Genomic DNA, 288,358 nt, shown 5'->3' on the forward strand with positions numbered 1-288,358 from the left:
TGGCACCTCACCTGACATAAAAAGGTCCCTCTCCCACAGCCCCAAAAAAAGATTTGCGTACGCAGGCGCAAAGGACGCGCCCATTGCAGTACCTTGGAGCTGTAGGTAGAGGGACCCCTTAAATAAAAAGAAATTGTGTGATAAAGAAAAATCAAGTAACTGGATCACAAATGCGCTCAAACGAGTGGACATGGTTGAAGTCTGTGCAAAATATTGAACTGCTTTAATCCCATCCGCATGACGAATATTAGTATAAAGGGATTCTACGTCGCAGGACACTAAGATTGTGTCATCTTCAATGCAGAGGCCATCGACTTTTTTCAAAAATTCCGTAGTATCCTTTGTAAATGATGGTAGTTCTTCTACTAGGGGTTGTATCTTGGCATCAATAAACTTATTTACGTTTTCAAGGTAATTTCCGCATCCGGAGATGATTGGTCTACCTGGGGGAACATTTTGGTTTTTATGAACCTTAGGCAGGAGGTAAAGTGTTGATACCCTCGGTTCTGCTACTTGAAGAGCTGTATACAGATCCTTATTAATCACCTCACCATCATAAGCAACCCTTAAGATAGTTGAAAGTTCAGTTTTAAATTTGTCCAAAGGGTTAAAAGTCAGTCTCTTATAACATTTATTATCTCTTAATTGCCTAAAGGCCTCGCTTTCATATAATGTCTTAGGCCAAATTACTATATTCCCACCCTTGTCAGCTGGTTTGAAAATTACATCATCTAGTGCTTGCAGTTTTTTAAGAGCCATTCTTTCATCTCCACTAAGATTATCTGAATCCGGGTAGAGAGGGATTTTTCCAAAGTCTTTGCTGACTGTTTTAACAAACACCTCAATGGCTGGATAAGCTGACAAGGGTGGGAACTTATTAGACCGAGGTTGAATGGATTTAGGCACCTTACCTCCCTGTGGTTCATTTTCCTGTGCCAATTCATGTAGAATGGCTAACGTCTCCTGCTCCGCCTCTGTTGGGAACATTTGTAAGAGACTTTCATTATGGAAAAATTTCTTAAAGATCAATTTTCTCGCAAAGAGATGGAGATCTTTGACTGCGGTAAAATGATCAAATTGTGCCCGAGGGCAAAACATCAGACCGCGACCCAGGATGTCAATCTCAATAGGAGACAATTCATGGGAACTCAAGTTAATTACCTTTAAATTATTCCCTGAATTTTCATGGGTGTACCCATATGGTTTCTTTGCAGGTACGTAGCGGGGTTCCCTTTTCCGTTTGGGAGTTGAAACGATTGAGACCATAGAGTGTTAAGTGTATATTTAGAAAATGCTAGGACTTTTTATTTAAAAACAAGAAAAAGAAGCGCACATAGAGTAATACCTTCAGGTATCACAATCACCTGGACCCCCACAAAACAGACTCACCTGGTCTGGTTGTGACAGGTCACAACTCCCTTGGATAAGCACGTATGGTCGCAGCAGGCTCCCGGCAAAACAGTATGGATCCACATGGAAAAAGATAGAGCATCTCATGCCCTGATGAAGTGGCCTGTTTGCCACGAAACGCGTAGGCTAATAAACAGAGTGTGTGTGTAACTCTGTTACCTTTATTGTGGTCTGCGCGGCTTCTATTCTCCGGTTCTATCTTTTTCCATGAGGACTTTTTATTGTCATATCATATGCTTCAAAAAAAACTTAGAAAGTGTAGTTGTTATACTTCTACAGTCATAAAGGCAGAAAAAAATTCTAAAGATGGTCATCCATCCACCTTTGAAGGCACCAACTGGAGTGCCTCATAAAACATTAAGAAAGTGTAGCTGTGGCACTTTTACACTCATAAAGACCCTGGACACAGTGCAAAGCCAGAAAAAAAATTCTAATGAAGGTCTTTGATACAACCTTGAAGGCACCAACTGGAATGCCTCATAAAAAAATTAAGAAACTTTAGTTGTGGTGCCACAACTTAATATGTCTACCAATATCTGAAGGGATGTCACAGTGTAGAGGGATCAAATTTATTCTCACTTGCACATGGAATCATGAGAAGCAATGGAACGAAACTGAAAATGAGAAGATACAGATTAGATATTAGAAAAAACTTTTTGACAGTGAGGGTGATCAATGAGTGGGAAAGGCTGCCACAAGAGGTGGTGAGTTCTCCTTCAATGGAAGTCTTCAAACAGAGACTGGAATGACATCTGTCTGAGATGGTTTAGTGAATCCTGCAATGCATTGAGCAGGGGATTGGACATGATGACCCTGGAGGTCCCTTCCAAATGAAATATTCTATGATTCTATGAACTGGAGTGCCTCATTCAAATATTGAAGATTAAAAACACTTTATGTGCTGCTGTCATCGAGTTGTATGGAAAAACTGGGGCTAGTCCAGGCTTTGTTCATTTTTATCAGTGTGAGCCTGTTTGCGTTTTCTGTTGACAGGTGAAAGTGCCTGTCTGTTGTGACCTTCCCTGCGGCACTAAAAACCAGTGCCAGAAAGACACTAATGGCAGGGAAGCAAGACACCTCAAAGCTTTGAGACCCAATAGATGAAGGTCGCAGATGAATTAGGAAGTACACTGGTTTTGTCAACAAGGTATTGGTTGACCATCTTTAAAAACTTTTCCCTCCTTGCAAAAAATACCCGATAATCAGGGTAGGGATGCTGGGAGGGTGTCATGAAATTGGCCCAGGCCTTAGACAGTGTACCTCTGCCTCTGCTGTACCTAGTGTGCATCTCCTTTGCCTCTTCTCCCTGGTTGGGTAAAGAAGTTTGCCTCCCGGCATTTGTGTGATGGGAATTTTTTCAACATATTTTCCACAATGGCATTTTAGTATAGCTCTATTTTAGTAGACCTCTCCCCATCAGAAAGGAGAAACTTCTCCATGCGGAATGGGACTAGCAGTTTGAACAACCAGTACTCTTTTTTGGCCAGGATGAATAAAATGTGAGGGTCACAAGGCTCTGTCCTGGTTCCAGTGTTGTTCAACATTTTTGAAAATAATCTAAGTAAGGGAACTGAACGTGAACTAATTCCATTTGCAGACTTTTCAAAGCTAGAAGGGATAGCTAACACTAGAGAAATCAAGGTAAGGATTCAGAAGGATCTGGATAAGCTTGAACAATGGGCAGTTACTATTAGAATGGTATTTAACAGGGAGAAATGCAAGATTCTACATATGGGCAAGAAAAATGAAAATTACATCTACACAGTGGGAGGAACAGAACTAAGCAGCAGCACGTGTGAAAAAGACTTGGGTATACTAATAGATCACAGGCTGCACATGAGTCAAGAGTGTGATGCAGCAGCAAAAAAGGCAAACACAGTTCTAGGATGTATTAAGAGAAGCACAGAGTCTAGATCATGTGACGTTTTTATCCCCCTCTACTCCTCCTTAATCAGGCCTCATGTGGAATATTGTGTCCAGTTCTGGACACCACATTTTAAAAACTACATTGAAATACTGGAGCAAGTTCAGAGGAGAGCTACCAGGATTATATTATGTGTCATGGTTCCCAATGGCAAGGGAACGTAAGAAACATATAAGTAACGAACGAACTCTCGGGTGATGGAAACTCGAGTTGACCGTGAGCTAAATCTACCACACAACTAACAGTAGCCAGGGAGCATACCTACGGCTTCCTATATGCCACGCTGTTATGGTTCTCAATGGCAAGAGAACATAGCCCAGCAAACATACGAACTAGCTCTTGGAAGGATGGAAACTAAACTGACCATGAACTAAACCTGCCGCACAACTAACAGTAGCCGGGTAGCGTAGCCTGCGTTTTATCCCTAGACGCCCAGCGCCGGCCGGAGGACTAACTAATCCTGGCAGAGGAAAATATAGTCCTGGCTCACCTCTAGAGAAATTTCCCCGAAAGGCAGACAGAGGCCCCCACAAATATTGGCGGTGATTTTAGATGAAATGACAAACGTAGTATGAAAATAGGTTTAGCAAAATTGAGGTCCGCTTACTAGATAGCAGGAAGACAGAAAGGGCACTTTCATGGTCAGCTGAAAACCCTATCAAAATACCATCCTGAAATTACTTTAAGACTCTAGTATTAACTCATAACATCAGAGTGGCAATTTCAGATCACAAGAGCTTTCCAGACACAGAAACGAAACTACAGCTGTGAACTGGAACAAAATGCAAAAACAAACAAGGACTAAGTCCAACTTAGCTGGGAGTTGTCTAGCAGCAGGAACATGCACAGAAAGGCTTCTGATTACAATGTTGACCGGCATGGAAGTGACAGAGGAGCAAGGCTAAATAGCGACTCCCACATCCTGATGGAAACAGGTGAACAGAGAGGATGATGCACACCAGTTCAATTCCACCAGTGGCCACCGGGGGAGCCCAAAATCCAATTTCACAACAGTACCCCTGCCTCAAGGAGGGGGCACCGAACACTCACCAGAACCACCAGGGCGATCAGGATGAGCCCTATGAAAGGCACGGACCAAATCGGAGGCATGAACATCAGAGGCAGTCACCCAAGAATTATCCTCCTGACCGTATCCCTTCCATTTGACCAGATACTGGAGTTTCCGTCTGGAAACACGGGAGTCCAAGATTTTTTCCACAACGTACTCCAACTCGCCCTCAACCAACACCGGAGCAGGAGGCTCAACGGAAGGCACAACCGGTACCTCATACCTGCGCAATAATGACCGATGAAAAACATTATGAATAGAAAAAGATGCAGGGAGGTCCAAACGGAAGGACACAGGGTTAAGAATCTCCAATATCTTGTACGGGCCGATGAACCGAGGCTTAAACTTGGGAGAAGAAACCCTCATAGGGACAAAACGAGAAGACAACCACACCAAGTCCCCAACACAAAGCCGAGGACCAACCCGACGCCGGCGGTTGGCAAAAAGCTGAGTCTTCTCCTGGGACAACTTCAAATTGTCCACTACCTGCCCCCAAATCTGATGCAACCTCTCCACCACAGCATCCACTCCAGGACAATCCGAAGATTCCACCTGACCAGAAGAAAATCGAGGATGAAACCCCAAATTACAGAAAAAGGGAGACACCAAGGTGGCAGAACTGGCCCGATTATTGAGGGCAAACTCCGCTAAAGGCAAAAAAGCAACCCAATCATCCTGATCTGCAGACACAAAACACCTCAAATATGTCTCCAAGGTCTGATTCATCCGCTCGGTCTGGCCATTAGTCTGAGGATGGAAAGCAGACGAGAAAGACAAATCTATGCCCATCCTAGCACAGAATGCTCGCCAAAATCTAGACACGAATTGGGTACCTCTGTCAGAAACTATATTCTCCGGAATACCATGCAAACGGACCACATTTTGAAAAAACAGAGGAACCAACTCGGAAGAAGAAGGCAACTTAGGCAGGGGAACCAAATGGACCATCTTAGAGAAACGATCACACACCACCCAGATGACAGACATCTTCTGAGAAACAGGAAGATCCGAAATAAAATCCATCGAGATGTGCGTCCAGGGCCTCTTCGGGATAGGCAAGGGCAACAACAATCCACTAGCCCGAGAACAACAAGGCTTGGCCCGAGCACAAACGTCACAAGACTGCACGAAGCCTCGCACATCTCGAGACAGGGAAGGCCACCAGAAGGACCTTGCCACCAAATCCCTGGTACCAAAGATTCCAGGATGACCTGCCAACGCAGAAGAATGAACCTCAGAAATGACTTTACTGGTCCAATCATCAGGAACAAACAGTCTACCAGGTGGGCAACGATCAGGTCTATCCGCCTGAAACTCCTGCAAGGCCCGCCGCAGGTCTGGAGAAACGGCAGACAATATCACTCCATCCTTAAGGATACCTGTAGGTTCAGAATTACCAGGGGAGTCAGGCTCAAAACTCCTAGAAAGGGCATCCGCCTTAACATTCTTAGAACCCGGCAGGTAGGACACCACAAAATTAAACCGAGAGAAAAACAACGACCAGCGCGCCTGTCTAGGATTCAGGCGTCTGGCGGACTCAAGATAAATTAGATTTTTGTGGTCAGTCAATACCACCACCTGATGTCTAGCCCCCTCAAGCCAATGACGCCACTCCTCAAAAGCCCACTTCATGGCCAAAAGCTCCCGATTCCCAACATCATAATTCCGCTCGGCGGGCGAAAATTTACGCGAGAAAAAAGCACAAGGTCTCATCACGGAGCAATCGGAACTTCTCTGCGACAAAACCGCCCCAGCTCCGATTTCAGAAGCGTCGACCTCAACCAGAAAAGGAAGAGCAACATCAGGCTGACGCAACACAGGGGCGGAAGAAAAGCGGCGCTTAAGCTCCCGAAAGGCCTCCACAGCAGCAGGGGACCAATCAGCAACATCAGCACCCTTCTTAGTCAAATCAGTCAATGGTTTAACAACATCAGAAAAACCAGCAATAAATCGACGATAAAAGTTAGCAAAGCCCAAAAATTTCTGAAGACTCTTAAGAGAAGAGGGTTGCGTCCAATCACAAATAGCCTGAACCTTGACAGGATCCATCTCGATGGAAGAGGGGGAAAAAATATATCCCAAAAAGGAAATCTTTTGAACCCCAAAAACACACTTAGAACCCTTCACACACAAGGAATTAGACCGCAAAACCTGAAAAACCCTCCTGACCTGCTGGACATGAGAGTCCCAGTCATCCGAAAAAATCTAAATATCATCCAGATACACAATCATAAATTTATCCAAATAATCACGGAAAATGTCATGCATAAAGGACTGAAAGACTGAAGGGGCATTTGAAAGACCAAAAGGCATCACCAAATACTCAAAGTGGCCCTCGGGCGTATTAAATGCGGTTTTCCACTCATCCCCCTGCTTAATTCGCACCAAATTATACGCCCCACGAAGATCTATCTTAGAGAACCACTTGGCCCCCTTTATGCGAGCAAACAAATCAGTCAGCAGTGGCAACGGATATTGATATTTAACCGTGATTTTATTCAAAAGCCGATAATCAATGCACGGCCTCAAAGAGCCATCTTTCTTAGCCACAAAGAAAAAACCGGCTCCTAAGGGAGATGACGAAGGACGAATATGTCCCTTTTCCAAGGACTCCTTTATATATTCTCGCATAGCAGCATGTTCAGGCACAGACAGATTAAATAAACGACCCTTAGGGTATTTACTACCCAGAATCAAATCTATGGCACAATCGCACTCCCGGTGCGGAGGTAATGAACCAAGCTTAGGTTCTTCAAAAACGTCACGATATTCAGTCAAGAATTCAGGAATCTCAGAGGGAATAGATGATGAAATGGAAACCACAGGTATGTCCCCATGCGTCCCCTTACATCCCCAGCTTAACACAGACATAGCTTTCCAGTCAAGGACTGGGTTATGAGATTGCAGCCATGGCAATCCAAGCACCAACACATCATGTAGGTTATACAGCACAAGAAAGCGAATAATCTCCTGGTGATCCGGATTAATCCGCATAGTTACTTGTGTCCAGTATTGTGGTTTATTGCTAGCCAATGGGGTGGAGTCAATCCCCTTCAGGGGTATAGGAGTTTCAAGAGGCTCCAAATCATACCCACAGCGTTTGGCAAAGGACCAATCCATAAGACTCAAAGCGGCGCCAGAGTCGACATAGGCATCCGCGGTAATAGATGATAAAGAACAAATCAGGGTCACAGATAGAATAAACTTAGACTGTAAAGTGCCAATTGAAACAGACTTATCAAGCTTCTTAGTACGCTTAGAGCATGCTGATATAACATGAGTTGAATCACCGCAATAGAAGCACAACCCATTTTTTCGTCTAAAATTCTGCCGTTCACTTCTGGACAGAATTCTATCACATTGCATATTCTCTGGCGTCTTCTCAGTAGACACCGCCAAATGGTGCACAGGTTTGCGCTCCCGCAGACGCCTATCAATCTGGATAGCCATTGTCATGGACTCATTCAGACCCGCAGGCACAGGGAACCCCACCATAACATCCTTAATGGCATCAGAGAGACCCTCTCTGAAATTCGCCGCCAGGGCGCACTCATTCCACTGAGTAAGCACAGCCCATTTACGGAATTTCTGGCAGTATATTTCAGCTTCGTCTTGCCCCTGAGATAGGGACATCAAGGCCTTTTCCGCCTGAAGTTCTAACTGAGGTTCCTCATAAAGCAACCCCAAGGCCAGAAAAAACGCATCCACATTGAGCAACGCAGGATCCCCTGGAGCCAATGCAAAAGCCCAATCCTGAGGGTCGCCCCGGAGCAAAGAAATCACAATCCTGACCTGCTGAGCAGGATCTCCAACAGAGCGAGATTTCAGGGACAAAAACAACTTGCAATTATTTTTGAAATTTTGAAAGCAAGATCTATTCCCCGAGAAAAATTCAGGCAAAGGAATTCTAGGTTCAGATATAGGAACATGAACAACAAAATCTTGTAAGTTTTGAACTTTCATGGTGAGATTATTCAAACCTGCAGCTAAACTCTGAATATCCATTTTAAACAGGTGAACACAGAGCCATTCCAGGATTAGAAGGAGAGAGAGAGAGAAAGGCTGCAATATAGGCAGACTTGCAAGAGATTCAATTACAAGCACACTCAGAACTGAGAAAAAAAAAAAAAAATCTTCAGCAGACTTCTCTTTTCTCTCCTTTCTCTGTCAATTAATTTAACCCTTTTTGGCCGGTCAAACTGTTATGGTTCTCAATGGCAAGAGAACATAGCCCAGCAAACATACGAACTAGCTCTTGGAAGGATGGAAACTAAACTGACCATGAACTAAACCTGCCGCACAACTAACAGTAGCCGGGTAGCGTAGCCTGCGTTTTATCCCTAGACGCCCAGCGCCGGCCGGAGGACTAACTAATCCTGGCAGAGGAAAATATAGTCCTGGCTCACCTCTAGAGAAATTTCCCCGAAAGGCAGACAGAGGCCCCCACAAATATTGGCGGTGATTTTAGATGAAATGACAAACGTAGTATGAAAATAGGTTTAGCAAAATTGAGGTCCGCTTACTAGATAGCAGGAAGACAGAAAGGGCACTTTCATGGTCAGCTGAAAACCCTATCAAAATACCATCCTGAAATTACTTTAAGACTCTAGTATTAACTCATAACATCAGAGTGGCAATTTCAGATCACAAGAGCTTTCCAGACACAGAAACGAAACTACAGCTGTGAACTGGAACAAAATGCAAAAACAAACAAGGACTAAGTCCAACTTAGCTGGGAGTTGTCTAGCAGCAGGAACATGCACAGAAAGGCTTCTGATTACAATGTTGACCGGCATGGAAGTGACAGAGGAGCAAGGCTAAATAGCGACTCCCACATCCTGATGGAAACAGGTGAACAGAGAGGATGATGCACACCAGTTCAATTCCACCAGTGGCCACCGGGGGAGCCCAAAATCCAATTTCACAACACCACGCGCCAGCCGGAGGACTAACTACGCCTGGTAGAGGAAGAAACAGACCTGGCTTACCTCTAGGGAAATACCCCAAAAGATGATAGCAGCCCCCCACATGTAATAACGGTGAATTAAGAGGAAAAGACATACACAGTATGAAAGTAGATTTAGCAAAGAGAGGTCCACTTACTAGATAGCAGAAGGATACAAAAGAGGACTTCACGGTCAACTGAAAACCCTTTCAAAAACCATCCTGAAATTACTTTAAGACTCCTGTGTCAACTCATGACACAGGAGTGGCAATTTCTGCCCGCAAGAGCTTCCAGCTACAGAGAATTACAAAAACTGCAAACTGGACAAAAGGTACAAAACAAAAGGACAAAGTCCACTTAGCTGATCAGCAGACTAGTAGCAGGAACATGCAACCGCAGGCTCTGGTTACAATGATGACCGGCAAGGAAATGACTGGAGAGCAAGGCTAAATAGGAAACTCCCAAACACTGATGGAAGCAGGTGAACAGAAGAAGCAAAGTGCAAACAAGTCACCAGTACCACCAGCAACCACCAGGGGAGCCCAAAAAGCGGATACACAACAATTATGGCCCACAGCTGCATTTATAATTCAGTTACCCTCACAGAAGAAATCACCCAGCATTTAATGTACAGTAGATTCATGCTTCAACATTTCAACATCATTTCCTTTGGTGACATGAATTCTGAGATGTATCAGCTTTGCACTACTCATTGAAGAAATGATAACTCTCCCGTTACTTTATAGGAATTCTGCTACACTGTCTACATTATTTCCAGTGAAAACCTGAAAAATTAGGAATGGCGGTAACTCAAATAAAACAATGCTTATAATGATTTTTTGTAGATTGACTCCACATAGAAATGTTATGTTCCATACAAGCATATGGAGCGAGGACGCGCCCACTGGTCAGCAGTAATAACAATTCATACATACACTCCGGATCCGGGTCAGAAACCGTCGAATCCCTTCAGTGTACAGTGCGTGCGCTGGGGGGGATTCATAAGTCTGCAGTCATTCTATGTTACTGCAGTCTTAACAACCTCTTTAAAATGTTTTTAACCCCTTCATCACCTTGGGATTTTCCATTTTTGTGTTTTCACTTTTTTGCCCTTCTTCCCACAGCCATAACTTTTTTAAATTTTTTGTCAATGTGGCCATGTGAGAGCTTGATTTTGCGGGACGAGTTGTACTTTTGAACTAAACCATTGATTTTGCCATATAGTGTAATAGAAAACAGGTAAAAAATTCCAAGGGAGGTGAAATTGCAAAAAAATAGTGCAATTCCACAATTATATTTTTTACCATGTTCACTAAATGCTAAAACTAACCTTTGATTATGATTCATTACAAGTTTGTAGGTGCCAAACATGTATAGGTTCGTTTTATTTAAGTGGTGAAAAAAAATTAAAAGTTTGTAAAAAAAAAAAAAAAAGAAAGAAATAGAGCTACCAATCCAGGAGTAGTATAAAGCAAGGTAGTGGTAAAAAAATTAAAATATAACTTTTAATAATCCTTTAAAATAGACCCTTGGTCTAAATGAGATACATGACAAACAACAAACATATAAACATATAATATATTCAGGGATTATTCTAGGACGCAGAATTGTGTGTAGAAAGGGGGGAAATCTACACTGAGAAAACCTATATGACAATTGCTGAAAGGTTTTCCCTTAAAATGCCTAGTTATATCTCCTGAGCCCACATAGAAAAGACCTTATTATTGCAATATCTGTGTGATAGAAAACACAGTACAATAACTCAGAAGTACCACAAATGTTAGTATACCAATGTTCACTCTCTCATGTAAGGAAAAAGAGAAAACTATAAGGCTATGTGCACACGTCAGGATTTTGTCAGGATTTTTCATCAGGATTTGTAGCCAAAACCAGGAATGGAACAATTAGAGGAAAAGTATAATAGAAACATATGCACCACTTCTGCATTTATCACCCACTCCTGGTTTTGGCTCCAAAACCTGATGAAAAAGCCTGACAAAATCCTGAGAAAATCCTGAGAAAATCCTGACGTGTGCACATACCCTGATAGTAAGAAAGGAACAATCTCACCCGGTTCATTCATAGATAAGCCCAGGCTATGATGCAGACTTGTCAGTAGGTCCTGGTTGTACAAAGGAGGGGGAAAAGAAAAAAGTTAACTGCCATATAAAAACCCCACCGTGACGGCTTCCAGGTACCCCTTAGTAACAATACCCCCGTATACTCCCAATGCGTTTCATCTTCCAAATCATCAGGGGAGGTAAACAAAAGAGGGGGGAGGGGGTTCCTTTACACTGAGATCCAGAGAGAGTGCATTCTCTGGGCACAATATGGTCCGGTAAAAAAAAAAATGGTGCCATATTCCAAGATCCATAGAGTCTCCATTTTTCATTATCTCAGGTTGGGTGAGGGCTCAATTTTTGTAGACTGCCCTGCTATGTGTAGCAAAAATGCTCATCCATTATTCGGTCACTTAGCTTCCCTTATAGCAGAGCAGCAATGACAACCACAGAGGTCTCCTGCAGACCCTGGGTTGTCATGCCAACCCATGGACGCCTCGGAATCATGTGACAGGGGTGCCAATGGGCTGGTCTTATGTCATTCTTGTGGTGCGACCATGTTAAATGCCGCTGTCGAAGACTGACATCCACATTTAACATATTAACAGCCACGGAGGGATCACAATTCCACCCGCGGCTGTTAGGGACATATGTCATGTGTCAAAAAACATGCAGGCTCAGCACCAAAGTCTGCATCAAACAGGAGGAGGTAAACTATTATGCACCTATACATAGGTCATAAAGGGGTTAAAGGTAGACTTACACTTTAGCCATCTAATCAACTCATACAGGGAGAAGTACAGGACCTTAGTGAAAACTCCCACTTGAACTTAGCTAAAGTTAACTCATTTGGTGCTAAACACTTTAATTGCTAATATCTCTGCAACAGAGAAGTGACATAGGAATGCCCAAAATGTTTTTTTTTATGCTCTGCAGCCACTATTACATAATATGACCAGTTTAATATGAAAGATTTGGTGAAAGATCCACTTAAATTAAACCTTCCTTTTGGGTGCTTTTACCAATAATATACACTGATCAGTAAGAACATTAAAACCACTGACAGGTGATGTGAATAACATTCACTTTCCAAGCTCATGCCTCGATGGACCAGACCTGGTTTGTCTATAAATTTTACTGCACATAATGGGCAGATGGTTTTAATGTTATGGCTGATCAGTGTACAGTCTATCATTAAGATAATAGTAGGGAATAAAAATTGTTTAAAATCTGATATAATTCAAGGGTGGTCTTCTTGAAAAGAAGGTTTTTAGTAGGCGTTTCACTGTATACTGTATGAACAGACCATGGAGAGTCACTGCCAATGATACACATTTGATTTTATGTGGGAGGAGGCAAAAATGTTTTTTTCCTTCTCAAAATATCTTTTAATTAGAAGACATTGATAAAACTCTGGCACAAAATAATAAATTCAACTTTTATGTCTACAAATCACTTTGGCTTACTTTTAAAATGTTTTTTTCAAGGTTTTTTTCAAGGTTAGCAGCTTGAGAGAGTCAACACAAGCGCTACTTAGTGCTGCAAGGAAAGGGGAGCCTTCTATCCAATGTGACATCTTAGTGCGGACAAGCACAATGTTCTTCATTTAATAACAGTACTTTGCAATAATTTTCCCGAGCAGTCAGCAGTCTCCCTTAGTACATAAGCTACGAGCACGGTTTATCTGCCTTCCTGAGTTCAGTCACTTGTTAATAATCAAACTGTCATTATATCTGGAGCAGGCATTAGGTTTCCCAATTCAACATAGTCACCGACCTCAACTGTCGTTTTGGAAAGTCACAACCTTGACTCTACTAAAGGTTCATTTTACACTTCACAAATCCGTTTATAGAGCCAATTAGATCATTATAGCACTGTACTTTGTCAAATTTTAGCATTGAGTAAGGCAGGGAAGCAGATTCAGTATTGAAATGTAACAAAATAAAATCCAGCAAGTTAAGTGCTTCTTATTCAGTAAGGAAAAGACAGGGTTTTTTTTCTAATAATGTTTTTTAACAGATGTTCATGTTTCAAATATCTGAGAAACATTTCTTATTGTGTGAATGGAAGACGTCCAAAGCAATGAAGCTAAATTAATGTAATTTAGGTCAATTACTTATAAAATTAAAAATATAGTTCTAGATTTGACTTTTCCAACAATATCACCCAAGTGAAAACAATTTCACTCTATATTTGCCCTCAATCTGGCCTGCCTAAAAAGAAAACACCTTTTATTATACTCACCTGCAAGACAGTCTGGTCCAAATGCTGTCGCTCGTCATGATTGGTGCCTCCCTTCTTCTGGCGATGCCATTCCTCTTCTGTGTTTGGGGTGGATGATGCGTCCTACGTCACCCACACAGTGTCCCCGGCATCGAACTCCCACTCAGGTGTACTCTCTGTCCTGACCAGGGTCTCTTTGATCTTTACAGGCACATGCGTCCTGCAGTACTTTGCAGCACAGAAGGAGGATGGCTTCACAAGAAGGAAGGCGACACCCATTAGACTTGACCTCCCCATAGGTGAGTATTATAAAAGGTTTTGTTCTGTCTTGTAGGCCTGATTGGGGGGCATATATACATGTACAGCATATTAGAATGCTATATGTGATGGCTGAAAGATACTCGTCCTACACTCACCGGCCACTTTATTAGGTACACCATGCTAGTAACGGGTTGGACCCCCTTTTGCCTTCAGAACTGCCTCAATTCTTCGTGGCATAGATTCAACAAGGTGCTGGAAGCATTCCTCAGAGATTTTGGTCCATATTGACATGATGGCATCACACAGTTGCCGCAGATTTGTCGGCTGCACATCCCAAAGATGCTCCATACAAGGCAGGATGGATCCATGCTTTCATGTTGTTTACGCCAAATTCTGACCCTACCATCCGAATGTCGCAGCAGAAATCAAGACTCATCAGACCAAGCAACGTTTTTCCAATCTTCTACTGTCCAATTTCGATGAGCTTGTACAAATTGTAGCCTCAGTTTCCTGTTCTTAGCTGAAAGGAGTGGTACCCGGTGTGGTCTTCTGCTGCTGTAGCCCATCTGCCTCAAAGTTCGACGCACTGTGCGTTCAGAGATGCTCTTAGGCCTACCTTGGTTGTAACGGGTGGCGATTTGAGTCACTGTTGCCTTTCTATCAGCTCGAACCAGTCTGCCCATTCTCCTCTGACCCCTGGCATCAACAAGGCATTTCCGCCCACAGAACTGCCGCTCACTGGATTTATTTTCTTTTTCGGACCATTCTCAGTAAACCCTAGAGATGGTTGTGCGTGAAAATCCCAGTAGATCAGCAGTTTCTGAAATACTCAGACCAGCCCTTCTGGCACCAACAACCATGCCACGTTCAAAGGCACTCAAATCACCTTTCTTCCCCATACTGATGCTCGGTTTGAACTGCAGGAGATTGTCTTGACCATGTCTACATGCCTAAATGCACTGAGTTGCCGCCATGTGATTGGCTGATTAGAAATTAAGTGTTAACAAGAAGTTGGACAGGTGTACCTAATAAAGTGGCCAGTGAGTGTATATCATATGGGACAAGTCTGGTGACAGGTTCACTTTAAATTTTAGTCCTGCATAAATCCAGTGGTAAATCAACCCACTGGATACAATTGTGATTTGTATCTGAGACTATCACCATTTCACTTCATCCCCATGTACATACATTATTCATCATCGAAACTTTAGCTACCAAAGTATACAGAACATAATAATCCTCATATAGTAAAAAGGGGCAAAGTTCTATATTATCTCTCACCTTCACCTTACACTCCATTGTAAACTCTGATCCTTCTGAATTCTGTTTGGTTTGTTGTGTAAGAACACAATATTCTACACTTGCTTACCCTCCTATAGATGTCCATGTGCATGAGATACCTAGAGGCCACATGCTCATTCAGTTGACAACTATCTCATCCAATAGCCTCATAGACAAGGGGGAGCTCAGCAGGGTGTTCATTTGTTTTCAAAAGGGAGAAAAGAGGGGCCAGACACCTTTGTGGGCAGCTTTTGGGAACAAATGTCATTTAAGGTATTTAAATATAATCTGGGTGATCCCTAGTGTCAGAGGAGAGTCGAAAGTCCCCCATATACATCAGATGGTTGGCCAGTACTGCCAAAATCAGCAGGTTGGAACAACTGTAGTCTAATATGTATGACTACCTTTAAGGTACCTTCACACTGACCAACTTTCCAAAAATAACGATAGCGATCCGTGACGTTGCAGCGTCCTGGATAGCGATTTCGTTGTGTTTGACACGCAGCAGCGATCTGGATCCTGCTGTGATATCATTGGTCGGAGCTTAAAGTCCAGAACTTTATTTGGTCGTCAGATCGGCTTGTATCGTTGTGTTTGACAGCAAAAGCAACGATGCCAGCAATGTTTTACAATGGTAACCAGGGTAAATATCGGGTTACTAAGCGCAGGGCCGCGCTTAGTAACCCGATATTTACCCTGGTTACCATTGTAAAAGTAAAAAAAAAAACACTACATACTCACCTTCTGATGTGTGTCACGTCGCGCTGCTGCTCAGAGCTTCCTGCACTGTGTCAGCGCCGGCCGGCCGTAAAGCAAAGCACAGCGGTGGCGTCACCGCTCTGCTTTAGGGCCGGCGCTTACACAGTGCAGGGGAGCGGACGCCGACAGACGCGACAGGCACCAGAATGTAAGTATGTAGTGTTTGTTTTTTTTTACATTTACTCTGGTAACCAGGGTAAACATCGGGTTACTAAGCGTGGCCCTGCGCTTAGTAACCCGATGTTTACCCTGGCTACCCGGGGACTTCGGCATCGTTGGTCGCTGGAGAGCTGTCTGTGTGACAGCTCTCCAGCGACCACACAACGACGAAACAACGACGCTGCAGTGATCGGCATCGTTGTCTATATCGCTGCAGCGTCGCTTAATGTGACGGTACCTTTAGATTGCCCTCCTATAAAACCGCCTGTGATAATAGACTAACAACGACATCGGCAGTCAGTCTAATGTGTATGGGGCCCAATAAAAATTATTTTTGGGGAAGATAAGAATCCAGCATGCCTGATCAAGGACTACTAATCCTTTTGTTCTCCAGCGATAAGCTGCTGTCGGAGGAGTCTGGCAGAGCGAGCTCATAGAGAACACAGGAGGGCTCGGCAGAAGGGCACTCCTATATATTGAAGAATCGGGCAAAGTAGCTGCCTGCTGATTAATCAGTTGAACCATCGTTCGACCAAAATCTAAACATCTAAATTGTAAGATGAGCTAAAGACATAAGTCCCCTGCGTGTACCATTGCTTGTAGTTTTATGATGTCAGCTCTCATGTAATACCTCTTGTGTGTCGTCCGATATACAATTTCTACTCATTAGAAGTTCTGACTTGTTTATATGTGGAAATACCTAGTCAGATCTTAATGATAATTATACGAAAAAATGTGTAAACATGAGAACTCCATAAAGCTGACAAGATGCTCTTTGGTTTTAAATTCTAGATATAAGTAACTTCTTTCTATTCTTTCTTTAGCTTCTGATCAAATATTTTCCAAACGCCTCAGTACATACCTACCATATAAGAAGTTGTCTACCAACCCTACTTATGTTTGATGTACAGGAGTAATTGATTTTTGTAAAGCCTTAAATCCAGCTTTGCTGAAATTGATCAGCTCGAAATGAAGTTGTAAGGAACAACGTTAACTCGCATCCCACACACTTTGTTATCTCGCTTTTAGTTTGTGAAGTAGTCACAGTCGATCTGTGGTCTCTGCTGATCTTAATGAGAATCAGGATGGTGATTGATGCCAGAGTACAGGGTGAACTTTGAAGTTCAAAACTCCATAACAAGAAATGACTTCTCCTATTAGTCCCCTGCACCAGAACACCTTTATTAGGAAAGCACTGCAGATGTCGAAAGCTGCCACTAGCATTTACTCATCCAGGGAGAAAGGACATGAATTCTTATATACCAAAGGAATTTTTGGTGACATCTTTAAATGTATGGCTATTTGTATCATTGGAAGATTAATAAAACTAGAAAATGCTGCATTCTGCCAATCAACAGAAGACAGAATACTATAAGTAATTATTGGTAATAATAATTGGTTTGATGCCAATTTGCATTCATAAAACAATTAAAAAAATTGAGTGTGGAGATAAAACAGATTATTCATAAGTAAAGTCCTAATAATATCAAGGCAAAAACTAAGCAAAAATCTTTAAGGGGAGCATATCATGTCCCCAAATACTATTAACCTGCAGATATGGGTGTTAGGGCTCCTTTCCACTTGCGAGAAACACGTCCGTGTCTCGCATGTGAAAACCAAGCTCTGGCGCCGGCACTTGGGAGCGGAGCGTGCGGCCGCATAGCAACACATTGAGCTGCACGCTCCACTCCCAAGTGCCGGCGCCAGAGCTTGGTTTTCACATGCGAGACACGGACGTGTTTCTCGCAAGTGGAAAGGAGCCCTTAATCTGCAGATTAAAAGTGTTCTAAATTTTTGTGGCCCCCACACTGAAACTGCACGGATGTGCCTCTATGACTGAAAGCCAGAGGCTGTCAAGAGGAATAAAGTTAATTTCCTCCGAGTGCCAGGCTTTTAGTGTAGCAGCTGCACAGCTTTAAAATGCTGTTTAACTTCATATCTGCAAGTTAAAGGTGTTTGGGAACATGACAGGTACCCGTTAACATGGACTCAAGGTTGTCTATACAGAGATACAATAGGAAAATCAGAATTGAATGAAAATCAGAATCGAGTAACAAGTGCTGACTTAACTTACCTCAAATCCCATCCATTAAAGGTTTTGTTTTGTCTAGGAAGGTAATCTCAGTAGTACACCAGAATGGCCCCCGTCTTGTTACACTGACCTGCCGTAGAATGTTCGGACAGGTGCCTGTGAGCATCTGCAAAAGGAAGCTCTGCTGCTGTGACCTCAACTTATCATTATGTTATCTAGATTCATGGCCGATAGTGTTGGCACCCTTGAAATTGTTCTTGAAAATGAAGTATTTCTCACAAAAAATTATTGCAATCACACATGTTTTGTTATGCATGTTTATTTCCCTTGTATTGGAAAAACACAAATTAGAAATCATTTCTTACAAAACCCCAAAAATGAGCTGGGCAAAATTGTTGCCACCCTCAACTTAACATTTGGCTGCATACACATTGGAATAAATAACTGCAATCGATCACTTCCTGTAACCATCAACAAGCTTCTTACACCTCTCAACTGGAATTTTTGACCTCTCTTCTTATGCAAACTGCTCCAGGGCTCTCATTTTTGCAGGGTGACTTCTCACAACAGCAATTTTAAGATCTCTCCACAGGTGTTTAATGGGATTTAGATCCAGACTCATTGCTGGCCACTTCAGAACTCTCGAGCACTTTGTTTCCATCTATTTTTGGGTGCTTTTTGAAGAAAAGTTTGGAGTCATTGCCCTGCTGGAAACCCATGACCTTGGACACAAATCCAGCTTTCTGATACTGGGCACTACATTGCAATCCAAAATCTATTGGTTATCTTCAGATTTCATGATGCCTTGCACACATTACCAGAGGCAGCAAAACAACCCCAACACATCTTTAAGCCTCCACCATATTTGACTGTAGGTAGTGTAACTTTCTTTGTAGGCCTCATTCTATTTTCGGTAAAGAGTAGGATGAGTGCTTTACCAAAAAGCTCTATCTTGGTCTCATATGCTCACAAGATGCTTTCCCAGAAGTATTTTAGCTAACTCACGTAGATTTTGGCAGACTGCAGTCTAGCTATTTTATGTCTCTGTATCAGCAGTGGGGTCTTCCTGGGTCTCTTTCCATAGCATTTCATTTCATTCAAATGTTGATGGATAGTTCGTGCTGACACTAATGCACCCTGAGACTGCAGGACATCTTGAATTTCTTTGGAACTTGATTGGGACTGCTTTTCCACCATCAGGACTATTGATCAATTTTTCTCTGCTGTCTATTTCCAAGGAGATTAGCTACAGTGTCTTGGGTTGTAAACCTCTTGATTATGTTTCACACTGTGGGCAAAGGAATATCAAGATCTCTGGAGATGGACTTGTAACCTTGAAATTGTTGATATTTTTTTTAATTTTGGTTCTCAAGTCCTCAGACAGTTCTCTTCTCCTCTTTCTGTTCTCCAAGCTTAGTGTGGCAGGCACAGACACACGATGCAAAAGTTCTCCCCTTTTTATCTGCTTTCAGGTGTGATTTTCATATTGCCCCCACCTGTTATTTGCCACAGGTGAGTTTGTATGAGCATCACATATTTGAAACAAAGTTGTTTACCCACAATTCTGGAAAGGTGTCAACAATTTTGGGGTTTTGTGTGAAATGATGTCCAATTTGTCTTTTTTTCTCGTTTTTTGTGTTGTTTCAATACATACAATGGAAATAAACGTGTGTATAACAAAATGTGTGTAATTGCAATAATTTTCTGGGAGAAATGCTTCATTTTGTGGAACAATTTCAAGAGTACCAACACTATCATCCATGACTGTACAGGTCACAGCTGCAAAGCTTGCTACTGCACATGCTCACAGGCACCTGCCCTAGTAACCTCCTGAGGCTAGTTTCACATTAGCATTTCTGTGCTCAGCGTATCATGTGCATGCGCAAACACATGCCAAAATGCATGCAGACGCATGTTTACGCAGCAGTTTTTATCAGCATCTGATTACGCATGAGGGCAAAAAAACACTGCGTGTGCATGTGTTTGTATGCGTTTTTTGCCTGCATTTGCATTGATTATTTGCATGCATTTAATATTTCCAGGAGGGCATATCTCAATGGGCGTGTCTCCAAACAGTTCCTGGACATGCGCAGTCCGAAGTACGCAAGCGCATCGAACGCATGCGTACGCATGCGTTCCCATAGACAGTAATGCGTTGTTTTGACACACTCCATCCACAATCATGCACATGCGGTTGTGCATAATTGACAACTCAAAAAATGCAACATGTTGAGTTCGCCGGACCCCGCCGCACACAGCGAAACGACACATGCGTACGTATCTGCATGCGAACTGATGCAAATGCATGTTCCTGCGTACACCATGTTAAAGATAGGTACACAAGACACATGAGGATCTATGCCGATCAAACACTGTGCACACATACTCAAATATGAAACTGGCCTAAAAAAGGTCAGTGCAAGATGGCGGCCATGTGCTACAGTAATTCCTTCTTTAGACTAAATAATTGTGTCTTGCTAACAAGAGGTATTTAGGAATTTATTGATTATGACTAGTGTTGAGCGATACCGTCCGATACTTGAAAGTATCGGTATCGGAAAGTATCGGCCGATACCGGCAAAGTATCGGATCCAATCCGATACCGATACCCGATACCAATACAAGTCAATGGGACTCAAGTATCGGATGGTATTCCTGATGGTTCTCAGGGTCTGAAGGAGAGGAAACTCTCCTTCAGGCCCTGGGATCCATATTAATGTATAAAAGAAAGAATTAAAATAAAAAATATTGCTATACTCACCTCTCCGACGCAGCCTGAACCTCAGAGAGGGAACCGGCAGCGTTGTTTGCTTAAAATTCGCGCTTTTCTTTCCTTACGTGAAGTCCCGGCTTGTGATTGGTCGCGTGCCGCCCATGTGGCGGCGACGCAACCAATCACAGCAAGCCGTGACGTAATTTCAGGTCATTCAGTATTTTAAAATTACGCTCCGGCTTTGTGATTGGTTGCGTCGCAGTCACATGGGCGACGCAACCAATCACAGCAAGCCGTGACGTAATTTCAGGTCCTTAAGGATTTTAAAATTACGTCCCGGCTTTGTGATTGGTTGCGTCGCAGTCACATGGGCGACGCAACCAATCACAAGCCGTGACGTCACGGGAGGCTGGACACGCGCGCATTTTAAAATGCGCGCGTGTCCAGCCTCCCGGCTTGTGATTGGTTGACCGCGACGCAACCAATCACAAGCCGTGACATCACGGGAGGCTGGACACGCGCGCATTTTAAAATGCGCGCGTGTCCAGCCTCCCGTGACGTCACGGCTTGTGATTGGTTGCGTCGCCCATGTGACTGCGACGCAACCAATCACAAAGCCGGGACGTAATTTTAAAATCCTTAAGGACCTGAAATTACGTCACGGCTTGCTGTGATTGGTTGCGTCGCCCATGTGACTGCGACGCAACCAATCACAAAGCCGGAGCGTAATTTTAAAATTCTGAATGACCTGAAATTACGTCACGGCTTGCTGTGATTGGTTGCGTCGCCGCCACATGGGCGGCACGCGACCAATCACAAGCCGGGACTTCACGTAAGGAAAGAAAAGCGCGAATTTTAAACAAAAAACGCTGCCGCTTCCCTCGGTAAGGTGCAGGCTGCGTCGGAGAGGTGAGTATAGCAATATTTTTTATTTTAATTCTCTCTTTTACACATTTTTACATTAATGTTGTTTCGATACCGATACCCGATACCACAAAAGTATCGGATCTCGGTATCGGAATTCCGATACCGCAAGTATCGGCCGATACCCGATACTTGTGGTATCGGAATGCTCAACACTAATTATGACATCTTATTTCTTTTGATATTTTATTCTATTCCAGAGAAACACTTTACAGCATATCAGCACTTTTGTTCTCTGGTCAGTGCTTTGGGTGTAGAACACTTGGTGGTACAATGAATGTGGCAATTGTATCATGCTTGGAGACCATCATAAATGATTCCAATTTTAATTAGTTGGAGTTTTTCTTGATACTCTCCTGGGGTGGTATTACTCTTGCATCAATCAATTGTACTGTCCAATGTTCCGGAGTGTTGGACCACACAGAAGCTCTGACTGGGCAGCAGAACGATATCCTAGGTACACCTTAAGTCCTAAAATAGTGTGTAAAAGTTCTTATTTTATGAATCTTGTTTAGTTTCCCACTTCTATCACCAATTAAACCTGGATGCTTTACATCTCCTTTGAACTCATAACTCTAGAAAATCCATTTCTAACCTGAGTTACATCTCATGCACATGGACATATTTTTGGCTCCACTTTGTACGCAGCCATAATAGGTTTTCCTCAGAGGTCAATGAGCATATTACACCTCTGAATACATACAGTTTTGTATGTCATTTCTGCAGAGTTTCAGAAGATTGCAGAATTGAGAATGCAGCTCTGGAGTGTAATACAAACAAAGAAATACGTACAAGATAAATAATTTATATTTTCAAAGTGACTCCATTTTTTATGTAGATTGTATAAATGAAAGAAATTAGTGGGAACACATGTTGGTTTAAGTGCATTGTGTAGGTGCAAATTCACACTGTGTCAACTAAGTACCCTGTCTTATAAACATCTGCCATTACTATTATTTAGTTACTGCTGGTTATTGAAATGAGCTGAAACACATGTTTCTACACATGTAACTGCACATTTACACTGTGGACATTAACAGGCATATTAGTTTGTTGTACTTTGTGCATACCGGGGCATGGCTTCCTCTTTTTGGGCTGTGCATCTTTTCTACACAGCTTTCCACAGTCAGGTGACAAACAGTCACGTCTGGGTTCTGTTCTGCCCTCGCTTATTTTGAGGTCTGCTGACACATAGTGAGGTGCAATGACGGACGCAGATAGAAGAGGACCCCTATGCAAGTGCAATATATTGGTCCTTTCTAGTCTAATAGCTCATCATAATGCTCAATTCCACCTGCTTTGGAGGTATACATGGGCCCCCTTTCCTCTTAGGCCATTGTCTGGCTGCACAGGTTGCACCAATGATATGTCCGCCCCTAGCGAGGTGAACTAGAAGAGTTCAGGACCATCCTGATTGGGAACACCCTGTTGTGATCACAAAAGTGTTAACTAGTGTTGAGCGATACCTTCCGATATTCGAAAGTATCGGTATTGGATTGGATCGGCCAATACCGGAAAAATATCGGATCTCGCCGATACCGATACCCGATACCAATACAAGTCAATGGGACACAAATATCGGAAGGTATCCAGGATGGTTCCCAGGGTCTGAAGGAGAGGAAACTCTCCTTCAGGCCCTGGGATCCATATTCATGTAAAAAATAAAGAATAAAAATATTGCAATATTGCCTTGCGCTGGCGTGTACTCCGGAGGACAGAGAATGATCTTCAATCCAATATTGCGGCCAGCATGCAGCCAGCGGGTAAGGAAAGGGTGAATCAAACAACCGAAAACCCCGCCCATATGACCCAAAACTGGTCCCGCCAAATTCAGGTGACAGGTTCCCTTTAAAAAGAAGACTACATTGAAACAGCTTTAAGATAACCAAAATTGGTGGTCTTCTCAACAAAAGTTACTAATTTGCATAACAAATGGTGAAGCTGAAAATCTGCTACAGGAAAATCTGTTCCAAAAATCTGGCCTGGATAGGGGTGGTCTACTCAAAGGAGCGTCTTTTGGAGAGGTTTCACTGCATATAAAATCTTAGATTACTAAATTTACATGTGGAAATGTTTCATTTATGCAAAAACAATTGAAAGCAGCTTCCTCTGTCTACAATGAAAGTCGAGCCTGATGAATGGGGAAGTTGTGACCTCATCTTTGGTATATACACAATGTGATTAGTATTTGATTAAAATAAACACCAGTTTTCTACAACATGTATCCAGGATCTGGAGCCATATAATACAGCCGTTGCCAAATCCTGCCTGACGTATACATTGCAGAGTTATATTTTGTAACTCGGCAATTTTCTTTTTACCTTTTTGTTTTATTTATTTCATCTGGAGTAAATTCTTAGCAACAATGTATATATCCATCTCAGACCTGAACTGTAATCTTACAACAATATACAAAGGTAAAAAACGTGAAACAAACAGGAAACTCTGGACTTCCTCTTAGACGTAGCAGATGTGAATGTCGTTGTGGCTAGGGTAGGCAAGTGAGAACAAATTTAAATGGGTTTTTCCATGAACAATGAAGATTTTAATCAATAGATCTTGGATTAAAAATAAGTTCCACAATAATATATGTTAAAAAAAATGTTCCTGTGCTGAGATAATCTTATAAATGTGTCTCTGGTAATGGCTGTGTCTGACCGTACAGGCACATGGTCTGATGATACCACATCTCCTGGGCAGGGGAGGAAGCAAAATAGAGTATGCAGACAGGACAGCACCGGATCACAGTTGATTCTTTCTCTGAGTTAAAACATTTACCTGCCCGTGCAGTGATCACATTCTGTCCTGTCCGTATAATCTTCTTTATACTCTTGTATAGAGGTATGAGCACCCGCCAGGTCAGTTGGATTGTACCAGTGGTGTAGAAATGTTTTTCTCCACACTGGGCAAAGATTACTTAGGGCACCCTCCTGCATCACAAGTTCTGGCCCTGGGTCATGCTGTGTGTATGAAAAGCATAATGACTAAATTGATAGCAGTGCACTTTTATCTTGCAGAACTGTAGTGCATGTCCATTGGCTAAATTCTGAAGATTAGTAAAGGAGTTAAATTAAGAATAAGTGTTTATACTCCTAATATCAGTCCCACTACTGCTGCTCTCCATCTGTCCTCTTCTTTCTGTCGTTGCACGATGTTCAGCATCCTCATTCTACATCAGGGCCGCCGGTGTAAAGTAGACAATGGGTATTGTATGTAGTGAGGACCTTTCGCAGAGTGAAGATGCTGGATGTTGCACGCTGAAGGAAAAAAAAGGCCAGATGGGGAGTGGAGAGATAGGTAAGCAGAGAAGTTCTTTTTTCACCCTACATTTTTTATACTCTGAGGTCTAGAAATACCATTCAAATTGAGTTTCCTGGCCAAACTCAAGTTAACTGTCATGTTCTAATTTTGTCAGGTTCACTCATCACTAGTGTTGAGCAATACCGTCCGATACTTGAAAGTATCGGTATCGGATAGTATCGGCCGATACCCGAAAAGTATCGGATATCGCCGATACCGATACCCGATACCAATACAAGTCAATGGGACACCAAGTATCGGAAGGTATCCTGATGGTTCCCAGGGTCTGAAGGAGAGGAAACTCCCCTTCAGGCCCTGGGATCCATATTAATGTGTAAAATAAAGAATAAAAATAAAAAATAGGGATATACTCACCCTCTGACGCGCCCTGGTTGTAACCGCCAGCCTCCGTTCATAAGAATGTGCGCTTGAAAGTCCTTAGATGACGTCGCGGCCTGTGATTGGTCGCGGAGCGGTCACGTGACCGCAACGCGACCAATCACAAGCCGTGACGTCATCTAAGGTCTTTCAAGCGCTTGAAAGTCCTTAGATGACGTCGCGGCCCGTGATTGGTCGCGGAGCGGTCACGTGACCGCAACGCGACCAATCACAAGCCGTGACGTCATCTAAGGTCTTTCAAGCGCTTGAAAGTCCTTAGATGACGTGGCGGCCTGTGATTGGTCGCGGAGCGGTCACGTGTCCGCTCACGCGACCAATCACAGGCCGCGACGTCATCTAAGGACTTTCAAGCGCTCATTCTTAGGAACGGAAGCTGGCGGTTACATCGGTAAGGTCCAGGCTGCGTCGGAGAGGTGAGTATATCAATATTTTTAATTTTTATTCTTTATTTTACACATTAATATCGATCCCGATACCGATTCCCGATATCACAAAAGTATCGGATCTCGGTATCAGAATTCCGATACAGCAAATATCGGCCGATACCCGATACCTGCGGTATCGGAATGCTCAACACTACTCATCACTGCACCTGGGCTATAAACAGCAATCTTTAACAGATGTTCATTGTTTTCTATGGGAAAGTGTTGTGGGCATGATCTGTGAGTTGTACAGTGGTAACTGCGCAGAGAGGCGGAAGAGTTGATGAGCTGTGACATCATCTCTTTCGTATAGTGAGGTCCTGTGTCACCTATGTACAGGTGATATTTATCCAACATTATAATTCTAGCTACTAAAATAAATGTCTCTTCTGAATAGAAAGTATCAGCCTTTTATTAGGCTAAGAGACCAGAGTAAAAACTGTAATTTTTATGTGCTTTTTTTAATCTAAATAGTCCTATGGAAAATGTAAAAAATATTCACTACCTTCCTAGAAAACCATTCTTCACTGATATGGTTGGTATGTAGTGATGAGCGAGTGTGCTCATTACTTGAGATTTCCAAGCATGTTGGGGTGTTCTACGACTGTTTGGGGATGCTCATAGATTATGTTTGTGTTGCCACAGCTGCATGATTTGCGGCTGCTAGACAGCGCGAGTACATGTGGAGATTCCCTAACAAATAGGCAATTCCTGCATGTGTTCAGGTTGTCTAACAGAAATCATGCAAATCATGCAGCTGCGGGGACACAAACATAATCTACGAGCATGCCCCAGATACTCGGAGAACACCCAAGCATGCTCAGAAAACTTGAGTAACAAGCACACTCTCTCATCACTATTGGTATGTTAAAAGATGTTTCATTCTACAATGTTTTATGGCAAAATACATTGCCTTGTGCCTAATAATAAGGAAATCCACTTTACATAGTGCAGTATATAGGTCGACTCTGTGATTCCAGAATTGGTCCCACAAATGCCAGGCATGGTCACCACTGATCTTACATTATGAACCTTGAAAAAGAATATATTCTACAATATTTCAATCAGAAATGAAGAAATAGAGGTGAGCAACCCAACAACATCATTAAATATGAGGTTGTGACCATAATAGTGAACCGTTTAACAGCAGCCTCAATTTACTATTACTTTCTTTTAATAGGGTCATCACAAACCGGTTTCTTACTATGTTGATTTTTGCTGATTTTGCTAAAATTCACTTTTTCTTCCATAGTTGGATGTTTCCAATATTAGTCGTGATGCCGTCAGAAATGAATGATTACATTTAACAGGAAATATAGATTCCCACATGGCTTGTAATTACTACTTAAGATGGTCTGAACGTGACTGTATATACATGGCAATCGGCAACAGTGTAATGACCCGTTTAGACTGGAATTCTAAGCACACAGAAATATCATCAGTACAATCTTTCCATGTGCATGGAATAAGATCATTACCGGCAGCTCATCTCAGTATTTTCACAGGAAGATGTCTTGCCATTAACGATGATTTCAATACCGTTTTGCCAATTTATCAGGTGATTGCCACTTGTTTTCACAAGCCGAACTTTGTATAGAAGGCTTGTACTTTTTATAGGCTCATCTAAAAAGATCTTTAGTCTCTCGCAATTTCGGTATGGTTCTGTATGGTGCTCAGTCTTTTTTTAAAGAAATTCTGCAGAGTACTCATAGGCTAATCTCATGGCGATCAGTTGCATCTTCATGTGGTGATAGCCAAGGAGGTGGAGCTTAGTGATCCTTTGTCCTCTGGCTGATATGACCCATGGGGAGACTCCTTCTGCAGCCAGTTGTCTTACAGCCATATAGGGTTGAGAGAGGAGGAGGTAGAGTACAGGCATGGCTGAGATACACAGAGCTTTAATTTTAACCCTTTTAGGACCTGTTGATTTTTCGCTTTTGTTTTTTCCTCCCCTTATTCCAAGAGCTTGTGAGGTCTTGTTTTTAGTGCAATCAGTTTTACTTTTCAATGACACCATCCATTTTATCAGGTGATGTACTGGAAAGCAGGAAAAAAATCCAAGTGGAGCAAAATAGAAAAAAAAGTGCAATTCTGCTATTGCTTTTTGAGTTTTTATTTAAAGTACAGCCTTCTTTGTACAGTAATAATGACCTGTCAATATGATTCTCCAGCTCAATATTATTACAGAGATGACTAACATTGTTTTATTTAAGTGGTGAGAAAAAATTCAGAAAGTTGTAAAAAAAAATTTCGCTTGTGATGCCATTTTAGAGAGCCATAATGTTTTCAATTTTCAGAATATGGAGCTAGATGTGGGCTTGTTTTGATTGATGCCTTGTTGAGGTAGATACAATATTTTAATCGCTTTTTATTAAATTTCTTTTGTGTTGTTGCAACAGCTTTAAAAGCACAATTGTCCAGTTTTGATTTTTTTCCTGTTTTGCCGTTTACCAATTTACCGATTGGATTAATTTATTTTACATGTTAACAGATCGGACTTTTATGATTGCAGCGATTCCAAATATGTGTATTATTTCAAAATTTTTTATTTCTTACTTCTTAATGGGGAAAAGGGAGATGATTAGAACTTTTTTTACATATATTTTAAAACCTTTTTGTTTTTACTTTTTACAGTATTTGTTAGTCCCCTTGGGGGTCTTGAACCTGGGATCATCTGATCGCTTGTACTATACACAACAATGCCACAGCATTGATGTAAATAGCAAAAATCAAGGTCTCCTATGATCATGTCCTTGTCGTGCTGAATAGAACAACACTCCACCTTGCCTGCGAGCTGTCAATGCCACTGTCACAGATTGAAAGCGGCATTTGACAGCCTGATTAATTCAGCCATAGTCTACTGACAAAGATGCAGACTCGGCTTGTGACCCCAGTGCATCATATATTTCGCTTTATAAGATGCACCTGAATATAAGACGCACCCCCAAATTTGGTGAAGAAAAAGAGAAAAAACATTTTTTTATGTTAAATGGGGGTCTGTCTTATAATGCTAGTGTCCGTCTTACAAATTATATATACGTCCCTCATCTTGGTCGCTATATAACTCCCATCCTGGCACATGGCCCCCCTGTGCTGGCACACTGGCACATTGCCCCCCTGTGCAGGCACACTGCCCCCTGTGCTACTCGCACACTGCCCCCATCGCATCCTGGATATGGCCCCCTCCGGTCACTAAATGCCCCCCTGCTAGCACACACATTGCCCCCTCTCTCTATATGCCCCCCTTCTGGCACACACATGCCCCCCTGTCACTATATGTCACCCTGCTGGCACGCACATGGCCACCCCGGTCGCTAGATGCCCCCCTGCTGGCACACACATGATAAAATAACAAACACTTAACTCACCTTCTGATGATGGCTCCGTGCTCCCAGCTCCTCTGTTGCGCTTCCTGTTTCCCAGGAATCGGATCATGTGACCTGGGCACACAGTGATGACATCACTGTGCTGTGCCGATCACATGATCGGATGTCGGCACAGACACAGGAAAGCCACAGGGGAACTGGGAGCACAGAGCCATCATCAGAAGGTGAGTTAAGTGTTTGTTATTTTATCATGTGCATGCCAGCTGGGGGGCATATAGTGACCGGGGGGCTTGTGCGTGCCAGTAGGGGGCATACAGGGTTATGATGGGAGGGGGAGAGTGCAGGCACATGCAATATGCGCCGCTCCCCTGTCAACCAACTCGGCGCGGCTTCAGCACCGAGGTGATGGACAGCGTGTGCAGTGAATATTACATGAGACTAATGAGCGGGGGCCAGCCCACTCCAGCCCCCTGACTCCACTCCAGAGCCGCCACCCCCCCTCCTTTACAACACAGCACACAGATTTGGATTATAAGACGCACCCCCCCACATTCCCCCAAAATTTGGGGGAACAAAAGTGTCTCTTATAATCCGAAAAATACGGTACCTTCTTTATGTTTAATATGAGGCAAAGTAAGAATTAGGAAAAGTAAGAGAGAAAAGGAGGAATTACTAGGATATTTTTTAATTTGTGTATCTTCTCTCTGTAGCGTTTCTTTAAAACTTCAAAATTTCAGGCTTTTTTTTATTCCAGTTGCATAACGAAATTAAAATTTTGACTTGAATATCGTATAATAATTAAACTGTCTATCTAAAGTAAACACACACCTGTTTTTTGTGTATAACTTTGGCTGAAAAGACTTCTGAACAAATTACTTTTTTTTAATTAAAGTATTGTAAAGATGAATTTCAGCGGTATTATAAGAGCTGTAAGGCGCCGCTGATTCTCAAATTTAAATGAATGTGTTCTGCTACACTTAACCAAGACTTCATCTTTTCAAATTACGCAGCCTGTCCAAAGAGTCATTTTTCCCAAAGTGCCGGCCTTGCAAATTGTTTTTGTCATTTGATTAAAAAATGGCTTCAATTTGCAATTTTCAATGTTATTAAAAAGAAAAAAAATAATTATGGTGAAATAGGGAAAAAGTAACCCAAATACGGCACTTACCAAAACATTGTATAAAATACAAGTATGTGACCCCTTTTCTTTCTCAACATCAGAACTAGCTGAAACCTTCATTGGACAGAGATGCAATTTCAGAATTGATTTTGCAAAGCATGTACCTTAATGCCGAGTGTTAACCATTTATATAAAAATATGTCTTTGCATAAATCCCTTCCAGCTTGACATAATAGTTGAGTACAATAGTAACCAAAAATTTTAGAATTTTTAGGAAATTTTAGAAAATGTCCCCCAAATTTTATTTAGACATCTCAAGCAGGATTTCTATTTCAATTGATGAAATGCAAACAAATTTGTATTATTTAACAATCAGCACAAAGAAAAATCTGAATTTCTGCACATTGTTAATCGTTCCTTTAATATCTAATTTATTAAATATAAAATGAAAACATGAAGCATTTGATTTGTATGAGTAACTCCACAGCTGGTATATCAGTTGATCACTTTATGTGAACCCTTACATAGCCCCTTATTATATTAATAAGGCACCCTTGACATCACATTAATACCATACATTCTGCATTTATGCTGGAAAAGCTCACACTGCATATGTTATTCATAAATGTTGGGCACCAATCACACAGTAAAATTCCAAAAGAGTGCTTGATTGGCATCTGTCAAGCTAATATAAATTGAAATAGATTTTTTAGATCTGGTTAAAAAAATCGTAAATTTTTTTTTTTCATTGGAAAAAAAGTTATCGATTAGGTTAGGTAATATCTTTTTGATTGGTGGGGGTTCGATTGCCCCATTTGACAGAATGGGGAATTTTTGTTCAAAATGGAGCAGTAGTCTCTATGGAGCTGCCGGAAAAAGGTGAGCACAGCTCTTAGCAACCCCATAAGGAATGAATGAAGTGGCGGTAGAGCATGTGCACCGCTGCTCTATTCTAAAAGGGATAAAAGTTGCCCATTCTGCTTATCGGTGCAAATCCGAGAAGTTGGGACCCACCTAGCACCCATTTTAAAGTCCCCATATACACAAGATGAAAGTTGTCTGAACCCACCAATATTGATGGAATTGGCTGATAGTCTAATATGTACACGGGACTCTCAAATCTTCCCTGATAGATCATGTTGGAGGAGGTAAGGGTGGGACAATTATAATTTTAAAACCTAACTTTTGTCATTTAGGAAATAGGCTGCTCCCAAATCTGTTTTTTAAGCAACTTTATCTACTCTTGCCTTTGATAACACATGGTCATTTGGATAAGCTGAACACTCATGTGTATGGGGGAGACGGGAGAGATGGGAGTTGACAAAAAAGAATTAATCATCAGCTGTTGTAAACATATGGCTACGCCTTGACAAATCCACTTTTCTCCATAAAAAGCATTAAGCAAAAAGAAAAAGTGCAGGTGACATATAGTACTCATATTATAGTGTATAAAGGGGTTTTCTATCTGCCTTATTTCATTGGTTAAGCCAATCCCCTTCCCTGCAGGAAAGGATGATGTTCCAGCTCATTAAAATATCATTATCTTTATTAATCTATATTAAATTGATGCAAGTAGTCCGGTACACCTCAAAAATATTTAACACAGGGACCTGAGTGACGCGTTTCGATCTGATGTGATCTTTGTCAAAGATGCAGTGGTTGTCGGTGAGCTGGCTTTGCCTCTGGTTTTTGTAAATCCCTTTCCCTACCACAGAGACAGAAAAAAAGGGCTGGCTTAGTTATTGAAATGCGCCAGCCAGTCCTCTTCATAACACTAGAAGCTTTCTTCTCTGACAAATGCGGAAGTGGAGCTGCTTCGATGGCATTTTGTAAATCTGCAACGAAACCTGACTCATTGAGGGACATTTGAAAAATAAAATTGCTATTATGTAACATTTTGAACACAATAGAAAATATTTTTATTCTTTTAGGCAACCCCTTTAATTGGCAAAAAACATAATTTCCTGATATATGAATATATTTTTTTTAATCAGTTAAATTTCTCTTTTTTTCCGAAATGTTACATAATGGAAAATTACAACCATAGAGGTAATTAAATCATTTTTCCCAGATTACAAGTCTTCTGTGAACTTGATCTATTATGTACTTATGGTAATAATATTTTTTACTCCATTATTTGCATTATATGATTTATATAGGACCAACCAATCCAATACAATGATAATGAAATCTGCTGGTTAATCACACAGATCATTAATACACAGGCAAAGCGGTAATTGAAATGCCAGATAATGACATACAACGTAAATGTCAATTAACTGTCTCTCGCCAGTTCAAGCTAATGATAATAATAGGAATTTTATTACAAGTACCCAACAAATTCTTTAATTGTCAATGCTGTAATTAGCAGAAATGTTGAAGGACAGGTTATATCTATAAAACGAACTGGGCAATAAAAATTAGTGAGTCTATAATGGAAAAATAAGAAAATTATTGCTGCTTCTTAAAAAGTGACAAAACTCTTCCTGTTTAAGATATCCAATTATTTGAAATAATATCAGATTACCTTATGATCACGTCTCATTAGATGACAAAAATTAAGAAAAAATTGCCAAAACTGGAATTTTTATTTTGTCTAAATTATAGCTATTCACTTTGAAAACCAATGTCCACATACGGGACCATGGGCTCCATTTCATATTGAGGAGTTAGGAGGCATCTACCATCAGTGGATCCGTTATGGCTTTTTCAACTGAGAAGAGATAGTGAAATGGTCATGCATGCATGTACGTCTTAGATGTGAAGAGATGGCAAAGCATGTTATTCAGATTTAAGGCGTCACTGTCTCATCTGTCTTCAGAATGACATTATTTTAGTGGGCAAGGTTCCTAAATATTGTAATAATAAGTGGTCATATGAGTTCTAGGTCCTTGAGGTGGAATGGAGACCTTCACCAATTTTTGCCCTTTAAGATCATCTAAACATAATCCCATCCAGATTGTACATACGTGGTCTCCAAACTCAATTCTTAAAGAGGTTTTCCACTACTGATTTAACCCTCTTTCATTTGTTCTAACTCTTCCCAACTAACACATTTCTAATAAACTTTCATTACCTGCCGTTCTCCTGTAAGCTCATCTCTGTGGGTCATATATCCTTCTGTTTTGATTCTGGCTCTCCTACTTCTTATATGTAGATAGGATGTACGTCACTCTGCATAAAAATATAGTGCCAGGATAGGATACCACTCTATATTCTCAGTGAAGAAAGAATCCGGAACTCATTGAGTTGTAGAAAAATATTAACAGATACTGTATATTAGCAAAGCAATCTTAAAACAGTGATGCTCCGGTCAAAGGGACCTTCTTCAGACAGAATGCATATGGTACACTTCACGTAACAGCGCTGAGGTCAATGTCCATAGGATTTACCCATCTGATCCTATGGGCATTGAATTCCTATTCCTCACAGCGCTGTTACATTGACAGTTTCGGCTGAAACGTCACTGTGCTTGGATGCTTTGCTAATAAATGTGATATTATTTTTCTGCTACTTAATGAGTGCCGGATTCTTTCTTCACTACTTCTTATATGGGGTCCAGAAATGGACGAACAGAACAGGACACGCCACTGGTGGGGGCGGTGCTACATCTCGATGAGTTACAGCAGTTTGAGCACGCATGCTCACATCAGATTTCACTCTCCTATTTGCTGTTCTGCTTACAAGTGCCATGATGTGCTGATCATTAGAAAATATATCACAAGGCTTGTCAACTGAAGGCACCTCACATCTAAGCAACACCAGACTCAGTCAGCACTTTGCTCGAGCAAGCTCACACAAAGCTTCACTTTCCTCTGCCTGATTGCTGCTTTGAAGTGCTGTGCCTAAAGCTGACAAGTCCTGTGATATACTTTCTAATGATCATCACATCGCAGGGCTTGTCAGTTGAACAGACCTCAGATCAGAATAAAATCTAATCTGAGCATGCTAGCTCAGACTGCTGCCACTCACCGAGACGTGGTCTCCCTACCAATGACATGCGCTGCTCTGTTCATCTGAGTCTGATCCCCAGATCAGAAATAGGACAGCCAAAATCAAAACAAAAGGATATTTGACCCACAGGGAGGTGAGCTTACCGGAGTAGGGCAGGTAATAAAAGTCATTAAACAAAAACCCATAAAGTGCAACAAAAACATGTTGAAGGAATTAACTGGAGACCAGTGTCCTAGATGAACCATGAAGCAACTCCATATAGTTACATGTTGTATAAAGGGGATATTTGGAGTATTAAAATACTTAAAAAGACACAGGAGATCTTCCTTTTGGAACTCACTGCCTCTCTGGTGCCTTCCTTTCTTTTTGGTATGTTCAGGATTCAACATTATCACCATTACCTTTTATGGGATTTTCCACATACTCATGTTTAGGTTCCATATGTATACATACTTTGCAAATTTACCGTTGCCTATGCCTATATATTTTTTTTATGCATCACGGTTTTACTACTGCGATTGATCCCAGCCATTGAGTTTATGTGAGATTTGCTCTACTCTTCTTTTGGCACTAATGCAGTCATTAGCTCAACTTTCTGTTTGTCATGCATTTTAAGTGTTAACTGTGTGTTATGTATGTTTTTTAACATTTGTATTTAATAAAGATTGTTATATTTGAAGCCTTTTAAGACTCCAAATAGCCTCTTTTATACAACAGATAATAAAAGTGTATTAGAAAACTGTTAGTTAGGAAGAGTTAAAACTAATGAAAGAGGGTGAAAATGGTAGTGGAAAATCTCTTTAAGGTCTTCTGGAAGCAGTCGTTGCCATGTCCATCATTCTCCAGTCAACTGCGTAATTGTCCTGATGATTGGAAGCAGCAGAGTTGCGTCTCCTTGACAAAGTGAAAACAGTGGTGGGATCTGTGGGATCTCCCCGGTGTTAACTGTGAAACCTCATATTAGGCAGAAAATTTCCTTCCAAACTCCAAGTAAGGCACTTATAAATATTTGGCTCAGTCCCTCCTCCCTAGCAATGTAGTACACATATTTTGTAATATTATATGTTTTGAAAAAGTCATAAAGACCCCACTAGATCATGTTCATCAAAATATTTTATTGCTCTTACAGTAAAGAATCTCTTTCCTTGATTACGCTAAAACCTTATTTTTTCTAGATGTAGAGGATGTCCTCTTGTTATAGTTACAGATTTAAGAATCAATACATTTATTGGTATAAATTATGTCCTGTAAATATCTATATGATGGATAAAAATTGTAGCATAAAGGGAATTATGTATTTCTTTACAAGCATCTATAATTTAATCTAATAAAACAATAATCTTATTAAATCTAATCAAAACAATAATTGCTGAACCTAAGTTGAGAGCACTGATATTACATCGCTCACAATTTTGGAAGTCATGCTTCTTAAAGTGAATCTGTCTGTAAGATCACCCCTTTTAAGTTGTCTATCTGAGCATGTCGGTCATAGAAAGTTGAATAATAATAATAATAATCTTTATTTTTTATATAGCGCTAACGTATTCCGCAGCGCTTTACAGTTTGCACACATTATCATCGCTGTCCCCGATGGGGCGTGCAAGCTAAATTCCCTATCAGTATGTCTTTTAGAATTTGGGAGAAAACCGGAGAACCTGGTGGAAACCCACGCAAACACTGGGAGAACATACAAACTCCTTGCAGATGTTGTCCATGGTGACATTTGAACCCAGGACCCCAGCGCTGCAATGCTATTCGCTGAGCCACTGTGCTGCCCTATAAGATGATACTTTGATATCTGTGATCTGATGTCTTATTCAAGATAAGATTGTCTTATATGCAAATGAGCTGTTAAGATCTATGGACTAGTCATAGATCTCCCTGAGAATCTGCCTCCAGAGCTTATTTTAAATGAAAGTGAGAATTGTCAGTGTGAGACATGTAAAAACTGACAGCCTGCTTTGCTGATCTTTATGTCTCACACTGTCAATAACTTTTTTCAATTCAAATAAGCTCTGGAGGCAGATTCGCAGAGAGATCTATGTCCAGTCCGTAGATCTTAATTGCTTATTTACATATTAAGAAAAACATGGATTTCTCTGTGAAAAGACATCGGATCACAGATATCAAGGTATCATTTTTGTTCAACTTTTTTATTACCTGAATGCCCAAATGTACGGTTTAGGAGGATTGATCCTGCTGACATAATTTGAAAAATCACACATGAAAATTTAAAATTCATCCATACAGTCTTGGCAAAACCATCATTGGTGCTCTATGAAAGTTTTGTGGAGAAATAATGCATTTACATTTACTGTGTGACAGCAGGATTTATATGTATCTCTCTGACTCTATTGAAGATATTCTGCATATATTCTCTGTGTGTGAGCTAACATTGGTCCCTTAGGAATGTCTTTGTCTAGTGGACTTAGGGAAAACATAGGAAAGTTGGAGAAACGAAACCTAAGGAGTAGAAACATATAAACTATTCAACTGGGTGTAGACACAATCACCCTTAGCCAATGAGATGTATGTATGCTAGTGTTGAGCGATACTTTCCGATATCGGAAAGTATCGGTATCGGAAAGTATCGGCCGATACCGTCACAGTATCGGAATCCAATCCGATACCGATACCCGATACCAATACAAGTCAATGGGACTCAAGTATCGGACGGTATTCCTGATGGTTCCCAGGGTCTGAAGGAGAGGAAACTCTCCTTCAGGCCCTGGGAACCATATAAATGTGTAAAAGAAAGAATTAAAATAAAAAATATCGCTATACTCACCTGTCCGACGCAGCCGGGACTTCAGCGAGGGAACCGGCAGCGTTGTTTGTTTAAAATTCGCGCTATTACTTGGTTACGTGAATTCCCGGCTTGTGATTGGTCAGGTCGGCCATGTTGCCGGGACGCGGACCAATCACAGCAAGCCGTGACGAAATTACGTCACGGCTTGCTGTGATTGGTCCGCGTCCCGGCAATATGGCCGCCCTGACCAATCACAAGCCGTGACGTCACGGGAGGCTGGACACGCGCTCATTTTAAAATGGGCGCGTGTCCAGCCTCCCGTGACGTCACGGCTTGTGATTGGTTGCGCCGCGATCAACCAATCACAAGCCGGGAGGCTGGACGCGCTCATTTTGAAATGGGCGCGTGTCCAGCCTCCCGTGACGTCACGGCTTGTGATTGGTTGCGCCGCGATCAACCAATCACAAGCCGGGAGGCTGGACGCGCTCATTTTGAAATGGGCGCGTGTCCAGCCTCCCGGCTTGTGATTGGTTGACCGCGACGCAACCAATCACAAGCCGTGACGTCACGGGAGGCTGGACACGCGCCCTTTTTAAAATGAGCGCGTTTCCAGCCTCCCGTGACGTCACGGCTTGTGATTGGTTAATGGCGGCCATGTTGCCGGGACGCGGACTAATCACAGCAAGCCGTGACGTATTTTCGTCACGGCTTGCTGTGATTGGTCCGCGGCCCGGCAACATGGCCGCCCTGACCAATCACAAGCCGGGACTTCGCGTAACCATGTAAAAGCGGGAATTTTAAACAAACAACGCTGCCGGTTCCTGCGCTGAGGTCCCGGCTGCGTCGGACAGGTGAGTATAGCGATATTTTTTATTTTAATTCTCTATTTTACACATTTTAACATTAATGTTGTTCCGATACCCGATACCCGATACCACAAGAGTATCGGAATCCCGGTATCGGAATTCCGATACAGCAAGTATCGGCCGATACCCGATACTTGCAGCATCGGAATGCTCAACACTAATGTATGCTCATGCCAAGACATATTTAAAGATAAGCTGAGCCAATTATATTGTTACCATGTATGACTATTAATTACCTGTATAAGATGATGTTATGAGGTAATAAAGAGAGAACTGCTTTGATGCTCAATGTAGTAGAATGTAGTATTTGAATTTTACAATTTAATTTGGAGCAGGCACAACGTCTCAGAATGTCCCATATTATGTGGCAATGACAACTGGATCGGGCACCAAAGCAGTATTTTTTGTAATTCACCTTCACTACATTTTTACTGCAGTTTTAAGTTTGTAGAGCATGATTTAAAGTTAAAAATTAACTTTTTGGTTGACATTAAAAATAAAACAAAAAAGTTGACCTATTGTTGACTATATTTACAGTGCTTTATAAATATAAATTATACTAAAACTGTACATGTGGACAAAAGCTCATCCATTAATCCACCCTTCTCTTCATTTCTTCCGTTACATTTATGAGTGAAATTATACATTTTCATCTTTTCTTTTGATCATCTTACAGGGATCAATAAAAATAAGATCTAAATTTTCTTGCATTCATTCATCAAAGACATCCTTCTTCAGCATTTGAAGATTCGGCCCCGAAAGAAGATTTTTCAAAGGTTTCCTGTAAAAAAAAAAAAAAAAAAGAAAAACAGCAAAAGAATTTGTGCCAAAGTCAAAATTTCATTTTACCCTCACTATAGACTTCTCCTGTAACCAAAAGAACCAGCCACCCATGTAGTCAGGTCAGAAGAAAGAACACTTTCAGTATACTTAGATTTCCTCAGGGTAGTGCCCAGCGCGTGACCTCCCTACCTTCTCCACAACAGTGAGTCAGAGTGATGAGGCTTTCATTTTGAACAGACAGAATGAGACCTTTAACATTTATGTGAAATAATGACTGCACTTCATCTTTTTGCTGCACATCAGTTTATGAAACTGAGAACATCCTTTACAATAATTCAAGAGTAAATGTTCTCTTCTAATAGTATCGCAAAGTTTGTAGGTTTGTAAGTGCTTGGTGGAACGCTATGGACTGCCTGCACAGTAGTTATACAATAGTTAGGCTTCTGTAAGAGTTTGCAGAAATAAAAATAGCCCATTTTTCACATTTTTTATTGTAAAACACAAAAATAAACAAAACAAGTAGAATAATGAGCGTACGCGAAAGTGGCGAACAGAATAAATTAAGAACTTGTATATTCAGAACCACAAAGTGGGGTTAGAAAAATAACAATAGAAAAGTTATCCATGCAACATCAAGCCTGAATTTTTATATGAAACTTATTTATAATATTAAAGCAACATGTGACCAACATATTATTTAAAAGAGACACGGTTAGGCAGTCACAAGGCATACAGTATTTTGCGGATTATAAGACGCACCAGATTATAAGACACATCCCAAATTTTGAGGAGAAAAGTAGGAAAAAACTTTTTTTAATAAAATGGTGGTGCTTCTTATAATCTATGCGTCTTATTGCTTACTGGGGGTGGTGGCTGTGGTGAAGCAGGATCCCAGGGTTGTTGCTGGATGAGGCACGAGTGGAGCGTTGCTGCAGGCCATAGGCTGGGATGAGGGGGTGTTCTGATGTGCGCCGCTTCAGGTGTTCAGTGGTGCGTGGACTCTGACGACATTTTGTGAAAGCCTAATGCCCCCGCACTTATAGTACATGGTTACTGTGTGGTGGACTCCGGGAAAATGGCAGCTGGGGGCGGCACATGCACAGATGGAGGTCTCGGCACTAAGATCTCGGGAGATGAGATCTCAGCTCTGCACAGCACACTAAACCATGTACCATAAGTGCTCTGGCTCTGGGCTTTCACAAAATGTTGGCAGAGCCCCCGCACCACTGAGCACCCACAGCGATGCACATCGGAACACCCCCTAAACCCAGCCTGTGGCCTGCAGCAACACTCCATTCTTGCCTCCTCCAGCAGCAAACCTGCAATCCTGGGATTCTGCTCCACCATGGCCAGTAAGGTATATCTGCATTATAAGACGCATCCCCATTTTCCCCCCAAATTTTTGGGGAAAAAAGTGTGTCTTATAATCTGAAAAATATTGTCATTATCATTTTTGATGCTGTCATTAGAAAATGCAATAGCCATGATGAGATGTAATTGATCTGTACAATATTTAGGTATATGGTAAATGTCAGTGTAACATCAACATGGATGCCAGGAGTCAAGATTTCCCATCAGAACATTGCTCAGAGTATTCTGGTGTAATTTCTTCTCAAGGCAAGTGATGCATATGAACCCTGTCATCAAAATGATGTAAAAATATACATAAGATCAAGCCATCTTTTTCTCTTGTTACATGAACCACTTCTGATGCTCACATGCCCACTAAAGGCTCTTTAAGCGGTGGACAGTAGTCATCATAGGTTTCTCGTCAGTTCTGCACTCCATATGCCTCATATATGGCAAATTGTAATATACTGGGTTTGAAATTGGGTCTGAAGTGAAAAATTTCTCAGTCAAGAGATCACCAAAGTTGTATAGGGAGACTTGGAAAAAGCATTACATGGCCTATAAGTCTACATACATTAACTTGGCAGCCTCCAATGAGAAAAATACCAAATACTTTAGACCTCTGCCCCTCCATTGATGGCCTTTCACCCAGCCAATCAGTCTCCTATTTTGGAATAAGGAAGGACAAGAACCCCAAACCAGCTATCTGCAAATGGAGGTCTTCTCTTTTTTAGAAAATATTTTAGTAATTTGTACAACAGTACTGTTGGACCACATCAAGCAGACTGGGCAGCCTTGGACCCCTTAGTGCAGCAATGAACCTTGTATGCCCCCTTCTAGCTCACCAGTGTCCTTACTTTGACAACTGTACTAACCACAGTATGGTCATCTAGTCATCATAACTTGGCCCTTGTCAAATTTGCTCAAACTTTTATACTTGCCAATGTTTTCTGATTCCAACACGTCCAGATCAAGAACTGACTATTACTAAATCTATTCCACCACTTGTCAGGCACCATTGTGAGAACACAGTCAAAGTTATTCACTTCATTATAATATTATGTCCAATCTGGGTTTTAAAAAAATACATAATATGTGTGATATTTAAGTAGAAAATATTACCCCAAAGGAACCATGAGGAAAATGTATACTTCCATAAACTTTTTAAAATTTAGATATAATGATTCAATATAATAACTGCTACAAAAACCAATAGTGATAACTAACTTTTAGAAGTGACGATTTTGCTAATGACTGGTTCCATTATGTCCTAGACATTTATTTCTCTCCCTCTTGTGCTTGTTTGAAAGACTCTGAAGTGCTAGACAGACAGCTGGAGTGGGGAAGCTTGAATATTTCTCTTAGACTTGAAGAGTATGAAGTGACTTTTGGCAGGGTCTGTTACATAACAAAAGTAGTGTTTATTTCAGGAAAAAAAAACACTTCTTCCCAGGTCTCATCTGCCACCTTTCTGTCCATGGTAGTCAAGTGTTGAATATATCCAGCTTCAATTTGCTACAATGACATTTCTGGAATTTTTTCCAGTCCCAATGTGATTTTTTCATACGATCTCCAAACTTTCCTTGTTGTTGCTTATATCTGCATGAATAAGAAAATTGCAGAATTTTCACAGATCATTTTATAGAGTTTTATTAAATATTTCCTTATATTTTTATAACATCAGCATATTCCATAGTGGTAAAATAGTGTACTCATCCAATGGTGCTTACTATTAGCAATCTAGTTTTGGGCTAACATAAATTTGTTTTGTTTTGTTATTGATATTGAATGAATATAGCAAAAATGCAAACCAGTGAGAGACTAACCAATGTGAGTCTCACAGATCTCGAGAATGGAGTTGTCCAGCCCTTGTACATTTGTAAATGGCAGAAAACAGGTTGAACATTACCATAGTATGTCATGGGGACTTGGGCTTTCACTTTGTTAAAGAAGCACTCCCATCAAAGTTTTTATCCTCTTAACATATTGCAATCATCATATTACATAGCACTGTGAAATTACAATTGCTCATTTTCCCCTTCTGCGCACTTAATTGTTCTCTTTTTCTATGAATCACACGATGAAAAATGGACTAGCTGAATCTTTCTAAACTCTATGTAGAAACTGGAAGTTTCTTGTCCCTGCATGAGTCATCATTAGAACTACAATACTACATCTCTGTAAAGTCCCTAACTGTCATAACAAATAAAGAGGAAGTTTTCCTCTTTTTTTTATAACACTGTAGTATTTTTCAAACAATCTCATAAAACAAATTTATGTACGAACCAGAGAACAAAAAGAAAAACACTTACACTATACAGAATATTCACTATTATGCAGTTGTAAAATAGCAAAAGCACACATTTCAGGGAAAAGTTTACTTCCTGGGACTTTTCTTCAGGAAGTTAGATTCAGGCATGGGTTTCTATTTCGAGCACAGTTGAACAAGTTGCTATTTGTTTCCCTGTTGTTGAAAAACTGAAGACTGAAGATGCATGTTCCCTCCAGCCTTACTTCTTTTAGGATCTACTAATCTGTTTCTTTGTCAAGATTTCCCTTCCTATAAATTGTCAAAAACAGAAAACAGGAAATACTTAGACATTGTCCAGAGCCAGAACATATCCTGGTAGCTGTACTTACTGAGTAAAACAATACTCAACAGTTAATACAGTATATTGCTCTCCCCACAGATGAATTTATCTTAAAAAAAAACTATATATATATATATATATATATATATATATATACAGTGGGTACTGAAAGTATTCAGATCCCTTTGAATTTTTCACTCTTTGTTTCATTGCAGCCATTTGGTAAATTCAAAAAAGTTCATTTTTTTCCTCGTTAATGTACACTCTGCACCCCATCATGACAGAAAAAAACTGAAATGTAGTAATTTTTGCAAATTTATTAAAAAAGAAAACCTGAAATATCACATTGTCATAAGTATTCAGAGTATTCAGACCCTTTGCTCAGTATTGAGTAGAAGCACCCTTTTGAGCTAGTACAGCCATGAGTCGTCTTGGGAATGATGCAACAAGTTTTTCACACCTGGATTTGGAGATCCTCTGCCATTCTTCCTTGCAGATCCTCTCCAGTTCCATCAGGTTGGATGGTGAATGTTGGTGGACAGCCATATTCAGGTCTCTCCAGAGATGCTCAGTTGGGTTTAGGTCCGGCTGGGCCAGTCAAGAATGGTCACAGAGTTGTTCTGAAGCCACTCCTTTGTTATTTTAGCTGTGTGCTTAGGGTCATTATCTTGTTGGAAGGTGAACCTTCGGTCAAGTCTGAGGTCCAGAGCACTCCAGATGAGGTTTTCATTCAGGATATCTCTGTACTTGGTCCATTCATGTTTCCTTCAATGACAACCAGTCATCCTGTCCCTGCAGCTGAAAACACCCCATAGCATGATGCTGTCACCACCATGTTTCACTGTTGGGATTGTATTGGGCAGGTAGTAAGCAGTGCCTGGTTTTCTCCACACATACCGCTTAGAATTTTCCCCAAAAAGGTCTATCATTGTTCCATCAGACCACAGAATCTTATTTCTCATAGTTTGGAAGTCCTTCATATGTTTTTTAGCATACTCTATGCAGGCGTTCATATGTCTTGCACTGAGGAGAGGCTTCCATCGGGCCAATCTGCCATAAAGACCCGACTGGTGGAGGGCTGCAGTGATAGTTGACTTTGTGGAACTTTATCCCATCTCCCTACTGCATCTCTGGAGCTCAGCCACAGTGATTTTGGGATTCTGCTTTACCTCTCTCACCAAGGCTCTTCTCCCACGATTGCTTAGTTTGGATGGACAGTCAGGTCTAGGAAGAATTGTGGTGGTCCCAAACTTTCATTTAAGGATTATGGAGGTCACAGCTGGCCTCCAATGAAGGAGTAGAACCTCCTCAAGGAGTATCACAAGGAAATGGACAGCATGTGACTTAAATATGAGTGACTGAGCAAAGGGTCTGAATACTTATGACCATGTGATATTTCAGTTTTTCTTTTTTATTAAATCTGCAAAAATTTCTACATTTCTGCTTTTTTCAGTCAAGATGGGGTGCAGAGTGTACATTAATGTGAAAAAATGAACTTTTTTGAATTTACCAAATGGCTGCAATGAAACAAAGAGTGAAAAATTTAAAGGGGTCTGAATACTTTCTATACCTACTGTATATACGTATATGCATGAACTGGAGAAGAGATTTTAATAGATTCTGTGGGCACCTAAAGAAGATTGAATTTACCAATATTCAAATTTGCCAAATTGCATAGATTTTATAAGGAAATTTTATGTGCAGCAAAGCATTAAAGTTATTCTCCGAAAATTGAATGATCCTTACAATGTCCTGGAGAGAACTGAGTGTATAATAAATGTAGGTTGTTAAAAAAAAACCTAATGCTCATGGTACACCTGACCTCCCATCTCACAGCCCGTCGTCTGATCGTCTCTTCCTCTTCTTTAACTATTCTTCCATCTTGTGTATCCTCCTTCGGCCTTTTCAATTCTTCGACTAGGCATCTGATGTCGCTGTGCACCATGCCGTTGTGACGTTACAATGTGCATCACGACAGCATAGTGCGCATTGACGTCCAGAATTCATGTCATGGAGTGAAAAGTCACAAGAGAATGCATGGAAAAGGGAAAGGGGTAAAAGAGTAAGAAGAGTTGGAAATGATTGGAAGGTGAGTGATGGGAATTCTTTTTTTTTAGATACTACATTTATTAAGATCTGAGGTCTGCAGAGACCCAGAAAATAGTAAGGAACTTTCAATTCCCAGGCAATAAGTTTGCTGCGAATGGAATTTCCCTGTAAAATTTTCTCCAATTGTCCATAGCTGGCTGCCATTTTGCCGAATTTGTGATTTGCAAAAAAATTCATATTCTGGAAATACAAATATCTGTAAAATTTGAGGACAATGCAATTTCACTAAAATACATTTGTTCATCTCATTTGGCACCTCATGTAAGCTATACAAAATGTGCGGAAAAGATAAGCTTCAAATCACAGTGAACGCTGTGGGTTGGACGGTGCGTATGTAAGCAGGTTGGTAGTTGCAGTGATACAGACAAGAGGCAGAGCAAAGGTTAACAAAATATAACAATTTAATAAACAGGGAATTTCACTCCTCGCAGGGAGGTTAATATTTAAAGGAGGGTTAATAGGGGTAGCAATTGTAAAACAATAGCAGTGCAATGAAAGAACTTAAGGTATCCTGTGTGGTCCTCTGCAGCAGATGATCCCACAGACGAAAAGGCTGTAGAACCGGCAGAGGCCAGGTGATGTCCTCAGATGGGGTCCTTTAAGCGATGGTCCATCTTCTGGCAGCAGCGGTCGGTCTCCGGTACCTTCTGCTGAGCCCCTAGTCCATAAGCACATTTGGCCAAAATAAACAAGGCCACGGCACTCTCAGGGTCCAAAGCAAACAGGTGGGAAGTAAGTGGCAAGTTAGGCTGCAAAAGTCTGTCTGGTACTCGGCCTTATCTCCTCTGCACGTGCGCGGTACTCACAGTCATGGAGCGCATGCCATTTCTGTTTCTGGAAGCTATTGAGCGTACAGCGCTTCTGTCTCTGGCAGCTACTGTGCGCACAGCACTTCTCTCTGCAGCAGTCCCAATGGAAGCGGTGGGGACTAAACCATGCAGACCGTCGCGGTGCTGGTGCTCAGAGGACGGAGCACGCTGCTCACCAAGCTGCGCACGGCTGCTGACTCCCACCAAACTGCCCGCCGCTGCACGTGCTTTTATTTTTCAGCTGCCCCTCCTACCAGGGTCACGAGGTTGGTCTCGCTCCTCATTTGCTCCCCCAAGCAACGAGGGAGGCAGTCCCAACAGCTCCGGACCCAGCTCAGCAGAGGTACCTGCGGTCCGGTCTTCCTTCTTACACATACATCCGCAGCGTCCAACCCGCAGCAGCCAGTTGTTACAGCATAGTGGATGGGATCCCATCTCCACTATGCCTCCTGAGACGCCTCCGGCTGCCCTGCGGCAGACAGCAGCATGTCAATTTATGTAGCGGAGATGCTCCGTCTCCACTGCATAAATTACCCTTTCACTATCATTGGATGTGGTAAAACTGCATTATCTTCTTAGTCACATTAAGTGCAAAAATGCAGCTTACTACACATGAATACTAATTTAAATAATGTCTTACTTTGTTTCAGCCTGAAGTTCGCGTCCACTGCAGTCCTCGCGATGAGCTGAGCTGACCTCGAGAACTGTCATGCACGTGACCTTCGGGGTTATCTCCGGTCACTAGCCAAGTTCTCACTGTCAGATGACTGCGAGAACTGCCATGCACGGTCCTCGGCGGTCGAGAGTTATCTCCAGTGATCATCTCCATTGTGTGTGGATGTCAGGCTGGATGATGGCATAATGCCACCGTTCAGCCAAAGGCATCCAGATGTAGCAAAGCTGGACTCGTCGTGGGACAGTATGCATATCTTCTTGGCAGACAGTTAAGGATACTGTTGATTTTTATTTCATTTTTATTACAGGAGATCGAGGGCTTCGGAAGAATTAGGCGATGCAGTGAGTATGGTTTAAATTAAGAATATTAAAAGAGTCTGTGTCTTTATTTCAACTAAAGAACTTTATTCTGGCCATGTTTTCATTTACCATGCAACTATAGGATTAGTAATGGATGGGTGTCTTATAGATGCCTCTCTACTACTAAGCCATGGGCTTGATGTCACCAAACAATACAAAGGTGACATCAACCCCACAAATATTACTCTGGTTGCCACCTCTACAGGGCAAGTGGGAAGAGCCGGGTAAAGTGACACAATTGGGGCTGCTATTTTGAGACTGCTGAGGGCCTAAATTCATGGGCCTCGCCAGCCTGAGAATACCAGGCCGCAGCTGTCTGCTTTTTCCTTGGCTGGTTGACAAGAATAGGGGGACCCACGCCATTTTTTTTGGAGGGGATCCCACTATTTTGCTAATCATCCAAGGTAAGCAGACTGCTGTGGCCTGGTATTATCTGGCTGGTAAGGTTCATGGATATTGGATCCTTACCAGCTTGAAATACCAGGCCGCAGCTGTCTGCTTTTTCCTTGGCTGGTTAACAAATATAGGGGGGACCCCACGCTATTTTTTTTTTGAGGGGATCCCACTATTTTTGCTAACCATCCAAGGTAAGCAGACTGCTGTGGTCTGGTGTTATCAGATTGGTAAGGTTCAAGGATATTGGATCATTACCAGCCTGAAATACCAGTCCCAGTAGGCTGCTTTACTCTGGCTGGTTAACAAATATAGGAGGTCCCCACGCTATTATTTTTTTAATTATTATTAATTTATTAAAAAGGAGGGGACCTCTTTCTGTGCTTTCCTCCACTTCTTGTGTCATGTACTTCTGGCTGTGTCACAAGATATAACATTTAAATTAGTACACATGCGTAGTAAGCTGCGTTCCCGCACTTAATAGGCATGTGATTAGGAAGATAATGCGGTTTTACTGCATCTAATGAAAGTGTATGGGTAAATTACGCAGCGGAAACTGAGCGTCTCCGTTACATAAATTGACATGCTGCTATCTGGAAAGACGTGCCGCATGTCCGTCTCTGCAGGTGAGCTGCGGGCATCGGTGCACACATAGTGGGCATGGAATTTCTTGAAATCCCATTCACTATGCTGTAACAGCTGGACGCTGCAGGTTGGATGCTGCAGATATACACAGCGTCCAACTCGCAGAGCTTACTGACTGTGGGAACATACCCCAATATATCTGAAAACAGGAAATCACTTTTTTTTTCTTCCCAGAAGTCAACTTTCAATTAGATTTATTTCAAGTGACAAAAAAAACACATGCAATGAAAAAACACATAAAAAACGCATGCGGAAAAAAGCGTATCAAAAACGCATGTAAAAATGCATCAAAAACACAGGTGACCTGCCAGTGACCTCAGGTGCAGATTTGGTGCAGATTTCACCTGCATAAATTCCTGAGCAAATACTGAGCCATTCCTGACCATGGGAGCATACCCTTATACAAGAAAAAAAATGGCTCAATTTTCACAACTTTTATAAAATCATTGTGTATTTCGTGACAATATTGAAAAATCTTCACAGCAGGTTCTAAATGGGTAGGAATTCCCTCTGTCAATCCCTGTGTCACATTTTGCTCTCCAGTTGTACTAGCTATAACATTTTGCTAAGAAAATTCATTTAAAGGGAACCTGTCACGTTGCACTTGCAGCGCCATTTGTGGGCAGATTGTTATAGATCAGAAGGAGCTGAGCAGACTGATGACAAATGGAAAAGATCTAGGGCAGCATATATTTTATTCATCCCTGTTTCTTCTATGTTTGGGAGTTTAGTCTATCTCTGCATGCACAGTCATCCAGAGAAGACTGTCAATTACTGATTAGTACCTCCCACTTGACTTCTTAAAGAAAAGAGCAGGGTTTTAAATAAATAATATATAAATTACACTGAATATTTTTCAATAGTAAGCTAATAAAAGGGAATCTGTCACCAGGTTTTTGCTCCCCCATCTGAGAGCAGCAAGATGCAGAGACAGAGACCCTGATTGCAGTGATGTGTCACTTACTCGGCTGCTAGCTGTGATTTTGACAGATGTTAATGCTAAATCGCAGTGAATGGGGTTTCATTGTGACACTGAGGGTACTGCACCTGCAATGAGTAACTTGTAAAGGATTGTACCCAGTTGAAGTTTTTGCAACCTGCTTGTCGCATTCACAGTACCCTAGGGATGCAACCCTATTTACTAGTATTGCACTGCGATCTAGCAGTGACACATGGCAATTCTTGGCCTAACAACTTGTGTTGCTGCCAAAGTCACCCTGTAATCCCAACCTAAACTTTACATTAAAAATTTTATGCATGGGAATAATGAAATACAAAATTCTTCACTTTTCTTGTAAATTATGTTAAAAAACCACCCAAGAAATGGTGCAGTGAACATAACATACTGCATTAAAGCAGTATGCTTCTTTCTTATTCCTACCCACAGCTGGGATATATTCTAGGTGGTCTTTTCATTACTTAAAATTATGAGCAATATTACCTAACATGTATTTTTTCTAGGAATATACATGATTTATGATTTTTAATGGACATCATTCCAAATCCCCACTTCTCTGAATGGAAACATATCCTATATAGGAAAAGTAGAAACATTTTTTATTGTTTCCCCGCCCTTCCTTGTGAATATTCCTTTGTTGACATTTATGTAAGAAGATGTACAGTGATGTGGTTACGATATTTCAGAATGCTTAGAGTTACGCTATGTGCCGTCACAAGCTGAAAAATATATTCCAGGGTCATCAAAGTAGTTGAAGTTTAGACAAAAGATAATACATAAAATGCTATTAGTGCCCCTTTAAAGCATGAAATGTAAAGGATCCCAGCAGGCTAAAGGCAATAAACAGTGTATTATAATAATATCTGGCTTTTCTTCAAGTTGTGAAGCCATTAGTGATGTATTAAAAAGTTACTGATAATACAAACCACATTTCTTGTACTTATGTTAAACCTCCATTACAAGCAGCTGATGTATTAAGACGTTTACCTCTGGTGTCAAATGTTAATGTTAGCTTCATTGAATGGGCTCAGTGAAAGCTTTAGGTGAGAATTTCACTATGTGTAAGTTGGAATCGGAAGAGAAAATGTACTAGTAATGCAGAAAGTTGAAAAAAACTCTCTGATATAACTGTGTGGTAGGCATACAGAGAAAAGTACAGTATTAGTAATGGCAGAGGAGTGCAGGGATGTCACTAATCAGGACAAGTACAAAAAGCATATCCCACCCTGGAGGTCCTGTCTTGTCTTATCCTGTTGAAACGCTGACTTTCTCACAGCCCGGGCTGCTCTGTCACGCCTCCTGCTCCGGTTCCTGTGCACCCGGGCTTGTGCATGTGTGAGGTCACTGTCTCTTAAAAAGACAGCGTGCGCACTCCTAATATTAACCCAGCCAATGGCACTTAGTACTTAAGTCACCTCCACCTGTTGTCAGGTGCCTGAGCAAAAATAGCATTTAACAAGTCTGCAAGCTGCTATCCCGTTGTCAGGTCCCTGGACCTGCCCAGCTAATTCTGTATCAGTACCAGTCCTATGTACCTGAGCTAGCCTAGTCTGAAATTCTAAAATGAATGTGAAACCGATCCAGCGGTACCTGAAGCGGAGATTGCTCTGGCTGTACCTCAACCTGAAGCTGCTATGGTGGTTTGGTGGTACCTGAACATTTATAAGATTATCTCAGCACAGGAACATTTTATTTAGACACATCCAATTGTGGAAGTTATTATTATTCCCCTTTAGGGACAGTGATGATAATGTGTGCAAAACTGTAAAGCGCTCCGGATTATGTTAGCGCTATATAAGCAATGCATAATAAATAAATAAATATTCCAAGATGTATTGCTTAAAACGAACTTAAAACAACTTTAAGGGGTTCCTGGAGTACTTTTGTGCAAAAATGTTTAGACTTTTTAAAAAGTTTAAATTGTGGAATCTGGAAATTCCAAACCCTGTCAGGGCTGCCAAACATTCAGAAATTCTAGGACAGTCTGTAAAAATAGGGCACTTTTTTGCCCTGTCGCAAAAAAAAATTAAGACGTTCATGATTTTTTAAAAATCTGAAAAACATATACAGGTTATTTTAATTGTAAGTATCATAATTTTACAGTTAACAGTGACTGCAGCTGATATCTTCATATCAGACTTGGGATATGTTCACACATTCAGCATTTGGTGAGTTTCTTACCTAAGTATTTGTAAGCCAAAATCAGGAGTGGAACAATCAGAGGAAAAGTATAATAGAAACACGTCACCACTTCTGGATTTATCACCCACTCCTGGTTTTGGCTTACAAATACTGATGTTAAATACTGACCAAATACTGAACATGTGAATGTGGCCTCATGAGCTGTACACATGTATCACTTGTAACCATAATGATCTATTATGGTTTTACAATGTGTCCATAAAAACATTGTCTGTCTGTGATGTTTTGATAAGCTGTCTAGAAAAAAAAATAAAAAGTCAAGATGGCAACTCTGCCACCCACAACGGCAAACTTAAAAAAAAGAAAACAGGAAAATAATCGAAAACCTAAAATATAGACTTTAAAAAAGGTGCAAATCAAAAGAAGAATTAAACACAAGTGAAAAATTGAAAAAAAATTGTGAAAATACAATAATGAGCTTTAACTTGAAAACTACATTAATTGCAAAACAATTTTATTCCTATTTGGAAATGTCTAAAGTTATAAATCTATGGCTTTCAACTTTGGCTTAGAAAACTCCATCCAAGCATTGATGATCACACATATTTATTTGATAAAAGTAGGTTCATGTTGCTTTAGTCGTTCCACTGATTGCAAAACAATTTATGTGAGTAGATCGAACAGCTTTGTAATCCAAAAGACATGTGACCCCTTCCTTTCAACTCATAGCAGCTAATGTGCTTTAAGTAGAAAGGTTGTAAGACCCCCACATCAAATCCAATTATTTTTTTAAGGTTTCCATCTTTTAAGGGGGAAAGTAACCCGGTCTTAAAAAAAATTTGTGCAATCAACTGTACATGGCCTGTAAGCAGATAGCATGTTGTTTTTCCATGTGTTAAAAAAATACAAAACACATTTATCTTACGATGCACTTGGGGATTGGATTTCGCAAGTCAACTGCAGCAGTGGATGGCACACATCATTAACATCCTTGATAGAATTTTTCCCATCAGTGGCTAAAACCGAACTACACAGAAATTTTAACAATTTTTTTTGACACTTTTTTTTTTAAAGTAAACAAAACATTTTTCTCCAGTCGTAAAGTTAATTAAACAGATAGCAAATGAGAGCCCCTAATGTTAAGGGAAACAGTTTCACAATCAAGCTAATTGCTCTTTGGAGTCTCAACTCATTAAACCTAGAACGCTTTAAATGAAAGAGTCCTCATAGATAAAGAAAGCTGACGTGGAAGACATTGGATGCGATTTATGACATTGTTTATTAACTAGGAATATGAACTTCTAAAAATTACTTGATTTTGGTGTTTTGCATTATAACGTGGAGGTAGATAGTGACATAGCAATTGCAATCACAGCGTCTGAAAAGTTCCTACCATGCACCTACTGGGAATGACATGATTGCGCCGCCAGCCTTTTCCACAGGCAGCTATAATGAATTCTGTTGTGGTTTTACATGGTTGCTTTTTAGCTCACTTTAGATTATTAAGGTTCTCCCGGGAAGGGTTTAGTAAGGCCTGTCTATTCTCATTCTAGGCGTAAATTCACATTTCTCCTAAATGGTGCACATCTCTTTACTCTCTCCAGCTACAGAGTTCATTGGAGGCTTATTTTACCAGATACAAAGACCAAAAAAAAGTTCTTAAACTTTTCTTTCTGATTCTAAAACTTAGAGAAACTGTTGTATTTTCCTCTAAGTTTTGTGTGTTTTTTTTAAACTCAGACCTTTTTTCCTTTGACATTTTTTTTATTTTTTTTCTTTAACAAGGAACTACCATTTCAATGTTTATCTTATAAGTTAGTCGTCCACATGAAAATAAGCAACTTTGTAAGATATCTTGGCAGAATAACCTGTTTGGATTGATCTTTGACTCTTAATTCATCTGTATTCAGTGAACATTAGTGTTGAGCATTCCGATGCTGCAAGTATCGGGTATCGGCCGATACTTGCTGTATCGGAATTCCGATACCGGGATTCCGATACTCTTGTGGTATCGGGTATCGGGTATCGCAACAACATTAATGTTAAAATGTGTAAAAGAGAGAATTAAAATAAAAAATATCGCTATACTCACCTCTCCGACGCAGCCGGGACTTCAGCGAGGGAACCGGCAGCGTTGTTTGTTTAAAATTCGCGCTATTACTTGGTTACGTGAATTCCCGGCTTGTGATTGGTCAGGTCGGCCACGTTGCCGGGACGCGGACCAATCACAGCAAGCCGTGACGAAATTACGTCACGGCTTGCTGTGATTGGTCCGCGTCCCGGCAATATGGCCGCCCTGACCAATCACAAGCCGTGACGTCACGGGAGGCTGGACACGCGCCCATTTTAAAATGAGCGCGTCCAGCCTCCCGGCTTGTGATTGGTTGACCGCGGCGCAACCAATCACAAGCCGTGACGTCACGGGAGGCTGGACACGCGCCCATTTTAAAATGAGCGCGTCCAGCCTCCCGGCTTGTGATTGGTTGACCGCGGCGCAACCAATCACAAGCCGTGACGTCACGGGAGGCTGGACACGCGCCCATTTTAAAATGAGCGCGTCCAGCCTCCCGGCTTGTGATTAGTTGACCGCGGCGCAACCAATCACAAGCCGTGACGTCACGGGAGGCTGGACACGCGCCAATTTTAAAGTGAGCGCGTGTCCAGCCTTCCGTGACGTCACGGCTTGTGATTGGTCAGGGCGGCCATATTGCCGGGACGCGGACCAATCACAGCAAGCCGTGACGTAATTTCGTCACGGCTTGCTGTGATTGGTCCGCGTCCCGGCAACATGGCCGACCTGACCAATCACAAGCCGGGAATTCACGTAACCAAGTAATAGCGCGAATTTTAAACAAACAACGCTGCCGGTTCCCTCGCTGAAGTCCCGGCTGCGTCGGAGAGGTGAGTATAGCGATATTTTTTATTTTAATTCTTTCTTTTACACATTTATATGGTTCCCAGGGCCTGAAGGAGAGTTTCCTCTCCTTCAGACCCTGGGAACCATCAGGAATACCGTCCGATACATGAGTCCCATTGACTTGTATTGGTATCGGGTATCGGTATCGGATTGGATCCGATATTTTGCCGGTATCGGCCGATACTTTCCGATACCGATACTTTCAAGTATCGGACGGTATCGCTCAACACTAGTGAACATATATTTTCGCATTACTGAGATCGGAGAGGACAGTTAGTGCTCCTCCTCCACAACTCTATGGAGACATTCTCCTGAAATAACCGCTACAGTTCTTCATAGAATTTCATGAGCACTAACTGTCATCTCCTACCCCAGTGATTGGAAAATCTGGAGTCACTGAAGACCGATTTTACACAAGAATTTGCGAATTTTAAGAATGAAAGATCAGTCCAGAAAGAGAAAGAAGCAGGTTTCTCCAATAATATATATAACAAAGTTTTATATTTTCATGTGTACTATTGATGTATGAAAAAAATGATGGTTACTCTTTAATATCTAAGACAAATATATAGTAAAAAAGCCATTGTATTTGTAAAAATCTATAATAACAAGTTTAAATGTAACCAAATCAAGAAGAGTCACGTTTATACTGTATTTGTATGTAGCAAATATAGTCTTTCTTAGGACACGTTCACACATTCAGTATTGGGTCAGTATTTTACATCAGTATTTGTACATCGAAATCAGGAGTAGATGAAAAAGGCACTATAAAAGACTAGGCTCTGCAATGTACGGGCACAACAATAGCAGATAAGCAATTTTCACTCAGCAATTTCAATTGCTGTTTGTTTCTGGAGAACACCCATGGAGTCAAAATTGTCACTACACCTGTATATAAATTCCCAAAGTGGTATAATTTCCAAAATGTGGTCATTTGAGGGGGGGGGGGATTTTGCTTTTCTAGCATTTAGGGGTTCTGTATAGGGAGTCCACAAACTATTCTAGGAAAATCTGTGCTCCAGGAGGCAAATAGCGCTCAGTCCCTCCCAAGTCTCGTCATGTGGCTGAGCAGTACTGTGCTTTTGCATGTGGGGTATTTCTACATTCTGCAGAAATTGTGGGACAAATTGTGGTGCCATTTTTACCCATTTCCCTGTATAAAAATGTAAAATCTGGGGCAAACACACAATCTTGGTGGTAAAAATGTAACTATTTTTTCTTCACTGACCAATGGTGTAAAATTCTATGACACACCCGTGGTGTTCATGTGATCACTGCACCTCTAGATGAATTCATTGAGAGTTGCAGTTGTAAAATGGGGTCACTTATGGGGTGTTCTGCTGTTCTAGCACCTCAGGGTCCATACCAATGTGACATGGCACCCTCAAACCTTGTCAGCAAAATCTGAACTCTAATATGGCGTTTTTCTCTTTTGAGCTTTGCATCTCAAAAGTACTTTCGAACCACATATGGGGTATCAGTGTACTCAAGAGAAATTGCACAGTGAATTTTCAGGTCCATTTTCTCCTGTTACCCTTTTGAAAATGCAAAATTTGGGGCTAAAAAAATTTTTGTTATTAACTTTGATGAATCGCTTGAGGGTTGAAGGTGCTCACCACAGATCTAGATACGTTTCCTGAAGGATCTGATTTCCAAAATTGTGTCACATTTGGGGGGTTTCTACTGCTTAGGCACAAAAGGGGCTCTACAAACGCGACATGGCGTCCACTAATTATTCCAGCAAATTTTACATTCAAAAAGTCAAATGACACTCCTTCCCTTCCAAGCTCTGCCATGTGTCCAAACAGTGATTTTTCCCTACATATATGGTATCGGTGTGCTCAGGACAAATTGCACAACAAATTATATGGTCCATTTTCTCTTTTCACCCTTTTGAAAGTAAAAAAAATGGTTCGAAAGGAATTTTTTTGTGAAAAAAGTTAAATGTTTATTTTTTCCTTCCACATTCCATTAATTCTTGTGATGCACCTGAAGGGTTAATAAACGTCTTGAATGTGGTTTTGAACACCTTGAGGGGTGCAGTTGTTGGAATGGTGTCACTTTTGGGTATTTTCTGTCATATAGGCCCCTCAATGTCAATTCAAATGATGTGGTCCCTAAAAAAAATATTGTAGGAAAAATGAGAAATCGCTGGTCAACTTTTAACCCTTATAACTTCCCAACAAAAAATATATTTGTAAAAATTTGTGCTGATGTAAAGTAGACATGTGGTAAATGTTATTTACTAACTATTTTGTGTGACACGATTCTCCGATTTAAGGGCAAAAAAAAAAAAAGTTTGAAAATTGCAAAACTTTAGCCAACTGTTAAATTGATGCACTGGTATTATTTTAAACAGGACTGACATATACTAATACCTAAAAAAATAATCTTTATTAAATATTTTAAACAAAAAACAACACAAAGGCCTTAGGCCTGCAAAGGCATAGATTTGGTGCCACTGGGAAAACCTATTGTTCTAACCCCTATAAGACCCTAACTACACCCTCTTAAACCCTTCCTAACAGCGGAGGTTGGCACCCTAGCTTGTACGCAAAATGGCGCCCCCGCTCAATGACGGCTACCCCTAGATGCACCCTATTAGATCCCTAAATAGGTGTAGGGTGCAATAAATCTGATTTAATAGACAAATAATTCCGTGGTGAAAAAAGGAAAATAGAGGGGGAGAAAGGGGAGGGTTGGATTAAATCCTGATGAAGTAATCTCTCAAAAGATGTTCATCTGCTCCTCATCAGGAATTCTACATGTATCCAATAGCAGACAAATCAAACAAATCAAACGAAAAACATCAATTAGATAAAATCATCTGCCGCATTTCTGAATGATTCAGGGATAAGGGATGGCACAATAAAGCCTAGATTTAATCAGCCCTACAGTAACCCTGATCAAACTGTCCCTACCTGGCTGCGGAGGTTGGCACCCTAGAAAAAATAACGCAAAGTGGCGCCCCCGCTCCCGTCGACTCACCCTCACTTTCTCTTTCTATTCACCCTCTCTGCTCTCTAATATGAGATAGTATAGGCGAGAGGGAGACACCAAAAGTGCAGGGGATACTCTGGATGAGTGATAGGGACAGAAAGTCAAGCAAATCCCCATGCTTAAATCATAATGTATTCAGGGACAATATCCTTAACGGAGTCCACTATATATACAGGATGTAGCATACATAAAACTACTGAGCCAATACCAGGTTAACACAATTGCTGTTATAATAAGTTTATGGGTTAAACCATCCCCAGCACATCGATCATAATAACTTCATGGGGAGACCAAAACCAACCACAAAGCTCCATATACCAGCGACAGTAGGGTTATTTAGACCCCTATACATCAGTGGCATACTCACATTGAATACAGTATTGCGCTCACCAACAATGCCGCATGGACAATCAAAAATTCCCTCAAGTGCCTTGTTGCACTATCCCCAACACATGAGAAATAACTGATATTAGTGGAGTCTTATCTGAATTCCAGATGGTATGTGAATGCCTCAACACGTTTCCCTTCCATCATACAAGTCCATCAGGAGGCAGATGGCTGGGCCGATGCCAGAAGATGAAAAGATAATCAACCCTCAAGACATCCTCATTGCAGGTGTAAGGTATGCCCAACAAATGCTGGGGTTTGAATGGCCCCCTCTGTCAGGCCAGTAGGATTGTGGGTAAAACGCTTGAGAATATACTCAGCGTACTAATACCTGGTCTCCATGTCTCCTAGTCGAAACTGCGCATGCCCCATTAGCAGCCAGACACTAGAGGTAAAACTGCATAAAACAAACTACCGCGCATGCCCCAGTATTGACCGTGCATGCGCGCTACTACCTGCTGCATTCCATACCGCGCGGTCACATCACCGCCCCGGCTGTTAACCCTAACTGCGCATGCGCCGATCGTCATACGAGCTCCAAATCGGTACATCTTTGAAAGCAGCAATATAGGGATGTAGAGAATGTATAACCATAGATACGCCCCCCCGGGGGGGAAGTACCCGTAACATTCATCCTATGTGGGCATCACTATTCTGCCGGGTAGGCGTCATTTCAGAAATTACATAATACTGATTCGTAGTCACAGTGTCATGGCATAGTGGTGTTATAAATGGGAACATCAGCTAGTTACCATTTAGAGAGGTTGACATACAGCCAAGTACTCTCCACAACCTGTACCAAAGAGAGTGTCAGAATTCAAAGTATATTAACTGTTAAGCACTTAGTATAAAGCCACCTATTATTAGATGATATACAGCCCACAGTAAATATAGATCACTCTCTATACCCCAGCATTTCTAACCAAGTAATTTGTCAAAGATGAAATATTGATAAATAAATCAAAGACCATATTTTGGTCCAGAACATGATTGTTATCACACACTGTCTCATAAGTGTGTGTTATATAGCCGGAAACCATAGATAAATGAGTAGACAAACACCAGTTTTACAAAAAGATGCCAGTGCACTACCAATGGTACTAATAAAGTTATGAGGGGTGCAAAGAGTGGCATGTAAGCGCAACACAGAACAAAGAAAAAAAGTACCACTCTATATAGTTGCACACCACTTGTAAATAATGAATAAAAAGGAAAACTTTATTGATGCATAAATAAAACCAATTAAAATGGTATCATACCAAAATCCCCACATTGGCCCACCAAAATAACATAGATAGGCACAGGCACATGTATAGATTGATGCACAGTAACAATGAAATATATATTATAATGCAAAAATGTGCCACACATATGTCATAGTATAATACAACGGCGCAATAAGTGCACGAATGTACAGAGTACCCCCAAGGTGCCGGAAGGCTGGATAACGCCTGATATGAAGAGAAGAAATATGTACACCTACACAAATAATCAATGTAGGACATAAGAGAGTTGTACAAAGCACCAGGGCCGGCTGCCGACACAGAATGGTAGTGTGAAATTTGGGCAATGTGGTGATAATATCAAACCACACGCTCCAATATGGTATAATAGTTACCACATAGATGAGAATGCAACCAAGTCCTAGGTCCAGCCAGTTAGATCACCCCCAGGTGTGAAGGCAAAAAGGCCCCACAGGGGGAAACACGGTGCCTGAGGTAGGGCACAACGTGGGGAGACGACCCAACGCGTGTCGCCGTCACAGGGACGGCTTCGTCAGGGGAAGATGATCATCTTTTTTTGCATTATAATATATATTTCATTGTTACTGTGCATCAATCTATACATGTGCCTGTGCCTATCTATGTTATTTTGGTGGGCCAATGTGGGGATTTTGGTATGATACCATTTTAATTGGTTTTATTTATGCATCAATAAAGTTTTCCTTTTTATTCATTATTTACAAGTGGTGTGCAACTATATAGAGTGGTACTTTTTTTCTTTGTTCTGTGACAAACACCAGTTTGTCCCAGTGCAAAAAAACAAGGTGATTTCAGATAAAGCAGCCATAGGTAAGTTGTTCATTTAACCCCCTAGGGGTTACCGATTCTATTCTAAAGCTCCACTGCACCTCTTTTTGTAATAATAAATTATCCCAGTCACCTTGCCTCCCATTCGGTCTAATTACCTCCAATGCACAGAACCTAAGAGTATCCCCAAACCCTTCATGACATTCCCAGATGTGCCTCGCTACGGGGGTATCCCTTTTGTTCCTCACATCACCCAGATGTTCACTCACCCTCTTTCTGAACTCTCTCTTGGTTTTTCCTATATAGTTCAGTGGGCACGAGCATGTCGCCATGTATATTACACCAGTTGTTTTACAATTGGCGTAATCTCTATTGAAGAACCTCCGAGGGCGCTATTTTGCTTACAAGCTAGGGTGCCAACCTCCGCTGTTAGGAAGGGTTTAAGAGGGTGTAGTTAGGGTCTTATAGGGGTTAGAATAATAGGTTTTTCCTGTGGCACCAAATCTATGCCTTTGCAGGCCTAAGGCCTGTATGTTGTTTATTGTCTAAATATTTAATAAAGATTATTTTTTTAGGTATTAGTATATGTCAGTCCCCCCAAAACTTTAGCCAAATTTTTTTTTTTCACAAATAAATGTAAGTCTCTTCTGGATTTCAGAGGAGACTCACCTGTTCCAGTCTATGGATCCCATACAGGTCAACATCCATTTTTTTACAGATACATTGCAATTCTTAACACAGGAAACTATATTGTTATATACAGTCTTGTAAGTTACTTTTACTGCCGATGTTTAAAAATGGATGCCATACTGGTGACATTTCAGATGAAAAATTGTGTTTTTTTGGGATGAAAATAAGATGATGTTTTCCAAGCTCATGTGAACCTAGCTTATAGCTAGTACAGAACTATTTACATCACAGATGGCCAAATAATAATGTTTAATTAGTGGATACAAGCACCCACAAGGTGACATACCAAAGATTTTTATAAAGTTGAAATAGAAAAAGTCTTCAAAACTTTACCCTACTGCCCTCTCAGCCATTCAACTACAACAGTTGATTCATGTGGCATACCCCCTACATGCCTTATTAACACCTTTATGGCCATTTAGTAGGTATAAATGTACTTGGTAAACCAGATTATACCGATAGCCGATCTATTGCATACTAACTAGACCTCCCTGACTATCTGAAGAGTTGTCAAATCTCTCAGAGGTCACTAAATCCTCTTCGAAAGCAAGACTCGTATTCATGGAATGAGCAGGAGGCATAGACTAGGCTACATAGCAGCAATTTTCATCAGCTTTACACACTGTTTCCTCCCGGATGGCAGCAATAGATAGTTGGCAAGTATTATCTATTGGTAATTTGACCTGCTAACGTACCTTTTAAGAGATCAATTGGATTTTTTTCAACACATTTTCTTTTGGGAATTAATGTAGAACTTTTAAGACATGTTGACGACATTTTATTTATTTTAGCTGGAAAAATATACGTATACACTTGTGGATAGTTTTACTTTATAACCTGAAACCTCAGCGTACAGTTAACCAAAGCACATGGTGATCAAGTCCCTATATTGGAATTTTTGGCCCAGGCGATACATCTGGTTAACACCTGTCTATAACTCAGCTCTGTAAAATAAAAGCATGTGTGATATAGTTACACACATACGAACTTTCTGCTTCTAAAAACAACTTTATTTCAGTTTAGTCTGCCCGTGCCGCAGTATATAAATTAGTCATGGTTTGTTGGTTTTCATGATAAAGTTAATATGTCTCTATGCAAAACAAGGACCTGATCCGGTCTATGGAATAACATTGTTGATTTGTTTTTCTAAATAGGGAACAGCTGCAAATATAATAGAAATGGAAAATGAATTTAATAAAGGTTGGTAGAAATGAAATCTTTTATTGATGTAATGGAAGATATTGAAGCAGTGATATTCCACCAATTAGGGTCAATTCCATAGCCCGATGAAGATACTAGTCCGGTATGGAAACACGTAGCCGTTGTAAATTTGTTCGTCAATAAAGTTAAAGGGATTTTCTAATTTTTTTCAGGAGCATATCACTCCTCTGTCTCTTGACTTATTGCTTGCTGAAGGTGTTGCACTCCTAAAGATTAATAGTCCAGGCCAAGGGCATGGCTGCGTCGCTGGTCCAGACTTCTTTTTTTCAGGAGCACATCACTCTCCTGTGTCTTGACTTCTTACTTGCTGAGGGTGGTGCATTCCTAAAGATTAATAGTCCAGACCAGGGGCATGGCTGCATCACTGGTCCAGACCGTGCACCCTCCCGTGCGGCAAGGATTAGCAGCTTTGCCTCTGCTGCATTACAGGAGCGCAGAGTCATTAAAGCACTGGCCAGTTTCAGAACAGGACTTGAAGGTTTTAAACAAAAGAGCTTGCAAGCTTGTGCTCCTTGCTTAGGAAACCGACTACCCCTGGTAGACTCCAGAGGTGGCAAGTAACACATAGTAATTATTTGTGAAGTGCAAAGGAAATGATACATGGTCTTCTAAGTATTTTAAAATACAACCCTTGGCAAAAATTATGGAATCACCGGCCTTGGAGGATGTTCATTCAGTTGTTTAATTTTAGAAAAAAAGCAGATCACAGACATGGCAGAAAACTAGAGTCATTTCAAATGGCAACTTCCTGGCTTTAAGAAACACTAAAAGAAATCAAGAACAAAAAATGTGGTAGTCAGTAATGGTTACTTTTTTTAACCAAGCATAGGGGAAAAATTATGGAATCACTCATATTAATGACCTATTGTTAGAATAGGAGACTGGTGAAGGTCCATTTTGCACCCCCACACCCTCATTTTGATTAGCTATTTTCAGCTCTGGCTCCAGTTGGTTGTAAACAATGAATGGAGTTGGAGCAGCTCAGGTTCAAAAATATGTAGTGGTGAGAACTGAGGTATCACCAGGCCACAACACTTTTGATGGTGGCCAAATATAATTAGTTTTGGGCAAATATAGATAAAGTTATTGAAATATGTTATATTGTATACAGATGATACTTTCTAAGACTTTAGTTTACAATAAACAAAATCAATATATGAGCATCACGACATGGTAGAAAAACCCTCATTGGCATGTGGGATGGCAATAAAAGTGACACATAGACATTTTACATCAGTGGTTGGAGCCTCTTATAAACCTGCTGACATTTGAAACTTGCATTAAGCTGAAATCCACCAGACAATTATCAAAAGTTACACATACACTCAAGAGATGACCATATTGATTTGGAACAAACAAAATTTCCATATCGCCTACATTTTGCCACATTGCTGAAGATTGCAACAGCCGCGGAAGGAGCACATGATATCGGCCACAGCCAGGTGGAATATATCAGGCAGGATTTGCAGCTATCACATAACATGGTATCGCACAACCAATTAGGAGACACTACCTTAGCCTGTATAAAAGCAGAGGTATGGAATGGAGCAGCCAATTTGTTGGTGAATCTGGATTTGCGACAGGATATCACAACTCATAGCTTAGCCATTGAGATAGAGAGTGATAACCATAAAGCATTGAGGAAACTGTTCAAATAGTGTGTGACAGCACAGCAGTGAAGAAGATTAGTATAAGAAGAAAAGAGAAACATTTCATGGCTTTAGAGTATTTTTGAGTCACACTGTATTGATTCATTACTTATTGAGTTTCATGGAAAACTTCAGCAAATCTAGCAAATTGGCATTTCAACAGATTAGCTCCTCATTATTAGACATGTATAGTAAAATCAACTCCCTATAGATGATCGCAAAGCTATTTTTTTTAAAGCTGGTTGCTTCATGCACAAACTATGAGGTATGATGACCCAAAAGGAAAGAGGCCATATTTATCAAATCTGTTGAAATTTTAGAAAGTGGAAGCTAAAACTAGGAAGTCTTAAAATGGTCAAATTTTTCAAAGTGATTCATGTTACTTGATAAATCTGTCTAATTTTAAGAATGTCTAGTAAATTTACATCACCTATTATTTGGCTTATTTTGTACCAGAAATGTGTGCCATAATTTTAGACGTATGGTGTCACATATTAAGCCAGTTTTCCAATAATTCATACCTCTTTTCACTACATCGTCTAGGCAGACAAATCACAAAAAGTGTCTACAATACATAATAAATATGATGCAAGTAGGTATGAGCAGAACCGTGGATGTTCATGTTTGTTGGGTTCAGCCGAACTTTATTAAAAAGTTTGGTTCAGACACCAGAACGGTACCCGAACTTGATCCCACACTCGAACCCCATTCATGTCAATAGGGGGTCCGAATACCAGGCGGTTCCCATGCTGTCCTCTGTGTAACAGCATGGGAAACAGTGGCTCTGACTGGTGGTAACCTTACTGAAGTCACCACTGGGGACAGTTGCTGGGTATCGCTGTTCCCACACTGTCACACAGAAGACAGCATGTGAGCCGGCAGCTGTGACCAGTGGTGGTGCAATTAATACCGGTCAGGTGCTGGCTGATGATGACTACTGATAGCCGCAAGAGTAGGCAACGCTGATGAGAGTATTCACCAGCCGGCGCCTGTGCATAGCGGATGGAGACAAAGAAGAAGATGGACATGGATTACTTTTGTGGAATAATTTTATTAATAAATGGGTGTATGAGAGCTAGTGTGGGAGAGTCTTCAATCAAATGAAGGTTTTTTTTCTGTTTGTGTGTTTATTTATTTTTACTATTGTGTTAAAAATGAAGTTAATAATGGGTGTGTCTGACTGACTCCTCACCATTACCAACCCTAAAAACAATAACCCTGATTGCCACCACACCAGGGTAATTGGAAAGAGCCAAGGCTAAGCACCAGAAATGACACATCAAATATGATGTTCCACCTCTGGGGTGGCTGCAAGCCGATATTTGTAGGTTGGGAACGGCCTAATAACCATGGGCATTTCCATCCTATTAATATCAGCCCCTAGTTGTCTGCTTTCCTTAAGCTGATTATTTAAAAAAATATGGGGACCACACTGACGGTTTTTCATTTCTTTATTACCAATAAATAAATAAACATACTAATAAATTAATCAAATTAATGAAAAATAATAAATAAATAAGAAAACCACATGGGGTCCCCTATATTTGTAATAAGCAGCCAAGTGAAAGCAGATAGCTCTGAGCTGGTCTTATTATTCTGGGAAGGGGCCATCCATGGACCTTTCCAACTTATTCATATTAGCCCTCAGCTTTCTGCTTTGCCATTGCTGGTTATTAAAAATGAGGGACCCCAAAACATTTTTAATAACCAGCTAAGTCAAAGCATATAGCTGGGGGCTGATTAATAGGTCGGGAAGGTGCATGAATATTGGCCTGGAATTATTTTTAATTAATGAATGGGCAAGTGAGGCAGTATGGGGAAGTCTTTATTCAAATAAAGTATTTTTTTCTTGTGTGTCTTTTTTTTAACTATTCACTTACCGGGTCATTATTGAGGGGTCTGATAGACGCCGTCCCATTACTAACCTGTGAACTTGGTGTCAGCTGACATTACACAGCTGACATGAACCCAAAATATTACCTGGCTTGCCAGGGCAAGTGGGAAGAGCAGGGCAAAGCGCCAGAATTAGAGTATCTGATGGATGCACCTTTTCTTGGTCACCTGCACCTGCTATTTGTGGCTGGGGAGGGCCAAATATCTATGGACCTTCCCAGCCTGAGATTACCAGCCCTCAGCTGCCTGCTTTACCTTGGCTGTTTATCAAAAATGGGGGAGACTCCATGCCATTCTTTTAAATCATTTATTTAAATAATTTAAAAAAATGGCAAGGGAGACCCTCTATTTTTCATAACCAGCCAATATAAAGCAGACAGATGAGGGCTGCAGCCTGCAGGCATCTGCTTTACCTGCTCTTGTTATCAAAAATAACAGAGACTCCACATCATTTTTTTTTAACATGGTGCATCAGCCAAAGAGAAGTGCCCACACCGGAAAAGTTTGTTGATTGGCTGTGCTGCAGCCTTTCAACTACCTTTACTAGTCTGCCGAACCCAAACAGTAATCTTGATGTACAGTAAGAAGTCCGTGTTCTGGGTTTGGTACTGGACACTAGTGGACCCCGAACTTTACAGTTCGGGTTCGCTCATTTATAAATGCAAGACATGAACAAATTATGCCAGTATTCTGCAACATTTAAATTTTAACTAAACCCTATTGTATTCACTTTTATCAGTCACTACACAAGTGGAGTTTACAATCTGTATGCATCTATTATACTTTTCTTCCTCTATGCACACTTACACCAATATATAACACACATATACTAGTATATAATACACACGCACAAAAGTATATAACACAAACACACCAGTATATAACACATACTAAAATAAAACACTCACACCAGTATGTGACACACACACCAGTATATAACACATACTAAAATAAAACACTCACACCAGTATGTGACACACACACCAGTAAAGAATACACTCACACAAATATATAACACACATCAATATATAATATACACACAGTAATATATAACACACACACACATGGGTATATAACACACATCAGTATATGATACACACTACTCAGTATATAACACACCGGTATATAATACACACACTCACACACCAAAATATACCACACACCAGTATATAACATACATGCCATAATATATAATACACACGCCAATATATAACACACACACACACACAAATGGCACACACCAGTATATAACTCACACACAAACACACACAGCTGTATATACAACACACCCCAGCATATAAGACACACATAAACACACACCAGTAAATAAAACACAATCACACACCAGTATATAACACACACATACACAGCAGTATATAACATGCACACAAACACACACACCAGCATATAAAACACAAACACATATTATTATATAAGACACATTAATATATCACACTCACACACCAGTATATGACACACACCAGTATATAACACACTCACACCAGTATAACACACACACCAATATATTGTATAACACACATACAACAATATATAACACGCACACTAGTATATAACGCACACCAGTATATAACACACACATACCAGCACATAACACACAAGTATATAACACACATACAGCAGTATATAATACACACACTGATATATAACACACACCAGTATCTAACACACACACATTCAGGTTTACCCACGGGTAAAACTGTAAGACATTACAAATGTTCTGGAGCAACGATAATGAAAAAAAGGTAATTGGGTTATAATACAAGGGGAGAACATTCACACCCAAACTGACAGAGTGAGTGACATATAGACCCATACCTATACACACGCTCACCCTCAAAGAAATGCAAACAGTCTTATATGCAATATCAGACTAACAATGACAGAAACTGACACAGAACTCTAAAGGAATCCTAGACACCTGCATGGAAATATGATAAAAAAGTCAATTTATTCCCCAACCACAGTGGCCCGCAGACTGACTTATGGAGTGAAACACACAGACTGATGCTGACATGAGCCCAGTTCTTGTTATCTTCTGCCATGACAGCTCTGTGTGACACCAATTAAAGTCTGCTCTACAAGTGTATGTTATGTCTGAGCTCCACATTGGGGTTTTCAGAAAGTTACGTTTGCCTTTTTTCATTGAAATAACTGGACAGACAGATGAATATATTTCATTGTGGCTACTCTGAAAGTCATTGAGGCATCTATTCATCCATCAAAGGTCTGAGCTCTTTGTACAAAATTGAAGATTTTTCATTATGGATGAGATGTTTTGAAATTTGAATTTGCCAAGTTCACCAAATTTTTAAACCAAAATTTGATTTGCAGCAAATGAATGTGTGCAGATATCAATAATGGAAAGCTTGTTTATTGCTCAGAAAATACATGGGGGGGAAAGAGAGAGAGAGAACCCTGCTGACCATTAGAGCTTACACCTCACAGCCAAAAGAGAGAGAAAGGACCCTGCTGATCATAAAAACTTACACTCTACAGGAGAGAGAGATTTACCCAGTGACCCTGGAGATGGAAAATGACTCACCCGTACAAACAGCGCTCTACTGGGACCCACTGATTTGTGATAGCCAAGGTACCGACCACCACTACATACGATGTCATTATCTGTAAGGTGGCATAGCTGCAGAGAATGACGGGGAAGCCTATGTGGCAATGCAAAATTATGTTAACCCACTTTCTGATGTTTCAGCAATGTGGTAAAAAAGACTTTTGGGGAACCACAAATCAAATGTCATGCTGCTGTGGTGCAGTATAGCGCAACCTCCACCAGAGGGAGCTTGAGAGGAAAGGGAGCCTGTGTACACAGAGAAGAACCACTAAGCAGCAGCACAGGTGCCACCAAGTGGCGAGAGAGTGGTCAGACAAGCCGAGTCAAAAAGCAGAGGCAGAAGTACTAAAGGGATCATAAGTACACATGATCAGGAACAAGCCAGGAGGTTCAGCAACAAAGTCAGGAGGCAGAAGCAAGTCCGAATACAAGTCAAGTCAGAAACCAAAGAATCAAACCGTCAAACAGGGAAACGCTGGGAAAAGGGCAGACAGAGGGAGTCAATAGACACGGGGCAAGTCATGGATCACAGCAGGACAAATCAAGGGCTACCAGTCAGGTTCACACGCCAAAAGCAGAACTATAGCTGACACCGCCAGCAGGATGCATAGGAGCTAAATAGCAAACCTGAACCCAGAATGAGGCAGAGCAAAGTTAACCCTTAACATGATCCGCCCGGAAAAAGGGCAGACAGGATTAAACCCTGGAATGGATCATGACTAGTGTTGAGCGATACCGTCCGATACTTGAAAGTATCGGTATCGGAAAGTATCGGCCGATACCGGCAAAGTATCAGATCCAATCCGATACCGATACCCGATACCAATACAAGTCAATGGGACTCAAGTATCGGACGGTATTCCTGATGGTTCCCAGGGTCTGAAGGAGAGGAAACTCTCCTTCAGGCCCTGGGAACCATATTAATGTGTAAAATAAAGAATTAAAATAAAAAATATCGCTATACTCACCTGTCCGACGCAGCCGGGACCTCAGCGAGGGAACCGGCAGCGTTGTTTGTTTAAAATTCGCGCTTTTACTTGGTTACGTGAAGTCCCGGCTTGTGATTGGTCAGGGCGGCCATGTTGCCGGGACGCGGACCAATCACAGCAAGCCGTGACGAAATTACGTCACGGCTTGCTGTGATTGGTCCGCGTCCCGGCAACATGGCCGCCATTAACCAATCACAAGCCGTGACGTCACGGGAGGCTGGACATGCGCGTATTTTGAAAAGCGCGCGTGTCCAGCCTCCAGTGACGTCCCGGCTTGTGATTGGTTAATGGCGGCCATGTTGCCGGGACGTCACTGGAGGCTGGACATGCGCGCTTTTCAAAATACGCGCATGTCCAGCCTCCCGTGACGTCCCGGCTTGTGATTGGTTAATGGCGGCCATGTTGCCGGGACGTCACTGGAGGCTGGACACGCGCGCTTTTCAAAATACGCGCATGTCCAGCCTCCCGTGACGTCCCGGCTTGTGATTGGTTAATGGCGGCCATGTTGCCGGGACGTCACTGGAGGCTGGACACGCGCGCTTTTCAAAATACGCGCATGTCCAGCCTCCCGTGACGTCCCGGCTTGTGATTGGTTAATGGCGGCCATGTTGCCGGGACGTCACTGGAGGCTGGACACGCGCGCTTTTCAAAATACGCGCATGTCCAGCCTCCCGTGACGTCACGGCTTGTGATTGGTTAATGGCGGCCATGTTGCCGGGACGTCACTGGAGGCTGGACACGCGCGCTTTTCAAAATACGCGCATGTCCAGCCTCCCGTGACGTTACGGCTTGTGATTGGTTAATGGCGGCCATGTTGCCGGGACGCGGACCAATCACAGCAAGCCGTGACGTAATTTCGTCACGGCTTGCTGTGATTGGTCCGCGTCCCGGCAACATGGCCGCCCTGACCAATCACAAGCCGGGACTTCACGTAACCAAGTAAAAGCGCGAAATTTAAACAAACAACGCTGCCGGTTCCCTCGCTGAGGTCCCGGCTGCGTCGGACAGGTGAGTATAGCGATATTTTTTATTTTAATTCTCTTTTTTACACATTATTACATTAATGTTGTTGCGATACCCGATACCCGATACCACAAAAGTATCGGATCTCGGTATCGGAAATTCCGATACAGCAAGTATCGGCCGATACCCGATACTTGCAGTATCGGAATGCTCAACACTAATCATGACATCAAATTTTAAAATGTTCAAGTGAAACCATGAATTTCAGGAAATTCAGCTCAAAAACGATCATTTCACCCAACGAACGTGACTGACCATTTTATTTAAGAAAACAATGGGTATTCAGTAGAGATAAGGTGCTCAAATCGCGAAAGATCCCAATTTACACTATAAGATTATCCTCAATGAGCATTCCTAAGAACACTCATTTCATGATAATGTTCAAGTCTAAACAGGTTGTCGCTCACCCAATGAATGAGCAAAATGCACGTTTGTTGGGTGAAATGATCGTTTGTGCTGCACAAGAGATCTTTGCTCTCAGCAGCACATTGTCCTCTGCAAACAGAACTGTCACTACTGAGAACAATGGTAGCCTAGGTGTACTGATCGACTTAAACAGATCGTTTAGTGCACATCTGGAGCGTGGTCTGTCGGAGTAAACAGGTTATTTAAGGACGCCGAATAGGTAAATATTTACCATTTGGCCATAATTTTAAGCCACAAAATATACTAATATAAAGGTACCTTGAACGTATGTTTTTGAAAGAGTAAGGGTACCGTCTCACAGTGGCACTTTTGTCGCTACGACGGCACGATCCGTGACGTTCCAGCGATATCCATACGATATCGCTGTGTCTGACATGCAGCAGCGATCAGGGACCCTGCTGAGAATTGTACGTCGTAGCAGATCGTTTGGAACTTTCTTTCGTCGCTGGATCTCCCGCTGTCATCGTTGGATCGTTGTGTGTGTGACACCGATCCAACGATGCGTTCGCTTGTAACCAGGGTACAAGCACCGCTGTGATCTGCTTTCATTTTACGGCCGGCAGTCAGTCAGTGCGGGAAGCAGACGGCAAGGGACCTGACGGACACCGGAATGTGAGTATGTACTGTTTGTTTTTTTTTACATTTACAACGGTAACCAGGGTAAACATCGGGTTACTAAGCACGGCCCTGCGCTTAGTAACCCGATGTTTACCCTGGTTACCCGGGGACCTCGGCATCGTTGGTCGCTGGAGAGCGGTCTGTGTGACAGCTCCCCAGCGACCACACAACGACATACCAACGATCACGGCCAGGTCGTATCGCTGGTCGTGATCGTTGGTAAATAGTTTTGTGAGACGGTACCCTAACAGAAAATGAGATAACCAGGAGGGGAAACCCTGCAAGCAATAGGAGAACACACAATGCTCCATGCAGATAGTGACCCATTAAGATCTGAAAATTTGTGATTGTTCCAGAGGAAAAAGAAAACAAATAGACACTAAATTAATCTTTGGGATCTTTTATATAAAAGGTTATATTTTCAGAGGTGTAAGTAGCTGTGGCTGGCGGGATAAGTATTGTGCGACTATCCAAAGAGAGGGATGCCAATACATCAGCCTGACGGGTGTGAGGACACTGGCCTTGGGTAGTGGACCAAGTCTTTGACTTGTATGATCGTAAAGCTCAGGTACAGGTCACATATATTCCATTAAATTACTTTAAGGAATCTCTCTTTTATCAAACTAAACACAGCCAATCAAAGTGAAACACTTTTTATTATTTCATTTATATAGAAAATGTTGAACTGCTCTGAAAATATCCAGTTTCACATATTTTGTACAAAATGTTCTACAGTAAGTTAATAGGAGCTATAATTTGCAAACGGTATTCTTCTTCCCAGCTACAACTTCCTACTGTATACTGTACAAATATAATGAGATTGTCATTCATATAATAATTATGTTGTCAGCTAGGACGCTATCATATTCTACAGTGGGTGAGAAATGTTCTTATTTGTTTGCTATATGCTTGCCTTTATCCTCTATTTCCAGATTTTCTTGTAGACTGATATTTTACGTTTTGTGGGCTGGGGAGTAATTAGCTCTTTTTTACTATTTTTTTTACAGGTATAAGATAGGACAGTGCACTGACGTTTTTTATGGGCCTGTAGGGCTCTGGCTAAAAATTTATTCTTCTATCTGCACATACACATATACTAAGATAACAAGTGGTCCGAAATGAATCTTTTTGACCATTTGGGCCCTCCATTGTTTGAAAATTACTGTATATGTGAACAATGGCCAATGGCAAATTACCATCTACAAAAATGGGATGTGTCAAGTTGGCTGAAGCTACAAGTATATGGTTGAATAAGGCCAATCCTTTGCACTCCTTTATGGCACCATTTTTTACCTACTTCCTGGATCTGCCAGCTTAGCTTTGCATGTTGATGAGACAGAATCTGAGATAGGCTAGTGATGCGGTACGTACCCGGCGCAAATCTCTGCCAGCAGAGACATCACAGACCACTCCTGCCAGCAATTTTGCAGCTTCTACTGACATCACATTAACAGAGCCGCTGCTTCGTTTCCGTTCTGCTCTTTGGCTGGGGCTTGATGGCTGATGTCATGTTGATTGATAGTCAGCTCCCCGCTACCTAACTGCGGGGAGTCGACTTTCAATCACCATGAAACTGGCAGTCACGTCCCATCAACAGAATACTGATGAGCGAGTGTGAGTGTTTTCCGAGTATGTTCGGGTGTTCTCCGAGTATCTTGGGCGTGCTCTCAAATTATGTTTGTGTCCCCACAACTGCATGATTTGCGGCTGTTAGACAACCTGAACACATGCAGAGATTGCCTGTTTGGTAGGGAATCCCAACATGTATTCAGGCTGTCTAGCAGCTGCAAATCAAGCAGCTGTGGGGACGTAAACATAATCTACGAGTACACCCAAGATACTCGGAGAACACCCGAGCATGCTCGGAAAACTCGAGTAACGAGCACACTCACTCATCACTATCAGAGAAGCCAAGAAGAAGAGATGCTCTGATTACGTGAAGCAGCTGAATCGCCAGCAAGATCAGTCAATGATCATTCCGAGTCAGTGCCAGATAGAACAGGCAGTTAATTAGCAGTTATCTGCCTGTTAGTTCTTAGGGACATAGTAAAAAAAAAAAAAAACATAGTCATGGATATCATTAGAAAAAAAAAATAGTCATGGATATCAACTTTAATCACTCACCTGCTCCCAGGATCTGAGAAAACTCTGATCCCAACTATTCAACACTATAAGCAGCTAAATTAATACTTATTGCTTTCTTGGCAAACAAATAAACACCAACTGGTCTTGTCAACCCCATCATTACCAATGCAAAGGCTGTTTTTTCTGATCTGGTAAAGGAACCCACTGCTGTACAGTTTTAGTAACTTTAACTAAAAATAGGACAGTATATTAGATTAAAAAATCTAAAAATGTTCTAACCACATAAAAAAAATAAAAAACATCCTTCCTTATTAGTGATTGTGTTGTGATTTACCCTGCAGCATACCTAATACAATGCATCCAGTATAAGAACAAAAGACTTTAATCCATTGATGCAAGTAATTGTAAACCTAAAATAAATGTATTAGTGTGAATTTTCCCTCGTAATTACCTTTGTGTACGGTGCTCTTGGGTCTTTCCATTTATAGATGCGCAATAAACACAAAAAATAGGGCAGCCTTAAATAATGTACCAGATACTGCTGGGGGAACCTTATCATCAGTCTTTTGTAATATTAATAAGCTGTCTATTTCAGGAGGCGATACAGATACAAATACAGGGAAGAAAGGTTCTCACAGTCTGTGTACAGACAATAAACAATCAAAGTTAAAAGAAGCCATGTCGAGTCAAGTACAAACAGAGGTAATCAGTGCGAAGCGGAAGCTTTTTTTTTCTTAAGTTATGCATCTTTTATGCTTTTGTAGGTTTTTATGGGTTAATATATTGGGTAAGAAAACCTGACCATAGAAACATAGATAAGTTGTCTATATGACTAGAGTTGTGGGACTCCGGTCTGGCGCTCACAATTGGTAGTCAGTTTGCCCCTGGAGTCCTGCAAATTTTCTTCAATGGAAAATCATGTGTGCATCACACCACAACGATGGCATTGTATCTGGTCTACTTATCAGAGGAGGTACCAGAGATGCCTACAGGTAGTAGGAGGTTTCCAGTCCTCTGGTCATAGACCAATGGGTCAGAGTCCTGCAAATTTTCTTTGAAGGACAAACATGCGTACATCACACCACAATGATGACCTCACATTGGTCTATTAATCAGAAGAGGTATCTGAGATGCCAGTAGGCAATAGGAAGTGTCCAGTTCTCTGGTCTGATGGAAATGGACTACCGACATGACCACATGGCCAGACTCTGATGACACATGATGACAAGATCAATGAACACTCATAACAAAAATGTATCTGACTATGGTACAAAAAGGGCAACAAATTCCTTATGTAGAATGCTGAACATGTTATATACTACTTTCTGACCTTCCTCAGGATGTCAGTTACATCTGAAGGAAGTTAAAGTGATTGGCTGCAGGGCTCATCTGGCATATCAGCGTCATGAGAGCCCCAGGAGACCCAGCGCCAACATATAAGGAATGGCACAGGTACTCAAGGTGAATACTGGCTGTTTTTTCCTTTATACAGGGAAATATAGCAATTAAGTAGAGGTTGTCTGAGTTGTGGATAATACCTTTAATATATTTTTATGTTTTTTCAGCCACCATTAGGGGAGCTGCCAAGCATACAGTGTATTTATGGAACTCAATATCATAACAATATGTGGGAAACGTCCTAGCTCCCTCTAGTGGTGACTGCAGTCTACGGGAATATTATATTTAAACTTTATCCTTTGGTTCTCTGCTTCTCTGAAGTTGGTATAATTATAAAATCAACATGTTCTTAAAAGATGCCTTATGATTGTGAGTTTAGGTTTAAGAATTGTATTTTATACAAAAACGCTTGACGCTATATGTGGAAATTTGTTGACTTGTACCATGCAATTATAGTCCAGTTTATAAATCTATAATGTCCAGTGTTCAAAATCCAGTATTTAAAGAAGCACTCCTCCTCCCATCAAAATTATTATCCTCTTGATTTAGCGCAATCGTCATATTATATAGCACTGCGTACCTACACTCACTCGCTTTTTTAAATAACAGCTCATGAACAACAATGAACAATTGAAAGAAAAAAGTCTGTAATGTCCAACTAGGAAAAGGAAACTACCATTTATGTTTCTCCATAAATCAAAAATATAAACAAAGATAAGAACATTTGTAATATATTATAAAACAAAAATTTAACTTTTTTAGCATTCTCTCTGAATTACAGGATTAAGTTGATCTACAAGAGTACCAACACAGAGTGGTCAGGTTAGATGTTGCAGCCTATGGAAATCTATGGAGCTAATGAGAGGAGAGGGGAACGTGCTGTATGGCAACAGAGCTGGAGAGTAGCACAGAGACGCTGCTGCTGCTTCTGGTAAGTGTTCTGTCTCACTGCAGTGCTGGACTCACAGCTACACTGATGCATCTGAGATTTTAAGGGAGCAGGATCTCTTCTTCTCTATGTGTGGTACATGTGAAACATCATAACGGCTAAGTTCACAGAAAGATTAAGGCTGTAGTGTGGAAAACTGTAAAAAATGCTATGACTAAGTCAATAACTGATCAGAAGATGTGGTGTTCTTCAGGTGTATGCAGATAGCAGCTTACGCTGAACAGTTAACCCCAAATGATTAGGCATACTTTAATGGAAATTATTGTAATTAAAGGAAATCTGTTACAAAGTTTTTTCTACCTCATCTTAGAGCAGAATAAGGTAGAGAAATAGACTCTGATTCTAATGATTTGTCACTTAGTTTACTGGGGGCAGTTGTGATACAATCATAATTTTTAGATGTAGCATGTAGCAAAGCTCAGAAAGCTAGCCCCATGCACACCCCTTATTAGCATCTTTCTGTGCACATTGTATATTGACAGTGAGCTGCTAATCAGTGTTGGGGACAGAGTTGGACCAGGATGCAAGTGAGCAGTAGTCCTGTAGTATTAATCTTCTGCTGATAACATACTCATTGTATCGAGCACACAGCCTAATAAGTGTCATATTGATAAAATCACTATTTCAGCCCCTACCTTACGCTGCCGTCAGATTACATCACAAAAACCTACTAACAGATTTCCTTCAAGGCTACATAATTTTTTTTTTTTACGGAAACAGTATAAGCAGGAACCCATGTCAGTTTATGATTGGGGATAACAAAAGGCATTGTCTGAAGAAGAGATTCACTTTAATATCGTAAAATTAATGGAACATGCAATGCCAGTGTTAAAAAAAAAAAAAAATTCCAAACACTGTTTAAAATTTGCAGAAATGATGCTTTATAAATTTCATATTCAGCTTAGCACTACTGTACATAATTACATATCTGTTTTATAGTTTCGTACAGAGGAAAAGTTCAATTTGAAAGAATCTTTAAACTCTTCATTATGACTTTCTACATTAAATAAAACAGCATCACTATAATTTAGAAACTGGATATTGTATCTAATCTCTTTGCAATTATAGACAATTTAATTATGTAGTAAACACCATACTGAGCCAGGGCAATTTCATGGCTCCTTCGCACATACATACCAACACTTTACAATCAAATTTAAAAGTTGTCGTTATAATGCTAATTAATTAAAAGCACTACACAGCAATAGTAATTGTTTGTACCACATAATTACTGGTGCGTGTAGTTTTCATGTAGTCTTGGAGTGTAAGAAAAATATATATGCAAATGAGGACTAAATCACAAGCGCGGCGGTAATTCTTGCTGCCTCATGGTAGTAGGTTAAACTTGGAGGCTAACTTTCAGTGCGGCCTGTGAAAACGAGGGTATAAGAGAAAGCCAAATAGGGCCAGCTTAGCAGCAAAGTATTTATTAAGGCAAATGGACATACGTTCAAGCGGAAAAGTGAGTGCACGAAATACATAAATAAGACATCAGAATGAGAAATTGAGATGAGCAAAAGTGACGAGATTTGAATTTGGCAAATTGATCAAATTTGTAAAGGAAACCCAATTCGGAAGCTTTTTCATACAGATCAAATGTTCCTTCTGGGCATCAAAAACAGACCGCGTAAAAAAATAAATACTCACCTCACATATTTCCTGTCCTACCGCCACCACTATGATGATGTTGCAGCCAGTGCTTATTTACCATCAGTTGAAAAAATCCAACTTGCCCGACCAGTTTAGGTTAGAGTAACCGTTGCCTATCAAGTCATGGGTGGAAGTGTCTTTGATAGACATTTATATTTGTGCTTATCTCATCAATCTCCTGAAAATGGTCTGGCTAGTCTGAAAAGGTGTCACAGGGGACAATTAAATTAATGATTATCAATTTGACCGCTAAACTTCATGGAGCAGGCCACATTCTGCAAGCATCCTGAACTTGTCTTCATATTGTATCTGTAGATGTTCTTCTGTTTCCGTGGTATTCATAGCTGGGATCTAGAATCTAAAACCAACCAGGACAACATCTGCATGTTTGTATTTTCTAATCTTTTTGTGTGCTTCCTTTGGGTGCTCTGGTCTTCCAAGCATATTGGTAGGCCAATTTCTGGCTTTCATGAAATAGGAAATTTAGAAGAGCTTACAAAAAAGAATTCTTGCCTGTAGTGAAATGCACTTTTCAATTCAAGGTTCTTATGTGACTTGGCCAACCCTCATATTATGCATTATCTAGAGACAAAATAAAAAAGTTACAAATAAATTAGACAAAAGGCAAGGAGAAAGCAGCAAATGGCTATGACCAGCTCAAAGGTCCTCGCTGTGATTGCAGAATATATACACTGCTCAAAAAAATAAAGGGAACACTTAAACAACAGAATATAACTCCAAGTAAATCAATCTTCTGTGAAATCAAACTGTCCACTTAGGAAGCAACACTGTTTTAAAATCAATTTCACATATTACAGGAAAACTCCTTTAAAATCCTCTCCCGCTGGTACAGAACTCCGGATAGATTGTTCCACATGGGTTTAACTTCCTCTCCCCTATGTTGGAGGTGCTCTGGTTCGATTAGAACCCTGGCTCATATTTTTTGGTTGTGAACTGGAATCACCAAATATTGGCCAGAAATGAACAGATATCTTTGCCAATTAGGCCTAATTAAGAGGAACCTAACTCCTCAAGAAGTTCTGCTACCGCTTCCTACTATGGAGTTTAAACCCAAGAAACATGATCTACTCCCTCTCTTGTTAGCAGCAGCAAAACACCTAATTTCCATACATTGGAGACAACCCTCCCCCCTACAATTGCTGAGTGGATAACTAAGGTTCAAGACATTTACAGAATGGAGGAGCTGTCAAGCTGGGATTTGCGCACACATAGTAAATTTCTATTAATTTGGCTTCCTTGAATTAATAGACCCTCCCCCTCTCCTTTACAGCCTTCAGTTTTTTGTCTTGCCTACACACTCCCCTTCCTCCTTTACCGGCCCTGTTTTCTTTTGCCGAGATTCTGTGCTCTATCGATGCCGGAGTGACAGAGCCCGACCTCAAACTACACCAAGTTATATAAATATTTCTAAATCAGATGGATCTTACTACTCACCGTTTGACTTATTTTGAATGTCTTACTTTATGCATCCTTTACTCCTAATGTCTCATCTTTGCAGGTTTCAAAGGGACAAGAATATGTTCTTTTGGAACCGTCATTATTTTTACTAAGTTGATAGTACCTGAAATTTGTTCTTTTTGTTGTTTACCTTGTTTATGGTCTCTGCCAGTATAGCTTCATTGGGTTGTAACCGACGCTTTATCTATTATTAGTATTAATATACCGTGTACACCGTATTAGTGCAAATTTTCCTCTACTTAATGGAGCATCTGTTGTTTCTTTTTCTCAACTGGCTGAGCCATTAATTCTCTCGTATTGTTTTGTTATGAAAAATTCCTTAAACAAAGAATTACAAAAAAAAAAAAATTCACATGCTGTTGTGCAAATGGAATAGACAACAGGTGGAAATTATTGGCAATTATCATGAAACACTCAATAAAAGGAGTGGTTCTGCAGGTGAGGACCACAGACCACATCTCAGTACCAGTGCTTTATGGCTGATGTTTTGGTCACTTTTGAATGTTGGTTGTGCTTTCACACTCGTGGTAGCATGAGACAGACTGTGCAACCCACACAAGAGGTAGCGCAGCTCATCCAGGATGGCACATCAATGCGAGCTGTGGCAAGAAGGTTTGCTGTGTCTGTCAGCATAGTGTCCAGAGGCTGGAGGCACTACCAAGAGACAGGCCAGTACACCAAGAGACGTGGAGGTGGCTGTATGAGGGCAACAACCCAGCAGCAGGACCACTACCTCAGCCATTGTGCAAGGAGGAGCAGGAGGAGCACTGCCAGAGCCCAGCAAAATGACCTCCAGCAGGTCACAAATGTGCCTGTGTCTGCACAAATGGTTAGAAACCGACTCCATGAGGATGGTCTGAGTGCCCCATGTCCACAGATGGGGGTTGTGCTCACAGCCCAACACCGTGCAGGACACTTGGCATTTTCCACAGAACACCAGGATTGGCAAATTCACCACTGGCACCCTGTGCTCTTCACAGATGAAAGCAGGTTCACACTGAGCACATGTGACAGATGGGACAGAGTCTGGAGATGCCATGGAGAGCGATCTGCTGCCTGCAACATCCTTCAGCATGACCAGTTTGACAGTGGGTCAGTAATGGTGTGGGGTGGCATTTCTTTGGAGGGCCGCACAGCCCTCCATGTGCTCGCTAGAGGTAGCCTGACTGCCATTAGGTACCGAGATGAGATCATGAGACCCCTTGTGAGACCATATGCTGGTGGGGTTGGCCCTGAATTCCTCCTAATGCAGGACAATGCCAGACTTCATGTGGCTACAGTGTGTCAACAATTCCTGCAAGATGAAGCCATTGAATCTATGGACTGGCCCGTCGGTTCCCCAGACCTGAATCCGATTGAACACATCTGGGACATCATGTCTCGCACCATCCACCAACGTCATGTTGCACCACAGACTGTCCAGGAGTTGGCAGATGCTTTAGTCCAGGTCTCTGGGAGGAGATCCCTCAGGAGACCATCTGACGCCTCATCAGGAGCATGCCCAGGTATTGTAGGGAGGTCATACAGGCACGTGGAGGCCACACACACTACTGAGCATCATTTCCTTGTCTTGAGGCATTTCAACTGAAGTTGGATCAGCCCGTAAATTCATTTCCCACTTTAATTTTGAGCATCATTCCAAATCCAGACCTCCGTGGGATATTAGTTGTGATTTACGTTGATAATTTTTAGGTTTTTTTGTTCTCAACACATTCCACTATGTAATGAATAAAGATTTACAACTGGAATATTTCACTCAGTGATATCTAGGATGTGGGATTTTAGTGTTCCCTTTATTTTTTTGAGCAATGTAGAATTCCTGGTGCTTTGGAAAACACATATTACTACAATCTGACTTTTTGCTCTTTATATAACAGGGTAAATGCTACTAATTTTTGTTTCTGTGACATCTTGTGCTTCATGCACGATGCATATGTCTCTAATAATGTACCATGAATGCACAAATTGCAATGTGTTTTTTCTTAAGTGATTCCTTTGATGTTCCCATTTTCCACAGTGCATTTGGACCAGTGACATCAAGCACTGTTTCCAAGAAGAACCAGAGAGTTTATGTTAATAATCATTGTGGTTTTTTTAGCATAGTGTATCAATCGAAGACCAGGGCAATTAACTTTTTTTGTGGTTTTCCACTTGAAATTTTAATCACTCGGAGGTCATGCTATTGGTTACATTTCCATTTATGATAGCAGCCTGCCTTCTGTCGTAGACTTAGGATCTAAAGATTTTGTGGCAGTATTGATCTATTTTTTTTATAAATTGATATGATTTTATATATATTTCCTTTTGAAAAAACAAACACAAAATTGCTTTTAGGTTATATCTATGTAGATGTTACTGTTTATAATAATAGCATTTTGACACATGTATCAACATCAAGAATTTTAACTGTTCTTTCCATTGGGAGTAAAACAAATAAGTAAAAATAGAATAAAAATAAAAATAAACCCCTGTTTAGTGCTGGTAAAGACTATCACACTTATAAACACCTGGGATAATAGCTTCATTTCCATTCCAATTGATGTGAATAGAAGTGAATTTGCAGTATCCGCTGTGTAGTTTTGCTCCACAACTGAGCACAACATCCAACTGCTGCCGACACTGAAAATAATTGATTGGCATTGCTGCTGGGGGTCGCATGCCCACCAATCTAATATTAGTGACCTATCCTAAGGAGAGGCCATCAATTAAAAGTACCAAAGAACCCATTTAAGGAATGATCCTTATGAATGAACATTCACATTTGCTTATTTTCATTTTTATTCATCTTTGCCTGCCAAAACACTAAGGGCAAAATCACCAAAATGTTTAGATTTTCTGGCATAAAACACTGGCGTGTTGTGGCGCTCACCTACTGAATTCATCAAAAGTGACACCATGACACTACTTTACTGGCATAACTTAAACCAGAAATGTTACTCCAGTCCCTGACTAGAGTATCATTTCTGGTGTGGCACACTGAAACATATGCCATTAAGAAGATGTGCCGAATTCATTAAGTGGTGTGCGCATCTGATTGAATTTGAAGCATCTCCATGGCCTTTCAATAAGACTGGTGTGTATAACGCCAGTCTTGATGAATCTGCCTCTAAGTGCCTAGCATAGACTTTTTGTGTTCTTAGTATTTTAAAAAAACAGGAAATGAAAAGTGTTGTAGACTGGACGCCACCGTTTTGATCTAGGTAGCCACAGAACTGCAATGTATATATATATATATATATATATATATATCATACCATTCAATTACGGTAATAGAGGCTAGACCTGACATAAAGGTAACACAAGTAATCTGGATTTTGAAATGTAAATTAAAAAACAGATTTGCAAACAAAAATACATTTTTTTTGATAAATTTATAAATTTTACAAATAGGTTTAACAAATAATGCTCTCATGCGCATACAATATCCTACACAATGGATTGATTTATATACACGGGGTTCAATATTTGAAATGGATTATAGGTTCTTGTCCTATCCAAATAATGGAGCTTTTGGCAGATTATTCATATTCCGATGCCGCTTGTAGCCCAGAAGACATGTGCCTGATACTGTAGGTTAGCTTTCTCTAATGGCGAGTTTACACTTTACGACCTGTGGCCCTTAAATGACCAATTGGTCACTTGTCAGCCTATCTGCAGTCATTCAATAAACCATCATTAATGCAGTGGTTCTGTACACATAAAATAAATACATTGTTTTTGTCAGCGTATGTGCTGCGGAGAATGATAATTTTTAAGCAAGCTCAAAAAGAATTTCATGCAATGAACTAATTATTAGTAGGAAACAAGTGTTCCTTGGAATGCTGTCTGCAGATACTTGCAGTGTGTGTATGCAGCGCCCCAGAGTCCTGATCGTTGGGTTTTGCCCAGGTAACATCTAGTGAGAGGAGAGCGTTACTTGGGAAGATTCAGGGGGGTCCCTGTCAGGGGTGGGATCCTGACAGTGGCCTAGCAAAAGGACAGATCATTACGGAGCCGTGCCTGCACCTCATTGCAGTGGCATCTTCAGAAAGGACACGAAGCGAGGTATATTGTGGAGAAGTGAGAAACAAGATCACAGCACAAAGGCGATAGAACCAGAAGGAGTCGTCCCCCGAGATCGGCAACATCCTTCTGAGGTGCGTAGCCGGTGGCCGGAATGCCGAGGAAGTAATAGACTCTACGCATTACTTTGAACTACGGCAGGGCAGTTAACTTTAGGTTGGCTGTCTCACCTTTTACACCTAGTGAAGACAACGGAGGCAATTGTGGGAGAGGGGCGTCTCTAGGGTCCCTATAAAATAACTCCAGGCCTACCCCGTCATACGGGTGCGTCCTATCCATATCATCTGGGGGACGGAGAGAAAAAACAGAAACATACACGACAGTTGTAAGGACTATCCCGTGGTGCTCAGCAGGGAAGTACTACAACACCCAGGCGCTAGTAGGTAGGCTACTGATTTCCACCTGCAAAGGGAACTCTGGATGTGCCTTCGGACCAGCCGGTCTCAGCCAGCCCTGTTAGCAGTGCTCTGGATTGCGGATGCCGAAGCCTTCAGTAAAGAGGTAAAGAGACTGCAACCCTGTGTCCTTGTCATTTACTGCAACCTACACCACCACCTACTCCTTTTATTGGGCGCCCCTTAGCAGGGCCACGGACCGGGTCAGGCCACCGTGACATTCCCAGAACCAAGAGACCCGGTACCGAGTACCCCGCTGCCCTGCGTTTGGGGGCCGCTCCATTTACTTTAAGTCTAAATCATATCTTAGCGTCTCCATATTGCTAGAACAGTCAAAACATATTGGCAGAATTGATAGTTCAGTTTATTTTTTTCTTTCCTACCAGAGGTGCAATTTGATGCTTTTCTAGTTCAATGTAAAATCTTATCTTCTGCAATTAAAAATTGTAGCAAATGCAATTGTGAGTATTGTGAGTATTTTTCTCCTGAAATACTACATTACCACTAATTCGAGGGTGCTCTTCATTTAGCTTATTACTCGCAACAAATGCCTGATGGGCGAGACAACAAGTGGATTGGTGCTCCCTTATAAACATTGAAAGCCTTTGTAGCACTGCCAGAAATACATTTCCTGTTCACATTTCGGGATGTGCTGCTGACAAATTACATTTTTATTGCATTCATATATGTTTCGATCAACGGCAAAAAAAGCATTTTTTTCTTATGTGGTTTGATTGCTGAAAAACAAATTTTTGAGAAAGGGAACGTTCCCCTGAAATATAGCCTAAGATTAAGTCATTGCATTTGGAACTGACTTCTTCTGTGTCTTCTACATGTCTTGGAGTCTGGATCTCATATTGGGACATTTGTGCCAAAAGTAAATGTTTACAATTGCAAACAAGGATTAAGGACATATCATCTGTATATGGTAATATATACGAAATATGAAATTGCTATTGAAATTGTACTGAAAGAGATTGCATAGAGTAAAAAGTTTTTTTATGGCATAATAATGCTGCTTGGAGTGGTTTGATTGCTGGGTATGTTTCACTGGGTAATGAACAGAAATTAAAACTCTTAGAAATGATTGTTTTGATCATCATTGCCTCCCATGTAGAAGTTGAGCGAATTTATTCGGATTCGGTCGCCAAATCTGAATTTGTACCTTATTCGTGCCGAATGTTGTTTGATGATCGGTTCCGAGCATTTTCGGTAATTTCTACTCCCTTTGACTCTAATGACGCCCGGCTGTGTTTGACGAATATTGTAAATACAATATTTGCTGCTGATCCGAACTGAATCCGAACAAATGGTTCAACTCTACTCCGATGTAAAATACTTCTCAGCCTCCTAGATAGAGCCACCCATGATGAAAAGGGAGACTATGTAATTTAAAAAGGGTTTGTCTAGGTAGTGTACAACCCCGTTAATTAACACAAAAAAAAACATTGTTCATCTGCAGCATATCACTTTTATGGGGTGCCATCAATAATGTAGAGAGCTTCATATGAAGCTTCATATTAAAGCAGCCCTATTTTTTTTTTATCTCATATATTCACTTTATATAGTAAATCTACATTTTGGGACTAAGCTATGTGCACATAATTCTTGTAAAATTGCTACAAAACTTTTAACCACATCTCGGAGGGAGCTGCTGTCAATCTTATTCCAGACTGTGAATACCTGAGAGTTATTGGGGCCATAACTGGACAGTAGCTGAAGAGCTGGGGGTCTTCTACCTTTACATAAATCTCTTGTAACATTTTTATTTGCAGTTTTGTGATGTTCAAAGAGTTCATCTTCCAGGCTACAAATCCGTCGTCAAACAGCATTTTGGGCAATGTGCTATTATGTGGAAGAAGATTTCCGATCAGTCTGAAGTTCTATATAGCAATCCTTACTCACGGATTTGACAGCTTAGAATCCATCTTGACTTCTGATTCATATTATTTGCCTCTTATGGATGTTTTTTTGTTCAAGAAAATAACAAGTTGCTGTCGGTACAGGAAACCAATTTCTTCTAATAAATTGTTCCATGTTCACTCATTGCCTTTCTCATCTTCTGAAATCTAACAGGCTCACATGCAACATACACAAGATATCAGCAGACAGAGGATTATCTTTTTGTTTTCTTTTACCTCAAATACTAAATATATATATATATATATATATATATATATATATATACAGTACAGACCAAAAGTTTGGACACACCTTCTCATTTAAAGATTTCTCTGTATTTTCATGACTATGAAAATTGTAAATTCACACTGAAGGCATAAAAATTATGAATTAACACATGTGGAATTATATACTTATCAAAAAAGTGTGAAACAACTGAAATTATGTCTTATATTCTAGGTTCTTCAAAGTAGCCACCTTTTGCTTTAATGACTGCTTTGCACACTCTTGGCATTCTCTTGATGAGCTTCAAGAGGTAGTCACGGGAATGGTCTTCCAACAATCTTGAAGGAGTTCCCAGAGATGCTTAGCACTTGTTGGCCCTTTTGCCTTCACTCTGCGGTCCAGCTCACCCCAAACCATCTCGATTGGGTTCAGGTCTGGTGACTGTGGAGGCCAGGTCATCTGGCATAGCACCCCATCACTCTCCTTCTTGATCAAATAGCCCTTACACAGCCTGGAGATGTGTTTGGGGCCATTGTCCTGTTGAAAACTAAATGATGGTCCAACTAAACGCGAACCGGATGGAATAGCATGCCGCTGCAAGATGCTGTGGTAGCCATTCTGGTTCAGTATGCCTTCCATTTTGAATAAATCCCCAACAGTGTCACCAGCAAAGCACCCCCACACCATCACACCTCCTCCTCCATGATTCATGGTGGGAACCAGGCTGGTAGTGTCCATTCATTCACCTTTTCTGCGTCGCACAAAGACACGGTGGTTGGAACCAAAGATCTCAAATTTGGACTCATCAGGCCAAAGCACAGATTTCCACTGGTCTAATGTCCATTCCTTGTGTTCTTTAGCCCAAACAAGTCTCTTCTGCTTGTTGCCTGTCCTTAGCAGTGGTTTCCTAGCTACTATTTTACCATGAAGGAACTTACTGATGTATGAATATATGGAGCTTTGTGATCTGACTGTTCCTATCTGTTGTGCCTCTTCTTTTTTTGTTGATTTTATATTTGTATTGTATCTTTACCTCTTACCACAGTGATTATGTATACCTGACGTGCTTATAATTGGCTGCCCATATCTTTTCCAGCATCCAAAATGGCCACTGCGCTGTGCGGGTGTGCAGTGGGTCTCCGGCTGGCTCGCGCTGCTGAAGGCATCCTTTGGCTCGGCGCGGTTAGTTGATGTCACAGGAAGTGTTTTCCTTGACCCCCGCCATAGCCTGGATTGCCAGAAGTAGCGTGTTGTGGTGGCGCAGGCGCACTGCGCATGCGCCGCACCGGGTGCATTGACCGGCTACGTTGCTGATTTTGCACAAATGACAGCCTCTACACTATATATTGACATAAGCAGAGACCAACAAGAATCCAAGTGACATCAAAATAATAAGTATCAAAGCATATCAAGCAAATATTGTCACTATGAATAGGACATGTATATGGCCAATCATCAATTAACCAAAATTAACAAAAACACAAACAAAGGATGATAAATAGGCCCAAAATATAGAAAGATATATTTTATTAGACACAATTTTAAAATACAAGCGTGTAAATAGTGGATAAGACCACAGTGCAGATAGCTATAAAAAACGGGATGGGTGTACCGCGACTAAATATGAATAGTTTACAAATACAATTGTGCAACATTGCACTTAAATGATAATACATAAATAATTCTAATACCTCCCTCTGTAGCACATTTAGTACATCTAAGTACCCGAAATCAAAATCAGAAATGGAATAACAGCGCAGAATCATATAACATACCAATATGGAGGGATGATGACTATATATTGAGCATGCTTGGGTGGAATATACAGCCCCCTGAGGAAGCCAACTACACGAAATGCGTGTCAGGGCTAGAGCATTCTCTCTCTGCCGGGTTCTCTCCTCCCCACATGGGTAAGCACTAGATTTTCTTGTTAGATGTCAATAGCAATGTTTTTCTCTCCTAGGTCTTTTCCGGCACATGCTGGTTAGACCCTTTGTTTTTTATGGAGATTCTAACCTGTAAAAGCATATTTTGTCTATTCAGGCTTTGTACTCGCATTTTGCTATTTAAAACATTAATGGAGGTCCCTTGGCAGTCTGTGACGTTCGTTGTTCTGTTTCCCTAATTTTATTCTCGTCATGTATTTTGTATTGGGGCTATAAGCCCGCATTGATTTTTGTGAGTGAGTTTATGTAATAAAGACACTTTTTGTATTATACTGAAACTCTTTTTGTGTCTCACTCCTTATTAAACTGTTATATGTACTTGTGAGGGTAACACTCTTTGTTCTTTGCAGGTGTTATTTTACCATGAAGGCCTGCTGCACAAAGTCTCCTCTAAACAGTTGTTGTAGAGATGTGTCTGATCCTAAAACTCTGTGTGGCATTGACCTGGTCTCTAATCTGAGCTGCTGTTAAACTGCGATTTCTGAGGCTGGTGACTCGGATAAACTTATCCTCAGAAGCAGAGGTGACTCTTGGTTTTCCTTTCCTGGGGCGGTCCTCATGTGAGCCAGTTTCTTTGTAGCGCTTGATGGTTTTTGCCACTGCACTTGGGGACACTTTCAAAGTTTTCCCAATTTTTCAGACTGACTGACCTTCATTTCTTAAAGTAATGATGGCCACTCGTTTTTCTTTACTTAGCTGATTTTTTCTTGCCATAATACAAATTCTATCAGTCTATTCAGTAGGACTATCAGCTGTGAATCCACCAGACTTCTGCACAACACAACTGATGGTCTCAACCCCATTTATAAGGCAAGAAATCCCACTTATTAAACCTGACAGGGCACACCTGTAAAGTGAAAACCATTCCCTGTGACTACCTCTTGAAGCTCATCAAGAGAATGCCAAGAGTGTGCAAAGCAGTCATCAAAGCAAAAGGTGGCTACTTTGAAGAACCTAGAATATAAGACATAATTTCAGTTGTTTCACACTTTTTTGTTAAGTATATAATTCTACATGTGTTAAATCATAGTTTTGATGCCTTCAGTGTGAATTTACAAATTTCATAGTCATGAAAATACAGAAAAATCTTTAAATGAGAAGGTGTGTCCAAACTTCTGTACTGTACTGTATATATATCTATTGTAACTACATAGTTTTAACTTCTTGCACGCTCTTCAAATTTTTTTTCCGCAAACAGCATTTTTGCTGCACATTTTTCTATGCCAAAAAAAATGCTGCTGTTTTTGATGCCTTGTTACTTGTGCCTTTTTTTTTACCATTTTTTTGAATGCGTGAAAAACAATGCAAAAATGCTAAAATAATTGACAAACTGCAGATTTCAAAAATTGACCAGGAACTAAAAAAAAGGCAAAAAAAGAACAACACAGTGACAACGTGTGAATGACATTTTTGAAATCTTATTCATTTTGCTGGTACTGTAAAACGCAGTGTCTATTCCGCATGAGAAAAATGTGCATTAAAAATACTGCAAAAATGCCGCATGTACAGATACCCTTCCACTATTAAAACGATCTTAACTCTTTGAAGACTTGTCTATTTTGTACATTTACACAATGGCTTTGTTTTTTTGTTTGTTTTTTGCAAGAAGAGATTTTTTTTTTAATTTTTGGTATGGTTATAAAGATACCAAAATAATACAAAAACATGATCTTCTAATGAAAATTCTTTTCGTGTCCATACATTCTGAGACCCAGATCTTTCATTTTATTGAAGAAGCCATACAATAGCTTTTTTATGGAATAGGATGCAGGGCTCTTTTAGCATTAATTTGTGCTTTCTATTATGGCATAATTGTCATCTCTACAACAATGGTTATAATAACTGCTATAACCACAAAACACAAAAAAAGCCACTTTTCGGTTATGTTCCCATGATGAGCTGTTGGTGAGTTTTTAATGTTGCAGATTTTCTGCTGCATTTCTGCCCCTATTAAGTAAAATAGGTTAGGATATCTATTATCTATCTATCTATCTATCTATCTATCTATCTATCTATCTATCTATCTATCTATCTATCTATCCATCTTTCTATTTATCTATCATCTATTATCTATCTATCTATTTGTTACGTCTACCTAATATACTGTACTGTAGTTGTTCTTTCCTTATCAACTACTCTTCATTGTTAGATCACTATGCCGCATGAGCAAGGACAAAGCGAGGAATCTACTGAACAAGTGCATCCACCGCTGATGAAGGACCCACAGTTCAGCTATAAAGGAACAGTGTGCAGTGACTATTTCAGATAATAATGTTATGTATTTACAAAAATTGCACACTATTTTTAACAGATATTTATTGTGAATACAGTGCTTTTCCCTTCTATTGAGTTTTAACCCCATAGCGACCAGAGGTATTTTTGATTTAGCATTTTCATTTTTTGCTCCTCTTCTTCCCAAAGCCATAACCTTTTGTTTTTTTTCATCAATATGGCCATGTAAAGGCTTGTTTTGAACGGCACCATTGGTTTTACCATGTCGCATACTAGAAAATGGGAAAAAAATTCCGAATGCGGAGAAATTACAAAAAAAAGTGCAATCCCACACTTGTTTTTTGATTCGCTTTTTTACTAGGCTCACTAAGTGCTAAAACTGACCTGCCATTATGATTTTCCAGGTCATTACGAGTTCACCGACACCAAACATGTCTAGGTTCTTTTTCCTCCAAGTGGTGAAAAAAAATTACAAACTTTGTTTAAAAAAAAAAAATTGTGCCATTTTCCAATAACCGTAGCGTCTCCATTTTTCATGATCTCAGGTTGGGTGAGGGATTATTTTTTTGCGTGCTGAGCAGACTTTTTAATTATGACAATTTGATGCAGATACAATCTTTTCATAGCCCTTTATTGCATTTTAATGCAATGTTGCGGCAACCAAAAAAACGTTTTGACTTTTTTCTCTCTACGCTGTTTAGAGATCAGGTTAATCCTTTTTTATTGATAGATTGGGTGATTCTGAAGGCGGCGATACCAAATATGTGTATGTTTGATTTTTTTGTAATTGTTTTATTTTGAATGGGGGCAAAAGGGGGGTAATTTGAATTTTATAGTTTTACATTTTTTTTATATATATTTTTAAAAACATTTTTTTTAACTTTTGCCAATGCTTCAATAGTCTCCATTCTCCATAGGAGACTAGAAGGTGCCACAACCCGATCAGATCTGCTACATAAAGGCGATGATCAGATCGTCTATATGTAGCTGAATTACTCACTGTCTATGAGTGCCAACCACTGGGCAGCAGTCACAGTAAGCCGGTAGTAAAATCCATAGAGGTCTCCAGGAGACCGATGGTTGTCATGCCAACCGACCCCCGGTCACATGGTTTCAGGCATGACGAACAGGGAATATATGTGGACACAGTATGAGTAGAGATGTGAAAAATGTATGAGGACAGAGTATGGGGAGTGAGGGTGATGGGATGTGTGCAGACACAGAATGTTGAGTCGGGGGGGTATGTGGGAGCAGGTAGCATAGAAAGTGAGGGTTAAATATATGAGGAGACAGTATGGTGAACAGGAGGGATGTGAGAGGACAGTCTGAATCCAGGGGAAGATGGATGGTGCTGCAAATTGAAACTGCTTCAAGTCAGCAAGGAAAAATTGAGAAATATATGCACGAGACTTCACGAAGCTCATTCACTTTGTTGGGACAGTAAAATGCTGCTTGGATTAAAACTGTAAAAATGCTGCAAAAACGCAACATGTCAACATACCCTAAAGCTATTAGGACTCAGTCATTGGCGGGCCTAAGGGTCTTTGATAGGCCCCTGGCTGCTATGGTCACCCTTGGACATCCGAGTATTGCTATTAGTCTACCTTTCACAAACACCTTACTTGCTGAAGTCGCTATGTCATCAGTGTGTCATCAGTGTGCACGTGTGTAGTATGCATTTTGTCCGTGCTGCGCAAAAAAAATGGTCATGTCTGTTGGTTTTTCATATGGATACACCGTCCGTGTGAAAATCCTGATATGCACCCCATCATTGAATGCAATGTGTTGTGAACTATACTTTTTGGCTCCCTTTTGTGGTCACTAGTGGTATGACACTGGGATTGTCTTTCCCCAGCTTGGTACCCACCTGGTTCGTTAGGCCAGGGGTGTTGCTATTTAAACTTCCTGGATTCTTAGTCTGGTGCCTGGCATTGTTGTAATCAGTTCATTTCTGTTTGCTCCTGTCTGCTGGTCCTGGTTCTTTGCAAGATAAGCTAAGTCCTGCTTCCTTATTTTTGGTTATTTGCATTGTTCTTATTTTTGTCCAGCTTGTACAAAATTTGATTCCTGATATTGCTGGAAGCTCTAGGGGGCTGATATTCTCCCCCCACGCCGTTAGTCGGTTCGGGGGTTCTTGAATATTCAGCGTGGATATTTTGATAGGGTTTTTTGCTGACCGTATAAGTCATCTTCCTATATTCTGCTATTAGTCAGTGGGCCTCTCTTTGCTGAAACCTAGTTCATTCTTACATTTGTCTTTTCTTCTTACCTCACCGTTATTATTTGTTGGGGGCTTGTATCCAACTTTGGGGGTCTTTCCTCTGGAGGCAAGAAAGGTCTATTTTTCCCTTATAGGGTTAGTTAGTTCTCCGGCTGGCGCGAGACGTCTAGTATCAACGTAGGTACGTTCCCCGGCTACTGCTAGTTGTTTGTGCTAGGATCAGGTATACGGTCAGCCTAGTTACCACTGCCCTATGAGCTGGTTTTTGTGTTTGCAGACTTTGCTGAAACCTCTGAGACCCTCTGCCATTGGGGTCATAACAGTATGCCAGGCCTAAGTGAATAGTTAATGCATTGCAGAAGTGGGATTAAAAGAAAGGAAATTCTGAGGTTTTTTTTTGTTTTTTTTTCTTCCTCCCCTTTTTCTCTGAGTGGCTTTAAGCTTTGCTGCAGACATGAATGTCCAGACTCTGATTACAAGTGTGGATCAGCTTGCTGCTCGTGTGCAGGGCATTCAGGATTTTGTTACTAGTAGTCCTATGTCAGAACCTAAAATACCTATTCCTGAGCTGTTCTCTGGAGATCGATTTAAATTTAGGAATTTTAGGAATAATTGTAAATTGTTTCTATCTTTGAGACCTCGTTCGTCTGGAGACTCAGCTCAGCAAGTTAAAATTGTTATCTCCTTTTTGCGTGGCGACCCTCAGGATTGGGCTTTCTCGTTGGCGCCAGGAGATCCGGCATTGGCAAATATTGATGCGTTTTTTCTGGTGCTCGGATTGCTTTATGAGGAGCCCAATCTTGAAATTCAGGCAGAAAAAGCTTTGCTGGCTATCTCTCAGGGCCAGGATGAAGCTGAAGTATATTGCCAAAAATTTCGGAAATGGTCCGTGCTTACTCAGTGGAATGAGTGTGCTCTGGCCGCAAATTTCAGAGATGGCCTTTCTGAAGCCATTAAGAATGTGATGGTGGGTTTCTCCATTCCTACAAGTCTGAATGATTCTATGGCGCTGGCTATTCAGATTGACCGGCGTTTGCGGGAGCGCAAAGCCGCTAATCCTCTGGTGGTGTTGTCTGAACAGACACCTGATTTAATGCAATGTGACAGAATTCAGACTAGAATCGAACGGAAAAATCATAGACGTCAGAATGGGTTGTGTTTTTACTGTGGTGATTCTACACATGTTATATCAGCATGCTCTAAACGCCTAACAAAGGTTGTTAGTCCTGTCGCCATTGGTAATTTGCAACCTAAATTTATTTTGTCTGTGACTTTAATTTGCTCATTGTCTTCCTACCCTGTTATGGCGTTTGTGGATTCAGGTGCTGCCCTGAGTCTTATGGACTTGTCGTTTGCCAAGCGCTGTGGTTTTGTTCTGGAGCCTTTAGTAAATCCTATCCCTCTTGGAGGAATTGATGCTACGCCATTGGCGGAAAATAAGCCGCAGTTTTGGACACAAGTGACCATGTGCACGACTCCTGAACATCGGGAGGTGATTCGTTTTCTTGTTCTGCATAAAATGCATGATTTGGTCGTTTTGGGTCTGCCATGGTTACAGACCCATAATCCAGTTTTGAATTGGAGGGCTATGTCTGTGTCAAGTTGGGGCTGTCGGGGAATTCATTGCGATTCCCCGCCGGTGTCTATTGCTTCCTCTACTCCTTCAGAAGTTCCTGAGTATTTGTTTGACTATCAGGATGTATTCAGTGAGTCCAGGTCCAGTGTTCTTCCTCCTCATAGGGACTGTGACTGCGCTATAGATTTGATTCCGGGTAGTAAATTTCCTAAGGGAAGATTATTTAATCTGTCTGTACCTGAGCATGCCGCAATGCGTTCTTATATCAAGGAGTCTTTGGAGAAGGGGCATATTCGTCCATCCTCCTCCCCTCTTGGTGCGGGATTCTTTTTTGTGGCCAAGAAGGACGGATCTTTGAGACCTTGTATAGACTATCGGCTTCTGAATAAAATCACTGTTAAATTTCAGTATCCTTTGCCTCTATTGTCGGACTTGTTTGCCCGGATTAAGGGTGCCAGTTGGTTCACCAAGATAGATCTTCGTGGTGCGTACAACCTTGTGCGCATTAAGCAGGGAGATGAATGGAAAACTGCATTTAATACGCCTGAAGGTCATTTTGAGTACTTGGTGATGCCTTTTGGGCTCTCTAATGCTCCTTCAGTGTTTCAGTCCTTTATGCATGACATCTTCCGGAAGTATCTGGATAAATTTATGATTGTTTATCTGGATGATATTCTGTTTTTTTCTGATGATTGGGACTCTCATGTAAAGCAGGTCAGGATGGTGTTTCAGGTTTTGCGTGAGAATGCTTTGTTTGTGAAGGGCTCAAAGTGTCTCTTTGGAGTGCAGAAGGTTCCCTTTTTGGGTTTTATTTTCTCCCCTTCTGCTGTGGAGATGGACGCAGTCAAGGTCCGAGCTATTCATGATTGGACTCAACCCACGTCTGTTAAGAGTCTTCAGAAGTTCTTGGGTTTTGCTAACTTCTACCGTCGTTTTATCGCTAACTTCTCTAGCGTTGTTAAACCTTTGACGGATATGACCAAGAAAGGTTCTGATGTTGCTAATTGGGCTCCTGCAGCCGTGGAGGCCTTCCAAGAGCTGAAGCGCCGGTTTACTTCGGCGCCTGTTTTGTGTCAGCCTGATGTCTCACTTCCATTTCAGGTTGAAGTGGATGCTTCTGAGATCGGTGCAGGGGCTGTTTTGTCGCAGAGAGGCTCTGGTTGCTCTGTAATGAGACCATGTGCTTTTTTTTCTAGGAAGTTTTTGCCTGCTGAGCGGAACTATGATGTTGGGAATCGGGAGTTGTTGGCCATGAAGTGGGCATTTGAGGAGTGGCGTCATTGGCTCGAGGGTGCTAAGCATCGTGTGGTGGTCTTGACTGATCACAAAAATCTGATGTATCTCGAGTCTGCTAAACGCCTGAATCCTAGACAGGCTCGTTGGTCATTGTTTTTCTCCCGTTTTGACTTTGTGGTCTCGTACCTGCCTGGTTCGAAGAATGTGAAGGCTGATGCTCTTTCTAGGAGCTTTGTGCCTGACTCTCCTGGAGTCTCAGAGCCAGCTGGTATTCTTAAAGAGGGAGTAATCTTGTCGGCCATTTCTCCTGATTTGCGACGTGTGTTGCAGAGATTTCAGGCTGGTAGACCTGACTCTTGTCCACCTGACAGACTGTTTGTTCCTGATAAATGGACCAGCAGAGTCATTTCCGAGGTTCATTCCTCGGTGTTGGCAGGGCATCCGGGGATTTTTGGCACCAGAGATTTGGTAGCTAGGTCCTTTTGGTGGCCTTCCTTGTCACGGGATGTGCGGTCATTTGTGCAGTCCTGTGGGACTTGTGCTCGGGCTAAGCCTTGTTGTTCTCATGCCAGCGGGTTGCTTTTGCCCTTGCCTGTCCCGAAGAGGCCTTGGACACACATTTCCATGGATTTCATTTCAGATCTTCCGGTGTCTCAAGGAATGTCTGTCATCTGGGTGGTATGTGATCGTTTTTCCAAGATGGTCCATTTGGTGTCCTTGCCTAAGTTGCCTTCCTCTTCCGATCTGGTTCCTTTGTTCTTTCAGAATGTGGTTCGTTTGCACGGCATTCCTGAGAATATCGTGTCTGACAGAGGATCCCATTTTGTGTCCAGGTTCTGGCGATCCTTTTGTGCTAGGATGGGCATTGATTTGTCGTTTTCATCTGCCTTTCATCCTCAGACTAATGGCCAAACGGAGCGAACTAATCAGACACTGGAGGCTTATTTGAAGTGTTTTGTTTCTGCAGATCAGGATGATTGGGTAACCTTCTTGCCATTGGCTGAGTTTGCCCTTAATAATCGGGCTAGTTCCGCTACTTTGGTTTCGCCATTTTTCTGCAACTCTGGTTTTCATCCTCGTTTTTCCTCGGGACATGTTGAGCCTTCTGACTGTCCTGGGGTGGATTCCGTTGTGGATAGGTTGCAGCGGATTTGGAATCATGTGGTGGACAACTTAAAGTTGTCACAGGAGAAGGCTCAGCGTTTTGCCAACCGCCGCCGCGGTGTGGGTCCCCGACTTCGTGTTGGGGATTTGGTATGGCTGTCTTCTCGGTTTGTTCCTATGAAGGTCTCCTCTCCTAAATTCAAGCCTCGCTTCATCGGTCCTTATAAGATTTTGGAAATCCTTAATCCTTTGTCCTTTCGTTTGGATCTTCCGATGCCGTTGGCCATTCACAACGTGTTCCATAGGTCTTTGTTGTGGCGGTACGTTGTGCCTGTGGTTCATTCTGTTGAGCCTCCTGCTCCGGTGTTGGTTGAGGGCGAGTTGGAGTACGTGGTGGAGAAGATCTTGGATTCTCGTCTCTCTAGATGGAGGCTTCAGTATCTGGTCAAATGGAAGGGCTATGGTCAGGACGATAATTCCTGGGTGGTCGCCTCTGATGTTCATGCGGCCGATTTGGTTCGTGCCTTTCACGCTGCTCATTCTGATAGCCCTGGTGGTCTTGGTGAGGGTTCGGTGACCCCTCCTTAAAGGGGGGGTACTGTTGTGAACTATACTTTTTGGCTCCCTCTTGTGGTCACTAGTGGTATGACACTGGGATTGTCTTTCCCCAGCTTGGAACCCACCTGGTTCGTTAGGCCAGGGGTGTTGCTATTTAAACTTCCTGGATTCTTAGTCTGGTGCCTGGCATCGTTGTAATCAGTTCATTTCTGTTTGCTCCTGTCTGCTGGTCCTGGTTCTTTGCAAGATAAGCTAAGTCCTGCTTCCTTATTTTTGGTTATTTGCATTGTTCTTATTTTTGTCCAGCTTGTACAAAATTTGATTCCTGATATTGCTGGAAGCTCTAGGGGGCTGATATTCTCCCCCCACGCCGTTAGTCGGTTCGGGGGTTCTTGAATATTCAGCGTGGATATTTTGATAGGGTTTTTTGCTGACCGTATAAGTCATCTTCCTATATTCTGCTATTAGTCAGTGGGCCTCTCTTTGCTGAAACCTAGTTCATTCTTACGTTTGTCTTTTCTTCTTACCTCACCATTATTATTTGTTGGGGGCTTGTATCCAACTTTGGGGGTCTTTCCTCTGGAGGCAAGAAAGGTCTATTTTTCCCTTATAGGGTTAGTTAGTTCTCCGGCTGGCGCGAGACGTCTAGTATCAACGTAGGTACGTTCCCCGGCTACTGCTAGTTGTTTGTGCTAGGATCAGGTATACGGTCAGCCTAGTTACCACTGCCCTATGAGCTGGTTTTTGTGTTTGCAGACTTTGCTGAAACCTCTGAGACCCTCTGCCATTGAGGTCATAACAGCAATGGGTGTGTGTATATTCGTATCTATGGTACATAAAAAGCGGACCGTATACAGACATACAAAACGAACGTGTGAAGAAGGCCTTACACTGTATTAGTTTTTGTGCATTCACTTCACAGTAAAATAGTTTAATATTTAGTGAACTTAAAAGATAATATGTGCTGCTTCAATGAAAAAGAAAAAAAAGAGAAAAAGCATTGACTTTTCATTTCATATTGCGTGCTTGTCTATCAAAAACAGTTGTATTTTGATGAGAAGTTTTGTTCCTTATGAAATGATTGTTTCTTCCTTATGTGCACAATAGGAAGAAACTTAAAATGATTTTTTGCCCAAATATAGAAATCTTTTAAAGAAATGTTAGAAAATATAAAGAATAAAAAAGCTGCAATTGTTATATTTATGAGCAATATACGAGCAATAGAAAATATGAAGAATAAAAAAGCTGCAATTGTTATATTTATGAGCAATATACAATACATGCATTTAAAGAAGACTGTTCACCAGTTTTAGAATGTTAAACTGATCACTGCATTGAGTTGTTCCTGCAGAAATGTATAAAAAATATTGTTTTACTTCTCATCTCTGTTGTGGAGATACTAGTTTATAAAGTTTATATGCTCATTTTTTCTAACGCCAAGAAGATATTGTAATGCACTGACCAATCATAATCGAGAGGCATCAAGCAAATTAGAGAAAAATTATGCCCCCAGCAAGTTTGCTTTGTAGAGTGGGGCTAAGGCTTCTTTCACACTTCCGTTTTTACAATCTGCACAGGATTCGTCAAAATGTTGAAATGACCGATCCTGCGCAGATTGTAAAAAACGGGTGCACTGGACCCATTTTTCTGACGGACCCATCGAGGCTATGTGCACCTGTTGTGTATGTGTCTTCGCAGCGGTTTTCCACTGCGAAAATGCATACACAACAAAACCCAGGTTAAAAGTAATAAAATAAATAAAAAATCACAATATTCTTAACTTCCTGCGTCCTGCGCAGCGTTACCGATGCTCCCAGCAGCTGGCGTTCCCAGTAATGCCTTGCGTGCAATGACTTCTGATGATGTGCGGTCTGGCGAAACCGCGACATCGTCGGGTCATTTCGCAATGCATTACTGGGAACGCTAGCTGCCAGGAGCATCGGTACCTGTTATGGTTACCCCAATGACCATGGGAAAAAAATACAAAACGGACTAGCTCTCGGGTGATGGAAACTAAGGTCGACCGTGACCTGAACCTGACCCAACACTTACAGTAGCCGGGGGATGTACCTACGATGCCCTAGACACCACGCGCCAGCCGGAGATCTAACTACCCCTATAAGAGGAATATACAGGCCTACCTTACCTCCAGTGAGGAACCCCAAAAGATGATAGTAGGCCCCCACAGATATTGACGGTGAGTTCAGAGGAAATGACATACGTAGGATGAACAGCAGATTTAGCACAGTGAGGTCCGCTTACTAGATAGCAGAAGGACAGGAAAGAGTTACTTCACGGTCGACCTAAAAATCACTATTCAAAAACACCATCCAGAAATTACTTTAAACTCCAGTGACAACTCATGCCACTGGAGTAGTAATTTTCTGTCCACAAGAGCTTCCAGCACTGAAGAGTCACATTGCAGATAGCTGGACAAAAATAGCAAAACAAGAAACAAAATTCAACTTAGCTGAACTGGAACTTGAGGCAGGTGAATGCAACAGAATGCTACTAGCACATTGTTGGCCGGCATGTGACTAACAGCCAAGCAGCCTTAAATAGGAAACTCCCCAAGAGGGTGGCGACAGGTAATCAGAGATGGAGGAAGGCACATAAGAGACACTACCATAACAGACCACCGGGGGAGCCCACAAACCGAATTCACAACAGTACCCCCCCCTTAAGGAGGGGGCACCGAACCCTCACCAGAACCACCAGGGCGACCTGGATGAGCACTATGAAATGCACGAACCAAATCGGGAGCATGAACATCGGATGCTGTCACCCAAGAATTATCCTCCTGGCCATAACCTTTCCACTTAACCAGATACTGAAGTTTCCGTCTGGAAACACGGGAGTCCAAGATCTTTTCCACCACATACTCCAATTCACCCTCAACCAACACAGGAGCAGGTGGATCAGCAGAAGGAACAACCGGTACCTCATACCTCCGCAATAATGACCGATGGAAAACATTATGGATATTAAAAGATGCTGGGAGGTCCAAACGAAAGGACACAGGATTAAGAACCTCCAGAATCCTATAAGGGCCGATAAACCGAGGCTTAAACTTAGGAGACGAGACCTTCATAGGAACAAATCGAGAAGACAGCCACACCAGGTCCCCAACACAAAGACGAGGACCAATACGCCGATGACGATTAGTGAACTGTTGAGTCTTCTCCTGGGACAACTTCAGATTGTCCACAACCTGTCCCCAAATCTGATGCATCCTATCAACCACAGCATCCACTCCAGGACAATCCGAAGACTCCAATTGACCGGACGAAAACCGAGGGTGAAACCCTGAATTACAAAAAAATGGAGAAACCAAAGTGGCAGAACTAGCCCGATTGTTAAGGGCAAACTCTGCCAATGGCAAAAAGTCAAGCCAATCATCCTGATCAGCGGACACAAAACACCTCAAGTAAGTCTCCAAGGTCTGATTAGTACGCTCAGTCTGGCCATTAGTCTGAGGATGGAATGCAGACGAAAAAGACAAATCGATACCCATCCTGGCACAGAACGTCCGCCAAAATCTAGACACAAACTGAGTACCCCTGTCAGACACTATATTCTCAGGAATACCATGCAAACGCACCACATTCTGAAAAAATAGAGGAACCAACTCAGAGGAGGAGGGCAATTTGGGTAAAGGTACCAAATGAACCATCTTGGAAAAACGGTCACAAATCACCCAGATGACAGACATCCTACGAGAAACCGGAAGGTCAGAAATAAAGTCCATAGAGATGTGCGTCCAAGGCCTCTTAGGAATAGGCAAGGGCAACAACAACCCACTGGCCCTAGAACAGCAGGGCTTGGCCCGAGCACAAACATCACAAGACTGCACAAACATGCGCACATCTCGAGACAAAGAAGGCCACCAGAAGGACCTAGACACCAAATCCCTGGTGCCAAAAATTCCAGGATGACCTGTCAACGCGGAAGAATGAACCTCCGAGATAACTCTACTGGTCCAATCATCAGGGACAAACAGTCTACCAGGCGGACAGCGATCAGGCCTATCCACCTGAAACTCCTGCAAAGAACGCCGCAGGTCTGGGGAGACAGCTGACAATATCACCCCATCCTTCAGGATGCCGGTAGGTTCGGAATCACCAGGCGAGTCAGGCTCAAAACTCCTAGAGAGGGCATCCGCCTTCACATTCTTGGACCCAGGCAGATATGACACCACAAAGTTAAATCGGGAGAAAAACAACGACCAGCGCGCCTGTCTAGGATTCAGACGCCTGGCCGACTCAAGATAAATTAGATTCTTGTGGTCAGTGAGGACCACCACCTGGTGTCTAGCACCCTCAAGCCAATGACGCCACTCCTCAAACGCCCACTTCATGGCCAGAAGTTCCCGATTTCCCACATCATAATTTCGCTCAGCGGGCGAAAACTTTCGGGAGAAAAACGCACATGGTCTCATTACTGAGCAGTCAGGATCTTTCTGCGACAAAACTGCACCTGCTCCGATCTCCGAAGCATCCACCTCAACCTGGAACGGAAGTAACACATCAGGTTGGCGCAACACAGGAGCGGAAGAAAAGCGGCGCTTAAGCTCTTGAAAGGCCTCCACAGCCGCAGAGGACCAATTAGCAACATCAGCACCCTTTTTGGTCAAATCAGTCAAAGGTTTAGCAATGGCAGAAAAACCCGCTATAAATCGGCGATAGAAATTAGCAAAACCCAAGAACTTTTGCAGACTCTTCAAAGAAGTGGGTTGCATCCAATCACAAATAGCCTGGACCTTGACAGGGTCCATCTCCATAGATGAAGGGGAAAAAATATATCCCAAAAAGGAAATTCTCTGAACTCCAAAACTACACTTTGAGCCCTTTACAAAAAGAGAATTAGCTCGCAAAACCTGAAAAACTCTCCTGACCTGTTGAACGTGAGATTCCCAGTCCTCCGAAAAAACAAGAATATCATCCAAATACACAATCATAAACTTATCCAGATATTCACGGAAAATATCGTGCATAAAGGACTGAAAAACGGAAGGAGCATTTGCGAGACCGAAAGGCATTACCAAATACTCAAAATGGCCTTCAGGCGTATTAAATGCGGTCTTCCACTCATCCCCCTGCTTAATCCGCACCAAATTATACGCACCACGTAGATCGATCTTAGTGAACCACTTAGCCCCCTTTATACGAGCAAACAGATCAGTCAGTAAAGGTAACGGGTACTGGTATTTAACTGTAATCTTATTCAAAAGTCGATAGTCGATACAAGGTCTCAATGAACCATCCTTTTTACCTACAAAGAAAAATCCTGCCCCTAGTGGAGACAACGAGGGGCGAATATGACCCTTTTCCAAGGATTCTCTGATATACTCCCGCATAGCAGTATGTTCAGGTACAGACAAATTAAACAAGCGACCCTTAGGAAACTTACTACCGGGGATCAATTCAATAGCGCAGTCACACTCTCTGTGGGGAGGGAGAGAATCAACTTTAGGCTCTTGAAAGACATCATAAAAATCTGACAGAAATGCTGGGATCTCAGAGGGAGTAGATGAAGAAATAGGAACCAAAGGTGCATCCCCATGAATACCCCGACATCCCCAGCTCAACACAGACATAGATTTCCAGTCCAAGACGGGATTATGAATCTGTAACCATGGTAATCCAAGCACTAAGACATCATGTAGGTTATATAATACAAGGAAACGAATAATCTCCTGATGGTCTGGGGTAAGACGCATAGTCACTTGTGTCCAATATTGTGGTTTATTGCTAGCCAAAGGTGTAGAATCAATACCCTTCAGGGGAATAGAAACTTCCAACGGCTCCAAATCAAACCCACAACGCTTGGCAAAGGACCAATCCATGAGACTCAGAGCGGCGCCAGAATCCACATAAGCATTCACAGTCACAGATGATAAGGTACAAATCAATGTCACGGACAAAAGAAATTTTGACTGCAAGGTACCTGTAGAAAAAGATTTATCAACCTTTTTATCAACCTTATTTATACGTTTAGAGCATGCTGATATAACATGAGCTGGATCTCCACAGTAGAAGCACAATCCATTTTTGCGCCTGTAATTTTGACGTTCGCCTCTAGACAAAACACGATCGCATTGCATATGCTCCAATGCCTTTTCAGAGGTCACCGCCAAATGGTGCACAGGTCTTTGCTCAGAAGACACCGCCATATGGTGCACAGGTTTTTGCTCAGAAGATACCACCATATGGTGCACAGATTCTTCCTCAGAAGACCCCGCCATATGGTGCACAGATTTGCGCTCCCGCAAACGCCGATCAATCTGGATAGCCAATTTCATGGCATCATTCAGACCTGTAGGCACAGGGAACCCCACCATGACATCCTTCACGGCATCAGAGAGACCTTCTCTGAAATTAGCTGCTAAAGCGCACTCATTCCATTTAGTAAGCACCGACCATTTACGGAATTTCTGGCAGTATATCTCAGCTTCATCTTGCCCTTGGGAAAGAGCTATCAAGGCTTTCTCAGCCAAAATCTCCAAATTAGGTTCTTCATAAAGCAACCCCAAAGCCTGAAAAAACGCATCTACATTTAACAACGCAGGATCTCCTGGCGATAATGCAAATGCCCAACTTTGTGGGTCGCCGCGCAGTAGAGAGATAACAATTTTAACTTGTTGAGTCTGATCACCAGCAGAGTGAGATCTCAGAGACAAAAACAATTTGCAATTTTCTCTGAAACTCAAAAACCGGGATCTGTCTCCGGTAAAGTATTCAGGCAGAGGAATCTTAGGTTCAGACATTGGAGCACGTATAACAAAATCTTGTAGGTTCTGTACTTTTGTCGCAAGGTTATTCAAACCCGCAACTAAACTCTGTGGATCCATGTTTCAAATGGGTGTAACCCAAGCATTCAGAGGTTAAGAGGAGAGGAGAAAAAAAAAAGGCTGAAGACTGCAGTTTAAGCAAGGAATACAAATGATCAAACTAAGGTGCACTTTCAAACACAGAAAAAAAAAAAAAAAACCTTTTCTTCTCCTTCCTACTTTAGTGCATATTTTAACACATAGATTTTTTACAGGCCGGCCAAACTGTTATGGTTACCCCAATGACCATGGGAAAAAAATACAAAACGGACTAGCTCTCGGGTGATGGAAACTAAGGTCGACCGTGACCTGAACCTGACCCAACACTTACAGTAGCCGGGGGATGTACCTACGATGCCCTAGACACCACGCGCCAGCCGGAGATCTAACTACCCCTATAAGAGGAATATACAGGCCTACCTTACCTCCAGTGAGGAACCCCAAAAGATGATAGTAGGCCCCCACAGATATTGACGGTGAGTTCAGAGGAAATGACATACGTAGGATGAACAGCAGATTTAGCACAGTGAGGTCCGCTTACTAGATAGCAGAAGGACAGGAAAGAGTTACTTCACGGTCGACCTAAAAATCACTATTCAAAAACACCATCCAGAAATTACTTTAAACTCCAGTGACAACTCATGCCACTGGAGTAGTAATTTTCTGTCCACAAGAGCTTCCAGCACTGAAGAGTCACATTGCAGATAGCTGGACAAAAATAGCAAAACAAGAAACAAAATTCAACTTAGCTGAACTGGAACTTGAGGCAGGTGAATGCAACAGAATGCTACTAGCACATTGTTGGCCGGCATGTGACTAACAGCCAAGCAGCCTTAAATAGGAAACTCCCCAAGAGGGTGGCGACAGGTAATCAGAGATGGAGGAAGGCACATAAGAGACACTACCATAACAGACCACCGGGGGAGCCCACAAACCGAATTCACAACAGGTACCGCTGCGCGGGATGCCGGAAGGTAAGAATATTGTGATTTTTTTTTAACATTATATCCTGTTACTATTGATGCTGCATAGTAAAAAGAGAGAGAGAGCAAGCGAGAGAGAATTTCCCTGACTGGAAATTCTTCCGCACATGCTCAGTTTCAAAAGACGGAACCCATCGCTAGATTCCTGCTTTTGACAGTTAGTGACGGATCCTGCGCCCATAGGCTTCCATTATAGCCAACGATGGACAGCACAGGACCCGTCACTGAGCGATTTTCCGACGTGCAGAAAAAACGTTCCTCTGAACGTTTTCTCCGCCCGATGGACAGCAATTTTCCGACAGATCCAGTGCACGACGGATGAAACGGATGGCCATCCATCACAATCCATCGCTAATACAAGTCTCATAGATTGAGTTTGAGTCCCCGCAGCTGCATGATTTGTGACTACTAGACAGCCTGAATACATGTAGGGATTCCTTAACAAACAGGTAATCCCTGCAAATGTTCAGGTTGTCTAACAGCCACAAATCATGCAGCTGCGGGGCACAAACAATCTACAAGCACGCCCAAGATACTTGGAGAATACCCGAGCATGTTTGGAAATCTCGAGTAACGAGTACACTCGCTCATCACTAGTAGAGATGTATTACATTGATCTAAATGTCTGCCATATAATACCGCATAACCCCTGTAGAAATGTCTCTTGTTTTAAGGGTTATTGGTGATAAGACACGACATTGTTTCCAATAGTAAACTATATTGTATTCATCATATACTTTTATAGTGTCAACAGTACATCATTTCCAAACACAGCATATCCAATTGTACCAGCATGGGGCTACCTAATGGCACATTACTCCCATTTTAAAACCTTTCCATACCGTCTTTTTCTCATTTTATCTAATAATAACTGTATAGATCAGCAATAGCAGACGCCAAACCAAATGCCACACAGATAAATTCTAAAAAGGGCAGGACCTTCCATTACGAGAATGAAGACAGCTTTAATTCAAAGATCAATATATTGTTTCCAATCTTCAAGGTCCAGCGTCAGTTTAAGAATCAATTCCTTTTTATACCAAAATGCTTACAGTTAACTAAATAAAATCTTTTAATGTACATAAGTCATTAAAAGGTTCTTTAAAAAGCACTTGTGTGGGATGGAGGAGCAGCTGTAGAAATGTTCCCATTAAACATCCACTTTGACATTACTTCTCATGGACAAAATGCTTGTTTATGAGAATAAAGGGGTCTATTATAATATGCTGGATGATATAAGAGAGCATGACGGGTGGTACATCATTAGAAGGTTCTGTAGGCAGCTGTTATATTTCTGTGCGGGTCTCAAGTCATTGTATATACAGTGCCAGACACACCGTTATTCTCCCAATACCATACAGTACAGTATAATAAATCTTTACCTGCATTCATTGCCATTGAATTTAAATATATTTGCTCGTTTATGTTTACCATAGAGATAAGCAAATTAATTTGAGAAAATTGAATTTTCCTTGAGTTTTACAAAAATTTGTATTCCCCAAAATACAGATTTTTTTGCAATTTACTCCATGCGAATTTAGCAACATGGCAGCCGTGGCTGCCATTTTGATAAACCATATAGGGCAGGCAAAAGGTTAAAAAAGTGAGTAACAATACGTCCCTTTTACACCATCTTTGCAGCCTGTTGTTCACCTGCTCCTCGTCACCTATCCCCATCATTGGCATCTTCATTGGCCTTCTTCACTCAGGGCTGGAACATCCTCATGATATTTTGCCGCAAAGGCAGAAAATGATCTTTGAGGATTCGTCAAGCCAAATGGCTCAGAGTTTAGCGTGATGTGTGAAGATGCGGAAAAGATGTGTGCAAAATGAAAATGAAAAGAGCAAACAATGAGCAGACAGGGAATCGAGACTTTTTTTTAATAACCTAACTTTGCTGAAAATCAAATTTTCCTGTAGAATCCACAAAACTTGGCCAATTCAAATCTCGGCAGATTCAATCATCTCTTGTTTATTGTAATCCATCACCAACAAAAATAGAACAATTTGGGGAGATTTATCAATAATGTTTTGGGATTTATTAATTAATTTGGAGAATATGGTACAAATTGCACCAAATTTATCAGAATCATGGACTCGATATGACACATACATTTACACCAAAAGTTTGTGCCAACTTTCCTGCAGGCTTCCTTTAGTAATCCCTCTTTTCTAGATGCCTTTCAAAAAATTAGAGCTCAAAAATTCTGGAGCATTTTTTGTTAGAAAATGCTCCTTTAAATATAATTAGAAAATGCTCCTTTAAATATATTTAGGTCTTGAAAATTTTACATATGTGAAAGATGACATGATCCAACAATATAATAAAATAATAAAACATAATAAAAAAAACCCTCAGGGGAGTTGACAAAACATAATCCACGGATATCAGAAATTAAAAATGTATTGTATTTTTCAACTGTATAAATATTAGGTAGTTATTATATCACCGCCTATGGCGTTTATTCTCCGGTATACCTACAGGGAATCCTCAGGGTGCACAGAAGAAAAATTTGTCTTACTCCAGGTGACAAGCAGTAAAAAATAAACATAGAGGTATTTAGGACAATCAGTAGCCGTTAAAGGCCTTATTCTTTTTCTTTCCTTTAACTAAAAGCTTTAAAACTCGTGGGTAAAAAGAAAATCTTTCTGACGCATTTCAGGATATTGTCAATACTTAACCATAGGGTTCTAAAAGTTACTTTAAAACATGTATTATAGGAACTGCGGCCGGAAGTTGGGAGGAGGCACAAAACCCTGTACCATAAAATTGCCACCTGATATTGAAATTATCATGCAAAAGATTAATTAATTTAACTACAGAAAAAGGAAAAAAAATACTAGAATAAAATGAGGAACACATATAATTGAAATACAACATTTTACTATATTTCTTCTTTAATAATACACTAGTGGAAGAAAGAAACATTTTTCGCCACTGCTTCTGTTTCCACTATCAGATATAGTCCTAATCATGTATATTTGAAGTTGTCCAATGGCTGTAAACTTTAGCTACATGTACTGTATAGGACAACATTGCCATGTCACCGTATTGCTGTGTCTGTTGTGTCTCATCATAGCCTGAGGATACTGTGATGTGTTTTCTTTTTTCCAGCAGGGGGTACTTGGTTTTGAATGGTTGAGGAATGTCCCTTCAACTTGTAAATTATAGTATTTACTTGTAGTTTTGATTCAGTAATAGAGGCGAGTGAACCTTTTGAAATTCAGATTCACCAGCTTTATCAAATTTTTACAAAGAATGTGACTAACAGCCAATAGATTTGCATGGAATCGCAAAAACTGCAAAGCCAACAATTGCCCTGAATAGGTATGTATAACACACTGACATCTCCTAGTACGATATCTCACTCCTTTCAAGATCTTTAAAACATACATAGTCATAGTAATGTCAATGTGACCTCAACATACATGGCTGTGCATTATAACGGACGATAACCAACGATAACTATAAGCTTGTTTAACAACACACTGCACTAACAAACTTTTCATGGTGTTTAAAATGTGAAAATAATCTAAAAAGCATGCCTTTTTTGGTGAACATGACTGCCATGCAAGAGTTAACACACGGGCAACGTACACAAAAGAAGTCATGGCTTTTTGGCACGTGGTGGTCCCCTTTTTGGGGAGTAGCCACAAGTTTGTTGTTTGGAAAATAAAAGAACTACATGTTTTTAACAAGCCTTTCGATATCCAAGAAGTATCGTTTCTCCTTGCAGAGATTGACATGCTACGCATGCCCAGATGAGGAGACTTAAAGCTGTAATGCTCCTCTGGGAAATATGCTAATTATGCAAATTGTCTCTTCAGAGAGGAAGAGAACTAGAACTCTAGTGCCACCTATTAGAAGGTAGCAATCCTACAAGTCAATGTCGACCCTTTAACGAGCCTTGTCACATGACTTAGGATAATAGCCAAACCAAAATGTATCTCTTTTTTGAGAGCAGAAATAGGTTTGCTGCATATTAATTGAAGGATCAATGGCTTTTTAACAAGCCATGGAAAAATGGTCTCTTTTTTTAGGATCAGCAACAGGTTTGCAGTTTAGAAAGTGAAAAAGCAATGGCATTTTAAAAAAGCTGTGGAAAAATTATTAGGAGTTTCAGGTTTGTTTACTCTGTGTAGATTAGTGTTCCCAGCAGTATTGCTATTGAGTACAATGGACAGGAAGGAGATGTGTGGCTATTGCTAGGGACAGTGGCAGCGGCAGAAACTGTATAGAGTGGAGTATGATGGGAAATGCAAGGTGATATCCATCTGTACAGGGCCATCACTGGCAGCAGTACGGAAAAGCTATAGAACACAATGGACACATAGGAGCACAGGAGGTGTGTAGTTTTCTATAAGCAGTGGCAGCATTTGAACAGCTTAGAACAGGAGTCCCCAATCTTTGGTTGGGGATCAACATGCGACTCACAGGCTCGTAATGTGTGGCTCAGAGAGCCATGAAAACGAATACAGTCTCCATCCCAACAAGGCGAGGCACTACTTTGTATGTAGGAGTTGGGAGAGATAGCAGTTGGCTGAACCCTGGGCCAAACTATCGTTCATCTGACAGCTACACTTCTGGGATGTATTAAGAGAAGCATAGAGTCTAGATCACGTGAAGTTATTATCCCCCCTACTCCTCTTTGGTCATGCCGTATCTGAAATACTGTGTCCAGTGCTCGGCAACAAATTTTAAAAAAGATATAAAAAAATTGGAGCAAGTTCAGAGAAGAGCTACCAGGCTGGTGAGCGGAGAGCAAAGTATGTCCTACGAGGAGCGGTTAAAGGATCTGGGAATGTTTAGCTTGCAAAAAATAAGGCTAAGATTTAACTTAATAGCTGCCTACAAATATCTGAAGGGCTGTCACAGTGTAGAGGGATCATCATTATTCTCATTTGCACATGGAAACACAAGAAGCAATGGAATGAAACTGAATGGGAGAAGATACAGATTAGATATTAGAAAAATCTTTTTGACAGTGAGGGTGATCAATGAGTGTAACACAGAGGTGTCAAACTGCATTCCTCGAGGGCCGCCAAAAGGTCATGTTTTCAGGATTTCCTTGTATTGCACAGGTGATAATTTATTCACCTGCACAGAATGATTCCAGCACCTTGTGGAATGCTAAGGAAATCCTGAAAACATGACCTGTTGGCGGCCCTCGAGGAATGCAGTTTGACACCTCTGGTGTAACAGGCTGCCATGGGAGGTGGTGAGTTCTCCTTCAATAGAAGTCTTCAAACAGAGGCTGGATACATGAATTACAAGTACAAGCACCAAGAGGCCTTAACAGGGAATATGATTTCCAAGTGTTTATTTGAACTATGAATTGAATGTAACCTTGAATAGAAGTAACTATACAAAGTGCTTTGTTATACTACTTCTCCTTTTTGTGGCTGATTTTTATTTTCAGTTTCTTTTATTATATGATGTCCCTTATATTACTTATGATAGGAGCTACTTACCCATTATAACTACACCGTTATAATAACATTATCTTCAAGACCATGTACTGGGATAGATTATATGAGCCCATTTGATTGATTTGTGAGTATTTATGCTAGACGGGATAACTCATTTTTCCATCTCAATATTCCATTACGGTCCATTAGAAAAACCTTATGAGAACTTTGTGTTGTAAACAATTACTGGACATTGATTAACATATATATTTGTTTCTCTTTTAGACTCTTAACCTGTGATGTTCCTGGTCTTTCTATTGTTGAATGTAATCACCGTACATGGTTGAGTGATACCTTTTGGCATGCCTTTTCCAATTTTTATTGGGATACTACTACTTTATCTTTAATTCCTGCCTTATACAGCTTACCATTTTACATTTCTCATTACAGTTCAGAATATACAGCTCTGGCAAAAATTAAGAGACCACCACATCAAAACCCTGTCATGGGCAGCCCAATCTCCAGACCTGAACCCCATTGAAAACCTCTGGAATGTAATCACGAAGGATGATGGATAGTCACAAGCCATCAAACAAAGAAGAACTGCTTACATTTTTGCGCCAGAAGCAGTGTGAAAGACTGGTGGAAAGCATGCCAAGATGCATGAAAGCTGTGTAAAAATCATGGTTATTCCACAAAATATTGATTTCTGAACTCTTCCTGAGTTAAAAGATTAGTATTGTTGTTTCTAAATGATTATGAACTTGTTTTCTTTACATTATTTGAGGTCTGAAAGCACTGTTTGTTTGTTTTGTTTTTTTACCATTTTTCTTTGTCAGAAAAAAAATACAAAATGTATTGCTTCCAAATTCGGAGACATGTTGTCAGAAGTTTATAGTCTAAAAGAACAATTTACATTTTACTCAAAAATATACATATAAAGAGAAAAATAAGACAAACTTAACAATTTGCAGTGGTCTCTTAATTTTTGCCAGAGCTGTATATCTTACAGAGTGGTTTTTACCTACATCCTTAGACTCTGATTATCCTACTCAAGGCATTATCTACCTATGGATTTGCATTCTCTCTCCTATTATGGCTTCACTGATCCGTCTATCTGTCACTTCTGGGCACGCACACCGCTGATGTCTAAACTTCTACCTCAGATTTGAATAGTGCATGTGTGTTTGCTCCCACAGCAGGACACTATTGCCCCTCCACTTGTTTATTGTTGAGGAAGTAATGGAAAGCGCTGCACTCAGACTTTAACCTCTCCTCCTGAGCTATGTCGTCTGACCACGTCCCTGGAATTCCATTCCATTCAGTTTTGGAGAATACAGAATTCAAGGATAAATCTATCCACTTTATTAATTTATTTTCTCATCTCTAGTAGCAACCTGTAATCCACAGTTTATACAAAATAAAAAATAATAGTTTACTCTGTATTGCCCTCTTTTCGCTGGAATTACATTTTATCTATAAATATTTTCATCAGGCACCAGCTACAGGAGTTAAGATTCAGGTCTGGGTGTGATCGACGCCTGATAAGTCTACACTCAGTATATTGAAAGAAGGGCTTAGCAAATATCAGACATACTATCTGCACTGTCTGAGGTAATTCTAGATGGTAAATATCTGTGCAGACTTCAATTCTATCAGACTATAAACATAAGGATGAATGACCTCGGGGAGATCAAAGCATCCAACACCGCGGAGACACCATCAAGTGTTTCTCAACGCAGTGATCCAGAACACTGCCCCCATCCCTTATGGGAAATATGCAAATGCATGTAGAAAAGCCGCGGAGACTCCATCACGTGTTTCTCAACGCAAGCAATGAATAGCCAGGTCTTTCACTGGGAAGGAACAACCACGGGAAGGGCAGCACCCAATAAAGGAAAACCACCTATGCCAAAACATGGTATCCATCCACAGACAGCTGTTTCGGGGTATTTGCCCCTCATCAGTGTGGAGTAGGAAACTGGCTATTAGGAGCAGTGCCTGGTGAAAAGACTATACACATAAGGGTGAATGACCTTGGGGAGATCAAAACATCCAACACTGCGGAGACACCATCACGTGTTTCTCAACGCAGTGATCCAGAACACTGCCCCCATCCCTTATGGGAAATATGCAAATGCATGTAGAAAAGCCGCGGAGACACCATCACGTGTTTCTTAACGCAAGCAATGAATAGCCAGGTCTTTCACCGGGAAGGAACAACCACGGGAAGGGCAGCATCCAATAAAGGAAAACCACCTATGCCAAAACATGGTATCCATCCACAGACAGCTGTTTCGGGGTATTTGCCCCTCATCAGTGTGGAGTAGGAAACTGGCTATTAGGAGCAGTGCCTGGTGAAAAGACTATAAACATAAGGGTGAATGACCCCGGGGAGATCAAAACATCTAACACCGCGGAGACACCGTCACTTCCTTCCTACACGTCTTTCCAAAATTAAAGCCCTTCTCAGGTTTTCCTAAATCTGACTTTGTCAAATAACCAAGTTCACACTCACTTTTACTTTGCACTGGCTCACAGTAGCCTTGTGATGTCTCCAGCAGGAGATGAACTCATGAATTCATAGCAACCAGGAAAGGATATTGGGGTCTTGAATTTATTCAGGTCAATGGCATTGGTGGCATCAGTGCTTAACTTTTCTAAAAGGGGAGCAAACCCATTTTCAACCTTTTTACAAGGCAATTTAATTCTTACCTGTCATACTTTTTATTACTTTAGATTAGTGGGGTTTTGAACTATTGAGAACTGGCTTAACCCCTTAACCCCTGGAGATATTTTCATTTTTACATTTAATTTAATTTTTTGCTCCCCTTCTTCCCAGAGCCATAACTTTTTTATTTTTCGGTCAATATGGCCATGTGAGGGCTTGTTTTTGCAGGACGAGTTGCACTTTTGAACGACACCATTATTTTTAACATATCATGTATTTGAAAACAGGAAAAAAAATCCAAGTGTGTTGAAATTGCAAAAGAGTGCAATCCCACAGTTTTTTTTCTACCATGTTCACTAAATGCTACAATTTACCTGCCATTATGATTCTACAGGTCAATACAAGTTCATAGACACCAAACATGTCTAGGTTCTATTTTATCTAATTGGTAATAAAAAAATCCTAAACTTTGTTAAATAAGTTTTGCTATTTTTCGATCCGCCTAACATCTCCATTTTTCATGATCTCGGATTGCGTGAGGGCTTATTTTTTGTACGAAAAACTGATGTTTTTAAAGATACCGTTTTGGTGTAGATACGATCTTTTGATCGCCTGTTATTGCATTTCAATGAAATTTTGCGGCGACCAAAAAAATCCAAATTTTGGTGTTTTGGCTTTTTTTTCTCGTTATGCCGTTTATTATTTTATATTGATAGATCGGGCGATTATAAAAGCATCAATACAAAATATGTGTATGTTAGATTTTTTTATATTGTTTTATTTTGAGTGGGGCAAAATGGGGGTGATTTGAATGTCAATTTTTTTTATATTTTTAATTAAAAAAATTTAATTTTTGGCATGCTTCAATAGTTTCCATGGGAGACTAGAAGCTGCGCTAGCCCGAACGCTTCTCCTACATACAGGCAATGACCAGATCGCCTGTATGTAGCAGAATTGCTGACTTGCTGTGAGCGCCGACCACTGGGCGGCGCTCACAGCAAGCCAGCAGTGACAACCATAGAGGTCTGCAGGAGACCTCTGGTTGTCATGCCAACCCATTGGCGACTCGAGATCATGTGACACAGGCGCCGACGGGCGGGATTTGAGGCACTTACCGGAAGCGCGACAGCTGCATTTAACTAGTTAACAGCTGCGGATGGATCGTCATTCCACCCGCGGCTGTTAGAGGCACATGTCAAGTGTTCAGAACAGCTGACATGTGCTGGAAAAGATTTGGGCTCAGCACCAGAGCCCGACATCTGAGTACTATTACGCCCGATGTCGGAAAGGGGTTAAACAAATGTTGTTTTGCCATGGTTTTCAGCTGGATTTGTCATTCTACTGTATCAGATAAACTTGCTATGGAAGTAGTCACTAGCCTAAACTCTGCTTTTCTCATCTTATAAACGATTTTACATTACTACTTCCTATTATGCAGATTGCAGCTACATCTAAGCACATAAGAAATCCTCAGCAACCAGAGTGACACTAATAGGATATTTATAGACATCAAAGGGATGGATGCAAAAAATAGGATCATTAACGAGTCTTCTTTAATTTCTAAGGGAGTAATAAAGCATTGTACTGAAACACTTCATTAGCTGCTAAGGTAAGGAACGGGAAAACACTGCCAGCCTATTAGCCTTGCATTCAGTTTAATTGTATTTCTTATTCTTGTCTATGGGCAGAAATTAATCCAACGTGAAAGAAATCAGAACACTTTTAAGATTTCTGCTACATATGTGACATCCGGAGAGGTAAAATGATGTTTCAAAATAATGTAATGTAACAACTGAAAGAAATACATTACTTAGATGTAATTCACATATGCTCGTTATCTGCTAAGCTTATCTCATACATTATGTCTCTATGTATCCTCTGTCTATCTTCAATGATGCTCAAGGGGATGTCTTATGAAGAAAACCTTATGCCATATACTCAATTCTGGCACATGAATGTCATAAAAGGTGTCCTTCTCTACAGACTCCACTTACCAGCCAGAATTAATTATCCTGAGACCTGGCCTGTCTGTTATTAGGCTTTGTTCCATGATGAAGGCTTCATTCAGTGTCTTCATCACCTGATGGATCCCATCCTTAATCAACATGGTATGTTGGATCCAGTTGGTTTCCTTCATTGCTGGATCCAGCCTCATTATTAATTGCTCTTATTAAGGCACAGAAAATCAAAAATGTGATTAGAGATGTGAACAGAAACATACATGAAAAGTCATTGATGGCTTGCTCCTTCTTGCCGTGCAATAATAGCTGATTGTCACCCTTTTCTGCTGCCAGAGGGTTTACCTAATTATCTGCCATTAGAGAAGAGCTGTATATGTGCATTTTAATCACTGCCTTACTATTGATCATGCAGGCAAAATTGCATTGACCGATTATTCGGAAGATCTAATCATTCTAAAGATTTTTCTACAACTGGTTAAACATGCAAAATACATTATTTTACACAGTAATGATTACAAGGCAGTGACCACGAATAATGTAAAGATGCCATGTAAATAGCCACACAGAGAGGCTTGGGATAAAGGATAACTCAGCATAGGAGCTGTAAGGACAAGTTTAGATGAAACATTGTCAATAACAATGAGGTTATAATTTAAGATCGAGTTTGTCGAAAATACTAATTCCATTCTCTTTAAGGAAATGACTAATTCCATCCACCATCTTCTTAATGAAGCATTTGCTTAGTTTTGTATTTGCGGTATGATATACAACTAGCTTCCATTTGGTATATGTACATGTATATAGAAAGATATAAATTGCATGATAGCCCATGTATGAAAATATATTTATCTCTCTCTCTATATATATATATATAAGCTATATATATATATAAGTCTCATCTCCACATACCAGTTTGGTGGTCTCATTAAGGAGAAACATTAGCCCTTAGACTCTTCTTCGAGAGCCTCTCATACAGTCAACCATCCTCCTACTTTCCACTGATAAAGGATAAGAATCCAAAAAATCTGTCTATATTTGGAGAAGTGTGATCCAATTTTTGGATGAAAATCAGGCATGCTATAATTTTTTTCCTCAGGCAGACTAGGTACAAGGAAAAAAGTTAAACATGTGCATGGCCCCATAGCAAAACATTGGTCCAAGTGAGATTCAGATCACACTCAAATCGAAAACACGATGTGACGCTACAGAGCTAGATTTCGTTGTTTTTTTTTAATGAAGAGGCAATTTGCATATGGAGCTGCCTAACAGCACAAATCAGATAATTTTTGGTTTCCAGTAAGATTTCACAAAACTTCTGAAATATGGTCAATCAGTGCCAAATACATGTCATCTGTGTCTCCATCTAGAGAGTTTAGAGTTCACTAAAAAGTCACATTAATAATATAGCTGGCCTGTACTTGCAGCACGTCAGGCCACTTATTTAATATCTCCAGATCCTGAAACTTTTATATTTAACAAGAGCTTTAACCCCATCAAGTGTTTTAGACTCTTTTTACATAGTAAGCAGCCTTAAGTTTTAATTTCTCTGCTAACCAAACATATGGGTTTTTTCTTACTTGGAAAATTCAAGAACCCTTCAAAGTAATATCTTTCTCTTTTTTTTAGTAAAGTTGGAGGACATTAAGCAAAAAGTATTTTTTATTCTACTTCTTTCCTATTTAATTTCAAGTATTCACATTAAAAGGTTATGTATCCTAGATTGCAAATGGGCCATTGATCCAGGGAATTAGTCTAATTGCCATATCTGGACTTGTAAAGGAATTTTTCATCTAATATGGGGCAAATAGCATCTGCCTTGTTAACTTCTTCTGAATCAACATTATTAGGTTCTTGTACGCTGATCTTGATGGAGGACTTCTGTTTTATTTTAGCCTTAGACTATGTGCACACGTTGCGGATTGTATCCGTTTTTTGCCGCATTTTTTCGCCGCAAAAACGCAATGCTACAGATCACTTGGAAAAGGTTAGCATTCTGCAAACTAATTACGCTTGCAAAACGCAAGTGTTTAGGGGGAAAACGCATGCCAATTCGGCATGCATTTTACCCGTGGCAGGGAGTTCCGGATTTGCAGTGGAAATTTCAGCGGCAATTCCACAATGTGTGCACATAGCCTTAAAACTACGATACTATAAAAATATTAAACAAAAATTAACATGGGTTCCAAATTTAGTTTTGGTCATCTTGATTAATGGTACATTTCAGATGTTCTGTATAAGCTATACTTACAGTTTTAATATGTATGTATATGACATATAAAGAGAAAGAATCAATGATGGAAGTACTTAAAAATTATTTTTTTACTACATGCTTGAAATGTACTACAGGCAACAGGTGCTTCTTACAAAATTAGAATGCCATTAAAAAGTTACTTTATTTCAGTTCTTTAATATAAAAAGTGAAACTCATATATTATAGAGTCATTACAAACAGGATAACTGCAGCCTTGAAAGGATTGTTAAGAAAAGGTCATTCAAAAATTTGGGGGAGATTCACAAGGAGTGGACTGCTGCTGGAGTCATTGCCACACGCAGATGTATCTAGGACATGGGCTACAAGTGTCACATTCCTTGTGTCAAGTCACTCATGACCAATAGAAGCGTCTTACCTGGGCCAAGCATAAAAAGAACTGGACTGTTGCTCAGTGGTCCAAGGTGTTGTTTTCAGATGAAAGTAAATTTTGCATTTCATTTGGAAATCAAGGTCCCAGAGTCTGGAGGAAGAGTGGAGAGGCCACAATCCAAGCTGCTTGAGGTCTAGTGTGAAGTTTCCACAATCAGTGATGGTTTGGGGAGCCATGTCATCTGCTGGTGTAGGTCCACTGTGTTTTATCAAGACCAAAGTAAGCACAGGAAATTTTAGAGCACTTCAAGCTTCCCTCTGCCGACAAGGTTTTTGGAGATGGGAACTTTATTCTCCAGCAGGACTTGGCACCTGTCCACACTGCCAAAAGTACCAATACCTGGTTTACAAGCAACAGTATCACTGTGCTTGATTGGCAGCAAACTCGCCTAACCTTAACCCCATAGAGAATCTATGGAGTATTGTCAAGAGGAAGATGAGAGACACCAGACCCCACAATGCAGACAAGCTGAAGGCCGCTATCAAAGCAACCTGGGTTCCCTAACACCTCAGCAGTGCCACAGGCTGATCGCCTCCATGCCACACCGCATTGATGCAGAATTGATTTCAGTAGGCCAACATTTCGGATTTTAAAATCATTTTTCAAGCTGGTGTTATAAAGTATTCTAATTTACTGATATAATGACATTTAGGTTTTCATTGGTTGTAAGCCATAATCATCAACATTAACAGAAATAAACACTTCAAATACATCACTTTGTTTGTAATGACTCTATATAACATATGAGCTTCACTTTTTGTATTGAAGAACTGAAATAAATTAACTTTTTGATGATATTCTAATTCTGTAAGAAGCACCTGTAAGAGGCCCAATGCCTGGGGTGGCTTTATGGAAAATAACATCCAATCCTCAGGAAAGGATTTTAATTCATGTAGTGGGAAACAGTCATATGGCACTGAGCAATCTCCAATTAGCTTTTAAGCATCCGCACAGAACCAGTACCAACACACTTGGTTTCTTGCACATTTTCTTGCCAAAATTTATATGGTGAGATGTCACATGAAAGGTAATAAAATATAAAACACAATTTTACATTTTACATTTTTGTTTGTGACATCATTCTTGACTTTTTTTTGAACAGTGAAGCTTTTTAAAGTGCAATATTTTTAATGTCATGGACATCTCTAAAGAACTTAAAAAATGGCAGCAAAGTAGCAAGTTCAAAAAAAGTCTCCAAAAACGCTTGTGAAAAAAAAAAAAGAAATAGATTTTTTTTTCAAGCAAAAAGGAAATACAGGAAAGAAAATAACTTACATTTTTTACTGGCTGACTGTTTTTCAATGTACGTTGTTCATACCGGCTCCTGCTATGTATATCCACTTAAATGTCATTTCATCTCTCAACTTTTGTGGAGTCCTGCACAGCAATCTACATATTAATAAGCATTAAAACACTACCCTCTTTTGTATTTCTGCCTAGTCTTACATGACTAATGCAATTTTGGGAAAAAAATTGTTTGTAAGCATTCAGGTCAAATATAAAATTTCATTAAAACCACAGAGCAGCAAATCAGAGATAGAATAGATAATGCAGAAGATATTTATTTCCACTACAGGTCGCAATTTTGCTGCCCAGACCATAATGGACAATGATACTTAAATTAAATTAACATAATCCTTGCTGGCCTAATGGAGTCTACTGAATTTGGAAGTATTTACAGTATGTAAATAGAAATTGACTAGCATATTATATAGAAAATAAACATAAATGATGACCAGTAACATATTCCTTTGTTCCACTAAGTGCATTCTGCAGACATGGAAAAATCGAATGCATATAACAATTTGATCGATTCTGCCTATGAAAGACTTCAGACTTTATCCGTATTTATATATACAGCTGAAAAGGGTAACTATTTCATAGCAAAAATATGATATAACAATCTTATTAATGACAGTCAGTAAGACTTTTTATGATTTTAATTTAATAGTTATTAGACCAGTAAGTGCAAAGAAAATTACAAACATTGGTCTAGTCATTACAGGGTACTAATTAGTGATGGGCGAGTATGCTCGTTACTTGAGTTTCTCTGAGCATGCTCGGGTGGTCTCCCAGTATTTCGGCGTGCTCGGAGATTTAGTTTATGTCGACGAAGCTGCATGATTTGCGGCTGCTAGAGAGCTTGAATACATGTGGTTATTGTCTAACAAACGGTAGCACAAGTGCCATGACAGGGTGGGACTCGGCCCTGACCTCCACTATGTTCATGCAGTGTGCCATCAGTAAAATGTAGCATTCCTGGCCAAAAGTGCTTGTTCATGTGTTGGTCATTAAGTGGACAATCCCAGTAACCACGTTAGTAAGGTGATGTTCCTGGACACGTGTTTGTACAAGGCGGGGATGCCACAGCGGGAGGAAAAGTGGCAGCTGGGGACTTAGTACTGTGGGATGGCTTCGGCTATGAGTCGGCAGAAATCCTCCATGTCTACAAGCTTAAACGGCAACATTTCCACTGCAAGCAGTCTGGAAATGTGGCCATATAACATTTGGGCCTGTGGGTGGTTGGCTAGGAACTTTCTTTTGCGTTCCGAGGCCTGAGGTAGGGACAGCTGAACGCAGTGGTGGGACAAATTTTTAGAAGTGCCTGATGATGGTGACTCAAAATGTGCAAGGACAAGTGCAGGATGAGAGAGATCTGTGCAGTGTCATGGAAAGGGTATTAGGAAGTAGCAAGCACAGGGGAAGAGACAGTGGTGTCACCTGCTGGCACCAATCGTGGACGAAGACATTCAGCCTACCGAGATGGGTGCTTAGATGACATGTGCCTGAACATGCAGGTGTTGGTTAGGCTTATAGTGGTTAATACCCTGCTGATATTGGCATGGCACAAGTAGCAAATTACAATTTTTTGACTCAGAACTCTCTTTAACAATGTCTCATACTTGGGAACACCTAATTCTTTCATGGAGAATTTATAAGTGTCGGTGCTCTGTGGAACAGATGTCCACCTTCTCCCTCTGGCAATCCCACTGCCTCTGCCTGTTTCAGTCCTGATAATCCCTCCCCCTTCGTCATCCTTCACCTTGTCTTCCACCGCCGCACCATGGTCCTCCTGACTTGGTGACTTAACAACAACCTGACTTATCGGCGACTGTGTCTGATCATTATCTTTTTCCCTTGACAAAATTTGCCATTCCCCACCTTCATGTTATTTTGGCCGTGGCTGCTCTAAGTTTTAGGCATCACAAAACAGCATCACCTCCTGCACCTCTTGGAATATGCAGGGTGAGAGGCCAAAATCAAAAAGTGATGTTGTAAAAAGCTTCTTGGAGTGTCTTACTGTGGGATCACTAGTCTCCTGTGACTCAACATGGTGGGAGGAAGGAGAATCAGGGTGAGGATTAAGTGATCCAGACTGTTGATTGGTGAGACTGGACCATGTGGAACACTGGGTGGTGCTGTCAAGCATGATGGAAGCATTAGCTTCTATCCCATCGACCACCTGTTTGCACTGTTCTGACTCAGAAGTGGTGTACCATGCCTCCCTGCAAAGTAGGATAGGAAATTATGCGTTGTGGATGGGCGTGTTTCTTGTGCTCCAGCAACATGTGTGGTCACTAGTGTTGAGCATTCCGATACTGCAAGTATCGGGTATCGGCCGATACTTGCTGTATCGGAATTTCCGATACCGAGATCCGATACTTTTGTGGTATCGGGTATCGGGTATCGCAACAACATTAATGTAATAATGTGTAAAAAAGAGAATTAAAATAAAAAATATCGCTATACTCACCTGTCCGACGCAGCCGGGACCTCAGCGAGGGAACCGGCAGCGTTGTTTGTTTAAATTTCGCGCTTTTACTTGGTTACGTGAAGTCCCGGCTTGTGATTGGTCAGGGCGGCCATGTTGCCGGGACGCGGACCAATCACAGCAAGCCATGACGAAATTACGTCATGGCTTGCTGTGATTGGTCCGCGTCCCGGCAACATGGCCGCCATTAGCCAATCACAAGCCGTGACGTCACGGGAGGCTGGACATGCGCGTATTTTGAAAAGCGCGCGTGTCCAGCCTCCAGTGACGTCCCGGCAACATGGCCGCCATTAACCAATCACAAGCCGGGACGTCACGGGAGGCTGGACATGCGCGTATTTTGAAAAGCGCGCGTGTCCAGCCTCCAGTGACGTCCCGGCAACATGGCCGCCATTAACCAATCACAAGCCGGGACGTCACGGGAGGCTGGACATGCGCGTATTTTGAAAAGCGCGCGTGTCCAGCCTCCAGTGACGTCCCGGCAACATGGCCGCCATTAACCAATCACAAGCCGGGACGTCACGGGAGGCTGGACATGCGCCTATTTTGAAAAGCGCGCGTGTCCAGCCTCCAGTGACGTCCCGGCAACATGGCCGCCATTAACCAATCACAAGCCGGGACGTCACTGGAGGCTGGACACGCGCGCTTTTCAAAATACGCGCATGTCCAGCCTCCCGTGACGTCACGGCTTGTGATTGGTTAATGGCGGCCATGTTGCCGGGACGCGGACCAATCACAGCAAGCCGTGACGTAATTTCGTCACGGCTTGCTGTGATTGGTCCGCGTCCCGGCAACATGGCCGCCCTGACCAATCACAAGCCGGGACTTCACGTAACCAAGTAAAAGCGCGAATTTTAAACAAACAACGCTGCCGGTTCCCTCGCTGAGGTCCCGGCTGCGTCGGACAGGTGAGTATAGCGATATTTTTTATTTTAATTCTTTATTTTACACATTAATATGGTTCCCAGGGCCTGAAGGAGAGTTTCCTCTCCTTCAGACCCTGGGAACCATCAGGAATACCGTCCGATACTTGAGTCCCATTGACTTGTATTGGTATCGGGTATCGGTATCGGATTGGATCCGATACTTTGCCGGTATCGGCCGATACTTTCCGATACCGATACTTTCAAGTATCGGACGGTATCGCTCAACACTAGTGGTCACACATGCCCAAGTCCTCAGTGTCTTCGTGCACCATCATTTGCACTTTCCGTCCCTTACTGCACACATTGCGCATTTTCTAATTACTAGGTCTCTTGAAACCAGGTTTATTTTTAATTTAAAAATATGTGATCACCTACAGCAAACAAAGCATTTTTTGGGAGTTTAATACCACCGTAATGTACCCCAAATCTCGTAATACTCTATGGATGAGTAAGTGAATCCATAAAAATTTTACAACTTTTTTTTAATGTGTTATATGCCACCGAAATGTAACACAGAGCACATAATGTTGTATGGGTAAGTAATTTAAGTAAGAAAAACATGTTGACACTTTTTGGGAGTGTTGTAAACCACCGAAATGTACCTCAGAGCACGTAATACTGGATGAGTAATTGAATTCCAAAAAAAATTTCACTGATTTTTTGGATTATTATATACTGCAGAAATGTACCACAAAGCATGTAATACTCTATGGATGACAAAATAGTCAACTCCCCATCCAAAAAATATCTGGTCACATGGAGCAGGTATATGTTTAACATCAGACTGTGAAGCCCTCAACCCTGCCTAGAGCCTTTATTTTACCACTGTCCCTGCTCATTCAACTATCCCTAGGCTAAATGGAGAATGTATGTAATACAAACCACAGGGTTAGCCCTTAGAAGGCCTGTTAGTATGATAGTTCAGCATCAGCACCAGCATGAACACTAGAGGACTCTGACAAGCACTCTCTCCCTCCAATCATAACTGTCCTTCCCTTGGCTAGTATGATGGTTCAGCATCAGCACCAATATCAAGGTTAGAGGACTCTGATTCGTTCAACTGTGCACATACAGCCCTTGGCAGCAGTGTATTTTAGCCACAAAACACAATATGCAGAAAGGTGATGTGTGGTTTGCGTGGCTATGCAGTGTCCACAAAAAGTTTGGATCATCCTTTAATTTTAGTTTGACTTGTCCTGGAAAAACTAACAAGGTGGTTTGCATCCCTGAGATAGATAGATAGATAGATAGATAGATAGATAGATAGATAGATAGATAGATAGATAGATAGAGTGGGGAAAAGAGTATTTAGTCAGCCACCAATTGTGCAAGTTCTCCCACTTAAAAAGATGAGAGAGAGAAAACAAATTCAGAAAATCACCTTGTCTGATTTTGCAAGATTTATTTTGCAAATTATGGTGGAAAATAAGTATTTGGTCATTAACAAAACTTCATCTCAATAATTTGTTATATATCCTTTGTTGGCACTGACAGATGTCAAACGTTTTCTGTAAGTCTTCACAAGGTTGGCACACACTGTTGGTGGTATGCTGGCCTATTTCTCCATGCAGATCTCCTCTAGAGCAGTGATGTTTTGGGCCTGTCACTGGGCAACACGGACTTTCAACTCCATCCAAATGTTTTCTATAGTGTTGAGATCTGGATGGCTAGGTGTTGTGATTTTGCTTTTTGCTCCCTCTAGTGGTCATTAGTGATTTGACTCTGGAGCGTCTGTCTTTTCCTATATCCTCACCTGGGCCGTTAGTTCAGGGGCGTTGCTATATAAGCTCCCTGGACCTTCAGTTCAATGCCTGGCATCGTTGAAATCAGAGCTAATCTGTTGTGCTCTTGTCCTCTGATCCTGGTTCCTGTTTTTCAAGCTAAGTCTGCTTCTTTGCTTTTTGCTTTTGTTTTGTTTGGTATTTTTGTCCAGCTTGTTCCTATCTGTATCCTGACCTTTGCTGGAAGCTCTAGGGGGCTGGTGTTCTCCCCCCGGACCGTTAGACGGTTCGGGGGTTCTTGAATCTCCAGCGTGGATTTTTATAGGGTTTTTGTTGACCAGATAAGTTATCTTGCTATATTCTGCTATTAGTAAGCTGGCCTCTCTTTGCTGAACCTGGTTCATTTCTGTGTTTGTCATTTCCTCTTACCTCACCGTTATTATTTGTGGGGGGCTTGTATCTTGCTTTGGGGTCCCTTTCTCTGGAGGCAAGAGAGGTCTTTGTTTTCTTCTCCTAGGGGTAGTTAGATTCTCCGGCTGGCGCGAGTCATCTAGCGATCACCGTAGGCATGATCCCCGGCTACTTCTAGTGTTGGCGTTAGGAGTAGCTATTTGGTCAACCCAGTTACCACAGCCCTATGAGCTGGATTTTTGTATCTTGCAGACTTACACGTTCCTCTGAGACCCTGTCCACTGGGGTCATAACAGTATGCCAGGCCAGTATTAAATGTTTAATGCATTGCAGAAGTGGGATTATAAGAAAGAAAATTTTGAGTTTTTTTTTTCCCTCTCTCATTTTTTTTTTTCTTTTCCCCTTTACCTCAGAGTGGCTTAAGCTTGCTGCAGACATGAATGTCCAGACCTTGATTACAAGTGTGGACCAGCTTGCCGCTCGTGTGCAGGCTATACAAGATTATGTTACCAGAAATCCTAGGTCTGAACCCAAGATTCCGATTCCTGAACTGTTTTCAGGAGACCGATTTAAGTTTAGGAATTTCAGGAATAATTGTAAATTATTTTTGTCCCTGAAACCTTGTTCGTCTGGAGACTCTGCTCAACAAGTAAAAATTGTTATTTCATTCTTACGGGGTGACCCTCAGGATTGGGCTTTTTCGTTGGCGCCAGGAGATCCGGCATTGGCTGATATTGATGCGTTTTTTCTGGCGCTCGGTTTACTTTATGAGGAACCCAATCTTGAGATTCAGGCAGAGAAAGCCTTGCTGGCTATGTCTCAGGGCCAGGACGAGGCTGAGGTGTATTGCCAAAAATTTCGGAAATGGTCCGTGCTGACACATTGGAACGAGTGTGCACTGGCCGCTAATTTTAGAAATGGCCTTTCTGAGGCCATTAAGAATGTTATGGTGGGTTTTCCCATTCCCACAGGTCTGAATGATACCATGTCCCTGGCTATTCAAATTGACCGGCGGTTGCGGGAGCGCAAAACCGCAAATTCCCTCATGTTGTTGTCTGAACAGACACCTGATGTGATGCAATGTGATAGAAAAACCGCAAATTCCCTCATGGTGTTGTCTGAACGGACACCTGATTTGATGCAATGTGATAGAATCCTGACTAGAAATGAGAGGAAAATTCATAGACGCCGGAATGGCTTGTGCTACTACTGTGGTGATTCTACACATGTTATCTCAGCATGCTCTAAACGTATATCTAAGGTTGTTAGTCCTGTCACCGTTGGTAATTTGCATCCTAAGTTTATTCTGTCTGTAACTTTGATTTGCTCACTGTCATCTTATCCTGTCATGGCGTTTGTAGATTCGGGTGCTGCCCTGAGTCTTATGGATCTCTCATTTGCTAAGCGCTGTGGTATTATTCTTGAACCATTAGAAAATCCTATCCCTCTTAGGGGTATTGATGCTACGCCATTGGCAGAAAATAAGCCGCAGTATTGAACACAGGTTACCATGTGCATGACTCCTGAACACCGCGAGGTGATACGTTTTCTCGTTCTACATAAAATGCATGATTTGGTTGTTTTGGGGCTGCCATGGTTACAGACCCATAATCCAGTCCTTGACTGGAAGGCTATGTCAGTGTCTAGTTGGGGCTGTCGTGGTATTCATGAGGATTCCCTGCCTGTGTCTATTGCTTCTTCTACGCCTTCGGAAGTACTGGAGTATTTGTCTGATTATCAGGATGTCTTTAGCGAGTCCAGGTCCAGTGCATTGCCTCCTCATAGGGAATGTGACTGTGCAATAGATTTGATTCCAGGCAGTAAATTTCCTAAGGGAAGACTGTTTAATCTGTCGATACCTGAACATACCGCTATGCGTTCATATATCAAGGAGTCTCTGGAGAAAGGACACATCCGTCCGTCTTCTTCCCCTCTTGGTGCGGGATTCTTTTTTGTGGCTAAAAAGGACGGATCTTTGAGGCCTTGTATTGACTATCGGCTTTTAAATAAGATCACTGTCAAATTTCAGTATCCTTTGCCGCTGTTGTCTGACTTGTTTGCCCGGATTAAAGGTGCCAAGTGGTTTACCAAGATAGACCTTCGTGGTGCGTACAACCTTGTGCGCATTAAGCAAGGGGATGAATGGAAAACCGCATTCAATACGCCCGAAGGTCATTTTGAGTACTTGGTGATGCCTTTTGGGCTCTCTAATGCCCCTTCAGTTTTTCAGTCCTTTATGCATGACATTTTCCGGAACTATCTGGATAAATTTCTGATCGTTTATCTGGATGATATTCTGGTTTTTTCTGATAATTGGGACTCGCATGTGGAGCAGGTCAGGATGGTCTTTAAAATTTTGCGTGAAAATTCTTTGTTTGTCAAGGGCTCAAAGTGTCTTTTTGGTGTACAGAAGGTTCCCTTTTTGGGGTTCATTTTTTCCCCTTCTGCTGTGGAGATGGACCCAGTCAAGGTCCGAGCTATTCTTGATTGGACTCAGCCCTCGTCAGTTAAGAGTCTTCAGAAGTTCTTGGGTTTCGCTAACTTCTACCGTCGTTTTATCGCTAACTTTTCTAGCATTGTGAAACCTTTGACGGATATGACCAAGAAGGGCTCCGATGTGGTTAATTGGGCTCCTGCTGCCGTGGAGGCTTTCCAGGAGTTGAAACGTCGGTTTACTTCGGCGCCTGTTTTGTGCCAGCCTGATGTCTCGCTTCCCTTTCAAGTTGAGGTGGATGCTTCAGAGATTGGAGCAGGGGCCGTTTTGTCGCAGAGAGGCCCTGGTTGCTCTGTTATGAGACCTTGCGCCTTTTTCTCTAGGAAGTTTTCGCCTGCGGAGCGAAATTATGATGTGGGCAATCGGGAGTTGTTGGCCATGAAATGGGCATTTGAGGAGTGGCGTCATTGGCTCGAGGGTGCTAAGCATCGTGTGGTGGTCTTGACTGATCACAAAAATCTGATGTATCTCGAGTCTGCTAAACGCCTGAATCCTAGACAGGCCCGCTGGTCATTGTTTTTCTCCCGATTTGACTTTGTTGTCTCGTATTTACCAGGTTCAAAGAATGTGAAGGCCGATGCTCTTTCCAGGAGCTTTGTGCCTGATGCTCCTGGAGTCGCTGAACCTGTTGGTATTCTTAAGGATGGTATTATCTTGTCAGCTATTTCTCCTGATCTGCGACGTGTGTTGCAGAGATTTCAGGCTGATAGGCCTGATTCTTGTCCACCAGACAGACTGTTTGTGCCTGATAAGTGGACCAGCAGAGTCATTTCCGAGGTTCATTCCTCGGTGTTGGCAGGTCACCCAGGAATTTTTGGCACTAGAGATCTGGTGGCCAGATCCTTTTGGTGGCCTTCCTTGTCTAGGGATGTGCGGTCATTTGTACAGTCCTGTGGGACTTGTGCTCGAGCTAAGCCTTGCTGTTCTCGTGCCAGCGGGTTGCTCTTGCCCTTGCCTGTCCCTAAGAGACCTTGGACACATATCTCCATGGATTTCATTTCTGATCTTCCGGTGTCTCAGGGCATGTCTGTTATCTGGGTGATATGTGATCGCTTCTCCAAGATGGTCCATTTGGTTCCTTTGCCTAAACTGCCTTCCTCTTCCGATCTGGTTCCTGTGTTTTTCCAGAACGTGGTTCGTTTGCACGGCATCCCTGAGAATATTGTGTCAGACAGAGGATCCCAGTTCGTTTCCAGATTCTGGCGATCCTTTTGTAGTAGGATGGGCATTGACTTGTCGTTTTCGTCTGCTTTCCATCCTCAGACTAATGGACAGACGGAGCGAACTAATCAGACTTTGGAGGCTTATTTGAGGTGTTTTGTCTCTGCGGATCAGGACGATTGGGTGACCTTCCTGCCGTTAGCTGAGTTTGCCCTTAATAATCGGGCTAGTTCCGCCACCTTGGTTTCGCCGTTTTTCTGCAACTCTGGTTTCCACCCTCGTTTTTCTTCGGGTCATGTGGAACCTTCTGACTGCCCTGGGGTGGATTCTGTGGTGGATAGGTTGCAGCGGATCTGGAATCTTGTGGTGGACAACTTGAAGTTGTCACAGGAGAGGGCTCAGCGCTTTGCCAACCGCCGCCGCGGTGTGGGTCCCCGACTACGTGTTGGGGATTTGGTGTGGCTTTCTTCCCGCTTTGTTCCTATGAAGGTTTCCTCTCCCAAATTTAAACCTCATTTTATTGGTCCTTACAAGATATTGGAAATTCTTAATCCTGTATCCTTTCGCCTGGATCTACCTGTGTCGTTTGCTATCCACAACGTGTTTCATAGGTCCTTGTTGCGGCGGTACGTTGTGCCTGTGGTTCCTTCTGCTGAGCCTCCTGCTCCGGTGTTGGTTGAGGGCGAGTTGGAGTACGTGGTGGAGAAGATCTTGGATTCTCGTCTCTCCAGGCGGAGGCTTCAGTACCTGGTCAAGTGGAAGGGCTATGGTCAGGAAGATAATTCCTGGGTGGTCGCCTCTGATGTTCATGCGGCCGATTTAGTTCGTGCCTTTCACGCCGCTCATCCTGATCGCCCTGGTGGTCGTGGTGAGGGTTCGGTGACCCCTCACTAAGGGGGGGGTACTGTTGTGATTTTGCTTTTTGCTCCCTCTAGTGGTCATTAGTGATTTGACTCTGGAGCGTCTGTCTTTTCCTATATCCTCACCTGGGCCGTTAGTTCAGGGGCGTTGCTATATAAGCTCCCTGGACCTTCAGTTCAATGCCTGGCATCGTTGAAATCAGAGCTAATCTGTTGTGCTCTTGTCCTCTGATCCTGGTTCCTGTTTTTCAAGCTAAGTCTGCTTCTTTGCTTTTTGCTTTTGTTTTGTTTGGTATTTTTGTCCAGCTTGTTCCTATCTGTATCCTGACCTTTGCTGGAAGCTCTAGGGGGCTGGTGTTCTCCCCCCGGACCGTTAGACGGTTCGGGGGTTCTTGAATCTCCAGCGTGGATTTTTATAGGGTTTTTGTTGACCAGATAAGTTATCTTGCTATATTCTGCTATTAGTAAGCTGGCCTCTCTTTGCTGAACCTGGTTCATTTCTGTGTTTGTCATTTCCTCTTACCTCACCGTTATTATTTGTGGGGGGCTTGTATCTTGCTTTGGGGTCCCTTTCTCTGGAGGCAAGAGAGGTCTTTGTTTTCTTCTCCTAGGGGTAGTTAGATTCTCCGGCTGGCGTGAGTCATCTAGCGATCACCGTAGGCATGATCCCCGGCTACTTCTAGTGTTGGCGTTAGGAGTAGCTATTTGGTCAACCCAGTTACCACAGCCCTATGAGCTGGATTTTTGTATCTTGCAGACTTACACGTTCCTCTGAGACCCTGTCCACTGGGGTCATAACACTAGGCCACTCCAGGACCTTCATATGCTTTTTATGAAGCCACCCCTTCGTTGCCCTGGCGGTGTGCTTGGGATCATTATCATGCTGAAAGACCCATCCACATTTCATCTTTAATGCCCTTTCTGTTGGAAGCAGGTTTGCACTCAAAATCTCATGATACATGGCCCCATTCATTCTTTCATGTACACGGATCAGTAGTCCTGGTCCCTTTGCCCAGAAACAGCCCCAAAGCATGATGTTGCCACCACCATGCTTCACAGTAGGTATGGTGTTCTTTGGATGCAACTCAGCATTCTATCTCCTCCAAACACAACGAGTTTTGTTTCTACCAAACAGTTCTATTTTGGTATCATCAGCGATATGACATTCTCCCAATACTCTTCTGGATAATCCAAATGCTCTCTAGCAAACTTCAGACAGGCCCGTACATGTACTGGCTTAAGCAGGGGGACACGTCTGGCACAGCAGGATCTGAGTCCCTGGTGGCGTAGTGTGTTACTGATGGTAGCCTGTGCTATGGTGGTCCCAGCTCTATGCAGGTCATTCATTAGGTCCTCCATGTGGTTCTGGGATTTTTGCTCACCATTCCTGTGATCATTTTGACCCCACAGGGTGAGATCTTGCGTGGAGCCCCAGAGCGAGGGAGATTATCAGTGTTCTTGTGTCTTCAATTTTACAATTTTGTTTCTGGTGTTCTTCGACAGCTCTTTGGTCTTCACTATAGTGGAGAGTGAAGTTTGGAGTGTGACTGCTTGAGGTTGTGGACAGGTGTCTTTTATGCCGATAACAAGTTCAAACAGGTGCCATTACTACAGGTAATGAGTGGAGGACAGAGGAGTCTCTTAAAGAAGAAGTTACAGGTGAGAGCCAGATATCTTGCATGTTTTTAGGTGACCAAATATTTTTTTTCACCATAATTTCAAAATAAATCTTGCCAAATCAGACAAGGTGATTTTCTGGATTTGTTTTCTCATTTTGACTCTCATAGTTGTGGTTTACCTATGATGTCAATTACAGGCCTCTCTCATCTTTTTAAGTGGACAGTTGGTGGCTGACTAAATACTTTTTTTCCCCACTGTAGATAGATAGATTAAAAGACACATAGATGTTATGATAATATAAAGGTAATAATTGTGGAAGAATGTTTCTATAATGGTCAATGATCGAAATGTATTTGGCTTGTTTGTTCCTACTCTTGAGAAAGCAGAAATTACTACAATAACTCCAATCATTTAGGCATTGCTCCCTTTTTTATTTAGTTTTCACTGTTTTGATTGGTTTATAATTTTATTTTGTCCTAGGTCTCCTATATCTTTTATATTAAAAATTCAAACTTTAAAAAGTTTAAAAGATTTATAGGAGATAGTAGGCGTTGGAATTAATATAAATACATAAATATACAATAAATAAGTAAAATAATAATTGTATTGCCTATAATATAAATTCTTTAAAATAAATAAAGAGTCTGCCATTTCTGAATCCTGATCTCTTCCTGTGATTCTTTTACTTTTCTGAGGCTTTTCTCTATAGTTTTGTTTTGCAACACAATATGCCTTGTACAGCAAAACTGTACTGGAGCGCAGAACTCCGTCTGGCCTCCATTGAGGGGTGACATTTGTATCCTTTTGGTCTTGCCCGGCCCTTCTACAGAGCTGACTAAGCATTGTTAATGGGAAAATACATGCTGTGAAACACAAGCTGCAATCAGTAAAAGCTGAAGTAACAAAAACAACAGCCAACATAGAATATACAGCAATTAAAGGGCAGCGCAGGCAGAAGACCACAATCAGCAATCCCAGCCAACATGCCATGCATTTTATACCAACCATATATTTTACTTTAAAAGTGTAGGAAAGTAAATATGTGAATCAAGTCCATTTCACACGAGTCGCTGGACTGACAATGCAGCTTAAACACGTCCTGATCGGAGCTGTAAAGGTTTCTATGACTTCTTGCAACTTGCTTCAATTATTTGTTTACTTTATTACAATAAAATGTGTTAACAGGACCTGGCATATACTGATATATATCACTGTTTGTATCACATTTCATGACTTATCTGTAAGGTATTAAGTTACTGAAAAGCTTCACACTTTAGTCTATACACTATAAATGCCTGAACATATATTTTTTGCATACATCAGAAGCTTTTACAGCAAATCCAGCGAATGAAGAAATGCAACTTGATGAAACAAACATTCATAGGATCATAAAAGGGAGCGTTAACGTGTTTCGGGCGCTTCAATTTTGTGCTGAAATCAAAGAACAGTAGAATTTGTCACTTTATTTAGAAAGGATGCGCACAGTACATGGATTAGGCACACTAGTCAGTGTGACAGCAAGGAAATATGTGCTCAAAGATATAATAGAAAAAAAGATGTTAAAACTATCTAAAAAACAGTGATCAACACCGCATTGAAATGCAATTGTAATGAACATAACTGTGTCACAATAAAAATATATTATGAACAGTGTTGTCACAGTCTATACCTATAAAGTAAATTATGTCACAATTCAGAAATAATTATTACGCTAATGCCACAGGAATAATAAGCACAATAATGTCACAATACGTGGATAATAAACAATGATGTCACAGTACAGAGATAATAAAGTGGTGTCACAGTACTGAAATAATAAACACAGTAATGTCACAGTATAGAGATACAACATGAAGTCACAGAACTGGGATAGTAAACAGTGATGTCACAGTACAGGGATAATAAATAAAGCGATGTCACAGTACTGGGGTGCAGTTATGTAAATTTTTGCAGATAATATGCAAAATGATATCACAGTACAGGGAAAGTAAACAGTGAAGTCACAACACATGGATAATACACAGTGATGTCTCAATATAGAGAAAATAAACACAGTGATGTCACAGTACAGAGATAAAAAGCAAACTTATGTCACAGTACTGGAATAATAAACACAGTAAAGACACAGTATAGAGATAACATACAAAGTGATGTCACAGTACTGAAATAATGAACATAGTGATGTCGCAGTACAGGGATAATGTACTCCGTGATGTCACTAAACTGAGATAATAAGCACAGTGATGCCAAAATAGAGAGATAATAAGCAAAGTAATGTCACAGTAGTGGAGCAATAAACATTCATGTCACAGTATAGAGATAATATGCAAAGTGATGTCACAGTTCAGTATACTAAACACAGTGAAGTCATAGTAGAGAGATAATACACACAGTAATGTCACAATACAATGATAAACACTTTGATGTCACAGTATAGAAAAACTAAACCCAGGATATCACAGTATAATAAACATATTGATGTGACAGTAATGGAATAATATAATAAACAAAGTGATGTCACAATACATGATGTTACATGACTGACACAATAAATGCAGTGATGTCACATTATCTATATATATAATTGTCTAAGGGTTTTTCTGTCTGTCCTGGAAATCCCGCGTCTCTGATTGGTCGAGGCCGCCAGGCCTCGACCAATCAGCGACGGGCACAGTATCGATGTAGATGTCATAATGGTTGCCATGGCGATGATGATGTCATAAAGGTTGCCTCGACCAATCAGCGACGGGCACAGTCTGCCGCGAATTCTGGAATCATCATTGTCCTTATACTACGGGGACATGCATATTCTAGAATACCCGATGCGTTAGAAACGGGCCACAATCTAGTAGAGATAATAAACACAAGGATGTCACAGGTTTGAAATAATAAACATAGTGATGTCACAAAGCAGGGATAATGGACACAATGATATCGCGAACTGACACGGTGACATCACAGTACAGAGATAATACACATATAGATACAACATGGTGATGTCACAGTACAGGAATAATAAACTCAGTGATGTCACAGTGCAGAGATAATAAACACATTGAAGTCACAGTGCATGATCATCTTTACTTAGTACATTGTCAGTTTGTACTTGCTTCCTTGTTGTTAGGCCCCTTAGCCCATCCTGTACCCCAAGAAAATATTTACTGACAACTCAATAATTAATTTTTAATCAAATTCATTTTATTTTTATTAAAAGGACATTCCACAACAAATATCTTTATTTTATTAAAAAGTTTTTACCGTTAAAATAACTGAAGATATATAAAAAATATATATAAAAAATATATATAAAAAATATATGAATATATAGACTGTATGTGGGGGGCTGTGGTACACTGAAACCGACTGTCAAAATGAATGACAATCAACCACATAAAGTGCAAATGCAATCAAATCGAGGCTAGATGTACATTAACCCCTTAGTGACAGAGCCAATTTGGTACTTAATGACCGAGCCAATTTTTACAATTCTGACCAGTGTCACTTTATGAGGTTATAACTCTGGAACGCTTTATCGGATCCCGCTGATTCTGAGATTGTTTTTTCGTGACATGTTGTACTTCAAGTTAGTGGTAACATTTCTTCGATATTACTTGCGATTATTTATGAAAAAAATGGAAATATGGCGAAAATTTTTAAAATTTTGCAATTTTCAAACTTTGTATTTTTATGCCCTTAAATCAGAGAGATATGTCACAAAAAATAGTTAATAAATAACATTTCTCACATGTCTACTTTACATCAGCACAATTTTGGAAACAATTTTTTTTTTTGTTAGGGAGTTATAAGGGTTAAAAGTTGACCAGCAATTTCTCATTTTTACAACACCATGTTTTTTTTAGGGACCACATCACCTTTGAAGTGATTTTGAGGGGTCTATATGATAGAAAATAACCAAGTGTGACACCATTCTAAAAACTGCACCCCTCAAGCTGCTCAAAACCACATTCAAGAAGTTTATTAACCCTTTACGTACTTCACAGGAACTAAAACAATGTGGAAGAAAAAAATGAACATTTTACTTTTTTTTGCAAACATTTTACTTCAGAACCATTTTTGTTAATTTTCACAAGTGTAAAAACAGAAATTTAACCACAAATTTTGTTGTGCAATTTTTCCTGAGTACGCAGATACCCCATATGTGGAGGTAAACCACTGTTTGGGCGCACCGCAGAGCTTGGAAGTGAAGGAGCACCGTTTGACTGTTTCAATGCAGAATTGGCTGGAATTGAGATCGGACGCCATGTCGCGTTTGGAGAGCCCCTAATGTGCCTAAACAGTGGAAACCCCCCACAAGTGACACCATTTTGGAAACTAGACCCCCCAAGGAACTTATCTAGATGTGTGGTGAGCACTTTGAACCCCCAAGTGCTTCACAGAAGTTTATAACGTAGAGCCGTGAAAATAAAAAATCGCATTTGTTTTCACAAAAATGATTTTTTCGCCCACAAATTCTTATTTTCACAAGGGTAACAGGAGAAATTAGACCACAAAAGTTGTTGTGCAATTTCTCCTGAGTACGTCGATACCCCATATGTGGAGGTAAACCACTGTTTGGGCGCACCGCAGAGCTTGGAAGTGAAGGAGCACCGTTTGACTTTTTCAATGCAGAATTGGCTGGAATTGAGATCGGATGCCATGTTGCGTTTGGAGAGTCCCTGATGTGCCTAAACAGTGGAAACCCCCCACAAGTGATACCATTTTGGAAACTAGACCCCTTAAGGAACTTATCTAGATGTGTGGTGAGCACTTTGAACCCCCAAGTGCTTCACAGAAGTTTATAACGTAGAGCCGTGAAAATAAAAAATCTCATTTTTTCTACAAAAATGATCTTTTTGCCTCCAAATTTTTATTTTACCAAGGGTAACAGGAGAAAATGGACCCCAGAAGCTGTTGTACAATTTGTCTTGAGTACGCCGACACCCCATATGTGGGGGTAAACCACTGTTTGGGCGCATGGCTGAGCTCGGAAGCAAAGGAGCGCCATTTGACTTTTCAATGCAAAATTGACTGGAATTGAGATCGGACGCCATGTCACGTTTGGAGAGCCCCTGATGTGCCTAAACAGCAGAAACCCCCCAAAAGTGACCCCATTTTGGAAACTAGACCCCCCATGGAACTTATCTAGATGTGTAGTGAGAACTTTGAATGCCCAAGTGCATCACAGAAGTTTATAATGCAGAGTCGTGAAAATAAAAAATATATATTTTTTAACAATAAAGATTTTTTAGCCCCCAAGTTTTTATTTTCACAAGGGTAACAAGAGAAATTGGACCCCAAAAGTTGTTGTCCAATTTGTCCTGAGTATGCTGGTACCCCATATGTGGGGGTAAACCACTGTTTGGGCGCACGGCAGAGCTCGGAAGGGAAGGAGTGCCATTTTGGAATGCAAACTTTGATAGAATTGTCTGCGGGCGTTATGTTGCCTTTGCAGACCCCTAATGTACCTAAACAGTAGAAACCCCCAACAAGTGACCCCATTTTGGAAAATAGACCCCCCAAGGAACTTATCTAGATATGTGGTGAGAACTTTGAATGCCCAAGTGTTTCACAGAAGTTTATAATGCAGAGTAGTGAAAATAAAAAATATTTTTTTTCCCACAAAAAAGATTTTTTTAGCCCCCAAATTTTTATTTTCACAAGGGTAACAAGAGAAATTGGACCCAAAAAGTTGTTGTCCAATTTGTCCTGAGTATGCTGGTACCCCATATGTGGGGGTAAACCACTGTTTGGGCGCACGGCAGAGCTCGGAAGGGAAGGAGCGCCATTTTGGAATGCAGACTTTGATAGAATTGTCTGCGGGCGTTATGTTGCGTTTGCAGACCCCTAATGTACCAAAACAGTAGAAACCCCCACAAGTGACCAAATTTTGGAAACTAGACCCCCTAAGGAACTTATCTAGATATGTGGTGAGAACTTTGAAAGCTCAAGTGCTTCACAGAAATTTATAATGCAGAGTAGTGAAAATAAAAAAATATATTTTTTTCCAACAAAAAAGATTTTTAGCCCCCAAGTTTTTATTTTCACAAGGGTAAAGTTGTTGTCCAATTTATCCCGAGTACGCTGATGCCCCATATGTGGGGGTAAACCACTGTTTGGGCGCACGGCAGAGCTCAGAAGGGAGGGAGTACCATTTGACTTTTTTAGCGCAAAATTGGCTGTCGTGTTTGGAGACCCCCTGATGTACCTAAACAGTGGAAACCCCCCAATTCTAACTCCAACCCTAACCCCAACACAGCCCTAACCCTAATCTCAACCCGATCCATAATCCTAATCACAACCCTAACGATAATCACAACCCTAACCCCAAAACAGCCCTAATCTCAACCCTAACCATAACCCTAATCAAAACCCTAAATCCAACACACCCCTAACCCTAATCCCAACCCTAACCCTAATCCCAACCCTAATCCCAAACGTAACACCAATCCCAACCCTAATCCAAACCCTAACCCTAATCCCAACTCTAACCCTAACTTTAGCCCCAACCCTAACTTTAGCCCCAACCCTAACCATAACTTTAGCCCCCGTCGTCACAAAAAAAGTTCAATGTAACCTTTTTTTTGTACGTCGTGTCCGCCATTTCCGCGGATGCGTGGCTGTAACTCTGCCCCCTCCTCCCCAGGACATAGACTGGGCAGCGGATGCGTTGAAAAACTGCATCCGCTGCCCACGTTGTGCACAATTTTCACAACGTGCGTCGGTACATCGGGCCGACGCATTGCGACCGCCCCGTACCGACGCAAGTGTGAAAGAAGCCTAAGGCTACTTTCACACTAGCGTCGTACTCGGCCCATCGCAGTGTGTCGGGCCGACGTACCGACGCTAGCGTTGTAAGCGCCGCACAACGGGTGCAGCGGATGCTGTTTTTTCAACGCATCCGCTGCCCCATTGTGAGGTGCGGGGAGGCGGGGGTGGAGTTCCGGCCACGCATGCGCGGTCGGAAATGGCGGACACGTCGCACAAAAAAGTTACATGTTGTTTTTTTTGTGTCGACGGTCTGCCGAAGCACGACGCATCCGTCGCACGACGGATGCGACATGTGGCAATCCGTCGCAATGCGTCGCTAATGCAAGCCAATGGAGAAAAAACGCATCCTGCAAGCACTTTTGCAGGATGCGTTTTTTCTCCAACGACGCATTGCGACGGAAGCCAAAAAACGCTAGTGTGAAAGTAGCCTAACCCTAACCCTAGCCCTAACCCTAACCCTAAATTTAGCCCCAACCCTAACTCTAACCCTAACCCTAACCCTAACCCTAACTCTAACCCTAACTCTAACCCTAACCCTAACCCTAACTCTAACCCTAACCCTAACCCTAACCCTAACCCTAACTCTAACCCTAACCCTAACCCTAACTCTAACCCTAACCCTAACCCTAATTTTAGCCCCAACTTGTCTTCTCCTGCCGGCCGGCAGATGGCAGCAGATGGCGGGCGCACTGCGCATGCGCCCGCCATGATGAAAAAGCCGGCTGGCAGGAGAAGACAGAAGAGGACCCAGGGACCCCGGGTGAGTATGATAGGGTCCCCGAATCCCCCTATTTCTCTGTCCTCTGATGTGCGATCACATCAGAGGACAGAGAAATAACTGATCGCTTTTTTTTTTTTTTTTTTTGCGGTCGCCGGTAAACTGTTAATTACCGGCGATCGCAAAGCAGGGGTCGGTGCAAACCGACCCCGATCATGTTCTTTGGGGTCTCGGCTACCCCCGGCAGCCGAGACCCCAAAGAACATCCGGGTGCCGGGCGGCGGGCGCACTGCGCGTGCGCCCGCCATTTTTTCCCGGAAAAAAGATGGCGGCGCCCATGGGGAGACACGAGGAGCACCGGGGGAGGTAGGTAAGTATTGGGGGCCATCGGGGACCACATTTCTCTGTCCTCCGATGTGCGATCACATCGGAGGACAGAGAAATTAAACGGCAAATCGCGTTTTTTTGCGACCGCCGGTAAACAGTTAATTACCGGCGATCGCAACTCAGGGGTCGGTAAAAACCCCCCGAATCATGTTCTCTGGGGTCTCGGCTACCCTCGGCAACCAAGACCCCAGAGAAAATCCGACTCTGGGGGGCGCTATTCACTTTTTCCACAGCGCCGTTAATTAACGGCGCTGTGGATTAAGTACCCTTAGCGGCCGCCGTTAAAAGGCGTATCGGCGGTCGTTAAGGGGTTAAATATTTAGAACACAGTCATAAACCGGCCACACTTTTACAGGTGCAGCAGTACCACCATATGTATTTATTATTATTATCATTATTATTATTTCTTTTTAATTTTTATTGATTTTAATCATGTTATTTTCTCAAAAATATATTTTAATATGTCCTATGTTGTGAGCATGTTTTTAATTTAGTATGTCTGTTTCTATTTGTATTAATAAAGGCATATATTTTATCAGTATAATCTTGCCTGGTGTTTTATGGTTATCCATGGTTGGTGGTATTTTATCCTCTTTGAGTCGTTTTTACTCTTTTGATAGTACATCGGGGGCTTTTTTAATATGTTATTATTTTGATATCTTTTAATTACAGTTTAATTCTTTGCTGTTATCCCTGAGGAGTTACTATTGTGATTTTAATGGGGATAGGAAGGTGATTCAAACTTATATATATGAATATTTATATTCTTATATATATTTAGTCACCTTAGGGGACTTGAACCTGCAAGTCACAGTCTTTAGAAGGCCAATTGAAGTGTGGAACAACAATGACTTGTGCTCTTTAACAGCTCCACTCGCTGCTGTGGGAAGAAGGTGCCGACTGTGTATGTGTATGTTTACCCAACATCCAGGGCCGGCCCGAGAGATTACGGCGCCCTAGGCAAAACTATTTTGTTGCGCCCCTACAACTTTCAAGATGGGAAAGAGGGACAAAGTTTGCGGCGCGTGAAGCGCGCCACAGCAAATTTTAGGCCACGCCTCTGACCACACCCAATCATGACTAGCCACACCCATATCCACGTCCCAACTACACCCATTTAGCACTGCTGATCACACTGTTTCTTAAAGAATAATTATAAACAAAAAAATATGGCCACACAGTGCTCCATACTGTATAATGGCCACACATGATGCTCCATACTGTATAATGACCACACATGATGCTCCATACTGTATAATGACCACACATGATGCTCCATACTGTATAATGGCCGCACATGATACTTCGTACCGTATAATGGCCACACATAGCTACTCCTACACACGTGGCTGTGCTTCGTACACACACGCTCCGCTACATACACCTCGTACACATGCGGCTCCGCTCCGTACACCTCGTACACATTTAGCTCCGCTCCATACACCTCATACATGCACGACTCCGCTCTGTACACCTCATACACACGGCTCTGCTCCATACACCTCATACACACATGGCTCCGCTCCATACACCACATACACATTCAGCTCCGCTCCATACACCTTTTGCCTTTTGAAAAGATTTTTTATATTTTTTTATATTTTTCTCTGGTGCCCCCTTAGGGTTGGCACCCTAGGCGGCCGCCTAGTTCGCCTATACGTTCGGGCTGGCCCTGCCGACATCTTTTTCAGGCAGAGTCAACTGTGAAAACCACCTGAAAAAGCGCTAACTAAACACTAAAAAGAATGAGCTACGTGTTTTTATGTAAAAACTATTTGCTGTTCACATGTTTAGTCTTTTTAGCGTATTTTAACAGCTTCAAGTTTCCCAAGCAGTCAAGTCGTTTAAAGAAGTGACCCGACCATTCCACAGGCAGCTTCCGCTCTGAAGACGTTCTTCTTTACAGTACAAGTCAATAGGACCCCGAATCATCTTTTTTGAGTATTTTGTCAGCGTTCCTGAGTCAAAAAATTGTTTGCGGTTTCTTCATTGTTGAATGGATTTAAAGAAAAACTTTGAAAACACCAGTACAAAAGATGCTGCAAAAACAATGGAAAAATGCTCAAAAAAATGCAGGTGGTCAAAAATGTCAAAAAAAGCACTCAGGAAATGTCCAAAAGAGTTCTTAAAAAAATGCTTCAGGAAAACAAATGTCAGAGTTTCCTAAAGCAACTTCTTCTTGAAAAACTCTGGAGGTTTGCCTCCCTGAAAAAGACATTGTGTGCACATATTCTAAGTCAGCAAGCGTCTGCTGGGTATAATGCAGGCTCAGCTCTTGAGTCCACAGAATATGTGGGGGCCCAACATAGGATATCACAATGCGTCCAATGTTGGCAAGTGGTTAAACAGTAGATCATTTTCTGATGACACATGCCCTTTAAAAGGGAGTTTTATTTTTAAAGGGGAAATTCACCAAACAAAAACTTATTTAAAGTTGCCAAATTCATTATAGCAGCCCCTGTTTATGTAGTATGTCTTTCTAGCCATTTCGACCTCCTTTGGAAGGCTGTCGCTCTACCGACCATCCTTCATAAGCCAAAACAGAGAGGTAAAGTAAACAGCTCTCTGGAATCGATAGGTAGCCCTCCCCAAATATTGCATAGGCGGCAATTCACTCATTCACTTATATACATGACCAATTTTTGGAAGCAATTAGATGACCACTGTGGAGACACAGCATTGTTTCTTAATTAACCAGACACCTATTTTTAGCAAGCCAGGGAGAATAAATTGTTATCTACATCTTGACTTTTGAATGTATGTGTTTTTTTCTGGTTGGTCAAGAAAACAGACTTTTGCTTGTGTAAGCCTGTAATATTGACTTGTGAGTTGACATGTGATATTGTGCTCTTATCCTTGATGAATAGTGATGTTTGCTGATATGCTACTTATACTGTACATTGTCCATGCAGTCCAGTTTGTTGGCAATTAAAACAGAGGAGGGATATCTATGCGAATAGATTACATAAACAAACAATGCAAATTGGTCTTATCAGCATTACTTGTAAATACTGAATGGACACTTGTTAACTATAAAAGCAGATTACATGCCTCTGTATGAAGTGCCAGACATTCGGCCAAGACATCCAAATATCCAAAGGACCAGAGTCAGAGACAGCAAGATATTAAGCCAAGACATCGAGACATCAAAACATCCAGTGACTCTACATGACTGCAACTAAGATATCATCATTCCATCATGCGGTAAATAGATTTGTCATTCTACAGGATGCCAGCTTAGGGGACTTTGGATCCGGCTAGAAGGATACAGATCTGCTCCATTGACCATTGCTGAACTCATGGAAACATATCGAGAAAGCCAGGATTGAGACCTGCCAGTCGCCTGACTCCATAGAGATGTTCAGAGAAGCCAGGATGTGACCCTCCGGTCAACTGGCCTTGTACCTGAATGAACTGTCATCTTCCTAAGCTTGTCATTTCCTTCTCTCTGTGCTTGCCACAGGTGGCGTAGTCAGCCCTGCAAGATGAAGCCAGGTTGTGACCATCCGGTCAACTGGCCCTTGTACCTGAATGGACTGTCATCTTCCTACACTTGTTGTTAGCTCATCTCTTTGTGCATGCCACAGGTGGATTAATCGGCCCTGGAATATCTGAAGTAACAGCTGCTATTATCCTGGCAAGTCAGTGGAAGGGTGAGACTCTGTAATGTGCAGCATCTTGGGACTGTTCTATAATACCAAAATAGAAACAAAGGAATGCACATGAGAGCAAGATACCAAGTATAAACATTTTTTTTAGGTTAAATCAAAATGAATAACCAAATCAATATAGGTACCATAAGCAAATGACAATGTAAAACAAATCACAGACAATTTGGGAATGCCAACCAAAATGCAAGAAAGAAAAACCGACCAAATAGTCCAAAGAAATATATTTTATTTTATTGCTTGTGAAAAAAAGCTAAAATCAGGGACAATAATGGAAGAACAATGTGTACAAGGACAATGCCAATTGCGCGTCCTTGTATTTTTTACCATCTATTTTTTACAATTTGTCATTGTCCTTGTACACATTGTTCTTCCATTATTGTCCCTGATTTTAGCTTTTTTCGCAAGCAATAAAATAAAATATATTTCTTTGGACTTTTTGGTCGGTTTTTCTTTCTTGTATTGTGGGACTGCTCTATGTGTTATCTGCTTGTTTTGTGGTTCAATAAAGTATTGCCACACTGTTTTACCCTCACCATGTGTTTTCTGAGTAGTGCAACACCACGTATAAAGGAGAGCAGGCATTCATTGGGAAGAGCCTTGGTCCATGCAGTTTCGGCAAGTGGACCAGGGCGCCCGCTGACACTTCCTCCTGTGTCTCCACAACCATATCTTCAGTGTAGAAAAAAGGGGTTGCTGAACTATGGTTTTCCTTCCACGTCTTATCAATGACGAACGGTAATGTTGAAAACAATTTCATAGACATTTCATCATTTAGTACAAATGTTCGGCCTGACTTGTCCGATAGACACGTCATCATGAGTCCAGGATTAAGGTTAATAAGCAATATAATTTCAAAGTTTTTGGTTAATCTAATTGTTTTGGCACCAGAAGTAATTATTGTTGCAAGGGATAAACATTGATCCAGGGCAATCCACTTTCATCTTCACCTATTGTTTGTCGGACCTTTGGTGGTAAGTGAAAACAAAATGATTTTCTAGCCTAACCTGACTATATGATTAATGGGTAACCTTCAAAATATGATAATAGTGGCAAAGGTTATTTCATGGATTAGAAATATATATTTAACAAAACAGCACCACACCTGTCCTGTGGTTGTGTTTGGTATTGCAGATCAGCGCTATTAAACTGAATGAGAGTGAGCTGTACATGCAACCTATGGAATGATTGAACTGTTTTTGAAAGAAAGCAGCCATGTTTTTTACAACATAAAATTATTATTATTATCATTTGTAAAATTATTTAAGAAAGTTTTTTCCTGATAAAAGCTTAAGTGGATCATAAGTTTGCGTCGCCCCGGGGTCCTGGTCATCACAGTGGTATTAATTTCCTCTTGGGGAGAGTGATGCTACGTTTGGAGGCAAAGAAGGATAACTGCATACAGGTATCACAAACATGCAACACATTTCACTCTCCAGGCCACCAGGGGGAGCTCCTGACCCTATTTATTAGGTCACTCCCCACATATATATAACTGGCAGTCTGTAGGGAAAGTTAGTCAGTTCCAGACAGAAGTATAGTCCCTGGCAGAGTTCCAGACAGGAGTTCTGTTGTGAATTCTGTTTTTGGGCTCCCTCCGGTGGTTGTAGGTGGTAATGCAGTTGCCCCTGAGTTGCAGTCCTGGTCAGGTGTATCTGCTGATTGCAGATCTGACTGGGGTATTTAGGCTTGCAGGATTCATTAGTCCTTGCCAGTTGTCAATTGTTGTTGGGAGGTGTAGGACCTCTGCCTGGTTCCTCCTGCCTTTCTGCCAAATCAGCAAAGATAAGTTTCTGGTTCTTTTTCCCTGTGGCACATATGTTGTGTGCTTCACAATTCAGTGCTATTCTTTGTGTTTTCTTGTCCAGCTTAGATTGTGTCAGTATTTTCTCAGTCTTGCTGGATTCTCTGGAGTGGCAGATATACATTCCATGTCTTTAGTTAGATTGTGGAACTTTTTGTATTATCTGCTGTGGATATTTTTGGAAGGGTTTTAATACTGACCGCCTAGTTATCTGTCCTATCCTTTCCTATTTAGCTAGAGTGGCCTCTTTTGCTAAATCCTGTTTTCTCCCTGCGTGTGTCTATTCTTCTCCTACTCACAGTCATTATTTGTGGGGGGCTGCCTATCCTTTGGGGGTCTTCTCTGAGGCAAGATAGCATTCCCATTTCCATCTATACGGGTATTTAGTCCTCCGGCTGTGTCGAGGTGTCTAGGGAGTGTTAGGCACACCCCACGGATACTTCTAGTTGCGGTGTTAGTTCAGGATTGCGGTCAGTACAGGTTCCACCGACTCCAGAAAAAGTTTCATGCGGCTCCAAGGTCACCAGATCATAACAGTACAACTGGCCCATAATGAGTTAAATGCATCTCAGAAGAAGGGAAGAAAAGTGTTGAGCCATTTTTTTTTCTGCAGTCTGTTTTGTCTTTTTTTCCCTCTTTATTTATGGGTGGCTGAGGAGTCTTGTGCCAGCATGGATGTTCAGGAATTAGCTTCTCGTGTAGACCAGCTTGCTGCTAGGGTACAGGGTATTTCTGATTATATTGTTCAGACTCCAGCTTTAGAACCGAAGATTCCTACTCTTGATTTGTTTTTTGGTGATAGGTCCAAATTTTTGGGGTTTAAAAATAATTGTAAATTGTTTTTTGCTCTGACACCGCGATCCTCCGGTGATTCCATTCAGCAGGTTAAAATTTTCATCTCCCTGCTGCGTGGTGATAGGGCATTTTCCCTGGAATCTGGGAATCCGGCCTTGCTTAATGTAGATTCCTTTTTTCAGGCTTTAGGTTTATTATATGATGAACCTAATACTGTGGATCAAGCGGAGAAAACCTTGTTGGCCCTGTCTCAGGGTCAAGAGGCGGCAGAATTGTTTTGTCAGAAATTTAGAAAATGGTTTGTGTTGACTAAATGGAATGATGATGCTTTGGCGGCAATTTTCAGAAAGGGTCTTTCTGAATCCGTTAAAGATGTTATGGTGGTGTTTCCCACGCCTTCCGGTCTGAGTGATTCTATGTCTCTGGCCATTCAGATTGATCGGCGCTTGCGGGAGCGTAGAACTGTGCGCGCTGTGGCGTCGTCCTCAGAGCCAATTCCTGAGCCAATGCAGTGTGATAGGATTTTGTCTAGAACGGAACGACAAGGATTCAGACGTCAGAATGGGTTGTGTTATTATTGTGGCGACGCTTCTCATGTCATTTCAGTCTGCCCTAAGCGGACAAAGAGGATCGCTACCATCAGTACTGTACAACCTAAATTTCTGTTATCGGTGTCCTTGATTTGCTCATTGTCATCATTCTCTGTCATGGCGTTTGTGGATTCAGGCACCGCCTTGAACTTAATGGATTTTGAGTTTGCCAGGCGTTGTGGTTTTCCCTAGCAGCCTTTGCAGAACCCTATTCCTTTAAGGGGGATTGATGCTACACCTTTGGCTAAAAATAAGCCTCAGTTTTGGACACAGGTGACCATGCACATGGCGCCAGCCCATCAGGAAGATTGTCGATTTCTGGTGTTGCATAATTTGCATGATGTTATCGTGCTGGGTTTCCCGTGGTTGCAGGTACATAATCCTGTATTGGATTGGAAATAATAATAATAATAATAATAATTTTATTTATATAGCGCCAACATATTCCGCAGCGCTTTACAACTTATAGAGGGGACTTATACAGACAACAGACATTACAGCATAACAGAAATCACAGTTCAAAACAGATACCAGGAGGAATGAGGGCCCTGCTGCTCGCAAGCTTACATTCTATGAGGAAAAGGGGAGACACAAGAGGTGGATGAAATCTATGTCTGTGACTAGTTGGGGTTGTCAGGGGGTTCATAATGATGTTCCTTTGATGTCAATCTCCTCTTCTTCCTCTTCTGAAATTCCAGAGTTTTTGTCTGATTTTCAGGATGTATTCGATGAGCCCAAGTCCAGTTCCCTTCCACCGCACAGGGACTGTGATTGTGCTATTGACTTGATTCCAGGCAGCAAGTTTCCTAAGGGTCGACTTTTCAACCTGTCTGTGCCTGAAAATACCGCCATGCGGAGTTATGTTAAGGAGTCTTTGGAGAAAAGGGCATATTCGGCCATCTTCTTCACCGTTAGGAGCAGGGGTTTTTTTTGCTGCTAAGATGGATGGCTCCTTGAGACCTTGTATTGATTATCGCCTCTTGAATAAGATCACGGTCAAGTTTCAATACCCTTTAACTTTGCTTTCCGATTTGTTTGCTAGGATTAAGGGGGCTAGTTGGTTTACTAAGATTGACCTTCGGGAGGCATATAATCTTGTTCGTATTAAACAGGGTGATGAATGGAAAACTGCGTTTAATATGCCCGAAGGCCATTTTGAATACCTTGTGATGCCATTCGGGCTCACTAACGCTCCATCTGTTTTTCAATCCTTCATGCATGATATCTTCCGGACTTATATTGATAAATTCTTGATTGTATATTTGGACGATATTTTGATTTTTTCCGATGATTGGAAGTCTCATGTGGAACAGGTCAGGATGGTATTTCAAATCCTTTGTGACAATGCTTTGTTTGTGAAGGGGTCTAAGTGTCTCTTTGGGGTGCAGAAGGTTTCTTTTTTGGGCTTTATTTTTTCTCCCTCATCTATGGAGATGGATCCGGTTAAGGTTCAGGCCATTCATGATTGGATTCAACCCACATCTGTGAAGAGCCTTCAGAAATTTTTGGGTTTTGCAAATTTTTATCGCCGTTTCATTGCTAACTTCTCCAGCGTGGTTAAACCCTTGACTGATTTGACGAAAAAAGGCGCTGATGTGGCGAATTGGTCCTCTGCGGCTGTCTCTGCCTTTCAGGAACTTAAACGCCGATTTACTTCTGCTCCGGTGTTGCGCCAACCAGATGTTTCTCTTCCGTTTCAGGTTGAGATTGATGCTTCTGAGATTGGGGCAGGGGCCATTTTGTCTCAGAGGGATTCTGTTGGTTCTTTGATGAAACCGTGTGTCTTCTTCTCCCGCAAGTTTTTGCCTGCTGAACGCAATTATGATGTCGGCAATCGGGAGTTGTTGGCTATGAAGTGGGCATTTGAGGAGTGGCGACATTGGCTTGAGGGAGCTAAGCACCGTATTGTGGTCCTGACCGATCATAAGAATTTGATTTACCTCGAGTCTGCCAAACGGCTGAGTCCTAGACAGGCTCGATGGTCCTTGTTTTTTTCCCGTTTTGATTTCGTGGTTTCGTATCTTCCGGGTTCTAAGAATATTAAGGCTGATGCCCTTTCTAGGAGTTTTTTGCCTGACTCTCCTGAGGCCCTTGAACCGGTCGGCATTCTGAAAGAAGGGGTGGTCCTTTCTGCCATTTCCCCTGATTTACGGCGGGTTCTTCAGGAATTTCAGGCTGATAGACCTGACCGCTGTCCTGTGGGGAAATTGTTTGTTCCTGACAGATGGACTAGTAGAGTGATTTCTGAGGTTCACTGTTCTGTGTTGGCTGGTCATCCTGGTATTTTTGGTACCACAGATTTGGTTGGTAGGTCCTTTTGGTGGCCTTCGTTGTCCCGTGATGTGCGTTCTTTTGTGCAGTCCTGTGGGACTTGTGCGCGGGCCAAGCCTTGTTGTTCCCGTGCTAGTGGGTTACTTTTGCCATTGCCGGTCCCTGAGAGGCCCTGGATGCATATTTCTATGGATTTTATTTCTGATCTTCCGGTTTCCCAGAGGATGTCGGTTATCTGGGTTGTTTGTGACCGGTTTTCTAAGATGGTTCATTTGGTGCCTTTGCCTAAATTGCCTTCCTCTTCAGAGTTGGTTCTGTTGTTTTTTCAGCATGTGGTTCGTTTGCATGGTATTCCGGAGAATATCGTGTCCGACAGAGGTTCCCAGTTTGTTTCTAGGTTTTGTCGGGCCTTTTGTGCTAGGCTGGGCATTGATTTGTCTTTTTCTTCTGCATTCCATCCTCAGACAAATGGCCAGACCAAGCAAACTAATCAGACTTTGGAGACTTATTTGAGATGCTTTGTGGCTGCCGATCAGGATGATTGGGTGGCCTTTTTGCCATTGGCCGAGTTTGCCCTTAATAATCGGGCTAGTTCGGCTACTTTGGTTTCGCCTTTTTCTTGTAATTTTGGTTTTCATCCTCGTTTTTCTTCTGGGCAGGTTGAGCCTTCTGACTGTCCTGGTGTGGATTCTGTGGTTGACAGGTTGCAGCAGATTTGGGCTCATGTGGTGGACAATTTGGTGTTGTCTCAGGAGGAGGCTCAACGTTTTGCTAACCGTCGTCGGTGTGTTGGTTCCCGGCTTCGGGTTGGGGATTTGGTTTGGTTGTCTTCCCGTCATGTTCCTATGAAGGTCTCTTCCCTTAAGTTTAAGCCTCGGTTTATTGGTCCTTATAGGATTTCTGAGATTATTAATCCGGTGTCTTTTTGATTGGCGCTTCCGGCCTCTTTTGCTATCCATAATGTCTTCCATAGATCTTTATTGCGGAAATATGTGGTGCCCGTTGTTCCCTCTGTTGATCCTCCGGCCCCTGTGTTGGTTGATGGAGAGTTGGAGTATGTGGTTGAGAAGATTTTGGATTCTTGTTTTTCGAGGCGGAGGCTTCAGTACCTTGTCAAATGGAAGGGTTATGGCCAGGAGGATAATTCTTGGGTTTTTGCTTCTGATGTCCATGCTGCTGACTTGGTTCATGCTTTTCATCTGGCTCATCCTGATCGGCCTGGGGGCTCTGGTGAGGGTTCGGTGACCCCTCCTCAAGGGGGGGTACTGTTGTGAATTCTGTTTTTGGGCTCCCTCCGGTGGTTGTAGGTGGTAATGCAGTTGCCCCTGAGTTGCAGTCCTGATCAGGTGTATCTGCTGATTGCAGATCTGACTGGGGTATTTAGGCTTGCAGGATTCATTAGTCCTTGCCAGTTGTCAATTGTTGTTGGGAGGTGTAGGACCTCTGCCTGGTTCCTCCTGCCTTTCTGCCAAATCAGCAAAGATAAGTTTCTGGTTCTTTTTCCCTGTGGCACACATGTTGTGTGCTTCACAATTCAGTGCTATTCTTTGTGTTTTCTTGTCCAGCTTAGATTGTGTCAGTATTTTCTCAGTCTTGCTGGATTCTCTGGAGTGGCAGATATACATTCCATGTCTTTAGTTAGATTGTGGAACTTTTTGTATTATCTGCTGTGGATATTTTTGGAAGGGTTTTAATACTGACCGCCTAGTTATCTGTCCTATCCTTTCCTATTTAGCTAGAGTGGCCTCTTTTGCTAAATCCTGTTTTCTCCCTGCGTGTGTCTATTCTTCTCCTACTCACAGTCATTATTTGTGGGGGGCTGCCTATCCTTTGGGGGTCTTCTCTGAGGCAAGATAGCATTCCCATTTCCATCTATAGGGGTATTTAGTCCTCCGGCTGTGTCGAGGTGTCTAGGGAGTGTTAGGCACACCCCACGGCTACTTCTAGTTGCGGTGTTAGTTCAGGATTGCGGTCAGTACAGGTTACACCGACTCCAGAGAAAGTTTCATGCGGCTCCAAGGTCTCCAGATCATAACAGAGTTCTGTTAGTTCAAGACCAGAGTCTGAGGAGGATGGAAGCTTAAAGGAGCTGTGCATGCCCTCAGAGCTGCAGCTCCCAGAAAGAGACATTGAAAGGCAGAATTGTATTGCAGCGAGCGTGAAGGAAGTTGAAGCAAAAGAGAGGATACCAGAACGGGACCAGCCCCGCTCAAGGTGTCTCCTTCTGAGGCGCAAAATCCCGGTAGACGGAATACCGAGGGAGTAAGGACCTTTACGCCTTATTTCAAAGACCGGCAGGATAGCTAATTGCAGGTTACCTGTCAGCACCTACACCCAGGAGGCACTGTGACACCTACAGAGCCGGGTTATCTAAGAGACCCTACGAACAGGCTCAAGTCACCAGTCATGCAGGTATTGTCCTATCCTATATGAGGGACAGAGAGAACAAAACACCACATCTGTGAGACCCTTATTTGAAGCCATAGGCAGTAAAGGACTACACCACCGCAGCGCAAGGGAAGGCTACTGATTTCCACCTGGATAAGGAAACTCTGGACTTGCCTCCAAACCGTCCGGACCCTGCCTGCCCTGTGATCTGGTGCTCTGGACTGTGGATGCTGAAGTCTTCAGTAAAGGTAAAGAGACTGCAACCTTGTGTCCTCGTTCTTCACTGCGCCTCTCACCATCCTATTATCTACACACTGGGAAGCCCTGGGGACATACTTCACCTGTGGGAAGGTATACCATCTAGCTGCCATAACATCACACCAGCGGACCCCTTAAAGCAGCGTCGGTCACCCTGACCGAATACCACAGGTGGCATCACGAACATTTCCCCTTTAAAGACCTTTCCCTTTTACACAGACGTCCCAGGGCCACGGACCAGGTCAGTCACCGTGACATCCCCCTGTGAACCGCAGGACCCGGTGCCGAGTACCCCACTGCCCTTGGGGGGCGATCCAAGTTATTAATGTTTAATGCAGTAAAACTCTCCGCATAACCCCTTTCTCATGTACAGCACCATGGACTTAATGGTGCTATATAAATAAATAATAATAATAATAGTAATAAAATAGAGAAAAAAAAAATTGCATGATGTTAAGAATAACCCCCCCTCCAAAAAAATAAAAATAAATGAATGAGACTTTAAAGGCTAGAGGCACCTTTGACATGGAAAAACTGATATATAAATGCTAATGCTCAGCTACATTTTAGCTAATACAATTGCACCAAGTTTTAATCTTCCATCTTCAATTCCTACATTAATTTTAAGACCTGTTTGCAGACTGATCCAAGTTTTAAGGTTTTTCTCTCTCTAGTATGGAAAGTGTGTGATTGATTTTTGCGTTAATCCAAGATGCTGATGTTTTCTTGAGTTCATATATCAGCAAAGTTCAAATACTTATTTCCTCTTACATGCTTTCCTACTATTGCGCAGCATTTTTTCTCTGCCCACTCTGAGACTGTACATGCTTTATCCCCTTTTTCAAAATGGGCTACTTATAGAAATGAGCAAAACAAGCAAAATTCAAATTCGCCTGATTTTTTTTCGGGAAACTTGATTTGCAGAGAAGTTATTCTCCGTGAATTTAATGTCGCTAATTATGCTCTGGGGTCTCTCCTTACCCCAGAACATAATAAACGTACAATGTTAAAGAAAAAAAAAAGAAATACTTATACCCACCTTACCTTACCTCACCACTTTGGCCGCTCCACTCCTCACCGTCAATGTCTGGTTTTCGTCGAATCTTCTTATCACTGACGCAATCACTGAACGCCTACGTCTTCTCATACTAGACCAAGATTTCTAACTTTGATAAGGCCCAAGAGTTTTCTGCACAAGCACACGAAAATACGACATCATGATGTCACGTCACTTGCCGTAACTTTGCTCTCGCAAACCGTCCCTGGCGTAGTATGAGAAGCTGAGCCGCTGATCCCCACTGCTCGCTCTCAGATGCCGTAAGTTGGGGCAGCTTTGCATATGCAGCATCCGAGGAGAGCAGGTGCAATCAACTTAGCCACATTTAGTGATCCTGACAGCTTCAAAGCAATGCTTACAAGATCAATAGCAAAGAGCTTGTAAACACTGCGCTACTTTCCTAAGAGACCAGTCACCTATGATTACAGTAGTGGCTGATAACCTAGGCAACAAGCTGCACACAATAGAATAAAAAAATCCTTCTATTCTTGAGAAAAGGGATGATTTTTAACAAGTGTAGTACATTACAACGTTGCTTGTTTTTTGAAAGCACTTTGCTATTTAACCATCATGCTAAAGCAATCCCTTTAATCAGGATGTAAAAGGCATTAGGAGAGTTAATTATCATTATTAGTATCATGCAGGTTTGGTTGTCCATAGCAGTAGGGTTGAGCGAAACGGGTCGATCATTTTCAAAAGTCGCCGACTTTTGGCTAAGTCGGCGTCTCATGAAACCCGATCCGACCCCTGTGCTTGTCGGCCATGCGGTACGCGACTTTCGCGCCAAAGTCGCGTTTCAATGACGCGAAAAGCGCCATTTCTCAGCCAATGAAGGTGAACGCAGAGTGTGGGCAGCGTGATGACATAGATCCTGGTCCCCACCATCTTAGAGAAGGGCATTGCAGTGATTGGCTTGCTGTCTGCGGCGTCACAGGGGCTATAAAGGGGCGTTCCCGCCGACCGCCATCTTACTGCTGCTGATCTGAGCTTAGGGACAGGTTGCTGCCGCTTCGTCAGAAGCAGGGAGAGCGTTAGGCAGGGTCCACTAACCACCAAACCGCTTGTGCTGCAGCGATTTCCACTGTCCAACACCACCTTCGGTGTGCAGGGACTGTGGAAGCTATTTTTTTTTTTTTTTCCCCTCAGCGCTGTAGCTCATTGGGCTGCCCTAGAAGGCTCCGTGATAGCTGTATTGCTGTGTGTACGCCACTGTGGAAACCAACTGCTTTTTTCAAAGCACATATCCTCTTGTTCCTTCCTTTCTGCACAGCTATCTTTTTTGTTTGTCCACACTTTTTATTTAATTTGTGCATCAGTCCACTCCTATTGCTGCCTGCCATACCTGGCTTACATTACTGCAGGGAGATAGTAATTGTAGGACAGTTTTTTTTTTTTGTTTTTTTTTTTTTGTGGGAGATTAAGATTGGCATTTCTGCTACAGTGCCATCCCTGTGTGTGCCATCTCTCACTGAGTGGGCCATAGAAAGCCTATTTATTTTTTCCGTGATTTGTGTTCTAAAATCTACCTCAACACAAAAACACTACATCAATCAGTGGGAGAAAAATATTGGCCTCAGTCAGGGCTTGTGTGCCACTGCTGTGTGTGCTATCTCTCATTCAGTGGGCTATAGCAAGCCTATTTTTTTTTTTTTTTTTTTAATATTATTTGGTTTCTAAAGTCTCCCTGAAAAAAAAAAAAAACCTAAAAAAACAGTGGGAGAGTAATATTGCCCTTTCAGCTTGTGTGCCAGTCTTGACTCCTGGGTGTGCCACCTCTCTCCCTCTCATTCAGTGGGCCATAGAAAGCCTATTTATTTATTTTTTTAAATATTATTGGGTTTCTAAAGTCTCCCTTAAAAAACAAAAAATACATAAAAAAACAGTGGGAGAGTAATATTGCCCTTTCAGCTTGTGTGCCAGTCTTGACTCCTGGGTGTGCCACCTCTCTCCCTTTCATTCAGTGGGCCATAGAAAGCCTATTTATTTTTTCCGTGATTTGTGTTCTAAATTCTACCTCAACACAAAAACACTACATCAATCAGTGGGAGAAAAATATTGGCCTCAGTCAGGGCTTGTGTGCCACTGCTGTGTGTGCTATCTCTCATTCAGTGGGCTATAGCAAGCCTATTTTTTTTTTTTTTTTTTTTTTAATATTATTTGGTTTCTAAAGTCTCCCTGAAAAAAAAAAAAAACCTAAAAAAACAGTGGGAGAGTAATATTGCCCTTTCAGCTTGTGTGCCAGTCTTGACTCCTGGGTGTGCCACCTCTCTCCCTTTCATTCAGTGGGCCATAGAAAGCCTATTTATTTATTTTTTTAAATATTATTGGGTTTCTAAAGTCTCCCTTAAAAAACAAAAAATACATAAAAAAACAGTGGGAGAGTAATATTGCCCTTTCAGCTTGTGTGCCAGTCTTGACTCCTGGGTGTGCCACCTCTCTCCCTCTCATTCAGTGGGCCATAGAAAGCCTATTTATTTTTTTTAAAAAATATTATTGGGTTTCTAAAGTCTCCCTTAAAAAACAAAAAATACATAAAAAAACAGTGGGAGAGTAATATTGCCCTTTCAGCTTGTGTGCCAGTCTTGACTCCTGGGTGTGCCACCTCTCTCCCTTTCATTCAGTGGGCCATAGAAAGCCTATTTATTTTTTCCGTGATTTGTGTTCTAAATTCTACCTCAACACAAAAACACTACATCAATCAGTGGGAGAAAAATATTGGCCTCAGTCAGGGCTTGTGTGCCACTGCTGTGTGTGCTATCTCTCATTCAGTGGGCTATAGCAAGCCTATTTTTTTTTTTTTTTTTTAATATTATTTGGTTTCTAAAGTCTCCCTGAAAAAAAAAAAAAAACCTAAAAAAACAGTGGGAGAGTAATATTGCCCTTTCAGCTTGTGTGCCAGTCTTGACTCCTGGGTGTGCCACCTCTCTCCCTCTCATTCAGTGGGCCATAGAAAGCCTATTTATTTTTTTTTAAATATTATTGGGTTTCTAAAGTCTCCCTTAAAAAACAAAAAATACATAAAAAAACAGTGGAAGAGTAATATTGCCCTTTCAGCTTGTGTGCCAGTCTTGACTCCTGGGTGTGCCACCTCTCTCCCTCTCATTCAGTGGGCCATAGAAAGCCTATTTATTTTTTTTTTTAAATATTATTGGGTTTCTAAAGTCTCCCTTAAAAAACAAAAAATACATAAAAAAACAGTGGGAGAGTAATATTGCCCTTTCAGCTTGTGTGCCAGTCTTGACTCCTGGGTGTGCCACCTCTCTCCCTTTCATTCAGTGGGCCATAGAAAGCCTATTTATTTTTTCCGTGATTTGTGTTCTAAATTCTACCTCAACACAAAAACACTACATCAATCAGTGGGAGAAAAATATTGGCCTCAGTCAGGGCTTGTGTGCCACTGCTGTGTGTGCTATCTCTCATTCAGTGGGCTATAGCAAGCCTATTTTTTTTTTTTTTTTTTAATATTATTTGGTTTCTAAAGTCTCCCTGAAAAAAAAAAAAAACCTAAAAAAACAGTGGGAGAGTAATATTGCCCTTTCAGCTTGTGTGCCAGTCTTGACTCCTGGGTGTGCCACCTCTCTCCCTTTCATTCAGTGGGCCATAGAAAGCCTATTTATTTTTTTTTTTAAATATTATTGGGTTTCTAAAGTCTCCCTTAAAAAACAAAAAATACATAAAAAAACAGTGGGAGAGTAATATTGCCCTTTCAGCTTGTGTGCCAGTCTTGACTCCTGGGTGTGCCACCTCTCTCCCTCTCATTCAGTGGGCCATAGAAAGCCTATTTTTTTTTTTTTTTAATATTATTGGGTTTCTAAAGTCTCCCTTAAAAAACAAAAAATACATAAAAAAACAGTGGGAGAGTAATATTGCCCTTTCAGCTTGTGTGCCAGTCTTGACTCCTGGGTGTGCCACCTCTCTCTCTCATTCAGTGGGCCATAGAAAGGCTATTTTTTTTTGGGTTTTTTTAATATTATTTGGTTTCTAAAGTCTCCCTGAAAAAAAAAAAAAAAACATACAAAAAACAGTGGGAGAGTAATATTGCCCTTTCAGCTTGTGTGCCAGTCTTGACTCCTGGGTGTGCCACCTCTCTCTCTCATTCAGTGGGCCATAGAAAGGCTATTTTTTTTTTGGTTTTTTTAATATTATTTGGTTTCTAAAGTCTCCCTGAAAAAAAAAAAAAAAACATACAAAAAACAGTGGGAGAGTAATATTGCCCTTTCAGCTTGTGTGCCAGTCTTGACTCCTGGGTGTGCCACCTCTCTCTCTCATTCAGTGGGCCATAGAAAGGCTATTTTTTTTTTGTTTTTTTTAATATTATTTGGTTTCTAAAGTCTCCCTGAAAAAAAAAAAAAAACCTAAAAAAACAGTGGGAGAGTAATATTGCCCTTTCAGCTTGTGTGCCAGTCTTGACTCCTGGGTGTGCCACCTCTCTCCCTCTCATTCAGTGGGCCATAGAAAGCCTATTTTTTTTTTTTAATATTATTGGGTTTCTAAAGTCTCCCTTAAAAAACAAAAAATACATAAAAAAACAGTGGGAGAGTAATATTGCCCTTTCAGCTTGTGTGCCAGTCTTGACTCCTGGGTGTGCCACCTCTCTCTCTCATTCAGTGGGCCATAGAAAGGCTATTTTTTTTTGGGTTTTTTTAATATTATTTGGTTTCTAAAGTCTCCCTGAAAAAAAAAAAAAAAACATACAAAAAACAGTGGGAGAGTAATATTGCCCTTTCAGCTTGTGTGCCAGTTTTGACTCCTGGGTGTGCCACCTCTCTCTCTCATTCAGTGGGCCATAGAAAGGCTATTTTTTTTTTGGTTTTTTTAATATTATTTGGTTTCTAAAGTCTCCCTGAAAAAAAAAAAAAAAACATACAAAAAACAGTGGGAGAGTAATATTGCCCTTTCAGCTTGTGTGCCAGTCTTGACTCCTGGGTGTGCCACCTCTCTCTCTCATTCAGTGGGCCATAGAAAGGCTATTTTTTTTTTGTTTTTTTTAATATTATTTGGTTTCTAAAGTCTCCCTGAAAAAAAAAAAAAAACCTAAAAAAACAGTGGGAGAGTAATATTGCCCTTTCAGCTTGTGTGCCAGTCTTGACTCCTGGGTGTGCCACCTCTCTCCCTTTCATTCAGTGGGCCATAGAAAGCCTATTTATTTTTTTTTTTAAATATTATTGGGTTTCTAAAGTCTCCCTTAAAAAACAAAAAATACATAAAAAAACAGTGGGAGAGTAATATTGCCCTTTCAGCTTGTGTGCCAGTCTTGACTCCTGGGTGTGCCACCTCTCTCCCTCTCATTCAGTGGGCCATAGAAAGCCTATTTTTTTTTTTTTTAATATTATTGGGTTTCTAAAGTCTCCCTTAAAAAACAAAAAATACATAAAAAAACAGTGGGAGAGTAATATTGCCCTTTCAGCTTGTGTGCCAGTCTTGACTCCTGGGTGTGCCACCTCTCTCCCTTTCATTCAGTGGGCCATAGAAAGCCTATTTATTTATTTTTTTAAATATTATTGGGTTTCTAAAGTCTCCCTTAAAAAACAAAAAATACATAAAAAAACAGTGGGAGAGTAATATTGCCCTTTCAGCTTGTGTGCCAGTCTTGACTCCTGGGTGTGCCACCTCTCTCTCTCATTCAGTGGGCCATAGAAAGCCTATTTATTTATTTTTTTAAATATTATTGGGTTTCTAAAGTCTCCCTTAAAAAACAAAAAATACATAAAAAAACAGTGGGAGAGTAATATTGCCCTTTCAGCTTGTGTGCCAGTCTTGACTCCTGGGTGTGCCACCTCTCTCTCTCATTCAGTGGGCCATAGAAAGGCTATTTTTTTTTTGTTTTTTTTAATATTATTTGGTTTCTAAAGTCTCCCTGAAAAAAAAAAAAAAACCTAAAAAAACAGTGGGAGAGTAATATTGCCCTTTCAGCTTGTGTGCCAGTCTTGACTCCTGGGTGTGCCACCTCTCTCCCTTTCATTCAGTGGGCCATAGAAAGCCTATTTATTTTTTTTTTAAAATATTATTGGGTTTCTAAAGTCTCCCTTAAAAAACAAAAAATACATAAAAAAACAGTGGGAGAGTAATATTGCCCTTTCAGCTTGTGTGCCAGTCTTGACTCCTGGGTGTGCCACCTCTCTCCCTCTCATTCAGTGGGCCATAGAAAGCCTATTTTTTTTTTTTTAATATTATTGGGTTTCTAAAGTCTCCCTTAAAAAACAAAAAATACATAAAAAAACAGTGGGAGAGTAATATTGCCCTTTCAGCTTGTGTGCCAGTCTTGACTCCTGGGTGTGCCACCTCTCTCCCTTTCATTCAGTGGGCCATAGAAAGCCTATTTATTTATTTTTTTAAATATTATTGGGTTTCTAAAGTCTCCCTTAAAAAACAAAAAATACATAAAAAAACAGTGGGAGAGTAATATTGCCCTTTCAGCTTGTGTGCCAGTCTTGACTCCTGGGTGTGCCACCTCTCTCTCTCATTCAGTGGGCCATAGAAAGCCTATTTATTTATTTTTTTAAATATTATTGGGTTTCTAAAGTCTCCCTTAAAAAACAAAAAATACATAAAAAAACAGTGGGAGAGTAATATTGCCCTTTCAGCTTGTGTGCCAGTCTTGACTCCTGGGTGTGCCACCTCTCTCTCTCATTCAGTGGGCCATAGAAAGGCTATTTTTTTTTTGTTTTTTTTAATATTATTTGGTTTCTAAAGTCTCCCTGAAAAAAAAAAAAAAAACATACAAAAAACAGTGGGAGAGTAATATTGCCCTTTCAGCTTGTGTGCCAGTCTTGACTCCTGGGTGTGCCACCTCTCTCTCTCATTCAGTGGGCCATAGAAAGGCTATTTTTTTTTTGGTTTTTTTAATATTATTTGGTTTCTAAAGTCTCCCTGAAAAAAAAAAAAAAAACATACAAAAAACAGTGGGAGAGTAATATTGCCCTTTCAGCTTGTGTGCCAGTCTTGACTCCTGGGTGTGCCACCTCTCTCTCTCTAATTGTGGGCCATAGAAAGCCTTTTTTTTTTTTTTTTTTTTTTTTTTTAATATTATTTGGTTTCTAAAGTCTCCCTGAAAAAAACAAAAACATAAATTAGGTGGGAGATTAATATTGACATTAGTGCTTGAGTGACAGTCCTGCGTGTGTGTCATCTCTGTGATTTTGTGCCACAGAAAACAGAGTGTGTAACATTGTGCCTGATTTTCCTTGTGGTCTCACCAACCTGTTAAGGGATATTGAAATCATACTGAAGTTATAGCTCACCGTGTAAGTTGTTTGACAGCAACAAATAAAGTTACTTTGGTTAAGATTTTAAAACAATGAGGAAGTCTGGTGCAAGAGGTCGTCGTGGGCGTTCATTGTCAGCTGGTAATGATGGTAGTGGTAGTGGAGCATCAGGTGGTCGTGGGGATAAAAATATTCCACCTAAGTCTGGAGCTGTGGAGCCAGTTTCGTCGTCAGGCTACACAAGGCCTCGAACGCTCTCTTTTCTGGGAGTAGGAAAACCGCTTTTAAAGGCGGAGCAGCAACAGCAAGTTTTGGCTTACATTGCAGACTCAGCCTCTAGCTCTTTTGCCTCCTCTTCCGAAACTGGTAAATGTAAAAGCAGCGCGTCGCTTGTGGATGTTCACGGTCAGGGACAAGTCGCTTCCTTGTCCTCCTCAGCAAAAACTACAACAAGAGAGAAGGATGCAGCAGGCGACACAACGGCGGGTCACTCCATGGAGCTCTTTACACATACCGTCCCTGGCTTAGAAAGTGAAACATTTAACAGGCCATGCCCATTACAAGTATATTCTGACATGGAGTGCACTGATGCACAGCCACAGCCAGAGTACTATGCTGCTCCTTTGACTCAGACCACCACATTGCCCTCTCAGGGTACAGATCCACAATCAGACCCTGATGAGACTATGTTGCCCCGCCACGAACGCTATACCACCGACCGACACAGTGACACAGACGAAGTTGCACACGAGCTCGAAGAGGAGGTAATAGATGACCCAGTTATTGACCCCGATTGGCAGCCATTGGGGGAACAGGGTGCAGGCGGCAGTAGTTCAGAAGCGGAGGTGGAGGAGGGGCCGCAGCAGGCATCAACATCGCAACAGGTTCCATCTGCCGGGCCCGTATCTGGCCCAAAACGCGTGTCAAAGCCAAAACCTGTTGGAGCACAGCGTTGCCATCCGGTTAAAGCTCAGTCTGCAATCCCTGAAAAGGGATCCGAGTCTAGGAAGAGTGCAGTCTGGCATTTTTTTAAACAACATCCAACTGATCAGCGCAAAGTCATCTGTCAAAAATGTTCAACTAGCTTAAGCAGAGGTCAGAATCTGAAAAGTCTAAATACTAGTTGCATGCATAGACACTTAACCACCATGCATTTTCAAGCCTGGACTAACTACCAAACGTCCCTCAAGGTTGTAGCACCCTCGGCCAATGAAGCTAGTCAGCAACGCAACATCCCTTCCGTCACTGTAAGGCCACCATTTTCCGCACCACCGGCAGTATCTGTGCAGGTTTCTTTGCCAGCCAAAAGCAGTCAGGGTCAGGGAATCACCAGTTTTGTAGGAGGAAATATTGCATCTAGGGCACCGGCGGAAACAATACCGTCTCCAACCGTCTCTCAGTCTGCCATGTACACCGGCACACCCGAAAGTTCCACGATCTCCAGCTCTCCAGTCCAGCTCACCCTACATGAGACTCTGGTTAGAAAAAGGAAGTACTTATCCTCGCATCCGCGTACACAGGGTTTTAACGCCCACATAGCTAGACTAATCTCGTTAGAGATGATGCCCTACCGGTTAGTTGAAAGCGAAGCTTTCAAAGCCCTGATGGAGTACGCTGAACCACGATACGAGCTACCCAGTCGACACTTTTTTTCCAGAAAAGCCATCCCAGCCCTGCACCAGCATGTTAAACAGCGCATCGTCCATGCACTCAGGCAATCTGTGAGTACAAAGGTGCACCTGACTACAGATGCATGGACCAGTAGGCATGGCCAGGGACGTTATGTGTCCATCACGGCACACTGGGTGAATGTGGTGGATGCAGGGTCCACAGGCGACATCAATTTAGGGACAGTTGTGCCTAGCCCACGGTCTAGGAAACAGTTGGCTGTAGGCGTTCGCACCCCCTCCTCCTCCTCCTCCTCGTCCTCCTGCAGAAGCTACAGCTCTTCCACAGAACGCAGTCTGCCAACCACTCCATCGGCAGATGACACTGTTGCACACCAGTTGTCCCATTATGGGCCAGCTACTGCCAAGCGTCAGCAGGCTGTATTGGCTATGAAGTGCTTGGGCGACAACAGACACACCGCGGAAGTTCTGTCCGAGTTCTTGCAACAAGAAACGCAGTCGTGGCTGGGCACAGTAGATCTTGAGGCAGGCAAGGTAGTGAGTGATAACGGAAGGAATTTCATGGCTGCCATCTCCCTTTCCCAACTGAAACACATTCCTTGCCTGGCTCACACCTTAAACCTGGTGGTGCAGTGCTTATTGAAAACTTATCCTGGGTTCTCCGACCTGCTCCTCAAAGTGCGTGCACTTTGCTCACATATCCGACGTTCGCCTGTACACGCCAGCCGTATGCAGACCTATCAGCGGTCTTTGAACCTTCCCCAGCATCGCCTAATCATAGACGTTGCAACAAGGTGGAACTCAACACTGCACATGCTTCAGAGACTGTGCGAACAGAGGCGTGCTGTTATTTATTTGTGGGAGGATACACGGGCAGGCAGTAGGATGGCAGACATGGAGTTGTCAGGTGTGCAGTGGTCTAAGATACAAGACATGTGTCAAGTCCTTCAGTGTTTTGAGGAATGCACACGGCTGGTTAGTGCAGACAACGCCGTAATAAGCATGAGCATCCCCCTAATGCGTCTGCTGATGCAAAGTTTGACGCACATAAAGGAGCAGGCGTCTGCACCAGAGGAAGAGGAAAGCCTTGATGACAGTCAGCCATTGTCTGGTCAGGGCAGTGTACAGGACGAGGTAGCGGGCGAAGAGGAGGTGGAGGACGAGGAGGATGATGGGGATGAGTATATTTTTAATGCCGAACCTTTCCCGGGGGCACAGGAAATTGGTTGCGTGTCACGGCCGGGTTCTGGTTTTTTGAGGGACACAAGTGACGTAGATTTGCCTGCAACTGCCCCTCAACCAATCACAACCGGAGATTTGACAACTGGAACTTTGGCCCACATGGCGGATTATGCCTTACGTATCCTAAAAAGGGACACACGCATTACGAAAATGATGAACGATGACGATTACTGGTTGGCCTGCCTCCTCGATCCACGCTATAAAGGCAAATTGCAAAATATTATGCCACATGAGAACTTGGAACTAATATTAGCAACCAAACAATCAACTCTTGTTGACCGTTTGCTTCAGGCATTCCCAGCACACAGCGCACGTGATCGTTCTCACACGAGCTCCAGGGGGCAGCAGACTAGGAGTGTTAGGGGTGCACACATCAGAAGTGGCGTTGGACAGAGGGGTTTTCTGACCAGGTTGTGGAGTGATTTTGCTATGACCGCAGACAGGACAGGTACTGCTGCATCAATTGAAAGTGACAGGAGACAACATTTGTCCAGTATGGTTACTAACTATTTTTCATCCCTTATCGATGTTCTCCCTCAACCGTCATTCCCATTTGATTACTGGGCCTCCAAATTAGACACCTGGCCAGAATTGGCAGAATATGCATTGCAGGAGCTTGCTTGCCCGGCAGCAAGTGTCCTATCAGAAAGAGTATTCAGTGCTGCAGGTTCAATATTAACCGAAAAAAGGACTCGTCTGGCTACCCAAAATGTTGACGATCTAACATTCATTAAAATGAACCACAACTGGATTTCGAAATCTTTTGCCCCACCTTGCCCGGCCGACACCTAGCTTTCCTATGAAAAGCTCTTGCCTGTGAATTACTTTTCTAATGTCTAATTTGCTGCAGCTGATTGTACAGCATACGACATGTTTACACCTCCCTAAATGGCAAAACTCCCCACACGGGGCCGTGGTATCGCGACTTGGCGCAAGCACCCGTGAGACTGCTGTTTGTCTGAAGAGGTGGGTGTGCTCGCTTTTGGTTGACGGCATTGCTACTGGGTCCCTCATAGTACAATGTAGTGTCTCTGGCGGTGGTGGTGCGCACCCAACGTCAGACACACCGTTGTAACATGAGGGGCCCTGGGGCGGTCCCGCCGGCCTCAAGAGAGTTCCCCCCTACCCCAGCTCAAAATGTGCTCTACCACGTCCAAAATTATGTCGCACAGCTCCACCAATCTTTAGTCTATTCGCTGACATCATTCAATGTCTGGCACTGACAATACAAATTTGTAGACATCTATGATGCAACTTAAAGTAGTCTGTGTCTGTGTCCTATATTGGCACCATTAAATAGTTACTGCCAAATTACTATGTCAGAAACTCAGTAGATGAGCCCACCCCTGTACCTAAGTATGCCACCTTTTTTTTTGTTTTGGTTGTTTTGCGAGACATTAACATCTATTTATATTTTGGGAGTACTGGGACAGACACTCCTTGCACTACTCCTCCACTCACCACCAAGCTGCCTGTGTATCCATGTAACCGCTGTAAAGCTGCCATGAGCCTATTGTTTGTTATTTTAGGCCTTTGATAGCCTGTCTGCGGTCCCTACTTTAAATACTCCTCCACTGACCACCAAGCTGCCTGCCCGTGTATCCATGTAACCGCTGTAAAACTGCCATGAGCCTATTGTTTGTTATTTTAGGCCTTTGAAGCCTGTCTGCGGTCCCTCCTTCCACTAGTCCTCCACTGACCAGACCACTGCTGCCCGTGTACCCCTGGAACCAATTATAAAGTGCCTACAGCCAGCCCATTTTCTTATGTTAGGCCTTTGAAGCCTGTCTGCGGTCCCTACTTTAAATACTCCTCCACTGACCACCAAGCTGCCTGCCCGTGTATCCATGTAACCGCTGTAAAACTGCCATGAGCCTATTGTTTGTTATTTTAGGCCTTTGATAGCCTGTCTGCGGCCCCTACTTGCAATACTCCTCCACTGACCACAATGCTGCCTGGAGTGCCTGCCTGTGTATCCATGTAACCGATGTAAAACTGCCATGACTGCCTACTGTTTGTTATTTTAGGCCTTTGATAGCCTGTCTGCAGCCCCTACTTGCAATACTCCTCCACTGACCAGACCACTGCTGCCCGTGTACCCCTGGAACCAATTATAAAGTGCCTACAGCCAGCCCATTTTCTTATGTTAGGCCTTTGAAGCCTGTCTGCGGTCCCTACTTTAAATACTCCTCCACTGACCACCAAGCTGCCTGCCCGTGTATCCATGTAACCGCTGTAAAACTGCCATGAGCCTATTGTTTGTTATTTTAGGCCTTTGAAGCCTGTCTGCGGTCCCTCCTTCCACTAGTCCTCCACTGACCAGACCACTGCTGCCCGTGTACCCCTGGAACCAATTATAAAGTGCCTACAGCCAGCCCATTTTCTTATGTTAGGCCTTTGAAGCCTGTCTGCGGTCCCTACTTTAAATACTCCTCCACTGACCACCAAGCTGCCTGCCCGTGTATCCATGTAACCGCTGTAAAACTGCCATGAGCCTATTGTTTGTTATTTTAGGCCTTTGAAGCCTGTCTGCGGTCCCTCCTTCCACTAGTCCTCCACTGACCAGACCACTGCTGCCCGTGTACCCCTGGAACCAATTATAAAGTGCCTACAGCCAGCCCATTTTCTTATGTTAGGCCTTTGAAGCCTGTCTGCGGTCCCTACTTTAAATACTCCTCCACTGACCACCAAGCTGCCTGCCCGTGTATCCATGTAACCGCTGTAAAACTGCCATGAGCCTATTGTTTGTTATTTTAGGCCTTTGATAGCCTGTCTGCGGCCCCTACTTGCAATACTCCTCCACTGACCACAATGCTGCCTGGAGTGCCTGCCTGTGTATCCATGTAACCGATGTAAAACTGCCATGACTGCCTACTGTTTGTTATTTTAGGCCTTTGATAGCCTGTCTGCAGCCCCTACTTGCAATACTCCTCCACTGACCACACCAATGCTGCCCGTGTACCCCTGGAACCTATTTAAAAGTTCATAGAGCCTAGTTATATATTTTATTTACTATTAATAAGGCCATGATGGACTACGCTGTACCACGCTACAAGCTAACCAGTCGACACTTCTTTTGCGAGAAAAGCCATCCCAACCCTCCACCAGCATGTAGAAGACCGCATTGTCCATGCACTCTGGCAATCTGTGAGTACAAAGGTGCACCTGACAACAGACGCATGGACCTGTAGGCATGGCCACGGAAGATTACGTGTCCATTACGGCGCAATGGGTTAATGTGGTGGATGCATGGTCCACAGGGGACAGCCTACTAAGTCTGTCTGCAGTCCCTAATTCAAATTGTCCTCCACTGTCTAAATCGGAGCTTCCACCTTCTGGCTTTCGGCCTATAGTATCAGAAATTAAACTGCATTTGGCCTTCAACTTTGGTTAGGGCCTACTAACGGCTTCTGCCCCTCCCTGGTGTTGCCCTCAACTAAATAAAGCTGAGCTTCAACCTTCTGCTCCAAATTACCATTTTGAAAAATGCAATAGGCTTTTCCGGCCTACTAAAGGTGTCTGTCTGTGTGCCCCTGCCTGGTGTTGCCCTCAACTAAATAAAGCTGAGCTTCAACCTTCTGCTCCAAATTACCATTTTGAAAAATGCAATAGGCTTTTCCGGCCTACTAAAGGTGTCTGTCTGTGTGCCCCTGCCTGGTGTTGCCCTCAACTAAATAAAGCTGAGCTTCAACCTTCTGCTCCAAATTACCATTTTGAAAAATGCAATAGGCTTTTCCGGCCTACTAAAGGTGTCTGTCTGTGTGCCCCTGCCTGGTGTTGCCCTCAACTAAATAAAGCTGAGCTTCAACCTTCTGCTCCAAATTACCATTTTGAAAAATGCAATAGGCTTTTCCGGCCTACTAAAGGTGTCTGTCTGTGTGCCCCTGCCTGGTGTTGCCCTCAACTAAATAAAGCTGAGCTTCAACCTTCTGCTCCAAATTACCATTTTGAAAAATGCAATAGGCTTTTCCGGCCTACTAAAGGTGTCTGTCTGTGTGCCCCTGCCTGGTGTTGCCCTCAACTAAATAAAGCTGAGCTTCAACCTTCTGCTCCAAATTACCATTTTGAAAAATGCAATAGGCTTTTCCGGCCTACTAAAGGTGTCTGTCTGTGTGCCCCTGCCTGGTGTTGTCCTCAACTAAATAAAGCTGAGCTTCAACCTTCCGGCTCTCATTAAGTGGTTTTAAAAAAAAAAATGGTGGTTAGGGCCTACTAACGGCTTCTGCCCCTCCCTGGTGTTGTCCTCAACTAAATAAAGCTGAGCTTCAACCTTCCGGCTCTCATTAAGTGGTTTTAAAAAAAAAAAATGGTGGTTAGGGCCTACTAACGGCTTCTGCCCCTCCCTGGTGTTGTCCTCAACTAAATAAAGCTGAGCTTCAAACTTCCGGCTCTCATTAAGTGGTTTTAAAAAAAAAAATGGTGGTTAGGGCCTACTAACGGCTTCTGCCCCTCCCTGGTGTTGTCCTCAACTAAATAAAGCTGAGCTTCAACCTTCCGGCTCTCATTAAGTGGTTTTAAAAAAAAAAATGGTGGTTAGGGCCTACTAACGGCTTCTGCCCCTCCCTGGTGTTGCCCTCAACTAAATAAAGCTGAGCTTCAACCTTCTGCTCCAAATTACCATTTTAAAAAATGCAATAGGCTTTTCCGGCCTACTAAAGGTGTCTGCCCCTCCCTGGTGTTGTCCTCAACTGAACAAAGCTGAGCTTCCACATTCTGGCTTTCGCCCTATACTATCAGATATTAAACTGCATTTGGCCTACTAGTGTGGTTAGGCCCTTGAAACAGTGTCTGCTGCTCTTGGGTTTGCTACTCCACTGAACAAAGCAATGCCGCCTGTTTAGTCCTGTTACCAATTTTGAACTGCATGTAGCCTACTTTATTCTTTGGCCCTATATCTGTTTCCTCCTCATCCTGCCCATTGCCCAGCCACTGCTAAATGAGTCTGCTGGTACATTGACCTAGACCACTACATTCCCCTTGTACTCTACACAGCCAGAATCTGTCCCTGCTGAAAGTAAGGTTCCCCTTCCCGCATGTTATACCACCTTACACAGGGACAAAGAGGAAGGTGCAGATGAAAGTGCAGGTTCCTTCATCAGGTGGGGGGGCATACTCGTTGGCGACGTCACTGGCACAGGGCCCCTCAGAGTACGCAAAAGTGTCGCTGCTGGTGGGAGGCGCCCCCGCCATGCAAACACACCGCCGTACTTTGAGGGGCCCTGTGCCAGTGGCAATGCGAACGAGTGGGCCCCCCCCTGCTTGCTCAGGATCACAGCACTTGCAACTTTTAAATACTTACCTTTCCCTGCAACACCGCCGTGACGTAGTCCGCATTTCCTGGGCCCACGAAAAACTTGAGCCAGCCCTACTCCCCCCACAACTTTCCCCCAATTCCCTATGCCCAACTATTATTATACAGTTAATTAAGATTGGCAAGCTTCAGAAACAAGAATGGATGTTTTTGGCATTAAAATGGGCACTGTAGGTGTTTTCCTGGCCTCCACTCACTGCCGACTATGCTTCCCCATTGACTTGCATTGGGTTTCGTGTTTCGGTCGATCCCCGACTTTTAGCGATAATCGGCCGACTGCACTCGACTCGACTCTGGACAAAATCGGGTTTCCCAAAACCCTACTCGATCTTAAAAAAATGAAAGTCGCTCAACCCTACATAGCAGTTCTCATAATTATTGTTACATGTTCTGTATATTGTGACTTGTTCATTGTGGTTTTGTTTTGCAGAGATTTGTTTCATGTCAAGATTTTAGCATAAATTATAGGAAAAAAACCCTATTCCACCTTATCACTGCCTATAATATGGAACATAATAATACAGTAAACTAGACTGCGCATCGGGCCAGATTTCAGCACGCCGTTTGCATTAGATGACTGTGTTCAGTTTTTGCAGTGTAATTGGAGATAGCATTACTACTCTACTGAGATCCTCAGATTAACAAAGTGCAGCGCCAGCATAAATCTTTCCTTAGCTTTTCTCCATTTAAGGTACAGCCTTTTCTATTTACCTCCAGGCCAACGACACTGTATACGGCTTTACTTCCTACGGGAGATAAAACTTTTTTTTTTTTACGTATCTAAGTAAAATACTGCAAACTCTACCTAATTCCAAACACTGTGCGAAAGGCTTCTAATCTTGAGACATGGCAGGCGCGGAGGCTTGTGAAATGTTACGAAATTGTAATGAAGCCAGTGGGCCAATAAAGTAAACATGGAGACCCGGAGAGATGACATGAAGATCGGATTTCTCAATATAGTGTTCGTCTTTCTGTAAAGAGAAAAATCAGATTGGGCAATTACATTGATTGGGTTGGTGAAGTACACATTTATATGCCAGTGTAACGTAAACAAAGGTTCCTCCCGAGTCCTGGGTGTTATCTTTACAAGACATTTATGTAGTTATTGGATTTGTGTACAACATCAACAAGACATTCCTAGATAACACAAGATAATGAACAGGAAACAGGAGTGGAGAGAGATAAGGATATAGAGAGTAAAACCGGGGACTGCTAACTTTACGTTACGGGACCACAAAGAAAGACAATTATAAATCCTGCCTAAAGTTGCACTCACTTCACTGATTTCACCGGTGGTGATTTTCGCTTACGATTATGCAAATTATGCAACCTCTTCAACACCTTTACAATATCTGTTTTTGCATTTCTCTTTTTTCCTCCCTTTCTTCCAAGAGGCTTGACTATTTTACTTTTCTGTTTACAAAGACATACAAGGGCTTGTATTTTGCGGGACGAGTTCTCCTCTTTCAATTGTACCATTCATTTTACCACATAGCGGTAAAATGAAAAAATGAGAAACCAAAAAAGCAGGCGAGCAAATATAAAATAGACTTCAAAAAAAGCCCAAATAGAATATTGAATTGAGTGCAAACAAAAAAGGTGCAAAACTAAAAAAAAAAAACAGGCGGTAAAGCAATGATGAGTAAGGGCTTATGTGTCAGAACACTGCGATTCATAAACACATGAACTCTGATATTGCTATAAACGTTAAAAACATCACATACTTGGTTAACATTTTTTTTATCAAAAAGTGCAAAAAACATCCAACTAAGTTAAGGTGCACCTTTTGATGGTATTGTATTTATCACTTTTGTCTCATCTCTCCTTCGGAGAGGTGATAGCTTGTTTTCACCACACAACCCTGTGGACAATAGGCCTGACAGGCACAGCTCAAGCGTTTTTGTTTCCCCCTCCTCTCCAAGGCGGCAGGGGCTCCCATCCCTCCCAGTACCTTCCTATCTTTAGGTGCTGCTTGAACCCCCGACTCAGTTTTACCGCCGTCCTTTCGGAGAGCAGGTCTGACCTCCGTGGCCTCTTAGGCTCATTACACCTGAAGGTTCTCAGAGGTTCGTACTTAGCTTTATTATAGTTTATTTTGCTTGTTTTATGAAGGAAGAATTCAAAGTTTGTGGATATTTCATAGATATAAGTCAGGGTCTTTTTTATAAATAAGAGGGTTTTCATAGAAATGGCCACTGGGGCACATTGCGCCCAAACACGTTATAATAATAGCTGATGTGATATGATAATATGAACTGCCAACCTTGCTTATTTTTCTGCCAATGTGTTTCTTCTGCTGAACTTTTAAAGTCTGAATCTAAGTGAATAAGACTCCAGTAGCATCTAAGTGCCTTACAATTATGTTTTTTACCTAATTTTAATGTTTAGTAATAGGTCTGGAAAACTGGAGGCTATTTGGCGGCCAAGAGATAGGGGTGAAATACCCAGCATGCAGATCTTCCGAAAAAATGGAAACTTTATTGAGCATTATTAAAAATCCATAAAAGTCACAACCATGTACATGCGGTTACATTTATGAGCAAATGAGTATACAGATCGGCCGCTGTAACTACGCCCCAACCTGACTGACAGCCGGCCGCAATGTAGAGCCAGTGTCAGTCAGGACTGGGAGCGCGGTTACAGCGGCCGCTCTGTATATTCAGAGGGTTACTGAACTGGTAGTGCCCCATGACTGAAAATGCTGGCAGGGTGAATAAAGATACTTTTCTCTCCACTGCATTCGGCTATGTGCAGGCACCGGACAACATAATAATGCTGTCAACCTGCAGATTAATGCCGTATCTGCAGGTTAACAGTGTTACTCCTGGTGACAGGTTCCCTTTAAATTAGTTTTTTTTTGCATCTGATTGTGTGTACTGTCTTTTAATACATCCATATAAAGGTCAATGATTACTTTTGCAACCCTGAAATTGAGATAACTAGATATTATAGGCGATTTTCTAAACTGTGCTTGTCAGGTGCATTGTGCCAAAACTCTGATGCAAGGTTAAAATTCTGGACAAATTATACAAACTTGTTGGCTCCATAAAGGGACATCATTATCTCATGAGTCACTAGAGTAAGATCAAAGGAAATTTAAATATTAAAGTGGAAGACAAGCCATACTTGTACAAGGGAAAGTGAAAGTCCACATTCGCTGTCTGATGTAGATATGGCCCAGTGTCATTATGGTAGTACTCGCATACCAATATATCGATTTTCAAGGCCTAATACATAATATGGTGCCTATGGATTGCACAGGCATTTCCAAGCATGGGGTATGTGCACGTCCTTTTCTGGCTGGTAGGCTGCATATCTCACTGGAAAAAGTGCCCAATAACTGTAAAAAATAATTAACATATGTACTGCAATGTAAAAACGACTTTCTAATCATATGTTCAATTTTTTCAACTGCTTTTAGGTTCCTCAGATTTCCAAACACATGAAGCGGTTAAAAGACCTGGCCATTCTTAGCTTACTCCTAAAGAAGCACTCCTCCCATCATAATTTATATCCTCTAAATGCGTTACAGTCATCACGAAATACAACACTGTGTACTTATAATTGCTCATTTTGCCTTTTTACCCAGCTAATTGTTCACTTTTCCATTAGGTCTATGATGCCACATGATTAAAATTGACTAGCTGAATCCTTCTAAGGCCAGGTTCATATTGTGGTAGTGCAGTCTGTTCAACGCATGCGTTAAGCGGACTGCGCAATGCAAGTGCCTATTAAATATCGCATTATGCGATCGCGCTAGCACAGATGCTCCATCTGCGCTAGCAATGACGGACCCCTGAATGCTGCAGACCGCGTCTGAGGGTCTGTCACAGAATGACGGCACATCGCTAAGGCATGCCGATTATGACATGCGTTAGCGATGCACTACATAATGGCAGTCAATGGATGCACTAACGTATCCATTACATAGCGTTAGTGCCGCTATGTAAGGGATGCCGTCAGAGCATTGCCATTAACGCAATATGATCCTGTCCTAAGCTCTATGTCGATGAGCCACCAAGAATGACGATATTTAAGCCTGTGTAAATCATTGCACCTAATGAGCGAGCATTTTGCTCATTCGTAGGGCGATTGCCAGTCTGGCCAAGTCGGGAACGAGTTCCTATAAATTATTGGTCAGGTCTAAGTGGTCTAAGGAATGATTGGAGCAGCGATTGAGACTGCGCACTGTTGCTTTATTCTAATGGGGATAAAAGTTCCCTGCTCTGGCGATCAGTGAGGGTACCAGCGGTCAGACCCCCACCAATCAACAAGTTCAAGGATAGTTAATAACCTGTTTAAACCTGGAAACTCCCTTAGCTAATATATTGGCATATTATTTATTTTATGTCTCTAACATGGTGATGTGGAAGGAGCCATGTGCAATATATCCCCTCTGCACAAATTATAGCAGGTAGGTAAGAGAAGAAATTATATTTTGTGCACAATATATGGCGGTCGTATTATGCAGCTGACAGATGTGAGCATTCCCATAGCAATCTTACAGGAAACAGTGAAAATGTTTCATGTCACAGCACTTAAAAGAACACAAGGGTCCGGACCTGTCAGCCGCGTGTTGTTGACAGCTCCATGCTTTCCTAGCTGCTGTACTCAATATTCTCTTTCTCAACATCAGATCTTCTCTAAATCACACACATCCGTCCAGACCCAAAGACAGCGACATGTTACCAGGCCAGAACATTCAGGGTTAGATGAGTCCAGGAGTGGTTGTTGTCATCTGAATGGGTTGGATCAATGTTACAGTATGTGGACACATCTTGGAACTTTTTATGGTCACCCTGGACCAGCATTATATGGTTATTGCTTTGCATTGCTTTGAAATTATAGCAATAGCTGTCTAATTTCATGTTGTATCTCAGTACAAAAGTGTAGTAAAAAGTTTAACGAAAACTTTTTCTTAAAAACAGCAGCATCTCTGCTCTTTACTTATCCTTCTCTAATCCTTCTCTATCCTTCACAAGCAGCCCAGGTTTTCTCAGAGCGACTTTATTCTCAAGGTATATGGAGAGCGGCTTGCATCACATCTGGCTTGTCGCCCCGTGATAACAGCACATAAAGCTTTTAAGAACAGGTCATCTATGAGAGTAGTTTGGAGAGTTTCCGCTTGTCTGCTCATTTCATCCACTGTGTCAACTAAGTTTTAAGTTTACTCTCAGACGTACTTCTACATTCCTCCAGAAAGGTTAAGGGACGGTGACGGCAATGTGCAAGAAATATCATGATGAAATGTGGATTATTGGCCATTTTGCTGTCAAGAAACAACTTCTCTTATTTCTACTCGGAAGGATTTTGTTGGCCAAATGCTTGTTATGTGGTAGATATGAGAAAGATGGATAACTGCACTTGAGAACTCAAGATGTATAATTACTGTCTAGCTCATACAGGAGGATTTTTTGCACAGTAGTACATACAGACACTTAAGATAATTGATAGTCCTTTATCAGAAATCTACACCCCAGCATGGCTATTTACATGCACATTTGGCACAGAGAACTCTACATATTGATCCCTATAGGGCCTGAAAGTAGCTAGAAACCTATGAAGTCATTTTCTTGGAAGAAAAAAGAAAACTCATTGACGAAAATAATAAGAAAGCATGTGTCCTTCTTCAATGTTTCATATTCTTCACTCTAAAAAAAGTATTTAGATCTTGTTCATTTATAACGTACACCATAAATGTATAGTAGATGTGAGTCCCACTAATGAGACCTGCATCTGTTGTGAAAATGGTGCCCTGACACCTGGGCCGCATCTGCTATGAGGCATGATGAGCATCTTGACTGAGGTGACTCTTAAGGCCCCGTCTCACACAGCGACGCTGCAGCGATACAGACAACGATGCTGATCGCTGCAGCGTCGCTGTTTTGTCGCTGTGTGGTCGCTGGGGAGCTGTCACACAGACAGCTCTCTCCAGCGACCAACGATCAGGGGAACGACTTCGGCATCGTTGAAACTGTCTTCAACGATGCCGAAGTCCCCCTGCAGCACCCGGGTAACCAGGGTAAACATCGGGTTACTAAGCGCAGGGCCGCGCTTAGTAACCCGATGTTTACCCTGGTTACCAAAAAAAACAAACAGTACATACTCGCCTTTCGGTGTCCAGGTCCCTTGCCGTCTGCTTCCTGCTCTGACTGAGATCCGGCCGTACAGTGAGAAGTGAGAGCAGCAGTGACGTCACCGCTGTGCTCTCACTTCTCACTGTACGGCCGGCAGTCAGTGAGAGCAGGAAGCAGACGGCAAGGGACCTGGACACCGAAAGGCGAGTATGTACTGTTTGTTTTTTTTGGTAACCAGGGTAAACATCGGGTTACTAAGCGCGGCCCTGCGCTTAGTAACCCGATGTTTACCCTGGTTACCAGTGAAGACATCGCTGGATCGGTGTCACACACACCGATTCAGCGATGTCAGCGGGGCCTCAACGACCAAAAAAAGGTCCAGGCCATTCCGACACGACCAGCGATCTCGCAGCAGGGGCCTGATCGCTGGTACGTGTCACACATAGCGAGATCGCTATGGAGGTCGCTGTTGCGTCACAAAACTTGTGACTCAGCAGCGATCTCGCTAGCGATCTCGCTATGTGAGACGGGGCCTTTAGGGGCGGTATTTTGATACCGGTCTGAGTGTGGGCCGTATCAGCCTGCAAAACGTTTAACAGTGATGGCATCCTCAAGTCCGCCGATACTGTTAGCTATGGTGGAACAAAGAGCCATTGAAAAGGTTAAACAGGGAGGTTAAATTTCACATGGTTGAAAGAATCCAGTGCTACACCCCTAGTTACACCACTGCTTACAGTGTCCTTCCTTATTACGTATAACAGTACAGTGTCCTTCCTTATTATGTATAAAATCTTTCTTTATTATGTGCATAGTCCTACCTAATTATAATATGCAATGTCTGATGCTTTTAAGTGTGGTTTATATTTGTTTTTATGGTCCGGTTTGTATTCCTTCTGGGGTGTGATTAATGGGGTAATATGTACTATTTGTGAGTTAAATGTCATACCTTAGGCAGTGTATAAATGAGCTCAAGGGAAAATACGACATTGCATGAAAAAATGTCTCTTTTATATCTTGAGATAGGTGCACTTTACTTAATTTAAGTATAATACGTTGTCTATATTTCCATTTTAAACACATATAGAGATACATTTAACATCTGGACAACATTTTAATATGGACGTTGCTATATTATGGATGTTTGAAACCAGCCTAAGAGTTTGTGTGCACATTACTTTCAATATTGCATATTTATTGCCCTAGAAGCAGTGGGAGGTTTTTTTTAGGTTAGTTTAGAAACATTACCTTTCACCTAAGGATAAGGGATAATGTTTCTCCTTAAGAAGGGCACCAAGTTAGTGTTAAGAGACTTATTGGCCTTGCAAAAGTCTCTTGGGAACTTAAATATGCAAGTGGCCTCCTCAGAGCAAATTTTTTGGATTCTTATTCTAAGTCATGTGGCAAGACCACAAAGACTGAAGGCTGAAGGAGGACGAGGTAATAAGGAGACAGGGATGAGAGCTGGCAGTGCAGTGCCTTTCAGGGCTTATCTACAGCATTCTATAATCTGATCTGCAGGTCAGATCGGGGGCTTATCTACAGCATTATAGAATGCTGTAGATAAGCCCTGAAAGGCGGTGGCCAAGAACCTCCACAAACATGACTTTAGTTAGGGATTTAATTCCCTGGTGACAGGTTTCCTTTATAGGGTCAATATTGACTATTTAAATTCCCAGGGGAGCATTGCATGGCCGTTAGGTCTCAACTCCTTGCACTAACTCGGAGCTCCCCACAAAGAGAAACTTTATGAGTTAGGGTACCGTCACACAGTACCATTTTAATCGCTACGACGGCACGATTTGTGACGTCGCAGCGATCGTATGATTATCGCTCCAGCGTCGTAGACTGCGGTCACACGGTGCAATCACGGCGCTGGAGCGATGCCGAAGTCCCCGGGTAACCAGGGTAAACATCGGGTTACTAAGCGCAGGGCCGCGCTTAGTAACCCGATGTTTACCCTGGTTACCAGCGTAAACGTAAAAAAAACAAACAGTACATACTCACATTCCGGTGTCTGTCCCCGGCGTTCTGCTTCTCTCCACTGTGTAAGCGCCATAGCCGGAAAGCAGAGCGGTGACGTCACCACTGTGCTCGCTTTCCGGCCGGCAGGCGCTCACACAGTGCAGAGAAGCTGAGACGCCGGGGACAGACACCGGAATGTGAGTATGTACTGTTTGTTTTTTTAACGTTTACGCTGGTAACCAGGGTAAACATCGGGTTACTATGCGCGGCCCTGCGCTTAGTTACCCGATGTTTACCCTGGTTACAAGCGAACACATCGCTGGATCGCTGTCACACACAACGATCCAGCGATGTCAGCGGGTGATCAAGCGACGAAAGAAAGTTCCAAACGATCTGCTACGACGTACGATTCTCAGCAGGGTCCCTGATCGCTGCTGCGTGTCAGACACTGCGATATCGTAACGATATCGCTAGAACGTCACGAATCGTACCGTCGTAGCGATCAAAATGTGACTGTGTGACGGTACCCTTAGACCCCTCTGTCAGAGGTCTCTCACCCACTCAAACCAGTTCCCCTGCTTTGAACTGATGAAACAAGGGTCTAAATAATGGAGCTTCTGTGTGGCTTCCTATCCTAAGTGAAGTGGCAATGCCCTTTAAAGGGTCGCTAATAAATCTTTGGATTGCTACTTCCTGTAGGTGGCTCTACAGATCCTATCCTCTTCTTCTTTAAATGTATATTCTTTTCACATATACATATTTCTATTTAATATAAAGATTCACAGATACAGTATACACAGCTCATATATATATCATTTTTTTCTGCCCCATCATAGAGAGCCTTTTCCAGAGATTCAATAAGGTAATAAATACAGCATTAAACAAAATCTAATTATGCAGATTCATGTCTCTTATTTAAAGAAGTATTGATAAACTATTTAAAGCTCTTTTGGTATCACTAGGTAAAGTAGAACACGGGCACAATCCTATTAGTTTTGCGGAGAGTCTGCAATAGATAAAGGTATTGGTTTAATAATGGCTTTTCTGGCATGGATTTTTGAGTTAAGACATTTAACTAATTTTCAATCACTATGAAATAATCCACTAATTTATTGCACGCATAAGCATTTTTGTGACGTGGTGCATCATAAAATTCTGCAAGCCTCTTGAAGTTTTTTTCTTTGGAAAGCAGTTAGTGCAAATCTTGTTATGATTAATCTGAAAATCATTTAAGTAACGGGGTTATTACTTTGTGTGTTAAATTCCTTACAAATAATATTATGCACATGTGGTTAAATGGCCTGGTGTCATTATGGAAGATGAAATTCAAATACGTATCAATCAAAATGAAATAAGCAAAGAACTGTCAATATAACCTGGATTTTATCTTCTATAATATGTTCAAATTAGATTATATTTATATCCAATTATTTATATAGAACCAACATATTAATCAGCGCTGTAAACAGAACATATGTATTTTATTATTTTATGTTTTTCTCTATCACTAGTAGAGATCATAAATACATTTTAAAACACATTAAAAGGAAACATTTTTTTCAGAACCTTATTGACCTTGTCTTGCAAGTGTAATGAAACTATTAACTCTAAAAGGCTTTTTCTGAAAGGCCACAGAGGCTGCAACTCCATTGGGCAAGAGGCACCACTAACCAAACAACACCATGAAGACCAAGGAGATCTACAAACAAGTCAAGGACAAAGTTGTTGAGAAGAAGAACAAGTCAGGGTCGGGTTAGAAAAAAATATCCCAATCTCTGATGATCTGCCGGAGCACTATCAAATCCATGATCATCAAATGGAAAAAACATGGTACCACAACAAACCTGCCAAGAGAGGGCCACCCACCAAAACTCTCAGCACAGGCAAGGAGGGCATTAATCATAGAGGCAGTACAAAGACCAAAGGTAATCCTGAAGTAACTGCAGAGCTCCCAAGCAGAGACTTGAGTATCTGTCCATACGACCACAATAAGCTGTACACTCCATAGAGGTGGCCTTTATGGAAGAGTGGGAAGAAAAAAGCTGTTACTTATACAAAAAAATTGTAAGGCTTGTTCTGAGTTTGCCAAAAGATATGTGGGAGACTCCCCAAATGTATGGAGTAATGTGCTGTAGTCAGATGAGTCCATAATTGATCATTTTGGCCACCAAGGTAAACACTTTGTCTGTCACCAAACCAACATGGCTCATCACACCAAGAACACCATCCCCACAGTTAAACATGGTGGTGGCAGCATCATGCTGTGAGGATGTTTTTCGACAGCAGGAACAGGGAAAATGGTATGAGTTAAGGGGAAGATGGACAGTGATTTGAGACTTCGAAGGAGGTTCACATTCCACCAAGACAATGACCCAAAGCTGTTATGATCCGGTGACCTAGGAGCCGCATGAGACTTTCTCAGGAGGACGTGGAACCTATACTGACCGCAATCCCTAAACTGACACCGCAACTAGAAGTAGCCGTGGGATGTACCTAACAATCCTAGACACCTCGACACAGCCGGAGGACTAAATACCCCTATAGATGGAAATGGGAATCCTATCTTGCCTCAGAGCAGAACCCCAAAGGATAGACAGCCCCCCACAAATATTGACTGTGAGTATTAGAGGAAAGACACACGCAGGCAGAAAACAGGGTTTAGCAAAAGAGGCCACTCTAGCTAAATAGGAAAGGATAGGACAGAATGCTAAGCAGTCAGTAATAAAACCCTGAAAATATCCACAGCAGATAATACAAAAATTCCACCATCTAACTAAAGACATGGAACGTATATCTGCATCTCCTGAGAATCCAACTTGACTGGAAAAATCCTGACACAGTCTAAGCTGGACAAGAAAAAACAATGAATAGCACTGATCTGTAAAGCACACAGCATGCGTGCTGCAGAAACAAAAACCAGACACTTATCTTTGCTGAATTGGCAGCCGGGCAGGAGGAACCAGACTGAGATCCAAACCTTCCAAGAACAATGGACAACTGGCAAGGACTAATGAATCCTGCAACCTTAAATACCCCAGTCAGCACTGCAATCAGCAGGGACACCTGCCCAGGATTGCAACCCAGGGACAACTGTATTACCACCCACAACCACCGGAGGGAACCCAAGAGCAGAATTCACAACACAAAGCATACTGCTAAAATACTTGAGTGGCTTAAGGGAAAGCGTGCAAATGTTTCAGAGTGGCCTCATCAAAGCCCAGACCTTAATCCAATTGAGAATCTGTGATCAGACTTGAAGATTGCTGTTCATCAGAGGAAACCATCTAACTTTAAGGAGCCAACACAGTTTTGCTTAAGAAATGGGCAAAAATCCCAGTGGAAAGCTCATACAAATGTATCCAAAGTAACTTGTAATTGCTGCAAAAGGAGGCTGTACAAAGTACTGACTTTAGGGGAGTAAGTAGTTATGCACACTGAAGTTTTCAGTTATTTTGTCCTATTGTTGTTTGCTTCACAATAAAAAGAAAACCAAATGTTCACAGTTGTATATATGCTCTTTACAAAAACTGCTGCAAACCCTCAAAAAAAAAGTAGAATTCCAGGTTGTGAGGCAGCAGAAACACAAAAAATGCCAAGGGAGTGAGACCTTTCACAAGCCACTGTATACTCGTCTGTATTCTACTCACGAATGTTCTATTATGATCTAGAATCAACAAGAACTAGCGGCCATTACCTCTCCCCCACTCCCACTCCCCGTTCTGGCCAATCATACATTTGCTGCTCCTGATCGCATAGATGCCCCTCTTCTGCTACTCATGAATTCTCAAATTTACCAGTCAACAGCCGAAACATCTTTCGCTGCCACTTGCTGTAATGTCCACATCAGAGCTCTGTTGCTCCAGTTGGCCTCCAGTGTCAGTTGGTTGGACCAATAGGCCATGCAGTGCTCCTCTGGGAAATTAAATATACCTATAGTCTCTTCAAAGAGGAAAAGGGCAGAATCTCAAATGTCACCTATTGGAAGTATATTGCAAGACTCGTTAAAGGGTTGATTGTGACTTGTAGGATCGCTACTTCCAACAGGTGGCGCTATAGAGTTAAGCCCTCTTTTTCTCTGAAGAGGCAATTTGCATACCTATTGGAAGTAGCAATCCCAAAAGTTAATATAAACCCTTTAATGAACGTTGTCACATGACTTAGAATAAGCAAGGTTCGACTTTTAGGATTGCAACATCGAAGAGGATGTTTGATTATGATTACCTGTATAATAGCATGTACATGGAATGTAGTCAAAACCAGATGACATAGGTCAGACTATAAATGTATTCTTTTGATTTCATCTCTATACACTTGCCATATTAGCTATACCTCTTATGATGAAATATGTGGAGTGTGCTTTAAATACCTGTCTTATCATGAAATTCCTGGAGTTTTATATCCTCCTCTTGTCATTATTCAAGTGTGGAACAATGTTTGCTTTATGTGGCAATAAATTATCTCCTCTCATTCATTCCTGAGAACTTTACACCTGTAAGTATTGTTTTTACATTGTAACTAAGAATAATGCATAAATGGACAATAATTCTAAACGTTGTGCACCTTATCTTATAACCTAGCAGGCTATTTTACCATGTCTTATTCTTATACAATAAATGTACTGCCCAGGGCTTCATCACATACTTTATTTTCATTGATTATAATTGCTTGTAAAAGCACTTTGTGTTTTTTAATTGTGTTACATTTGTAATATGCTTATTTGATGTACTACAGGGACGTGTATAGGAAAAACTTCAAAAAGAAAAACATCCAAAACACATTGTAACAGACTTATTGAAAGTGTTACAGTTTAAAAGAAAATGATTGTTGGAATAAATTGGGCCATGTTTCTTGATAAGTTTGATGGGAGAAAATGTAACATTACCTCGACTATGTCAGTTTTCTTGCATCAAAAAGTTGCTGCAAGGGGAATTTGCATGAACATCTTATGTCTTTTTGCCATTTTGCACCCTCCCAATCACTATCTTTATAGCTTCTTCATAAACTAATTACTAGGCATGAGCGGACCCATGGAAGATCAGGTTCGTCAGGTTCGGCCGAACTTTAGTTCAAAGGTCTGTTCGGGTACCTGAACTTGACCCCAAAACCCATATAAATCAATGGAGACCTGAACTTTGGTGCTGTAAAATGACTACAAAATGGTTGTAGTAAGGGCTAGGGGACAGCAAAAGGAAGCAAAATGACGGTAAGAGTAGGATGATTACCCTGCAAGCAAGCTTGTTTAGGGAAATTACTTAAAATAACAGAATAAAACAAATCTATATATATAATTGTCTAAGGGTCACTTCCGTCTGTCTGTCTGTCTGTCATGGATATTCATTGGCCGCGGCCTCTGTCTGTCACGGAAATCCAAGTCACTGATTGGTCCCGGCAAAACGCCCACGACCAATCAGCGAAGGGCACAGTCCAGCAGCGAAATGGCCACTGCTTACTGCCCTGCACTCAGTGTCCCGTCCATACTCCCCTCCAGTCAGCGCTCACACAGGGTTAATGGCAGCATTAACGGACCACGTTATGCCGCGGGTAACACTCTCCATTAACGCTGCTATTAACCTTGTGTGACCAACCTTTTACTATTGATGCTGCCTATACAGCATCAATAGTAAAAAGATCTAATGTTAAAAATAATAATAATAAAAAAAAATGGTTATTCTCACCTTCCGACGTGGCCCACTGTCCTCGGCAGTGCAAGCGGCAGGTTCCGGTGCCAAGGATGCTATGCGAGAAGGACCTGCCATGACGTCATGTCATGTGACCGCGACGTCATCACAGGTCCTAAGCGCATAGCAACCCTGGGACCGGAAGCTGCCGTGTGCACCGCACACAGGCTCCAGGACTTCAAGGGTCCTTCGGAAGGTGAGTATATGTTTATTTTTTATTTTAATTCTTTTTTTACCACGCATATAGTGCCCACATTGCTATATACTATGTGGGCTGTGTTACATACTGCATGGGCTCTGTTATATACTACATCTCTGTGCTACACACTATGTAGCTGGGCAATATACTAAATCGCTGTGCTTTATACTACGTAACCTGTGTTATATACTCCATGTGCAGTGTTATATACTCCATGCGCAGTGTTATATACTACGTCTCTGTGTTATATACTACGTAGCTGTGCAATATACTACGTGACTGTGCAATATACAACGTGACTGTGCAATATACTACGTAGCTGTGCTATATACTATGTGCTCTGTGTTATATACTACGTGGCTGTGCAATATACTATGTGCTCTGTGTTATATACTACGTGGCTGTGCAATATACTATGTAGCTGTGCAATATACTACGTGACTGTGCAATATACAAAGTGACTGTGCAATATACTACGTGGCTGTGCTATATACCACGTGCTCTGTGTTACATACTATGTGGCTGTGCAATATACTACATGGCTTTGCAATATACTACGTGACTGTGCAATATACTACGTGGCTGAGCAACATACTACATGGCTGTGCTATATACTACGTGGCTGTGTTATATACTATGTGGCTGTGCTATATACTATGTGTGCTGTGTTATATACTACGTGGCTCTGTTATATACTACGTAGCTATGCTATATACTATGTCGGTTGTGTTATATACTACGTGACTGTGCAATATAGTACGTGGCCTGTGCTATATACTATCTACATATTCTAGAATACCCGATACGTTAGAATCGGGCCATCATCTAGTAAAAAATGATAATCTTGAATCAGAAGGCGGAGGTTCGAATGAAGGAGTTGAGCAGTGCCTTGGTGTGTAGTTTACTGTATTTGTTAATAAATAAATAAATGAAAAAAAATGACGTGGGGTCCCCCATAATTTAAGAAACAGCTAAGAGAAAGCAGATAGCTGTGAGTAGGTCTTATTATGCTGGGAAGGGGCCAATATCCATGAAATTTCCAAGCCTATTAATATCAGCCCCAAACTGTATGCTTTCCCTTTGCTGGTTATTAAAAATAGGGGTTTATTTTTAATAAACAGCAAAGGCTCAAGAGACATGAGCAACAGTGACCTATTCAAAATGTGTTTGAATTTGCCCATCAAATTTTATTTGTTACTCCATATATACTGTATAGTTTAGATTTAAAGGAAATTTGTCCTCAGGTTTTTGCTATGGAATCTGATATCAGCATGAGGTAGGGATAGAGAACCTGATTCCCATGTTGCATCACTTATTCGACTACCTGGAACGTATCCTCGTTTTGTCTGCTGCAGATGCAACAGAGCTCAACCTCTAGGCTGTGTATAACTCCATCCACACCAATGATTGGTAGCTCCCTGTGTAAACTATGAATTGTCAGCTAGCTGCCAATCAGTCAATAGGGGCAAGGTTATGCAGATTAGCCTGACTAGTGTGCATGTGAGATGTAGTCCTCTAGTGATAATCTCCTGCTAATAAAACGCTGATTATAAAGAAAGTACAGCACACAGCCTAATAAGTGACACATGCTTTTAATTGTAAAGTGCTGCAGAATATGTTCGCGCTATATAAATACATTTATTATAATTATTATTACTATTATTATTATACTTAAAATCAGACTCTCTTGCCTTATATTATGCTGCTCTCGGATTAAATTATGAAAATCTGTTGACAGATTCCATTTAAATTATATCCCAGTGTAACATACATTTCAACAGACTCCTTAGTTACAACCGCTGGGACTTGTAGTCCCTTAAGAATTGAATAGTAATAGATTGTACACCTTTGTCATACAATATCTAGGACATAAAGGTATTAATAATACATGAACTACAACTGTTTTGTTACCTTTTGTAGCACATTTGATATAATTTGTGTCATCTATATCCTTAGGCAGGGAATTGTTGCTCCTTTGCAGGCATGCTGGTGCCACTTATGTAATGTGGGAAACATCTCTCTTTTATTCACGTTTCTCTGGTCCCTTATATTTATTCGCTCTCCATACAGTGACTACGATAACACGAAGCATATATCACACTCTATTTAATAGCATAGGATATGAGAGATTATATCTTGTCAATCATGGATCATCATGTTGCCTGAAGGGCATTGAGTGAGTTAGTGATATAGCATGGAAATAATAAGATTCTTCCTAATCAGATAACTTCCAGTCTGATGTTTGCACTGTGCAAATAGAGGGAAAATACATTCATATTAGAGAAAACCCATGCCTATTACTTACTACTATTGCATACTGGTAAAACAACAGGGATGCTTCAGTTCTGCTATGTGGAAAAAAATTATATTAGGTTGCATGCAAAGGCGTAGCTAGGGTTTTGGTTCAGGGGATCGTAACTTTCGAGTGGGCTCCTAATCTGGTAACCTTGATTACAACTATGGCAGCTAATCCTAACAGTGAATGTAGGAGAACCTCAGCAGATGACCGAGCTGTTAGTGAAAATAATCTATATACAAAGACCCACATTGATACTACTGCCATATGGTACATTCCTAAACCAAGAATCTGCAAAAACCCTAGTCCATGCCCTCTTCATCTCCCGCCTTGACTACTGTAACCTCCTGCTCTGTGGCCTCCCCTCTAACACTCTCATACCCCTCCAATCTATTCTAAACTCAGCTGCCCGTCTAATCCACCTGTCCCTCCACTATTCCCCGGCCTCTCCCCTCTGTCAATCCCTTCACTGGCTCCCCTTTACCCAGAGACTCCAGTACAAAAGCCTAACCATGACATACAAAGACATCCACAACCTGTCTCCTCCATACATCTGTGACCTCGTCTCCCGGTACTTTCCTGCACGCAACCTCCGATCCTCACAAGATCTCCTTCTCTACTCCCCTCTTATCTCCTCTTCCCACAATCGCATACAAGATTTCTCTCGTGCATCCCCCCTACTCTGGAACTCTCTACCACAACACATCAGACTCTCGCCTACCATCGAAACCTTCAAAAAGAACCTGAAGACCTACCTCTTCCGACAAGCCTACAACCTGCAGTAACCACCGATCGTCCAAACCACTGCACGATCAGCTCTATCCTCACCTACTGTATCCTCACCCTTGTAGATTTTGAGCCCTCGTGGGCAGGGTCCTCTCTCCTCCTGTACCAGCCATGACTTGCATTGTTCAAGATTATTGTACTTATTAATATTATGTATACCCCTCCTCACATGTAAAGCGCCATGGAATAAATGGCGCTATAATAATAAATAATAATAATAATAATATGGTGGCCATATAGTGGTAGATACCAGTCCTACAGAACAGTTTAGATTACAGTACATCTACAGATAATGACTTACTGCTGATGTTCTTTCTGGTGGAGTCATTCACTTTTCCTGTCTTTTCCATCTGGCCCAGACTGACATGACAACTTCTCCAGTCAAGACTCGGCTGCAGAGATTACAACTAAGACACATTTATTCACATTTCCTGCACCATCCCCATCTATTCCAAACCTGCACAAACTCCCCATTCTGCTGATACCCCAATGCTGAGACGCTGCTGCCGTATGTGTCCCTACTGCGCTTGCTCTAGAATATAGTAATGGCGTGCGCAATTGAGCTAGAAAACAGTGCACACCAGAAAGTTTTGCTCTGGGGGCCAACTCTTCAGCTATATACCAATATTACATTACCTTCAGTAACACATTTACCTCTGTTTCTTTATAAAAAATAGACTAGGTAGTTCGTTGAATGAATGACTTTTACTTTTACTTTTGTCTGTAAATGTATTAGGTCAACTACTGCTCAGGTTGAGGGTTAAGTGTCTTACTCATGTGTTGGGGCCTACCAGGAGATTCACCTGTTCACCTGTGGGCCAGTCCAAGCTGCCCAAAGTCTACAGGGCATGTAAAGGTACAACTGTTGGTTTCAAGGTGATTAGATGAATTGGTACCTTTACATGTTCTATGTTTCTTCTTTACAGTTTTAATGTTAAAAGATTAAGAGAATAGAAACTATTTTAAAGTTTTAGATACTGTCTCACAAACTGATCCTCCTGATAGTAGAAACTTAAGCATTGCATCAGAATAAAATCTCATGCAGAATGCTGGCACTGTGAAAAGCAGTGTGTTTTCTGTAAGTAAGTATGTTGTAGAAAATTCAATGTGATTTTGCACCATGTGCACTTAGCCTAATGCAGAATCTTAGATATTAGAATGCAAGGCAGATTTAAAAGATCCTTTCAAATGCTACAAAGTGATGGATATGATAGGTTATGCCATTACTTTATGATTGATGGGAGCCCAACTTCTAGTTTAGCAATGTTTAAAGGGAACCTGTCACCTGAATTTGGCGGGACCAGTTTTGGGTCATATGGGCGGGGTTTTCGGGTGTTTGATTCACCCTTTCCTTACCCGCTGGCTGCATGCTGGCCGCAATATTAGATTGAAGTTCATTCTCTGTCCTCCGTAGTACATGCCTGCACAAGCAGTGCCTTGCGCAGGCATGTACTCCGGAGGACAAAGAATGAACTTCAATCCAATATTGCGGCCAGCATGCAGCCAGCAGGTAAGGAAAGGGTGAATCAAACGCCCGAAAACCCCGCCCATATGACCCAAAACTGGTCCCGCCAAATTCAGGTGACAGGTTCCCTTTAAAAGGGTATTCCTATCTCCAAGATCATATCCCAATATGTAGTAGCTGTAATAATAATAATATTAGCAAATACCTTCAATTAACATTTTTTTTATTAGCTATGTCTCTATCCTCATGTGCAGGCATTGTAGCACCTTAGGTATCTATCCACGGTTACAACCATTGCTATAGAGACAGTTAGCTAGTTTCTAGTGGTTGTAACCATTGATACTTAAGGTCATGCAATGCCTGCACATGAGGAAGAGACATAGCGAATCAGAAATAATATACCACATTTCTAATTAGAGGTATTTGATAATATCGTTATTATTATTACACCTACTAAATATTGGGATGGGATCTTGGAGGTCATATTACCCTTTTAAGTCTTCCCTACAATGAACTGATGGGAACTATAGGGAATTGCCGCATGGCCCCATTCATTGTAATAATCATGGCTCACTAGAACAAGGATCCTCAGCGATTTGCCATTACTTTATAAGATGAGAATACAGAAAACAATAAACAGTATTTTAAAGACAGATATGCTATGTTAATACTATACTCCCTTTAGTATTTTTTTTTTATTTATTCATAATAGTCCAAAGAGCAGATTTGTGTAATTCAGTCGGTTACTTTGTTTTGCAATTAGTCTCTGTTTGCCACTGTGGCACCATATCTCTTCATTCACAGTGGCTGACCTGATTAACTTGTACATAATTTATAAAGAGCATTCATTAGGCTGATATAAAGGTGAGATAAAAGGAGCGGGCTAGCCAACAATACAAGTAATGACTTACAGGTATTTTAATATGATACCTTATTATAGCCAGTATGGTAATGTAGAGTAAAAAAATGAATGGCTAAACCTCAGACTAAATATAGAGTATTAGATGTAGTGCGACTAGAAGCTCACGCAGCCTGTTGCTGCCCAAAGCGATGACAAGAACTAGAAAAAAAATGCAATATATTCAGATGATTAATGACAGCATTGCATTCAGCAGATCCAATATACATAGGGATGCAACCTCATCTGGAATAAGCAGTTCGGTTCTGAGCACCAGGTCATAGAAAGGAGGTCCTGAAGTTAGAAATGGTACAAAGAAGAGCAGCAAAGCTGATAACGGACATGGAGCATCTTGGTTATGATTAAGGTTAAAATAACTAAATTTATCTAGTCTTGATAATAGACGTCTAAGTGGGGACATCATTAAGGCTACGTTCACATTAGCGGCGCCCGCCGCAGCGGCGGGCGCCGCAGCGGCGCCGCATGCATCATGCGCCCCTATATTTAACATGGGGGCGCATGGACATGCGGTGCACTTGCTTTTTGCGCCGCATGCGTCCCTGCGGCGCCCGCGTCGGGTCGCGGAGGACGCAGCAAGTTGCATTTTTGCTGCGTCCAAAATCAATGAAAAAAAGGACGCATGCGGCGCAAAAAGCTGCGTTGTGCATGTGTTCACATTTGCGCTGTGCGTTGCGGCGGCGACGCTGCGGCGCACACCGCAAATGTGAACGTAGCCTAACTCATACAAGTACATGAATGGCTCATAGAAGGGGGCATTGCGTCTGCCTGGTGAAAAAAAAAGTGCAATCTCCATAAGAAGCAAAACTATATGGTACGCCCCAGGAGGGGCATCAATAGAATAGAAGGTACTGCACAGGACTCCATCCAAACTATGGCCAGTAATGCCCATGCACACAAATACAAGAGCACATAAATACTGTACATTTGCACATATATCGTTCTTTTTATTTTTTTCTTTCTTTTGTTTGTAGTCTTTGTCCTGCGCTTTCTTTCTGTACAGGACGGTGTTATGTGTTGTGTCACAGTAGTAACTTTCATGCTTTCTGCTCTACTCACATGGTCACCAAGTGGCTTCTCCTCGTGTAAGGCTGGGTTGCTGAGTTTTGCTTCTTGCAACACTCCTCAGTAGGGTTGAGCGAAACGGGTCGATCATTTTCAAAAGTCGCCGACTTTTGGCTAAGTCGGCGTCTCATGAAACCCGATCCGACCCCTGTGCTTGTCGGCCATGCGGTACGCGACTTTCGCGCCAAAGTCGCGTTTCAATGACGCGAAAAGCGCCATTTCTCAGCCAATGAAGGTGAACGCAGAGTGTGGGCAGCGTGATGACATAGATCCTGGTCCCCACCATCTTAGAGAAGGGCATTGCAGTGATTGGCTTGCTGTCTGCGGCGTCACAGGGGCTATAAAGGGGCGTTCCCGCCGACCGCCATCTTACTGCTGCTGATCTGAGCTTAGGGAGAGGTTGCTGCCGCTTCGTCAGAAGCAGGGATAGCGTTAGGCAGGGTCCACTAACCACCAAACCGCTTGTGCTGTAGCGATTTCCACTGTCCAACACCACCTTCGGTGTGCAGGAACAGTGGAAGCTATTTTATTTTTTTTTTCCTCAGCGCTGTAGCTCATTGGGCTGCCCTAGAAGGCTCCGTGATAGCTGTATTGCTGTGTGTACGCCACTGTGGAAACCAACTGCTTTTTTCAAAGCACATATCCTCTTGTTCCTTTCTGCACAGCTATCTTTTTTGTTTGTCCACACTTTTTATTTAATTTGTGCATCAGTCCACTCCTATTGCTGCCTGCCATACCTGGCTTAGATTACTGCAGGGAGATAGTAATTGTAGGACAGTCCCTGTTTTTTTTTTTTGTTTTTTTTTTGTGGGAGATTAAGATTGGCATTTCTGCTACAGTGCCATCCCTGTGTGTGCCATCTCTCACTGAGTGGGCCATAGAAAGCCTATTTATTTTTTCCGTGATTTGTGTTCTAAATTCTACCTCAACACAAAAACACTACATCAATCAGTGGTAGAAAAATATTGGCCTCAGTCAGGGCTTGTGTGCCACTGCTGTGTGTGCTATCTCTTATTCAGTGGGCTATAGAAAGCCTATTTATTTATTTATTTTTTTTCTTATTATCTGGTTTCTAAAGTCTCCCTGAAAAAAAAAATAAATAAATAAAAAAACAGTGGGAGAGTAATATTGCCCTTTCAGCTTGTGTGCCAGTCTTGACTCCTGGGTGTGCCACCTCTCTCTCTAATTGTGGGCCATAGAAAGCCTTTTTTTTTTTTTTTTTTTTTAATATTATTTGGTTTCTAAAGTCTCCCTTAAAAAACAAAAAATACATAAAAAAACAGTGGGAGAGTAATATTGCCCTTTCAGCTTGTGTGCCAGTCTTGACTCCTGGGTGTGCCACCTCTCTCTCTCATTCAGTGGGCCATAGAAAGGCTATTTATTTTTTTGGTTTTTTTAATATTATTTGGTTTCTAAAGTCTCCCTGAAAATAAAAAAAAAAAAACTTAAAAAAACAGTGGGAGAGTAATATTGCCCTTTCAGCTTGTGCGCCAGTCTTGACTCCTGGGTGTGCCACCTCTCTCTCTCATTCAGTGGGCCATAGAAAGCCTTTTTTTTTTTTTTTTTTTTTTTTTTATATTATTTGGTTTCTAAAGTCTCCCTTAAAAAACAAAAAATACATAAAAAAACAGTGGGAGAGTAATATTGCCCTTTCAGCTTGTGTGCCAGTCTTGACTCCTGGGTGTGCCACCTCTCTCTCTCTCATTCAGTGGGCCATAGAAAGGCTATTTATTTTTTTGGTTTTTTTAATATTATTTGGTTTCTAAAGTCTCCCTGAAAATAAAAAAAAAAAAACTTAAAAAAACAGTGGGAGAGTAATATTGCCCTTTCAGCTTGTGCGCCAGTCTTGACTCCTGGGTGTGCCACCTCTCTCTCTCATTCAGTGGGCCATAGAAAGGCTATTTATTTTTTTGGTTTTTTTAATATTATTTGGTTTCTAAAGTCTCCCTGAAAATAAAAAAAAAAAAACTTAAAAAAACAGTGGGAGAGTAATATTGCCCTTTCAGCTTGTGCGCCAGTCTTGACTCCTGGGTGTGCCACCTCTCTCTCTCATTCAGTGGGCCATAGAAAGGCTATTTATTTTTTTGGTTTTTTTAATATTATTTGGTTTCTAAAGTCTCCCTGAAAATAAAAAAAAAAAACTTAAAAAAACAGTGGGAGAGTAATATTGCCCTTTCAGCTTGTGTGCCAGTCTTGACTCCTGGGTGTGCCACCTCTCTCTCTAATTGTGGGCCATAGAAAGCCTTTTTTTTTTTGTTTTTTTTTAAATATTATTTGGTTTCTAAAGTCTCCCTTAAAAAACAAAAAATACATAAAAAAACAGTGGGAGAGTAATATTGCCCTTTCAGCTTGTGTGCCAGTCTTGACTCCTGGGTGTGCCACCTCTCTCTCTCTAATTGTGGGCCATAGAAAGCCTTTTTTTTTTGTTTTTTTTTTAATATTATTTGGTTTCTAAAGTCTCCCTTAAAAAACAAAAAATACATAAAAAAACAGTGGGAGAGTAATATTGCCCTTTCAGCTTGTGTGCCAGTCTTGACTCCTGGGTGTGCCACCTCTCTCTCTCATTCAGTGGGCCATAGAAAGGCTATTTATTTTTTTGGTTTTTTTAATATTATTTGGTTTCTAAAGTCTCCCTGAAAATAAAAAAAAAAAACTTAAAAAAACAGTGGGAGAGTAATATTGCCCTTTCAGCTTGTGCGCCAGTCTTGACTCCTGGGTGTGCCACCTCTCTCTCTCTAATTGTGGGCCATAGAAAGCCTTTTTTTTTTTTGTTTTTTTTTTAATATTATTTGGTTTCTAAAGTCTCCCTAAAAAAACAAAAAATACATAAAAAAACAGTGGGAGAGTAATATTGCCCTTTCAGCTTGTGTGCCAGTCTTGACTCCTGGGTGTGCCACCTCTCTCTCTCATTCAGTGGGCCATAGAAAGGCTATTTATTTTTTTGGTTTTTTTAATATTATTTGGTTTCTAAAGTCTCCCTGAAAATAAAAAAAAAAAACTTAAAAAAACAGTGGGAGAGTAATATTGCCCTTTCAGCTTGTGCGCCAGTCTTGACTCCTGGGTGTGCCACCTCTCTCTCTCATTCAGTGGGCCATAGAAAGGCTATTTATTTTTTTGGTTTTTTTAATATTATTTGGTTTCTAAAGTCTCCCTGAAAATAAAAAAAAAAAACTTAAAAAAACAGTGGGAGAGTAATATTGCCCTTTCAGCTTGTGCGCCAGTCTTGACTCCTGGGTGTGCCACCTCTCTCTCTCTAATTGTGGGCCATAGAAAGCCTTTTTTTTTTTTTTTTTTTTTTTTTTTTAATATTATTTGGTTTCTAAAGTCTCCCTAAAAAAACAAAAAATACATAAAAAAACAGTGGGAGAGTAATATTGCCCTTTCAGCTTGTGTGCCAGTCTTGACTCCTGGGTGTGCCACCTCTCTCTCTCATTCAGTGGGCCATAGAAAGGCTATTTATTTTTTTGGTTTTTTTAATATTATTTGGTTTCTAAAGTCTCCCTGAAAATAATAAAAAAAAAACTTAAAAAAACAGTGGGAGAGTAATATTGCCCTTTCAGCTTGTGCGCCAGTCTTGACTCCTGGGTGTGCCACCTCTCTCTCTCATTCAGTGGGCCATAGAAAGGCTATTTATTTTTTTGGTTTTTTTAATATTATTTGGTTTCTAAAGTCTCCCTGAAAATAAAAAAAAAAAACTTAAAAAAACAGTGGGAGAGTAATATTGCCCTTTCAGCTTGTGTGCCAGTCTTGACTCCTGGGTGTGCCACCTCTCTCTCTCATTCAGTGGGCCATAGAAAGGCTATTTATTTTTTTGGTTTTTTTAATATTATTTGGTTTCTAAAGTCTCCCTGAAAATAAAAAAAAAAAAACTTAAAAAAACAGTGGGAGAGTAATATTGCCCTTTCAGCTTGTGTGCCAGTCTTGACTCCTGGGTGTGCCACCTCTCTCTCTAATTGTGGGCCATAGAAAGCCTTTTTTTGTTTGTTTGTTTTTTAATATTATTTGGTTTCTAAAGTCTCCCTTAAAAAACAAAAAATACATAAAAAAAACAGTGGGAGAGTAATATTGCCCTTTCAGCTTGTGTGCCAGTCTTGACTCCTGGGTGTGCCACCTCTCTCTCTCATTCAGTGGGCCATAGAAAGGCTTTTTATTTTTTTGGTTTTTTTAATATTATTTGGTTTCTAAAGTCTCCCTGAGAAAAAAAAAAAAATAAATTAGGTGGGAGATTAATATTGACATTAGTGCTTGAGTGACAGTCCTGCGTGTGTGTCATCTCTGTGATTTTGTGCCACAGAAAACAGAGTGTGTAACATTGTGCCTGATTTTCCTTGTGGTCTCACCAACCTGTTAAGGGATATTGAAATCATACTGAAGTTATAGCTCACCGTGTAAGTTGTTTGACAGCAACAAATAAAGTTACTTTGGTTAAGATTTTAAAACAATGAGGAAGTCTGGTGCAAGAGGTCGTCGTGGGCGTTCATTGTCAGCTGGTAATGATGGTAGTGGTAGTGGAGCATCAGGTGGTCGTGGGGATAAAAATATTCCACCTAAGTCTGGAGCTGTGGAGCCAGTTTCGTCGTCAGGCTACACAAGGCCTCGAACGCTCTCTTTTCTGGGAGTAGGAAAACCGCTTTTAAAGGCGGAGCAGCAACAGCAAGTTTTGGCTTACATTGCAGACTCAGCCTCTAGCTCTTTTGCCTCCTCTTCCGAAACTGGTAAATGTAAAAGCAGCGCGTCGCTTGTGGATGTTCACGGTCAGGGACAAGTCGCTTCCTTGTCCTCCTCAGCAAAAACTACAACAAGAGAGAAGGATGCAGCAGGCGACACAACGGGTCACTCCATGGAGCTCTTTACACATACCGTCCCTGGCTTAGAAAGTGAAACATTTAACAGGCCATGCCCATTACAAGTAGATTCTGACATGGAGTGCACTGATGCACAGCCACAGCCAGAGTACTATGCTGCTCCTTTGACTCAGACCACCACATTGCCCTCTCAGGGTACAGATCCACAATCAGACCCTGATGAGACTATGTTGCCCCGCCACGAACGCTATACCACCGACCGACACAGTGACACAGACGAAGTTGCACACGAGCTCGAAGAGGAGGTAATAGATGACCCAGTTATTGACCCCGATTGGCAGCCATTGGGGGAACAGGGTGCAGGCGGCAGTAGTTCAGAAGCGGAGGTGGAGGAGGGGCCGCAGCAGGCATCAACATCGCAACAGGTTCCATCTGCCGGGCCCGTATCTGGCCCAAAACGCGTGTCAAAGCCAAAACCTGTTGGAGGACAGCGTGGCCATCCGGTTAAAGCTCAGTCTGCAATCCCTGAAAAGGGATCCGAGTCTAGGAAGAGTGCAGTCTGGCATTTTTTTAAACAACATCCAACTGATCAGCGCAAAGTCATCTGTCAAAAATGTTCAACTAGCTTAAGCAGAGGTCAGAATCTGAAAAGTCTAAATACTAGTTGCATGCATAGACACTTAACCACCATGCATTTTCAAGCCTGGACAAACTACCAAACGTCCCTTAAGGTTGTAGCACCCTCGGCCAATGAAGCTAGTCAGCAACGCAACATCCCTTCCGTCACTGTAAGGCCACCATTTTCCGCACCACCGGCAGTATCTGTGCAGGTTTCTTTGCCAGCCAAAAGCAGTCAGGGTCAGGGAACCACCAGTTTTGTAGGAGGAAATATTGCATCTAGGGCACCGGCGGAAACAATACCGTCTCCAACCGTCTCTCAGTCTGCCATGTACACCGGCACACCCGAAAGTTCCACGATCTCCAGCTCTCCAGTCCAGCTCACCCTACATGAGACTCTGGTTAGAAAAAGGAAGTACTTATCCTCGCATCCGCGTACACAGGATTTTAACGCCCACATAGCTAGACTAATCTCGTTAGAGATGATGCCCTACCGGTTAGTTGAAAGCGAAGCTTTCAAAGCCCTGATGGAGTACGCTGAACCACGATACGAGCTACCCAGTCGACACTTTTTTTCCAGAAAAGCCATCCCAGCCCTGCACCAGCATGTTAAACAGCGCATCGTCCATGCACTCAGGCAATATGTGAGTACAAAGGTGCACCTGACTACAGAAGCATGGACCAGTAGGCATGGCCAGGGACGTTATGTGTCCATCACGGCACACTGGGTGAATGTGGTGGATGCAGGGTCCACAGGCGACATCAATTTAGGGACAGTTGTGCCTAGCCCACGGTCTAGGAAACAGTTGGCTGTAGGCGTTCGCACCCCCTCCTCCTCCTCCTCCTCGTCCTCCTGCAGAAGCTACAGCTCTTCCACAGAACGCAGTCTGCCAACCACTCCATCGGCAGATGACACTGTTGCACACCAGTTGTCCCATTATGGGCCAGCTACTGCCAAGCGTCAGCAGGCTGTATTGGCTATGAAGTGTTTGGGCGACAACAGACACACCGCGGAAGTTCTGTCCGAGTTCTTGCAACAAGAAACGCAGTCGTGGCTGGGCACAGTAGATCTTGAGGCAGGCAAGGTAGTGAGTGATAACGGAAGGAATTTCATGGCTGCCATCTCCCTTTCCCAACTGAAACACATTCCTTGCCTGGCTCACACCTTAAACCTGGTGGTGCAGTGCTTATTGAAAACTTATCCTGGGTTCTCCGACCTGCTCCTCAAAGTGCGTGCACTTTGCTCACATATCCGACGTTCGCCTGTACACGCCAGCCGTATGCAGACCTATCAGCGGTCTTTGAACCTTCCCCAGCATCGCCTAATCATAGACGTTGCAACAAGGTGGAACTCAACACTGCACATGCTTCAGAGACTGTGCGAACAGAGGCGTGCTGTTATTTATTTGTGGGAGGATACACGGGCAGGCAGTAGGATGGCAGACATGGAGTTGTCAGGTGTGCAGTGGTCTAAGATACAAGACATGTGTCAAGTCCTTCAGTGTTTTGAGGAATGCACACGGCTGGTTAGTGCAGACAACGCCGTAATAAGCATGAGCATCCCCCTAATGCGTCTGCTGATGCAAAGTTTGACGCACATAAAGGAGCAGGCGTCTGCACCAGAGGAAGAGGAAAGCCTTGATGACAGTCAGCCATTGTCTGGTCAGGGCAGTGTACAGGACGAGGTAGCGGGCGAAGAGGAGGTGGAGGACGAGGAGGATGATGGGGATGAGTATATTTTTAATGCCGAACCTTTCCCGGGGGCACAGGAAATTGGTTGCGTGTCACGGCCGGGTTCTGGTTTTTTGAGGGACACAAGTGACGTAGATTTGCCTGCAACTGCCCCTCAACCAATCACAACCGGAGATTTGACAACTGGAACTTTGGCCCACATGGCGGATTATGCCTTACGTATCCTAAAAAGGGACACACGCATTACGAAAATGATGAACGATGACGATTACTGGTTGGCCTGCCTCCTTGATCCACGCTATAAAGGCAAATTGCAAAATATTATGCCACATGAGAACTTGGAACTAATATTAGCAACCAAACAATCAACTCTTGTTGACCGTTTGCTTCAGGCATTCCCAGCACACAGCGCACGTGATCGTTCTCACACGAGCTCCAGGGGGCAGCAGACTAGGAGTGTTAGGGGTGCACACATCAGAAGTGGCGTTGGACAGAGGGGTTTTCTGACCAGGTTGTGGAGTGATTTTGCTATGACCGCAGACAGGACAGGTACTGCTGCATCAATTGAAAGTGACAGGAGACAACATTTGTCCAGTATGGTTACTAACTATTTTTCATCCCTTATCGATGTTCTCCCTCAACCGTCATTCCCATTTGATTACTGGGCCTCCAAATTAGACACCTGGCCAGAATTGGCAGAATATGCATTGCAGGAGCTTGCTTGCCCGGCAGCAAGTGTCCTATCAGAAAGAGTATTCAGTGCTGCAGGTTCAATATTAACCGAAAAAAGGACTCGTCTGGCTACCCAAAATGTTGACGATCTAACATTCATTAAAATGAACCACAACTGGATTTCGAAATCTTTTGCCCCACCTTGCCCGGCCGACACCTAGCTTTCCTATGAAAAGCTCTTGCCTGTGAATTACTTTTCTAATGTCTAATTTGCTGCAGCTGATTGTACAGCATACGACATGTTTACACCTCCCTAAATGGCAAAACTCCCCACACGGGGCCGTGGTATCGCGACTTGGCGCAAGCACCCGTGAGACTGCTGTTTGTCTGAAGAGGTGGGTGTGCTCGCTTTTGGTTGACGGCATTGCTACTGGGTCCCTCATAGTACAATGTAGTGTCTCTGGCGGTGGTGGTGCGCACCCAACGTCAGACACACCGTTGTAACATGAGGGGCCCTGGGGCGGTCCCGCCGGCCTCAAGAGAGTTCCCCCCTACCCCAGCTCAAAATGTGCTCTACCACGTGCAAAATTATGTCGCACAGCTCCACCAATCTTTAGTCTATTCGCTGACATCATTCAATGTCTGGCACTGACAATACAAATTTGTAGACATCTATGATGCAACTTAAAGTACTCTGTGTCTGTGTCCTATATTGGCACCATTAAATAGTTACTGCCAAATTACAATGTCAGAAACTCAGTAGATGAGCCCACCCCTGTACCTAAGTATGCCACCTTTTTTTTTGTTTTGGTTGTTTTGCGAGACATTAACATCTATTTATATTTTGGGAGTACTGGGACAGACACTCCTTGCACTACTCCTCCACTCACCACCAAGCTGCCTGTGTATCCATGTAACCGCTGTAAAGCTGCCATGAGCCTATTGTTTGTTATTTTAGGCCTTTGATAGCCTGTCTGCGGTCCCTACTTTAAATACTCCTCCACTCACCACCAAGCTGCCTGCCCGTGTATCCATGTAACCGCTGTAAAACTGCCATGAGCCTATTGTTTGTTATTTTAGGCCTTTGATAGCCTGTCTGCGGTCCCTACTTTAAATACTCCTCCACTCACCACCAAGCTGCCTGCCCGTGTATCCATGTAACCGCTGTAAAACTGCCATGAGCCTATTGTTTGTTATTTTAGGCCTTTGATAGCCTGTCTGCGGTCCCTACTTTAAATACTCCTCCACTCACCACCAAGCTGCCTGCCCGTGTATCCATGTAACCGCTGTAAAACTGCCATGAGCCTATTGTTTGTTATTTTAGGCCTTTGATAGCCTGTCTGCGGTCCCTACTTTAAATACTCCTCCACTCACCACCAAGCTGCCTGCCCGTGTATCCATGTAACCGCTGTAAAACTGCCATGAGCCTATTGTTTGTTATTTTAGGCCTTTGATAGCCTGTCTGCGGTCCCTACTTTAAATACTCCTCCACTCACCACCAAGCTGCCTGCCCGTGTATCCATGTAACCGCTGTAAAACTGCCATGAGCCTATTGTTTGTTATTTTAGGCCTTTGATAGCCTGTCTGCGGTCCCTACTTTAAATACTCCTCCACTCACCACCAAGCTGCCTGCCCGTGTATCCATGTAACCGCTGTAAAACTGCCATGAGCCTATTGTTTGTTATTTTAGGCCTTTGATAGCCTGTCTGCGGTCCCTACTTTAAATACTCCTCCACTCACCACCAAGCTGCCTGCCCGTGTATCCATGTAACCGCTGTAAAACTGCCATGAGCCTATTGTTTGTTATTTTAGGCCTTCGAAGCCTGTCTGCGGTCCCTCCTTCCACTAGGCCTCCACTGACCAGACCACTGCTGCCCGTGTACCCCTGGAACCAATTTTAAAGTGCCTACAGCCAGCCAATTTTATTGTGTTAGGCCTTCGAAGCCTGTCTGCGGTCCCTCCTTCCAATAGGCCTACACTGACAAAGGTACACCTGACAACAGACACATGGACCTGTAGGCATGGCCACGGAAGGTTACGTGTCCTTTGTGGCTCAATGGGTTAATGTATTGGATGCATGGTCCAAACAGGGGACAGCCTGCTAAGTCTGTATGCAGTCCCTAATTCAAGTTGTCCTCAACTGAATAAAGCTGAGCTTCTACCTTCTGGCTCTCATTAAGTGTTTTTTAAAAAACAAAATGGTGGTTAGGGCCTACTAACGGCTTCTGCCCCTCCCTGGTGTTGCCCTCAACTGAATAAAGCTGAGCTTCTACCTTCCGGCTCTGATTAACTGCTGTTTTTAAACACATTGCTGGTTCCGGCCTACTAACGGTGTCTGCCCCTCCCTGGTGTTGCCCTCAACTGAATAAAGCTGAGCTTCTACCTTCCGGCTCTGATTAACTGCTGTTTTTAAACACATTGCTGGTTCCGGCCTACTAACGGTGTCTGCCCCTGCCTGGTGTTGCCCTCAACTGAATAAAGCTGAGCTTCAACCTTCTGGCTCTGATTAACTGCTGTTTTTAAACACATTGCTGGTTCCGGCCTACTAACGGTGTCTGCCCCTCCCTGGTGTTGCCCTCAACTGAATAAAGCTGAGCTTCAACCTTCTGGCTCTGATTAACTGCTGTTTTTAAACACATTGATGGTTCCGGCCTACTAACGGTGTCTGCCCCTCCCTGGTGTTGCCCTCAACTGAATAAAGCTGAGCTTCTACCTTCCGGCTCTGATTAACTGCTGTTTTTAAACACATTGCTGGTTCCGGCCTACTAACGGTGTCTGCCCCTGCCTGGTGTTGCCCTCAACTGAATAAAGCTGAGCTTCAACCTTCTGGCTCTCATTAAGTGTTTTTTAAAAAACAAAATGGTGGTTAGGGCCTACTAACGGCTTTTGCCCCTCCCTGGTGTTGCCCTCAACTGAATAAAGCTGAGCTTCTACCTTCCGGCTCTGATTAACTGCTGTTTTTAAACACATTGCTGGTTCCGGCCTACTAACGGTGTCTGCCCCTGCCTGGTGTTGCCCTCAACTGAATAAAGCTGAGCTTCAACCTTCTGGCTCTGATTAACTGCTGTTTTTAAACACATTGCTGGTTCCGGCCTACTAACGGTGTCTGCCCCTCCCTGGTGTTGCCCTCAACTGAATAAAGCTGAGCTTCTACCTTCCGGCTCTGATTAACTGCTGTTTTTAAACACATTGCTGGTTCCGGCCTACTAACGGTGTCTGCCCCTGCCTGGTGTTGCCCTCAACTGAATAAAGCTGAGCTTCAACCTTCTGGCTCTGATTAACTGCTGTTTTTAAACACATTGCTGGTTCCGGCCTACTAACGGTGTCTGCCCCTCCCTGGTGTTGCCCTCAACTGAATAAAGCTGAGCTTCTACCTTCCGGCTCTGATTAACTGCTGTTTTTAAACACATTGCTGGTTCCGGCCTACTAACGGTGTCTGCCCCTGCCTGGTGTTGCCCTCAACTGAATAAAGCTGAGCTTCAACCTTCTGGCTCTCATTAAGTGTTTTTTAAAAAACAAAATGGTGGTTCCGGCCTACTAACGGTGTCTGCCCCTGCCTGGTGTTGCCCTCAACTGAATAAAGCTGAGCTTCTACCTTCTGGCTCTCATTAAGTGTTTTTTAAAAAACAAAATGGTGTTTAGGGCCTACTAACGGTGTCTGCCCCTCCCTGGTGTTGCCCTCAACTGAATAAAGCTGAGCTTCAACCTTCTGGCTCTCATTAAGTGTTTTTTAAAAAACAAAATGGTGGTTAGGGCCTACTAACGGTGTCTGCCCCTCCCTGGTGTTGTCCTCAACTGAACAAAGCTGAGCTTCCACATTCTGGCTTTCGGCCTATACTATCAGATATTAAACTGCATTTGGCCTACTAGTGTGGTTAGGCCCTTGAAACAGTGTCTGCTGCTCTTGGGTTTGCTACTCCACTGAACAAAGCAATGCCGCCTGTTTAGTCCTGTTACCAATTTTGATCTGCATTTAGCCTACTTTATTCTTTGGCCCTATATCTGTTTCCTCATCATCCTGCCCATTGCCCAGCCACTGCTAGATGAGTCTGCTGGTACATTGACCTAGACCACTACATTCCCCTTGTACTCTACACAGCCAGAATCTGACCCTGCTGAAAGTAAGGTTCCCCTTACCGCATATTATACCACCTTACACAGGGACAAAGAGGAAGGTGCAGATGAAAGTGCAGGTTCCTTCATCAGGTGGGGGGGCATACTCGTTGGCGACGTCACTGGCACAGGGCCACTCAGAGTACGCAAAAGTGTCGCTGCTGGTGGGAGGCGCCCCATAGCATATAGTATTAAATTTCATTATTTACCATAATGTAATGATTACAATTAAACTTTCATATACTATAGATTCATTATCCACCAACTGAAATTTGTCAGGTCTTTCATTGTTTTAATACTGATGATTTTGGCATACAACTCCTGATAACCCAAAAAACCTGTCTCAATAAATTAGCATATTTCACCCGACCAATCAAATAAAAGTGTTTTTTAATACCAAACAAAAAAACCATCAAATAATAATGTTCAGTTATGCACTCAATACTTGGTCGGGAATCCTTTGGCAGAAATGACTGCTTCAATGCGGCGTGGCATGGAGGCAATCAGCCTGTGACACTGCTGAGATGTTATGGAGGCCCAGGATGCTTCAATAGCGGCCTTAAGCTCATCCAGAGTGTTGGGTCTTGCGTCTCTCAACTTTCTCTTCACAATATCCCACAGATTCTCTATGGGGTTCAGGTCAGGAGAGTTGGCAGGCCAATTGAGCACAGTAATACCATGGTCAGTAAACCATTTACCAGTGGTTTTGGCACTGTGAGCAGGTGCCAGGTCATGCTGAAAAATGAAATCTTCATCTCCATAAAGCATTTCAGCCGATGGAAGCATGAAGTGCTTCAAAATCTCCTGATAGCTAGCTGCATTGACCCTGCCCTTGATGAAACACAGTGGACCAACACCAGCAGCTGACATGGCACCCCACACCATCACTGACTGTGGGTACTTGACACTGGACTTCAGGCATTTTGGCATTTCCTTCTCCCCAGTCTTCCTCCAGACTCTGGCACCTTGATTTCCGAATGACATGCAAAATTTGCTTTCATCAGAAAAAAGTACTTGGGACCACTTAGCAACAGTCCAGTGCTGCTTCTCTGTAGCCCAGGTCAGGCGCTTCTGCCGCTGTTTATGGTTCAAAAGTGGCTTTACCTGGGGAATGCGGCACCTGTAGCCCATTTCCTGCACACGCCTGTGCACGGTGGCTCTGGATGTTTCCACACCAGACTCAGTCCACTGCTTCCTCAGGTTCCGGTCACCTCTTCTCGTTGTACAGCGTTTTCTGCCACATTGTTTCCTTCCAACAGACTTACCATTGAGGTGCCTTGATACAGCACTCTGGGAACAGCCTATTTGTTGAGAAATTTCTTTCTGGGTCTTACCCTCTTGCTTGAGGGTGTCAATGATGGCCTTCTTGACATCTGTCAGGTCCTTAGTCTTACCCATGATGGGGGTTTTGAGTAATGAACCAGGCAGGGAGTTTTTAAAAGCCTCAGGTATCTTTTGCATGTGTTTAGAGTTAATTAGTTGATTCAGAAGATTAGGGTAATAGGTCATTTAGAGAACCTTTTCTTGATATGCTAATTTATTGAGACAGGTTTTTTGGGTTATCAGGAGTTGTATGCCAAAATCATCAGTATTAAAACAATAAAAGACCTGACAAATTTCAGTTGGTGGATAATGAATCTATAGTATAAGAAAGTTTAATTGTAATCATTACATTATGGTAAATAATGAAATTTAACACTATATGCTAATTTTTTGAGAAGGACCTGTACAGCGCTCATGTGTATAATGTCACCGGTGATCACTGTATGACCTGTACACTGACACTGTATACTAAGTGCAGATCTCCTGTATATAATGTCACTTGCGGTGATATTAGCATTGTGTTTTTCTATTAATGATCAATATTGTAGTATTTGGTCACTATGGTGGTAATATGTGGTCTGGCCATGGTATGGCGGTATTTGTTCCCTGTATGTGCTATTATTTGGCCTCTATGTGGTGGTAATATGTGGTCTGGTCATGGTGTGGTGGTATTTGTCCCTTGTATGTGCTATTATTTGGCCACTATGTGGTGGTAATATGTGGTCTGGTCATGGTGTGGTGGTATTTGTTCCTTGTATGTGGTGTTATTGGTCACTATGTGGTGGTAATATGTGATCTGGTAATGGTGCGACGGTATTTGTTCCTTGTGTGTGATATTATTGGTCATTTTAGAAATTGAAAAATGAATAAAAATATACCGAAAGAGTATTAGATATTTTAGTAAATGAAGAAGTTACAGTAGAGTAGGGCCTGGCCAGAGGAGTCTACCTTAAAAAAATCTTTTGGCCAAAACAAAAGCTGCTGTATATGTGTGTGATCTGGTGATGGGAACTGTTAATGTGTGATTGGTGAGGACGTGGTGCAGAAGTGGAGTCTTTCCAAGAGTGGGCAGTGTGTCATGGTTCCCAATGGCAAGGGAAAGTCAGAGAACATAAATAACAGAACAGCTCTTGGGTGATGGAATCTCGAGCTGACCGTGAGCTAAACCTATCACACAACTAACAGTGGCCGGGTGACGTACCTACGTTTTATCCCTAGACGCCCAGCGCCAGCCGGAGGACTAACTAACCCTAATAGAGGAAAAGACAGACCTGGCTTACCTCTAGGGAAATTCCCCCAAAAAGGAGACAGAAGCCCCCCACATATATTGACGGTGAGTTCAGAGGAAAAGACATACGTAGTATGAAGGTAGGTTCAGCAAAGCGAGGTCCGCTTACTAGATAGCAAGAAGATACAATAGGGAACTTCACGGTCAGCTGAAAACCCTATCAAAATACCATCCCGAAATTACTTTAAGACTCATGTGTCAACTCATGACACCGGAGTGGCAATTTCGGCCCACAAGAGCTTCCAGCTACAGAAAAATAACATAACTGTGAACTGGAACAAAAATGCAAAACAAACTTAGGACTAAGAGTCCAACTTAGCTGATAGTAGTCTAGAAGCAGGAACATGCAACACAAAGGCTCTGGTTACATTGATGGCCGGCACTAGAATAACTGAGCAGCAAGGCTAAATAGGATACTCCCATATCCTGATGGAAACAGGTGAACAGAGAAAGTGAAGCACACAAGTCCAGTACCACCAGTGACCACCGGGGGAGCCCAAAAACCAAATTCACAACAGTACCCCCCCCTCAAGGAGGGGGCACCGAACCCTCACAAGAACCACCAGGGCGAACAGGATGAGCCCTATGAAAGGCACGGACCAAATCAGAGGCATGAACATCAGAGGCTGTCACCCAAGAATTATCCTCCTGACCGTAGCCCTTCCACTTGACCAGATACTGAAGTTTCCGTCTGGAAACACGGGAGTCCAAGATCTTCTCCACAACGTACTCCAATTCACCCTCAACCAACACCGGAGCGGGAGGCTCAACGGAAGGCACAACCGGTACCTCATACCTGCGCAACAACGACCGATGGAAGACATTATGGATAGAAAAAGATGCCGGGAGGTCCAATCGAAAGGACACGGGGTTAAGAATCTCCAAAATCTTATACGGGCCGATGAACCGAGGCTTAAACTTAGGAGAAGAAACCCTCATAGGGACAAAACGAGAAGACAACCACACCAAGTCCCCAACACGAAGACGAGGACCAACACGACGACGGCGGTTAGCAAAATGCCGAGTCTTTTCCTGGGACAACTCCAAATTGTCCACCACCTGTCCCCAAATCCGATGCAACCTATCCACCACAGTATCCACTCCAGGACAATCCGAAGACTCCACCTGACCGGAAGAAAAACGAGGATGAAACCCCGAATTGCAAAAGAAAGGAGAAACCAAAGTGGCAGAACTAGCCCGATTATTGAGGGCAAACTCCGCCAACGGCAAAAAGGCAACCCAGTCATCCTGATCTGCAGACACAAAACACCTCAAATAAGTCTCCAAGGTCTGATTAGTTCGCTCAGTCTGGCCATTAGTCTGAGGATGGAACGCAGACGAAAAAGACAAATCAATGCCCATCCTAGCACAGAACGCCCGCCAAAATCTAGACACGAACTGGGTCCCCCTGTCAGAAACGATATTCTCCGGAATACCATGCAAGCGAACCACATTTTGAAAAAACAGAGGAACCAACTCGGATGAGGAAGGCAACTTAGGCAAGGGCAACAAATGAACCATCTTTGAAAAACGGTCACACACCACCCAGATGACAGACATTTTCTGAGAAACAGGGAGATCAGAAATAAAATCCATAGAGATGTGAGTCCAAGGCCTCTTCGGAATAGGCAAAGATAACAACAATCCGCTAGCCCGAGAACAACAAGGTTTGGCCCGAGCACAAACATCACAAGACTGCACAAAAACTCGTACATCTCGAGACAGGGAAGGCCACCAGAAGGACCTAGCCACCAAATCCCTGGTACCAAAGATCCCGGGATGACCTGCCAACACAGAAGAATGAACCTCCGAGATGACTCTACTGGTCCAATCGTCAGGAACAAACAGTCTACCAGGCGGGCAACGATCAGGTCTATCCGCCTGAAACTCCTGCAAAGCCCGTCGCAGGTCTGGGGAAACAGCAGATAATATCACCCCATCCTTAAGGATACCTGTAGGTTCAGAATCACCAGGGGAATCAGGCTCAAAACTCCTAGAAAGGGCATCCGCCTTCACATTTTTAGAACCCGGTAAGTATGAGACCACAAAATTAAACCGAGAGAAAAACAACGACCAGCGCGCCTGTCTAGGATTCAAGCGCCTGGCAGACTCAAGATAAATCAAATTCCTGTGATCGGTCAATACCACCACCTGATGTCTAGCCCCCTCAAGCCAATGACGCCACTCCTCAAAAGCCCACTTCATAGCCAAAAGCTCCCGATTACCAATATCATAATTTCGCTCGGCGGGCGAAAATTTTCGAGAAAAGAACGCACAAGGTCTCATCACGGAGCAGTCGGAACTTTTCTGCGACAAGACCGCCCCAGCTCCGATCTCGGAAGCATCGACCTCAACCTGAAAAGGAAGAGTAACATCAGGCTGACGCAACACAGGGGCGGAAGAAAAGCGGCGCTTAAGCTCCCGAAAGGCCTCCACAGCAGCAGGGGACCAATCAGCAACATCAGCACCCTTTTTGGTCAAATCAGTCAAAGGTTTAGCAACATCAGAAAAACCAGTTATAAATCGACGATAAAAATTAGCAAAGCCCAAAGATTTCTGAAGGCTCTTAAGAGAAGAAGGTTGCGTCCAATCACAAATAGCCCGAACCTTGACAGGATCCATCTCAATGGAAGAGGGGGAAAAAATGTACCCCAAAAAAGAAATCTTTTGAACCCCAAAAATACACTTAGAACCCTTCACACACAAGGAATTAGCCCGCAAAACCTGGAAAACCCTCCTGACCTGTTGGACATGAGAATCCCAGTCATCCGAAAAAATCAAAATATCATCCAGATACACGATCATAAATTTATCCAAATATTCACGGAAAATGTCATGCATAAAGGACTGAAAGACTGAAGGGGCATTTGAAAGACCAAAAGGCATTACTAAATACTCAAAATGGCCCTCGGGCGTATTAAATGCGGTTTTCCACTCATCCCCCTGCTTAATTCGCACCAAATTATACGCCCCACGGAGATCAATCTTAGAGAACCACTTAGCCCCTTTTATTCGAGCAAACAAATCAGTAAGCAGTGGCAGAGGATACTGATATTTGACTGTAATTTTATTCAAGAGTCGATAATCAATACACGGCCTCAAAGAGCCATCTTTTTTAGATACAAAGAAAAACCCGGCTCCTAAGGGAGATGAAGAAGGACGAATATGTCCCTTTTCCAGGGACTCCTTAATATATTCTCGCATAGCAGCATGTTCAGGTACAGATAGATTAAATAAACGACCCTTTGGAAATTTACTGCCCGGAATCAGATCTATGGCACAATCGCAATCTCTGTGAGGAGGTAGTGAACCAAGCTTAGGCTCCTCAAAAACATCACGATAATCAGATAAAAATTCCGGAATCTCAGAGGGAATAGATGACGAAATGGAAACCAAAGGTACGTCCCCATGAGCCCCCTGACATCCCCAGCTTAACACAGACATTGTTATGAGATTGTAACCATGGTAATCCGAGCACCAAAACGTCATGTAGATTGTACAACACAAGGAAGCGAATCATCTCCTGATGGTCTGGATTCATACGCATAGTCACTTGTGTCCAGTATTGTGGTTTATTACTAGCCAATGGTGTAGAGTCAATACCCTTCAGAGGTATAGGAACTTCCAGAGGCTCTAGATCAAACCCACAGCGCCTGGCAAAGGACCAATCCATTAGACTCAAAGCGGCGCCAGAGTCGACATAGGCATCCGCGGTAATTGACGATAATGAACAAATCAAGGTCACAGACAGAATAAACTTAGACTGTAAAGTGCCAATTGAAATAGACTTATCAACCTTTTTTGTACGTTTAGAGCATGCTGATATAACATGAGTTGAATCACCACAATAGAAGCACAACCCATTTTTTCGCCTAAAATTCTGCCGTTCGCTTCTGGACAGAATTCTATCACATTGCATATTTTCTGGAGCCTTCTCAGAAGACACCGCCAAATGGTGCACAGGTTTGCGCTCCCGCAAACGCCGATCAATCTGAATGGCCATTGTCATGGACTCATTCAGACCTGTAGGTGCAGGGAACCCCACCATAACATCTTTAATGGCATCAGAGAGACCCTCTCTGAAATTCGCCGCCAGGGCGCACTCATTCCACTGAGTAAGCACAGACCATTTACGAAATTTTTGGCAGTATATTTCAGCTTCATCTTGCCCTTGAGATAGGGCCATCAAGGCTTTTTCAGCCTGAATCTCTAAGTTAGGTTCCTCATAAAGCAACCCCAAAGCCAGAAAAAACGCATCCACATTGAGCAACGCAGGATCCCCGGGTGCCAATGCAAATGCCCAGTTTTGAGGGTCACCCCGCAGCAAGGAAATTACTATCTTAACCTGCTGTGCGGGATCTCCAGCGGAGCGAGATCTCAGGGAAAGAAATAATTTACAATTATTTTTGAAATTCAGGAAACGAGATCTATCCCCGGAGAAAAATTCTGGTATAGGAATTCTAGGTTCAGATATAGGAGCATGAATAACAAAATCCTGTAAATTTTGAACCTTCATAGCAAGATTATTCAAACCTGTAGCCGAACTCTGAGGATCCATTTTAATCAGGTGAGATCAGAGCCATTCAAGGATTAGAAGGAGAGAGAGAGACAAAGGCTGCAATTAGAGCAGAAATGCAACTGAGTCAACTAAAAAGCAAGCTCAGAAGAGAAAAAAAAAAAATCTGCAGACTTCTTTTTCTCTCCTTTCTTCTGCCAACGGTTTTAACCCTTGGCCGGCCATACTGTCATGGTTCCCAATGGCAAGGGAAAGTCAGAGAACATAAATAACAGAACAGCTCTTGGGTGATGGAATCTCGAGCTGACCGTGAGCTAAACCTATCACACAACTAACAGTGGCCGGGTGACGTACCTACGTTTTATCCCTAGACGCCCAGCGCCAGCCGGAGGACTAACTAACCCTAATAGAGGAAAAGACAGACCTGGCTTACCTCTAGGGAAATTCCCCCAAAAAGGAGACAGAAGCCCCCCACATATATTGACGGTGAGTTCAGAGGAAAAGACATACGTAGTATGAAGGTAGGTTCAGCAAAGCGAGGTCCGCTTACTAGATAGCAAGAAGATACAATAGGGAACTTCACGGTCAGCTGAAAACCCTATCAAAATACCATCCCGAAATTACTTTAAGACTCATGTGTCAACTCATGACACCGGAGTGGCAATTTCGGCCCACAAGAGCTTCCAGCTACAGAAAAATAACATAACTGTGAACTGGAACAAAAATGCAAAACAAACTTAGGACTAAGAGTCCAACTTAGCTGATAGTAGTCTAGAAGCAGGAACATGCAACACAAAGGCTCTGGTTACATTGATGGCCGGCACTAGAATAACTGAGCAGCAAGGCTAAATAGGATACTCCCATATCCTGATGGAAACAGGTGAACAGAGAAAGTGAAGCACACAAGTCCAGTACCACCAGTGACCACCGGGGGAGCCCAAAAACCAAATTCACAACAGCAGTGGGACTGTGGACTGTTCGAGGGGTGGAGGCGGAGCTAGGGTGGAGCCTGGGCGGAGTGTCAAGGGGGCCCAAAAACATTTACCAGTATGGGGCCCCGAAATTCCTAGTGGCAACCCTGTCTGCCTGTGATAGTAATGAGACTTCTGAAAAGGCATCAGAGTGTGTCTAGTATAAAGGCTAATGGCCATTGTGAAAATTTAAAAATGTTGGGTTTTTTTCACTATAACTGCAGTGTTATTACTGCCAAAGCACATTCATACGGGTAACGTACAAACCAGGTAGACAAACCCCTGAATCTGACAGGTCTCTGTTCAGACTAGGAAATGCCTTTCTCTGACCCTCGTCTGTGACAGCCTGACCGTGCAGGTTGGCACCCTAAGATAACGCAATGGCACCCCCACTTTAAGACAGCTTATCCTGAATGACCTTAGCAGCTCCAAGGATCACTAGAGGAGCAGTTGCCTAAAGAGTAAATGAATCACACACAAAACAACTGCAACCAACACAAACTATAAAGTGAATTAATTCAGCAGAGTCTGTCACCAGCAGGAAACACCAGTAGGATAAGGTATTTAAAGCTGCACCCAACAGGTGATAGGACAGACAAACAGAGTAAATGAAAAACACCTGTTACCCAAAATGGACAGAAAAAACACATAACAGAACTAAAACATTCAAAGTAAAAGGTGTATCTGTTGTGGCTCAGAGGGAAGAGATGCTGACCACAGAACACAGACTAAAGAGTTTCGGACCCAGAAGCATGATAAGCAGGTTCAGCTGACCGTATGCTCTCTCATCCAAGAGAATCTGAGCATTGTGATCAGAGTATGAGCATAATGTGATCTGATTCTCTCAGATGAGGAGAAAATGTAGAAAAAAAATCTCCATCCGCTTCATTCTGTCAGTCCTTGGAAATTGGACTACACTCAGATGTCATCCGAGTGCAGTTTGATGTTTTCCATGGACTCATTGACTTGCATGGCAAGAGTGCAATCCAAACATTGTGTCAAACTTGGGCATGCTGTGCTTTTTTTCCTCGGACTGACAAGGTCCAACAAAAAAATCTGGCGTGTGCATGGCCCCATGAGGGACTAATTAAAACAAGGAAAATGAGAGAGAGAGAGCTAGCACTTCCATCTCCATTGATGTAGGGGCCTCGCTGAGGGGGGGAAGTTGCTGAGGATCCCCTAAAAGGAGCAAGAATCATTGCTAAGGGCTATGGGAACAGGCACTGGAATCATAAAGAAGGTGGTTGCGTGCAGCTGACTAGTGTCACGATTGACTTTGACATGGCCACTGGAAGCTGTCCCATGATTAGCACTGCTCCTGAGGTATTTATGGGAGTATAGGAAAGCAATATACATAGCCTGTATAGGTGGTGGGAAAGTAGCATCCCCAGTCTGTCAGGGTGGGAGAAAAGGGTCACGCACAGCCTATAAGGCTGGATAGAAAGTGTTGCTATCTCCCATGGAGACAGCCAATATAGCAGTTGTCATCAACAGTTAGAGTGCCCAGAACACAGATAACACTTTGCCTTCTGGACAGTCATCAACCAGTACCAGTTACTGCCGGAACATGTCCCAGAGGGTTCCTCTGAGGTTGAGGCCTTAATTTCGCTTCTGGCTACGTCTCGTCAGGAGTTTTGGACTCTGCTACCCGTAGATGGTAGTCTTGAGGCACTGAGTGACCTCACAGAGAAGACCATCACCGTTTCAAAGAAGGAGAGGGTATTGTGGAATCCAGGGAGGCTGTGCCCTGACATGCTCAGTACATGAAGACCCTCCCTCGCCCCGGGGCATGAGCATATTATTAACTCAAAACGGAAAATAAAGATTAAACAACAACCACAAGACGGATTTCATCAACCAAAGTATCATTGTAATCAGTATAACGGCGCTGACCTGACACTGTCTGTAGGTTACTCAGCACAATCCTGCTGACAGATTCTCTTTAATAGGGACAAATATGGCAGTAGTGACTCAGTATTGGGGTATTAGTAGGATGAGGAGTTTGTGTAGGCTGGCTATAGATAGGAATAGTGTTGTAATCTCTGCAGACGAGTTCTGACTGGAATAAGATGCCATGTCGGTCTGGGCCAGATGGAAGAGACTTGAAAAATGAACAAATCCATCAGAAAAAAACATCATCTGTAAGTTACTATATACAAGTGTACTGTAATTACATACTTCTGCAGGACTGGTGTCTACCACTATATGGTCACCATATGGCGGTAATATCAGTGTACCATCATAGTTGTAATCAGGGTTACCGGCTAAGGACCAACTCAGATGTTTCCCTCCCCCTGAGGTGAACACCAAGCTACGCCTCTGTTGTTGGGGATAGAAGAGCTCCTCCCCTGCGTCCTCCTTTCACAGTCATCTCTCCATGTATCACCGAGCATTTTTGCTACACATTCTCATAGAATTCCAAAGGTCATTTTCTGAAATGGTTTTCCAATGCTTAAGTGTCCTGCAAGCAATTCTCTGGAAACACTATTGCTTTAGCGCAAACCAAATGACCCATAATATTGTAAAGGGAATAGCCTAAGATCAAAAAACTGCTTCCGGGTTTTGGAAAAAATGGTAGTGCAACTAGTTAGTTCTACAGAATTCAAATTCACTGTCCAACACATTTTATGTATTTATTTCTTATTTTTAACTTTTTTTTCTAGTAGAGTCTTAATTTGGGGGTTAAATCGAGTAGACATGGAATATGTTCTGTTCTTCTCGGCTGTATGGTCTTGATTGTTCCATGATTGTTATAATCCACATTGAGTAGGGAATCTTTTGCCCCAGTGAACAGCATTCTGCTAAGACACACACATTCCTGGATCACAGGCTCCAACAATTTCCCTAAACTACTGAGATGAAAATCCTTCATTCTAGAGAGAACGATGTAAATGTTCAGTCATTTATTTGTAACGGATAGATGAAAGCAGAAATAGTTTTGATATAGTGACAAATGTTTCCAGTGAAAGGACTGATGTGATCATGCCCCAGTAAACCTCATGGACAACATTAGGCATCGAATTAGGTCAATGGAGAAGCAATCGCCCAGATGATATGAACAAGAAAGGAGGAAAGGCTACTCATATACAGTATCTTATTATTGCCATTTGTAGAGAAGCAACAGATTGTATAATGCTGAATACCAAGACAAAGCATTGACTATATTAGGTAGCACTAAGATGGACAATGAGTTAATAGAGGTTGATCCTCATTAACTAAAGCATGGTGCTCTGAGCTATAAGTAAATGTGGGAATGCATTCATAGAAAATGTCATCTTGAGTGGTAAAATAAACATCGTTTCTTCAGGAGCTCTTAGGAAACATTTTTTTTACTACCATCTGCATAATGATTCTTCTTCAAAGTTTATTGACCTAGGAGCATTGTGAAAAATTTATCATGGTTTGCTCTAGAAATGAGTGAATTAATTTGAGTGGAAAGAATGATTTCTATTAGAATTTTGCAAAAAATCTGCATTCACAAAGGGTTCTGTGCATGCAAGTGGGAGGTCACGGAGCACATCATGACGTCCTGATGCTGCGACCTTCTGTGCGCTTGTACAGAACCCTCAGTGAATGCAGACTTTTCTCAAATTTCGAGTAGAATTTAATTCAACACAAATATATATGCTCAAGGAGAGCGTCAGGGGTCAGAATATGCGGCGAGGACCGGAATAGCGGAGGGGCTGAAGAGGTGAGCAGGTGAGAATAAAGAATTAAAATTTTTTTTTACATATTACTTTTCTTATGCTCTGGAGTCGTGCTTGACCTCAGAGCATAATAAGTGACATTAACTTCTTATATATTTTCCAATAACTTCTCCGCGAATCGAATTTCTAAGGAAAAAAAGCACAAATATGCAAATTTCAAATTTGCCTTATCCGCTCATTTCTAATTTTCACCACCTTGGTGTTATGTATCTTTGAGCAAATTATTTTAGAATAAGGTAATACAAATATTGTACTCTATGTGATGATTATTTCTTTAATTAACTTAAATTGTGATTCTCTGTTATTTTTAAGTCATTTTTCAAGGGCTTCCCCTTCAAATATGAAAAAAAGAAAGAAAGAAAAAAAGGTAATCATAAATCAATTCCTAAATACAGTTAATTAGCAAATCATGCTGTTTTTGTCTAAGGAGGTAACCACTTTAATTTTGTGACCAAAAGTTTTTGAGACTTAGACAAATTTTGGTTTACACAAGGTTTGCTTCTTCAGTTTCTTTTATTGACAGCCTGCATTAACAATTTTTTTGAAGAGTGTTCAGATGAATTGCAAAAAATTGTGAAGTAATTTGATGCTGAGAAAATTAACTAAATCACAAAAAATGTGGACCGTGACACCATTCATGTGTGGGGTTGTTTTTCATGCTTAGAGTGGGCTCACTTACAATTTTGCCTAAGAAAACTACCATGAATAAAAAATGGAACCTAAACATCCTACAAGAGCAACTTCTCACAATGATCCAAGAGCAAATTAGTGATGAGCGATGCTTTCTCCAGCATGATGGAGCACAATGTCACAAGGGAAAAGTGATAACTAAATGGTTCAGTAATCAGATCATTGACATTTTGGGTCCATGGCCAGTAAACTCCTCAGATCACAATACCATTGAGAACTTGTGGTCAATCCTCAAAAAGCAGGTAGCAAACAAAAACACGCAAATTGTGATAAACTCCAATAATTTATCAGGCAAGTATGGTTTGTAATCAGTCATGATTTGGCCCAGAAGCTGATACCAGGGGGAATTTAAAAAGTTTTGAAAAATAAGGGACAACACTGTAAATATTGAGTCTTTACATAATCTTGATGTATTTGTCAATACAAGTTTAAAAACTTATGAATTGTTCTTCACTAATTATAGAAACATATAAAAACACTGAAGAAGCAAACTTTGTGAAAACTAACATTTTTGTAAGTCTCAAAACATTTGAACACAACTGTAGTACATTAAAATGACAACTGCCTTATTACACTTACAGAATCCTGTCCTAGAATGCTTATAGGACAGGTGCCCGTGGGCATGTTAAAAAGGAAACCCTGCCCCCTTTTCTTTAGTGGATATTCTGATCTAATACTGGAGATACAATGTTTTACATATTTTCAAAATTTGTCAGATTCAGTTATGAAATGAGCCATTTCTCAATGATTGATTACCCCCTTTACCACTAAGGGTGGTTTGCACGTTAATGACCAGGTCAATTTTTACAATTCTGACCACTGTCCCTTTATGAGGCTATAACTCTGGAACGCTTCCATGGATCCCGGTGATTCTGACACTGTTTTCTCATGACATATTGTACTTCATGATAGTGGTAAAATTTCTTTGATATGACTTGCGTTTATTTGTGAAAAAAATGGAAATTTGGTAAAAAATTTCGCAATTTTCCAACTTTGAATTTTCATGCCCTTAAATCACACAGATATGTCACACAAAATACTTAAAAAGTAACATTTCCTACATGTCTACTTTACATCAGCGCAATTTAGGAACCAAAGTTTTTTTGTTGTTAGGGAGTTATAAGGGTTAAAAGTTGACCAGCGATTTCTCATTTTTACAACATCATTTTTTTTAGGGACCACATCACATTAGAAGTCACTTTGAGGGGTCTATATCAGAGGTGTCAAACTGCATTCCTCGAGGGCTGCCAACAGGTCATGTTTTCAGGATTTCCTTAGCATTCCACGAGGTGCTGGAATCATTCTATGCAGGTGATTAAATTATCACCTGTGCAATACAAGGAAATCCTGAAAACATGACCTGTTGGCAGCCCTCGAGGAATGCAGTTTGACACCTCTGGTCTATATGATAGAAAATACCCAAAAGTGACACCATTCTAAAAACTGCACCCCTCAAGGTGCACAAAACAACATTCAAGAAGTTTATTAACCCTTCAGGTACTTCACAGGAATTTTTGGAATGCTTAAAATGCTTAAAAAAAATGTCAAAGAAGTATCGTTTCTCCTTGCGGAGATTGACATGCTAAGCATGCCGAGATGAGGAGACTTAAAGCTGCAATGCTTCTCTGGGAAATATGCAAATTGTCTCTTCAGAGAGGAAGAGAACTAGAACTCTAGTGCCACCTGTTGGAAGTAGCAATCCCAAAAGTCAACATTGACTTTTAGGGTCGACATTGACTTTTAGGATTGCTACTTTCAATAGGTGGCACTAGAGTTCTAGTCCTCTTCGTCTCTGAAGAGACAATTCCAAAAAAATGAACATTTAACTTTTTTTAACAAAAAAATTACTTCACATCCAAATTTTTTTATTTTCCCAAGGGTAACAGGAGAAATTGGACCCCAAAAGTTATTGTGCAATTTGTCCTGAGTATGCAGATACCCCATATGTGGGGGGAACCACTGTTTGGGCACATGGCAGAGCACAAAAGGGAAGGAGCGTTGTTTGACTTTTCAATGCAAAATTGGCTGGAATTGAGATCGGACTCCATGTTGCGTTTGGAGAGCCCCTGATGTGCCTAAACAGTGGAAACTCCCCCAATTCTAACTCCAAACCTAACCCCAATACACCCCTAACACTAATCCCAACCCTAACCATAACCCTAACCACACCCCTAAGGCTGGTTTCACACTTGCATTTTGATCTGCAGCGTTTTTTAAAAAAACGCATGTGGTGAAAAAATGCATGTAAACGCGGCAAAACGCCGCGTTTTTTAGACGCATGCGTTTTTGCATACAGAAAAAAATGCGGCGTTTTGCCGCGTTTACATGCGTTTTTTCCAGCGTGTGCGTTTTTTAAACGCATGCTGAGAAGTGTGTGACAGCTGCCAATCATCAAAATCAACTAGAAAACCCACTATAAACAGAAATAGCTAGGGTTAGGGTTAGGGTTAGGGTTATGGATAGGGTTAGGGTTAGGATCCCTAGGGTTAGGGTTAGGGGTAGCTTTTTATTAGAAGAATGTCCTGGTCACCAGGTCACTGATAAGCCACCCCCCACCATCAAGGTGATAAAGGGATCCAAACCCTAACCCTAACCCTGACAAGCCAAACCCCACCATCAAGGTGATAAAGGGATCCAAACCCTAACCCTAACCCTACTCCTAACCCTACCCCTAACCCTAACCCTAACCCTAACCCTGACACACCCCTAATCCCAACCATAAACATAATTCCAACCCTAACCCAAATCCAAACCCTAACCCTAACTTTAGCCCCAACCCTAACCTTAACTTTAGCCCCAACCCTAACCCTAATGGGAAAATGGAAATAAATGCATTGTTTTTATTTTGTTATTTTTCCTTAACTAAGGGTTGATAAAGGGGGTTTGATTTTCTATTTATAGCAGGTTTTTATAGCGAGTTTTTTTGTTTGGCAGCTGTCACACGCTAAAAGATGCTTTTTATTGCAAAAAATAGTTTTTGCATCACCACATTTTGAGAGGTATAACTTTACCATACTTTGGCTCACAGAGTCATGTGAGGTCTTGTTTTTGCTGGACGAGTTGACGTTTTTATTGGTACCATTTTTGGGCATATGACATTTTTGGTTGCTTTTTATTACGATTTTTGGGAGGCAGAATTAACAAAAAACAGCAATTCATTAATTTCATTTGGGTGGGGCGTTTATAACGTTCCGTGTGTGGTAAAATTGATAAGGCAGTTTTATTCTTCAGGTCAGTATGATTACAGCGATACCTCATTTATATCTTTTTTTATGTTTTGGCACTTTTTTATAATAAAAACTATTTTATATAAAAAATAATTGCTTTTGTATCACTTTATTCTGAGAGCTATAACTTTTTTACTTTTTCACTGATGATGCTGTATGGTGGCTCATTTTTGCGGGACAAGATGACGTTTTCAGCGGTACCATGTTTATTTATATCTGTCTTTTTGATCACGTGTTATTCCACTTTTTGTTTGGCAGTATGATGATAAAGCATTGTTTTTTGCCTCGTTTTTTTTTTTTTTTTTTTTTTTTTACGGTGCTCACTGAAGGGGTTAACTAGCAGGACAGTTTTATATGTTGGGTCGTTATGGATGCAGCAATACTAAATATGTGTACTTTTATTGTTTTTTTTTATTTACATAAAGAAATGTATTTATTGGAACAATATTTATTTATTTTTCTTTATTTAGGAATTTAAAAAATATATTTTTATACAGTATAATATTTTTTTCAACTTTTTTACATTGTTCCAGGGTGGGATATCACTGTATAAAGTCAGATCGCTGATCTGACACTTTGCACAGCACTGTGTAGGAGGCTTCTCAGCGCCTGCTCTCAACAGGCACAGAGTAAGCCACCTCCTGCAGGACCTGGAAGGACCCTGTGGCCATTTTGGATCTGGGGGCCTGCAGGGAGGAAACCCTTGGAACAATGCAATCACATTGCGTTGTTCTGAGGGTCTCAGGGAAGCACGCAGGAAGCCCCCTCCCTATGCGATGCTTCTCTATGCCACTGGAACGCTGTAATCTTCTTGGATCACAGTGTTTTGGGGGGTTAAAGTGCCAGGAGCAGTCAGTGATCGCTCCTGGCACTTAGTACCGGGTGTCAGCTGTGATAACACTGGGCAACAAAATTTCAAAAGTTGTCTGGTTCAGAAATCAAATTTGCCATTTCTTAATGATTTTGATGTGCTGAATACAAATATGACAAGGAAAACTGTTATTTGGCTCTAGTTTCCATGAAATCAAAGAGTTTGCATTTTACTGTTACGTAAATTAATAAATAATTATAACATGTAGTTATTACTTCTACAAATATAAAACTGCACTTGTATTGTCAAACAAATTTTATTAGATGTATTCAGAGGAAACTCAAGTGTATTTAAATTTACTATATAATTAATTAATTCACATGTCTAAGCACTTTGAACAATTTTAATTTTAACTATTATTAAACTTTATTGCACAGTACATAATATGTCCTTAGTCACTGGATACTCGGCTCCTTTTTATTTGTCTCTTGTATTCAAGCATTGGATTATCTCTAGTGATTGTCCAATAGTACTTTGCAAGGATCGAAGGGTTCCAATTACCCTGATATCTTTTTTCCATAGTTACAATTTCCTGGTCAAATCGCTCGCCATGCTCGTCACTCACTGCTTCGCAGTTTGGTGCTAAGAAGTCTAGATGCGAATGCAAGAGATGAATCTTTAATGACATGTTGCAGCCAAGATTATGATAAGCCTGAAGAAGATTTTCCACCAGCTCTTTATAGCTGTCTGACTTGGTATTTCCAAGGAAGTTTGTTACCAATAACTGGAATGTTACCCATGCAACTTTTTCCTTGCCATGCAGTAAACGGTGAAACTCGTCGTCTTTCAGAAGCACATGAATCTGAGGACCGATGAAGACTCCTTCCTTTATCTTTGCTTCACTCAACCTTGGAAATTTACAAATGAGATGCTTGAATGCTTCTTCATTTTTGTCCATTGCCTTTACGAAGTCCTTCATGAGACCCAACTTGATATGCAATGGAGGTAACAGAATTTTCTGTGGTTCAACAAGTGCTGGATGTATAGTCCACTTCTTTTTCTTAGAAATTCCTTTCTCAATTTGAGGCACCATGCAGAAGTAACAATTGGTAGTATGGTCAGTTGGCTCTCTCCATACCATTGGCGCTGCAAAAGGCATTGATTGTCTTTTCCCATTCAACCACTGTGTGAGGTGTGATGAACATCGATTACAGCTTGTATGTGGAGCCCAACTCTTGTCTTGATCTCCTATTTTGCAGTCAAAATACAGGTTGTAGGCTTTTTTAGCCATATAAGTCGTTTCACTTTTGTGAGTCAAAAGTCACCTCACCACAGATATAGCAGAAATTATCTGCTTTATTAATGCAAGTCCGAGGCATCACTGAATATCTGAACGATGATATCAGTCGACCACTGAAATTGATGTGTGACTGACAGATGGAGAACGTGCGCCTTTTATAGAGTTGTGTGATGCAAGTTTAATTAGGATTGCATCATCTTTCTTTCTTTGGCATCTATCATTGGTGATTTAGAGATGATGAAATACTGATGACTCAATTCATTAGTCATTTGTAGATGATGCAATATTGATGGAGCGATCCATTAGTCAGTTGGATGGTGCAAAACTGATGACGCAAAGCTGATGATGAATTCTTTGCCTAGCGTTGTATCAAAGGCTTTGAGAAATATCGACACACCAGTGTATCATAAAAACTAGAGCCAATTTCTAAATTTAAGCATCATTTTCATTTTCAGCATCCCAAAACTAGTTAAGTTGAACTGTTTTCATATTTTGCTGTTGACTAGTGTAATCAGCTGACACTCGGCCGCGATCAGCCGAGCTCCCTCGTGAGCGCGGCTGATCGCATGTGACGTACGATTCCACCCATGGGAATTAGGGCCCAGGTCACATGGACGGAATAGTACGTTGGATCGCAGAAAGGGGTTAATGCATAAAACTTTCAATACTTTGAAAAATTATGATTTTTGCAAATATAAACATGCAGAATTTTTTATGCCAATCTTCTGATACTTATTTAGAGGACACTTAGCAGCAATTTAAATAACTAAAACATGTCTAAACACTATTGCGAATTATAAGCAGTTACAGAAAATGCACTACAAAATTTGGTCCTCATTCAGTGACAACTCTTTTTGATTGGATCTTGTACTTCTGCATCAGATCATCTCGTACAATTGTCCAAAAGTAATCTGTAAGCATAGACGGATTCCATTTTTCTTGGTATCTTTTCTCCATAGCTGCAATATCTTGGTGAAATCTCTCATTGTGCTCATCGCTCACTGCTCCGCAGTTTGGTGGAAAAAAGTCTAGATGTGAATGTAATGACTTTTAGGCTTGTTTTAAACAAATCGATGAAGAGCCTCCAATCCTCTGGGCTATGACTTATCTTCAGAGCTGCCATTAAACTGTTGATGTTGTTGCATGGCGTAAGATTGCCCTCCATCAGTAAATATTGGACAACATCTTTATAACGGTTGCAGAACAAAGAAATTCGAACATCGCCAGCTAGAAGATTACAATGCTGTAGCTTGGAACCTAATTTAAGCATCATATTTGTTTTCAGCACCAAAAAAGTTGGTTAAGTTCTGTTTTCATCTCTGAACCAATTTGGCTATAGAACAATGATACCAGTGGTGCTGAGGTAAGAAGCGGCTGCTCACACTGCTGTACACCCTGTCTATCTAATGTAATTGTTAGGGCTGGCGGAGCGCACCAAGTAAATATAACGATAGTAAAGGTGCGTTCGCAGCCCGGGGTCCACCGTGCAGGAGTGGAACCTGCTGCTAGGTAATGGCGGCACTATATTGCGGTACTACACCAGAATAGACACGGGTTCCATCACCCGGTCTGTACAGGAGCGAACTCTGTTGCTTCACAGAGTCGCAGGCAATCAAGGAAATGTTGCGCCCTGTTAGCTGTCACAGGGAGCAGCAAATGAGTACTAGTGGGAAACCTGCAATTCACCCCCACTATTCTGGTGCTTGATCCCGCTCTGACCCTCAGTGGCTTTTGAGCCCGCGCCTGAGGACGCCCTGAGTTAGATGCAGAGATTGAGTGGGAGTTCCCAACCTACACTGACCGATTGTCAGGAGTAATAGAAGATAGCCACACAGAGTGCGTACAGCACCGCACTGGCGGTCACTGCTGGTTAGACGCAGTACAGATCGTGCTCTTGTGTATAGATTAGCCCTGTCAGGCGCTAGTTAACTCCAACATTCGCGAGCATTCAACATCACTAGGAATGGGAATGATTAAGGAGCAATCACCAGAACAGGCATACAACCACACACACAATAACAGGTTTATGCTAGCGCATGGCCGTGCGGCCATGCGAACCTTTTATAGCTGTAGCTCTCCAGGACCTTCCTAGTGGACCAATAGGAGCTGCTACAGGACCTGAACGTGTGACCCCCGACCTCCAATGAGAGGTCTTCCCTTGGGCATGCTCAGAAGGAGAAAAGCAGGACTTAGTTCCAGGAGCGCCTGCTCGCCGCTGAACAGTATTGGTTATAATGGCTGAACCTGGAAGGCCAGCAGTAACCAAACGTGCAGTATCTGTCCGAGCCAGGCACTGGGACTGACATCTCTGCTGAGTAGGCTTCACTGCAGCTGCAGGAGAATGAGAGACCGCAGCGGAGGTGGTTCGAGATTCCCCCTGTTCAGCGGCTGGAACTCGACACCTAACAGTAATACTAGAGATACCATGGATGCTGAGGTAAGAAGAGACTACTCACACTGCTGTCCACACAGTCTATCTGACATATACTGGAGATATCAAGGGTGTTGAGGAAAAAAGAGGCTGCTCACACTGCTGTCCACCCTGTCTATCTGATGTAATATTGGAGATTCCAAGGGGGCTGATGTAAGAAGAGGCTGCTCACACTGCTGTCCACCCTGTCTATCTGACCTAATACTGGAGATATCAGGGGTGTTGAAAGAAAAAGATGCTGTTCACACTGCTGTCCAACCTGTCTATCTGATGTAATATTGGAGATTCCAAGGGTGCTTAGGTAAGAAGAGGCTGCTCACACTGCTGACCACCCTGTGTATTTGATCTAATACTGGAGATACCAGAGGTGGTGAGGTAAGAAGAGGCTGCTCACACTGCCGTCCACCCTGTCGTTCTGATGTAATATTGGAGATTCCAAGGGTGCGTAGGTAAGAAGAGGCTGCTCACACTGATGTTCACCCAATCTATTTGATCTAATACTGGAGATACCAGGGGTACTGAGCTAAGAAGAGGCTGCTCACACTGCTGTTCACCCTTTGTATCTGATCTAATACTGGAGAAACCAGGGGCGATACCAGGGATGCTAAAGTAAGAAGAGGCTTTTACTACATTCATTGTACTTCTGTAAGAGCTTTCAGTATGTCATGCAACATACCACTACATCATATATCCTAGTTCTTATCAACTACTGGGTCTGTGGATAAATTTAGAATGGGTGTTCACTGTTTTCCTTAGTTATTACCAGTGAAGAATGTATAATAGGTCTGAATGAATGTGTAGTTGTTCAATAGTTGGTTTGGGGCCCTTTCTGTTAGCCCAAGTTAAAAGCACTTTCCCTCTGGCAGAATTAGGTCATCCTAATGTTAAATGTTAGTCATGAATTCCCCTTAGAGCTTCAGGGGAACCCTGGTTGAAAAACACTGCTTTATAACGTAGTACCAATAAAATAAAGTGTTCAAAGTTAATTTCGCCATGTCAGCTATGGACCCTAGGCAAAAGAGATGGCTGAGCATCTGAATAATATAATCAGCCCTATTAAATGTAGTGTACTGCAGTAAATTAAAGGAAAGTAGATTGATTCTGGAGCATTTAACTCAATCTCTATAAATGCAGATTATGCCACTTTGTATAAAGTGCTCAGTGTTATAAAAAGTAATAGGATTGTGTTGACATAGATTACACTGGAATTCATGGTTATTAAATTCCTAAATCATTCGAGAATGGTTAATGCAAGCTTCAGATGCAAACATTTAGTATTCATGTAAATGCAGTCCATTAGGAGTAAAGCATGCAACACGTCAACCGTGGGTCTGCATTTTGACAGCGCAAAAAATAAATACAAACCAAATATTGGCCTTTTTCAATATTATATCATTATATTTAACATTATGGATTAATTTATCAGACTGCAGTTAAAATACCTTTGGGCTCTTGGCTAACAAGTCATACCCTGAGAAGCAGAAAGTAAAGTTTTTTCATCCGTTGTTGTGTGTGTTTTTTTTTTAGTTGATTGAATTAAAATGGCAAAGCCATGAATTGCCTCTTAAAAATGACTAAGGGTACTGTCACACAGTACCATTTTGATCGCTACGACGGTACGATTCGTGACGTTCTAGCGATATCGTTACGATATCGCAGTGTCTGACACGCAGCAGCGATCAGGGATCCTGCTGAGAATCGTACGTCGTAGCAGATCGTGTGGAACTTTCTTTCGTCGCTTGATCACCCGCTGACATCGCTGGATCGTTGTGTGTGACAGCGATCCAGCGATGTGTTCGCTTGTAACCAGGGTAAACATCGGGTAACTAAGCGCAGGGCCGCGCTTAGTAACCCGATGTTTACCGTGGTTACCAGCGTAAACGTAAAAAAACAAACAGTACATACTTACATTCCGGTGTCTGTCCTCCAGCGTCTCAGCTTCTCTCCACTGTGTGAGCGTCTGCCAGCCGGAAAGCGAGCACAGCGGTGACGTCTGACGTCACCGCTGTGCTTGCCGGCTATGGCGCTTACACAGTGGAGAGAAGGAGAACGCCGGGGACAGACACCGGAATGTAAGTATGTACTGTTTGTTTTTTTTACGTTTACGCTGGTAACCACGGTAAACATCGGGTTACTAAGCGCGGCCCTGCGCTTAGTTACCCGATGTTTACCCTGGTTACCGGGGACTTCGGCATCGCTCCAGCGCCGTGATTGCAACGTGTGACCGCAGTCTACGACGCTGGAGCGATAATCATACGATCGCTGCGACGTCACGGATCGTGCCGTCGTAGCGATCAAAATGGTACTGTGTGACAGTACCCTTAGTGTAATTGCACGAATTCAGGTAGTTAGCTTGACAAAACTTTCTGGGGAAAATATGCAAAATAGATCCTCTCCAGAAAGAAGAAAATTGCCCCCTTATTTTCAGCTTCTTTTTGGAAAACCATTTAAATCATTGTTTAATTATTTAATGTTCCTAAAGAGCACATCATTAATGCTACATGACAGGTACTGCATGTCCATCATGAGCTCTTATAGATTGATGTTACATGACGGATATATCAATAATGCAGATCAGGAAGGTACTGCACTTTGTACTCTGATGCAAATGCAGAGATTGGTGTTCTTCTTCTTTAACCTCCTGGATGCTGCAGTCAATATCGACTGCGGCATCTAGGTGGTTATACAGAGGGAGTGAGATCCTTCTATCAGTCCATTGCCTCTGAAAATGCTGACGTTGTGTGATGCATTGTCATGAGTTATTATGCTGACAAGCATAATACACTGCTATAAAGAGGAATCAAGTCTTTAAAGGGGTCTTTCCATGAACAAAGTGCATTTTAATTAATAGCTCTTGGAATAAAAATAAGTTCCACAAGATCTATTACTGTTAAATAAAAATGTTCCTGTGCTGAGATAATCTTATAACTGTGCCCCTGCTGTGCACTGTGTAATGGCTGTGTCTGACCCTACAGGGAAATGGTCTGATCATACCACATCTCATATGCAGAGGAGGAAGCTAAAGAGAGTATACAGGCAAGACTGCATAGGATCACAGCTGCTGATTTCTTTAAGGAAAAACTTTTCCCTGCCTGTTTAAAAACTTACTTTACAGAAAGATTCAGCTGTGATCCTTTGCTGTAATGTCAGTATACTCATTTTTGCTTCCTCCACTGTCTTACATTCATCTTATGGGATTTTCTTTAACTTTTGACCATTAGTCTTTTACCTAAAGGCCAGGTAGCATCATACTTACTTTCAAAACTCATTTCTTCAACTGAAAGTGTTTTTATGGACTGTCGTATATGACGTAGTCTTTAAAAAGGTGATCTGTGTGATTGGTGGGAAAAGCCTTAGAAAAGGAACCTGTGATGTCTCCAAATCTTCCGAAGTTGCCATCAATATGCGGTCTAACCAGGGATTTGTACAGAGGCAGTATAATGCTCTCATCATGTGTATCCACTATCCAGACCTCTTTTACACATGATGAGAGCCTTATACTGCCTCTGTACAAATCCCTGGTTAGACTGCACATGGAGCACTGTGTAGTTTTGGTGCTCAGGAAGGATATAATGGAATTAGAGCGAGTACAAAGGAGGGCAACAAAATTAATAAAGGGGATGGGAGAACTACAATACCCAGAGAGACTAGCAAAATTAGGATTATTTAGTCTAGAAAAAAGACGACTGAGGGCCGATCTAATAACAATGTATAAGTATTTAACGGGACAATACAAATATCTCTCCAAGGATCTGTTTATACCAAGGAATGTGATGGTCACAAGGGGGCATTCTCTGCACCTGGAGGAGAGAAAGTTTCTCCACCAACATAGAAGAGGATTCTTTACTGTTTTACTGTTGGGTCAGTGAGAATCTGGAATTCTTTGCTTGAGGAGGTGATGATGGTGAACTCAGTTGAAGGGTTCAAGAGAGGCCTGGATGTCTTCCTGGAGCGTAACAATATTGTATCTTACAGTTATTAGGTTCTTTAGAAGGACGTAGATCTGGGGATTTATTCTGACGGAATACAGTATAGGCTGAACTGGATGGACAAATGTCTTTTTTCGGCCTTGCTAACTTTGTTACTATGTTACTAATACTACTTGGGAAATTGTATTAGCTTTATTACACAATTCCTATCATGCCCTTGATGTTACAGTCAAGTGTGGGTAAGTGTGCATAAAAAAAATTCTGTTCAATTGACTTATCTCTAGTCCGGTGGGGCATCACATCAATCGAGGATAATCCAGACACATGTGCTGAAATCCTGCCGCTATAAAAATGCTTGGTGGCTTACTTACATCAAATATGCAAGGATGACATCAGGAAGGAAGGAGTTTATTGGTCATAGGACTGTGGAAGCATCACTCTGCCAGAATAGACCTATGTTATTAGCATATGCTGAGCATCCATAATACACTTTTTTGCACACTTGTCCATACTTTACTAGGTTATCAAAGACATATGTAAGGAGGTGAAACATTTATATACCTGAATGCAGAGTGGAACCTAAGTAAACGAACACTGCCAAGTAAATAACACCGACCAGAGAGTATAAGAACTGGAACAAAAAGAGAGCAAGTTAGGAACTAGAAAATGTGTGTGTTGCCAGGTAGAAAGCAGAATCAAGAGGCACAAGGTCATGTGACAAGCTGTATTGTAGATAGAAAATCCTGAGGCTAGGATAGAGGGGGCATCATTGCCTGGTTCTGTGTCAGGTCAGATGTGCAGTGCTAGCTGAACTGGCTTAAAGCCACATCCAAGAGAGTTGAGAACAGCAAGACAAGATTTCTGGCCCATACTAAGAAAAAACCTGGTTAAAGACAGTTAGGCTACTTAAAGGAACGGACAATCTTGTGACAGGTAAAAGGCAGGAGGCCTTCTTAAAGGCACCGCCAGTCATGTGAACAGGAAGCCTTCTTAAAGGTACAGTTACATCAGTGGTAAGTGCAGGAAGCCTTCTTAAAGGGAAATAATCCAGAGAGTGGTTAAAGGAATACAGACAATCCAATGAGCGGTTAAAGGAATACAGACAATACAGTGAGTGGTTAAAGGGATATGGACGATCGAGTGAGTGGTTGAAGATTCAGATGATTTGGTGAGCTGAAACACAGAGACTTAGGCAATGATATGGAAGGACCCAGGCTGCACTATAGGAGGAAGGCAGTTGCAACAGCACGCTGGTGAAGTAACTCATTAGTATAATGTGTCAATAAACTTGCGACCTAACGGAGAAATAAAACTGACTGCTGTGGAGCCCTGCTACAGTGACTACCACGACAGGCTTAGTGTTTTGGTGATGACGGTGACACCTATCACACAGACTTTGACATACCAAGGAGGAAGGTACCAGTAGAAATATCATTTGGTTTGTGAGTTAGTTTGGTAACTTTGTGATTCAAAACTGTGTTGTGAAACAAAGATACTGTTTGTATACCTAGAATAATAACCCCCAGTATTGTGAACTAGTTTAACATTTCTTGTAAAGCACTAAACTTTTAGACATTTCATTTCTGTTTACCCAAATTGTTTGTGGTAAATAAATAAATTAATTGGTTCAAGTTACCACTGAGTCTTCATCTCCTGTGCCGTTTCGTTCCTGTTTACACATACTTAAATCAATGGTGTTGGTTTGGGAAGGTTGGTAGATCCCTTTAAAGACGCATGAAAAGACACTCCTCCATTATAGAATTGCCCAACAGAATCTAGTCTCCAGTTCTTCTTATTCCACTAAAGCTCAATCACTTTTATACATGTTACACTTTCTTCCATCTCCAAGTTTTGTGGTTTTATCTCTAAAGACGTTTTTTTTTTCTCTTCAATGAGAAGAGAGGTATTGATATACTACTGTCTACTGGGAAATCAATGAAAAACCTTAATAACAAAATTAAATAAAAAGCCTAGGTGCTGAAACAACACTGTTTTACTTTCTGAAGTATCACTGGGAAGTTTTATAACTCTTGCTGTGCACGTTCCTTGGGAAGATCGATACGATCTTTAGAGCCATGTAGGCCAAACGCAAAGAGAAAAAAAATGCTTGTCATTTTCCAGGCACAACATCGAAGTCGATTTCTATCATAAGGCTGAAAATGAAACAACTGTCGATGCTCCATTATAAAAAATGACTGGGAAAAACTGACTTCATTACTGAAACAAACAGTCTCATTTCTGGGGTTTTTTAAGTATAATTTAGAAGGTGGCAAATAAATATTACAGAAATTATTCATTTATTCTTTTAGAACCATTTTTGCTTTTCTTTCCATAATTGCAATATTTAATCATGGTTGTAAATTCATTGTGCAAGCGTTAGGAGGTCACTTTGACATCCTTACATGCCTTCTCATTCTGTTTTACTATTAATATAATTAGATAAGGGATGTTATGCAAACATTTGTTGTATTAGTGTCTCTGTACGACTACATGACGTACAGTTCAGTAGCTGGTAACGCTCAATGTAATCTTGAAATTGACCTGTAGAAAGTTATTTTTGGATTTTTTTTACTGAAAAAGAGTAATGAGTTATTATTCATTGAAACATAGTTTTATAGATAGTAAACTTTTTGCAGGTAAAAGCCTTAAAACAATTATAATAATCATCGGCATTATCATATTATCATATTACCATTAGTAACAAACAATAGCAGCAAAAAGAAAAGAGTAAGAAAACTATTATAATTTATTTAAGAACTAAACTCCTTTTAAGATTGACATTAATTTTTCAAGTTTAGTTTTAAAAAAACTCAACAGCTCAAGAAAATATAAGTAACTTTTTAATAAATCAGAAAAAATGTGCTTCTTTCTTCACTTTTGAGTAGAGATGAGCGAATATTTCAATGTTCGGTTCCGATTATGATCTCCGTCTTTGCAATATTTGCCGAACATAGCCGAACACCATTGGAGTCAATGAGAGTGCAGATGAGCGAATATGTTCGGAAACGGTCGACAAACATAAATTCAGCACCAATATGGTACGAACATGGCAAATTTTGATTCGTCGATCGTTTTCCAAACATATTCGTTCAGCTCTACTTATGAGACATTTTTCTTTTTCCCTTTTGCCTTTTGAACTTCACATTTACGTTGAAAAACTGCTGAAATCTGTCTTCATTAAAATAAGCCAGACTGCCAGCTCACTGAGGGATGCGATTACAGCTGACTATTAAAATGTATAGAGAGCGGAGGGGATGAGGAGGGAGGAACAAATTAAGAAGCAGAGTGAAAGATAGAATCACAGGTACACACTGAGCAATGCTTTAGGTTTCAAGTGTTCTTTCTCACAATAGTGTTGGATTCACAGCTGCAATGCTCAATACTGCCCCATAATGTTCTCTATGCTGAACATCTGCTGCATAGAGAGAGAAGATCAGATTGCCTAATGTGGGTACGTGCTGTATATGGCAGATATCACAGCGGCTACTCTCTAACCATTACCTCTGAGACAGTTGAATATTATAGCTAGAACCTGCAAGGAGAAAGTTAGAAAGCTAATGAAATATGGAGGATACATGTTATTTAATGGTCAAAAATGTATTTTTCTGAAAACTTACTTGTAACAACAGGTAAGCTTTACATTAAAAAGACACCTTAAAAGAGAAACTGGAAAAGTTGCATTGCACTTTGTAAAACTATAACTCAAAATAGTTTGAGGAGACAATTGTACACTTAGAAGAATAACAAGGATCTAAAGTGGCTTTTTTAGAATTGCTACTTCCTTGATTATCTTGTTTTTGAATATTTATGAGACTATATCTGTAGTGCCCCCACTGCCGCAGGGTCGAGGGGTACCCGGTACCGGGCCTCTAAGTCTCTGCTCTGGGGTTGTCACGGTGGCTAGACCCGGTCCGTTACCCTGCTGAGGGGCATACAATAACAGATGTGGATGGTGGTGATGTTGCGGTGCAGTGTAGGTCGTAGTAAATAACGAGGACACCAGGTTGCAGTCTCTTTACCTCTTTACTGAAGGTTTTAGAGTCCTCAGTCCAGAGCGCTGTCAACAGGGCTGTCAGAGACCGGCCGGTCCAAAGGCACATCAGGAGTTCCCTTTACAGGTGGGAATCAGTGTCTACCTTCTAGCGCTGGGTGTTGTAGTTCTTCCCTGCTGAGCACCCCGGGATAGTCCTCACAACTGCTGTGTCTGTCTCTGATGTTCGCTCTCTCCGTCCCCCAGGTGATATGGTAGGATGCACCCGTATGTCGGGGTAGGCCTGGAGTTCTTCCGGGACCCTAGAGTCGCCCCTCTCCCACAGCTGCCTCCGTTGTCTGCTTAGGTGATTTGTGTGAGACAGCCAACCTATAATTGGCTGTCCTGCCATGGTTTGCAGTAGTACTTAAAGTCTCTTACTTGCTCGGCGTTCCGGCCACTGACTGTTTGTGCCTCAGAAGGATGTTGCCTCGGTCTAACAGCACGACTCCTTCTGGTCCTAATTCCTCTTTACTGTATTCCCGTTGTTCACTGGTTAGTTCTGCTCTTAGGAGTCTGCCAGGATCCCATCCCTGACAGGTCCTCTCACAAGCTCTTCCCAGCTACTTCTCTCTCCCTCTTCCTGTCCAACCCCCAGTTTTACCAGAGTGTGAGGAGTGGCCTACTAGATAGAACCACCCCCCCTGGTGGCCGGAGTGTGAAGTGTAGTGTGAGTGTTACCTGGTCAGAGAAACTCCTTTAGTGTAATCAGACGTAACATCACTCCCCTTAGTGGCAGAGCGACATTACTGCAACGACCAGGACTCTGGGGCGCTGCATATCCATACATAATGTTGCACTGGGGTGCAAAGGGCCCACCAGAACCATTGGCTCCGAGGGTCCATTGCTCAGATACATGCAAGTATTACATTACCCTCGTTTATACATTTTTATACTGAATAGTTTGCTAAATGAATCATGAGATGCTGCCTTTGTCTTTACATAGTGAAAAAAGTGTATTATGCCCACTAATGTAGGGCACTGGTGGGACGACTCCCACACAAGGGCCCACCAGGGAGTTCACCTGATCCCTTGTGGGCCTATCAGAACCTGGCTATAGAGATAAACATGGTTGAGACATGGCGCATTATTTATAAAGTAGAGGTTAGATCAGTGAAAATGTCGGGTCATTAGATGAGCTCCCACATAGATCCCCATAATTGCTTGAACTACAAAAGTCTACAATGTGCGGACAGCCTTGGAGCCAACATTGTTTTAGCAGGTCAATACAGGACATAGTCGGGTCATATTCAAAACATATCTACGGTATATATCTCTATAATTTATCATCCTTTTTATATTTTTAGAGAAAATCATGATCATGATAATATTTGACATATTGACATTCTGGATGACCTTGCAAGCATATAACGTTTCTAAAAGGATGAGATCACTACTATATGGCTTTTAGCTCAAGATGCACATTTCTTGTAAAGGGATCCTAATAAAAACTAAAACCTCCATAGAAATGTGCTGCACACTCAATATAAAATAATAAGAAGAAAAGTTCACGTATTATGTTACAGTGTCACCAAGTGTGAAATGTCACATAATAGGTGAACCTTTAAAACATGCTACTATTCTTTATATGGAACCAACATAGCATTCAATGGGTTAATTATTAATTTTTCATTTTAATTATTCTGTTCGGTGAAACTCATAATCTAATTTCTATACTGCTGTCATGCACTCACACACTAGGGGCAGTTTGAGGAAAAATCCAATTAACTTACCACTGTGTTTATGGACTTTGTGAAGACATATTTTATGAATCTAGCATACTGAAAAATTGGAATACCTTTTTACAGTTAGATACTACTAAGAAAAAATGTAAACATTTCTAAATAAATAAAAAATATAAAGTACAGAATATCCTTCTTAAACTAGAAAGTAAAGGTGTTGTCCACTAATGGATGACCCCTTTTTCATGACCCAAATATGCCTAGTAAAAAAAGTATACTTACCACTTACTAAGCCTCAGCGTCGAGCACTGAGTGATCCTGGTGATCCCATAACATTGCTTATGCCATATGAGACCTGCAGCTTTATGGACAGCAACTGATAGCCTACAGGGCTCAATTTACATAAACAATCGCCAGGGAACACAGTGCTCAGAATAGAAAAACAGCACCAGTCCAGGAGATAAGTATGCTTTTCTAAAAAAAAAAAAAAAAATACTAGACACATTAAAGACATTGAAATTGGATTGACCAGTATTGGACAACCCCATTAATTGAATTTTATCACTTGATTGTGTGTCTCTTTCAAGGATTATACTCAATATTGATCTTCAGGAGCACACCACTCCCTTGTCTCTTTCAAGAATTATACTCAATATTGATGTGCAGGAGTACAACACTCCCCTGCCTCTTTCAAGAATTATACTTAACATTGTTCTTCAGGAGTACACCACCCCTTGTCTCATTCAAGGATTATACTCAACATTGATCTTCAGGACGACACTACTCCACTGTCTCTTTCAAGGTTGATATTCAACATTGATCTTCTGCAGCACACCACTCCCTTGTATCTTTCAAGGTTCATACTTAACAATGATCTTCGGGAGCACACCACTCCCCTGACTCTCTCAATGATTATACTCAACATTGATCTTCCGGAGCACACCACTCCCCTGACTCTCTCAATGATTATATTGAACATTGATCTTCAGGAGCACACCATTCCCCTGACTCTCTCAATGATTGCATTGAACATTGATCTTCAGGAGCACACCTTTCCCCTGACTCTCTTAATGATTATACTCAACATTGATCTTCAGGTGCACACCACTCCCCTGACTCTCTCAATGATTGTACTCAACATTGATCTTCAGGAGCACATCATTCCCCTGACTCTCTCAATGATTATACCAACATTGATCTTCAGGAGCACATCATCCCCTGTCTCTCTCAGTGATTATATTAAACATTGATCTTCAGGAACACACCACTCCCCTTTCTCCTAGCTATTTATTTGTTTGGGGGTAGTGCACTTCTGATTGAATGACACTTTTGAATAGCAGCATGATGCTCCTCCTAGATCGAACTGTGCATTCTCCAATGCTGCAAGAATTAGAGGAGCACAATGGCACTGAAGTTACCCAGATTCAGCAATCCGGGTAGCTTCACAAAAGTTGCCGGTAATCAAGGCAATGAACAGTAAACAATGAAATTAAATACTGTACATTTCTATTCTTGAGATTAGAGAGAAATTTTAATAAGTTAATTGAGTTGCTTGTTTATACACGCACTTTATTCATGCAATTTTTAGCATTTATAAAGTTCAGAATAACTCTTTAAACCAGGGAGCCACAAGTGTCTAATGGGCCCATAATCTGTGACTCACAACTACCTGTCAGCTTGGTGTATTAGAACCAGTTATAGCAAAAAGCTATGAATAAAAGATCTCCAGATGATGACTTTTGAGAGCAGCCCAGCACTGGAGAGCAGATCTGGATGCACATACTCTAGCCTTGGCGGTTTAGAGATGAATTAAGGATAGTAATCCAGAGATAGGATGATACTGTCAATTGGAAGTGATGCTTGAAACTGGATGTGATAGTTTGTTGGGAGTGCATGATGCGAGAATACCAAATCGAGGTAAGATGGGAAATCCTTGACATAAGTATATTGCCTCAATAGAATGTCCTTGGTGAAAACATTCCCTGTCATTATACTGGTAATTGTGGCTTTGGGTGTTGCTACTTTGAGGAGGGTAGGAACAGAATGACACTACCAAGAAAAAACGGGGAGACTGGATGTGACTCATGACCCTCTCTTAGAGCTGAATATAGCCCTCCAGTTAAGAAAGGTTGGAAATCACTGCTTTAATCTATGGGACTGAAATCCAAAAGTCTTTTTTAGGGACATATTCCAATAATTCAATGTTTTTCAATAGAAAAAAACCTTTTTGGTTCTTTTTATTCCCTTACAGCATATACTTTTCTATTATCCTGTAACATAATTTGTAATGTAACCTATTAAGTGGATAACATTAAGGCTGAATGTAACCAACTGTACATAATGCAATTTATTTTCCTTTTCTGACAGTTTCCCCTAGGATTGGTCCAGTTCTTATTTTCTATCAGCCTTTAGAATTCTTTTCTTTTTCTCCACTCTAAAAAATTAGACTGACTTACACCACTGACTTATTGACACCACAAAAATATTAGTGCATGCCCTTATCATCTCCCGCCTTGACTACTGCAACCTCCTACTCTCTGGCCTCCCCTCTAGCACTCTGGCACCACTCCAATCCATCCTACACTCTGCTTCCCAACTAATCTACCTGTCTCCCCACTATTCCCCAGCCTCTCCCCTGTGCCAAGCCCATCACTGGCTTCCTATCGCCCAGAGACTCCAGTTCAAAACCCTTACTATGACATACAAAGCCTTCCACAACCTGTCTCCTCCATACATCTGTGACATGGTCTACCGGTACTTACCTACACGCAACCTCCGATCCTCTCAAGATCTCCTTCTCTACTCCCCTCTCATTTCTTATTCCCACAACCACATCCAAGACTTCTCCCGTGCTTCCCCCATATGCTGGAACTCTCTACCACAACACATCAGACTCTTGCCTACCATAGAAACCTTCAAAAAGAACCTGAAGACTCACCTCTTCCGACAAGCCTGCAGCCTGCAGTGATCCTCAACCTACTGAACCGCCGCATAACCAGCTCTACCCACTCCTAGTGTACCCTCACCCATCCCCTGCAGACTGTGAGCCCTCGCGGGCAGGGTCCTCCCTCCTTCTGTACCTGCTAGTGGCTTGTTTTTTTGCTTATGTTTAATGCATTTGTCTATATTTGCCCCCTTTTCACATGTAAAGCGCCATGGAATAAATGCTATATAATAAACACTATATAGATGTATAATAATAATAATAATAATAATAATAATAATAACTATATATTTTTTGAAAGAGAACTGTTTAGAACAGCGTAATTTCAGTTACTACCCTGCATTGATATTCATACATGTGTTCAAATACTGTACCTCTTAAGGGATTTCCTAAAAATCCCAGAAGCTTTGTGCATATTTCTCACAGAAATGATGTGTTTTCTTCTTCGCATCTCACGGAAGTGGCCTAAATATAGTTGATGTGCGATGATCAATGGAGTGTATCTGTTCTAGTTTATTTGAGGACAGATTAATAGTGCAGAACTGCTTGAAATGTCTACACAGATTAAAAGGAAGACACTTGAAATATCTATGATGTATGATATACTGTATTTAGAATAATACATGGAAGTGGAGAATAATGCAAAACTGAAACTTTCTGAAATGGCAGCACTTAAACAGATAGACTAATTTGCATTATCACAACTTCAGTACTTGTGGCCATCCTGATGTTAGTCAAAAATGGTGTACAATGCATCATAGATTAAAAAAAACTAATGGAAACGTTCTATATCTTTTTTACAGCAAAAAGGAGGCACAAGGGGGGATGGCTTACCCAAGAAAAGTCATGAAATAGGTATCAATTTCTAAAATGAAAGAACAAGCAGAAGTAAAGGACTAAACAATTATTGAGGAGCATGGGAAAACACAAGCCTACAGAACACATCATAGGACAAATCTAAGAACTAATCTGTGTTGTAAAAGTTTAAAGATAACTTAAGGACTAGGCCTCACGACATCATTATGTCATAGAGATCTTGTAAATGCCAGAGTCGTCAAAGATGTCGGCAATTGTAGAACTTTGGTCCAGCCAAATGGGGAACCGCATGAATGCAAGATAAGGGCATACAAATCTTTTTTCTCATCTCTAATAGCCTATCATAAAAAATATGTCTTATGTCTAATAAAGACAACCTGTAAGGCTGGATAACGTTATTTACCTGCAGAAATAAGGTTAATGTTCAGAAACAGAGTTAATCTGCAGGTTGATTGCATTGTGAAGGTGCCTGGCCGCTGAACTGAAAGTGTGGCACCTGGTAGAAAATGAACTTTATTCCTCCCAGCAACTAGTTGTAAGCACTCCCCGGCACCTTGACTGACAATCAGCTCTGCAGTGCTTACAGCCACCGTTCACAGTATAGTGAGCTACAACAGTAGCCGATCTGGCATGCTCCCACGATTTAAGGCCAGCAGCTCCAGGGAAAAATAAAGTACATTTTTTTCCAGGTGCCATACTTTCAGTACTGTGGCAAAGCACCGTCATGAAGCTATTTACCTGTAGATTTGTCCTATATCTGTAGGTTAATAATGTTATCCGACCTTACAGGTTCCCTTTAAACTAAGACTATCCCTGTGCAGTCTATGTAAATCCTTTTCTAAATATGTTTGTATAAATCAAAAGGTTGAGGAGCAGGGAGACAACAATGTTAGATTTCCACCCTGTAATACTTGATCACAATCATCTGATAGGGGTTGTAAGTCTAATAATTTTCAATGAATCATGAAGGAGAAAAGTTGCTTAAGAAGAACCTCTCTGCATAATTTTATGGGTCTTTGACTCCCTGGTTGTGATTTCCCAGCACTTCGCTACCTTCAGTCTATGAATGACAGATCACTGCTGAGAGGAAGCAGGTCATTCACAGACTGGAGGTAAGTGGAGGAACTGGGGAACCATAGACAGGGAGAGAGAAGACTCCTTGTACAGGCAAGCCCCTGAGCACCGACATGATTAGCAGAAAACTTCAAATGGTGATTAAAGAAGAACCACAAAATGGACTTTTTCATCAAAGGTATCAATGTAATCTGTATTACAACCATGTCTTTACTTTACAATACTTTATTGTGCTGACAGGTTCTCTTTAAGAAAGAAAAGGTCTCCTGAAACATCGCAAAAGGTGAGGATGGCGTATCCCTAATGCAGAAGCTCTGGAAAATTTGGCTGAAAAGGCGCCGTAAACATAATTTTTTTAAAGGGAATCTGTCACCTAATTTTTCGTATATAAGCTGCGGCCACGGCCATCAGGGGCTTGTCTACAGCATTCTGTAATGCTGTAGATAAGCCCCCGATGTATCCTAAAAAATAAGAAAAACAAATTAGATTATACTCACCCAGGGGCGGTCCAGTGCGGTTCGGGTCCTATGGGCATCGCGGTCTGGGGCCTCCCATCTTCATGCGATGACGTCCTCTTCCTTGCTTCCTGTCGCGGCTCCTGTGCAGGGGTGCTTTAGCAAAGTAATGCAGTGCGCAGGAAAGGTCCAAGAAGCCTAGCGCCTGCGCACTGCAGTAGTTTGCTTTGCCCTCAACAAGGCAGAAAAAGTATGCCTGCTCAGGAGCCGCGACAGGAAGCAAAGAAGTGGATGTCATCGCATGAAGATGTGAGGTGCTGGACCCAGACCGCAACGCCCATCGGACTGAACCGCAACCGGACTGCCCCCCCAGGTGAGTATAATATAACTTTTTTTTCTTAACTTTCAGGTTACATCAGGGGCTTATATGCAGCATTACAGAATGCTGTAGATAAGCCCCTGATGGCGGTGGTTTATATACAAAAAAGTAGGTGACAGATTCCCTTTAAGGATTTACTTCACTTTGGTGAGAATGATGATGGATTTTGTTTTTGCACTGTAAAATTGTACTGCAACTTTTTGAGGTTCTATATAAAGAAGTTTTTAGAGGAAAAGGACTTTGTACCGGTGTTCATTGTTAGATTCAGTAATATATTAATATATTAATTTTATTATGAATGTCTATGTAATGAAGAAATGATTAAAAAATAATTTACCACCATTTTACACTGCTGATGAAAATTTCCCAACAGGTTGAAGCAATTTCTGCATAAATTTCAATATTTCAGTCATTGTGAAATAGTAATTTATTTCAGTCTACACAAGCGGCTGATGGTGCTCATGTACAAGGCTTTTTTGGCACCATGTCATGCATAAATTTGAGCCCATCAGTTATAACTAGAGGACAATACCGGAGAGAATGATGTCGATCAGTTCCTTTGTGTAAATCTCCAATCTATCAGACATATTAAAGAGCAAAGCTATGAATTTCCTATCATACTATTTAATAACAAATGAATGTCTTTTAATAGGAATTCTAAACAGAGATAAATTAATATATCAGAGTGGAATTGAAATCTACTCAAATTTTACAAAAATCTGCATGTGCTAAAATTTTGATTTTTTTTTTTACAATTTGCTTCCATGCTGATTTAGCTTATGGTGGCCGCTGTTCTCCATCTTTCTGAACCCAATAAAGGCCATCAGGAGGTTTAATAAAGAAAACTTAAATTCACCTCACCACTCACCTCTCCAGCCAATCTGCTCCTCACCATCACCTGCTTGGTCCTCGTCTCATCCTCTGATCCCCACTGCTCATGGTGAAGTCCTCGGGCCTCTCACATTGAGCCAGAACTTCTGTCTCTGAAGAAGCCCAGGAAGGTTCTGTTCAAACGTGTGTAAGGACCTAATGCATGTCATGACATCATAACGTTAAGTTACTGCATGACCTAATGCACGTCATGACATCATAACGTTAAGTTACTGCACTGAACACTCTCAGACCTTAAAAAAAATTGGAAGTTCCAGTTCAGTATGAGAAGCCCGGAGATTTCAGTGTGAATGATGAGGATCAGAAGATCCGATGAGGACGGGGTAGATGATGGTCACAAACGGATGGGCTGGTGAGGTGAGCAATGAGGTGAGAGTATAAGGATTTTTTTTCTTTTTTACATCTTATGTTTATTATGCTCTGGAGTCTGGAAAGAGCTCAAGGGATATTACATTCAAGGAAAATAACTTTTTTGGGAAACTCCGCATGAAAAAATAGACGAATTTCAATGTTTCTTCTCCACTCATCTCTAATTTTAAAACATTGGGTAAAGCTCATTTGACTAAAATGGTCAAAGTGATGAATATTCAATGTGTGGATGGATCATACAGAACCACATAGACAATAGGAGTACTAGGTTAGTATACGCAGGTACTGCTATTAATCTATGTGGTACAGCCTATGGATTTACTAGGCATCCCCAACTACTTGAAGCTTTCTCAGTCATATGTTACAGGCTATCGGCGGGTTAATGTGTATATTATAGAGCAATCAATTTCTGTTGCAGGTGGTTTAACTGGCCTTGGGAATAACTTTCCTTCTCATGTGATTCCTACCAGCAGACACAAGCCAAACTGTCAATCAAATTTAAGTACAAGAGGTCACTGCAACATCTGTCGGCTCCGTTCCCAGTATATTTCTGCATACATTTTCGTCTTGGAAGAGGTCTTACTAAAAATTGTTATTTATATGGAGACCTAACTAATGGGATCTCAGGAGCTTTAAGTTGGGAATTGAACTCTCCACTCCTTCTAATGTTTGTCCCCTTTGCACAGAGATCATACTGTAGATTAATTTATAATACAGATCACGCTGTGAATATTATCTGACTTTTCTATCTAGAAAGCATTTGTTCATACATTAGATGAACAAAAAAATTCGTCCTGACTCCTGACATAAAAACCAAACTATGCTACTAAACTCTGCTATAAGTTTCCGAAACATATGTTTCATGGCCATTGTAAATTCTTTTTATCGTCTAGCAAGGCTGGTTTTCAACAATCACACTGGGTCAATGATCAGGATGGCACTAAACATAGCAAACTGCTTTTATTTAGCCTTTAAGTCTGGTTATTTGTGTGATAATTCTGCAATGGGAAAATATAGATTGCTTGCATTTATTTTTAGTTTGTTTTACTTTTAGACATCATTTCCTTTCTAATGATTGTTTAGAGATTTTATGTATAATTACAAACCTATTACAGACCTCTTCAACCTGTATAATGCCAATATGGGACACCTTTAGGGTCCAACTCTACCTCCATTTGACTCTTGTCTCATACACAGGTATATTGACATTTTCTCTGTTGGATCTATCAGAAATATGATTATGTAGGGCTCCGTCATTAGTCATATGACATAGCATGGAGTTGTGTAGTGAATTGCTTTAAAACCCCATATACAGTAGATGATAGTCGACTTAAAACCCCCAATTTTGGACGAACATCTAATGTGCATTGGGGACTGCCAACTCTCTCTTCGACATAGGATGGATGTAGAGAGAAGGATCAAGAAGTTGGATTTCATTGCTTAATCCATTTGTTTACATGGGAAATGAGCCTCTTCCAGTTGTGTCTGACAGCGGCCTTCTCCCTGTGCTCTTCCAATGCTCATGTATATGGGGGGATTGGGAGAGATATCTGTCAGTTGACTCAATGTTTGGCCAACCGCTATCTCTTGTGTATGGCCATCCTTACAGCCTCCCCCTGTACTGTTTAGGGCTAACCTAAGTAATCATATATTTTCTCATCACTTACCCCTGCACTGTAAGTCCCCCGCTGTCCATGAATTAGCAGTGTAAACACTGAGCAATGGTGGCACTATTTAGAATTCCTAGGGTCAATTCTTTAGAACTGCTTTGGTCATTGAAGAAAATTTATGGGGGCACAAAGAGGGGCACAAATAATCTATGGGCCTGCAGAAAGGGACTTAATTATTGTATGTGGGGTAAAGAGGGACACAATTATCGTATGGGTCACAAAGCAGGTAATTTCCAAAGGGACATGACATCTTTATGAGGGAAGAAGAAAGCACTATTGTTATGTGGAGGCATAGAGATGGCAGTATAGCTGTGATTAGGTAGAAGAGGTACAGTGTTAGCTGTGGGGTGTCAAAGAACTGGGGTATGGAAGTGGGGGATGAAATTAATGGAATTATTATTGCGTGGGCCTCTATTTAGTTTAGTAAGAGTTGAGTAAAAATGATGAGCTCAAATTTTTGCATGAAATTCTGCAGAAATTAGACACAAATGGTATTAGGTTGTCATAGAAGTCTGGGCTAGGGAAGAATAGAGGAAACCGATAAGTGTTTTGCACAATGCAACATTACATTAAAATGACGGGCAATCAGAAGATCGTATCTACACTAAAATAGTATCAATAAAAACGTCAGCTCAGCACACAAAAAATAAGCCCTCACCCAGCCCCAGATTACAAAAAAATGGGGACTCTACGGGTCTCGGAAAATGATGAAATTTTTTTCTTTACAAATTTTTTCTTCACGTGTGCTCCACAAGATTGTATTGCTCTGCTGTAGGGGGATGGTTGACATTTTCCCTTTGTTTTTCCATACGACGCATTAAAACAAAAAATTCAAGGAGCATTATTATGCTGAATATATTACTTATTGTGTGTAAATTACATTGGCCATAAGGAACTAGTAGAACTCATTGATGTTCACAATATTTAAAGATATCCTCTTAATGTATGCCAAAGCAGATAATGAAGGAACTCTACAGAAAAGGGAGATATGACATAAAACAAACATTGGTCAGTTCTGAATTTTGAGTTTTTGTGTGCACTCTTTGTTCTGCCTAAGATGAAACCAAAGCCGCACCTAAAATAACACACAATAAAGTAAAAGCAGAACATCATATAAACATATATGCATCCAGCCTTTAGTGTTGTCCCATTAGGTTTACAAAATTACTGGTAGAGAACCGAGATAACAAATGCAGCCGAATGTCAATGCATTAAAATAAACAGCAGCCATGAATGTCAGCCATTGTGTGCTCTCTTTGAGAAATATCACATTGTGTGCATCGAGAATAAGTTTACATAAGTTAAGAATCATTTCTAAGAATCTAGTGGGATGCTAAATATCACAATAGAATACATTAGCTTTTTCTTTAAGCAGTGTTTTCCCTCGGAAAAGCTATTATTAGTCTTAACTTGGCTGTCTGAAGCTTATTAAGGAAAAATAAGATGTATTCATCTTAACAAAAATGTAGCACAATTCTACAAAAATGCAATTGTATAATTAAGTATCTAATATAGGGATGTTTTTCAGGAAAATTGCCTAATAAACAACATATCATATCACCTATCCTAAGAATAAGTGATAAATAGAGTTGAGCAAAAAGATTTGTACTGCCTTAGTCCAGTTCAGTCCAGTCCTCCATGGCAAGTGGACCAATAGAGTCTTCAAAATAGAGGCGACATACTCTGCCTGGCGTCCTGGGTCCCTCTGGTATTGTACGATGCTCTGTGCCATTGTGGAACTTGGTAGATACCGTAGATGCCCTAGAAGCTGGCCGAGGATTGGTCACAGAAGTGTAGACTGCCTTTGTCCGCATGCCACAGAGGCCTGAACTGAATGCCGGACCAGGTAATCACGAATCCTTTTGTTTAACTCTGGACATACTGTAAATGTATGATTGCTAGGGATCCAACTACTAGAATCCCCAATGAGCAGTATTGCACATGTGCGACCACCACTTCTATAAAGGGTGAATGGAGCAAAGGTTGTACATGCTCACTATCACTTCATTCACACAGAAGACTTTGAGCCATCCATTCTGGCTATTGATCGGGATCTCAGAAGCGAAACCTTCAAAAAACATAGATTTATCATGTGAATAGGTGATAAGTGTGATTAATGGAAAAACAGAATAAGTAGTTGACTTTATAAACATTCCCAAACCGGGGCTCTCCCGATGGTTGAAAACGACACCTTACATCATGAGATGTAGATTTACAACAAATGAGGATGCACAGGCCAGGGAGCCCTGTTTTATGGGATGTTTTACATAATATTATAATGACTAGAGTATGAATGGTGATATGGACATCACACATAGATTGTGAAATATAATATCTTAGTCTCATGTGTGTAGTCTTATATGTTGTTTTTATTTTGTGTTGTTTTAGACTTTTCCTTTTAAATAGCTGCCAAGTTGTTCTCTCTGCCCTTCCTGTCTATTGACAGGACACATTTTTTTTCCTCTGCAAAGGTCAGCAGACCTGTGTGTGTTGACTTAATTTGGACATGATATAATACCTAAATGGCTCAATTTATCTTCATCGATGCACATGGAAATCTGAAGCTTTGTTTTTTATTTATTTTATTTGAAACCCCTTAATTTGGTTATTATAGGTGTTTCCTGTATATGTTTTTTTTTTTACTGTACCCGGTTAATTGAACCAGTATCTCATTGATAGGCATGTTATGTTAACATAGTGTTCTCTAGTATTATGTACTACTGCAATAATATGCAGACTTAGGATGGGTATAGGATGTGAATGTCAACCACTAATTGACCGCTGATTGGACACATATACGCTGATCGTCGCCTGTTTTGACCGGCTCTGTAAATGGTCTCCACTCTTCCTCTGTAGGTTGGGAATTTTAATTACGTCTTTCCTAATAAAGATAAAATAAAAATAATTATTTAGCCAGGATTGAGGAGAAATATCGGCACTCAACAGAAACAGTTATACCTGAAGTTTCAAGTGCTGCTTAGCAGATGTAGACAGTCTAGCAATATTAGCAATACAGAGAGAATTACCTGCGCCACTCACCTGAGTAAAAATATCAATAGAATTCATTTTTAATTTTCAAAAGACAGATTGGTAACCAGTGGAATAGTACCAAGTACGGACAACAGCCGTTTCGCAGTCAATAGGAGCTTCATCCTGGTCACTGAACCATGAAGAAGTGCCTGTTGGGTGCGAAACAGCTGTTCCTCCTCTACTCTCTGTTAAACTGCATAAAGTCATAGCAGAGAGGTGAACTATTAGTCCAAGATAGGCAAGGCATTGAAAAATGGCAGGTCCAATGCATAGTGGGAACAAATGGAAAGAAAGCTCCAGCAGCACCTATAGTAATGGCACAATGCTGATGAAGAGGAACTGCCCACTGAAAAAGATCGGATGACCAGTTATGGAGCACGAAAATCAGGACAGTTCCTGGCAGTGTCAGACTGGGATGCCAAGGTCCTAATAGCATCATTGATCCTGGGGGCGCACTGTTCAGCTGCATGCAAATAATATATTACTCCCATACACAAATGTATGAAACAATACACTGAGTAGTATGTTAAATGAATGACAAGATGCTGCTTTTGTCCGTACATAGTGAATCAAGTGTATTGTGCCAATCGCTGCTTATATAAGGTAGAAAGGGGATTCTTCCTGCATAGGGGCCCCCCAGGGGATTCACCTTTTACTCTATAGGCCAGTCCGAACCTGGTATCTGGATATACTAGACTGGTTTTGTACGTGCACCAGATACAGTTTTAACTTGTAGTGGAAGGTAGAGGTAGCAAGACCATGCTATTATACCAGTTTGGGGTAAAATTCCAGATACAATTTTACTGCAAGTTGAACAAAATGAAGTTCTGTGTCACATGAAACATTTTGCAACTACTTCAATAAGTATCTAATATCAAATAGTAATTTAATTTGCTCCATAATGGAAATTTTGTGAGGAAATGCTGTATAACAAAAATACATATTTATTGAATGGTGAATTAATTACTATATTAGTTTGGTCAATGATGTGAACATTTTTTGTGATGCAAAATTTTTTTAATGAAAATATTGGTTGGACACTAAAGGGACGTTGCTTGGTTTGTGGAAATTGAAACCATCATACGCTTGAAGCAAATCAAGTTTCGTGTCTGAGAAAGTCGAAAGTCATAAGTATCATGATTGTTTGCATTGGGATGTTACAGGGTAGTACCAGATGAAAAGAATGCCAACTCAATTGTCGGTTGGTAGATTAACCTACATATAAAAAAAAGTCTATCTACAACAAGAAATATCATCCAAATAGCTTGTGACAAATGATTGTATACATTTTTTTCTCCAATTACATAACATAATGGAAACTACATAAAAACATTAAAAATGTTGGATTGTAAGGGGCACATATGTACTGGTCACAATTAGACTTCCAGTGTATATGACATTTCAGTTCTGAGAAGTGTGGGTCAAATGTTATTTTCAATGTTGTCTGTAGATCACAGGTTAGATCAATATTTTTGAATGTCACGTTAAGTTGATCGGTTTAGACACTTGAAAGTATGGTATATTACATTTAACATTTACAGCTGTACTGTGGAGCAGTAATACTACAGGCAGGAATGGCACATATTTTATATTATGACTAGCTGAAGAGCCCGGCGTTGCCTGGGCATAGTAAATATCTGTGGTTAGTTATAGCACCTCACTTCTCTTATTTTCCCATCACGCTTCTCATTTTCCCCCTCACATCTTTCATTTTCCCCCTCACATCTTTCATTTTCCCCCTCACATCTCTCATTTTCTCCCTCACATCTCTCATTTCCCCCCTCACTCCTTACTTTCCCCTCACCCCTCTCATTCCCCCCTCACTCCTCTCATTCCCCCCTAACATTTGTCATTTCGACCTCACATCTGTCATTTTCCAATCACTCCACTATTTTCCCTCACTCCTCTCATTTTACACTCACACCTTTTCATTTTCACCTCACACCCCTCATTTTCACCTTACACCCCTCATTTTCACCTCACACCTCTCATTTTCCCCTCAGTATATACATGTTTGTCATCTCCCTTATATATAGTATACACCTGTATGTCATCTCCTGTATATAGTATATAACTGTATGTCATCTCCCCTGTATACAGTATATACCTGTATGTCATCTCCGCTGTAAATAGTATATACCTGCTGTATGTCATCTCCTCCTGTATATAGTATATACCTGTATGTCATCTCTTCTGTATATAGTATATACCTGTATGTCATCTCCTCCTATATATAGTATATACATGTGTGTCATCTCCTGTATATAGTATATACCTGTATGTCATCTCCCCTGTATATAGTATATGCCTGCTGTATGTCATCTCCTCCTATATATAGTATATACCTATGTGTCATCTCCTCTTTTATATAGTATATACCTGTATGTCATCTCCTCCTGTATATAGTATATACCTGTGTGTCATCTCCTCCTGTATATAGTATATACCTGTATGTCATCTCCTCCTATATATAGTATATACCTGTGTGTCATCTGCTCCTGTATATAGTATATACCTGTAAGTCATCTCCTCCTGTATATAGTATATACCTGTGTGTCATCTGCTCCTGTATATAGTATATACCTGTGTGTCATCTCCCCTGTATATAGTATGTACCTGTATGTCATCTCCTCCTGTATTAGACCTCATTCACACGTGATTTGGTCAGTATTTTTACCTCAGTATTTGTAAGCTAAATTGGCAGCTTGAAAATCCCCAGCCAACAGGAGACCTCCCCCCTGGCAGTATATATTAGCTCACACATACAGATAATAGACAGGTCATGTGACTGACAGCTGCCATATTTCCTATATGGTTCATTTGTTTCTCTTTTAGTTTGTCTGCTTATTAATCACATTTTTATTTTTGAAGGATAATACCAGACGTGTGTGTTTTAGGGCGAGTTTCATATTTCAAGTTGTGTGTGTTGAGTTGCATGTGGCGACATGCATGTAGCGACTTTTGTAAGATGAGTTTTGTGTGGCGACATGCGTGTAGCAACTTTTTGTGTGTCGAGTTGCATGTGACAGGTTAGTGTAGCAAGTTGTGTGCAGCAAAATTTGCGCATGGCGAGTTTTGCGCGTGGCGAGTTTTATGTGTGGTGCGTTTTGAGTATGTGCAAGTTTTGTGTGAGGCAACTTTTGCATGTGTTGCAACTTTTGTGCATGTGGCAATTTTTGCGTGTGGCGAGTTTTTCATGAGGTGAGTTTTTCACGTGTGGCGAGTTTTGCGTGAGCCTCATTTTACATGTGGCAAATTTTGCACGTGGCGAGTTTTGAGCGGTGACTTCTGGGTTTCGACTTTTATGTGGCGAGGTTGGTGTATGTGTGGTGAAATGTGTGCTGAGGGTGATATGTGTTCAAGCACGTGGTAGTGTGTGGCGCATTTTGTGTGTGTGTTCATATCCCCGTGTGTGGTGAGTATCCCATGTCGGGGCCCCACCTTAGCAACTGTACGGTATATACTCTTTGGCGCCATTGCTCTCACTCTTTAAGTCCCCCTTGTACACATCTGGCAGCTGTCAATTTGCCTCCAGCACTTTTCCTTTCACTTTTCCGCCATTATGTAGATAGGGGCAAAATTGTTTGGTGAATTGGAAAGCGCGGGGTTAAAATTTTGCCTCACAACATAGCCTATGACGCTCTCGGGGTCCAGACGTGTGACTGTGCAAAATTTTCCTTATATAGGCTCGTGCAGTATAAATTGGATGAGTGCTATCTACTGTTTTGACTGGTAGCAGTCAAACCAATATTAACTTATGAGCCTGTGCAGATGTCCGCAGTTTTTTTTTCTTCTTACCGAGTGGTCCAAATACTAAGGCTACTTTCAGACATAGCGCATTTTTGAGCGCTATTTTGCGGGCGCTTTTCAAAAATGCGCAATGTCATTTTCGTCTGCCGGCAAAGTGAATGAGAAATTCACTTTGCCGTTCAGACACACCGCAAAAAACGCGGCGCTTTTGTCTGCAAACACGCCGGCGTAAAAAGAATTGACATGTCAATTCTTTACGCAGCGGCGTGTCTGCGTATCCCCATAGGGCCCCATATTACCGTCCACACACAGCGCCTTTGTCCTGGGTGTCGGCATCTTTGTACGGAGGGGTTGACACCCAGGACCGGACGTGACGTCGGACAGGAAGAGGGAAGCCCCCCAGTGAAGCAGCATGGAGTGTGTGTGTGTGTGTGTGTGTGTGTGCGCGCGTGTGCCCCCATGCGACGCTAGTGCCACCATTGTGCTAAGTCGCCGTATGGGACTACTACTCCCATCCGGTATTAGGATGGGAGAGTTGTCCCTGTGTCCGGCGACTTAGCACAGTTGTAAAGTTACACAAAACACACACAATACACATACATGACACACAGTACATACAACACATAACACAGAGTATATACTCACCAACAGCACACTTGTAGGCGAAGCCCTCGATCCTCCAGGAAAAAATCCAAAAATAATAAACCAAATTCATACTCCCTGTCCGCAGAATCCATAAAACGAGTGTCCCACGCCGATCCCCTGCTCTCCGGCGATACACTGCCAGGAGCGAAGCTCCTAGCAGTGTATCGCGTACTGTTCCGGAGTTCAATGGCTCCGGCGTCTCGGTTAACAGCAGTACAGCTGCGTTGAACTTTCCCACGCAGCACTGCCGTTAAGCGAGAGTGCCGGGGTCAATGACCGCCGGTAAACTCGCTCGCGCATGCGCAATGACACACCGACAGGAACTATGGCTCCTGTCAGTGTGTTGCTGCAGCCGTGGAGAGCAGACATATCTCTGGATGTGTCTGTTCTCCATGGAAAATCTTGATACGTGGCACTTAAATATGTGGCACGTGGCACTTTGATACATGGCACGTGGCACTGAAATATGTGGCACGTGGCACTTTGATACGTGGCACGTGTCACTTAAATACGTGGCACTGAAATATGTGGCACGTGGCACTTTGATACGTGGCACGTGTCACTTAAATACGTGGCACTGAAATATGTGGCACGTGGCACTTTGATATGTGGCACGTGGCACTTTGATACGTGGCACTGAAATATGTGGCACGTGGCACTTTGATACGTGGCACGTGGCACTGAAATATGTGGCACGTGGCACTTTGATACGTGGCACGTGGCACTTTGATACGTGGCACTGAAATATGTGGCATGTGGCACTTTGATACATGGCACGTGGCACTGAAATATGTGGCACGTGGCACTTTGATACGTGGCACGTGTCACTTAAATACGTGGCACTGAAATATGTGGCACGTGGCACTTTGATACGTGGCACGTGGCACTGAAATATGTGGCACGTGGCACTTTGATATGTGGCACGTGGCACTTTGATACGTGGCACTGAAATATGTGGCACGTGGCACTTTGATACGTGGCACGTGTCACTTAAATACGTGGCACGTGGCACTGAAATATGTGGCACGTGGCACTTTGATACGTGGCACGTGGCACTTTGATACGTGGCACTGAAATATGTGGCACGTGGCACTTTGATACATGGCACGTGGCACTGAAATATGTGGCACTTTGATACGTGGCACTGAAATATGTGGCACTTTGATACGTGGCACGTGGCACTTTGATACGTGGCACTGAAATACGTGATACGTGGCACTGAAATACGTGGCACGTGGCACTGAAATACGTGGCACTGAAATACGTGGCACTGAAATACGTGGCACTTAGGCTATGTTCACATTTGCGTTGTGCGCCGCATGCGTCCTTTTTTTGATTGATTTTGGACGCAGCAAAAATGCAACTTGCTGCGTCCTCTGCGGCCGGATGCGTGCGCTGCAGTGACGCATGCGGCGCAAAACGCAAGTGCGACGCATGTCCATGCGCCCCCATGTTAAATATAGGGGCGCATGACGCATGCGGCGCCCGACGCTGCGGCGCAGACCGCAAATGTGAACGTAGACTTAAATAGCTGGATAGAGCTGGATCCGCGGGCTGTGATCTGGCCTACGCTCAGCACTCTGCGGAGCGCTGTCATTCAAAACACGTCCACTCATTTTGGTGTTTAGTCCCAAAATGGAGGATGGAAGAAGAAAAGGGTTGGACAAGGAAATGACATAATTTCTTTTTTTTTTTCCCCACTGCAGTTAAAGCTTTATTTGTGTCAAACACAGACAATCTGCAGAGAAAACTGCATAAAAAACCGCACTAAAAACCGCATCAAAAACCGCATCAAAAACGCACCAAAAACGCACCTGCGTTTTCTGCCAAGAGCTGCGGTTTTTGTCCTGAAAAAAAAGGATTGAAATCAGGATCGTGTGAACATACCCTTACCGTACAGGGTTACGAGGGGGGGCGTCTGACTGACGCCTGCCCTAGTAACCTGGGGTTAGTGACAGTGGGGTTAGTAAACCCCAGCTGATGTCTGTTCCGCTTGCTGAGGCGTCTTTGGCTCAAGGCCATTGCAGCTGGCAGAATCGACATGATGTTAACTCCAGTGTGTATTGTATTCTGAGTCATAAAGACAGGAAATGACCTCAATGACTCTTTTTTTTCCCCTTTTTTTTTTTTCAAACAAACTTTATTTTCAGTACACAATGCTGAAAAAAACGCAGCTGCAAAAAAACGCAGCAAAAAACGCTGTGTGTGAAAGCAGCTGCGTTTTTTGCCTGCGTAAAAAAACGCAGGTAAAGCAGCAGCAAAATACGCGCGCGTAAAAATACGCAGCAAATATGCTGTGTGTGAAAGTAGCCTAATACAACGACTGTTGTATGGGTGCTCCTACAGGAAGGTGTTTATGCATTTTTGAATAAAGTTTAGGTGACTGGGTAATACTTCTCCCCATAGCTTACAAAATGGCTTATTTGGTTTTGCATCTTCATAAGAGGAAACTTCAGAATTGGTCACAGGCACATGTCCTATTCCTATTATCATTCTAGCATATGTTTCTGTCAGTATAGCAAGGTCATGACCATGTCAAAAGGGTTTTCCCCTTCTTAATATCTAAATTTTCCATCATAAAATGAAAAAAAACATAAACTTACCTCCTGGACCGGTTCCGTTCCTTTAAGGTCAGCATTGTGTCTCCCGCCAGTTATTTAATACTAGATGGCAGCCCGATTCTAAAGAATCGGGAGTCTAGAATCCATATATATACTTTATTTATTCAAATGTAAGAATAATACAATTAATAAATAATAGTAAGAAAGAACAAAAAATGGCTGCACTCACCAGCTCTTGACAATTCTTGTTATTTAAGGTACAGTTACACAGGATCCATGAACATGCTTATGAGGGGAGTGATGAAAGACATCAGACAACAACTTTGCGTGTTGTGGCAAATGCCACAACAACGGTTCTTTGCTTAAGAACAATAATGTAAATAATAAATAATATGTATCAATAACTATGTATATTGGTATGTTCTTTCTTGGCACAAATTGCAGGAAGTAGTATTCTAGGCAATTATATATTAGATGGGCATTTCCTGAAGGAAATACATGGTGCTTGAACAGCGCTACCAGCTTTACAGCAGCACTTTTCACACACGGGACTGGGGGGCGCGCTTACTTTTGCACCCGGGGGCGCACTTACTTTTGCACCCGGAGGCGCACTTACTTTTGCACCCGGGGGCGCACTTACTTTTGCACCTGGGGGCGCACTTACTTTTGCACCCGGAGGCGCACTTACTTTTGCACCCGGGGCGCACTTACTTTTGCACCCGGGGGCGCACTTACTTTTGCACCTGGGGGCGCACTTACTTTTGCACCCGGGGGCGCACTTACTTTTGCACCCGGGGGCGCACTTACTTTTGCACCCGGGGGCGCACTTACTTTTGCACCCGGGGGCGCACTTACTTTTGGGGCCGCACTTACGTTTGATGGGCGGGGCTCCTCGGCCTCCGATTTGGTTGGTGGGGCCCCTCGTCCTCCGATTTGGTGGTCGGGGACCCTCGGCCTCCGCTTTGGTGGGCGGGGCCCCTCGGCCTCCGATTTGGTGGGCGGGGTCCCTCTGCCTCCGATTTGGTGTGCAGGGACCCTCAACCTCCGCTTTGGTGGGCGGGGCCCCTCGGCCTTCGATTTGGTGGGCGGGGCCCCTCGGCCTCCGATTTGGTTGGTGTGGACCCTCGGCCTCCGATTTGGTGGGTGGGGACCCTCGGCCTCCGATTTGGTGGGCGGGGCCCCTCGGCCTCCGATTTGGTGGGCGGGGCCCCTCGGCCTCCGATTTGGTTGGTGGGGCCCCTCGGCCTCCGATTTGGTGGGCGGGGACCCTCGGCCTCCGATTTGGTGTGCAGGGACCCTCAACCTCCGCTTTGGTGGGCGGGGCCCCTCGGCCTTCGATTTGGTGGGCGGGGCCCCTCGGCCTCCGATTTGGTTGGTGTGGACCCTCGGCCTCCGATTTGGTGGGCGGGGACCCTCGGCCTCCGATTTGGTGGGCGGGGACCCTCGGCCTCCGATTTGGTGGGCGGGGACCCTCGGCCTCCGATTTGGTGGGCGGGGCCCATCGGCCTCCGATGTGGTGGGCGGGGCCCCTCGGCCTCCGATTTGGTGGGCGGGGCCCCCCGGCCTCCCATTTGGTGGGCGGGGCCCCTCGGCCTCCCATTTGGTGGGCGGGGACCCTCGGCCTCCGATTTGGTGGGCGGGGACCCTCGGCCTCCGATTTGGTAGGCGGGGCCCCTCGGCCTCCGATTTGGTGGGCGGGGACCCTCGGCCTCCGATTTGGTGGGCGGGGACCCTCGGCCTCCGATTTGGTGCGTGGGGACCCTCGGCCTCCGATTTGGTGGGCGGGGCCCCTCGGCCTCCGATTTGGTGGACGGGGCCCCTCGGCCTCCGATGTGGTGGTCAGGGCCCCTCGGCCTCCGCTTTGGTGGGCGGGGCCGGGCCCCTCGGCCTCCGCTTTGGTGGGCGGGGCCGCTCGGCCTTCGATTTGTTGGGCGGGGCTCCTCGGCCTCCGATTTGGTTGGCGGGGCCCCTCGGCCTCCGATTTGGTTGGCGGGGCCCCTTATCCTCCGATTTGGTGGGCGGGGACTCTCGGCCTCCGATTTGGTGGGCGGGGACCCTCGGCCTCCGATTTGGTGGGCGGGGCCCCTCGGCCTCCGATTTGGTTGGCGGGGCCCCTCGGCCTCCGATTTGGTGGGCGGGGACCCTCGGCCTCCGATTTGGTGGGCGGGGCCCCTTGGCCTCCGATTTGGTTGGTGGGGCCCCTCGGCCTCCGATTTGGTAGCCGGGGACCCTCGGCCTCCGATTTGGTGGGCGGGGACCCTCGGCCTCCAATTTGGTGGGCGGAGACCCTCGGCCTCTGATTTGGTGGGCGGGGACCCTCGGCCTCCGATTTGGTGGGCGGGGACCCTCGGCCTCCGATTTGGTGGGCGGGGCCCCTCGGCCTCCGATGTGGTGGGCGGGGCCCCTCAGCCTCCGATGTGGTGGGTGGGGCCCCTCGGCCTCCGCTTTGGTGGGCGGGGCCAGGCCCCTCGGCCTCCGCTTTTGTGGGCGGGGCCGCTCGGCCTTCGATTTGGTGGGCGGGGCTCCTCGGCCTCCGATTTGGTTGGCGAAGCCCCTCGGCCTCCGATTTGGTTGGCGGGGCCCCTCGGCCTCCGATTTGGTTGGCGGGCCCCTCTGCCTCCGATTTGGTGGGCGGGGACTCTCGGCCTCCGATTTGGTGGGCGGGGACCCTCGGCCTCCGATTTTGTGGGCGGGGACCCTCGGCCTCCGATTTGGTGGGCAGGGACCCTCAGCCTCCGATTTGGTGGTCGGGGACCCTCGGCCTCCGCTTTGGTGGGCGGGGCCCCTCGGCCTCCGATTTGGTGGGCGGGGTCCCTCTGCCTCCGATTTGGTGTGCGGGGACCCTCGGCCTCCGCTTTCGTGGGCGGGGCCCCTCGACCTTCGATTTGGTGGGCGGGGCTCCTCGGCCTCCGATTTGGTTGGTGGGGCCCCTCGGCCTCCAATTTGGTGGGCAGGGACCCTCGGCCTCCGATTTGGTGGGCGGGGACCCTCGGCCTCCGATTTGGTGGGCGGGGCCCCTCGGCCTCCGATTTGGTGGGCGGGGCCCCTTATCCTCCGATTTGGTGGGCGGGGACCCTCGGCCTCCGATTTGGTGGGCGGGGCCCCTCGGCCTCCGATTTTGTGGGCGGGGACCCTCGGCCTCCGATTTGGTGGGCGGGGACCCTCAGCCTCCGATTTGGTGGTCGGGGACCCTCGGCCTCCGCTTTGGTGGGCGGGGCCCCTCGGCCTCCGATTTGGTGGGCGGGGTCCCTCTGCCTCCGATTTGGTGTGCGGGGACCCTTGGCCTCCGCTTTCGTGGGCGGGGCCCCTCGACCTTCGATTTGGTGGGCGGGGCTCCTCGGCCTCCGATTTGGTTGGTGGGGCCCCTCGGCCTCCAATTTGGTGGGCAGGGACCCTCGGCCTCCGATTTGGTGGGCGGGGACCCTCGGCCTCCGATTTGGTGGGCGGGGCCCCTCGGCCTCCGATTTGGTGGGCGGGGCCCCTTATCCTCCGATTTGGTGGGCGGGGACCCTCGGCCTCCGATTTGGTGGGCGGGGCCCCTCGGCCTCTGATTTGGTGGGCGGGGCCCCTTGGCCTCCGATTTGGTTGGCGGGGCCCCTCGGCCTCCGATTTGGTGGGTAGGGACCCTCGGCCTCCGATTTGGTGGGCGGGGCCCCTCGGCCTCCGATTTGGTTGGTGGGGCCCCTCGGCCTCCGATTTGGTGGGCGGGGACACTCGGCCTCCGATTTGGTGGGCGGGGACCCTCGGCCTCCAATTTGGTGGGCGGGGACCCTCAGCCTCCGATTTGGTGGGTGGGGATCCTCGGCCTCCGATTTGGTGGGTGGGGACCCTCGGCCTCCGATTTGGTGGGCGGGGCCCCTCGGCCTCCGATTTGGTGGGCGGGGCTCCTCGGCCTCCGATTTGGTGGGCGGGGACCCTCGGCCTCCGATTTGGTGGGCGGGGACCCTCGGCCTCCGATTTGGTGGGCGGGGACCCTCGGCCTCCGATTTGGTGGGTGGGGACCCTCGGCCTTCGATTTGGTGGGCGGGGACCCTCGGCCTCCGATTTGGTGGGCGGGGACCCTCGGCCTCCAATTTGGTGGGCGGGGACCCTCGGCCTCCGATTTGGTGGGCGGGGACCCTCGGCCTCCGATTTGGTGAGTGGGGACCCTCGGCCTCCGATTTGGTGGGTGGGGCCCCTCGGCCTCCGATGTGGTGGGCGGTGCCCCTCGGCCTCCGATTTGGTGGGCGGGGCCGCTCGGCCTTCGATTTGGTGGGCGGGGCTCCTCGGCCTCCGATTTGGTTGGTGTGGACCCTCGGCCTCCGATTTGGTGGGCGGGGACCCTCGGCCTCCGATTTGGTGGGCGGGGACCCTCGGCCTCCGATTTGGTGGGCGGGGACCCTCGGCCTCCGATTTGGTGGGCGGGGTTCCTCGGCCTCCGATTTGGTGGGCGGGGCCCCTCGGCCTCCGATGTGGTGGTCGGGGCCCCTCGGCCTCCGCTTTGGTGGGCGGGGCTGGGCCCCTCGGCCTCCGATTTGGTTGGCGAAGCCCCTCGGCCTCCGATTTGGTTGGCGGGGCCCCTCGGCCTCCGATTTGGTGGGCAGGGACCCTCGGCCTCCGATTTGGTGGGCGGGGACCCTCGGCCTCCGATTTTCTGGGCGGGGACCCTCGGCCTCCGATTTGGTGGGCGGGGACCCCCAGGCTCCGATTTGGTGGGCGGGGCCCCTCGGCCTCCGATTTGGTGGGCGGGGACCCTCGGCCTCCGATTTGGTGGGCGGGGACCCTCGGCCTCCAATTTGGTGGGCGGGGACCCTCGGCCTCCGATTTTCTGGGCGGGGACCCTCGGCCTCTGATTTGGTGGGCGGGGACCCTCAGGCTCCGATTTGGTGGGCGGGGACCCTCGGCCTCCGATGTGGTGGGCAGGGACCCTCGGCCTCCAATTTGGTGGTCGAGGACCCTCGGCCTCCGCTTTGGTGGGTGGGGCCCCTCGGCCTCCGATTTGGTGGGCGGGGTCCCTCTGCCTCCGATTTCGTGTGCGGGGACCCTCGGCCTCCGCTTTCGTGGGCGGGGCCCCTCGACCTTCGATTTGGTGGGCGGGGCTCCTCGGCCTCCGATTTGGTTGGTGAGGCCCCTCGGCCTCCAATTTGGTGGGCGGGGACCCTCGGCCTCCGATTTGGTGGGCGGGGACCCTCGGCCTCCGCTTTGGTGGGCGGGGACCCTCAGCCTCCGCTTTGGTGGGTGGGGCCCGTCGGCCTCCGATTTGTTGGGTGGGGCCCCTCGGCCTCCGATTTGGATAGCGTGGACCCTCGGCCTCCGATTTGGTGGGCGGGGGCCCCTCGGCCTCCGATTTGGTTGGCGGGGCCCCTCGGCCTCCGATTTGGTGGGCGGGGACTCTCGGCCTCCGATTTGGTGGGCGGGGACCCTCGGCCTCCGATTTGGTGGGCGGGGACCCTTGGCCTCCGATTTGGTGGGTGGGGCCCCTCGGCCTCCGATTTGGTTGGTGGGGCCCCTCGGCCTCCGATTTGGTTGGTGGGGCCCCTCGGCCTCCGATTTGGTGGGCGGGGACCCTCGGCCTCCGATTTGGTGGGCGGGGCCCCTCGGCCTCCGCTTTGGTGGGCGGGGCCCCTCGGCCTCCGATTTGGTGGGCGGGGTCCCTCTGCCTCCGATTTGGTGGGCGGGGACCCTCGGCCTCCGCTTTGGTGGGTGTGGCCCGTCGGCCTCCGATTTGTTGGGTGGGGCCCCTCGGCCTCCGATTTGGATGGCGTGGACCCTCGGCCTCCGATTTGGTGGGCGGGGGCCCCTCGGCCTCCGATTTGGTTGGCGGGGCCCCTCAGCCTCCGATTTGGTGGGCGGGGACTCTCGGCCTCCGATTTGGTGGGCGGGGACCCTCGGCCTCCGATTTGGTGGGCGGGGACCCTTGGCCTCCGATTTGGTGGGCGGGGCACCTCGGCCTCCGATTTGGTTGGTGGGGACCCTCGGCCTCCGATTTGGTGGGCGGGGCCCGTCGGCCTCCGATTTGTTGGGCGGGGCCCCTCGGCCTCCGATTTGGATGGCGTGGACCCTCGGCCTCCGATTTGGTGGGCGGGGCCCCTCGGCCTCCGATTTGGTTGGCGGGGCCCCTCGGCCTCCGATTTGGTGGGCGGGGACCCTCGGCCTCCGATTTGGTGGGCGGGGCCCCTCGGCCTCCGATTTGGTTGGTGGGGCCCCTCGGCCTCCGATTTGGTGGGCGGGGACCCTCGGCCTCCGATTTGGTGGGCGGGGACCCTCGGCCTCCAATTTGGTGGGCGGGGACCCTCGGCCTCCGATTTGGTGGGCGGGGACCCTCGGCCTCCGATTTGGTGGGCGGGGACCCTCGGCCGCCGATTTGGTGGGCGGGGCCCCTCGGCCTCCGATGTGGTGGGCGGGGCCCCTCGGCCTCCGCTTTGGTGGGTGGGGCCAGGCCCCTCGACCTCCGCTTTGGTGGGCGGGGCCGCTCGGCCTTCGATTAGGTGGGCGGGGCTCCTCGGCCTCCGATTTGGTTGGCGAAGCCCCTCGGCCTCCGATTTGGTTGGCGGGGCCCCTCGGCCTCCGATTTGGTGGGCAGGGACTCTCGGCCTCCGATTTGGTGGGCGGGGACCCTCGGCCTCCGATTTGGTGGGCGGGGACCCTCGGCCTCCGATTTGGTGGGCGGGGACCCTCGGCCTCCGATTTGGTGGTCAGGGACCCTCGGCCTCCGCTTTGGTGGGCGGGGCCCCTCGGCCTCCGATTTGGTGGGCGGGGTCCCTCTGCCTCCGATTTGGTGTGCGGGGACCCTCGGCCTCCGCTTTCGTGGGCGGGGCCCCTCGACCTTCGATTTGGTGGGCGGGCTCCTCGGCCTCCGATTTGGTTGGCGGGGCCCCTCGGCCTCCGATTTGTTGGGCGGGGCCCCTCGGCCTCCGATTTGGATGGCGTGGACCCTCGGCCTCCGATTTGGTGGGCGGGGCCCCTCGGCCTCCGATTTGGTTGGCGGGGCCCCTCGGCCTCCGATTTGGTGGGCGGGGACTCCCGGCCTCCGATTTGGTGGGCGGGGACCCTCGGCCTCCGATTTGGTGGGCAAGGACCCTCAGCCTCCGATTTGGTGGGCGGGGTTCCCTCGGCCTCCGATTTGGCGGGCGGGGACCCTCGGCCTCCGATTTGGTGGGCGGGGCCCCTCGGCCTCCGATTTGGTGGGTGGGGCCCCTCGGCCTCCGATTTGGTGGGCGGGGACCCTCGGCCTCCGATTTGGTGGGCGGGGACCCTCGGCCTCGGATTTGGTGGGCGGGGACCCTCGGCCTCCGATTTGGTGGGTGGGGTCCCTCGGCCTCCGATTTGGTGGGCGGGGACCCTCGGCCTCCGATTTGGTGGGCGGGGCCCCTCGGCCTCCGATGTGGTGGGCGGGGCACCTCGGCCTCCGCTTTGGTGGGTGGGGCCAGGCCCCTCGGCCTCCGCTTTGGTGGGCGGGGCCGCTCGGCCTTCGATTTGGTGGGCGGGGCCAGGCCCCTCGGCGTCCGCTTTGGTGGGCGGGGCCGCTCGGCCTTCGATTTGGTGGGCGGGACTCCTCGGCCTCCGATTTGGTTGGCGAAGCCCCTCGGCCTCCGATTTGGTTGGCGGGGCCCTTCGGCCTCCGATTTGGTGGTCGGGGACTCTCGGCCTCCGATTTGGTGGGCGGAGACCCTCGGCCTCCGATTTGGTGGGCAGGGCCCCTCGGCCTCCGATTTGGTGGGCAGGGACCCTCGGCCTCCGTTTTGGTGGTCGGGGACCCTCGGCCTCCGCTTTGGTGGGCGGGGCCCCTCGGCCTCCGATTTGGTGGGCGGGGTCCCTCTGCCTCCGATTTGGTGTGCGGGGACCCTCGGCCTCCGCTTTCGTGGGCGGGGCCCCTCGACCTTCGATTTGGTGGGCGGGGCCCCTCGGCCTCCGATTTGGTTGGTGGGGCCCCTCGGCCTCCAATTTGGTGGGCGGGGACCCTCGGCCTCCGATTTGGTGGGCGGGGACCCTCGGCCTCCGATTTGGATGGTGTGGACCCTCGGCCTCCGATTTGGTGGGCGGGGACCCTCGGCCTCCGATTTGGTGGGCGGGGACCCTCGGCCTCCGATTTGGTGGGCGGGGACCCTCGGCCTCCGATTTGGTGGGCGGGGCCCCTCGGCCTCCAATGTGGTGGGCGAGGCCCCTCGGCCTCCGATTTGGAGGGCGGGGACCCCCGGCCTCCGATTTGGTGGGCGGGGCCCCTCGGCCTCCGATTTGGTGGGCGGGGACCCTCGGCCTCCGATTTGGTGGGCGGGGACCCTCGGCCTCCGATTTGGTAGGTGGGGCCCCTCGGCCTCCGATTTGGTGGGCGGGGACCCTCGGCTTCCAATTTGGTGGGCGGGGACCCTCGGCCTCCGATTTGGTGGGCGGGGACCCTCAGCCTCCGATTTGGTGGGCGGGGCCCCTCGGCCTCCGATTTGGTGGGCGGGGCCCCTCGGCCTCTGATGTGGTGGTCGGGGCCCCTCGGCCTCCGCTTTGGTGGGCGGGGCCGGGCCCCTCGGCCTCCGCTTTGGTGGGCGGGGCCGCTCGGCCTTCGATTTGGTGGGCGGGGCTCCTCGGCCTCCGATTTGGTTGGCGGGGCCCCTCGGCCTCCGATTTGGTTGGTGGGGCCCCTCGGCCTCCGATTTGGTGTGTGCTCTGCCTGGGGCCACTGTGCTATGCCTGGGGCCCCATATGCTGCCTGGGGCCCCTGTGCTCTGCCTGGGGCCCCATATGCTGCCTGGGGCCCCTGTGCTCTGCCTGGGGCCCCTGTGCTCTGCCTGGGGCCCCATGTTCTGCCTGGGGCCCCTGTGCTCTGCCTGGGGCCACTGTGCTCTGCCTGGGGCCCCATGTTCTGCCTGGGGCCATTGTGCTCTGCCTGGGGCCCCATAAGCTGCCTGGGGCCCCTGTGCTCTGCCTGGGACCACTGTGCTCTGCCTGGGGCCCCATATGCTGCCTGGGGCCCCTGTGCTCTGCCTGGGGCCCCATATGCTGCCTGGGGCCCCTGTGCTCTGCCTGGGGCCCCATATGCTGCCTGGGGCCCCTGTGCTCTGCCTGGGGCCCCTGTGCTCTGCCTGGGGCCCCATATGCTGCCTGGGGCCCCTGTGCTCTGCCTGGGGCCCCTGTGCTCTGCCTGGGGCCCCATGTTCTGCCTGGGGCCCCTGTGCTCTGCCTGGGGCCACTGTGCTCTGCCTGGGGCCCCATATGCTGCCTGGGGTTCCTGTGCTCTGCCTGGGGCCCCATATGCTTCCTGGGGCCCCTGTGCTCTGCCTGGGGCCACTGTGCTCTGCCTGGGGCCCCATAGGCTGCCTGGGGCCCCTGTGCTCTGCCTGGGACCACTGTGCTCTGCCTGGGGCCCCATATGCTGCCTGGGGCCCCTGTGCTCTGCCTGGGGCCACTGTGCTCTGCCTGGGGCCCCATATGCTGCCTGGGGCCCCTGTGCTCTGCCTGGGTGTAGGACACTGGTGACGTCACTTATCTCCGGACATTAGCTCCGGACATTAGCTCCGGACATTAGCTCCGGACAAAGCCACGGAAGTTGGCACAAATTGCAGGAAGTAGTATTCTAGGCAATTATATATTAGATTATGTTAAGTTACCACTGCAGCCAATCACCTATGGTCAAAATGGAAGATGTAGCCATATTTTTTTACTTTATGATGGGCAAATTACCTTAAGGAAGTGAATTTGATAGGGTTGCAAGTGAGATGGTTAGCTCTGGTAAACAGTTGATTCTGGAGGTAAGTCCTTGTTTGGCCTGAGATTGCCAGCAAATCTAGTTTTATTTGGTGGCTATTTGAATGGCTTGAGTCTGCCATAATGGGGGGACCCCTTCTATAATATCCAGCAGAAACCCCCTTCATCTACTCTTTGAGGTCCAAGACAGTCAAATACATCTCAACGGACTACAATCACACATTCTCTTCACTCTTTAGCTTCTCTCCTTCTTTTGTTTGCTACCTGTAAACTTTCCTAATATGCTATTTATTCCTCAACAGATTGTGTCCCGCTAAAGATCATTTTCCATCTTCCGTCATGTAGGAATCTATTTATATTCCTATAAACCTGCTGTTAAACAGGAACAAATATTGCAGTCGCAGTCTCTCTTCCCCTGAGCATCCTGCCCATTGCATAACCTGTTACCGTGACAACCAGAGGGGAAAAAATAAAAACCTTACAGCTAAGATGTACCTCAATCACTGATGTAAATTTTTTACTCAAGGAGGTAGAATCACATTTTCCTGAAACAAACCATTACCGCACATGAAAAGCCCAAGCAAAATTATATAAAATTGGATTGCACATAATAAAGGCTGTTATTTCCTAAATAGATATGAAAATGCTGTGTTCTCCACGCTTCGCCGTTTCTTACAAAAAATTAGACAAACTTTGTTATGCTTTATGGATTTATTACAGTTAAATAATGCCGCTGTTCCTTTCGGTGTAAGGCATAATTGGTCTATAGCCTGTCAGTCTCACAGAATGTGATGTACTATATGTGCTCAGGAAGAAATGGGTGGAAGTATGTACAAGTATAAAACCACTAGATGGTAGCCCGATTCTAACGCATCGGGTATTCTAGAATATGTATGTAGTTTATTTATGAAGATTTTAGAAAAATACATTGAATACACAGGATTCGGCCGGCTGCGACCCATTAGCAAAGCGTGGTTCATATCCCACGCCAATTCGCAGCCGGACTGTGCCTGTCGCTGATTGTTCGCGGCCAACCATGTAGTATATAACAGGCCACATAGTATATTGCACAGCCACATAGTATATTGCACAGCCACATAGTATATAGCACAGCCACGTAGTATATAGCACAGCCACGTAGTATATAGCACAGCCCACGGAGTATACAGCACAGCCACGTAGTATATAACACAGCCCATTGAGTATATAGCATAGCCCACGGAGTGTATAACAGCCCACATAGCATATAACACAGCCACGTAGTTTATAGCAGCCCACGTAGCATATAACACAGCTCACGTAGTATATAACAGCCCATGCACGCAGTATATAACACAGCCCACATAGTGTATTACACAGCCCACGTAGTGTATAACACAGGCAATGTAGTGTATAATACAGCCCACATAGTGTATAACACAGGCCACGTAGTGTATAACACAGGCCACGCAGTGTATAGCACAGCCCATGTAGTATATTGCACTGCACACATAGCATATTGCACAGCCCACGTAGTATATTGCACAGCCCACGTAGTATATTGCACAGCCCATGCAGTACATTGCACAGCCCACGTAGTACATTGCACAGCCCACGTAGTACATTGCACAGCCCACATGGTATATTGCACAGCCCACGTAGTATATAGCAGCCCACCTAATATATTGCACAGCCCACATATTATATTGCACAGCACACGTATTTTATTGCACAGCCTACGTATTATATTGCACATCCCACGTATTATATTGCACAGCCCACGTAGTATATAGCACAGCCCACGCAGTATATAGCAATGTGGGCATCATATCCCTGTTAAAAAAAAGAATTAAAATAAAAAATAGTTATATACTCACCTTCCGTTGGCCCCGGATGCAGGCGAAGTGGTTACCGACGCTCCTCGCGCGCTCCAGTCCCAAGAGTGCATTGTGGTCTCACGAGATGATGATGTAGCGATCTCGCGAGACTGCTACATCATCATCTCGCGAGACCGCAATGCATGCAGCGGTCACCGGAGCGTCACGAGGAGCGGGAAAGGCCGGTTCTGGATCCGAGGGGCGGACGGACGGTGAGTATATAACGATTTTTTATTTTTTTAATTATTTTTAACATTAGATCTTTTAACTATTGATGCCGCATAGGCAGCATCAATAGTAAAAAGTTGGTCACACAGGGTTAATAGCAGCAGTAATGGAGTGCATTACACCATGGCATAACGCGGTCCGTTACCGCTGCCATTAACCCTGTGTGAGCGCTGACTGGAGGGGATTATGGAGCGGGCTCTGACTGCGGGGAGTAAGGAGTGGCCATTTTGCCACCGGACTGTGCCCGTCGCTGATTGGTCACGGCCGTTTTGCCACGACCAATCAGCGACTTGGATTTCCATGACAGACAGAGGCCATGACCAATGAATATCCGTGACAGACAGACAAAAGGACAGACAGAAAGATGGAAGTGACCCTTAGACAATTATATAGTAGATCTCCATTGTTGCTCACATGTTTCTCAGTCATGTTACTAATCATGTGGGAAAGCAGAACTTAGAAGTATGTGACATATCTTTATATTTTAAGGAATAGGTCAATCATATCTAGAAAGTGCCTAACCCCTTTTAACACCTATGGGTAAAAGAAAACAGTGCAGTATATGGCTTTTGAGGTGGCATTTTATAGTACAGTGCAGTTTAATATGATTACATATTCATTAAAAAATGGGTACATGCCAGTACACCACCTTTATGGAAGCACGCGTTTGACCTCTGTTGGCTCGGTAGTAGGGATGGACGAACCTGAACTATAAAGTTTGGGACCATACCGAACACATAATGTTCGGTCACATGGTCCCGAACCCAGGTTTCCATGGGAAACCTGTGTTACAGTTTGGGTCCAGTTCTGTCCCGGGCCGGCTGTAAAAATGCTTTCTTTTACAAGCCACCCCACCCCATCCCATATCTGTAAAGTCCAAGTTTGGGGTTCAGATGCAAGTTCGCATCATCTCCGACTCCGAACTCAAACTTTACAGAAAAACTCGGGTGAACCCACCAATCCCGCACATCGGGGGGTTCGCCCATCACTATTCAGTAGTAGTATACGGCAGAGGTGTCAAACTGCATTCCTCGAGAGCCGCCAACAGGTCATGTTTTCAGGATTTCCTTGTATTGCACAGGTGATAATTTAATCACCTGCACAGAATGATTCCAGCACCTTGTGGAATGCTAAGGAAATCCTGAAAACATGACCTGTTGGCAGCCCTCGAGGAATGCAGTTTGACACCTCTGGTATACGGCATGATTATCAACATTGGTATTGGTTATTTCCGAACACTTTAGTCAGCCCCAAAACCCAAATGGAAAGGAACGTCCGTTCATGGGTGGGTTTCATGGGAACCTCACCCTTCTTAGGCCCAACACACCGTAAATTTGTTAGGACTGTTTCTGAAAAATAGGGGCCGCCTTGGCAAATTTGGGACAGTTGGCATGTAAGCTATGGCTATGCTCAGCACAACTGCTGGGAGCATTCCTGGCATACAGGTTTACATAAGTGTGATGGTGGTGGGTGTGGACCCACTGCACCATGGGTTGGGCTTACCCTGAAGGCGCGTGACTAAGTGACGACCTGATTTTTGCTAAAGCCTCTGGTAGTGAGGACAGGCTTGGCTGTAGGTAGTTGCCAGGTGTCCCTGGCCTGCAGCAGCTGATACATCGGTCAGAGTAGGTATGCAAAGTATAGGAGTGTGAAACAAAAGCGTAGTCGGATGGTCCAACGTTGGTGCAGACAGCACGGGTTCTCAATACAGAGATCAGACAGAACAGGTAAATTATCAGGGTCAGTAACAAGGAAGATGAGGCAAGAAAACACACTGACTGAACTCTGGAGACAGACAGGAACAAGGTCCTGAGGGATAAACTGGGGAAGCCAAACCCTGCAGGACACAGCAGGGTTAAAGTCCTGAAGAATCTGGCTGCACCTCTCTATAGCCAGGTGGAGACAGCAGGGATATACAGCATAGTTGGAAGTACTGAATGACGACTCAGGGCGACAGCCTGACATGGGGAGGAATAGAGTGGCGAACGCAGTGAATAGCACGCCTCTTGGAACATGGGCGCATTACCGACATGACAATAAGATATGAGCACAACCTTATTGCTCTTTCCTACACCGAGGAAGCCACTTCTTTTTACCCTCTCTAGACCTAATATCTTTTCAGGCGTTTTTTACAACCTAATTTATTGCTAGTCACATGAGAGGACTGCGTGTGTACTACACAGTTTGTACTTCAAGTCTCTGACTACAGAGGAAACTTTGAAGTCATAGTCTACTAGTTATTCAGAATTCTACACATCAGTATGAAGTACACACAGAGGTGAAGCAAAAATAAAGAGGCAAATAGGTAATAAAGACAAATTACACAAAGATATATTATTCTATAATATAGGTATAAGACCCAACTTCTCTAAAGAATGGAGTCTTCAAAAAAAGGTGCTCTGTACGTTGTACTAGGGAATGCTCAGGTTCTTTATTAGCATCTTTTGAAAAGAACATAATTTAATAAGTACTGTTGTTGATCTTATATATACATGTATATAGAAGCCCACTTCTGAAAAAGTTGGGATGCTAAGTAAAATGTAAAGAATCAGAAGATGATTTATTTAGAAATTGATAGCAGCAACACATCTAAAAAAAAGTTGGGGTTTGGGCCATGTCCACCATTGTTTAGCATTCCCTCTTTTTTTACAAGTCTGTAAACATCAGAGAAGTGAGGTAACAAGTGCCAAAGTTATGGGAGAGGAATGTTGTCCCATTCCTGCCTTTGCCAATTTTTTCCGTTTTACAATGGCGTAAATGTTTCTATTGGTGAATCTCCTGGACTAGAGGAAGCCAGTTCATCACCTGAACTCTTCTACTGTCAATTCATGTTGTTGTGATGTATGCATTATGTGGTTTAGCATTATCTTACTGAAATATGCAAGACCTTACCTGAATTAGATGCTGTCTTGATGGGAGCATATGATGTTCTAAAACCTCTATATAATGCTCAGCATTGATAGTGTCATTTAAAATGTGTAAGCTGCCCATATCATAGCCACTAATACACCCCTATACCATCAGAGATACAGGAACTGTGCACTGATAACAAGCTGAATGGTCCCTCCCCTCCTGAGACCTGGCTTCCAAGGTTTCCATAAACAATTTCAAATTTTGATTCATCTTACCACAGAACAGTTTTCCATGGCAGCATTTGTGGATTGTGTTGATATTTTGCTTCTTCCTTACATCATAGCTTTAACTTGCATGTGTGGATTGCACAGCAAACTGTGTCTACAATGATTTCTACCAGTATTCCTGAAAACATTATTCCTGTTTTTAATTCAGTGCCATGTGAGCATCCAATATTGACCTCGGCACCCAAAAAGGGGAATTTGTTGAACATAAGGCAGGACTAATAAAATTAGACACAAGTAAATTCATATAGGTATTAGGTCAACATTTCGGCATATCATAGCCTTTTGGACAGGTAGTGATGAGACTGCTCCACTTTTTTGAGGACCTAAATACCTTTACTCCAGGCCTATCTTTTTCTATTCATCAGGCTGACCGTTCTATTCACTTCTTAGACACCATAGTCATAAATATTACTAATAGAACTCTGGAGATGGATTAATATGTTAAGCCAACGGATAAAAATAGCTTTCTACATCACTCGAGTTGCCACCCCAAACATGTGAAGAGGACACTCCCTAAATCTCAACATCACAGAGTAAAATGCCTTTTATCTAATCATCTCGTCCGGGCCATCAGGTATGATGAAATAAATATGAAATTCTGTAACAGTAGTTATCCTGAAGATATCTTAAAATCATCTTACCTACAGTCTACCCTTTCAGCATAGGTAGGTATGAACCAATGTATTCTCAAACATTGGTCTCTGTTACAAAAATCTTACCTGAATTTACATCTAGACCACTCATGTGCAGTAAACGACCCTATAACATTAGGAACCATCTTGCTAGGGCCGTTGTGGGCTCCCAGAAACCCTTACTCACACAGCCTACTTTAGCTACACCACGTAGTGTCACTTTCCCTTGCCTAGGATGCTTACAATGTTCCATTACCAAGGGGGATTCATTCACCCATCGACATTCAGGAAGACATTATCCCATCAGGGGTGACTTCACTTGCGAGTCATCCTACGTTGCTTACTTGATTAAATGCCCGTGCGGTCTTGGATATATTGGGGAGACCACCCAGTATATCCAAGATCGTAATTCACAACACAAATCAACTATAAGATGTGGGCGAACCCTTTTACCCATCCCAGCTCATTTTATCTCTAGGGGCCATACAATAGCCCAATTGAAGTATCAAGTTATAGACCATGTTCTTCTCGCAAGAAGAGGTGGCCATAGAGTTAAGAAACTTAAGGAACGTGAGTCCTATTGGATTCATGTTTTACAAACCTTATCTTCATTAGGTCTAAACAGGGAATATGAGGTTTATCACTAATTATGCACTTATTTTCTATTAAGTGGATTCTGGATGCAATCCCCGTGATATAACATCATCCATATTACTTTATATGTTCTCCATTTTTTTCTTTTTATTCATTTATGTGTGATATGTAGTGTGCATTTGTCATATTTAATTGTCTGTTTCTCTTTTTCTCCTGTAGCTTCCTCAATAGACACCAACAGGTATACACTGTCATGCTCTCAGCCGCAGGCCCAGTCTCTGCTGCGCAGGGAGACTGGCGCCTTTCACGCAGCTCCACTGGTACTACTCACCCCGTCCGTGGCTAGAGACGATCAGCTGCTCCTTTCTCTGCTAAGAACCTGCATCCTCTTGGCAGGTCTCCTGGAAGTGCTCTTAGGAGGCGTGCCTCGCTTCCTGCACATACTTAAAACAGCAGAACAGCTGTTCTCTATTAGGGCTCTCTGTGCTTTGATGCTCTGTGCTGTTGTGGTGGTGTGACGGGGGAATCCCTGTATAGGGATACACCTTGCCCGGTACCCCACTATGTGGTTCAGTGTTGTGGTCCAGAGGGTTCTTCCCTCAGGCACCTCTTCCTGTTTGTTAAAGCTTCCTTTAAATAAATACCTTTGGTTTTTGGAAGCTCATTGTCCTATCCCTTGTGTATCGGGTATACAGCTACCACTGCTCCATCAGTGGTCTAATGAGTCCACTATACACTGTGTTCCAAATTATTATGCACAAAGAGTTTAGGAGTGATAAGGTAAAAAAAAAATTTTTTGTCATTTAAACTCATTGATGGTGATGTGTGTCAGGGCTCTTTATATGACTGAAAGCAATTGCAGATACCTGTGCACATTAGTTTGGCAGGTGTGTCCAAATAAAGGCAAGACTACTTAAGAAGGCTGTTCCACATTATTAAGCAGCCTACATTTTTTGCCAAAATGGGAAAGAAAAATGATGTGTCGGCTGCTGAGAAGCAACAAATTGTGGAGTATTTAGGTCAAGGCATGACTACAATCAACATTGCCAAGACACTTCATCGTGATCATCGCACAATCAAGAAGTATGTAGCTGATTCCCAGCACACTAGTTTAGAGCATTCCGATACCGCAAGTATCGGGTATCGGCCGATACTTGGGGGTATCGGAATTCCGATACCAAGATCCGATACTTTTGTGGTATCGGGAATCGGTATCGGGATTAATATCAATGTGTAAAAGAAAGAATTAAAATAAAAAATAGGGATATACTCACCTCTCCGACGCAGCCTGGACTTTACCGCCGTAACCGGGAGCCGTTGTACGTAAAAATGCGCTTGAAGGGCCTTAGATGACGTCACGGTGCTCTGATTGGTCCGCAGCGGTCGCGTGACCGCTACGCGACCAATCACAAAGCAGTGACGTCACCTAAGGTCTTTCAAGCGCTTGAAAGACCTTAGGTGACGTCACTGCTTTGTGACTGGTCGCGTAGCGGTCACGCGACCGCTACGCGACCAATCAGAAGCTGTGGACGTCTTCTAAGGTATTTCAAGCGCTTGAAAGACCTTAGGTGATGTCACGGCTTTGTGATTGGTCGCGTAGCGGTCACGCGACCGCTACGGACCAATCAGAGCGCCGTGACGTCATCTAAGGCCCTTCAAGCGCGCATTCTTAGGTACAACGGCTCCCGGTTACGGCGGTAAAGTCCAGGGCGCGTCAGAGGGTGAGTATATCCCTATTTTTTATTTTAATTCTTTCTTTTACACATTGATATGGATCCCAGGGCCTGAAGGAGAGTTTCCTCTCCTTCAGACCCTGGGAACCATACAGGATACCGTCCGATACTTGGTGTCCCATTGACTTGTATTGGTATCGGGTATCGGTATCGGATTAGATCCGATACTTTGCCGGTATCGGCCGATACTTTCCGATACCGATACTTTCAAGTATCGGACAGTATCGCTCAACACTACAGCACACACGTGTGCATGCTGATAAGGAAAAATTGAGGACTCTTTCCAACAGGCAATTGCGTAAGGTTAAAAGAGCAGATGAAAAAATGCCTTGTCATAGCAGCAGACAAGTTTTTCAAGCTGCTGGTGCCTCCAGCGTCCCCAGAACAACAAGATGTAGGGTCCTTCAGAGGTGCGTAAGCCATCCTGTCGACCACCTCTATCCACTGCACACAAGCAGAAACGGCTCCAGGTGCCAAACGATACATGAAGACTGACTTCCAAACTGTTTTGTTCACCGATGAGTGCCGTGCAACGCTCGATGGTCCAGATGGATGGAGTGGAGGATGGCTGGTTGATGGACACCCCATGAAAACACGGCTAAGGCACCAACAAGGAGGAGGTGGAGTAATGTTTTGGGCTGGAATCATGGGGAGAGAGATTGTTGGCCCCTTTATGATCCCTGAAGGGGTAAAGATGAACTCCATAATCTATGGGGAGTTTCTAAAACAACACTTCCTGCCATGGTTCAAGAGAAAGAACCGTGCTTTCCGCAGCAAGATCATTTTCATGCATGATAATGCACCGTCTCATGCTGCAAAAAACACATCTGCATCTCTGGCTGCTATGGGCATAAAAGAGGACAAACTTATCGTGTGGCCACAATCTTCCCCTGACCTCAACCCCATTGAGAACCTCTGGAGCATCATCAAAAGGAGTGTCTATGATGGCGGGAGGCAGTTCACATCTAAGCAACAGCTCTGGGAGGGTATTCTGTCCACATGCAAAACAATTGAAGCAGAAACCATCCAAAAACTGACAAATTCAAAGGACGAGAGAGTTCAGAAGCTACTTTCCAACAAGGGGTCCTATGTGCAAATGTAACATCACCTAGAATAAAGTTTTCACTTGAAAACTGTTTGATTTCATTTTGTAATAAGCTGATAATGCTTATAACTTCACAATTGACCATTTTTTTGCTCAAAATAAAAAAAAAAGGTTGAAAACTCTGTTGTGCATAATAATTTGGAACATGCATTTTGAGTGTTTATTTTTTTTAAATAGATACTGTTTTCATAGGCAGTTTGTTCCAAAACATTGCAATTATACTAGAATAGTAGATGATTGGAAAATAACAATGACTGCAATTCAGATAGGTAATTTAGAGAAAATATGAGGAAATATTATTTGCATAATAATTTGGAACACAGTGTACATCCCCATGCCCTGTGGGCGTAACATACACACCCCATTCCTCCCCTGACCTTCCCTCTTTTTTCTTTTTTCTTTTTTTCCTCCCTTTTTTAACCTCCTTTTTTTACTTCCTTTCTTAATTTTGTTTGTAGTTTAGTTTATTTCATTACATATCAGTCACATTCATTTATTCATTCTTCATTTCTCATTTATTTTGTCATCATCATTAATAGTTTTTTTTCACTTTCATCATTTTCTTTCTATTCTTTTCCTTTTGTTTGTTTACTTAGAGCTTTCCCACTAAACATAAGCTGCCTTTGCTCACGGAGTTCACTACTCTAGCGCTGAGCATTTAAAATCTTGCTTTTTCAGACAGACACACCGACGCATGTGCACTTTTTCTTTTGATGCCGACACCTCCACACGCAAGTGCTTGACGTTCTCCACTTTTTCCGACAGCTTTCGGCTTGCACATGTGCAGTCTACATTTTGGGGCACTGGCCAGAGTGACTCCGCAAGCACCATGGATCATTTCTTCCTGGTGCATATAAAGCACAGAGCGCACACGGCCAAGCACCAAGGCACTTGTGGACATCCTACTCTTGCACCTGACGAACCTACTCTTTACAAGTAATTGGTTCCAGCTAACAATTATTGTGCTTCAATTTACGGTATCTGTTCTTTGTACTGTTCTTTATTATATTCCTTTTTCTATATACCTCAGTGACTATACTTGTGATATAAACTTTCATACACATTGTAACCTAAGCTATTATGCCCCGTAGATATTCACATTTGGATGCAACAGATTTCTTCTTTGGAAGTCTAACCTCCATACACAGTATGCTGCATGGTAATTTATCATGTTGTCTTGATTTATTATGTTGACTCAATTTTTTTCATGCATGTATAAAATGTACACAAGATACTGTATATTAGGATTTATTATATAGGCATTAGAGATTTATTTTATTTTGATACCATGACCCGACATTTATTTCGTACAATGTCACCTATTAATACTGTTGTGTCTTTTATATGCAGATATATCTTGAAAAAGGCTATAATGTGTCGAAACGTCAATCTAATAAATATCTGAATTTACTTGGGTCTGATTTATTTAATCCTGCCATATGTTCAATAAATTACCTTTTTTGAGTGCCGAAGTTTGCTATTTATTTCATTTACAGAACTATTTTCTTCAGAGCACCAATATTACAGTGAGCACCCACTAACTACATCCAATATTGACTGTCGGTCTTGTCCCTTGTGCATATGGATTTATCTGTGGTCTTTAAATATTTTTATTATATTATGTACTGTAAATGGTGGAATGTTCAAAGTCATTGCAATTTTACGATGAGAAACATTTTTCCAAAATTGTGCCTCAATTTTTAGATGCAATTGTTCACAGATTGGTGAACTTCTGACCTTCTTTGCTTCCATGAGACTCTGCCTCTCTAGCATGCTCTTTTTATACACAGTCATGCAACTTAGTTGAAAATTGACCTTCCAACTGTTTTTCATTAGTTTCACTTACTTTTCCAACCTTTTGTTAACCGTGTCCCCACTTTTTTGAGATGTGTTGCTGCCATAAATGAGATAATTTTTTTCAAATGAAACGGAAAAATGTCCAACATTCACCTTTTTATCTGGGTTCTATGTTCTGTTGAGAATAAAATATGGCTATCAGAGATTTCCAAATCATCGCATTCTTGTTTCCTTTCCATTTTACACAGCGCCCAAACTATTTTGGAATTGGGGTTGTGTTTCTATACAGTATGACACACCTTTTTATTGTATCAGTCTATAACAGATAATATATTGGAACTGATGACATTAATAAAAGAACACACTAAACATTTTCCTTTGATATGTATTTAATATTTAAAAAATGCAATCAATGGATTAATCCATACTTTGTATTCAGGTTTCTCCTTCATTATTTGAGCATGTAAGTAGGTCGTTAGCATGTCAAACCGCCCTCTGGAATGTTTAAAAAGAATAAAAAAATTAACAACTATGAAAAGGATTCAGTCTGAAAATGAGCATTTACATTTCAAGATGGATTGAGAATATTCTGCTTGCTGCAAGAAAAGGTAAAGGTGCTAATACTGATTATGCAGCTGCAACTAAGGATGAGCACATATTTTCTCTAGAGCCAAAATAATTAAAGTCAAACTTTTTCCCATAAATTGAATTTTATTTCCCACGCAGGTAAGGGAATTACAGTGTGCTCTTTTGGAAGAATATGTGTCTCATAACAGTAACGTTTGTATTTCTCGGATTTTAATAGAGATTGCAAATCCATATCTAAAGAAGTCCATGTACTGTGGGTCATTTATATTTTCTCATCACAATATATGCATCATTATGGGTTGCTGATGAATATGTAATTGTTTATCAAATTTATTGTATGTTACAGTTGTTTAAAGGGGTTTTCGGGTTTATCTTTAAAATATACATTTGGGTGCCATGCCGATAAAAGGAGAAATTAAGTTGGAATTTGTTCCCAAGTCCGTGCGCCCCTGTTTTGCGTCAGACCAGAAGTGATGACAATAATCTGACTCCTGCAGTCACTGATTGGGTGCCAGCAGGGCTGGCTCCAGGTTTTCCTGGGACCAGGACAAAAGAATCTCAGTGGGCCCCTTTAGGTATTATGGACACCACATAGTTGTCTGTACAGTATTATGGCCTGGGCACCACACAGAAGCATAGGTGGGGTTTTGGTTCAGGGGGGCAATAATTCTGAGTGGGCCCCTAACCAGGTAACCTTGACTACAACTATGATGGCACACTATAATTGTAGATATAGGGAAACATCAGCAGATAACAGAGCAGTTACTACAATAAATCTCTATACAAAGACCAACATTGCTATAAACAGTATTATGGGCCCCCTATATTGCTCCTTACAGTATAATGGCCCTACATAGTGCTCCAGACAGTATAATGGGCTCCATATACTGCTCTATACAGTATGATTGGGCCTCATATATTGCTCCATACAGTATGATAGGCCTCATATATTGCTCCATACAGTATGATGGGCCCCATATATTGCTCCATACAGTATGATAGGCCTCATATATTGCTCCAGACAGTATGATGGGCCCCCTGTATTGCTCCATACAGTATAATGGCCCTACATAGTACTCCAAACAGTATAATGGGCTCCATATACTGCTCTATACAGTATGATGGGCCTCATATATTGCTCCATACAGTATGATAGGCCTCATATATTGCTCCATACAGTATGATAGGCCTCATATATTGCTCCATACAGTATGATGGGCCCCATATATTACTTGATTAATACAAAAATAAATAATCAAATACTCACCTCTCCTCATTCCCTCGCTGCTCTGGTCTCCTCAGTTTCTTCTGACCCTCTGCATTGCTCAGTACTGAGGGCACGCAGCAGTGACATCATTGCACCCTCTGTGCTGAGACGTCACAGAGCTTAGACGCAGAGAGGGGAATTATAGGAGTCAGTGGCTGGTGGACGTGTGCACCATTGTGATGCTCAGTGGCTCTGGAGCATGCATACATACGCTATTAAGCTGGGACATACACCCAGATTCAGTGTGCATGCCCAGAAAGCTGTGCAAGAGCGGGATCTGCTGCAAGATTTCAGTGAAGTAGGGAGCAGTGAAGGGAAGGAATTATGTTGCGATGGGCATGGAGAATTTGAAAAGTCATTTGACTGACAGTGACTGGAAAGCTAGAGATCCCCACCCATATGACTGAAACAGAAGGTATGTGGGGTACTCATCAAAATATAAAAAATGTTTGCAATACATACTGGGAAATTTTGCTTCAGAAAAACATGTTAGTGATGCAATGTGAATCACTAACAAGACATTGGGGGCAGTTTAATAGCAAAAAAGGACATGACAGGTTCCCTTTAAATGAAAGGAGGAGTTACTAGTGTGAGACATGTAACTAACATAGAAAAGTAGAACTGAACTTTGTCTCATTACAAAAATGTTTTCAGCTGTAGCTCTCATAGCTCTGCTGTATTGCAACCCTTTCTGGTGGTGGGATAGAAACTGAAGCACTGGGAGGAACTTGCAGATGTGTCAGTTAGGCCATGTGCACACATTCAGCAGTTGATCAGTGGAAAAGTATAATAGAAATACGTCACCACCTCCACATTTATCACCCGCTCCTGGTTTTGGCTTATAAATACTGATGTAAAATACTGCCTGAATACTGAATGTGTGAACAGGGCCTTATAATCACACACAGCTCTGCAGTGAGATCAGCAGAGCAGAGAGCGTCCATTACACATCCCTCTGGTATCCTCCTTTCATTTAATCTCTGGAGGCAGATTGTCAGGGAGATCTATGTCCGGGCCATGGTCCTGAACAGCTCATTTACATAAAAACTGTGAATTTCTCTGGAATAAGACATCATCAGATTGTACGTATCAAGGTATCATGTTATTCAGCTTCCTATGACTTACAAGTCCATATACAAGTAGATGTCTTAGATGGGTTAATCGTACTGTCAGATTCCCTTTCACAAATCTTTGTGCGCTAGCTTATGGAGTAGTCCAGTCATCCTCTATCTAAAGTATATAGCCAGCAAGAGATAAGGGGGAAGGTTCAGATGTGACAAAACACTCATCTTCCAGATGCCTCTTGCTTTAGATATCCAACTGAAAATGTCAAAATTTCATTCTCAGATTCCATATATCTCAGTGGAAAACACATGGCTTTGTACAAAATTGGATTTCTGTGAGCATCATAATTTGATTTCCCTGAGCATCTGCAAGTGGTGCACGGCCCTATTAAATAGGTAGACACAATGTGTAAAAACATTATACGCAGCATGCTAAAGGTGGTAATATTCTTGTGCTACATGTAAAATAATCATCAAGCAGTAGCACTAAAACTATGTATGAGTTACAACTTGGAAAAAATATATACTGTATATCTAGCAGCCATGCTGATCTTGCGTAATACAACACAACGTGCATAATAGATTGTACAAATATATCATATTATATTCCTGTTGACATACATAAAAATATACTTTTTTTTACTTCTTTTTGTCTCATAACACTGACCTAGGCTGATATCTGCCAGCAATATGCTACTATAAATCCGTTCTATTGAAAAACAGCACTTCTGGGATCCTCAGCTCAGATTTATATCACCATATTTTACAGCAGTTAAAGGGAGGGTCTCGGCAGAATTGGGAAGTAAAAATAAGAGTAGATTTACTGCTGATATACTGGATCCATTTATCAGTCAAATAAGCCCCTCTGCTGTATAACAACCCAAACAGTGATGTATGGACACCTACTAAGAGCAAATATTCAAGTCTGAAAACAGTTTATTTTTTAATGGAAGTAATTATGTGAAATCTCAGAACAGGATAGGAATAAGCAATGTATACCTCCAACAAATGCGCTCGTCATACATCATATGCCATTGTATGGCTGTACAGTAGTGTACAATATTCATAGGCTCATGTGAAAAAAATAAATAAAAAATATATACCGCTCATCATATGGCTTTTGTGGCATGCCTCTGTATTGAATAGCTCAGCAGACGCTAACATATTATACAGGTGCAAATAAGGTACACCGACATTTAACGGCCTGAGATAGGTGAAAGAGACATTCTTTTGGTTTCCATCAGGTGAAGGGGAGACTATGGATAAAGCAAATACCCTGAAAACATAAAGCAGGGTCCATTTGCTTATTGAAAAACTGTACTTTATTTTAGGGTGAGACCAAACATGACGCTCACATTGCAGCTGCATTGTGCCCAAGAAGCACAGCGACCAGGAGCAACTGTGGATTTCAAATTGCAGATTCACATTTTCGGGTTTGCAGTACGTGTGGCATCAGTTTCGTTCACCGATACCACACGTACCCATTATAATCTGTGCTGCTATGTACATGTTCGTGTTTTTACATCTGTCGTGTGTCCATGTAAACCACACAAGGAGACGTCCACTTTTTACCGGCAGCAAGGACAACAAGGGTTAATACAAGTCTATGGGTCTGTGTAAAACACGTACAGCACAGGTTGGTATCAGTATACCATCCGTGTGATATACTTGTTTAGCATTGCAAAGTAGCTTTGTAATATCTTTTCTTTTGCCATAGCAAAAAACACTGATCATACACTGACCCAAAACATTGATGGCACCAGTATTATTTTTTCCTGAACCGGTTTTATACGGACGTGTGAGGGAGGCATTATACACTGTCTTGATTGTGGACTTATACTCCGAGTCCAGTTAATTTTTTTCGGTTCCATTTTTCATTTTGCAGCAATATCATCCGGGTTAATTAACACGATCCAAATAAGCAAAAAATAGATAAGTACTACATGGGGAGCTCAAGGGAGCTTAAAGGGGTTAATCTTAAAAGGGTTGTCCAGTCTTAAGTCTGCAGTTGCTCTTTGTGACTGGAGACTTGTGAATCCTCACATCACACGCACGGTTCTCCAGTGTTGATTTGCAAACATGCAGTAATGTGCCAACAAGATGGACGCAACCTTGCTCAATGCAAGTGTACTGAGCAAGGCCGGATACAGTCTAGTCGGAATGTGGCCGGAAATATAAAAATCAAATACTTACATTACATGACCGACCCCTCCAAGAGCCAGCACCGGAGGATCCTGCAGCACCCAGTGCACGTGATGTGAGGATTCTCAATTGACTGCAGACTTGTAGTTTAAAGGGGTGATCCAAAGTCAAACTCAAATTCCCTCTGAATACCTATCTATTTAGTGCCATAATCTAAGCAATTTTCTAGTATACTTGTATTAAAAATTCCCTACTGTTTCCTAAGTACACTAACTGCTATTCTATTTTTTTCCTTTTTCCTGTGTGATGATGCATTGTTTGAGAATCCACCCCCTTAAGACCTGCCAACTAGAGATGAACAAACTCAAACTGTAAAGTTCGAGGTTCGTACCGGACACCTAGTGGGGTTTGGGTTCAGGTTCAAGTTTAAGTACAGTTCTGGTACCCGAACCGAACTTTGGACTACAGTTCGGTCAAACCCAACGATCCCGAACTTCCATGGGTCCACTCATCCCCACTGTAACAATTTAATTATAAAAGCTAGCAACTTTTCTAATGTGTTTTATTTAAAAATTCCCTAATATTCACCCTCTACTCTAACATACTGTTTTTTTCTTACATCTGATAATGTTTCGTTTTAGTTTCCTAAAATATAGTCACTGCCACAGCTGCTGTCACCACCTTGAAACAGGACTTAGTTAGAGATGACCCTTTCAGGGGCCATTTTAATCTGTGCTAAACCGAACATGCGACAGTTGTCAATACCAAAATATGCTCAGTATGCTCCCTGCTCACTGTTAGACAGCGGCAAAACATGTAGCCTCAGGGGCTCAAACATATATTTCGAGCACGCCCAGGACACTTGGATAACACCCGAGCATGCTCGGATAACACGTTATTCGAGCATGTTCGCTCATCACTAATCCCTAGTGCATGCTAGGAAACTCAAATGAATCGTCATCATGTGTAAGAAAAAAAAACACAAACAGCAAGTTAAATTTGAGAAAAAATGGTAGAAAATTTTTAATTCTTAGGTTATAAAATTAAATTGTTAAACTTAAATACTAAATTAGCTATTAGATTTCAGAAAAAAACATTTAAATGGTGAACTTAAAAAACTGCAAAATGTACCTGTCAGCCTAAGGTAATGTTGCTGAACAGAGTAAATAATTTCAACATATTATTTTGAATAAAGTATAAAAATAACTAACATTTTAAAATGTCTAAAATTTAGCAAAAAGTATGCAAAACCTATTATTTTAGACCCTCTGTTAATAACGATATGAACATTTGTAATAATAAAATAAAAACATTTATTCTGGCATAATACGAAGAAACTCTTATTAGTTCTGGAAAAGTGCTTTTTGAATCTTGAATAATAATAAAGTAGACCCAGAAAAGTTTTTCTCATCAAACTGAATTATAACTTATTTTTACAGTTTTATCCTTGTGTTTGAGCAGCCAAATTGACCATAAAGGCAACAATAACCTTCTGATATATTTAATGCCTTATTAAATTTCAAAAATGTTCAACTTTTGTCCATATTTTTCCATACAGTATGGACCATCGCCAAATGTATTTGTTATAGCTTGGAAAGTGTTCTACAAAGCTTCACCCAATAAAACATTCATTTAACATAAGTTCCTCTTAAAATATTAACAGATTTTGCATTTCATATAATTTTTGAAAGAAAAAAGTTACTTTCTTGTGAATGGCCACCCAAATACGCTTTTCAGAAATATTTCTGCAATCTGTTATCTTAAATTCATACAGTGTATTTTACATACTGACGAAGCTGAGATAAATGTTTCTGGAAAGTCTTCAAAAGTTGTGAACATCAACTCTGCTGCATCAATGGAAACTAGTTTTTCAGTGTGACCTTCTAATTAATGATGAGCGAGTGTACTCGTTGCTCGAGTTTGCCCGAGCACGCTCAGGTGACCTCCGAGTGTTTATGACTAGTGTTGAGCATTCCGATACCGCAAGTATCGGGTATCGGCCGATACTTGCGGGTATCGGAATTCCGATACTGAGATCCGATACTTTTGTGGTATCGGGTATCGGTATCGAAACAACATTAATGTAATAATGTGTAAAAGAAAGAATTAAAATAAAAAATATTGCTATACTCACCTCTCCGACGCAGCCTGGACCTCACGGAGGGAACCGGCAGCGTTCTTTGCTTAAAATTCGCGCGTTTACTTCCTTCCGTGAACTCCCGGCTTGTGATTGGTCGCGTGCCGCCCATGTGGCCGCGACGCGACCAATCACAGCAAGCCGTGACGTAATTTCAGGTCCTTCAGGACTTTAAAATTACGTTCTGGCTTGTGATTGGTCGCGTCGCCCATGTGGCCGCGACGCGACCAATCACAAGCCAGAACGTAATTTTAAAGTCCTGAAGGACCTGAAATTACGTCACGGCTTGCTGTGATTGGTCGCGTCGCGGCCACATGGGCGGCACGCGACCAATCACAAGCCGGGACTTCACGGAAGGAAGTAAACGCGTGAATTTTAAGCAAAGAACGCTGCCGGTTCCCTCCGTGAGGTCAAGGCTGCGTCGGAGAGGTGAGTATAGCAATATTTTTTATTTTAATTCTTTATTTTACACATTAATATGGATCCCAGGGCCTGAAGGAGAGTTTCCTCTCCTTCAGACCCTGGGAACCATCAGGGATACCGTCCGATACTTGAGTCCCATTGACTTGTATTGGTATCGGGTATCGGTATCGGATTGGATCCGATACTTTGCCGGTATCGGCCGATACTTTCCGATACCGATACTTTCAAGTATCGGACGGTATCGCTCAACACTATTTATGACTGCTCGGAGATTTAGTTTTCGTCACCCCAGCTGAATGATTTACAGCTACTAGCCAGCCTGAGTACATGTGGTTGCTAGGAAATTCCCACATGTATTCAAGCTGGGTAGTAGCTGTAAATCATTCAGCTGGGGTGACGAAAACTAAATCTCCGAATACTAACAAATACTCGGAGGTCACCCGAGCGTGCTCGGGAAAACCCGAGCAACGAGTACACTCGCTCATCACTACTTCTAATTGCATTGCAATGTAAGCATCTTCACCTGCATCATAGAGTGGATATAAACAAAATTCTTTGTCTTCCATGACTCAAATGTTTGATATGTCTCAGCTGCTTGATAATCTAACATGAAATTATTCTTTTTTAGAAAAATATTTAGAATTGAGAGTCCTCAGTGGTTGATACCTTTTAATGGCTAACTGAAAAGATGGTAACAAATTGCAATCTTTCGAGGCTACTCAGGTCTCTACAGCAGGCAAAGACTAAAAGAAATTCTGAAGACTCACATATTTATGCACAACATAGCACAGAAAAAAAAACATGGATAAGACAGGTGACATGAAGCAGAATTACCATGAGCGATAAACAGTTATGTCCATAAATATTGGACCAGTTCTTAAATAAGGAATGTTTTATTGTCCTCTGATTGGGGTCTGGTTCTGTTGTGAACTGGTCCAATATTTATGGACATAACTGTATGACCCTATGCAGCAGGGGTGAGAAACCTTTTCCCAGTCGGGGCCCATTTAGAAATTTCTACCATCATTCGAGGGCCACACAGAAATGATCACCTTGAAAATGACCCCGGTATATTTATTCAAACAATTAATTACGGTAACTCACCCTTAATGTGACGACTGGAGCTGTTTCTCTTTGGTGCAGCTGTGATGTTAGGTGATACTGATCATGTTGCTTCTCACAGCTGCTTTTCCAGGTTTGTGTTGGCTAGGAGAGCAGTCAGCTTTTTGTCATATCCTCCCTTCCTTGGGGAGGGGGATATACAGCACTGGGGGGACAGGCATCGCCGTGGAGGCAAATAGATCAAAGGGAGGACACATAGATCACTGGGGAAGTGGCACAAAGATCACAGGGAGAGCACAAAAGCTCACAGGGGGCACATAGCTGGGGGGCACAGAGATCACCGGGGTGTGGCACAAAGATCACGGGGACAGAGAAATCACAGGAGGGCACATAGCTGGAGGGCACAGATATCACGGAGGGGCACATAGCTGGAGGGGACAGAGACCACAAGGGGCACAGAGATCACATGGGAGCACAAATATCACAGGGGAGGGCGGAAAGCTGGGAGCCACAAAGATCACAGGGGTGCATAAAGCTGGGGGGCACATAGGTCACAGGGGTGCATGTAGGTTGGGACACAGAGATCACAAGGGGGCATATAGCTGGGAGGCAGAGAGATCACAGGAAGAGCAGAGATCACAGGGGGCACATAGCTGGGGGCACAGGGATCACAGGGGGACATATAGCTATGGGGCACAGATACCACAGGGGGCACAAAGCTGGGGCCACAGAAATCACAGCAGGGGCACAGAGATCACATGGGGCACATAACTGGGAGGCACAGAGATCCCAGGGGGGCACATAGCTGAGGGGCACTGATCACCAGCACAAAGTCACAGAAATCACTAGCAGACAGGCATTGAGCTGCCGGCACAGAGATCACTCTGGACTCTCTGGCAGCAGCTCCTCTTCCGGGACAGGAGGACGAGAGAGCACTGGGCGCTAACCCTGCCTACCCTGGCACTAACCCTGCCCACCCTGATTATGTCATCATTCATGTGCAGGCAGCGTTCTGGCCCGCGGGCTGGAGGTTAGGTTCCCCACCCCTGCTATGCAGTAAATGTCTTGTTATAGCTCTGCACAACAGAGAGATTGACCAGAGCAGTAGCACAGTTAAATACACAAGGCTTTAGTAAAATTCTATAGTTATGGTGGATAGTATATATATATATATATAATGAATTCACCTTTGCAGAATAGAATTAATTTTGTTATTACCCATTACAAAAAATAACAGAAACAAAACAAATCATGTTATAAAACGGAGCTTTAACACATCACACCACTGCATGTTTTTAACTGACTTTTTATAATAAAGTAATAAAAATAACCAAGCCTGTCTCTTTTTATGTATTTTTAAATAAATGGCAAAAGAATCTTAGCAATTTAAAATCATTTTGCAGAAAATAGTGGGCAGATGGCCCATTGTTAGGGTCTCACAACAGCGCGCTTATATAAGATTATTCATTCCATTTACGTTTGCGATAAAAAAATGATTTTTTTATTATACAAAACTCTCAAAATATTATGACCCTAAATAAGAAAGCAAAATTGGTATAATGAATAATGAAGAAATAGAGTTTTGTTACAGAAATGTATATACCTTGTAAATTCTTATTCAACTCGAGAGCAAGTGGACAATGCTCTCATACATGAACATTTCACATGAGCTCTGACTACATGTGCATTAAAGGACTTGTCCACTACTATGACAAACCCTTATGAAGCCCTATGTTCCCCCCAAGTACAATAACACCTATACTCACCTCTGATATGGGTGCTGTTACAGCAGTGTTGGCTCTGGCTGTCTCAGCGATTGTGTGACATTGTTATGTCATGTGATCCCTGTTGCCAATCACTGATGGCTTCACTCTCCCTGCCTTCGGACACGTTAAGACATCCGAAGGAAGTGAGAACTGCTTCTGCCCTCTCACTTCTGGATTTCAATTATGTCTGTAGGAGAGGAGCGTGTAGCCAGTGCTGATTTGCCGCAGGAATTGAGTAACATAAAAATGTCTCAAAATCCCCAGTATAGCAAGTGCTGACACTGTTGGAGCGGCATCGGCACCGGTGTTGAGTATATGTATCAGTAGCTAACTTTCAACAGTGTATTCACCCTACCTGGAGCAATCTGTTTGCCTCCTACTACCTCCACTGTTCAAGCAGATCTGTCACCAGATTTTACAATGCAGACTGCCTTCATTATTAAATAGATCTCTTAAATCTGGTGTACTTACATTGAAAATACCAATCAGAATGGCGGTATAATCCTCTACGAACGGTTGTCTGGTCAAACCATAGGGATGAAATCATTGGGGTCTGATACCAGGATTCCCCAACAAAGAGCTGAAAACAGCTCTGGAGGTGGCCAGATGTAAATACAATGAACAGAGTTGTAAAGCACAGATAAATTAATTGTGTTGCAGCTGCTGTCCTAGAATCCTAGAATCCTAGAATGTGAGAGTTGGAAGGGACCTCCAGGGTCATCTGGTCCAACCCCCTGCTCAAAGCAGGATTCACTAAACCATCTCAGACAGAAATCTGTCCAGCCTCTGTTTGAAGACTTCCATTTAAGGAAAACTCACCACCTCTCGTGGCAGCCTGTCTTCAGTCTTCACTTAGCCTGATACTTGAAGCTTGTGCTATTCAGTGTTTTATCTCAGCAACAACAGAGAAGAGGAACATTAAAGGGAGGGTGCCGTGATTTTAGTTTTTGTATTAATAATTATTGATTATACAATCAATTATTTTTAATACAAAAGTAAATGTACCTCTTTCATACTTTTTTATTTGTTCACTTTTACATTCACCACTGGAGGCCGCCATTTTCATTAGTGTGGGTGTAAGTGTCTGGGCACGACACTTGCACACCTCACTTACGGCAGCCATGTACATAGGAGACTGCAGTCGGGCCCGACCGCATCTCTTTCATTGAGGCCGCTCCTCCTGCCTCTCAGCTGTGACTTGGCCACGCCCACTGAGCTGCCACGTCACAGCTGTGAGAGGAGATCGCGGCCATTTTGTTTATTTCCCTCTGCCATTGCACACACAGCTCAGTGCGCACACACAGCTCAGTGCGTGCGATGGCAGAAGCTGCTGCTGGGAGAAGCTGCTGCCGAGGATCCAGGGTAAGTATCTGCAGCGAGGAGCTGTGATTGCAGCCTGTACTTAGTATTACATTACAGGCTGCAATCACTGCCGACCTGTTCAGAGCACAGCAGGGAGATCGTCACACTGCTCTGCCCTGAACATGACTCGGCACTTCCTGGTAGAGCAAAGAAGGTAAGTACAGCGTTTTTATTTTCTTATGCATCTACCACTGCTACCAGCCCCTATATAGCACCTAGCACTGCTGCCTGCCTCTGTATACCACTGCCTGCCTCTGTATACCACTGCCTGCCTCTGTATACCACTGCCTGCCTGCCTCTGTATACCACTGCCTGCCTCTGTATACCACTGCCTGCCTCTGTATACCACTGCCTGCCTCTGTATACCTGCCTGCCTCTGTATACCACTGCCTGCCTCTGTATACCACTGCCTGCCTCTGTATACCACTGCCTGCCTGCCTCTGTATACCACTACCTGCCTCTGTATACCACTGCCTGCCTCTGTATACCACTGCCTGCCTCTGTATACCACTGCCTGCCTGCCTCTGTATACCACTGCCTGCCTGCCTCTGTATACCACTGCCTGCCTCTGTATACCACTGCCTGCCTCTGTATACCACTGCCTGCCTGCCTCTGTATACCACTGCCTGCCTGCCTCTGTATACCACTGCCTGCCTCTGTATACCACTGCCTGCCTCTGTATACCACTGCCTGCCTCTGTATATCACTGCCTGCCTCTGTATACCACTGCCTGCCTCTGTATACCACTGCCTGCCTCTGTATACCACTGTCTGCCTGCCTCTGTATACCACTGTCTGCCTGCCTCTGTATACCACTGTCTGCCTGCCTCTGTATACCACTGTCTGCCTGCCTCTGTATACCACGGTCTGCCAGCCTCTGTATACCACTGCCTGCCTGCCTCTGTATACCACTGCCTGCCTCTGTATACCACTGCCTGCCTCTGTATACCACTGCCTGCCTCTGTATACCACTGTCTGCCTCTGTATACCACTGTCTGCCTGCCTCTGTATACCACTGTCTGCCTGCCTCTGTATACCACTGACTGCCTGCCTCTGTATACCACTGACTGCCTGCCTCTGTATTCCACTGTCTGCCTGCCTCTGTATACCACTGTCTGCCTGCCTCTGTATACCACTGTCTGCCTCTATATACACCTACCACTGCTACCTCTGTCCTGGGTAGCTAATCCTGTCCCGTGTACTGTGTCCTCAGCAGTCAGTATCACACAGGACAGGATTAGATACACGGCTCAGCAGTCGGTATCACACAGGACAGGATTAGATACACGGCTCAGCCGTCGGTATCACACAGGACAGGATTAGATACACGGCTCAGCAGTCAGTATCTAATTCTCTCCTATGCACTCCTCTCCCCCCCGCATGTCTTTCCTCAATGTGGTTTATTATTTTTGTTGTGGGAGATGAGGGAGTCGAGGATTATGCATTCGGTATGGTTTAAAAAAGATTAATAAAGGACTTTATTCTGGCCGAGTCTTTATTTACAATACAACTATAGGATTAGTAATGAATGGGTGCCTTATAGACGCCTCTCCATTACTAAGCCGTGGGCTTGATGTCACCGGACAATATGAAGGTGACATTAACCCCACAAATATGAACCCCACTTGCTACCGCTACAGGGCAAGTGGAAATTGCCAGGCAAAGCGCCAGAAAAGGCGCATGTAAAAGGCGGCTGAGAGCTGATGTTTTTAGCCTGGGGGGGGGACAGTATCCATGGCCCCTTCCTAGGCTATTAATGTCAGCCCGCAGCTGTCTGCATAATATTTGATGGTTATTAATTATAGGGGGCCCCACGTCTTTTTTTGGGGGGTGTCCCCCATTTTAATAGCCAGTAAAGGCTGCAAGTACAGTTGGGAGCGTGTGAGTGTGAGCACACCCTCCCACCCACAGACCAGTACACTGCTCTCCTGAAATACTGTGCTCCTGTCACCCTGCTCCTTCCACCATACGTCTCTCACCTCCCTAGAGCAGCACAATACCATATGGATCACGTATAATGCCGATATATATATATATATATATATATATATATATATATATATATATATCACATAATACTCCCATAAAGACCACATTATGCCAGGATATTATAATATATATATATAATATCACACATTATGCCGCCAAGTATTGTGTGATCTATGTGACGGTATTATATGAGATCTATATGGCAATATTATGTTTGATCAGTGTTGTGGAATGATGTAAAAACTATATGACGGTGGTATATGAGAACTATATTGTGGGATTATGTGTGATCTATGTGGAAGTACTAGGTGAGAATTATATGGCGGTATTTGTGATCTATATGGTGGTATGTGAGAACTGTATGACAGTATTGTGTGATCTATTTGATAGTATTGTGCGTGATGTATATGGCGGTATTATGTGTGATCTATATGGTGGCATTATGTGAGAACACTATGGCGGTATTATGTGAGAACTCTATGGCAGTATTATCTTCAGAAAGCGGACCCATTCTATAGTGGTTCTGGCTGAGCACCTGCACGTGGGTCTGGGGTAATAGAGAGGGCAGCATGACCTCCAGTTAGGTGCAGTCAGGGCTGGTGATGCAGCTGAAGAGAGGGGTCTCATTTTTATCGTTACTATAAGGCTACATTTCCTTCCCAGCATCACCCCGGACTGCGCCTGTCGTCTCGCTTTCACACATCGCCAGGACAGGATGGAGAAGACAGGATCTGAGGAGGGGAATGGGGTCTGCATGCAAAGTCTGGATCAGAACAGGCCATCAATCTGCAGAAATGTTTCCTGGATTTCTGTGGAGCAGACGGCCCATCCATGTGTATAAAAGACAGCGCTCTATGTGCATACAATCCCTGGCTGCTCCGCGCACTGAACATGGTGCCCCTCCATAGACCAACACACTGCTCTCCTGAAATACTCTGTGCTGCTGTCACCCTGCTCCCACCACCACATATCTCCCAGAATCCTTGCTGTCTGCCTTCCTCGGTGACTGTCTACTTGTCAGTATAAGGCTACGGTCACACATTCAGTATTTGGTCAGTATTTTACCTCAGTATTTGTAAGCCAAAACCAGGAGTGGGTGATAAATGCAGAAGTGGTGCATATGTTTCTATTATACTTCTCCTCTAATTGTTCCACTCCTGGTTTTGGCTTACAAATACTGAGGTAAAATACTGACCAAATACTGCTAGTGTGACGGCAGCCTTACTCTGCAGTCACCAACAAAATGGCTGCTCACTGGGTTCCTGAATATCATCCTCTCTTATCCCTTAGCAGACACCCAGAAGGGAAGGAGAGGAGACATCACACACGTCAGCAGACTCCGCCCATAATTACTGCAGTGCAGTAATGTGAGCTAGTTGTACACGAGGTTTTTCTGAAATTTCAGCAGCTGCTCCCCCTAGTGTTTAAAAGTGGAAATTCCAAAACTTTTCAAATTATTTTTCATATTTTACTAAATTATAAACAAATGAAAATATTTTTAAAGAAAATTTAAACATTAATTCTTTACATTTTTACAATTGCTGTAAAAAATTTTTTTTTTATGGCACCTTCCCTTTAACCCCTTCCCGACCTGTGACACAGCGTATGCGTCATGAAAGTCGGTGCCAATCCGACCTGTGACGCATATGCTGTGTCACAGAATGATCGCGTCCCTGCAGATCGGGTGAAGGGGTTAACTCCCATTTTACCCGATCTGCAGAGACAGGGGGAGTGGTGCTTCAGCCCAGGGGGGGTGGCTTCACCCCCCCGTGGCTACGATCGCTCTGATTGGCTGTTGAAAGTGAAACTGCCAATCAGAGCGATTTGTAATATTTCACCCAAAAAAACGGTGAAATATTACAATCCAGCCATGGCCGATGCTGCAATATCATCTGCCATGGCTGGAGACCCCGATCTGCCCCCACCCCACCCCACCGATCACCTCCCCAGTCGTCCTTTTTGCCCCGATCTCCGTTCCGCTCCCCTCCTCCCTCCTGTCGGCTCCCCCGGTCATCCTGTCCGCTCCCCAGGTCCTCCGATCCCCCCCCCCGTGTTCCGATCCCACCCCCCCATACTTACCTAGCACCGATGTCCTTCCCGGTGTCCGGCCGTCTTCTTCATGGGCGCCGCCATCTTGGAAAATGGCGGGCGCATGAGCAGTGCGCCCGCCGAATCTGCCAGCCGGCAGATTCGTTCCTCCACATTTTGGTCGCTGTGATAAGTTCTATCACAGCGATCAAAATAAAAAAAATAGTAAATAACTCCCCCCCTTTATCACCCCCATAGGTAGGGACTATAATAAAATACAGAAAATATAATTATTTTTGTTTTTCCATTAGGGTTAGGGGTAGGGTTAGGGGTAGGGTTGCACTTAGGGTTGCACTTAGGGTTGCACTTAGGGATGCACTTAGGGATGCACTTAGGGTTGCACTTAGGGATGCACTTAGGGATGCACTTAGGGATGCACTTAGGGCTAGGGTTGCACTTAGGGATGCACTTAGGGTTGCACTTAGGGTTGCACTTAGGGCTAGGGTTGCACTTAGGGATGCACTTAGGGTTGCACTTAGGGATGCACTTAGGGTTGCACTTAGGGATGCACTTAGGGATGCACTTAGGGTTGCACTTAGGGATGCACTTAGGGCTAGGGTTGCACTTAGGGATGCACTTAGGGATGCACTTAGGGTTGCACTTAGGGTTGCACTTAGGGATGCACTTAGGGTTGCACTTAGGGTTGCACTTAGGGTTGCACTTAGGGTTGCACTTAGGGCTAGGGTTGCACTTAGGGATGCACTTAGGGTTGCACTTAGGGTTGCACTTAGGGATGCACTTAGGGATGCACTTAGGGTTGCACTTAGGGTTGCACATAGGGTTGCACTTAGGGATAGGGTTGCACTTAGGGCTAGGGTTGGAATTAGGGTTAGAATTAGGCTATGTGCACATGGTGCAGATTTGGCTGCGGATCTGCAGCGGATTGGTCACTGCGGATTCGTAGCAGTTTTCCATCACGTTTACAGTACCACGTAAACCTATGGAAAACCAAATCCGCTGTGCCCATGGTGCGGAAAATACAGCGCGGAAACACTGCGTTGTATTTTCCGCAGCATGTCAATTCTTTGTGCGGATTTCGCAGCGTTTTACACCTGCTCCATAATAGGAATCCGCAGGTGAAATCCACACAAAAAAACACTGGGAATCTGCGGTAAATCAGCAGGTAAAGCGCAGTGCGTTTTACCTGCAGATTTTTCAAAAACAGTGCGGAAAAATCCGCACACAAATCCGCAACGTGGGCACATAGCCTTAGGGTTAGGGTTGGAATTAGAGTTAGGGTTGGAATTAGGGTTAAGACTAGGGTTAGGGGTGTGTTGGGGTTAGGGTTGGGATTAGGGTTAGGAGTTTGTTGGGGTTAGTGTTGGAGTTAGAATTGAGGGGTTTCCACCGTTTAGGCACATCAGGGGTCTCCAAACGCGACATGGCGCCTCCATTGATTCCAGCCAATCTTGCGTTCAAAAAGTCAAATGGTGCGCCCTCCATTCCAAGCCCCGACGTGCGCCCAAACAGTGGTTTACCCCCACATATGGGATACCAGCGTACTCAGGACAAACTGGGCAACAACTATTGGGGTCCATTTTCTCCTGTTACCCTAACAAAAATAAAAAATTACTTGCTAAAACATAATTTTTGAGGAAAGAACAATTATTTTTTATTTTCACGGCTCTACGTTATAAACTTATGTGAAGCACTTGGGGGTTGAAAGTGCTCACCACACATCTAGATAAGATCCTTTTGGGGTCTAGTTTCCAAAATGGGGTCACTTGTGGGGTGTTTCTACTGTTTAGGCACATCAGGGGCTCTGCAAATGCAACGTGACGCCCGCAGACCATTCCATCAAAGTCTGCATTTCAAATGTCACTACTTCCCTTCCGAGCCCTGACGTGCGCCCAAGCAGTGGTTTACCCCCACATATGAGGTATCAGCGTACTCACAACAAACTGAGCAACAAATATTGGGGTCCAATTTCTCCTGTTACCCTTGTGAAAATAAACAATTGCTTGCTAAAACATCTTTTTTGAGGAAAGAAAAATGATTTTTTATTTTCACGGATCTGCGTTGTAAACTTCTGTGAAGCATTTGGGGGTTGAATGTGCTCACCACACATCTAGATAAGTTCCTTGGGGGGTCTAGTTTCCAAAATGGGGTCACTTGTGGGGGGTTTCTACTGTTTAGGCACATCAGGGGCTCTGCAAACGTAACATGATTCCCGCAGACCATTCCATCAAAGTCTGCATTCCAAATCGTCACTACTTCCCTTCCGAGCCCCGGCATGTGCCCAAACAGTGGTTTACCCCCACATATGGGGTATCAGCGTACTCAGGAGAAACTGGAAAACAAATTTTGTGGTCAAATTTTTCCTGTTACCCTTGGGAAAATTAAAAAATTCTGGGCTAAAAAAATATTTTTGAGGAAAGAAAACACATTTATTATTTTCACGGCTCTGCGTTATAAACTTCTGTGAAGCACTTGTGGGTTCAAAGTGCTCACCACACATCTAGATAAGTTCCCTTGGGGGTCTAGTTTCCAAAGTGGGGTCACTTGTGGGGAGTTCCTACTGTTTAGGCACATCAGGGGCTCTGCAAACGCAACGTGACACCCGCAGAGCATTCCATTAAAGTCTGCATTTCAAAACGTCACTACTTCCCTTCCGATCCCCGACGTGTGCCAAAACAGTGATTTACCCCCACATATGGGGTATCAGCGTACCCAGGAGAAACTGCACAACAACTTTTGGGGTCCAATTTCTCCTGTTACCCTTGGGAAAATAAAAAATTGTGGGCTAAAAAATCATTTTTGAGGAAAGAAAATTTTTTTTTTATTTTCATGGCTCTGCGTTATAAACGTCTGTGAAGCACTTGGGGGTTCAAAGTGCTCACCACACATCTAGATTAGTTCCTTGGGAGGTCTAGTTTGCAAAATGGGGTCACTTGTGCGGGAGCTCCAATGTTTAGGCACACAGGGGCTCTCCAAACGCGACATGGTGTCCGCTAATGTTTGAAGCTAATTTTCCATTCAAAAAGCCAAATGGCATGCCTTCCCTTCCGAGCCCTGCCGTGCGCCCAAACAGTGGTTTACCCCCACATATGGGGTATCATCGTACTCAGGACAAACTGGACAACAACATTTGGAGTCCAATTTCTCCTATTACCCTTGGGAAAATAAAAAACTCCGGGCTAAAATCATTTTGAGGAAAGAAAAATATTTTTTTATTTTCATGGCTCTGCGTTATAAACTTCTGTGAAGCACCTGGGGGATTTAAGTGATCACTATGCATCTAGATTAGTTCCTTGGGGGGTCTAGTTTCCAAAATGGGGTGATTTGTAGGGGAGCTCCAATGTTTAGGCACACAGGGGCTCTCCAAACGCGACATGGTGTCCGCTAACGATTGGAGCTAATTTTCCATTCAAAAAGTCAAATGGCGCGCCTTCCCTTCCGAGCCTTGCCGTGCACCCAAACAGTGGTTTACTCCCACATATGAGGTATCGGCATACTCAGGAGAAATTGCCCAACAAATTTTAGGATCCATTTTATCCTGTTGCCCATGTGAAAATGAAAAAATTGAGGCTAAAAGAAATTTTGTGTGAAAAAAAAGTACTTTTTCATTTTTACGGATTAATTTGTGAAGCATCTGGGGGTTTAAAGTGCTCACTATGCATCTAGATAAGTTCCTTGGGGGGTCTAGTTTCCAAAATGGGGTCAATTGTGGGGGAGCTCCAATGTTTAGGCACACAGGGGCTCTCCAAACCTGACATGGTGTCCGCTAACGATGGAGATAATTTTTCATTCAAAAAGTCAAATGGCGCTCCTTCCCTTCCGAGCCTTACCATGTGCCCAAACAGTAGTTTACCCCCACATATGAGGTATTAGCGTACTCAGGAGAAATTGCCCAACAAATTTTAGGATCCATTTTATCCTGTTGCCCATGTGAAAATGAAAAAATTGAGGCTAAAAGAAATTTTGTGTGAAAAAAAAGTACTTTTTCATTTTTACGGATTAATTTGTGAAGCATCTGGGGGTTTAAAGTGCTCACTATGCTTCTAGATAAGTTCCTTGGGGGGTCTAGTTTCCAAAATGGGGTCACTTGTGGGGGAGCTCCAATGTTTAGGCACACGGGGGCTCTCCAAACGCGACATGGTGTCCGCTAAAGATTGGAGCCAATTTTTCATTCAAAAAGTCAAATTGCGCTCCTTCCCTTCCGAGCCCTGCCGTGCGCCCAAACAGTGGTTTACCCCCACATATGAGGTATCAGCGTACTCAGGACAAATTGGACAACAACATTCGTGGTCCAGTTTCTCCTTTTACCCTTGGGAAAATAAAAAAATTTTCGCTAAAAGATCATTTTTGTGACTAAAAAGTTAAATGTTAATTTTTTCCCTCCATGTTGCTTCTGCTGCTGTGAAACACCTGGAGGGTTAATAAACTTCTTGAATGTGGTTTTGAGCACCTTGAGGGGTGCAGTTTTTAGAATGGTGTCACTTTTGGGTATTTTCAGCCATATAGAACCCTCAAACTGACTTCAAATGTGAGGTGGTCCCTAAAAAAAATGGTTTTGTAAATTTTGTTGTAAAAATGAGAAATCACTAGTCAAATTTTAACCCTTATAACTTCCCAGCAAAAAAAAAATTTGTTTCCAAAATTGTGCTGATGTAAAGTAGACATGTGGGAAATGTTATTTATTAACTATTTTGTGTCACATAACTCTCTGGTTTAACAGAATAAAAATTCAAAATGTGAAAATTGCAAAATTTTCAAAATTTTCGCCAAATTTCCGTTTTTTTCACAAATAAACTCAGAAATTATCGACCTAAATTTACCACTAACATGAAGCCCAATATGTCACGAAAAAACATTCTCAGAACCGCAAGGATCCGTTGAAGCGTTCCTGAGTTATTACCTCATAAAGGGACACTGGTCAGAATTGCAAAAAATGGCAAGGTCATTAAGGCCAACATAGGCTGGGTCATGAAGGGGTTAAAGAGTTGTCAGTCAGACCAGGTTAGTAAACATTGAGTTAAAGAGCCCTGCAGAAAAAGTTATCAATCTGGTGTGACATAACCCTTTTAAACTAAATCTCCTCCAACCATGTGAGTTGCCCACCTGGGCAGTGGGGTACTCGGTACCGGGTCCGGTTGCACTTAAAGGGGATGTCACGGCGGCTGCGACCCGGTCCATGGCCCTGGGCGCTCAAGCTGATGGGGAAAGGTCTTTAAAGGGGTTTGTAGAGTTTGTGTAAGTTCGTGATGCCACCTGTGGTTTTCAGTCTGTAGGGACCGACGCTGCTTAACCCCTTCCCGACCTGTGACACAGTGTATGCATCATGAAAGTCGGTGCCAATCCGACCTGTGATGCATGTGCTGTGTCACAGAATGATCGCGTTCCTGCGAGTGAAAGGGTTAACTCCAATTTCACCCGATCTGCAGGGACAGGGGGAGTGGTACTTTAGCCCATGGGGGTGGCTTTGCCCCCACGTGGCTACGATCGCTCTGATTGGCTGTTGAAAGTGCAACAGCCAATCAGAGCAATTTGTAATATTTCACCTATGAAAAGTGGTGAAATATTACAAGCCAGCCATGGCCGATGCTGCAATATCATCGGCCATGGCTGGAAACCCTGATCTTCCCCCCACCGCCACCGATCTCCTCCCCAGTCCTCTGTTCTGTGGTCCACTCCCCTCCGTCCTCCTATCTGCTCCCCCGTCCTCCTGTCCACTCTCTCCGTGCTCCGATCCACCCCCCTGTGCTCCAATCCACCCCCGTGCTCCCCCCTCATACTTACCGAGCCTCCCGGTGTCCGTCCGTCTCCTCCATGGGTGCCGCCATCTTCCAAAATGGCGGGCGCATGTGCAGTGCGCCTGCCGAATCTGCCGGCCGGCAGATTTGTTCCATGTACATTTTGATCACTGTGATAAAACCTATCACAGTGATCAAAATAAAAAAAATCGTAAATGAACCCCCCCCTTTATCACCCCCATAGGTAGGGACAACAATAAATTAAAGAAAATATTTTTTTTTCCACTAGAGTTGGGTTAGGGTTAGGGTTAGTTAGGGTTAGGGCTAACTAGGGTTTGAACTAGGGTTAGGGTTAGGGTTAGGGCTAGGGTTAGAACTAGGGTTAGAACTAGGGTTAGGGTTAGGGTTAGGCTATGCACACGTATTCTGGTCCTCTGCGGATTTTTCAGCAGCGGATTTGATAAATCTGCAGTGCA

The sequence above is a fragment of the Ranitomeya variabilis genome, chromosome 6, assembly GCF_051348905.1.
Source record: "Ranitomeya variabilis isolate aRanVar5 chromosome 6, aRanVar5.hap1, whole genome shotgun sequence".
Classification (NCBI taxonomy): domain Eukaryota; kingdom Metazoa; phylum Chordata; class Amphibia; order Anura; family Dendrobatidae; genus Ranitomeya; species Ranitomeya variabilis.